Source organism: Artibeus jamaicensis, unplaced genomic scaffold (genome assembly GCF_021234435.1).
Source record: "Artibeus jamaicensis isolate MK-2021 breed Jamaican fruit bat unplaced genomic scaffold, CSHL_Jam_final contig_1715, whole genome shotgun sequence".
NCBI classification, from domain to species: Eukaryota; Metazoa; Chordata; class Mammalia; order Chiroptera; family Phyllostomidae; genus Artibeus; species Artibeus jamaicensis.
Window position 1 is genome coordinate 176 of NW_026521335.1, and position 286,875 is coordinate 287,050.

At 44.2% G+C, this 286,875-nt stretch overlaps 14 protein-coding genes and 2 pseudogenes across 21 annotated transcripts; 8 read left to right on the forward strand and 8 right to left on the reverse strand.

Moving 5' to 3' along the window:
* Positions 1 to 6,591: 6,591 nt before the first annotated feature.
* LOC128628230 (histone H2B type 2-E-like) lies at positions 6,592 to 7,368 on the reverse strand (annotated as a pseudogene).
* Positions 7,325 to 7,891, forward strand: LOC119055455 (histone H2A type 2-A). Its single transcript, XM_037153655.2, has one exon. It carries the CDS (start codon positions 7,386 to 7,388, stop codon positions 7,776 to 7,778), a length of 393 nt encoding a protein of 130 aa, XP_037009550.1. The 5' UTR covers positions 7,325 to 7,385; the 3' UTR covers positions 7,779 to 7,891.
* A 658-nt stretch (positions 7,892 to 8,549) lies between these two features.
* Positions 8,550 to 9,461, forward strand: LOC128628104 (histone H3). The gene has a single exon (XM_053669945.1). It carries the CDS (start codon positions 8,944 to 8,946, stop codon positions 9,352 to 9,354), a length of 411 nt encoding a protein of 136 aa, XP_053525920.1. The 5' UTR covers positions 8,550 to 8,943; the 3' UTR covers positions 9,355 to 9,461.
* A 258-nt stretch (positions 9,462 to 9,719) lies between these two features.
* On the forward strand, positions 9,720 to 18,789 carry LOC128628194 (endogenous retrovirus group S71 member 1 Env polyprotein-like). 2 transcript variants are annotated; one of them, XM_053670485.1, is made up of 2 exons: positions 9,720 to 11,026; positions 16,192 to 18,789. In XM_053670485.1, exon 2 carries the CDS (start codon positions 17,441 to 17,443, stop codon positions 18,350 to 18,352), a length of 912 nt encoding a protein of 303 aa, XP_053526460.1. In that variant the 5' UTR covers positions 9,720 to 11,026; positions 16,192 to 17,440; the 3' UTR covers positions 18,353 to 18,789. The 2 variants fall into 2 exon arrangements, with proteins under 2 accessions (XP_053526460.1, XP_053526461.1); XM_053670486.1 differs by having other exon boundaries at positions 16,201 to 18,789.
* Positions 18,790 to 23,742: 4,953 nt separating this feature from the next.
* LOC128628188 (histone H4) lies at positions 23,743 to 24,501 on the reverse strand. The gene has a single exon (XM_053670436.1). The coding sequence runs from the start codon at positions 24,485 to 24,487 to the stop codon at positions 24,176 to 24,178; it is 312 nt and encodes a 103-aa protein (XP_053526411.1). The 5' UTR covers positions 24,488 to 24,501; the 3' UTR covers positions 23,743 to 24,175.
* A 10,989-nt stretch (positions 24,502 to 35,490) lies between these two features.
* LOC119065747 (histone H2B type 2-E) lies at positions 35,491 to 35,971 on the reverse strand. Its single transcript, XM_037167902.2, has one exon. The coding sequence runs from the start codon at positions 35,951 to 35,953 to the stop codon at positions 35,573 to 35,575; it is 381 nt and encodes a 126-aa protein (XP_037023797.1). The 5' UTR covers positions 35,954 to 35,971; the 3' UTR covers positions 35,491 to 35,572.
* Positions 35,972 to 36,242: 271 nt separating this feature from the next.
* Positions 36,243 to 36,899, forward strand: LOC119065765 (histone H2A type 2-C). Its single transcript, XM_037167920.2, has one exon. It carries the CDS (start codon positions 36,284 to 36,286, stop codon positions 36,671 to 36,673), a length of 390 nt encoding a protein of 129 aa, XP_037023815.1. The 5' UTR covers positions 36,243 to 36,283; the 3' UTR covers positions 36,674 to 36,899.
* LOC119065754 (histone H2A type 2-B) lies at positions 36,811 to 37,228 on the reverse strand. The gene has a single exon (XM_037167910.2). It carries the CDS (start codon positions 37,226 to 37,228, stop codon positions 36,836 to 36,838), a length of 393 nt encoding a protein of 130 aa, XP_037023805.2. The 3' UTR covers positions 36,811 to 36,835.
* Positions 37,229 to 42,223: 4,995 nt separating this feature from the next.
* BOLA1 (bolA family member 1) lies at positions 42,224 to 43,356 on the forward strand. Its single transcript, XM_037166883.2, has 2 exons — positions 42,224 to 42,334; positions 42,620 to 43,356. Exon 2 carries the CDS (start codon positions 42,623 to 42,625, stop codon positions 43,034 to 43,036), a length of 414 nt encoding a protein of 137 aa, XP_037022778.1. The 5' UTR covers positions 42,224 to 42,334; positions 42,620 to 42,622; the 3' UTR covers positions 43,037 to 43,356.
* Positions 43,357 to 45,802: 2,446 nt separating this feature from the next.
* On the reverse strand, positions 45,803 to 59,607 carry SV2A (synaptic vesicle glycoprotein 2A). Of its 4 annotated transcripts, none has more exons than XM_037167927.2 (13): positions 59,500 to 59,607; positions 55,001 to 55,953; positions 53,564 to 53,744; positions 52,629 to 52,780; positions 52,382 to 52,515; positions 51,663 to 51,752; positions 51,310 to 51,420; positions 51,041 to 51,129; positions 50,238 to 50,402; positions 49,897 to 50,030; positions 48,897 to 49,103; positions 48,123 to 48,282; positions 45,803 to 47,526 (listed from the first exon to the last, which is right to left on the reverse strand). In XM_037167927.2, the coding sequence occupies exons 2-13, from the start codon at positions 55,620 to 55,622 to the stop codon at positions 47,343 to 47,345; spliced, it is 2,229 nt and encodes a 742-aa protein (XP_037023822.2). In that variant the 5' UTR covers positions 55,623 to 55,953; positions 59,500 to 59,607; the 3' UTR covers positions 45,803 to 47,342. The 4 variants fall into 4 exon arrangements, with proteins under 4 accessions (XP_037023822.2, XP_037023825.2, XP_053526569.1 ...); XM_037167930.2 differs by lacking the exon at positions 59,500 to 59,607 and adding an exon at positions 56,045 to 56,262; XM_053670594.1 differs by lacking the exons at positions 53,564 to 53,744; positions 55,001 to 55,953.
* Positions 59,608 to 68,218: 8,611 nt separating this feature from the next.
* SF3B4 (splicing factor 3b subunit 4) lies at positions 68,219 to 72,512 on the reverse strand. Its single transcript, XM_037167951.2, has 6 exons — positions 72,439 to 72,512; positions 71,866 to 71,994; positions 71,017 to 71,559; positions 70,497 to 70,703; positions 68,801 to 68,974; positions 68,219 to 68,624 (listed from the first exon to the last, which is right to left on the reverse strand). The coding sequence occupies exons 1-6, from the start codon at positions 72,470 to 72,472 to the stop codon at positions 68,437 to 68,439; spliced, it is 1,275 nt and encodes a 424-aa protein (XP_037023846.1). The 5' UTR covers positions 72,473 to 72,512; the 3' UTR covers positions 68,219 to 68,436.
* Positions 72,513 to 73,309: 797 nt separating this feature from the next.
* Positions 73,310 to 81,023, reverse strand: MTMR11 (myotubularin related protein 11). The gene is given in 18 exon segments (XM_037167989.2): positions 73,310 to 73,812; positions 73,814 to 73,938; positions 74,260 to 74,553; positions 74,975 to 75,157; positions 75,491 to 75,664; positions 75,961 to 76,127; positions 76,659 to 76,729; positions 76,939 to 77,005; positions 77,454 to 77,578; positions 77,663 to 77,751; positions 77,911 to 77,998; positions 78,244 to 78,379; positions 78,502 to 78,580; positions 79,036 to 79,178; positions 79,350 to 79,410; positions 79,634 to 79,755; positions 80,191 to 80,281; positions 80,638 to 81,023. Coding segments are annotated over 18 exon segments (2,139 nt in total). The 5' UTR covers positions 80,704 to 81,023; the 3' UTR covers positions 73,310 to 73,754.
* A 3,157-nt stretch (positions 81,024 to 84,180) lies between these two features.
* OTUD7B (OTU deubiquitinase 7B) lies at positions 84,181 to 139,965 on the reverse strand. 4 transcript variants are annotated; one of them, XM_053670076.1, is made up of 13 exons: positions 139,751 to 139,842; positions 133,405 to 133,463; positions 107,863 to 108,012; positions 103,438 to 103,626; positions 100,770 to 100,997; positions 98,348 to 98,449; positions 97,481 to 97,608; positions 92,945 to 93,057; positions 91,248 to 91,375; positions 90,794 to 90,943; positions 90,097 to 90,211; positions 89,070 to 89,154; positions 84,181 to 88,201 (listed from the first exon to the last, which is right to left on the reverse strand). In XM_053670076.1, the coding sequence occupies exons 3-13, from the start codon at positions 107,945 to 107,947 to the stop codon at positions 86,993 to 86,995; spliced, it is 2,532 nt and encodes an 843-aa protein (XP_053526051.1). In that variant the 5' UTR covers positions 107,948 to 108,012; positions 133,405 to 133,463; positions 139,751 to 139,842; the 3' UTR covers positions 84,181 to 86,992. The 4 variants fall into 4 exon arrangements, with proteins under 4 accessions (XP_053526051.1, XP_037023852.1, XP_037023865.1 ...); XM_037167957.2 differs by lacking the exon at positions 133,405 to 133,463 and adding an exon at positions 121,286 to 121,424 and having other exon boundaries at positions 139,751 to 139,822; XM_037167970.2 differs by lacking the exon at positions 133,405 to 133,463 and having other exon boundaries at positions 139,751 to 139,965.
* Positions 139,966 to 175,220: 35,255 nt separating this feature from the next.
* Positions 175,221 to 175,784, forward strand: LOC119035251 (60S ribosomal protein L18-like; annotated as a pseudogene).
* Positions 175,785 to 196,988: 21,204 nt separating this feature from the next.
* On the forward strand, positions 196,989 to 257,808 carry VPS45 (vacuolar protein sorting 45 homolog). The gene is made up of 15 exons (XM_037167994.2): positions 196,989 to 197,163; positions 197,802 to 197,936; positions 200,377 to 200,437; positions 208,464 to 208,543; positions 209,587 to 209,655; positions 209,754 to 209,891; positions 210,345 to 210,455; positions 213,049 to 213,183; positions 213,605 to 213,718; positions 214,104 to 214,271; positions 223,102 to 223,260; positions 223,474 to 223,581; positions 224,409 to 224,530; positions 234,826 to 234,957; positions 257,183 to 257,808. The coding sequence occupies exons 1-15, from the start codon at positions 197,071 to 197,073 to the stop codon at positions 257,268 to 257,270; spliced, it is 1,713 nt and encodes a 570-aa protein (XP_037023889.2). The 5' UTR covers positions 196,989 to 197,070; the 3' UTR covers positions 257,271 to 257,808.
* A 6,498-nt stretch (positions 257,809 to 264,306) lies between these two features.
* On the forward strand, positions 264,307 to 273,070 carry PLEKHO1 (pleckstrin homology domain containing O1). Its single transcript, XM_037168004.2, has 6 exons — positions 264,307 to 264,605; positions 265,235 to 265,381; positions 269,887 to 270,027; positions 270,692 to 270,796; positions 271,182 to 271,283; positions 272,246 to 273,070. The coding sequence occupies exons 1-6, from the start codon at positions 264,576 to 264,578 to the stop codon at positions 272,948 to 272,950; spliced, it is 1,230 nt and encodes a 409-aa protein (XP_037023899.2). The 5' UTR covers positions 264,307 to 264,575; the 3' UTR covers positions 272,951 to 273,070.
* Positions 273,071 to 286,875: the final 13,805 nt, after the last annotated feature.

Below are 286,875 nucleotides of genomic sequence, written 5' to 3' on the forward strand. Positions count from 1 at the left end.
ATTTAAATTAACTGAATGTAGATTATGAAGTATTGAGGGACTGATTGCAGGTTTTTGGACTGAACACTTTGAAACAGCCTGCCCTCTGCTGCACTGGGTAACTTTGAGAAAGCTTTTACACCTCAGCGGATATTGCCATTGGCCGTTGCAGCCGGTACATCCATTTGCACACAAATGAACCATGTCAAGCCATAATCTCCCATGCATCTGTACGTGGAATGTTTTCTCTTTGATACACTGTGATCCTAATCTTTCCCTCAATATATCTAAACTAGTGCGTAATTACTTAAATCACTGTTATCTATTGAATTTGGAAAATATAATGAAAAGCGTTATTACTCAGAAATCTACTTAAAGTATGTTAACTGAAGCATAGGAGGGCATTTTAAATATAAAGGAGTTAAAAATCTTATATGATCCTTATCTTGAATCTAGTGAAATTTTAAAATTAATATTCTCAATATTTTAGTAGGTTAATAAATTAAACAATAACAATGCCTATGAAAGTTATTTCTGTATTAGTTTTTTAAGAGTCTTTTTTTTAACAATCCTAATTTGTTTTTATTTTTTTCTACTTTTTTTTTCCTCCATTTTCCCACCACCACTTCCACCCACACCCACCCACACCCCCACCTCCCACCTTCAATCACAATCCTAATTTTTAAATTTCATTTTTAAAATTTTACACATGCTGTTACAAGTTGTTCTACTCCCTTCGTTCCCCTCCACCCTGCCCCCTCCCCACCACCCCCTTTAGTTTATGTCCATGTGTCTCAAGTCCTTTAGGTTCTATATTTCCCATGCTATTCTTGCCCCCCCCATGTATTTTCTATCTACTGTCTATGCTACTTATTTTCTGTACCTTTCTCCCCCCTTCTCCCTCCTCCCTCCCCTGTTGCTAACCCTCCTTGAGATCTTCTTTTCTATGTTTCCACTCCTGATCTAGCTGTCCTTTTAGTTTCTTTCGTTTTTAGGTGTGGTTGTTAATAACTGGGAGTTTTTGTCCTTTCACTGTTCATGTTTCTTTTAACTTCCTTTTCTTAGATAAGTCCCTTTTGAACATTTCATATAATAAGGGCTTGGTGATGATGAACTCCTTGAATTTGATCTTATCTGAGAAGCACTTTATCTGTCCTTCCATTCTAAATGAAAGTTTTGCTGGATAGAGCAATCCTGGTTGTAGGTCTTTGGATTTCACACTTGGAATACACTCTTTCCAGCCCCTTCTTGCCTGTAAGGTCTCTTTTGAGAAATCTGTTGACAGTCTGATGGGGACTCCTTTGTAGGTGATTGTTCCCTTAGCTCTTGCTGCTTCTAGGATTCTCTCCTTCATTTTAATTTTGGCCAATGTAATCATGATATGCCTTGGTGTGTTTCTTCTTGAGTCCACTTTTTTGGTACTCTGTGAGCTTCCTGGATTTCCTGGAAGTCTGTTTCCTCTTTGCCAGATTGGGGAAATTTTCTTTTATTATTTGTTCAAATAATTTTTCCACTGGTGGTTGTGTCTTTTCCCCCTTCTGGTACCCCTATAATTCGGATATTGGAGCGTTTAAAGATGTCCTGGAGGTTCCTAAGACTCTCCTCATTTCTTTGAATTCTTGCTCCTTGACTCTTTTCTGTTTGGCCATTATTTGGTTTCTTCTGGTCCACTCCATTGATTTGAGTCCCAGTTTCCTTTTCATCGCTATGGGTTTCCCTGTGGAATTCCATTCATTTCCATTAGTTTAGCCTTCTTATGTTTCTCTAATTTTGTGGCTATAATAAACCAGATCTGTGAGATCCTGATGACCAGTGTTTTAAACTCGTGCGTCTGAGAGTTTTGCTATTTCTTACTGTACGCTTAGATTTATCTCTGGGGCTTTGAGGGTCTTCTCTGCGAGCATTTTTTGGTCTGTTCTGGCCCTTTAAGTGGGAGAAGCGGGCACCCGGAGTCCCAGGTCGCTGGGTTGTGACGCTGTATGTGGAAGCATGGTCAGAGCAGGGAAATGGCGGCGCCCTCCACCCGCCGTGGCCGGTCCAACCGCCGCACTCCCTTGCCTGTCCGCCTGCGCGCAGACAGGCGGCACCGCAGTCGCACGCAGCACTGCCTCCCCACTGTCTCCTCTGCAGTCGCTCACCTGGTGGGTTGCTCGGTCGCTCACTAGGTCCAATCCTCGTTTGGAACCCGCGCGTCTGGATTCCGCGTGCCTGGGTCTGTCTGACCGGAGTCCTCCTGTGCAACCCCTCCACCAGACTCTGGTTTCGCCCCTTTCCGGTCTGGGCTGAAGAATTTGTTGTTAACTTGGACTTCCGAAAAGTTCAATTTTTCCGGTGTTCTAGTTGTTTTCTGATGCTAATATTTAGTTGTCCATCAACCTGGTTGTGTGTGAGAAGGCACGGCACATCCACCTATACCTCCATCTTGGCGGAAGTCCTTAAAGTCTTATTACAAATGTTTTTTTGTTTTTGTTTTTATTTGTCAATGTGTTTTGTTTTGGAACTTTGGAAGCTACCAAAGTGATGAAAAACTAACTGATCATTTTCTTTTTCTAGATTCACCATTTCTTATTATTCACTGCATTTTTATCTCCTCATCGTTTCATTTACCTGTATACATATTTTCTCTGAACCATTTGGAAATGATGGCTCACTTTTAAGAACCATCACATTTGGTGGGAGGCTCAAATGTTAGAAAAATTTTAGTTTCCAGCAATAGCTAATTGTGTGGAATGGTCCATTCCATGGAGCTCACCAGGCCTCCAAGTATGAGAATAAGTTGTCCAGGACACAGTTTGTCGTTCCAGTGGTAGATTCCTTTTGGTGGAGCCCTGGCTGGTGTATCTCAGTGGACTGAGCACAGGTCTGTGAAGCAAAGGGTCACTGGTTCAATTCTCAGTCAAGGCAAATGCTGGGATGCAGGTGGTCCGTCGTACGGGACAGCATTAGAGGCAATGACACACTGATGTTTCTCTCCCTCTCTCTCTCCCTTCCCCTCTCTCTAAAAATAAATAAAAAAATTCTTTAAAAAAAAAAAAAAAAAAAGATTCCCTCCAGTGGAGAATATGAAACCAACCCAAAACAGTTTTTATTTGGATCATACAGGGATAAGTGTTACAGAACAGGGCCCAAGGCGAAGGAATTAATATATTATTTCCAAAAGTAACCCCCAACTAGGTTCACATTGTTCACCAGCAGAGGAAGGACATCTCAATGTCAGAGATTTGTGAAAAGGAAAGGAAATGCTTATTTAAAAAGCTATACAGACTTAAAGTAGTGACCCAATGTCTTCATTAAAATCCCCAAAGTCCGTTAAAACACCCACAAAAACACACAGTCCTTCCCTCTCCCTCTGCCCTAATCTGCGGTGTACCATTCTCAGAAAAGAGAAATACAAAGCTTAGCTAGCTCCCTGGTGCTCTGAAGGCCCAGTCTCCCCGGCTGCAGGCCACATGGTTATGGAGAGAGAACATGTGAGCCCATGGGGTCTAGCGTGTAACTGGGGGGGGGGGGGGAAGAGAGAGAGAGAGAGAGAGAACGCTTCTTGTGTCCCTGGGATCATATTAGACTGAATTTGGGACGGACCAGGTGCCTTTTCAAAATGAGCGACCAATTTCCCAGGCTTTCCCAGGCTTGACGACTTCTCACCGTCTCCACTGCTACCAGCTCTCTCTCTCTCGAAATGCTGTTACTGTGGCCTCTTTGATACATTTTCTGCCTCTACTCTCGCTCTCCTAGTGTCCTTTTAACGCAGCATCTCGGTCGAGCTCTCGAAAATGTGAGTCAAATCATGTCATTACTCCAACCGGTTTGGAGTGTCTCCAGAAGGCACTCCAAGTTATCGAGAATAAAAGCTAAACTGTTTGCAGTGGCCTATGAGATCCTTCGATGGCCTGCGTGACCAACTACGGCTCTGATGTCATGTCTCTGTGAATCTTTCCTTTCCTCACTGTACTTTAGCCGCAGAAGCCTTGTATATTCCTTGAACTGCCCAACCTTTTGCCTGCCTCAGGGCCTTTGCAACTTGCTGGCTTTTTTTTTGGTGGTGGTGGTGGTGGCGGGGCGGGGTGGGAATACTCTTCTCCAGGCTATCCTATGGCTCGCTATGGTACTTTACTCGGGCCTCTGCTCAAATACTGATTGGACCTGTCATCCACGCTGCGCTCCACAGTCTGCTTTCCATCATAACACGCATCACCCCCCTTAATATCATTGTTATACATTTCTTTCATTTGCTTATTTCAGCGTCCATCTACCAGGATGTACGTGGCTTTATGTGGACAGGGACCTTGTCTATTCTGTTTACTGCTATATCCCCAGCGAGATTTTATTTATCTCAGGGTACAAAGGGTGGGGTTTTTTTGTTTGTTTGTTTGTTTTAAATCTCTCCCTTGTTGCGGGAAGCAATGTGCACAAATACTCATCACAGAGCCAGAACAGGGTGTCAGTTTTGCTTTGAAACGTGTAAGTGTAAAGGTCGGGTGCTGAATGGAACTATTGCTTGACGTAATTGATGTAATTTAGTTACATCCCCACTGTCAGTGCAAGATTCGCTGTTTTCTGCTTTGCTACTCATATATTTGAGAGTCCCTCAGAACCAGATATTGACTACTTCCTCCCCAGCACATTTGGTTGTTGACCACGGCCTCTTAAGCTCTGTGCGTGTGCGCGCGTGCGCGCACTGGAGTGTGAAGGCACATGCGGACGTGCGCGTTTGGTCGGTTTCTTTCCTTTATTTTTCATGTGTATTTTTTGTTATATTCCTACTCTGTAAACGCAATCTCTCCCCTATTTTTTTTTTTTTTTTTTGCCCCCCTCTTCCTCCTCTCCCATCTCCATGCTTTTCCTGAGGCCAGTTATCGGCCTCATTTCGAGATGTGCAAAAAAGCAGGGAGGCGTTTCCTGGGGCCCGGGACAAAGCACCGGGGAGAAGGGACAGGTTTAGCACAGTAACTAGGAAATACGTTATCTGTACTTGATTGGGTGGAGTAGACAGCAAGTACGGGAAATCATGCCGGGAGATAATATTTGGGGTTTTGCGTAGGTACGTAAGAAACACACAAACAAGAGCCAAAGCCAGGGGATGAGCTAGGACCTTGCTGCAGTGTGCTTACCGTCTTTCTTTCTTTTTCTTTTTCGGTAGGGAGTTTCAGTTTTATGTCTTTATTTTGTGCTTTACCTTCTGCTCTCATTTGACCTCTTGAAAATGTTCTTGAACTCTAATAAGGGTAGAAATGTAAAGTAGTATATTTGGTGCCCTGAATTAATGAAGGAATGAAGGGGAAGTGCAGCTAATTTTGTGTGTATGTAGCCTTCCAAACAATTCTGGGAAAGGACAGTTAGGAAAAAGGGCAAGAAAATGTCTGGGGTCGTGACTCAAAACCGTGAAGGGGATCCTCCCAAGGAATATGGCAACTGCCAAAGCAACGCGCCAGCGGTTGCGGACCCTGAGTCACCTGCTGTGTTCCATAGGTCCGTCATCCTTGCCTCTCACCACCGGTGCCCCAGTGATGTGGGATTCGGTGGCTGTCCTCGGGGTTTTCGTGGAAACGTTGTCTGGTTCAGGGTCTAATCGCCTTTGAACCGTTTTAGGAAACACTTCTTTGGAGCCGACTAGTCTCAAAAACGGAGAGGGCCTCGGTATTGCTCTCGTATGTCTGGTGCCTCTATTTTTGCAGAGAGGATGAACCGTTCCAGGCAAGGGACAAATGTTTTTCAGGCCGAGTAGTGTTAAGATTAAAAACTGCTGTTGGAAGTCTCTGGAGGACGTTTTAGGACAAGCCGACACAGGTCCATGAAGTCCCTGAACACCTAGGAATTCCCGTTCCCTCCTGACTTCCTAATCTAGATTGTTACAACAGAAAAAGAAAAAAACAAAACAGAAAGCAACAAACCCTACAAGTATGGGGGACTGTGTAGGTATCGAGGACCGAGTGTGTATGTGTGGTGGGGGGGGGGGGCGGCGGGGGCGGGGGGAAGGATTAGAAACAGTAGCCTTTCTATTACCTTAATGTGACAGCAGTTCACTTGTCGAAGCAGAGCAATCGCGTGTATTGAATTGTGTACCCGAAAGGGAATGCGAAACCGAGACAGACAGGAAGAGTAAGTAAAACTCACTTTGAGCATGGAATCAAGGTATCGGGGCACACCGGAAAAGTTTGCTGTGGGTGTTGAGGCACGGCCTCGAGTATTGCTTTGCAGTTTTCCAGTAGCATTTCGTAACAAAGCTTCCAGAGCCCAAGGAAAGAGTGGGTTCCAAAGCACTGACCTGACCTAAGTGGCACAGAGCCAACCCTGCCTCCCGGCCCACTACCCCTCCATTAGATGGCCTTCAATAGGTTGAGGACCAGGCACCGTTAGACGTTGGTACTGTGGAGGCAGTTCACTTGGCCGCGAATGGACACGCCCTTCTAGGTAGCTGTCCGGCAAGCTAAGTACAACTGGCCTTCTGCTTCCAGGGGCACCTACCTCACCCGTGCCCCTGAAGAGACCACATTTCCACCGGGAAACGAACGGGGGTAGGTGGCACGGGGAAGCAGGGTGGAGGCGTGGGAGTAAGACGAGTGGCACGAGCTCTTTGCTGAGAAGGTAGGTGGCTCTGAAAAGAGCCTTTGGGGGTCAAGCGGCCGGCGACTCGGGCGAGCGCCGCGTCCCGGGAGGGGCTCACTTGGAGCTGGTGTACTTGGTGACGGCCTTGGTGCCCTCGGACACGGCGTGCTTGGCCAGCTCGCCGGGCAGCAGGAGGCGCACGGCCGTCTGGATCTCCCGGGAGGTGATGGTGGAGCGCTTGTTGTAATGCGCCAGGCGGGACGCTGTCGCCGGCGATGCGCTCGAAGATGTCGTTGACGAAGGAGTTCATGATGCCCCATGGCCTTGGACGAGATGCCCGTGTCGGGGTGCACCTGCTTGAGCACCTTGTACACGTAGATGGAATACGCTCTCCTTCCGACTGCGCTTGCGCTTCTTGCCATCCTTCTTCTGGGCTTTGGTGACGGCCTTCTTCGACCCCTTCTTGGGCGCGGGAGCGGACTTGGCCGGCTCAGGCATAGCGGGCGGGACGCGCGAGCAGAGAAAAAGAGCAGGAACGCAAACACGACAACAGCAGGAGCGAGGCTACCGGAAGCGACTCGGGACTTATAGAGGATGTATGCAAATTAAGGCTCCGAGTACGCTGCATTGTGATTGGTGAGTTTCCAGCGGCGCTCCTGCGAGGGGGTGGGGGAGGCTTCATGCAAATGAGCGGATTCTCCCTGCGCTCTCTTATTGGCCGTCGGCACAAAGCTGCGCTGGGGCCAATCAAAGCGCTCGATGGACAATCGGCGTTCTGCCTATAAAAAGCTGAAGCGGGGCGGTTTAGGGCGACTTTCTCGGTCGTCGGTCGGGAGCTACTCGCAGTGCCCAGCGCCGTCATGTCTGGTCGTGGCAAACAGGGAGGCAAGGCCCGCGCTAAGGCCAAGTCCCGCTCTTCCCGCGCTGGTCTGCAGTTCCCCGTGGGGCGTGTGCACCGGCTGCTGCGCAAAGGCAACTACGCCGAGCGGGTGGGGGCCGGCGCGCCCGTGTACATGGCGGCCGTGCTGGAGTACCTGACCGCCGAGATCCTGGAGCTGGCGGGTAACGCCGCCCGAGACAACAAGAAGACGCGCATCATCCCTCGTCATCTTCAGCTGGCCATCCGCAACGACGAGGAGTTGAATAAGCTGCTGGGCAAAGTGACCATCGCCCAGGGCGGCGTTTTGCCTAACATCCAGGCCGTGCTGCTGCCTAAGAAGACGGAGAGTCACCACAAGGCAAAGGGCAAGTGAGGCCGGCGCTTGGCGCCCACCCAGCCCCCCGTTTCGAAGAGGCAGTACTTGTGAAATCAAAAGGCTCTTTTCAGAGCCACCCACTCTTTCAAATAAAAGAGCTGTTGACAGTAGCCAGCTGCTTGACAACGCCACTTGTCGCGGTAGTAAGCGCCGTCCCCACCCGTGTGCGGTGCTAGGAATGCCATTTGCCTTCGGCTCCCAACCGCCCAGAGATGTTGAGTAGCGCTCCGCCACCCTGATTGGGCTGAGTGGGCCGGGCCGTAAGCCTCAACGCAGGTGGACGCAACAAAACCCCTCGGGCGCCGCCCGTTACTAAGCGGACTGTTAGCTACCAAGTCCTGTTAGGCGGCCCCTAGTGCTTTCACCTCAGTCTGCGCTGAGCGCGCAACTCCCCAGTTTACCCCCCTGAGGCCTCCGCCCGGCACTTGAGACCTAGGGGGAGGGGAGCAGGCGGCTTTTCGGGATTCTGGCGAGCCTGGGGCCTGGCCTAACTGAGCCGGTTTTCTTCTGACCTTGGTGGGTTTTGGGTTTTTTTTTTTAGAAGCCAGAGATAAGGGGACCCCACTTAGGCGTTCTCAGCCGGGATCTCGGGCCCGGGGCGGGGACAATTTTCCGATCCGAAAGGCGGGAAAAGTGGACCTTCAGACCGACTAAGGGGCTCTGAAAAGCCAACAAGGTCACCGGGGGGGCGGGGGCCACGTCGGAGATTGGGGAGCTACGGGGCGTGGAAAAGAAGAGAGGGCATGGCGGCTGGCCTGACTTAGGGAGTGAAGGGCTGTGGAGGAACATTCTGAACAGTTGCGATTAAAAAAAATAAATAAAAAATTAAAAAAAAATATACATATATGCGTGTGTGTATACACAAATATGTTTATAAGAGACAAACGAAAAAAAAAACACCAAGGACAAAAAAAACCACGTAGGAAGAACTGTGGGCATATACTGGAAAGTAGACAGGGAGGCGGGGGTCTGGGGGGGCAGGAAACATTCTGCCCCAGCCAATCGGGCACGCCAGGGAAGATTACGTCACAGCCAATGGGTAGCCAGCGCGGGACTTTCAATTTTATCGCCCCGCCCAATAGGGAAAAGACTGTGCCTATAAAGACGGCTGTTGCGGGTCCGGGAGCGATACCGTCCCGGCCGCCGTGTTGTGCAGTTCGCCATGGCCCGCACTAAGCAGACCGCGCGCAAGTCGACCGGTGGTAAGGCCCCGCGGAAGCAGTTGGCCACCAAAGCGGCTCGCAAGAGCGCGCCGGCCACGGGCGGCGTGAAGAAGCCGCACCGCTACCGCCCGGGCACCGTGGCGCTGCGCGAGATCCGGCGCTACCAGAAGTCGACCGAGCTGCTGATCCGCAAACTGCCCTTCCAGCGCCTGGTGCGCGAGATCGCGCAGGACTTCAAGACCGACCTGCGCTTCCAGAGCTCGGCCGTCATGGCGCTGCAGGAGGCGAGTGAGGCCTACCTGGTGGGCCTGTTCGAGGACACCAACCTGTGCGCCATTCACGCCAAGCGCGTCACCATCATGCCCAAAGACATCCAGTTGGCCCGCCGCATCCGCGGGGAGCGGGCCTAAGAAGCGCGCGCTCGACCCCAGGTTCCATCGCAATCCAAAGGCTCTTTTCAGAGCCACCCACGAGGTCACTGGAAAGAGGCTGTGTGCCACTGGGTCTCCGCGCCCCTGGGAATGGGCGGGGGGGGGGCTTATACTCGCGGGCAGAGTATCGGGCTCCTATACAAAGGGTGCAAGACCCTCGCGTTGGCTGCCTTCCGGCCTGTTACTCAAGCTCAGGAGTTCCGGATACTACTCGGCAGCCTCGCGTCCACGTGGTTGGGCTCCCCTGGTGGGCTGTCTTCACGAGCGGGTTCCGTGTCGGGGATGGGCCGCCTCTGGGACGAGTCCTTCGGGACGCTGGCGACTCGTGGCCTGGGGTGCACCGGGAACACCTCTCCCGCCGGCAGGAGAGGTGCGCACTCCTCACCCCCGCCGGAAACGGCCCCATCCTGCGCGGGCTCTCGGGCTGGAGAGGAAAGTCGTCCCCTCTGTCGGGCTGGTTTCTGCAGCTTCAAGGTTCCGGGTTCCTGTGTCACCACGACTGGACAGCACCTCCCACCCTCTTATCCTAATCAAAAGCCCGGGGCGGGGAGAGTGAAAGAGAGAGAGTGTGCGTGCGTGGACACGAGCCCTATGGGCCACTCGTGAGCCTGGGCCTTCAACGGACCGATTTCAGCCCGGAAACCTTCGGCTTCTCTCTCTGCATACCCCGCCCAGACGCGGTTTCTCCACGTTTTTTAAAGCTCCCTTTGCCTCTCGAGATGTGTCCCAAGAGGGGAGAAGTTGGGACTGTGGCCGGCCTGCTACAGGTTGCCACATGTTCTTTTCCGGATCGTGGCAACTTCCCAGGGCGTGTCTCTAGGTCTCCCCGGGTGCCAGATTACCAGCGTAGGCCCCAGTGCAGGCTGGATCTCGGCCCGGGCCTCGGAGGCGTGTGAGGGCACCAGCTTTGCACCTATCGTCTCACCCATCCCCAGGGCACACGCCTCGAAGGGATGTCGGGTCCGGGAGCAGCCGAGCACACCCCGGAACCTGAGATACCGGTGTCAGGTGTCGGTCCTCTCTGCCTGCCCCGCCCCGAGCTCACACTGCTTTCACCTAACAGCCCCCGCCCCTCCCCGCTTCTTTCCAGGGAAGACCCCCCGTCTAAACCTCCGATTTGGTAGCATTGTTGATGTAGAGGCCTGTCCGAGTAAGGCTAGCATATAGAGGCCTGTCCAAATAAGGCTAGCATATAGAGACCTGTCCAAATAAGGCTAGCATATAGAGGCCTGCCCAAATAAGGCTAGCATATAGAGGCCTGTCCAAATAAGGCCAGGAAATTTTTAGGCGCCAACACCAGCTGCCCGCCAACAGCAGTCCAATCAGGAACTTTTGCCTTAGTTTGATTGAGCCGATAGCTAACCGCCATATCTGCTTCTGTATCCCTTGCTTGCTTGCTTGCCTGCCCCTATAAAAACCCAGTAGTCTGTAAGCCAGGCGCGACTTCCACTTTGGCGGCTCTGCGTAGCCGCGAGACTACGGTCTCGTTCGGGAAGTTCGCCCCTGCGCAGGTAAAACTTGGCCAATAAATTTACCATCAAACCGCTCTCAGTGTTCGGGGGATTCCTTTCGCTCGCAACTTGAATACAACATTTGGAGGCCCCAGCGAGATCTAAGGAGTGTCTCCGGAGACTGAGACTGCGAGGCCCGGGTAAGTTTGCCGCGGAATTTGGTTTGGGAGTCTAGACTCATTTGAGCCGCGAGGTGGTAGGCGAGACGTCGCCGGTAGTCCACCCGCGGGGTTCTCAAGGAGAGGACGCTCTCGAGAACCGGAGCTCTTGCTCCCGCGACTAGGTCGCATTTGGTTCATTTGGTTTTTGGTATTTGTTCCGCGCCGCGACTGAACGCGCTAGCGAAGTGTGAATGAGTGAAGAGACTGTAGTGCGCCACGGCCTGTTTGTGCGTGAGTGGACTGAGTGGAGAGGAGCGAGGTGTGTGTTTCTGTGCGGGATATTGGTAGCCCTCATCCTTCTAATCGCAGGCGCTGTGAGAAGCGAGAAGAAGGCGTCCGCGATGGGACAAGGAAGCTCCACTTAAAACACTGCCCTTGACTGCTTACTAAAAAATTTCTCTGACTTTCAGAATCGCGCTCGAGGCTATGGGGGTCCACCGCCAGACCCAGAAGTCCTGCGAGCTTTCAGTGAAATTGAATGGCCGTCTTTTGACGTAGGATGGCCGACGGAGGGGACTTTTGATCTGCCCCTCCTTTTTGCGGTCAGGCGGATAGTATATGGGACCCCCCATCCAGATCAGATGGTATATATAGATGTGTGGGTAGACATAGCTACTGACCGCCCCGGTTACATACGCCGGTGTCAGTCCAATGGGCAGAGGAGGAGAAGGGCCATCTGCGTGGCGATGACACCGAGGCAGGCTCCCCGTCTGCAGACAGACAAAGGGTGCCGGCCTCAACGGGATCAGGCAGACGGGGAAGGGAAGAAGCTATACCCTGTCTTGCCTGAAGTACCTGAGGACCCGCTGTTGGTCCCTTCCGCTCCTCCCCCATATCGTCAACCCCTGCCCGACTCCGCGAGCGGGGAAAGGGAGAGAGTCCAGAGCCCTCCCCATACCCGCGGCGGTACTCAGTATGGGGGTGAAAGTTTGGCGCCAAGACAGGATGGCGCCGCCATTTTGCTGGAAACGGTCGCGCCAAAACCAGGTGGCGCCGCCATTTTACCCCTCAGAGAGGTGCCACCGGCTCCAGACACCCCATTACATGCACCACCGCGGCTAATATATGTCCCTTTCTCAACCAGTGATCTATACAATTGGAAACTGCAAAATCCCCCGTTTTCTGAAAAGCCACAGGGATTAATTTCCCTGTTGGAGACCATATTTAGGACCCACCAGCCGACATGGGATGATTGCCAGCAAATTTTACAAACTTTGTTCACTTCAGAAGAAAGAGATAGAATCATGAGAGAAGCTATTAAAGCAGTTATGGGAGAAGAAGGGGAAACCGCGGGAGGGAGGAGGGAAGTATTAGACATATTACCTGAGCAACCCCCAGATTGGGACCCCAACACGAGCGGGGGAAGGGACGCACTACTCCAATATCGCCGGGCTCTGTTGAGGGGGGTGAAGGCAGCGGCTAGGAAACCAACGAATTTCAATAAGGTTAGTGAGGTAGTACAAGGGAGAGAAGAGTCCCCCGCCAGTTTTCTAGAAAGGTTAATTGAAGCCTACCGAGTGTACACCCCACTAGACCCCCAGGCCCCTGAGAACAGGCGACTTTTGAATATCGCTTTTGCAACCCAGGCAGCCCCCGACATTAGAAAGAAATTACAGAAGATTGAAGGATTTGAAAGAGAAAATATTAGCAAGCTTTTAGAGATTGCACAGAAAGTATAAATAGAGATGACCCAGAGATAGGAAAAGCGAAAGAGGTAGCAAAAATCTTAATTGCAGCCCAGGTAGACCCGAAGAAAGAACAAAAGAAAGGAAAGTCAAAAGGCCAGTGGCCAAGAGTAGACAAAGATCAATGCGCCTTCTGCAAGGAAAAGGGGCACTGGAAGAAAGATTGCCCCAAACTGCGGGCAAAGGAGGTCAGTCCTGCGGTACTGCTTCAAACCTTAGATTGACGGGGCCAGGGCTCTATACTTGTTGGCTCCCAGGAGCCCATGGTCACCTTGAATGTCGAAGGGAAACCAGTAGACTTCCTGGTCGACACGGGAGCCACATTTTCTGTGTTGAAGCAACCTCGGGGGCAGAGTCAAAAGGCAACCACAAAGATTATAGGGGCAACGGGTAAGGCCGAAGCATATCCCTGGACAACTGCCAGGATCACCAACTTGGGGCAAGGGACTATTACTCACTCCTTTTTAGTTATTCCAGATTGTCCGTACCCGTTACTGGGGAGAGATTTGTTACAGAAACTTCATGCCACTATAAGCTTCAAGCCTTCAGAAACACTTGAGGAGACGAGTGTAGAGGTGACGGTCCCTCTGTCCGAAGAGTACTTGCTGGCGATACTCCCGGACGGCGAGGAGAAGGAAAACAGGATCCTGAAGAGACTGCAAACGCAAGTACCAGGGGTGTGGGCGGAAACAAACCCACCTGGGTTGGCTGTCCACCAACCTCCAGTGCTGGTCCAGCTGGCCAGTACGGCCCACCCGGTCCGGATCAGACAGTACCCTGTCCCAGCACGAGCCAGGCAGGGGATTGCGGGGCACCTGCAACGCCTATTAGAGGCAGGCATTCTGAGAAAATGCCAGTCTGCATGGAACACCCCCCTTCTCCCTGTCCAAAAACCGGGGACCCAGGATTACCGACCGGTGCAGGACCTGCGGGAAGTAAACGCTCGAGTCGAGACAATACACCCCACTGTGCCAAACCCGTATACCCTCTTGAGCTCGTTGCCCCCGACTCATACCTATTATTCTGTTCTAGATTTAAAGGACGCTTTCTTTTGTATACCTCTGGCCCCCCAGAGTCAGGAAATTTTTGCCTTCGAATAGAATGACCCTGATAATGGACTAACGGGGCAGTTCACATGGACCAGACTACCCCAAGGGTTCAAAAACTCACCAACCATTTTTAATGAGGCCCTGAGTAAAGACCTCCAGGAGTTCAGGAGAACTCATCCTTCAATAGTCCTCCTCCAGTATGTAGATGACATCTTGGTGGCAGCCCAGACACAGGAGGAATGCGAATCAGCTACACGAGACCTGCTCCGAGACCTCGAAAGAATGGGCTACCGAGTGTCAGCCAAGAAGGCTCAAATCGCGACTCAAACTGTGAGTTACCTGGGGTATGACCTGAAGGGAGGACTGAGGGCCTTGTCAAATCAACGAATCCAGACAGTCCTACAGATTCCCGAACCGACCACCAAGAGACAGGTACGGGAATTCCTGGGGGCTATAGGCTATTGTAGACTATGGATATTAGGGTTTACGAACATAGCAAGACCCTTGTATGACCTAACCAGAGGCAAGGAGGACTCCTTCACGTGGACTGAGGAAGGGAGACAAGCATTCCTGGCCTTGAAGGAGGCCTTAGTCTCAGCCCCAGCCCTTGCCTTGCCCGATTTAACCAAGCCCTTCCAGCTATACGTCGCTGAGAAGGAGGGTACGGCCCTAGGCGTCTTGAGTCAGACTCTAGGCCCATGGAAGAGGCCTATAGCCTACCTGTCAAAGAAACTTGATCCTGTAGCGTCAGGATGGCCAGCCTGCCTGAGAGCTATTGCGGCCACGTCGCTGCTAGTTAAAGAAGCAGGCAAGTTGACCTTGGGGCAGGACATACAAGTTATAGGAGAACACTATATCGAGCAGGTCCTACGGGCCCCCCCTGACCGGTGGTTGTCTAATGCGCGGCTGACGCAGTATCAGGTACAGCTGCTGAACCCTCCAGCGGTACAGTTCCTCAAGACTACTGCCCTGAACCCAGCTACCCTGTTGCCCATACCAGATGCCAAGATCGTCCATAGCTGCACCCAAGTCTTAGACACGGTAACTGGCTCCCGCCCGGACTTAAGAGATCAGGCATACGAAAAGGCAGACCTGACTCTCTTTACTGATGGGAGCAGCTTTATCAAGAATGGACAGCGGTACGCAGGGACAGCAGTGACCACAGGAGATAAGGTCCTGTGGCGGAAGGCGTTGCCGGCAGGCACCTCTGCGCAAAGAGCGGAACTGATAGGGCTGACCAGGGCCCTAGAGATAGCGGAGGGGAAGGTAGCCAACATCTATACTGACAGCCGTTATGCTTTTGCAACCGCCCATATTCATGGGGCCATCTACAGAGAGAGAGGTCTCCTAACTGCAGGAGGAAAGGACATTAAAAACCGAGAAGAGATCCTCTCCCTCCTAGAGGCCATATGGTTGCCCAGGAAGGTCGCCATTATTCATTGTAAAGGCCACCAGAAGGGGGATTCTCCGGTCATAAGAGGAAACAACCTGGCCGATGCTGCCGCCAGGGAAGCCGCCACGGACCAAGAAAGTAGTTTACTTCCCCTGGTTCCTCAGCCGGACCTGCCCCCAAAGCCCGCGTACTCCCCAGAGGAAGAGCAAGAAGGGGCAAAACTAGGAGGGATAAAAAACGAAAATGGATAGATAATACTCCCAAATACTAAGTTATATTTACCACAAGGGGTACTAACAAAAATTGTCCAGGACATTCATACTAGTACCCACTTAGGGCAGAACAAAATAGAACAGTTAATTAGGAAGCATTACCTGGGACCACACCTGAGGGAGGTGATACACTCCGTCACCTCTCGATGCAAGACTTGCGCAAAGGTAAACGCCCAGAATCAGAAGTTGCCCCGCTTCGTGAGGCACCGAGGGAGCACCCCAGGAGAACTATGGGAGATTGACTTCACCGAAATGCCTAAAGGAAAATCAGGATATAAGTATCTGCTAGTTCTAGTAGATACTTACTCCGGGTGGGTAGAGGCCTTCCCCACTAAGGGAGAGACTGCTTCCACGGTCTGCAAGATCTTAGTAAGAGAGATCATACCCAGGTATGGGATACCAATAGCTATAGGGTCTGATAATGGACCAGCATTTGTCTCCAAAATTTCACAAGAATTGGCTAGTAGATTAGGTATCGATTGGAAACTCCATTGTATTTATAGGCCACAGAGTTCAGGACAAGTAGAAAGGATGAATAAGACACTAAAAGAAACTTTAGTGAAAATAAAAGAGGAGACCGGCGAAAATTGGGTAGAGCTGCTCCCTTTCGCCCTCTTCCGGATAAGGTGCACCCCGTACATTAAAGGGTGGACGCCCTATGAAATATTGTATGGGCAACCAGTACCCTTAATCCCTAAGTTGTCCACAGAAGAAATAGAGGTGTCTAACTATTAATTTCCTCAAGTCCTTACAGGCGCTGCAAGGGATCCGAGGTGAGGTGCGCGCCTTCCAACAAGCCCAACGCCAAGAATCTGAGGAAATAAAGGGAGAAAGGCCTAGACAGCCGGAGCCTGGACAATGGGTATGGATCCTTAATCATCGGAGGGGAAATTTAGAACCTCGCTGGACGGGACCATATCAGGTACTGTTAAGCACTCCCTCCGCTGTACGAGTGGCGGAGAAACCCTACTGGATCCATCTGTCCCACATTAAGACTGCCCAACCACCAGAGGAAGAATCACGAACATGGCGGGTCCGACCAGATCCGGACAACCCTATGAAGCTTGCCTTTTCACGTGTATAGGACTCCTGATCCTCGGTGGAACCCCAGGTCAGGGCCTAGAGCAACAGGAGTGGGTACTCATAAGGACAGCAGATGGTACAGTCATTGCTACCAATTACACTTGGGATACAGGCCCGGTGGCTCTACGCACAGACTTCTCAAAGTTCTTTGATGACACACTCTGTGATAGAGGGGATATGAGATTACTACCAGAAAGTCCTCAAGCCCCACTAGAGGGTGGCACAAGGGCAGGTAGAGTTTGTAGTGAGGGCTTGTCGGCCTCCTTGAACAGGGCACTTTGGCACACCCCTCATTATGGATGCCCAGAGCCCCCCTCAGGGAAAAGGCTCACATGTGGGTCACATGGAGATTACTACTGCAAGGCATGGGGCTGTGAGTCCTTCACGAATGGTGGCTGGATACTGGGGGGAGGAACTGACAAACATATTCTTTTTACCCGAGATAAAAGCAGAGAACCGGGTAGAGGATGGGATGCGGACTGCGCAGCAAACAGGTGTAATCCTACTACTGTGATAGTCTTGAACCCAGGAGATTCAGGGTGGCTAAAAGGTCACACATGGGGTCTCAGGCTCTATGTCAGAGGTACAGACCCGGGGACCTTCTTTACAGTAAGAAGGCTGCCCACTCAGGGGAGACCGTTATTGAGAGGGGGGAACGGGAAAGCTGCCACCTCGCCCACCCAAACCCACCACTAGTCCGGGAAAAGGCGAGGGCCCCTCAACGCTTGAAACACCCATGGGGGCCAGCAGAAACCAGAGCGAGACCATAGAAAATCCACAATTCGAGGGTGCGAACAACTTAAGGATTCCCCTCGGAGATCCTAAGCCCTTAATAGAGAAACCACACCACCGGGGAAGGAGAAGGGGTGCCTAAGACAAAACCCCTTCCCAAGAACCCGGACCAGGACCAAATGAAAGACTTCCAACAGTGTACATTTGAAAGTACCCTCACATTAGCAGAATTCCATGGGCGAGGCACCTGTTATTTGCTAGCGAACTATACCCTTGCAGCCTCAAACTATAGTGACTATTGCCTTAACCAAGAGCATTTGCCGAGAGACCCTAGGAATTTGACTATTACATTAGCTCCAGAAGGACTGTGGTTTGTCTGCACTCAAGGTATCTTCAAGTGTCTAGTACCAACTAACCCTGAGCTATGTGTTAGTGCTTACATCATTCCCCAAGTGTACTTATATGGGGGAAACCCTGATTTTCTGATACGTGCCCCCATTCGAGCCAAGCGAGTCCCATTGCTAATTCCCATCGTCGCCACTATCGGTGTTGTAGGGTCGGCTGCTGTAGGAGCAGGAGCATTGATCCATGGGGAAAACAGTCTCAGGGCCTTGTCACAGACTTTCTCCAAAGATGTCTCCTTACTCCAAGAGCAAGTAGAATATTTAGAGCGCCAAGTAGACTCCCTAGCAGAAGTGGCACTCCAAAATCGAAGAGGGTTAGATCTAGTATTCCTGCAACAAGGAGGAGTATGTGCAGCACTTGGAGAAGATTGTTGTTTCTATGCCAACCACTCAGGAATAATTAGAGAAAGTGTAAAAGCACTCACTAGACGACTTAAAAGTAGAGACCAGGAGGATGAGTCGTCCTCCTGGTATTCTTCCCTATCTAAGACTTCCCCTTGGCTAAATACATTGATATCGGCTCTAGCCGGTCCCTTGATCATCCTCCTATTAGCCCTGACCATAGGCCCAATAATTCTAAACAAGCTCATAACTTTTATTAAAGATAAAATAGAAACAGTAAAACTTATGGTGTTGTCTCAGCCCTATACAATCCTCCCTCAAGAGGAGCATGAGTCAAGGGTTTGACTAATAAGAAAGAGAAGGAGGGAGTGTAGAGGCCTGTCCGAGTAAGGCTAGCATATAGAGGCCTGTCCAAATAAGGCTAGCATATAGAGACCTGTCCAAATAAGGCTAGCATATAGAGGCCTGCCCAAATAAGGCTAGCATATAGAGGCCTGTCCAAATAAGGCCAGGAAATTTTTAGGCGCCAACACCAGCTGCCCGCCAACAGCAGTCCAATCAGGAACTTTTGCCTTAGTTTGATTGAGCCGATAGCTAACCGCCATATCTGCTTCTGTATCCCTTGCTTGCTTGCTTGCCTGCCCCTATAAAAACCCAGTAGTCTGTAAGCCAGGCGCGACTTCCACTTTGGCGGCTCTGCGTAGCCGCGAGACTACGGTCTCGTTCGGGAAGTTCGCCCCTGCGCAGGTAAAACTTGGCCAATAAATTTACCATCAAACCGCTCTCAGTGTTCGGGGATTCCTTTCGCTCGCAACTTGAATACAACAGTTGATACCCAGCCAAGAACAGGATAAAATTTTGTGTTTCCCGTCACTGTAAAGGCCTACCTGCCCTCACAGAAGTCTCTCCAATTGTCCCACTTGTTTGGGAGACTGGCAGAAACTCGAGTTCCTCAATACAAGAGAGCCATTGAAGACGCACGTTTTAACATTTAATGATTTCTGTACTTCAATCGCTTCTCTACTCTCAGATGAGAGTCAGAGGAAAATGAAAGAGGTAAATAAATGCTCTTCCTCCCGATAATTGGCTTCTGATGTGGTTAACTTGGTTGCAGGGAAAGTCTACCCTGCTTTCACCAAGTGAAAAACAGTCCGCCTTCACACCGAATTCTGCCTTGGGGTAGGTAGCAGGGAATGGTGCGCGTGCCTGCGTAGAAGGAAACAACGAGGTACTGTGGTCCTGCTGACTCACACCTTTGCTTCCTCGGCAGAGGACTTGGCCTTCGGGTTCACACTCTCTCCCAGGTCCCCATCTCAGCCTTCTCGGGTTCTCCTCCTCTTTCTCCACCAGCCCCATCCATGTCGTGGTTTCCACCCACGCGGGCCTTCGTGTTTTCCCTCCCTGCAATTCCAGCAGCCAGATCACGGATCCCCTGCTCTTTGTATCTCTAGGCCTCTGACAAGTGCTCCCAATCGGTACCTCCTGCTGAGACCCCTGTCCTGAGCTCTACACCACCATTCTTCTAACTGCCTTGCGGCCGGGTCCTTCTCTGGATGGGCGACAGGTGCTTCAAACTCCAGTCATTTCCAAAACCGCATCATCCTGCTTCCCCAAGCTATTTTTCCCCTTCCAGTAGTTCTCATCGTAGTGAAAGACACCTTCAGTTTCCCACCCCGAGCCCCCCCCCCCCCCCCCCCGGTTAACCTGTTCAGGGCAGAAATTCCTTCCTCTTGTCCTTTGTCCAATTCTCACCAGTCACCACAGCCTCCCTCCCTTAATCCATGGACACTCTGCCCTGCAGCTAAGCTTCCACTCACTGTGTGACTGTTGTCTTTTCTCTGAATGCCTCCAAACTTCCCACCTCCTTCCCAATTCCCTTCAGAATGAAGTCCGCCCTCTTTCTCACGGCAGTTCAGAGCACTGGCGGTTCGTGACGGGCAACAGAGTCCGCAGTTAGACAAGCTCCTCTTGACCATGCAACAGAACAGGGACGCGACTCCAGCAAGGAATCCTCCGTAGGCTTCACTCTTCCCCACTTCCGCCGGGAAAACGGCGAGAGGCAGTAGCACCTTGCCTATGCTCTTGTCGGTAATATTAAAAGTGACGCTTCTTAGAAAGTCCCTAGCGCGGCGTCTGCTCCAGAAGAAGCGTTGCATCACTTTTAGCTACTCTACGGATAGTGATGAAATCTAAAATATCCCAACAAAAGGGACTTCAGCATACGTCTGGTTCCCGGTCTCTCTCAGAGCCTACCCAGGTTCCAGGCTTTCTGACCCCACCGAACATCTGGGGTCCCCAGGTAGGACCACGCCCTCACACATTCCTGTCTCTTCTCTGGGGACCGCCCCGCCCCCTTTTCGCAGCCCTGAGGCTGCCCTGAGGTTATTTTTGCTCTTCAAGATTCAGCCCCTTCATCCTCTTCACCCTCATCTTTTCGGGCCCTCCTCCTTTGCCTCCCCACCACCCCCACCCCGTCCTATCCTAACACCCCTTCCTACTCCCTTCCCTTCAACCATCAGGCCGGGAGTATCCCCCAGGGTAAGTAAGGATTTGGCCTCCTTCACCTCTGTGGCACCCGCAGCCCCAAGCAGTGCCCGGCACTCCGTAGCTGGCCAGGAAATGCTGGATGAGGGGCCTGGTTCACCTGCCCTTCGGCCCTTTGCCTTCAGTGAGGGAGCTGGGCCTCTTTGCCGTGGCGCCGCCCACCCCCACCCCCACCCCACGGCTCTTGGGGTCCTTGAAGTTAGCAGACCAAGAGCAGGCCTGGACCCGACCTCTGGGAGGAACTTCCAAGGTCCTTGGCAGGGTCACGGAATACGGAAATACAGGGCGTCTGGAAAGCCCACGAACGGCCACGGTCCCAGACTCAGCCTGCTCCTGGTGAGAGTGACTGAGAAAAGAGTTCAAGGACCTGCCCGCCCCCCCCCCCCCACCGCCCGCCACGCCAATCTGTTCTCGGGTGCAGAGGATCTGGGGAGAAGGAATGTCTGCTCTCCTATCAGCAGAGACGTCACGCTCGGCCTCGCTGACAGAAGTTTCCGAGGGTGTGGTAGAGGGTGGGGGTACGGTCAGGGGCTGAGAGTGAAGTACATAAAGAAAGGCAGGCAGGAGGAAGGGGGGTGCCGGAGAAGAGAAAGGGCATGGGGAACACAACTCCAGGGCCCTCGCCTCACTGCTGCGAAGGGGAGGAGGAGTGGTTAAGGCCTGAGGCCCCTTATGGGGAGGGCCGGGACTCCTGGCCCATGACCGGGAAGAGGCTCCAGAAACAGAAAAAAAAAAAGACTGGGATCTCCACGTCCTCACGTGTAGAGCAGCATCCATGTCGCTGTGAGGATGAAAACGTAGGACGGTCACGAATCTATTCATAGCATCAGCACCCATGATGTAAATAAGTGTGACATATCAATCGACGTAAGGCCCGATCACAATCATAACCGAAAGCAGGTCCGGCTGCCTGCCGCCGAGAAAGCCGACACTCCACAGGCAGGTGCTCACGTAAAGGACAGTGGCTTACTTTCAGGTGCTGGCCACCTGGAAGATGGGGCGCTCCCTTCTCAAAGCCCACCGCCACCTCTCAGTGGAGGCAGTGGCTTTTACGAAGAGGGAGAGGGGAACAGATCAGAGAGGTCGAGGGAGGGGGTTGAAAAGTCCTCCGCATGCAGGTGAGCACAGTCCGTTCCCGTAGGGCAAGTGATGGTTCCCCGTGCGTCTTCCTGGCTCCGCGGATGGGTGCAGGTCAGCCAGCCTCCCGGAGCTGGGGCGCTCGAAGGTCAGAGTCTGTTATCTTCCGAGGCCAGTTCCTAGGATCCTTGCACAAACGCGATGTTCACCTACAAGCTGCACACTCGTCGGAGTCGGTCAGCACTTACAGAAACGGTGTCCAAACAATGGTGGGTCGGGTCACCATTTCCCACCTTCACAAGTTTTCACCGTCACGCAATCACTTCACTAAAACACACACGCACACACGAGTTGGTGAAGAATTTTTAACACGCCACCAGCTTCCAGACTGCGTGGCACGGGCAGTAAAAATAACCCGGGTTCCTAGGTGGCTTATGGCTCATCTTTCACTCACCTCCTCTCATTCAATTTCACAATAACCCAGGGACGGAGGGAGAAAGGGAGGGAGGGAGGGAGGGCCTTGGTTTCACTCTGATCGAATGAATGGTTGAAGGCACTGAAGCCCGTGAGGAAGAGACGCCCGGGAATGCGTGGCTCACACAGTCAGAAGATGGCACCGGGACGGGACGGGGTAGAACTTGAGCCTGAGCCCTAGGGTTTGCTTCTTGTTACATTGTTTCGGAAGAAAACAGTACACCATCCTTACGTGTAGAGATAGGGTATCACTGCATGCACATGCAGTAGCTATGATTTCTGACCGCAAACTAAGGCTAAGATGTAACTTCATAATAAAATACTACCTACTGCACGTTCATACGCATCTAAAAACTGACACGGAGGTGCACAGAACACGGAGGTGGCTTTTCACTTGGGATAGTTTCGACCCTACTTTGCTTCATTGATTAAGGATACCGCCTCCCATTTTCCACATTGAGCTTGCTTGCCACCCGTTCACTCGCGGCCTACAAGCCGGCAACTCAAGAACATGGCGCTAGAGAAAATTACCAGAACGCAGCTTGAAACTGTTATAGCCACTGGACGCGAGAATAATTCTCGAAGAACTTTCAGGGCTTTGATCTTATTTTATTGGCCAAGCTTAACCTGCGCAGGGGCGAACTCTCGGGGTGTCCGGAGACACGGTGCCCAAAAGGGCTGCAGATGAGAGACGCGCCCAGCGCTTACAGCTAAGTCCTTACATAGTGGGGGAGAGCAAGCAAGCGTTGAACAGAAGCAGACCTGGCAGTTAGCTATTTGCTGACAGAGACCGTGCGCGGGAACAGGGTGGGGTGTCAAAATTCAAAACTAAACAGATTACGATCTGCCTATCTTGCTCTAAGTAGGGCACTCACATACTGCAGGATGCCTGCTCAGCCTTCGTTTGCATGCTGTCCCTTGTTCCTGTTTTGCTGTGGTCAGGCTATGTTCTATTTCCCAGATCTCAACAAAACCAAGAATGCTTTTCACGCACTGGCCAGCTCTCACCCTAATTGTTTTAAAATTGCACTAATGAGTTCACCTGTGATCTAATGACCTGAATTTCTCTTCCCCGGTTTCTGAATGGCTGTTGATCGGGTTTGACTTTGCAGGTGCTTGCACGCCTTTTCCAGTGAGTGAGCAGTGAATGGCACAAAACAGCGTCCAATGTGAACAGGGCCCCGGAGCCACCCGGCCTACTCCCTCACTGCGGCAATGGGAGGGGAGGCCCAAACAGTTAACTAGTGAAGCTCAAAAACGATCACGTGGCAGAACTGGTACCTCGGGAGTGCAAATCTGGGGCTGCCTCGAGTCTAAGAGTGAAGGTGGCTTGACCTGGCCTCCTTTTGCCGCTTTCAACTCCCCACAGCCCAGTAATACGACCGCCAACGTGGGTAACGCGACCCGAAACAAAGATGGAGCACATCGTCCCGTTCAGCTAGGTGTGAGCAGAAGTGCTGTGCCGGCATCCTCCCGGCAACGGCGGGATCCCCCGATGCAGAACGGCGAAGGGAGAACCTCCTCGCGGGCGACCAGTACCCCAGCACCTTAGCCGGGAAAGCGAAGCGAAAGCGCGCCCCGGACACAGGAGGGAGGCAGGAGGGAGGCTAGGGTGACTCACGTGGCGAGAAGGTGAGGTTCCCGCCTCAACCCCAGGCCCCCAGCCCCGTCCCTGAGGGACTTTGCTATGCGGACATAGACTGGAGAAATAGCAAGTTTGACTGGCAAAGGCAGCACTGGCCTGAATGGCTGAATCCGCACACGGATTGCTGTGGAGCGCCTTTCACTAGTCAACGACACCGAGGTCCGGACACCGCTGCACAGCTGCAATGGGGCAGAGGAAGCCTCGGTCCCACTGTTCGGGATAGGACACCGGGTGACTCACAAGCACTGCTTCCTGACATGCCACCGTAGCAGAGCACAGGGGCAGTTGATTGAGCGGCCCAGCTGCAAGGTCTCTCTCTCTCACACACACACACACACAAAAAGAGTACCCAGCTCCTCCAAAGACTCCATGGGTGGCCCTAAAAAGGGCCTTTGAGATTGCCGCACGTTAAAGCCTGCAGCAGCGGCCTAGCCTCCGAAGCCGTACAGGGTGCGTCCCTGCCGCTTCAAAGCGTACACCACATCCATGGCAGTGACCGTCTTGCGCTTGGCGTGCTCCGTGTAGGTCACAGCGTCCCGGATGACGTTCTCCAAGAACACCTTCAGCACGCCCCGGGTCTCCTCGTAAATGAGGCCCGAGATGCGCTTCACTCCCCCACGCCGTGCGAGACGGCGGATGGCCGGCTTGGTGATGCCCTGGATGTTATCCCTTAGGACCTTTCGATGACGCTTCGCGCCACCTTTGCCCAAGCCCTTACCTCCCTTGCCTCTCCCAGACATGATGGCTGCGACCTGACCACACAAGCCTCGTGGCTGGTGAGGGCAGCTCGGCCCCTGATATACGAGAGCATCGGACCGCATTGAAAGCCGCAGAGCGCGCGAAATGGTCCCCGCCCCTCCACAGTTTCTCATTGCTTTCCTCGCCTAGCCTTTCCCTTCCCCCACTCCCCACGCCGCCCTCTAGCGGACCCTGTCTACCCACAGGCAGATCCCAGGCGCGGCTTCCGAGTTCCGCAGCTGTTCCCCCCCTTCCACACACACACACCCCTTCTCTCCATCTGGCCGCTCCCCGGGCGCATTAACATTTCCCCTCCTGGGGGAAAAGACCAGAATGGCAAATGGAGGCCAGGGGTAGGGAAGAGACGAGAGAACCAGCGCCGGGTTTAATTCCAACGAGAGGATCCCAAACTCCGAACCTGGGCGACACCGAAGGGCTGGAAAAAAAGCAGTTTCCGAGCCCATCTCCAGAGCACCGACCGGGCCCGGGTGGGGGTAGGGGTGGGGCGAGGGGGAGCGGTAGGGGGAGGTCTCCACAATGCCTGAGTTTCGCCTCCACTTTCTGGGTATAGGTGGAAGACACCATGTGACCGCACTTGTAAACAGGACTTTTAAAGAGGCGAGTACGTTACGATGGGATCATCGGGATGGGCCCCAAACTTAACAGGAGCCGTGTCTTCTTGAGAAGCAGGGAGGGGATTCGAACAGAGACAGCACAGAAGGACAACTGTGAGAGGGCAGCCACCTGCGAGCCTATTTCATAGGTGAAAGACTCCAGAAACCATCTGCTTTCGCCTTTTCCTGGTATTCCTTTGGTGCTGTAACCCCTGCTAGACAGGGCGCCTTTCTTGGAGGTCAATACAAAGGAAGTGCTTCTCATACCCAAGGAGCAGTTCATTGGGCTCTTCTTCAACTGTGATAAAATGAGTTTCTTTTGTTGAAGCCACCTAGTCTGCTATGCTTTGTTACGGTGATGGCACCCAAAGCAAACATATGCCCTCTTGATCTCTGCCCAGAGCCTCATTCCCTACCCAGACCCACAACGCACCATGGGGTGCTTGGGATCCGTGCTTGTGAGTTACTAGCAGAAGCAGCAATGACTCAGGGCTGGGGGGCGCCAGCACCTTCACAGTGCATCTCACCCACTGAGGTTTGTTTACAAAGGTGCTGCCTGAAATTCTCAAGAGTGGATGATATTCCAGAGCATGAGAGCCATCAGTGGCCCAGATTGTGCAGTTCCATGTCAGGGCCCTTCCTCCTAGGGCCATACTCCCTGAACTGATACTAAATCGGATTTAAAACAGAAAATTCAAAATGCCAAAGACCTTCCAAGGTCTTGACCTTCCTGGGGTCCTGAGATTTGACAACCACTTGCACATATACTGTCACAGCTAAGGCAGTTCAGGGGTCTCCCCACTTAGTGGAAATGGCTATGTCCTACCTTTGCCCTTCTCCTCTGTTCTTCCTGCCACAACAGTTGAAGGTCACAGGGTGAGGAAGGAGAGTGGTAGAAGAAAGCAGAGAAGCAGGAGCACCGGGGAGCCTAGGGCCCAGTCCCTTGCTACTGTGGGACAGTGGAGGCCCTCCCTGGTTGGTTTTTCCTTGTTTGCTGTCAAAGGTGAGACTCTCAAGGGTAGGGCCTTGTCTGCATCATTGATCTCTTCCAGGGCCTTGACCATGGGACCATGGAAGGGTCCTCTACTTGGCTTCACTGGGCCCCCTGCCCACACACAGAGCCCAGGAAATACTAGGCAATGCAAACAAATGGGTGTGTGCACACTCACTTTCTGAGGAACTGTGGCCTGTCTGATCCAATATCTCTCTCCCCGCAGAGGGTCAGGCCTGGGCAGGGCACCGCTGCCTTAACCTGTCAGCAGCCATGTCTTGGGGATTTGTCCCCCCAGATAAAGTTAGGGCAACAGAATCTGTTCCCCAATGGAGCCAAAACACCACGCCAAGTTTATTTTGTTAGCAGGACCTCGATCCCAAGTGAAGGAACGGGAGCAAGGATCACACAGGGGAGCATCCCCGAAGCAGGAGGGACTGCCGTGCTGACATCGGGGCACATCACGCAGACAAGGGCACAGCCCAATGTAGATCGCAAGGACAGAAAATGGAGGAGGAGCTCCGCCTTGGCTGGAGATTGTCATCGTCTGGGTACAAGGAGAAAAGTTCCCCCTGAGGTCACTGGAGGGGGACTTCGGGCAGCTTCAACCACATAATCAGGCAGCTTCCACAGGTCTCAGGTGATTTCTGGCAGTTCCCTAATCTTTACCTTCTGGCCTTGAAGAAAAACAACCCAGGCAACCTATGTCACAGTTCCCAAAACAGAGCAAGAAGAGTCAGTAGTGAAGTAATTGCCTGGGCGCTCACTCTCCAACTTTCAACCCTTTTGTAGGCCTAGGTAGGCTACAAAATCTGGTTCTCATTTGAGAGTATATTCTGGATTTTAAGGAATTCCCCAGTTTCTTCGGGGATTCTCAAATTGCCACAGGTGTATTACCGACAGCTCAGACACCTTTTTGGCAACAGGACAAAGTTGATATTTTTGCCACCATCTTGTGAAGGCCCAACTTCCTAGGCCTAATAGGAGACTTTTGGGATGCCTTTGAAAGTAGGGCTAAGTAATACGTAATCTTGTTTTTATGCCAGTATCAAAAGGTAATTTTTTCAGGTACGTAAGTAATTTCCCACTTTCAGAAAGTCTTAAAGAAAAGAAAAGCAAGCAAAGAACAACTCACCTTAATTTAAAAAGTCCTGTCATGCCCAGCCTGTCTCTAAGAAAAGTCTGCCATGGGATTGGTATTGTTGATTGGACTTCGAGCTGATGGTGGCATCAGCTAAGGCAATGGCTAGATGTGAAAGTAGATGAAGTCATTGATTTGAAGTCATCGTAGAAGGTAAATTTGACAAGATTTGGTGATGTAGGCATTTGGAGAATTTCAAGAGATGAGGGAGCTTTTCTTTGACCTGAGGAGCTCCGGGAAATGGCAAAAGATTGCACTAAGGTGGAGAATTCAGAGAAAAAAAATGCTTTTGGAACCAATTATATGCATAAAGGCTCTTCTGACATTGAAGTTGAGATTCCTGTTATCCATGTAGAAAATCACATTCACCCGGAGTCGGGGTATTGATCTACTCAGCAAAGGAGCTCAGCTGGAGATACTCGGGAAAAGCCCTCAGCACACACTTAAGAAGTCAGGGAGTTTGATAAAATCTACCCAGGGGTCAGGGAGAAGAGAAGGCTGAGGCAAGAACCCTGGGCAAGCACTCATTGGGCTGATAGATCAAGAGAACACCAAGAAGTGGGGTAGCTGGAGAGAGATAAGTACCACCAGGAAAGACAATATGTCCAAAGGAGGCAAGGATTGTATCAACAGGGCCATATGAAGCACCGACATTCAGAAATGCTGGGGTTTTTTAAATTTTGAAAGTACATTTATTAAAGCTAGGAAGAGTAAAACAAGGAAGGGCCCAGGATAGAAGAAGCAACAGGAGAGAGCCTAGGTAGGGCTGCTCTGGCTCTGTAGAAATAGCGCAGGAAAGCTTTGATCCAAGACAGGGCTGCCATCGGCCCACTGGGAAGTCAGAGAAAAGGGGGCCTTGGAGACAGGTTCAGGGGATTAGCCCAGTACAAGATGCCGCTGCCCATTTCTCCCCTGGTTGAAAGTCTTGTTGGGGACTCTTAGTTTAGGAGAAAGAAAATTTGCTCAAAAAGGAGATCTAAGTGGGCATGCCCAAAGCAGGGTGCGTGCACATTCAGAAATATTGATAACAACTTGTTACCAATTCAAGGTCATGGACCTGCTGCTTCTAAAGGCCAACATTCAAAACGTCAGGGTTTGGAGTAAGGAAGGGTTTATTGACCAAGAAGGCAGCAGCTCAAGAAGATGGGGGCTTTAAAGCATCCACAAATTCATCTTATGAGGGTCCAGAATTCAGGCTTCTTTTATGTCAAGGGAAGAGAGAAAGGTGGAGCAAGAGGTATGTGTCATCTAGGCACCAACAGGGCTCTAAGGAAGAATGCAAATTTTCTGAAAATCTCTGTTCCTCGTCCAGTGATCCCTGCTGATCTGAGTCCAGTCTTGAGGCTCCTGCAGATCTTTGCCAAGAAGTTCAAGTCTCGAGCAGAATTCCTCTATACAGCAGAAGCTGTTTGCCTGAAGGCCATGGTGGAAAGGCAGGCTAGAGTTAAGTTGGAGTCAGAGAGAGCGAGCATTTCACCCTATATCACTTATGTTCATTAAACTCAGTCACTTCTAACTATACTTTGTATTTCATCTCTCTTTTAATCATCATGACAACCCTGTAAGGCAGGCAGGCATTTATCATTCTTATTTTACAGACAAGGGAGCTTGGAGTATTTTGCCAAAGCTCCCACAGCTAATGAGCGCAAGGGCCAGAGATTCTGACCAAAGTGCTGGGACTCAAAGTTCATATTCTTAAGCAGAAAGCACCAAGCGAAGAGCCTGTACTGGAAGCTAAGAGGGGAAGTGACAGGAAGTTCATAATGCACAGGCTTGAGGGCCTTGTTGCTTCACTGGAATCTTCTCTACCTGCCTACCCACTCCCCGCCTGACTCCATCAGGTGGAGACAACCTCCCCACAAGCCAGAGCTGAGCTCGTCACTTCAGCACAAGCTTTACAATCTCTATACCCTCCACCCCACTGCCTTCAGAATGAAACTTATGCCCATGTGTCATATAGTACAGAGAAGCAGAGACTAAGCGCAACGCCACAGATTTGAGTTTGAGTCCTGGCTCTGTCTCTTACTACCTCCACAACTTTGGCAAGATGCTTAATCTCACCTGTAAAATGCAGACAACGGGCTCTGCTTGGTGATAGTGTTTGGAGATATATAAAGATGCAATTCTCACAAAGTGGCAGGCATACCATCTGATCCAGAACGAACAATGGAGAAGTTTTATTCTATAATTAGCTATTCAAGCCCTGGCTGTTGTGGCTCAGTGGATTGAGTGCCAGCTTACAAACCAAAGGGTTGTCAGTTCAATTCCCAGTCAGGGCACATGACTGGGTTGTGGGCCAGGTCCCCAGTAGGGGGTGCTGGAGAGGCAACCACACATTGATGTTTCCCCGCCTCCCTTCCCCTCTCTAAAAATAAATAAAATCTTTTTTAAAAAATTAGCTATTCAGAAAAAAAAAGACAAAATTATAATGGTAAACCTCCTTCCAATTCTTAAATTATAAACCTTCCCTGGTTTTTAATTAGATGCTCATTAGCTATTCCTCTAGCTGCACAAGTTTGTTCTGGGCTGCCCAATATCTGAAATTCCCCACTACTCCCATGACTTAGCAAAACCTTTTCTTCTTTTCAGATAAATTCCCTTAGTGCGTCAGCCTATTGTTTAGTCTGCAGAGCTCAGCCTGGGAAGCTTCCTCGTGTGCCCTACCACTGCCACCCCTGCCGCTCCTTCCCAGACCAACAGATAGCATTTTCCTTAGGTTCTACCAAGCATGCACTCTGTTTTAGCAGTTCCTCCAGGATTAATTTATCTTTACAGTTCCCCCCTAGATTCTGATCTGCAGCTGGTCAGGATAGACTGAGGGACCCAAAGACCCTGGCCTCTGAATCCTCACTCAAAAGGATGCACACTACACTGCTCGCCATTCCTCCTGTCTCCCTGAGCTTGCTGTCTTTCACAATCCTTCAGGCCTTCGCCCATGTCACCCACTGCCTGGAACATTCTTTCTTCCCAGCCTCTTTAGATCTCATTCTAAAAGTCCCTTCCTCAGGAAGGCCTTCATTATCAGCACCAATGTTAAATTATACTTTCTCCCATCCTAACACTTGGTCACACTTGATTATAGTCACTGGTGTAATATCCATCTTCAAGTCTAGCCACTAAAAGTCCAAGAAGACAGAAGCCACACCATTGTGTTTACCCTTGTATCCCCACTGCCCTGTAGATCGCCTGGTATCTACCAGATACTCGGTGATTACTGAATAAAAGAATAACACAATGATATACAGAACAATGCTTAGGAGTCAGTGAAGAAGACTGGTCCTAGAGAGCCTTTCTTATAGAACTTAATAGGTAATAAATATTTACCAAATTAGTAGATACGTATTAAGTGAATGGTTAAACCTAGTCTGCCTCCTCACAGGGACAATCTCCCCATTAAGGGTCAGTTTCTGAAACCTAAGCAGAGCTGCCCCTCAGGCTTGCTTCCTGTGCCAGATTCATTAGCCACCACGTGGTCTCTATAGTCCCCTTCTTAAAGGAGCAGAGCTCCCCAGACAACATTTTCAAACCCTTTTGTATAAGCATTACTGATAAAGTGTGACATTTTTCTTTTCCTTTTTTTCTTGTGAAGGCCAAACTGAGGCAGTGAGGCAGGCCGCTAGAGGCTTGTTTGAGCAGATGGGGTGGATCTACATTTTAGATTACTCCAGCAGCAGGATGGAATGGATTAGAGCAATGATTTTTCAACCTTTTTCATCTTCTGTCACACACAAACTACTGAGATTCTGCAGCACATCAAAAAAGTATGTTTTTTGCAGATCTGACCAAAAAATAGGTATAATTTTGACTCATTCACAACAGACGGTTGGCGGTTGTCCTTTTTTTATTTGACCATCTGAGGGAAAAGAGGTCAGTGCTCCCGACTAAATAGTCAGGTATTGCATGTTTTAAAGATTCTTGTGGCACACTCATTGAAAATCCCTGACTTAGAGAAGTTTTGAGTCTAAAAAAACAGACGTGAACCCCTACCACTTTCTCCGAGTAGAATAGAATAAGTATTTGTGTATGTGTTTGATCCCCCATCTGAGTTCCTTCCCAATTGAGGGCAGAGGTTTATCACGTTCATCTCTGGAACCACCACGGCACGGATGGAGAGCATTTAAAAGTGGAGGAAGGACTGGAAACACCCCAACTATTCATGAACAAGTGAGTGGATTAACAATAGTAGGGTAGCCACACAATGGAATACTACTTAGCAATAAAAACAAAATGAACTGATACATGCAACAATATGAATGACTCTCAAAATAAGTATGCTGCCCTGGCTGATGTAGCTCAGTGATTGAGATCAGGCCTGTGAACCAAAGCATCGCGGTTCAATTCCCAGTCAGGGCACATGCCTGGGTTGCACACCAGTTCCCAGTAGGGGACGCATGAGAGGCAACCTTACATTGATATTTCACTCCCTCTCTCCTTCCCTTCCTCTCTAAAGATAAATAAATAAAATCTTTAAAAAATAAAATAAAATGTTTAAAAATAATTATTATTATTATTATGCTGAGTGAAAGAAGCCACGAATGATACATGGTGTATGATTCCATTTACATAAAATTCTAGAAAATGCAAACTATCTATAATTAGGTAAATCAAACCAGTGTTTGCCAGAGGACAGGGATGGGAGCAAAGGAGGACATTGGTGAAGCCAGCAGGTGGGAAGAATTTTGATAGAACCCTAGGAAACTGGGGCAGGGGCAACGGATATGTTCACTATTTTGATTGCAGTGATGTTTTCATAGACAGATATATGTCAAAGCTTAGCAAATTATACTTTAAACATGTGTAGTTTATTGAATGCCCATTATACCTCAGTAAGAAGTTGCTATTTTGAAGTAGAGGTAAGTATGGTAGAGCATAAGTTATGAAGTGCCATTTGAGCTGGAAGATACAGCCTCAGCTTAAAAGAAACCTCTGGCCAAGCTAGGAAGAGGCGGTTCAGTCTAGACCAGGGAAACAGCACACGGGTTTAGATGATGAACAGACCATTTTAATTAGAGCAGAAAAATCAAAAAAGGAAGAAGCAGATCGTTGAGGGCCTTGAATATCAAGCTCTTTCAAAGAGCGCGTTGGATTGCGGTTCCACAACTTATTCCCCAAACGATCCTGGACAACGTATCTAAGTTCTCTTCAAGACTCATTCTCCTTTATACATAATATAAGGATGATAATAATGAAACTGTCTTAAATGGTGGCTGTAAATATTAAATTAGGCAATGCACGTAAACCACTTGGCAGAAGACTAGGTACATAGATGCTCTAAAGAGGGCACAGAACCCAAAAATAAAAAACAAAATAATAATAATAATAATAACGTAAAAAACAGGTACTCAGTAAGAATAAGCAATTATTATAACAACTATCGTTATTAGCCCCAACATCAGAAAATGTTTCCAAATGTTTGAGCCAGAGAAAGAAGTGCTCAGAGGTTCCTTAGGAAGATTCACCTCAGCATTACCAGCTCCCTCCCCTCTGCAGTTAAAATACCAAGCTCTGCCACTTCTACCCTCTCCCTCACTCTGTAACTTCCTTCCTTGTAAACACCGTGCCCAGGAGGAGCCCATAACCAGCAACCAAGGTTCTCTAATGTTAGTGAAGGGATTCCAGCTGAGGAGCCCTACCGCTGCGGGACAAGCTAAACGGAGTTGAGCTATGGCCTCTGGGGTAGAGAACCGGAGGCTCGCAACCCCATCCTCAAGGCCGCCGCCACCACCAGCATAGGTACACATTCAGGGTGTATCCTGAAGAGAATAAAGCTGGTGACATTTCTTTTGATTTTAATTTTAAACCATAGATATTCCGCCCCCACCGACCCCCAATCCCGAGAGAGACCCAGGTTTTCAGACAGTTACCTTACTTTCTCAAGGCTCTTAAACACTTAACTAGGAGTTTACTCTCTGGAGAGTTTCTGAAGAGAAGCCTCTCTGTGCCTTAGTCTCCACATCTATAAAATGGTAGATAATACGGTAACTACTTCGTGAGACTCTTGGGCGGATTAAATGAATCAACATGGGTAAAGGATCTAAGACATTAGCTAGCACATATAAGTGCTCTGTGGGTGTTAGCTAAAATTTCAGCCCTGGCTGGTGTGGCTCAGTGGATTGAGTGCTGGTCTGCAACCCCAAGGGTTGCATGTGGTTCGATTCCCAAGTGTCTGCGTTTCAGGCTGCCGGGGGGGGGGGGGGGGGGGGGGGCGAGAAAGGTAACCACACACTGATATTTCTCTCCCTCTCTTTCTCCCTCCCTTCCCCTGTTTCTAAAAATAAATAAATAAATATTTATTTAAAACTTTGTAATTTTTCTTTTATTTTGTTTATAATGATCATTTGTTGTCACGTATTTTTCAATTACTAAGCATTAACAAAGTCCTCATGACAAGCCTCAGTCCACCTCTCAGCTAGAAGTTTGCTGATGTTTCGTAAATACTCATGCTCCAAGTAGAGGCACCCAGCTTTTCCAAAGACTCAGTAGTGGTTCTCTATGCCAATTTCATTTAGTTAAGAAATACTGCAGATAACATAATTTTAAATGTATTTTTTATATATTCCAGATAAAAGAATGCTAAATTAACTGGTGACTTTATCGATAACGGCACCATCAGCACACATTTGAAAACACACATACATGAAACATAATATTTACTAAGTCTATGAAAATGTCTGGTGTCCATTTGGATTCATGAAACCCCTGCAATAGACGCCAGGACTTAGTCAAAAGCAGAGCTGTGTAACGGATTAGATCCTCAGTGTCTTTAGCAGCAAAATCAAGCAAGGCTTGGAAGGAAAGATTCAACAAAATAAAACTAAAATGCAGTTGTCCTTGCATCTGAGGATAAAATGGTGGACCATGTCAGCTGCATGACCAGTCTCAACCTCGTTTATAAAAGGGCTATTAACCTTGCCTGTCTTACATCGTCTCCTGAGAAGCAAAGAGACTGGTAAATGTAAGTTAAAACCTCATCTCCGTGTGGAACAGAGTTCTGGCTGGGGTGGAGGCGAGGGCGGTTCAGAAAAGGGAGAGGGTCTTTGCAGAGACCAGTGCTCTCAATCTAATGAAAATCCAAGGCACTAAATTGAGAACCGTAACAGAGAAGACCTACCATTGCCATCTCCTCTGTGGCAAAAATAATCTTCAAAAGGGCCTCCTCCCCCCCCCCCCCCCAGCTGTTGCCCCGAAGTGACCACGGAGGCTTAGGGAAGGAGCTCCAAAAACATTTCCGTTTTTATCCTGTTTTCACATACATCTAATGGAAATGAACCGCACCCATCCATCCACGGAAGTGATTAAGGGGTGCGCTAAGAAAACAAATACTAATAGTGTTTAAGTGTCCGCTATGTGCCAGGCACTTAATAATGGTGACGATATAACGGAAACCGACTAGCAGTCTCTGTAAGGGATTGATAAAACTATAACAAAATAGAAACTACAAAAACATAACAAACCGATCCGATTTCTGATGGCTGCTAGGAGGAAGATAAAATCGTGAGGGACCAGGACAGGAAGGAAAGAGATGCCCAAAGTCCTGAGTGGGTGTCTTGGAAATCTAAGAGGTGACTTAGGAGCCCGGACCTAAATGACCAGTACCTTGAAGTAGCCTGAGTCCAGAGCGTTCTAAGGAAATTAAATGCAAAATCATCCACACAAATGAGAAACAATAGGGACTTCAAAGCCCCAAAGTGAGCAGTGGAAACCAGCATCTGTTAATTTCGGAACGGCCCATGTTGTTAAATGTCATCGTTGTCCAGAGAAAGGGTGGAACCTGGTAGCACAGACCCCACCCTAAGTGCCCAGAATCGCTGGTGTCCCCAGAAGACCACACCGCAGCGCAAAACTATCGACCAGCACCAAAGCAGCCATCCAACCCTGCGGAAAATTCTTCAGGTTTGTGACGTAGTGTTTACAGGACGTGCGCTTGGTTGTGTGCTGGAGTCCTTCCTTAAGCGAAGAGAGTTAAGATCATTTCATCCTAAAATAGCGATGAAACATACACAAGAGAGGAACCAAGACACCACAGTCTAAGAATAGAGGATGTGGAGCAGGTTCTAACTTCTTACCGACTCATAGGAAAACAAATGCACAGGAAAGGGTTAAAGACGCGCCCTGGATTCAAAGAGCAAAGCCAATCATGCGCCAGGAACGTAGTCAAAGTTAAAAAAAAAAAAAAAACAGCTACGTGTATCGTATCCCGTGACCTTCAACTAATAACTTATTGGGCGAGTAGAAAATAGTACACAGCTCTTTGTGGTGATTAGGAGGGGTGGCTCTGAAAAGAGCCTTTAGAGTCAAGCAGCCAGCGACTCGTGCGAGCGGCTCGTCCCGGTATTGGAGCTCATTTAGAGCTGGTATACTTGGTGACGGCCTTGGTGCCCTCAGACACAGCATGCTTCGCCAGTTCCCCTGGCAACAGCAGACGCACGGCAGTCTGGATCTCCCGGGACGTAATGGTCGAGCGTTTGTTGTAATGCGCCAGGCGGGATGCTTCGCCGGCGATGCGCTCAAAGATGTCGTTGACGAAGGAGTTCATGATGCCCATGGCCTTAGATGAGATGCCAGTGTCCGGATGCACTTGCTTGAGGACCTTGTAGACGTAGATGGAATAGCTCTCCTTTCGACTGCGCTTGCGCTTCTTACCATCTTTCTTCTGGGCTTTGGTGACAGCCTTTTTAGAACCCTTCTTGGGCGCAGGAGCGGATTTCGCAGGCTCCGGCATTGCGGAACACTACACACGGGTTAGCTAAGGATAGAAATAAGATGAGAGGCGGGCCTGATCCTTTTATAACCACCGTATGCAAATTAGGGCTCCAGCAGCATTTTGTTTCTATTGGTCTATGTGGGAACCTCGCGTTTCCAGTAATAGTTGAGTGACAACATCAGCTCTTGATCTTATTGGTTATTTCTGGAGCCAATTTAGGACCAATGAAAAACGTGCTCCTGACCCCACCCCTAGAAAAGCTTATAAAGGCTTTCTAATTGCTGACTTCTCAATCCGGTTTGGCTGCAAGATTGTGAGTTTTAAGGGTTTTAACTTCGCTTTGTAGCTATGTCCGGTCGCGGGAAGCAAGGAGGCAAAGCTCGTGCCAAGGCCAAGTCGCGCTCATCTCGCGCTGGTCTCCAGTTCCCAGTGGGCCGAGTGCATCGCCTGCTGCGCAAAGGCAACTACGCCGAGCGCGTGGGGGCCGGCGCGCCGGTCTACATGGCGGCCGTGCTAGAGTACCTGACTGCCGAGATCCTGGAGCTGGCGGGTAACGCCGCCCGAGACAACAAGAAGACGCGCATCATTCCTCGTCATCTTCAGCTGGCCATCCGCAACGATGAAGAGCTTAACAAGCTGCTGGGCAAAGTCACCATTGCCCAGGGTGGCGTTTTGCCTAACATCCAGGCGGTTCTGTTACCAAAGAAAACCGAAAGCCACAAGGCCAAAAGTAAATAAATGCTGAAGAAGCAAACCAAAGACCAAAGGCTCTTTTTAGAGCCACCCAATCTTTCAAAAAAAGAGCTAATGCGCTACTTAACTGTTACCAGCCCTTCATTTGATACTTTGGTGGCTCTTAAAAGAGCCTTTGGGGTGGGGCTGGTGTGGTGTCAGGCCCAGTTACTTGTTCTTGCCAGGCTTATGACTCTCCGTTTTCTTGGGCAACAAGACAGCCTGGATATTGGGCAAGACGCCGCCCTGGGCAATGGTAACACCTCCAAGTAACTTGTTGAGCTCTTCGTCATTCCTCACAGCTAGTTGCAAATGGCGAGGGATGATACGCGTCTTCTTGTTGTCTCGGGCGGCGTTACCCGCCAGCTCCAGGATCTCGGCGGTCAAGTACTCCAGCACGGCCGCCATGTAGACCGGCGCGCCAGCCCCCACGCGCTCGGCGTAGTTGCCTTTGCGCAGCAGGCGATGCACTCGGCCCACTGGGAACTGGAGACCAGCGCGGGATGAGCGCGACTTAGCCTTGGCACGAGCTTTACCTCCCTGCTTTCCGCGTGCTGACATCACAGCTAAAATAAAGCAGTTACACCTTGTTTGACCATGAGAAAGATGCGTCAAGAATAATCAATTTGATGTAATTTATAAGAGCTACAGGGAGGGGGTAAAGGGAGGTAGTTCGATTGGCTATCCAATAGCCAGTGGGAAAGCAGAAGGCAGACTTTTCGTTTGCATCCGGCAATACCAGGAAATGACGAATTCCGTTAACTACCTACCAATTGCTGGGACCTACATTAAAGCCCTTTATTTGCATGCCAGAATTTTTAAAGAGAAGTTCAAACAAGACGTTTTGCTGCTTTTCTTTACTGAGTGGCATTTTTTTCAGTTTAGGGTAGTAGGTTGGATTTTTTGGTTTGTTGTTTTGTTTAGAGCTGGAAGGGAAATCCCAGGAAGGACCCAAAAGGAACTGCAGAGGGCCTCCAGCAGATGCATTTACTCCCGCTCAGGGGTACGGGATTAGGAGGCTGATTATCTCCCTGAGCCCTAAATTGTCCTCCAAATCCTACCGTTTGGGTCTCATCACCGCCAAACTCCCCTAAAGAATATACACTACTAAGGCAACTTCCTATCTCTTCAATTTAGTCTCTGCCTGCGGTGTGCCTTCGCCCCACCCCAACCCTCCGCAGAATCCAGTGAGTGAGGGCGACAATAAATTGGTCTGCCTCCTCTTGGCCTCCAGGAGGCGTCTGATACCGCCTTCAAACGTGCTCCCTTGGCTTTCAAAATGTCCTCCACTCGCCTTGTCCTGCTCCTAGTTAGTCCTCTGCTCATCCTTAAATCTGCATGGCCATCCGAGCTCTGCCTCCCTCCCGACCCCTTGCATTGTTCATTCTCTTCCAAGAATCTTACCCACTTTCACGCTGTCAACAAGGTAAAACACCAAACTTGTTGCAGAAACTCCAAGCCTTACACCAAACTGCTCACTAGTTATTTCAATTCATCTACTCAACCTAAACAAACGCGAATTTATTCAAACAATGCCTATCCTCCTTTCTTTGTTGTTTTCCTGAATTGCACCAACAATCTTGCAGGTCCCTAAGCCGGGACTACTCCCAGCATCTCAATAGCATATCCAGTTATTTCCTTAACAACTCTTCAGCCTTTTCCTCCACACTCCTCTTGAATGCTCCATCATCCTCTCTCAGATCAGCAACAGACCCTGAAGATTTGTTTGCAGATTCCTGATCTTCCACCTGCCTTCCATAGAACTCTTTCCTGAAAGTTCTGTTTCTTCCTCCTCAGCTTCCCATCCCTGGGAGTTCTACATCTTACACACCATTTTCACCCTTTCCTGAGAATCCTGTCAGGACACGAGGTGGAATGCTATAGACAACAGACAAATTCTATTGCTTGAGTCCTTTTCTGATGTTCTATTTTATCTTCACCTTTTTATAGAGTACATGCTCCCTATCAGGCTACAGGTATACAGAATACAGACTAGTACAAAGAACTCAGTACTGCGCTGCATCTAGAAAATGAAGGAATTCTAAACTCTGGAAGTTAAATTAGTTAATATCAGCTACCTGTAGAGATTACCTCTGGTAAGAGTGCTGGTATAGATTTGTGAAACACTCAAATCCAATCAAAGGCGATGGGCATGTTTCCTCAGTAGTAGAATATAACTGAAGATCATTCTCACCCAACCATTTCAGAAGATGTGTGTGTTAATAGGTATAGTCCACTTACAGTCTAAAAAGGGCAATCACAGTAAAAAATGTGTTGTATTTTTCCAACAGTGACCATATATGTCAGCTAGACACAAAAGTTTGGGCTGTTATAGGAGGGTCCCTAGTTGTGAAAGCATCAGCCTTGCTCTCACAGCCTGGGTAAACTATTTCTGAACACTTTCCAACTCCCTTAGCTCAGATTCTGTGTTCAATTAGCAACTTTCTGATTATTCTATTGCAAGAAAAAATATGAGGCTGAGGAGAACCAGTTATAAAAGATGCATCTATTGTTGGAAGTTAACAAATCTGCATTCTGTACTATTCATAGGTTTCTTGTGTATTCTGTTAATGTGAGTCTCTTCCCAAGAAGTCAGTCAACTCTAGAAGTTCTGATAGTGTCAAATTTTCAGAAATACAGAATCTGAATCAAGATAGTGGGGTGCCTACCACAACTCTGGCACCCAAAAAAAAAGCCCTGCTTGAGAGACCAGCTGACTTCCCTCTCTCTGAGCTCTGATGCATTTTTTTTTCACTTCTATTACAGTGACCCTGTGCTAATGGGGAGAGTAAAAGGAAAAGAGATTATACTGAACTCTTATAGGTAAAAAGTCCTATGTTGAGGGCTACCTAGGAAGTAGATAAAATTGCATGTTTCACAAATAAAGAGTTAAAGGACTTGCCATAAGTCACACAGCCACTTACTAAGACATGATTAGAACCCAGGCCTGCCTGAGTCAAAGACTGCTCTTTATCTCTTCATTCATTCTGCTTCACTAACTGGACACTGGGCTTCACGAAGTCACTTAACCTACACACAGCTCTGCTTTCTTCCTCTGTGAGAAACAGAGATAATTTAGATAATACTTTAGATTCCATCCAACGACAAAACCTTATTAGATAAGTGTAGATAGGCCAATAACCTTTGAATTATCCCACACTCAATTACTATCTATTTCTCCCCAGAGGTCCTTTCCCAACATCCTTACAAGAGCTACTAAAAAATAAAACATAGCAGACCATTTATAAAAGTAGTACACCAACACTAACAACCAAGCTGGATCTTATTTCCTTAACACCTCTGGGATTTTTAACCAAAGGCAACTGAGTTCCTTCCCAAACAATCTAGTTAATCAAACATTTATTTTGCACTCCAGCTACATCCTACCATTCAACTACAATCCTCTCCCTTTCCCTTTCTCTCCACCCGTCCCCAATACCACCCAGCCTCCTCCGTAGTGAACTGTTCACCATTCAGGGGATGAGCAAGGCCTTTCCACGGCTCCCCGTCAAGGCACATATAGTTAGTTGCCTCCAGCTAGAATGCTTCATCCTTCTTCTGACCTGCAACATCCTCCACATCTTTCCAATTTCAGCCCAGATATCACCTCTTCCTTCACGAGGCCTTCCCAACTCCACACACACAGCCTCAGATTTCTTTGCTCACATCCTGGTGATAGCACCACTCTGTACTGAGCTTTGACCTTGGTCTCATCTCCTTTTTGTGACCACCTCAGGGAGAGACATGACTTCTTCTTCTTTGAATCAGGAGTCCCTAATTCCTTCTATCTGGCTCTTAATAGGGTAGTTAAAATGTTTTGGTGTGAATAAATAAAACAATACTCTTAAAGAATCAGTGTCATCTTTTCTAAAATAGTTCTCTTTAGTCAACAATCTCTCTCCGAATGCCAACTGTAAATGGTAGACTGTGGTAGCCAGAATGATGGAAGATACAATAGGAGCTTGTCAATTAAATAAAAATAATACACCATACCATAACAGAGTTGTTAGAGTGAGCACAAGTAACTGTAAACAACCTAGAGCAGAGCCTAGAATCCAAGAGGCCCAACACTGGATTAGGAGGCAGAAGAGCTTAATTTAAGATCCCAAATTCTAGAGCCCGACTCTCTGGGTTTAGAACAGTACTTGGTACCAAGAAAGCAGGGGCATCCTAAAAACTCTTTAAATGAATTTGTAATTTCAAAGATAAACATTGGATTTACCCTATGACCCAGCAATTCCGCTCCTGGAGATACCCCAAATAGAAATGAATGTTTGCATCCCACAAAAAGCATGTACAAGAGTGTGGTATATGCACATAACTACAATACTACACAACAGTGAAAGTGAAGAAATTACTGACACACGAATGGATGAATCTAACACAATGTCAAGCAAAAGAAGGCAGCACTAATGAATTCATACTATGTGATTCTATTTATATGAAGTTCAAAAATAGACCAAATTAATCTATGATGAGAAAGGTAAGAATAATGAAACTATGACAGGGTAGTATTGACTTCCTGGAAACTTCAAAGGTGCTCGAAATTTTCTGTATCTTGACATGAATATTGATGTGTAACATTAAGCTGTACACTTAAGATTTATAAATTTCTCAAGTGAAAATTTTAGGTCAATAAACACAAATTAATTTTTTCTAATGAACAAATATCGAAGTAATCACAGGGTGGAGGAAGAATGAGTCTTTTGTCAGGCATCCCAATCTTCATGTTACAGATTAGTTTACTATTTGTTTTGCTTTTAACTACACATGAGGTGGCCCCCATAATCTCTAGGTACTTGAAAGCTTCTGAAAGTCTTCATCCAGCCATAACAAACCTTCACTAAAACAGTAAATATTATTATGGCTATGTTTTTATTAGGAACAAAGACTACAGGCGGCCCTAAAGAGCTTACCCCTTGCTTGCAAAGCTTTCATTTGTCTTTGCAACAAGCATAATAATGATGCCAGCCCTCTATAGGCATTCATTAGTTCATTTGATTGAAATCCCAAGGAAGCCACAACATCTAGAATTCCCTCTGCCTAAATCTCTCTTTCTACACCTTTAGCTTGCTCTAGCCATTCAGTTTTCTCTGTGCCTCCCAGTCTGAGTGACATGCCTCCTTGGCACCCTGTTCTTAGTCCCATCATAGCACTTAGTAGTTGAACGCTCACTTGTCCATCTACTCCAGTGATCTGTAAATTCCTTGAGAAGAGTGTCTGCTTTATTCCCCAGCCTGCCGAACTGGTCTTCCACAATCATTATGGGCTCAATAAATGGGATGCACTTGTATTTTCTCACAGATAAAATAAAGGAGTTGGGCTATACGATGGGCAATAAAATATATCGAATAATCCCAAACCCAATTGCGCAGGGATCACCTGGTTTTTGTTTTTTGTTTCTGTTTTGTTTTTTATTGTTGTGTTGTTTTGGGATTTTTTGTGGATAGGAGTTGCACGCCTCCAACGACCTCACGAGTCGGAAGAATCAGACTACAATTCCCGTGAGCCCTCGAGGCATCACTAGCGCCTGCCCAGTCTACTATGGCGCAGCGAGGACTCCATTTCCCAGCATGCCACACTCAGGACGATAGGGCCGCATTTCGCCCAGAACGCTTGGAGTCAGGTACCAGTTCCGAGACTGCTGTAGCCAAGGCTGAATCGAAGGTAGAAAGGGCCTAGCTTGGGGTTCAGAGGGATCCCTGGCCCAACCCAAATCCCGGAGTTGCACATACTTGCTTTTGCAACCTCGTCCCCTTATTAACGAGCGTGCCTCGCGCGCGGGCCTTCTCTATTCCTCCCCTTGCGAGCGGCGGCCAAATTCCCCGACTTCACACAGAGGAAAGGGGTGGGGTCTGGCTGTCTGACCTCGAGAGTAGGTGGGTGGAGGACGCGGCTCTCACCGGACGGGAGCCCTGACTCCCACTGTGCTGGCTCTTGTCTCTACGATAGCCGATGCTGAGTGGGCAGCTGGTCAGGCGTCTGTTCTCCATGTCCGGCCGCGTCTGTCTGTCCCGGGGCAACTCGGGATCCGGGATCGTAGGCCCCATCGAAGCCGCCATTCGCACGAAGTTGGAGCAGGCCCTGAACCCCGAAGTGCTGGAGCTGCGGAACGAGAGCAGCGGCCACGCGGTCCCACCGGGTAGTGAGACGCATTTCCGCGTGGCAGTGGTGAGCTCTCGCTTCGAGGGACTGAGTCCCCTGCAGCGGCACCGGCTGGTCCACGCTGCGCTGTCCGAGGAGTTAGCTGGGCCGGTTCACGCGCTGGCCATACAGGCGCGGACCCCTGCCCAGTGGAGGGAGAACCCTCAACTGGACGCAAGCCCCCCTTGCCTGGGTGGGAGCAAGAAAACTCGAGGAACCTCCTGAACCCCAAGAAAGCAAGGACCAGGAGCCCAGCGGATTGGGTGAGGGGAACTCCTGGGGCCACCTTCCTTCAGTACAGTTCAATATTTACAAGGGTTGAGGACCACTGGACTCCCATTCAGCCGGCACAAACATTATTCTCTGGAAATAGCAACTCATTTCAGATCAAAGCTAACCCAAGGAAAGAGTAGAATCACTACTGCTTTTGCCTTGGACTATTTAAAAAAAACCTGCATAGTCCTTTCATGTTAAATTGTAACCAAGGAACCACCAAATCTATGAGTTGGAAATAAAACTGTACATTAAAAGAAATTATCATATGAGGTGTATTGCTGTTATTAATGGCATGTTGAATCAGAGTTACAAATATTCTTGAGAGAAGAAAGATATCTGTAGCCTAGGGAAGTTAGGGAGGTAGTAGGGAAGTGACTTAGTTGGATCTTTAAAGGAAAGCACAGAATTAAACTGGAAAGGAAAAGTGTAGCAGACAAGGGGAAGAGCCCCCACAAAGGCATAGAGACTAGACTGGGGGTGACCGACTGGACAATACAGGAGGTGCAGACATATTTGAATCTTATACTGACAGAATGTGTTAGACCTGTGTGTTTCCAAAAGGATTTGAATTTGTAAGAAAAATCTATGGAAAAAAGAAGACACTAAAGCTGTGAAAAGGTGATAACCTAGGAAATGAATAAGGGTGGAGAAATGAATACAGAAGATAGAGACTTCCAAATGATGTCGTATTTCTGAGGAGCGCTTAAGTAATGTCTAGATATGCAAATTTCTGATGATCTCAATGTGGAAATAGATACCAAGGAAAAAAGTTTGATTAACATGTTTCTAGACCATTTGTGGCTAAAGGGTCTAGACTGCATCTGGTTGGGCAGTAGGAAGTCATTGAAGTTTTGAGGAAGAGCATCCTAAAGAGCACTGTGGGCACTGATGTGTTTAAGTGGGTTGGCATAGGAGACTGAAGACACATCAGCTACAACTCAAAGTGGAACTTTCACTTAGAAATGAGGTGTGATAATGGAAAGGAAGGAGTTGATCTGAGATCTATTAAATCAGAAAATAATTAGAAGAGATCAACAAGAGTGAAAGGGGAGTCTAGGGTGACCCCCAGAGAGTGGTTTGTAGATTTCCTCACAAATAAGAATTGCCAAGGGAGCTTGTTAAAATTCTGGGTCTCCTCTGTTATAAAAACAAGATTGTGATTCCACAAGAATGGAATGTGGAATCTGTATCTTTCTAGACAAGAGTACTGGGAATGTCAGCGGGACAGTTTGGAAAGTATGTGTTTAGCCACTGTGCTATACATCTGAAACTAATACAACATAATATTAAGTGTAAAAATATATATAAATAAGTAAGATGTAACTTGGAGGAGGGTAGAAAGCAAGAGGATTTAGCCCTGGCCTGGTGGCACAGTTGGTTGGAGCATCGCCCCAGACACCGAAGTTTTCAGGTTTGATCCCTGGTCGGGATGAATAGAGAAAGCAGCTGATCGATGTTTCTCTCTCTAAAATAAACATATCCTCAGGTGAGGATTTAAAAAAGGAAAGATAAAAGTATTTGGAGAAAATTGGTTCTGTTCACAAGAAATATTACTCCAAGTTCCTCTTAATTTCTGAGGTTTTTTTAATATTTTAAATGTATTTTCATACATTTTAATCTGTTGTGGTCAGAATAAATCGGACCCCTTGCTAGCCAGTGTGCCACCCGTTATCACTCAGTGCAGGCGCAGGGTCACACAGCAGATCTCTGTAGCTCAGTCGTCACGTTGAACTGAGACTGGATGGCTGTTGATTAGGAACTCCCATTTCCTTGCCCCAGCCTCCAGCAACCACCTTTCCATTCTTTAACTGTACGAATTTGACATTTTAGATAACTCATATAAGTATCATGCGGTACTTTTCTTTCTGTGACTGGCTTAATTGACTTGGCATAATATTCTCGTGGTTCATCCATGTTACATGGATGAACCATGTAATCTTTTTTAAAAGGCTGAATAGTATTCCATTATTTGTATACACATTTTCTTTGTCCATTCATCTGACAGTGGACATTTGGCTTATTTCCACATCTTAGTTGTTATAAATAGTGCTCCAAGGTTCTGATTTCAATTTTTTTTGGTTAAGTACCTGGAAATGGGACTGCTGCGTTATACAGTAATTCTAGTTTTAATTTTTTTTTTAGGAGCCTCCATATTCTTTTCCATAGCAGCTGCACCATTTTGCATTCCCACCAAAAATGTGCAAGAATTTCCATTTTTCCACATCTGCCAACAATTTTTGTCTTCTGGGGTTTTCTTGGTAATAGCCATCTGATAGGTTTGAGGTAATACCTTGTGGGGTTTTAATTTGCATTTCCCTGATTATTAGTTACACTGAGCATTTTTTCATATACCTGTTGGCCATCTGTATGTCTTTTATGCTGCTGAGTGTAGAAGATAACCCCAAGTCTTCAAATCTGGGAGACTCCGTGTATAGAAATGGAAAGGTCAGAATAGAGAGAGTTGAGGACACCTCAGTGTAATGCCTCCTGTTACTCTGGCTCTCAGGTGGGAGAGAAAGGAGTTGTTTTTCTGTCTCACCATCTTTCCTTCCAGCAGGCAAAACAGAGTTGGGTGTGTGTGTAAGTGGACAGGCAGAGCAGCAGACAGAGCCATTTTGGATTTAAGGATTGGTCGTTTTTATTTTTCATCAATATTTTTCATGTCATTTTTTCACATCAACAGAATTGGATTTAGGGTCCCCCAGGAGAGCAAGGGAGATGGATGGGTCCCTCCAAAGGTGCAGGAGAGAGGGCTGCGTCCAGCAAGTGAAGGGCGAGGAAAGGGCACACACTCGTACACCGGGCACTGGAGGAGAAGGCAGGCCTTTGAGCACAGACACCGAAGAGTTAAACAGTCACAACCCGGTTAGGTGTTACAAAATGGGGGGAGTGGCCGTAGAGGGTGGGGGCACCAGACGCAGCATGAGGAGGGTGAATTTGGATTTTCTTTTTTTGTTGTTTTCACTGTTTTCCTTTTAACTTAACATTTTACAAACAGCTAAAAACTACAACACATCACAGCTACAGTGGTGGCGAGGGTGCACCAAAGAAAGCAGCCACATGGAGTCGGGTCGGGTAGGGGGCGGTTTAACCTACAGGGCTATTGTGTGGGAAAGGTGAGATGGGAAAACTGAGGCTCTGGTCCCTGCACTAGGGGTCCCTGGCTTACTACCCAACCTCTCCACTTTGGATGGGTTGCTGGGAGGGCCCCTGCTTCCTGTCCCTGCCCCAGTGCCTTGTGCTTTTGGATCTGCTGGTTTGACCATATACCTGGTTTCTTCCCCTCCCCTGCTCCCTGCCCATGACGGGGCAGGTGGGGGGTGGGAGGGCAGCTGTGCTGTTACTTTCTGTGCTATAGTGGGTGGAGCCTCTCACTCCAGAGGAGGCCTGTGCTTCTTGAGAGGGGAGAAGGGACCCTCAGATCTCCCTAGAGTGTGGTACTCTTATCCCAGCCTGGCCCAGGGCTCCTCCCTCCCAGGCCCGGCACAGAAGCAGGATGACAGGAGGTGCTGTGGAAGGCAGGGTTGTATGTGTGTCCACTGAAATTACCCTTGGCTTATGTTTTAGGACAGTATAGTGACACCCCGCCCCATGGCACACACAAACGCATGTGTTCACACAGTCACACACACACAGTCCTGATGAGCTGCCTCAGAACTTAATATATAAATAAATAAGATTCAGAAAGCTCATTTCATAAAATTCAGGCTTCTTACTTATAGCCTAAATTGAGAGGGAAGTGGAGGCAAGGGGGCTGAGGTTTATTGCTACTCCCCTGGCATCCAACAGGAGGCGTGAGAGAGCACTGGAGGCCCTTCCCACTCCAAGTTCAAGTTCTTTTGGTCCATGGTCTACAGCAAGCTCCAGCCCCCAGCATAACCACATGCCCATGATTTCCCAGGGGCTTAGGCAGAGGGAATGAGGGGGAAGGCAGGAAGCCTGTTCTGAAGCCCCTGGAGCCAAGAGCAAAGGCCCCCCTTACTAACACTGGGGGAGAAGGATGGGGCCAAGCCTTCTCTTGTGCAAAGTCAAGGGTGGGGAGTAGATCTGCATCCCGAAACCGGATGAAGGAGCCTTCCCTGGAGTCTTTGCCCACAGAGTCACACACATGCACGCACACACATACACGAGGCTAAGACACCAAACACAGGGGTGTGGGGGTGAGGGCTCTGGGGGGCCAGGATGGAAGGGCAGGGAGAGGGAAGAAGTTGGTCTCACAGTGTGCCTGCCACCCCCAAAGCCCCAGAGACCTCCTTCACTGCAGCACCTGCCCCCGGGTCTCAGGCAGCTTCAGGGCCAGAGAGCTACCGAGGGCAAGGGCAGCGGAGGCAAAGAGGATGGGGGCGGCCTTGGTGATTCCCACAAAGGACGTGAAGATGCTGATTCCCAGCACCGCTGCCAGCTTACACAGGGCATTCAGGAAGCCGAAGGCTGTGGTCCTGTCCAGGGGTCCCCCAGCGCAGACGATGGGCCGGCCCGGAAGAAAGACAAAGGAAGGGGGGAGGGTTTGTGGGGGTAAGGGGGGCATGGGGAAGTAGAGGCGAGATGGCAGGCGGTGCCCAAGAGGGAGAGGAAGGACGGAGGTCAGAGGGTAAGGGATGCACACAGGGAATATATATGAGTTGGGAGGAGGCAAGGAGTTAGGAGACTGAGAATTAGGTTAATAGCTAAGATTTCAAGGAATCAATATAAACGCTAACCAGCTCTTAGAGAAGAAACTCAGTGGGAATGTGTATCCTTTTACCCCTAAAGATGCTCTTCCCATTCAGCGCCCCCTTCCTCAGCCCTCTGCTCCCCTATCCCTCTAAGCCAGGGTGTCCAACCTTTTGGCGTCTCTGGGCCACACTGGAAGAATAAGAGTTGTCTTGGGGCACGCATTAAATACATTGTGACATGTAATCACCAAAAAAAAAATCTCATGTTTTAAGTAAATTTACGATTTGGGGTTCAGCCGAATTCACAGCCATCCTGGGCTGCGTGCAGCCTGTAGCTGCAGGTCAGACACCCCTCAGGACCCTGCCCGCACTCCCAGTACCTCTTGTCCGAGGGGTAGAGTTCGACAGTCAACACGTCCAGCGCGTTCCAGGATGCAATGCTGACCCCCCCAAAGAGGCAGAGCAGAGCGATCATGGCTGACTCACTGTTCCCAAAAGACAGGAAGAAGCAGGAGACACAGGACATCACGCTGGAGCCAGCTGGAACCACGAAAAGGCGAGAGAGCGTGTGAGCCTGGCCGCAAGAGAACCCACTCACCACCCACCGCACCCGTCAGTTGGTGTTAAGGGCCGCCCAGGATGACACTCTTTTTCCAAGGTCCCCAGAAGGAAGGCTTTTCACTCATCCCAGCCTCCCTTACAATCTTCTTCTTATCCATATCAGCACCAACCACTTCAGTGCCAGCCGTGGGCCAAGCAACTCGATGCCTTACGTGCTTTAGGTGCACTGATCTGATGTGTCAACCCTATGAGGCAGGTTTTGATTGTCACTCCCATTTTCTAGATGAGACACCTGGGCTCATAAAAGTTAAGGAACTTGCCCAAGGTACGTGGTGGAGCTGAAATTCAAAACCTATCACCTCCAGGCCTGTGCCCCGAACCACTTGCTGTCCCATCTCCCTCCTTTACCCATCAGAGAAGCTTTCTGCCTCGGCCCTTGCCCACCCTGCAGACACCCCCGAAGCAGAAGACATGAGCGAGAGAACCTTCTCTGGCGAGGCTCTCCCGCAGACTGAGGAGAAAAGCCTGCTGACCGTCTCCCCTCCCCCCAGCACCCTAATCGGTTCCGACACCACAGCCAGGCCTCTCCTTACCAAGCATTCGGAGCCTGCCAATCTTGTCCATGAGCAGGGCAGACACGATATTCCCAGGAAGCACAGCCAGGGTCCCCAAGAAGCTGACAAAGTAGACCATGTAGGCGCCTTCGCCCGTCCCTGTCACATCTAACTGGCAGCCTTCTTTGTTGTGCAGGAACGTGCTGTTCACCAGGCGGCTGTTCACAAACTTGTACTCAAACAGGTCTGGGGTGAAGGTCAAGAGAGGCAGGCGGTCACGTCAAAGGAGAGCGGGAGGCCACTACTGCTCGGGGCTCTGCCTTTGTGGGGTTGGCACTCATTGCAAAACACCTGATAGCATCACCACGGGACACAGAACTCACTACGGCAGAAAAGGCCCCTGGGCTACCAAGTGTAACAGGGTGACCGTTTCCAAGTTTTCTTATCAATGACCTTCCTGTTCATTCTTTTTGTCCACCCTCCTGAGTATTAGTGATACCATAGGTTTAGGGGAAATTACTGAGAAAAATATTTAAAATCATTACAAGTCCTACCCATTACTTTCTCCTGCAAGGTGGGAAACTCACCCAGGACCCCCTCGGAGGAGGGAAAGCCCTGCCTACAATGCCAGCATTTCATGTGCGTACAATGTGAGAACCGCCGTGTAAGTAACGGACCGACGCAATGATTCCCAACCTTTTCCCCACCAAACACCTCTTTCATTGCTTTTCTTTTTTCCCCAAGAACACCGCTGTGAACGATTTTTGCCCCCTTCAAAAGCACGTTACTGCTACCACACAGAGGTGTTTTAATTCCGGGCAAAGGCACAGGAACTGGATTCTTTTGTCAGATATCCTAGCTGTCACAGGAAAATGTTCGGTTTCCATTAGACTTTTGGAGTTACTGGTGTAGCCAGCAGACCCCATACCACTTTCCTCTAACGCTCCAGAGAGCTCAGCTTGAGCACCCTGAGCCCTGGACCCTTCCCCTAGGTCCACCCAGCCCCCTGGGCTGGCAGCCACCAGCCACTCCACCTTACCAGTGTTGTAGAACACGGTGTTGATGAATGTGCAGTTGCGGAAAAATGTGTTGCTGGACGTGACATCCTCGAAATAGCACTCCTCAAACAGGGAATCCTCGAAGATCACTGACTTCAGACGCAGCCCGATGAACCTGGAAGACCAGGATGGTGAGGGCACTCCCTCATCCTCGCCCCTCCCCCAAGGCTCACTCCCTTGGTGAAGTGATGGGAAGCTGTGGCGTTGAGGAGAAACCACAGGCCATGGCCCTGAAATACCTATCCCAAAACTCCCAGGCTCGTAAAAGAAACAAGGGGTCAAAGGGGCAGAGGAAGAGTACATTGTGAAGGTCCCCACATACTTGTCATTGAAGTACTGTCCCCCTCGGTGGATCTGATTCTCCAGGGTGAAGTTAAAAGTCACGTGCTCTACACGCTCTCCAGGAAACACTTTGGTGCGGGCTGCATAGTCCACCGCCTGGAGGTGGCGGATCATGTCAGGAAACCAGACAGTCAGGCCATAGTAACTGAAGAGTCAAGGGCGATGGAATCAGACAGGGTTCAGAGACTTGAACGAGGCAGTCCGGAACGAGGGGGACACCGAGGGGCAGCCCCTATCAGGGCCTTGTTCACCTCTCCAGTCTCACCTCTCTCCATTCCTCCCTTCCCCAATTGCTGTGGTTCTCCTAACCCTCCTACCACACTCTTTAGCTTCCACACATTTGTTCTTCCCTCTGCCTAAAACATCCTCCCCAACCCACCCTCAGCCGAACTCCCATTCATCCTTCAGGACTCAGATCTGGCCTGGGAAGCCCTCTCCTGTGCTCCCAGAACACTCTGTACTTCCCTCCAAGTGGCCCTCATCACTCTGCTTTATGCTAGTTCCCTGCCCCTGCCCAAGATGTAAATTTCGTGAGGCTTGGGACCACATCATTTCAGCCCAGCCCAGCACCTGGCACAGAACAGAAACTTAATACCGTTCAGCTCCTAATACAAGTTTGCTGGATTCATGAATGGAGTAGAGGAACAGGCTGGAGGATCAGAGGGGATCCAAACAGCACCTTCCCTCAGTGTCCGCCCCCTTTATTTCCATTTTTCCCACTTCTCTCCCAACCCACACACCATCACGTCTGCCACGTACTACCCACCCCACGCAGCTTCTCACCTGAACGACATGGTGAACCACACACCCATCATCATCAGAGTGATGCGTCGATATTCTGGACCAAAACAGGAGAGGAAATTCCCCCAAACCTAGACAGAATAGAACAAAGTCAGACAGTGGCCACACTAACTTCTAGCACTTCTATGTCCCCTGTTCCTGCCCTGCCACCTCCCTTCAGTTACCCATCACCCCCACACAGGCTCACGCCTTGCCTTCCTCCTCCTCCCTCCCACTCCCTTCTTTCTCTCCACCACCCAATCCCCCATTACCTGCCCCCCCAGGCTCAATGCCCGGACTCCCCAGCGCTGGTACCAGGTCCCCGTGTCTGACTGGATCTCAATCAACTCATCCTCCTGATGAATCGTCTTAATGTGGGTTACCTGGGGCCAAGAGAAAGGTGAGCAGTCACCTAGTCTGTATTTCCCAGCCCCTTCCAGGTGCCTCAGCTTCTCCTGCAGTAGCGAAATGGGAGGTAGGGGTGGAAAGGGTACCCTAAGAGATAGATGCCCTTGATGGAGAGTGTGATCAGAAATGCCTCGGAAGGTGGGGGTGTCCAGAGAGGGGCCAGGCAGGGGTTGGGATGAAGTGGCTTAGAGGACTTGGGGGCAGGGCTGTGGCTTACCGAGAAGACGCGCTCAGGATGCCCCTTGGCTCGCATGTTGGTGTCATGAACTTGCTTCAGCACCATCCAGGCCTCATCATGCTTCCCGTTCTAGAGCCGAGAGAATCCCCACACCCAGGTTAGCCTCTCCCTGACCCTGGGTCATATACACCCTCCCTCCCACCTGGCTCCTGGAATCCTAGAACACAACAAGGCTCCCTCCCCAACCTCTGACCTATGGGCACACCAGTCACACACTCTGAAAGAGCCCCAAGCAAGATATAATCAGAATCGGGCAAGAGTTGCCAGGGGGCAGGTCCCAGAGAGATATACGAGCACAGGTCCTAGGGACCCCTCAGTACAACAGAAAAAGAAAACAAAACGAGGCAAATGATGAGGTTGGGCAAGCGTGCAGTCAGAAAAGGGGCAGCATCCTAACCCTGCTGGACCAAGATAAAGTTGGAGTGGAGAGTCAGGGGTGGGGGGAGAAGCTTCTCTGGAGCAATAAAGTCAGGGCCTGTAAAATTTTAAGCTGCCCATGGTTGAACAGGTCCCCTGGTTTCTTCACCACAGAACCCTTCCAGAGAGCTATTCCATACAAACGAAGGAAGATAAAGTACCACAGAGTATGAACCCCATGAGAAAGAAAGGCAGCTCCATGGCATCAAGTCAAACCCACAGTGGCGCGCGAGCACAGGAGCCCCTACTGCCCTGCCCCAGCCCAGCCCCAGCCCAGTCACCTCCAGGAAGAAGCGGGGACTCTCAGGCTGTGTGGTCAGAGCCCCGATGGCAAACACAGAAGGAAAGGCGCAGACCAGGACAAAGACCCTCCAGCTGTGAAACTGGTAAGCGGACCCCATCTGAAAGCTCCACCCTGGCAGGGACAGTCAAAGTCAGCAGAGAGGCCACTGGCTGGGGGGCGTCCCATCACAGGGAGCACAGGAGGTGGGGAGACAGTCTGCGGTGCAGTCCCTGCCGGCTGCTCACCGTAGTGCGGGATGATGGCCCAGGCCATAGCAGCTGCGTACACTCCACCGATCATCCAGAACATGCAGAGCCAGCTCAAATGCTCCCCACGCTTCTCTTGGGCCAGGAACTCCGAGAAATAGGAGAAGACAATGGGGATGGACCCTCCAATCCTGGAGGGCATTGCAAGAATTCAGCATTGGAAAACTGCCACATTCCTGATCTCCTGCCCCAGTGCTCTGGATCCCCCAGGCCCATCCTGACTTTCTAAAGAGATTCCTCCTTCTCACCCCTAGTGCTCTACAAGCTTCCTCACCACCAGCCACCAAGCACCCACTCCCGGGACCCTGGGAACAAGGCAGCAGGTCTCCGGGAAAGGGAAGGGATGGACAAACATTGAATCTAGAAGACAGTAGAGTTGGGAGGGAGGGAAGATAAATAAAGAAAAAAGGAAAGTTGCCCCTTCCCCCCAAAAAACTCAGATGGGCAAAGAAGAGTCTGAGGGTGGCGGGTCTGTGGGAGCAGGCCAGAAAAGAGCTCAGAAACGAGGGGAGAGGGCATGCAGGCAGAGTGCAGGAGTGGGGCAGGCCAAGGCTTCAGCTGCAGGAAATAGGTAGGTTCTGGGAAGGGAGTAACTCAAGGGTCCACAGGTGCCCTAGGGTGAGAGTGAGACCCACTAGGCTTCTTTGTGGAGTCAGGCTCAGAATGGAACTAAAAGGTGGGGTGGAGGACTCAGGAGTGGACCAGACATGGGCGGGCATTCTGGACAGGCAGTGGGCGTGTCCTGGACAGGGAGAAGCCGGCCTGAAGATGGTGGGAGGGGAAAGGAATTCTTTCATTCAATTCATACATAACTGAAGTGCATCTGGTGGACCCGGCACTGTGCTGGGCCTTAGGCTTACCACAGTCACCACAGCACACTCCTGTCCTCAGGGGCTTAGGAGGTGGACACTCACCCAACCCCAGAAAGGAGGCGGCAAAAGAGGAAAGTGCCATAACCCTGGACAAAAGATGAGAAAAAGGCGAAGACGCTGTTGACTGAGAGCGAGATGAGCAGACACTGCCTCCGGCCCAGCCGATCAGCCAGGCCGCCCCAGAGGAAGGCTCCCACCATCATGCCCAGGTAGACGATGAGGCCTGGAAGGAGGGAAGCAGAGGCGGGAGGAGCATGAGCAGACCCGCTCCCGTTCTCCCACTCGCTGAACATGAAATGATCTGAAATGGCAACAGAATGGACCAAGGACCTAAAGGACTGCAAGAAGCTAAGTCCACCCAGCAGTGAGAGCAGGTGAGAGAAGGTGAATTGTGGAGGCAGAGATAGACAGCCATCTCTGCAGACCAGCAGTTCAAAGGCAGGAAAACAGCACAGTAGAACCCCAGAATTCTCCTTTCTCTCCCCCTCTCTCTCTCTCTTGCTCACTCTCACTTCTCTCTCTCTCTTGCCTTACACACACACACACACACACACACACACACACACAGTACCCCCATCTATGGCTTGCCTGGAATGAGGATGGATCTGCCTACGTTCCCAGGCCCGCCCAGGGTCCCCTCCATCCTCCCTGCCTTGCGGCCCTCAGAGTAGCAGGAGTGTCTTTTACTGACCCTGGGAGAAGAGCTCCCGCCCTTGACTCCTCCCAGGAAATCCTCCCCACAAAATCCATCCTTTACTCCTTGTGATCACAATACTTTTCTGGTCCTAACACCATCCTGTTTCTCACTTCCTTCATAAATTCAGAGTTGGACTCGATCTTAAAAATCATCTACTCCAAACTCTACGTTTTACCCACGCCTAAGCCAAGCGCTGGGGAAGAGACTTGCCCAAGAGCTCATGACAACTTGGTGGCAGAGCAAGACTGAGATCCTTCCTGAGTCTAGGAGTTTCCTCCCTCGGGGTCCCCACCAGGCAGGACCAACAGAGACCACTCACTGGCCCCCGACTCCCACGGCTGACCAAGAGCTTCTCGGGCCGCAGGCAGGCCCAGGATTCTTCCCCTACCTCCACCACCCCAAACTGACCCTTCCCATGTCATACTGACTTCTTGTTCCCTCCATCAGGGAAAGATAAGGAGAGGGGAGGCTCTGAAGTCAATTGGGGTCCCACCCACCATGGCCACCTCCTGCAGAACTAACTAAGCAGACCACCACCCAACCACCCAGGGCCCCAGCCCAGCCGTCCTCTCCCAGGTCCCTCTTGCACAAACAACCTCACTGTGACTGGAGCCCAAGAGGAGAGCATGTGTAGGGGGAGAGCACAGAGGAACCCTGAGCCCTCTGGAGACATTTTGAGAGCAGGGGCCTAGGGCGCAGCAGTGAGGACGGGAGTTCTCAGGGGCATGGAGTGTTTGGGGCAGAACGGGCCTCGAGCACCCCACCCCCACCCCGTTTCTTACCCAGCATGCCTTTGTTGGAGTCAGAGAGGCACATGTCTTTCTCAGCGCTGGGCAGCACGAAGCCCACCACAAAGACCTCAACACCATCAGCCATCAGCGCCAGACCAAGCACAAAGTAGAGTGTCCACTGGAAGCGGCCGTGGCCACACTCCCGGAGGATGGCTTCGTACTGCTGGGCCAGTTCTTCCCGTTCTTTCTGCCGCTGTGCTTCCCCTCGGCCCCCAGGGGGACCCTCCCCATCACCCAAGCCTCCCCTCACTCCAGCCAGGGGTGCCCCATCGGCCATACGCTCGCCTTTTCCCCCGGACTCTGCCCGGGGGATGCCCTGATATTCCCCCTCGTAGATCTCATCATCCTCGTCGTGGCCCTCGGTGGCGTCGCTGGATGCACCGCCTTCCTCCTCGTCCTGGGCCCCTTCCCCACGGTAATAGCCGTCAGCGGGGGCAGGGAAGTCATCGTCATCATCATCCTCCTCAAAGCGCGAGTAGGATCTGCGGGAATATTCGTCCTGGACTCTGTCCAGGCCCTTCACCACCTTCTTGGCTGCGTGCTTCTTGACTTCCTTGGCAATGTCTTTGGCCCCACGGATGAAAGCTGCCCGGTCTCTGAAGCCCTCTTCCATGACGGGTCTCCCCGACGCTCCGCTGCTTATTCAACTTTTGCTCAAGGACTGGCGAGTCAGAAAGCCCTTCTCCCAGTTACTTAGCTGAAGCGTGTGCACGTATATTTGGGCACAGAGTAGGAGAAAATAGGACCTGGCCAGTGAGTGTCCGGAAGAAGAAAGGTGGGAGAGGAGGTTGGGCCTACACCCAGGTCAGTTGGGTGCATAGGGAAGGGAGAGGGGGAGAAGGGGAATGGGGAAGGGAGGGGGAGCCAGCTTGTGGGGGCGAAGCTGGGGAGCCAGGATAACTCAGGAAAAGCCGCCCGCTTCTCTTCCAGGCACCACTGAGGATCTAGAAGCAATAAGAGGGGGAGAAAAGAGGTTGCAGGACCTAAGAGGGTACAGAAGGCCAATATGGAGCTCCTGTCACCCCAGAGCCCTACCTGCACCACGTGGCACAGAGATGGTGTCCTTCCTTGACGCCCGAACTCAGTAAAAAGGGATGACTATTTGTGCCAACTGCAGGTCATTCACTATAAACCCCGTTACTTTGACCTTGGAGGCTAGATCCACAGGATTTGCTCCTGAGTCACGGTCATTTACCTGGAGCTCCTCTCCTGACCCTCCCTCCACCTCACATCAAAAGCAGATCCCTTCCTTTACCAGACGCCAGCCTGCAAAGAATAAAACAGGAAATATGAGACACCAGAGTCCCCTCCTCTAATCTGATCAGAGTTTTCCTGAGGGTGGAGCTCGGGGAGAAGGTGTAGACGGAGGACCAAGTCATCCACCTGTTGCCTTCACCACTGATGGCATCTGAAGGCAGAGTTTCCCAAGTCCGCAGCTCCCATGTTTACACACCTCCCAAGGAGAGGTCTTCTCCCAACGTGGCCCTGTGATAAACACTCAGCTTCCAGAGTCAGACAGACTTGGGTTTGACTTCCTGCTTCAGCCCTTTCTAGCTAAGGGACCACAGGCAAGTCTCTGAACATCCAAGCCTCAGTTTTCTCTTACTCAAGAAGGAGAAAGCAAGGATTAAACAACATAATGCATATAAGCTCCTTACCATAGTACCTGGCACAAACAAAGTGATGAATTAATATTAGTTATTACTTTGTGGTGATAATGCTATAGCGAGATGCCCTCCACTCCCTCATGAGACCCCAGAAAAAGCCCCTCCTGGGTTCTCTTCAGGGTGGGCAGCAGAAAGGGAAGCTGGCCCACAGGAAGCTGCTTCAGCGCAAGGTACACAGTGAGGCGCCGCCAGCTGAAATCCAGCTCTGCTGCTTGCGGACCTCACGAACCAATCTTGGGCAGGTTACTTAACTTCCTGAGGCCTCAGTGTCCTTCCATTTAAACTGGGGATAATAATCATCTCTATTTGTCCAAGTCCATGTGGGAATTTAATCTCACAGCAAATGTTCTATAAATATTAGTTTTCTTCCTATTACATTGAAAAATGTGAATGCAGCAGGAAACAGCCAGGAGAAAGTGCGGGGGTCATACTTGGGTGCTGTTGTCCCGCACCCTTCAAAAGTAAACAGTCCCACAGCCCGGCTGTCTGTCTGTGTTCACACAACTTCCAGCAGCTGGGCCCACATTGTCTGCAGCCAGACAAAAAGGGAAGGCTCGGAAAAAGGGAGCCCTGGAACCCGAGCCATGGAGAAGAGGATGGATCAGAAGCTGAGACAAGTAATGACTGGGGGCTGCCGCCTTTCTTCAGCATGTTCTACACAGGCCGCCTCACACCGGGGTGGGAACGGAGGTGATTGAACAGACACTTCCAACGTGAGGGGTCTCAAGTCCATAGCCACACCTCACTCCTCCAGGGCCTCCCTTCCTAATCCCCCTCAATCCTTTCTGCTCCTCCTCTGGGAGTCTAAAGAAAAGGAGTCCACAAATACCGCATTGCGTAGGAGGCTGGTGAAGAATGAAGGGGGCCTGGAGCCTCCCCCCCGAGAAAAGACATCCTCCAGAGGGAGACATAGGAGAACCCCCACTTCCTTCATAAAAGTGGAGGAAGCAGAACTAGACTCTCATCAGAGATCATTCCCCTAAAATATCATGCCTCCTTTTTTGCCTTCATTAAATGTCTCTCTCTCTCTCTCTCTCTCACACACACACACACACACAGACACACACACACAGTAGCCCTGGGAGAACGGGGGTAGGTAATACTATGTGGTTCAGAGAGAAGCACGGGCAAGCAGCACCTTACACGTTCAGCACAGATGTGAGCAGTGGACCACGATGCCCAGTACCAGTGACCCCTATGTCAGCCTTTCTTGCGGATTGGGGCCCAAACCACCCCCCAGGAAAGGACACTCTGGAATCCCCTCACTGCATGGCAATTCGCTTCCCTCCCCTTTCCTTCCCAGCTAGGATCTCCCCCCAAACCCCGAAGGAGGCACGTGGACCACCAGGAGCCATACCCAAGGTTGGCTGACACTGTTTACCCCTGAGGGCACATGTAGGGCAGAGGAGGGCCCCACAGCCACAGCAGGATAAGACGGCTCAACAGCCAGCTCCCTGGGGGGCCAACGAGCCCGGGAGGTCGGGAGGAAGAGGAAGAAGACAAATTTTTTGAGCTGGTGAGAAAGTGATGCTATTTTTAGCGCCGAAGAAGCACAAGGTGGCTAAGCCTGTGGGAGAGAGACAAGACTTGGAGAGGTGGAGGCTAAAAGCACACAAGACCCAGGGTTACACAGCCCTTTCAGGTTGGCTGGCTTCACCTGACTGGACAAATGTGCCCAAGAGATTCTCGGCAGAGGAGTGGGGGGCCAGGACTCCTGAGCAAATAGTGCAGTTCAGGACAAGTCGCTCATCCCTGGAGAAGAGAGGGTTCCAGAGGCCCACTCCCCAATCAAGGCACCTGACTTCGGGCACCACCCGGATTCCCAAGTGCACCCTAGGTAACAAGGTCATTAAAAAACAGTCACTTACCAAAACATCCGGGGGAGGGGGGGAGGGGAGGAGGGGACTACCGTGAGGTAGTCCTTGTTACAGCCAGGCAACCGAGCCTCAGCCCCCACCCCGGGAGAGCCAAGGCGGAACCTCCCCTCCCTGCATCCCACCCAGGAAGATGGAGCATCCACGTTCGGAGGGGGAGAGGGGTGTCAGCAGAGAATGCACGCGCTGGAACAGGGAGGGCTGACAGGCGGGGTGAAGGAGGAGACCTCGACGCGCCGCAGGCACACAGACCTTCCCCGCGGGCCTTCGCGGCGACCCCCGCCCCCACCCGGCCTCTATCGCCTGGGAGAGACGAGCCCCCAGAATTGACTGGACCGATTCTCAGCGCCTCCCCTCACCTTGGTCCGCGGCTGATCAAGTGCCCGTCGTCGCTGGACACCCCTTCCCCCCCCCCGCGGGAGCGACTGTCCCCGGACCCACCTCCGCGCGCCCGCCCCGACCGCCTCCATCCTCCCAGCATCTCCATCCTTCGCCCCCTTCCCTCCCCCTTCACCTGCCCTTCCTCCGCCGCCCCCACCCCCACCCAGGCCGGGCGGGCAGACTGAGGCAGCGTCCATCCTCGGGCCCCAGCCAAGGTCAGCGATCACTGGGTTGGGGGGTGGGGAGCCGCCAAGGGGAGGGGGGGACTGGAGTTTCAGGGAAACCTCTTCTGCCTGACAAGCGCCCCCCTCCCCGTCGCCCCCGTCCACATCTGAGGAGGGGAGTGGAGAAAACACCCCTTCTCCATGTATACCCACTAAAACATGTATTTTTAAAATCGGCACAGCAACGGAAATAAATGTCCATTCAGGCCACTACCCGTCCCCTCGCCCCTAAGGCGGGCACGGTCACCCACCCCCCAGCGAGCATCGGAGGAAAAAATGGCTGCAAGGCCAGGATGCTTCTGCCCCGGGCGGGGGGCAGGTGCGAGGCCGAGGAGGGGTCTCACCTGGGCCGGCTCCCTCGGGCGGGGGCGTCCCGCGGAGGGCAAGGGTCCCGGCCGCGGGGCGGGCGGCAGCCGCGACTGCTCCGGGTCCCCGGGAAGCGGCAATGCAGACCTGCCCCCCCCACGCGCTCCGGCCCCGCCTCCAACCCCCCCCCCCCCGCCGCCGAGCACCGGGAGAGACCATTGTTGGGGTGGGGGGCAGAAGGAAAAAGGATGGGGAGGGACTGGGGCACCAGGGAGAGATGATGAAGGACTGGGGGGGGGGGTTGTCACAGGGACAGCTGGAGATGACACACAGCACAGCCCTTCCCAGCCCCTTCCTAGTAAAAGAACGAAACTAAGGAAGGAAATCGTGTTCTCAGGGAGACAAGTGGGAGGACAGAACTGCAGGTGGTGACTGAGGCAACCCCCTCCTTGGCACCCCAGGCCCAGAATGGCAGGACCCACATATTTTAGGGCCTCTCACCTCCTTCAAAGCACTTCCCTTCCCCACAACCCCCTCCCAAGTGCGGAGTGCTCAGACGTCAATAACCTGGCCGTTTTAGAGAAAGCAGTACCTGTACCAATAACCTGGCTGGTTTAGAGAAAGCAGGGATACCGAGGTGTGGCTTCCATCCTGAGCTGCCAGAGGCAGACTCCTGGATCCCTGCCATCTCTTTCCAGAGACAGTCCAGATTATTCACATGGAGACCCCCCCATCCTCCATTCAGTGGGTGGCAGCGGAGGTGAGTACTGAGAAACTGGGTTTTATGGGCCCGGCCAACTGGACATCTCCCTGCCTATTCATTTGTTCCAATGACTCGAAAAGGTACTCCCTCAAAAATCTTCTCCACTTTCTTCTCACACATACACACGCACATGTGCACACACACAACATACAAGTGTACACACACTCCTGTTTCCAGAGCAGGAAGGAGTGAATTGGTTTCCGTTCTTTCCATTCCTTGGTCCCTGTACCAATAACCTGGGCTCAAAGATCCAGGACTCGGTGAGCATTCTGCTTCAGGGGTGAGGGGCTCTATGGTGGTCTGGGGGTGCACATGCTGCATGTGTCCATCTGTTCCAGGTGAGGCTGCAGGACATTTTAGACAGCACTGACCAGGGGCGCTGACCTGGGTTTCTCACTTCTCACAAGCTAAGGGCTTTTGGTCAGGTTCTCCAGCTTTCCGAAACTCAGTTTTCTCATCTGGGAAGGGGGAGGCTCGGATGAGAGGTACCAGATCCCTTTCAGATCTAACAGTGCTGGGGTGTGGTGAGAACTGGCAGGCTATATCCCAAGAGACCTCACAGGCAGCATTTGTGGTGTTGAATTTGCCTCTGACACGGATGAGGACCTGGGTTTCAGGGACTCCAAGGCTATATCTGGGAAATACTCATTGTGCCAACAAAGTATACAATTTACTGAAATATAAATCCAAAACATATATGTATTAATTTACCATGAGAACTTGAACTGCCACTCAGAATGAAAACTCAGGTCTGCATGTCCAGCCCATTCTCTCCCTTAAGCCTAATCGGAATCATAATGTCTATGTATGAAAGCACAGTGATGTAACTGAACACGAGTATTTGTATCTTTAGTGGCATCTGGCCATCGCCAGTAAGGAGTCGTGCCAATGGGTTCAGAAAACTCTTCTTGGCTACAATCTTCCACCCCCATTTCTGTTATGAACAGCCTGGCCAGTGTCCCTAGACTACTCTGTTGGCTGAAGCACCCTTTCCAGAATGGCACTTGGAACAGCTGTGCCCACGTGGGTGGCAGGACTCCCCCTTTAGCAGGCTTTCACTGCTGACCCCTCTTCAAGGTTGACACATTCTCTGTTTAAGTATGTTAATATTTTCAACTGGGTTATAGCCAGATTCTGCTGGCAGGGAGCCGTTTCTTCTCTTTAAGGTGACTTTGAAGACTCTCCACTGATCCATTACTTGCTAAAATAGAAATCGTGTACTCCTAAAGAGAAAGTCTGTATTTTCTTTTTAAGTTCTGAGGAAAGCCTTTATTGTTTCTCCCAGCTACCAAGGCCTCAAGCACCTCACCAACCTCACCAGCCACTCCTTCGGTCTCCTCTGCTGGGTCCATTAACACTAGGGTTGTCCAGGGCCCTTCCCCGCTTCCCCCTACTCTCTCCTCCTTGCCCACCTCAGGTCGTCCCACGACTTTAGCGCTGTCTATATGCTGGTGATTCCCACCTTGTCTCCAGCACAGACCTCTCCCCCAAGCCCGAACTCGAAACCTCCATCTGTCCATCCAGCACCACCAAGTGGATGCCCCTGAAGCTTCTCACACTGAACAGGCCCATAAACAAAGTTCTGACTGAGGTCATCATGGATTATCTCTTCACTAAGATGTTCCTTCCTTTCTCACCTCTACATCAGCAGGTCTTGTCAGCCCTATCTTCAAAATGTGTTCCAAACCCACCAGGCCTCGCCAGCTCCATCACTTCCGTCGTCTAAGCCCCCATCATCTGTCCTTCGCTACTGCAGCAGCCTCTGAACTGACTTCCCTGCTTCCAATCTTGCTCCCCTAAAATGTATTCTCGGCAGTCAGCTGATGCTCTAAAAACAAATCTGATCTGATCTGGCAAGAAATGAATGCCTCTGTCCCATAGAAAGACAAGCACAAGTATTTTCACAGGAGCTTTATTTGTAATATTCAAAAACTTCAACTAGCAACCAGAAAATGGGGTTAAACTTGGGTGAACAAACAGTGGTATGTTGGTATAAGGGAGTGTTATGTAACAATTTTTAAGACTGAACTAATATATGCAATGACATAAAAAAAGGTCTCACAAACAAATAATGAAAAGAAGCCAGACCAAAAAGAGCACATACTCAAAGTTCAAGAAAAAGCAAATTAAGCTACAGTGATAGAGAACATAGCGGTTGCCTCTGGGAAGCGGGAATTGACTGCAGGGGCACGAAGGAGCCTTCTAGGCACTGACATATTACATCTTGGCCCGGATGGTGACTATAAGGGCGAGTACATATGTGAAAATCCACTGAAGATGTGTGCGTTTTTCTGTATGTATACCACATTTTCAAAAGAGTTTTAATGAGATCTTATCACTTTCCTTTCTTCAAATCCCCCAATGCCTTCCCATTATACTGAGGATTAAATCCAAGTGCCTGCTCTGGTTGCTGTGGCTCAGTGGATTGAGTGCCGGTAAACCAAAAGGGTCACCGGTTTGATTCCCAGTCAGGGCACACGCCGGGGTTGCAGGCCAGGTCCCTGGTGTGGGGCATGTGAGACGCAACCACACATTGATGTTTCTCTCCCTCTTTCTCCCTCCCTCCCCTCTCTAAAAATAAATAAAATCTTTTAAAAAATCCAAATGCCTAGCCAAGGCCTAAAAGGCCCTGCGTGATCTGGCCCCTGCCTGCCCCCCAGTCCCTTCCTCACCTCTCTCCTGGGCTTTGACTGGGCTTCATCCTCAGTGGTCTTGCTGCAGTGGCGCAAACGCGCCCAGCACATGCCCATCAGAGGAGGTTGGAGGTTGGCACTGAGGGTCCAGCCGGCTGGACCCGCCTTCTCCCAGATCTTTGCCTTTGTCATTTCAGGTCTCTACTCAAAAGTCACCCCCTCCGACCAACCTATCTAAAAGACCTAACTGCTTCCCTCCCCACTTCCCAGTCACTAGCCTGCCACCTATTATTTTTTTCTTATAATATATCCCTACCTGAAATTATTTTTAAGTCTGTATTTTTTGTCTTCTCCTACTTAGATTGTCAGTTCTAAGGGAGCAAGGACTTATCTGGTGTATTTACTGCTCTGTACCCTGTATCCATTAAGGAAACACTTACTGAAGGATTATTCCAAATAAGTTAAATGTTACCTTTAATGCACGTGATAAATCTCTTCTTACTCCCACTAAGTACCAGTGTTGAACTAATAGCTAAAAAATTTCTCTTTAAAAGAGTATGAAATAATTATTGCCTACTGGGACTTGCCCCAGACCTTAGTCTAGACTTTTTCCTGTCCCCCCAACTCAGCTTTTCCTATCCCCTCCACAAACGGCTTATGTTGTGTGAGGGAGTCAGTGAGACTCTGGCCCAGGAGGTAATAAACAGGTATGTAAGTAGTTATGATTATATTGTCAGGGCATTTACCTGACTTGGGCACTTTTCTGAGCGCTTCACATTAACTGGTCCCACCTCCCCATTAACTCTGTGAGATGATCAGCATTTCCGGATGATGAGACTGATGCACTGATTGGTTAAGTAACTTGATATAATTACACAACTCAGAAATGGCAAAAGGATTTGAGCAATATAGATCCAGAGCCCTTATTCTCTTCCAATGCATTAATTTTAAGTGTATGGTTCTATGAGTTCTAACAAATGAATCTGCCATGTAAGCACCCCCTCTATTAAGATAAATAACATTTCTGTCCTGGCTGGTGTGGCTCAGTGGATTGAGTGCTGGACTGTGAACCAAAGGGTCGCTGGTTCGATTCCCAGTCAGGGCACATGCCTGAGTTGTGGGCTGGGTCCCCAGTGCAATGCACGTGAGAGCCAACCACACATTGATGTTTCTCTCCTTCTTTCTCCCACCCTTCTCTCTCTAAAATAAATAAATAAAATCTTTTAAAAAATACCCTAAATGTTCCAATATGCCCCTCTGTAGTCTACCTCCCCATCCTTGGCAACCACTGATCTCCTTCCTGTCACCATAGACTAGTCCTTTTCTGGTTTTGTATCAGTAGATTCAGAAAGTAGGTGAGTCTTTCTGGCTTCTCCTGTTTTCCAGGGTTTTTAACCACTGCCCTATACTGCTTCCTGGTGTAGCTTCTTACCCATCAAACTGGCAACTCTTTAACAGCAGCCACCCATCTGAATTCTATCACTGCATCTACCCACCCAGCTCCAGGCATCTGAGATTGAGAGGATGCAGAAAGAGAAACAAAGAAGGTTAATGAGAGCACCTCCAAGATATCATAAAGTCCCAAGGAGAGATGCTAACAAGTGCAACACCAAAAGTCCATCCTCTAGGAGCTTGTAATTCAGTTAAAGAGAGGGGATACCTCATATAGAAAGCCAAGCACAAAAGCAAAACATTCATTCCTTCGAGAAGTATTTACTCAGTAAATATAATATTAGTATAATGTGATTAAGCAACTGGCTCTGAAGTCCAGACAACTATTGGCTCAATTATTGAATCCACCACTTCTTAGCACGTGACCTTGGTCAAGTAACTTGATACCAGTTTCCTGATCTTAAAATGGTGATAATAACAGGCCCTGGCCCAATGGCTCAGATGGTTGGAGCGTCAGCCCATACACCAAAAGGTTGCAGGTTCCATCCCCGGTCAGGGCACATACCTACGCCGAGGTTCGATCCCTAGTTGGGGTGTGTAGAGGAGGCAACCAATCCAAATGTTGCTCACTTCTCTCTCATCCCCCTCTTTCTCTCTCTCTCTCTCTAAAATCAATAAATACATTCTCATATGAGGATTTAAAAAACAAAAATAAATGAGGGTAAGAGCAGGACCCACCTTGGAGGGTTGTTGTGAGAATTAGCTGAGACAATGCACATCAGGCACTTTGTACAGCACCTGTACCGAGTGTCCTAAGCCCTCTTACGGCCTTGGTGCATTTGGCGGAGTAAGAGTTCAGTAACTGTTAGCCATTATTACTTTTACAATTATTGTGTATGCCAGACACCTTTCAACATTCTCGGGAGACACAAAGTAACAGAATGAGATCCCTTAAGGATTCTTAACGGATTCGATTTAACGCAGGCATACTTAGATTGGGATCCACGAGCCCTCTGGAATTTTTGCTTCAGGATATTGGCTATTTGTGCATATATATGTATTCTTCTCGGGTGGGGTTCATAGTTTTTGTCCTGCTCTCAAAGGACTGCTTATGGCCTGCAAAACACTATGAACCCCTGATCTAGGGCATGAATTCTCCAGGGGGCTGATATCCTTCCCCAAAGAGCCAAAAATTGGTTCAGGAGGAAGTGGGAATAGCTATTATAATGGTCTGTGTCCCTCCAGAAGGCCATAGAGTATATAAGCAGATACATGGCATATTTAATCTGATATTAAAATTTTACACATGGGGAGGGCAATTAGGAAAAAATATCTCCTCAGAGGGACAATAATAAAAAAGGTTGAGAAACCCTGGTTTAGTGAACAATAAACTGAATAGTAAATTACCAAAGTGGACAAGCAATACTCACTATTCTGAGAATTGCTGAGCAGCAGAGTCGGAAAGAGTTTCAGGGTGGAGAGCTAGAGTGTGGGAGGGTCACACTTAATGCCTAGAGGAGGCGCTCAAAAATGACCACTCAATGAATGAAAGCTCGGCAATTCTGAGAATGAAGGCCTGAGATAATAGGGGTCTCAAAGAGAGAGGTGGGCACTAACTTACTCTCTGATGCTGTGACTGCATCAACATGAAATCAGCTAACAGCCAAAACTAACACACAGATTATATGAAAGAACAAGCCAGAAATCTGAGAATCGTCAGCATAAGGAGAACAGTTGTTGAGGTCCTCACTGAAGACCAGTGAAGAGTCAATTCCTGATAGGCAGGGAGGCAGAGAGGACAGACTGAGACAAGCCACCTGGGGCCGCTCCAGTGAGGGCTTCCTGCACCTGGGGCCAGGGGCCAGCTGCTGGCCCTGCCAGGTTCCAAGTGCTCCTGCGACCTCACCTTGCAACCACATCAAAGCAACTTAATAGTAGAGCTCCGCTGGAAATTAAAAGGTCAGTTAATCCCATCAGGACTCAGAAGCTGGCACCCTGAGACACTCATGGTATGAAATATGATGTCTAATCCTCCCCAAGTTTTAGACATACACAACCAGACATTAAATGACTCTGCCTGCACGTCTCACAACTCACCTGTCATCTTGCCCCAAACTGAATGTTACATTTTCATCCTGCCCCCCAAATTCACCCTGCTGCATTCTCACCCTTGATCCCACTCTCCCCTTCATTCCCTATACCCAAACTGACACCAAGTCCTACTATTTTGCCTTTTAAATACTCCCCAATGCATTTCTTCCTATTCATCCCAACTCCCGCGGTAGCCCTCACGCAGGACTCAGTCTTCATCTCTCAGATCTGCCTACTGCCGCTACCACGGTTCTAACACAAATTGGTCACTGCCTTGCGGAAAATCCCTACTGTGGCTTCCCATCGTGGGTAACAGCTTCCCCACGAACGTGTCTTAGCGATGTGCTCACAAGTTCATTCCCTCAGCACTCTGGGCTGCTGGGCAGAGCCTGGAACAGCTGGAACTCCTGGGCCAAGCGCCTGCAGCCTGAAGCAGCCACCTCCTTTGCTCTGTTTGCTGTTTCAAATGGCTCCATGCAAGATGTGAAAAAGGGCTGAGAAGCAGTGATCTGTGGCAGCTCCCGAGCTGGCTCTGCCCTCCTCCTGCCTTCAGCAGCTTTAGTGTGTTCCACACCATGTCTCTCCTGCTCAGAAATCTCCCATGGACCTGGAATGAACTTCCCTCTCACCTTTCCCTGAGAAATGACTACTTTTTCTTTGAATTACATTCAACTAGCACTTTTTTCCCAGGAAGATTTTTCTTAGATAGCCTTCCTTGCGCTCTCAAAATACTGTTTCATAATAATAAATTATGTCCATCTACACCTGGAGAGAACAGCCTTGCTCACCTTCGCATCTTCAGCTGCCCCCACAGTACATGTGGTACCATTGCAATGTCACATGACAAAGGATGATGCAAGAGAACAGGAGAGCCAGGCTCACCTTTTCTGGCCTAGAGTTTAGGAAAGTGCGTGGTTACGTTAAATCAGAAAATAGCTTCAAGAAGGGGGGTAATATAACCGGATGAAATGCAACAAAGAACACAAAGACCATTGGATTTAGTGTAGTTACTGAAGTCTTTGAGCACAGACTCAGATGTGAGGTAAATCAGATTTGGAAGGACTGAGAATGAGAAAAAATAGGAAGATACAAATCCCTCACCCAGGATGTCTGGTGGTAAAGAACAGAGCACAGTGAAGGTTTCCCGAGTTCTTCCGGTCCTGATTCTGACCCATTCTGCAGTTACAAGACGTGTACGTGGTTCCAGGGAAAAACACAATTGCACAGGTAGTGTGCGCAGAGAAATCTAGCTGCCCTACCCCTCATCCCTCCCCTAGTTGTATCCGTTTCTAGTTTTTGACTTATCCTTACATTTCCTGAATACAAATACATAATGTACCACCCCACAGAAAGGTAAGGTGGCACACTACACATTGTCGTGCATGTTTCTTCACTTAAAATATCCTGAAGATCTCTCTCCAACAGCGTGCAGTGTCTTTCTTCCTCATTGCTCTCTACTGCGGCTCCACACTCCATTACGTGGATTTACCAGCATAATCAACCCGTCTCTTACTGACAGGTATGAGTTGCTTCCAAACTAGTTACTACAAACAGTACTACAATGAATAGCTTTGTGCATGTTACTTCAGTTTCGCCTGCGTATCTGCAGGAACCTTATCTCTGTTCTCACTACAATAACCCTATGTCATTGATACTAAGTCTCCATCTCATAAACTATCTGCATAAGCTTGACATAAAGAAACAATCTCTGTGACAGCAGGCCCAGCAATTGCAACAGCATGTTGCAGAATTAGTCTTTAATAAAAACATGGAACGAACACCCTCACTCCTACATCACCATTCTTCTCCCAATATACAGACATTTCTTCTTACAGAAAAAGAGAGAAGTTACTTTGCCAAGGAAAACACTACAAAGAATAAACAATGAGTTCAGTTTTATTATCTCTGTGTATTTGCAAAAACACTTAGGACCAACATAGAAAAAAAAAACCTCCTGTGGGAAAAAAATTATACTTAAAAAAAAGGGGGGCCTAAGGGGTCAGGGCCTTAACCCCAGGAAGCTACTGAAAATCTGATTGGTCCGAGGAATACAAAAGACACTGTGGAGGTATAACACGAGGAAAGAGAATGAGAAACTACTGAGGGAGAGGGCCTCGAAGTGGGCCACGAGGGGGAACTGGAGGCCGGGGAGTGGGTCTGGGTGGAGGGAGGGGCCCCCTTTGGTAGCCATAGGGCGGGGGTCGTGGAGGGCCAGTGTACCCATGAGGGGGCATCAGTGGAGGAGGTCCACGCATACCATGGGGAGGCATAGGACCCGGGTGACCTGTAGGAAGAGAAAGAGAAGTTAGTCAAAGCCATACATTGGAGAGAGTTGATGCTGGGAGAGGACAGGGAGAGGACAGACAGGCAGACAGTGAGAAGAGAAGAAAAAACGGGGGACAGAGCATGACAAAGCCACAAGAAAAGAGGAGGATGAGAGAGGTGGCTGAGCCCACTCACCCATGGGCGATCCGAACGGAGGCCCTCGGGGGGGCATGCCCATCGGAGGGGGTCCAGGATGGGGCATTCCAGGTGGTGGTCGGGGCGGAGGCTGCCCCCCAGATCCTGGGGGCCCGGCATGAGGGTGTCCTAGGCCATGAGGGCCGTGGTGGGCCAGCTGCATCTGAGACATCCCTACGAGAACAAACAGACACACAGAGAAAGGCTAAGAAAATGAAAGAAAACAAACTAGAGAAAGAAGTAACATCAGGAAGAAAAATAGGGCTGGTCAACGGTACCCTTGACCCCATTCCAACTGTATGAACCAACCAACTACCAAAAAATGCCTCCCTCACTTCGCTTGCTCCTTCCATGAGTTCGGCACTGCAGTAGTGCCACAGAAGTACTTAATGGACTGATTTAATCTACTGATAGGATTTGGGAAGGTAGCAGAGGCTGTCTGAGCAAAGATCTATTTTTGGAGGCTGAGTAAGAACTCTTCAGGTGGACAGAGTGGGAACAGAATATCAAAGGCAAAAAAGACAAGAATCGTTAAGTACGTCGAGCAGCACAGTACGTTCCAGGAAAACCAGTTATGTGGTAATCAGGGGCCAGACCATGAGAAGCCTGGACTCCTATGGTGGCCAGTTTGGGATTCACTCTGTAGATAAAGGGAATTTTGAGCAAAGGTGTACAAATATCTGTGTTTTAGAAAAATTACCCTGTGAAAGTGGATCAGAGCTAGAGAAAACTGGGGTCAAAGTGGGAATTAGGAAGTTCCTACAGTAAGTTAGATGTGAAATAATGAAGATATAAAAACCTGAACTAGAGCACTGATGCCAGAGATATCAGTGTGTCTTGGTGTCAAGACTGGGGTGGTAATGCATAGTCAAACACAGCTCCCAGATTTGAGTTAAGCACCTGAAAACACAGACTGTTAGAGGAAAATAGAGCTGAAGGGGAGTAGAAAAGCGGAGCTGTCTGTTCAGCAACACGGGTCTAGAAGGTTACCTACCATAAGTCAGAGCTACAACCTAGGAGGCACCGGGGAGCCAGTGCTGGAACTGCAGGTACAAACAGAGCACAGGGAGCCCACTGAGATGGCTGAGACTGAGGTGACAGAAAAAGAAAGGGAGGCTCCAGAACAACCAAGAGACAAGATTTCCCAACAAAGAGACATGGCTAACCCACAGTCACAGACAACAGTACAATGATTACCAGAAGGAAACGGGGGTAGAGAAGGCAGAAGAGGGTAAAGGGGGGATAAACTGTAACGGGATATATCACAGAACTGCACACTTGAAACCTATATAATTGTATTACCCAGTGTCACTCCAAAGAATTCAACTTAAGAATTAAAAAAAATACAAGACATGGCTAGTTTCGATTAAGTAAGAACAAAGGTCAAACCAAAACAATCCCCTGGATTTGGCAACTGGGTCACTGCTTTGGGATGAAAAGTCAGAGGACAGAATGGAAGTAAAAGGCAAGGGAATAAAACCCAGCCAAGGTAGCTACGACCTTTGTTAAAACTTCAGACACGGAGACAAAAGTATATGAAAAAGTATTATGTGTTTGTTTTTATAAAAGAATGTCTAAAGGAAAGGAAAGCTCTGGAAATATGGAGTATGGTCAATGGGAAAAGATCAGCAGCATAAGTGGTGACAGAGCTCCTCTTCCAAGCTCCTCTCTCCCTTTCTCGGCAAACAATACACACCTGGATGGGGCATCCCACCCGGAGGAAATGGGTGAGGATGTGAGTGTCCGTGTGCAGGATGTCCAGCCCCTGGGGTTCCCGCTGAAGGGGGCCCATGTCCTCCAGCCCCAGGAGGCATAGGTGGTGGGGGCATGGCTGGGGGTATCCCAGGTGGAAGGGCTCCAGGAGGCGGCACCGGGGGTGGGAAGGAGCCAGGAGGAGGCATGCCTATAGAAGAAATAGAAGAAGAGTTAATCACACGAGAGAATATCTTTAAAGAGCCTATTCCAATACAGCCTCTCCAGGCAGGATTTGCTCTTTTCTCCCCCTCCCAGCTCTCTAAAGTCAAAGCCATGTAAGCCAACACAAACAACTTTAACCTCCTGGAGAGACTTAGGGACTTTCCTCCCCACAGCAACCATCACCCATCAATCCCTTCTCATCACCCGATAACTCAATGTCCTCCTTTGTTGGTTCTTTCTCCTTCTTGACCTATCCCCCACAAACTCAAAACAAACATATTCTGAATCAAAAGCTTTACCTGGTGGAGGAAGCCCAGACCCCAGTGATGATACCACAGGATTGGGGGCAGAGGGTGGAGGAGGTGCATCTGCAAAGAGCTGATGAGGGCGGTCAGCCTGGGAGAGTGGATTCTGGGCTGCCAGAAGTCGTTCAGCTGCTGAGCCATGGCGCTCACCCTTGGAGTCCTTCTTGAAGGCATAGGACACAGTGATAGGGCGGTTACAGAGGTACTGCCCATTCATAGCCTCAATCGCTGCATCCGAAGCATCAAACGAAGCAAAATTAATAAAGGCGTAACCTTTGGAGTTGCCTGTGTCAGGGTCCCGCATGATCTTGGGGGTTTGTAAGATGACCCCAAAGGCACTGAAAGTATCATAAAGCAACTTCTCATCAATCTCTGGGTCCAGGTTCCCAATGAAGATGTTGGCCCCCACATCCAGATTTTTGTTGTGAGCTGATGCCTTGTTCACCCGGATGGGCTTCCCATAGAGTTTGATCATGTTCATGATCTTAATGGCATAGTCAGCATCTTCCTCACTCAAGAATTCCACAAAGCCATAGCCTGCAGAAGTGGAAGAGAGGAGCTTAAATAAGCAAAGTGATTCAAAATGGGGTGTAACTCATCCACCTTTAAAAGCACAAAAAATAAGAAATAACAACCTCACTACAATTGAGAACGGTTCAAGAAACAAACTGTGAGCTAGACTTAAGAATCGTTTCTCAGCCTTTTGGCTAAGATCAAATGCATACACTTTAGAGAACGAAATGTTTAGGGTGCTTCTTCCAAAAGTTGAGAATGGTGCTGCGATCCTCCAGGAGTCGTTTGTCCCCCCTCAGTACATAAATGCACCTCTTGCCACATACTTACCTTGGTGCTGACCAGTGACTCTATCCTTTGGCATGTGGGTGTTAACTACTGGCCCGGCCTGGAGAAATAGCTCCCACAGCAGCGGTTCGCTAACCTTCTCGTCCAGGCCCCCCACGTACACAGTGGCATCTGGATGGTGAGAGCAGGAAGTTAGGGCAGAGATGAGTATGACAAGAAAGGAGATGACAGGAACATGAAGAGGAAACCCAGGAGAGGATTGGAGGTGGAGACGAAATACAAAATAAAAAGAAAAAAAAAGACGTTAGGCTAAGCCCTCACAACTCCCTCTTTACGGGAACTAGAGTCTTCTTAAATCTGATCTAGAGTTCTGCTGCAAATTCCCTTCATGAATAATATTTATTTTTTGAGTGGAAAGCCAGAAGATTGGCCATACAAAGCGTCACACCTACAGGCCTTAGCCTGAAGCCGGCCACCGGCCCCCAGCAGGCACGAGAGCTGGTCTTACGCCCTCTGGGGTGGCCCAGTCTCCCGCGCCAGGGGAAAAGCCTGGTGGCTATAGTCGAGGTCTCCCAGCCCCCCTGGGCCCATTCCTAAGTCGTTCCCTCCAATCACCCTGGTTCCGCTCAGAGATCGGCCCGGCAGCCATGGCGAAGTCGCTCCCGCCGTCTCCAGGCAGCGACTCCGCCCCCCACCTCAGCCACTACTTCCACTTCCGGGGCGAAGGTAGATGTGACAGTGGTGGGCGGAGAGCAGCGGTAGGCGGAGCCGGAAGCCGCCGCGGCCATTTTAGGAGCCGCAGTGACTTGTTGCAGCCGATTTGACTGAGTCCATCGCTGGTCCTTCCCTAGGGTGTTGCTGGGAGCGTTCAGGGCAAAGAAGGCAGAATGGAAACGCCCTCATCCTCTCAAGGCTGTGTGAGATGTTACAGGATCACACTGCTCCCAAAGTGCAAATTTGAAAGCTAAAGGAACAAAACTTTTTCATATATTTTGTTCCCCGGAGAAGGGCGTGTGAGGAACCTCCCAACCCAAGGACTCTGCTGCCTTGGGGCGCGGAGGCACCCTCTCCACCCCATTGGGCAGCTCCTGTCTGTACGTGAGTTAGTGTTTCATCTCCTTCAAGGGAGGGATTGCAAAGTGTCGGAGCCGAAGTGAGGTCTCAGCCGGCCTCGTGGTTACAGCATAGGAGGGGGCTGAGGGGAACCTGAAGCTTACAGATGAGTGTGACCGAAGCTGAGAGGCGCTTCAACCTCCAGAATATTACTGGCCCCAGCAACCACTTGGTGTGTGCTTTTGCCCCATCTGCCCCTAAATGGGAGGCACGGAAAAGAGAACCCTTTCTCCAAGTTGCATGTGAATTTTGCAGACCTTCACCTGACCCATCCCCTCATTTCCTCGCCAGTAATGTGAGTGCCATCCTCTCGCATCACACTGACCCCTCCCCTAGGAGCCTGTATTCGGACACAAGAAACAATGCCAGCAACACGTATAAATACTGTGCTTTAATGAAACCCTTAAATAGAAATGTCGCTACAAAAATATACAATTGGAAGAGACAAGATGCCCCCCATATCTACTCCATACCCATAGGAAGCTATAAGGGAAGAAGTAGAAAATGGAATTAAAGAAGTGGTAAGGGGGTAAAAATGAGGTTTGTAAGGCTGTCCTTGTTGAGACTGATCTCACAACATCTGGATATACAAAAGGGATGGAATTGCTTTGAAAAAAGAGGTGGTCATGTTCTGGGTTGTTTTTGTTTCTTAATTCTTCAAATCACAAGAAACTACATATATAAATTCTTGAGGAACCAAACCTGACAGAGCAAGAGTTGGAGGTTCAAGTCAGGGATGTGGTTCAAAGGCTGGGGTGTGAAAGCTGAGGCAGCAAGACCAGATAGGAAGAATGGAAAGGATTAGACGGTACCCTCCCTTACGCTGGACCACTTTTCTCCCTGCCCATGACAAAGCCAGCAATTTCAGCGCGATTGGGAATTTGGGTCTCTTTTCTTGGAGTGATCCTCAGGAGATATTCTTGGTGTCCATTTCCTTAATAGCTCCTGAAGATGGGCTAACTCATCCTGGAGGCCAGTTATTGTGGGATCTGAGAGGCCCATCTGGAAAGGGAGTGGAGAGAGAGAAAGTATTATTGCAGCTCTAGCTCTCTCTCTGCTTTTAAAATCTGTTTACTACTGACGTTTTTAATTCCTATTCTCCCACTAACTATACCCTAGGTTCCACTTGATCTGAGCCACAAAGTTTCCCCCACGCACCCACACTCCCAAACGTATCCACTTCGGTACCAACATGAATAGTACTTCACTTCCCAGTTTCCCCAGCCCCTTGCTTTTCCGGTTTCTGGAAACATCTGTCTTCTGGAACATCTGGCTCAGCTGCCAAACCTTTCTCCCACCTCAATCCCTGCCTTCCCTTCTCACCTGAACCTCAGGCCTTCCCCTTAGGTAGCAGCGTCTCCAGAGTCTGATCTGGGGTCCCAGGTATCCAGGCAGCAACAGCCCCGAGGGTAAAGGGCAGGCTCCCCAATGTGAGGGGAGCCCCCACTCCTGATCAGCCAGACTTTCCGAAGAAATAGCAGGTCGAGGGAGCCAACGAGAAGGGACTGCCAGCAGGCAGGGACTGTCCCGCCAAGGACAGAGCTGATTCAGGGGAGTCAAGGCCCCTCTAGAGAAGAGCCATACAGAACTGGGGCGTCTAGGAACCATGAAGCTTGGCTAAAGGGGAAAGGAAAATCAACTGGTGACCTAGAAACCAGATGACCCAGTTTCCCCAAATTGGGTTGGGAAGCACTGTCCAGCTACCCACACAGTCACCGTGCTAGTGTTGGAACTATAAGCCTCCCACTGAGAACTCTAACTTTCCTCTTCATTGGGCTTCAAAGTAGACCTCAGGACTGATTAAAGTTGATTTTAGGGAAACTTGCAAAATGCACGCATGAGACAAGATGAGGAGGACCCAGAGGATGCCCTCTGCTATTCTAAGATTTCTGTCTTCTAGGGACAGTCAGGGATATGTGACAGCTACAGAAGAGGAGTGGGGTAGCTTTCCCTGGGGGCTCGGACACTGTGTCTTTCAACTTCTTCCCATCTATTAGGATGAGCCTGCAAGAAAGTCAAGGGAGTTAAGACACCTCACCTGCTGTCTAGGGAGCCAGGAATCTGGGCAGTATTTTGAGTCATAGCCAGGATTATGAAACTGGAGAATCTGTTCATTGCTATAGCGTAAATCCCAGTCCCAGACAGACAGCTGTGGGTCAACAGAGCTCCCTGTGGGGAGCTGGGAGTACCCTGGGGTATAGACTTGTGTACAGGAGTTGAACTGGACAAAAGAAAACAAGAAAAGGGATGGTTAAACAAAATCAAAAAGTACATAATCCTTCTCACAGGTCTACAGAAATATTATGAAACTCTCATCTCTTACTCCAGGAGTCAAATATAGGGTGAAACTCCAGACCTGAGAGAGAGCAGCAACCTCCCCTTTTCCCACCCACAGACCTCACTTTTCATAAATCAAAACTAAACTTGGGAAAGTACTTCTCCATGGGGGCGTGGGGGAGGGGTTGTGGAAGACAATATTCTAACTTCGCCGACCACATACATATTCCTCCTCCTTCTCCTCTAAAAAAAAAAATATAAAAATGAAGTCACTGACCTGTCCATTTTGTTTTCCACGCTCCCGGGGAGTGTCTCTCAAGAATGTAAGGGTGTCAGGAACCCTGACACTGTCATGAAGAGCGAGAAGGAAAAACTCCGAAAATTCAAACTCAGCAGGAAACTGCTGGAGGAGCTGCCACACACAATCCAGGAAGAGGAGAAACACTGGGGCCTGAGAAGAGGGAAATGAAGAGGTTGGAAGGGACTCTGGGAACCTGAAAGGGAAGAGTGACGAAATGAGGGGGACACAGGGACCAGGGGCCACTAAGAAGATCAGGACATGGAAATCCGAACTGAGCACTGTAGGGAGTGTGGTCCTCACTCATCTGTATCTCCCTTCAAACTCAGCTCAACCACAGGACCCTTAGGACCTGATTCACCTCCAGTGGGTTACACTATATAATTTTCAGATCCTCTTACTTCTTTAGTAATACTGCTCCCACTCAGTACCCTCCCAAAAGTTCTCACCTTCTCACCGATCCCCGTTCCCCCAAGTCGGGTCAGGAAGGGATGTCCAGCTGCCACCCACTCTCGCTGTACTAGTGATTGGAAGCCAAGCAGTGTTCGAGCTTCAGGGGCTGAAAGCAGCTGGACGAGTGAAGAGAGGAGGCCATTGAAATCACGATCACCGCGCTCTGGGTGATAAAGAGGGAGAAGGGACAAAGAAGGGGGCAAGAAACTAGGGCAGAAGAGAATGAGAAAAGGAAACATGGCAAGAAATGAGAGGTACAGGGGGGAAAGTTTGGGGTAGGTAGGATTGAAAGGGCACATAGAAGTGAAGACAAAACAAAGATCTTGAATGATTTACTTCATAGACTCCACCTGAATAGAAATACCCAGCCTCACATGTAAGGGGCAGCATTATAAATCTCAAACCAGCTTCCACATTGTCTTTCCCATCCCAACCCCAATCCCCATCCACTGATGGAAGGATGTGAACAGAGGCTGGAGAACCCTTCTGTTAGGGACCACAAGCTGTGGTGGGGAAGCAGAGGTAGCACTGAGGATAAGTTAGAGCTCATGGGTAGTTCCCAGTAAAGGGAGAGGAGAGTTTCAGCACTAGAAGGGGACAAGGAAGCCTTGTAGGTTTCCCTCCCTGAGCAGAACCCAGTCAGGTGGGTAATGAAAAAGTCAGGTAATGGAGTGAGTTGATCCAAGAAACTCACCTTGAAGTACTACAGAGCGAACTCTAGATGTCACCAGGACTGAGATGTCACTGGCCTTTCGAAGACAAGACCTGGAGGGGCAGGTAAGGACAAAGGGGAGAATGATAAGCCTGGGAGAGGGGAGTAATGGGTCAAGAGATAGAACAGAGGCTGACCCCTTCTAAATAAGTCTTCTTGGGAAACCAAGGAGAAGAGTTCATGGAAGGCCACTTAGGAGTCCAAGTTAACAGAAGTTTGGGAGGGTTGAATTATAAGTCATGGCTAGAAAAAGAGGGAGTACCTGACATAGTCCAACCATCGTGTCCCTTCCAGGCCAGAGAGCCATTTATCCTCAGCTACAGGTGAATCTAGCAGAGAGTAGAGGGGTCAGAAGGGTGAAGAGATCGGGAGAACTTGGGATTCGAATTCAGGGACTATAGCCCCAAGGGTTAAGAATAACTTAGGTGGTGGTTGCCTTGGGCTGGGATAGGAATGAAAAGTTGCTTTAAATGGCCATGAGGTTTCCAGAGTTAAATTGTGGTAATGTTTGTACAAAACTGTAAATTCATTGAATTGTACACTTAAACTGGGTGAAGGATGAATTTTATGGTGTATAAATTGCATCTCAATAAAGCCATTAAAAGAGTACATTGGGGTCTGGAAGACAGGAAATCAGTATGTGGGAGATGGAAGAGTTGAGTAGAAAAGTAAGAATCATTGGGCTGACGTGTTATTCATTTATCACAGGCAAATGGCAAACCAGGTTAGGGTCAGCAGACCTAGGGGTGGGGGTCAGGGGCCAAAGGCTATTCTCACCAGGCAGACAGAGGGCCCTCAGCCTCAGGTGGGCAAGTTGGACATCTGCAAGACTGGGCAGCTCATCCATAGTGTCTACCAGGACAACATCAGAATGCCCAGCCTGGAGCATGGACTCCACTATTCTGGAAGGAAGGGAGTCAAAAGGTAAGGGAAGGAGTCTGCCCTGAACACCTAACCTTTGGTTCTTCTCATCAAACGTCCCTTACCTGATATCCTCCTTGTTAGGGTCACTGGCTGTGTAGAAGCCTCCACAGCGGAGAAGATCACTCCCCCCAGGGTGATGCCAGGACAGGCGCTTCAGATGGGTGACAGGAGGAGCATTGTGGGAGAACCTCCTAGCCCCACCCTACCCTTGCCCCCACACTGACCTCACAGGGATCCCCTCCCTCCACAATGACCCCTGACCTCCCATAACCCTCTAATCCCCAACCATTGCCCTGACCCTCACACTGACCGGTCCACGACCCTGATGAAAGTGGCCAAAGGCTCTCCTGACCTCACTGTCCAGAGTTCGGATAGGGACCCAGAAGTAACGGGAAAGGCTGTGAAATTGAGAGTTATGTCACATCTTGGCTCAGTGACCTCATAATGCAAAGCTGTGATTACAGGACACTGCTTAGGAGGGGATCATTCCAAGTGATCCGAGGTTCAGAGATCTAGGAGGTAAGGGGGATAGTTCTGTGGAAGTCCTAGGAGGCTGGAGCATACGGGAATCATAGCTTCAGAGAGACAGGGACCTGTGGGAAGACCAGGAGTCTGCAGGGGTTGGGCTGGACTGAGGGGTCACCTGGTGGCTACGTCGAATCTCTCATTGATGAGACTGACCCTCCAGCCACTGGCTCCCTGCTTTTTCCTCTCAGTCTCCCAGTCTTCTGACGTCTCCAAGAGAGGAACGGGTGGTTTTCTGGAGCCAGCACTCTGGCCTAGTGGAGGACGGCAGCAGAGGGGACGACAAAGAGGACAGCTTCTCAGCCCTTTTGTCTTCAGCCAGCCTCTGCTTTTCAGACTCTTTACCCTCTCCTTACCCCAGAGCACTCCCACTCACCAGCCTTGCTCAGGGTTATCCCTGCATACTGCTGGGCTTGGCTGCTCTGAGCTCTGGCTTGGACAATGGCCATGGTCACCTGTGGAGGAAAGGACATCCTGTCCTTTTGGCTCAGACTGAAGTGAAAGGAAGGAAATGTGGAGTATTGCTTCATTGTCTTTGCCGCCAATAAAGAAGAACAGCTGAGACAGTCCCTAACAAAGGGAGTTGGGGTCAGGAAAATACATCTAGAACCACAGAATCACAGAGTGTTAATTCTGGAAGGAATTAAGAATAATCTTCTCCAACCCTCCCTGTTTTTCAAAGGAAGACACTTGCCCACAGTCACGTGCTTGACAACCGGCATAAGTGAGGTACAATTCAGGCCCTTCATTCTCACCGTACTGTCATTTATCCCAGCCTTTTAGCCACTCCTTGAGGAAAGAAGCAGAGACTGAGAGGAATTCTGAGAAATAAGGGAGTACTGGGAAGTGCCAGAGAAAGGATCCCAAGGTTCTCAGGGAATGAGGCGTCCTTGGGTTTCAAGCCTCTTACCTGAAAAGCCTGAGGCTCTAGTCCTCCAGTCTCAAAACCAACTCTGAGCAGCCGGAAGTCTCGGCCATGAATCAGGATCTCCTCAGGGATAAATTTAAGCAGGGACCCTGGACGGTGGAGTTGAACTCGAGACAGGTTGCTCACTGAAGTCAAGAATTAGAGAGCAGTGTAGCCAGGGATCAGGGTCTCTGTGGAGGAAGTCTTCCTGCCCATCCCACTGCATCCCTGGCTGCCCTCTGATAATAGAGGAAGGGTTGAGGAGGGGATCTGACACCCCCCCCCCCAGTGAGCTCCTGCACCAAAACTCCACTTACCAGCCTCTAATCGCCCAATGTTGGCCAGGGCAAAATCATACTCACTGCTCAGGGGAGTCTCCTAGAGGAAGCACATGACATACTAAAGGCATTAGAGATCTCACATTTTATCTCAGCAGCCCCTCGCCTTCCTAGAGATAGATCCCACTGACTATCCCTGATACGTTCAAAAGGGAGCCTTTAAGAATAATTCTATCTCACTTCCTATAATGCTTGTCTAATCCTTCTAGATTCCCCTACCTACTTCCTGCTAGCTCTCCTTCCCACTGACCTAACCATCTCACCTGACTCCGCTGCCATCCATGGGGCTGGAAGGTGACCCTCAGGTTGGTGCAGATCAGGGTTCCAGGCAATTCAGGGTCCAGCCCCTTCCGTACCCCTGGGGCCCAGGCTAGGACCCGCTCCCCTATAGGAGAAGCCAGGTTATAATCATTGTCGGTGTTGCACACACATGCACACCCACTCCTCTGAGACAGGAGGGCCTCAGAAGGAAGATTAAGATCCTCCTCTAACTTCTAAGAATGAAAGCTTAAGGAGAGAATTTGTCATTTTTTACTCTAGAGCCTAGAACAGTGTCTGGCATATAGTAGGCACTCAAATATTTACTGACTAAATAAATGACCAAAGGGGGAACAGCCTCAAGAAAACAGAGAGACCATGAACATCCAAGCTCCCAACCTGCTCTGGACAGAGTCAAGAGAATAAGCCTCATGCAGAAGAGGCACTCTGAGCCAGGAGAGGAACACAAAGGCATCTTTAGTGAAGGTATGAAACAAGGTTGAAGTAGGATGAAATCGGAAGGCATTTCTGGAGATCAGAAGTACTGGAAGGGCATTATTACCTGGGAGGCATCCAGAGGCCAGGCAACTGCCAAGCTGACGACTCCCGGGCTCCGGCATCCCACTCCCCTGGACAGACTTTGGTCCAGAGGGCTGTGAAGGGTGTAGGGTTAAACCCCAGGCCTTGCCAACCCTGGGGTCAGGGGATACCTGAGCAGCCACCTTTGGAGGTCCATACTCAGACTCTCAGGGAAAACTGAGATCAGTGGCTGTGGGGTGCTCAGGACCAGGGTTGGCAGAGAGTAAAGAGGGAGGGGCTGGTTAATGGATAATGAGACGATGAACTTGAGACTGAAAAGGACAGACCAAGCTCCATCAGCCAGAGTTGCTATGAGACACACCCTCCTCCGGCTCTAGTTGTTTTTTTTTTTTTTTTTTAATGTCTACATCATCGCCACACACCTCTTGCTGACAACCCCTTCCCCCAAACCCACCTTTCCTCTCCTTACCCCCATTTCTGGCTCCTCCTTCTGGGGGGCGATGTTGAAACTCTGGCCCCGGCCCCCCCACCACATTTCTCCCGCTCCATCCGGAGACGGAGCAGTTAAGGGTGGGAAACCTCGAGGATGCTCAAGCCCCTGGGGGAGAGGCTGGTTCTCGTAGTTGAGAAGAGGGAGGTCGGGGATGGGGCAGAGGAACACTCAGGGCAAAGGAGCGTTTGATGCGCACAGAGCACGATTTGGGGTCTTTGAAAGGTGTGTCCAGCCCAGCTAGAGGAGGCTCCTTGGAAACTTCAGTCGACTCTGGAGAGGGAGGGAGGCACGCCCAGCCTCTTAAAGGAGTACACACACCATTTTTGGAAAGTGAAGGGGAAGTGGAGGAGCCTGGGAAAGGTGAGGAATCAAACCGGGAACTGGGGGGGAGGATAAGCCAGATTCAATTCTTTACCCTGTTCCTAGTTTGCACTTCCTGTTCATGAGCATTGGAGACTGTTTGAGGGGAGCAGTAATATCGAGTGTTAAACTGGAACAATTCGGGCCACTTCTCTAGACTCTCCGAGTGGTGGCTTTCCCGGGAAGCTTGGTTTTTTAATATCTCAAAGGGGGCGGGGGTGGAGGAAGTGGGAGGAACGCAGTAGTTAAGGCCTCCTTAACGGCCACCCCTGACAGACCTAACAAAAGGGGTTGGGCAGTAAATGGAAACTGGACCTCAGAGTTTTGCCCAGGGAGCCCCAACAACTGGGGAGGGGGTCCAGTTAGTGTCTTTGTACATCCTCCTCCAGACACCATGAAACATGCTTCGTGCACAGGGTGCGGTGGAAAAGCGAGAAACTAAAGTCCCTCCAGGATGCAGACACAAGTACGGGTATGTTTGTGTGCAAGTTCTGGGGTGGGGGGGGGAGGCCCAAGGAAAAGATGTCACCACTTAATCGATCGAGCACATACACAGGCACACACCCCCAACCAACCAGAAACTGGAGCCCACTCCAGGTACACGACTCCTCCCTCCCGCATAGACACCAGATCTCCAAATTAATAATTCACATTCAGGACTTTGAAAGCTGAGGGCTGGAAACCTCTGTGCAGTTCATCAAGCCCATTCCTTCTCCCTCCCCCTTGCAACCCTAGAAGCAAAGGTGGGGGGAGGGCGCTAGGAGGGAAGGGAATTGCAGGTGAAGAGGACTGGGGGAGGAATGCAAGGCAAAATCTCCATTCAGATGTGAAAAAGACAGGAGATAAAATACAAAGCAAGAGTTAACGCGCTGCTGTTTTATTGATTTTGAGTCTGTACAGAGGCAGCAATCCTTAGGTGGGGCCCCGTTTTCCAAAGTGTCACTTTATTCTCTCCAACCCCCAGCAAGCACACCCTTCCGGCCTCAGCTCTGAAACGTCCCTGTCTTGGCTGCAACTTTGGAAATAGTGAAAACACATATTGTGAGGCGGGAAGTCAGTGCGGAACAAAGGCACACACCTGCTACAAAGGTGGCTGGTCCCTGAGCCTGATTCTCCTGATCCTCAAGGTCCCCAAAACTACTAAGCACCATCAGCCCTACCTGCATTCTGTGGGCCTCTGTCTCTGGGGAAGAGATACTTCCCAAGGTCTGGTGCAATAGAAGCGGTGTGTACCACAATTTTAAAATGTCATTGTCCACTTTCCTCCTCCCACCACCCTTCATTCAAGAGCCTCATTCTTATTAATACTTTTGAGGTAAGGAACAGCAGAGGAATACAGAGAAAAACATCAGGGGATTGGGGGCAAGTCTAAGGCCAAAAAAACCCCCAAACACCTGATTCGGATAAGTACCCAACCAGGAATGCAGTGGGGGCAGCAGCTGAAGGGTAACAGCAGGACCACCCCTCACCACCCGACCCATCCCCGGCGGAGGCTCGGCGGATGAAAGGGAGGGTGGAAAGGCAATGGGGCTGCATCAGATTTTTCCATTTTCAGAATCCTGATCTGGCTGCGGATTTGTGCAGACTGAAAGCTGCAGGGAGGGGCAGCTGGAGGAGGTGGAGCTGAGTGACTCAGATGATGAGTCACAGATCCTTATAAGCCCAGAAAAAGGCCAAAGTCCTCCCCACCCCCACTCCTGTCATTTCTGCTAGTCAGCCAGCTTCCGTTCCTACTGGCCCTCACCCTTGAGGCCAGTGAAGGGAGGTGCCCTGGAAAGTGTCTACATGGGAGACTTCATCATAAATATTTTGTTCTTCAACTTAAGTACCATGGGGCAAAACAACCTGTGACTTGCAGACGGGGCACCCACAGAGTGAGAGAGCCATAGCGCCTGTATGACTCACTGAATCTGCAAATGAAGGGCCTGGCGTGAAAAGGACGTTAGAAAACTGGGGCAGATGATTCCATGTTGGGGGAGGGGCTTCTGTCTTCTCACCCGTGGTTGTGTGTCTGGGACACTGACTGCTGGAGAGAGAACACACCGAGTCCGGAGGTGTCTGAGTAACTCAGGGACGATACTCTCAAACTCCTTTATTGAGGAAGAAGAAACGGACACATGGCTGCTTAGAAAGGAGTAGCGATGGTGAGAGCTGGGTTCTCGGAAGTCCCTCAGAACCAGCCCCGTTCTTTCTGGCTCTGCATCACCTCCCAAATACACAACACAAAGTCATGGCTAACCTCTGTTCTGTCCGGGAGCTTCAGTTTTGCCTAAGAAACTGAGCCAAGAGAAGAGGGAAGGTACTTCCCTCCTGGCCCTATAGCAGTTTAACACCATCCCCACTCCACAAAGAGATTGAATCTTTAAAAAAAAATTTATATATATAATCTTTTTATTTTAATGACAGAATCCAGTATGTATGAGGGAAAAACTTTTGATTAAATCTTGTAACCTTCAATAAAACCGGCATAGATTAAGGGAGGATTTGGGAGGCTTATAGTATACTTGTTCCATCAGGACTGGGGTGAACTAGGGTGGAGGGATAGCAGTCTTAAATCAACAAGGAAAAACCTCCCCTCCAATAAAATACCTCAGCAGGCACCCCAGCACCCTGGATTAAAGGAACTAAGTGCACTTCTTTAAGCCTGGGAGACAGTTATCCCCCCTCAGCTAGAGTTGCGGGGCCTGCCCCCCCCACCTCTCCTTAACGAAGGTGTTTGTGCTCGTTTGCCTGCACAGCGTGTAGCACACTCTTCCCCTCTCCCAACACGGTAATTGCATGGGCTTGCCTCTTCCACCCCCTCATCTTCCCCAAATACCACAAACCAACCCAACCTCATTTCCCAGGCAATACTCCTTTCTCCTGCCCACCCACCCCACACAACCGTCCTCACAGTAAAGAAAACAAACCTTACTCATCCCTAGAGAAAAACATCCATTGAATCAGGGTCCCTTGTCCTTAGAATGGAGAGTTTTTTTAATGCCTCAATAAATAGTTACCTTCCCAAATTAAGAAAAATACTTAATAAAAAGCTATAGGGCCTAAATAAAGCCCTATTTTCCCATACTCACCCCTAGGCCAACGCCCAGAATTTTGAAAGAGGTCAGAAGAAATTGGGATTGGTTAATTTATAAATCAAAATAAAAACCAAACATGACACAAGGTTTCTGTTTTTGTTCATTTGTCCTCAGTTTTTTTTTAAACAAAAGTATAACCTAGAACTAGTAACAGAACAAACCCAAGCACAGCAGTCCAGTGGAGAATTCACTCTTTCCCCTTTCACTCTCTGGGGAAGCCCCGGCCTGGTCTGGCGCCCACTGATCCAGGCCCGAGCCTGACAGAAGTGGACGCCTGTGAGAAAGCCAGGTGGGCTGTGCATATTCGAGGTGAGAGTTCGAGCACCTGCCCTGTGGGTGCGAATTGGGGGGGGGGGGGGAGCCCACAAGGTGGTAGCCTCACTAGGGGTTGTTCTAACCCCACAAACAGGGCTAGGTGAGAAAGGCACTCGTTTGGGGCATAAAATGTAAATGCTGCCCCAAACCCAGTAACCAAGATACTACTTTAATGCAGTATTTTTTGAAAATCTAAACTGTTAAAAAAAAACAACCACAATGAACAAAGGATCACAATTTGAAATACAGAATTCCATCCCATGCTTGTCTCAGCCTTACCTGCCTCCCCCTAATCCTAGTCCTGTGACCTCCTGTCTTTAAGATTCTGATACTGTTCATTATGGATTTTTTGCATTAATTTAAAAAAATACTGCATTAAAACATCATTTTGATGACCCAGTTTTTGGCGTACCTCGTCAGCTTCGTACCTGGGAGGAGTGGTCTCATACCAGTCCCCGCCCTGCCCAGAACATGTCACACATGCCCCCCTTCGGGGCCTCACTCCTTTGACCTCATTGCTTCCTTAAAACCATCCTTCTTTCAAAGAAAAGCTTAAGAACTCACAGCCATGGGAAATGATTCAACCAACAGACTACGAGATTTGGAAAATAAGTGAGTTCCAAGTTTGTTGAGGAGGAAGGAACCTTTCTAAAATGTGAGCAGTTCCAATTAAAAGGAGTCTTGGTGGCTTTGTTACCAAGGGGGGAACAGGGTGACAACTTTCCTGATTGGGCAGAAGCAACATATGGCGAACACACATCCCCCCGCCACACCCCCGCAGCCCGTGTCTGCCTTAGATCACGTGTAGGGATTACATTCCACGGGCTGGGTTATAAGTACATACCTTTAAGTACAGAAAAATAGCCCTGGTTAACACCTGGACACTTAAGTACACTTACTCCCCTTCTGTGTATGTACCCAGGAGTGTATACAAATTGCATAGTTGGTGGGGTTTTTTTCCCCCAGGGGGGAAAAAGAAAAGGAAGGAAAATTGGCCCAGGATAGGTCCTCTGGTTTAAAGCTCTTAAAAATGGTGCTGGCCAGAGCATAGGCTGTCCAGACTTGTGCTTTGTGCAAAATGCAAAGGAGCTTCCCCCCACTTCGCCCACAGGCCCCTCCCACCCCACGGGGGGGGGGGGGGGGAGGGCTGGGTCAGGGGAAGGGGGAAATCCAAGGCAGATCTGCTCATTGGGAGTCATCTGTGATCTGTGGTTGTAGTTCACTAAAATAGGTTTCTCTAACTACCTTTTTATAAATCACCCCAGTCCCTACCCCATGTTTCAACATCAGTCCTATTATCAAAAATATCTCTTCTTACAAAGTATTTATTATTATTTTAATAAACTAACCACAGATTAAGGTCAGCTATGGCTTAACAAAAGAAGCCAGGATGTTAAGTTCATTCTCTAAAAGTAGAGAGGGAGGAGAAAGAATCACTTAAATAGGAAAAAAATTATTTTTAAAAATGTTTTTGCTTGCTGGGGTCTTTTTACATTTTCCTTTTAAAAAAGTCAAAAAATAAGTTGCTTTCTACAGAAATGCAGCAGCAGAGGATGGTAGTGCTCTATTTAGGTTTTTGGTTTGGTTCAAAACAGTCTGGCCTGAGGTCTGTCCTCCTCCCGCCCCTCCCAAGGCGCCTCGCGCTCCAGGACCCGGTCATTGCTTAGTTAAAAAAGGCCACCTCCACCCAGCCTCACCTGGAGAAAATTCAACACACACAGCTGCTCTTCTCATCACTCTCCTCCCTTCCCCAGAGGGAACTTTTTCTTTTTTTTTTTTTTTTTTTAAATAAAATGAAAGTCTTTTTAAAAAAAAATCACAACCTTCTTAGCTGAGCTCAGCCCTCAAAAAGGGTGAGGGAAAAAAAGATCGGGGGCAATCAGCATTCTCCTCTCAAACTGGAACAGATGACAGATGGTATTTAGAAGGAAATACAACTTAAGAGGAAAAGGATCCCCCTTCTAAGTTCTTCCCTTTCCCATCGCAATAAACCAATTTAAGCTACCTCCTCCCTCCTAACAGGCACCCGTAAGCACACATTACTGCCTTGTCTCTCCAGATCATTCAGGAGAATATCCAACCCTAATCTCTAACTCAATTCAAATCGATAGCAAATGTGTCTAATTTCCCAGCTTCTCTCCACACCCCAACTCCACCACCATGTGCTCTTTTCCAACCTGAAAGAACTTTGGTCTGTTTTTTTCCTTTATTGACTGAGAACCACCTTTGCCTGTTCCTTCCCCAGACATATGCTACCTCCCCACCCCACACCTGCCCCTACTGCTTTCCCTCAGGTCCTGGGATGGACCCAAGGGGTTATGAGACAGCATCACCATCTTTTCCCCTTATACCTCCTCAGTCCTACCAAGGTCTGCAAGAGACCCGCCCAGCCCTGGAAGTGCCGGCCCGGCGGCGCGGCAGCCTGGCGGCCCTCCAGCGCACACACACTCAGGTTTCCAGCCAGGCTCCCACAAACTTCACTGCAGTTGCCCCAGCAACATGGGGGCTGGGTCTTGATGAGCCAATTAGTTGAGCTTAACTTTCTTTGTTTAGCCCCCTGCCCTCCAAGGTCCCCCAACTCAGAACCTGTGTACCAGCAGTTCCCCACCGGGTTCCCGTTCCCTCCTCCTCAGTTCTTCCCTATAACAGCAGGAGCAGAAGTTGTTTGTCTCGGGGTGTCCATAGAAGCTGCAGTTCGGTTGTTTGCATTTGGTCTGGGTTGGGGGAAGCCCCCTGGGCCCTCCAGCCCATCCATCTGGCTCAGGGGGCTCTCGGAAGCCGTTGCTATAGGAATCAGCCACGCGGAAGTGGGGTGGTAACAATGCACCCCTGTGAACTCCATCCTTGGAGTGACTGCCTGGCTCCAGAGAAAGGCTGCTGTCCTGATGGGGGTAGGGTCGCCCAGGAGGGCACTGTCTAGGGAAGGTGGCATACGGGGGAAGGCCCCCTCCACACGGACCCCCTGCCAACTGCCTCCGGGGTTCCTGGCAGTGAACTCCACCCCCAGAAGGCCGAGGAATTGTATAGCCCCCAGGGTAGCCAGCAGAGAATGCCATCGCCTTGGACTCTGTTTGGGGGGCAGTCAGCAGCTCCTCCCCACCATCTGGCTCTGGTTTTTTGGCTGGAGGAGGCCCACTCCCCACCCCTCCATTCATGATCTTCCTCTCCGCCTCCTTCTGTTTCTGCTCTGCCAGGAATCTCTCCTCGGCATCGGAAAGGTAGCGCTGGATCATCTCCTCCTGATACTGGTGACGGTGACCCATCTTCAGGGTTCCAACGAAAATGAACTTCCCCTCCCCTTGCATTGCAGTCCTCATGATGCTCAGGCTCTGCATCACCTCCTGGCTATACTTGCTTCCTCCGTTACCCACGGACTCAGAGGCGGGCTTCTCAGACACGGGCACATCCCCCGCGGCCTCCTCTTTGCCACCCTTCCAGCTCTTCAGCGAATTCTTCTTCTTCTTCTCCAGTGTCTCAGTGCCACTGCTCACCCCTGACCCTGTCCCCATCCCTCCAGGCTTGGAGCCCTTGCTGTGCATCAGGCCTCCCATGTTCTTCTTGAGCTTACTGCCCAAGGTTTTGCCAAAGCTGCCCAATTTATTAGCCACCGAATCGGCCCTCTTCTTGTCTTTCTCCCGATCCCGTTTTGACTTCTCTTTCCGCTTGCTGCCCTCGTTGCTGGCAGAACTGCTGCCAACTGACTCCTTGTCTGACTCCCCAGACTCGGGAGTGGACCGGGGCTCATCTCCAGCGGAGGCTGTAGGGGACTCGGGCTGGGCCAGAGGAGCCTGGAGGAGACAAAAACAGGGTTGTCTGTTATCCCATTGGTCTGAGTTGGGGGAGGTTCCCAGGGACCCCTAGGTCTCCACCGGGCTCACGGGGCTCCCTGTAACCACTGCTACAGGAATCGGCCACGTGGAAGAGGGTGGTAACACCCCTGGGAACTGCATCCTTGGAGTGACTGAGTCGTGTCAGAGAAGGGCTGCTGTCCTGATGCAGAAGGGTCACCCGCGAGGGCACAGTCCTTCCTCAGTTCCAGTCACTGTCCCTCAGACAAGGGAAAACTGTATCTAACACCCAGTGTCCATCTCGCCCCTGCACTGACTTCCTTCTGCGGCAGGGGGATGTCTCTTCTCGTAAACTTCTCCATGCCGAATTCATCCCAAAATGAAACTCAAGGTTGAGTGTTGACTAATCCCAACCAACCCGCTCGAGCCATTCTGGAGCCCCCGGACTGTTGGACGCTCAGCACAGGACGCCAGCAGACTGCCCTGCCCATGCTCCTGTTCTGTGTGAACTAACGATGTCCTCGGCGCCTGCTGGGTCAGGAGCTCTTTAAGCTGCTCTGTCTCCTCTGGTACCAACGTGGAGGTCTATGTACAGACAGTTCAGGACAAAGTAATGACAACATCAAGTTTACCAAAATGTCCAGAACACTTTTCTTGAAGAATGTGTTTTCATATTGGAAAGCAGAGCTTGGCTGGAGAGGAAATGTGGAAAATGGGGGGCACTGACAGACAGAAAGGCAGGAAAAAGGGACTTTGGGAACTTTTCTGACATTGTCCGGTTATTGCTAATCTTGAATCGTAAGCCACAACTCAGAAGATATTCAGAAAGAAAGAGCCACCGGATCTGCTTGTTCTCCCCCATTCTCACCTGTGTGTCCGACGACACTGGGATCCACTTCACACTCATGTAGCTATGCAACAGATGCAATTTGACCTCTAGGGACAGGATCACACTGTGAAAGGACAGAAAGGAATTAGAAATGTACTGAGATCTTTCAAAGCAAAGCACTGCTGTCATTTGGGAGGGAGAGTGGGTGAAGGCCACATGGCCCGGGACTCAGGGTTAGGTCTGAATTATGGCACCACCAATTCCTAGGCCTGAGGACCTTGAGCAAGTCACCTCAACCTCTCTGAAACTCAGATGGGGTCAGTTATGGGCATAGATAATACTAAATCCTGTAGGGCTGTTGTGAAGATTAAAATAGCATTTAGAAGGGGCACACAGCACAGTGTCTAATAAACAGGAAATTCTTACTACACAGCCATTGTTACCACTGCTATAAATATCATTTGGAAGGAGCTTTTGAAAGTGAGGTGAGAACTTACTTAAAAAGCCATAAACTCTGGGTTTTTCGATCAAACCCTCTCGGCTGGGTCTGTTTCCGGAGCCCGAAGAAGGCAGCGCCGGGGGAGGAGGAGTGTTTACACTCACACGCTCTCAACAGGAAGCAGTGGTGGGAAGCAGGGCACGGGGTGGGGGAGAATATTTCTTGCTGTTTAAATTCCAGAAAGGCAAAAATCCAGAGCAAATTATTTTGGCCAGCTACTTAAAGCCCCTCTCGCTTAGTCCGGGGGAGAAGAACTGTGAATTGAACATCTTGATTTTCGGACACTGCTCTGGGGACTCTCGGCCGCCTCAGCGTAGAGCACTCTTCATATCGTAAGGAAAGAACACGCTGAGAGCCCGGGATTCCCCTCCTTCACAAGAGAAGCAGCAGCTCTGCGCTGCGGGAGCCCTGCTGCCCGCCATCTCCCACCTGCCCATCGTCCCAAAGACACGGAGCTACGGTGTGACGGGCCTGCTGCCACACTGTGGGAAGGTGCCCGGGAGGCGGGCACTGTCTGTGTGAGAGATCACGGCTACGAAGCAGATGGAAGGGGTAGGTCTGCCTCACCTGGCCAATCGGACATTGTCACTGTCATCTTTGCCCCACTCCCAGCTCTTTCCAGGGTCCACAGCAAAGTGCAAGGGCAGCAGTTTATGCTCTGAATCTGTGAGTGGGATCACAGCTGCGGGGGGAAAACACGTCATCAAAGAGTCTCTTCAGAGAGAGGAGGAGGCAAGTGAACGCACACCGACTCTGCTAAAAGGACGGACTCACACAACAGGCCTCTTATGGTAACTAGCCACCTCTGGGGTCTGACGCGTGAACCACCCTGGCATTAAATACTAGGCAGGCTCTCCTTCACAACGCAACACACAATTTAGGACACTCATCTCCACGACCCCCCAACCAGCCAGTTAACGAACACTCGTGATATTCTTGCCACTTAAAGTGGATTCAGGGAATTGAAAGTCAGTAAGACAAATACAGCACAGCATCGTTTGGAAGGTTCTATGACCTTAACACATAATCTCTTCAGAATAGGAAGCAGGGGATACAGGCTACAGTGCTTTGCCTGCACCTTTTTTTTTTTTTTAATTTTAAAACCCTTGCCTAGCTTAGTCCTGTAGAACAGTATCAACATGTCCCAGCTGGGCTTGCACATCACTGAAATTCTTTCCTCCTCTGTGTTCTCTCATTTCAGTTGTTCCAGGTGGAAATGACACAGACGCCAAAACACCCGAGACACAGACACCGTGTTCAGCACCTTGTTCCTTGCCATTCTCCTTCTGCTCCATGGACACGAGCGCAGAGAAGTGGGCCTGATCGTAGGCGAGCACCAGAGGGGAGCGGTGACACTGGCCAGCTGGGACCTCCAAGGGCAGATAGATCCCCCCGAAGGGAATAGGAGCAAACGCTGCAGGGAACCGCAAAGATGATCACTAAGGCCATGTTCCTGCCTAGTAGGCGATCCCTCTACCCCACTCAGCCGACTGAGTCACCCCTTTTCATTGCAACCCCTGCTTAATAGCTGTTTCCTAAAAAGCCTCATCAATTAACCCCAACTTGCATCTTTTGACAATTTAGTGTTGTTCCAATTTACACCTGTTTTCTCCCCGAGGGTCCCAATGCCCCCTTTCTGGCACTCCTCCCAGAGCTGAGCCCAAGGCTCTGTGGACAGTGGGTGCTCAGGGCGCAGTGAGCGCTGCTGACGGACTCACCTTCTCCCCCGGAGTCCCGCAGCATGGTGTCTGCCACGACGACTATGGGCCTCCTGAGCACATGAGCAAGGACAAAGACGTGGAATTCCTCCAGACTCTCATACACGGGCTCCTCTGAACTCTCCGCTCTAGAGTTGCAGGCGGGGAGAGTGTGGAAGGGGTGCGGTGGGCAGGAGAGGGAAGAAAACAAAACAAGAGACCCCTGAAGACCAGTTCTGCAGACGGGACAAAGAAGGGCGTCCTTTCCTGGTCTTCCACCCCTAAGGCTGCCACAGACAGAGCTGATTATTTTAAGCTCCTACCACTGCTTCCACTTCCATCTTACAGATGAGGAAATTCAAGCAAAGCGATCTGAAGGCTCTACGGTTAAAGCAGTGGTAGGAATGTGAAGGCAACTCCTCTCAATACTCGTCTTGTTCAAAAACCTTCCCCAACTCTCTTTATAAAGTAGCTAAATACACAACTGAGTTGCCTCATCCTGCTAACTTCACCTGCCACAACCACCCACACATCACACCCGGTCCAATAAAAACAAAACCCCAAATTCTTCCTATGTTTCCTTACTTGGAGAACAGCCTCCTACCTACCTAGTAGCCTAACCAGAAATCTATGAAGTACTTTCTTTATCTCTCAACTCCAATTAATCCCCTGGTTTGGCCAATTCTCCTCCCAAGTGTCTCTGTGTCTGTCTGCTCTGGCTTATTTGCAATCCACCACCCCGCGCCGCCCAGGGCTCTCTCTGTCTTGCATCACCACAACTGCACCTAGTCTGCCCTCCACTTCATCACCCATTCTGCTGTCGGTGTGTTTCATACACAGATTTGCTCCTGTCACTCGTGTGCTCACAACTCAGTGGCTTTCCGCCCCGGTAAGGTGATGTTATTCAACATCTGGTGCTTGCTACAAATGCAGAGTTCCGGGTCCTACCCAATCCAACTCAAGGGTGGAAGTACTGAAATCTGGAGTTTAATTTTATTAACAAAAAATTATAAGTATATTCCAAACTAGAAAGAATATTATACTAAACTCTCATGGATCCATCACCGGCCACAATTAGAAACACAGTGTCTCATTTCACCTACACCTACATCTTACCCTAACAGCCACCACCCCACACACCCAATTATCCTGAAGCAAAGCCTAGACACAGCATTTCATCCATAAATATTTTGGTTTCTATCTATCTCTAAAAAATAAGAGGACTCCTTTTAAAAGTACTCACAATGCTATTAGGATCACACTTAAAAAAGTTAACAATGATCAAACATGTAGACATTGTTCACATTTCCTTAACTGTCTTACATACGTCCATACATTCCAATTGGTTGATATGTCTCTTAACTGTCTTTAAACTTACATTCCCTCTCCCCTATTATTTTCCTTGTGATTTATTTATTGAGGGAATTGGGTCATTTGTCCTGCAGCTTCCCAAAGTCCAGGTAGGACACAACTTCACCTCCTAGGCACGGCACACACAAATCTGGGTTGCCTGGCTTCATCTACCACTCTGCACCATGCGCCCAACATTCCAGCAATACTGAACTACCTAGAGCTCCCAGACCACACCATGCTGTTAGACAATCCTGTGCCCGTGCCATGGCCCCTCTCCTTCCTCCTAACATCCTCTTAGCACACGGTGCTTTAGACTTGAGGACTCCGGTAAGGTTATTTCCTGCTCCCCACTCAGCCATACGTACCCACCACAGTTGGCTCCATTGGTACCTAGATGCATGCGGGGCTCACTTGAGGCAAGCTTGATCAGCTCATTCCATTCCTTCTGCCATTCATCCTCTGTGTATACCAGCCCTGACTGTGTGAAAGACAGGCATTGGATATCAAGCAATTAGAGGCTAGATTCAAGAGGCAACAGCCATTCCAACTGACTCACGTTACCCCACTCCCTATTCTTTAAACACTTGGCCTACAATTTATACTCCAAAGTCAAATCTCTTTTTCCTTTGAAAACCAAGATCCATGAAAGCATAGTCTACAATCTCTCTCACATTTCTTTTTCTTCCAGTCTTCCCAACCCACTGCAATCTAGCTTCTGTTTCTGCCCTCCGAGCCCTTCACCTCCCACACACTTCACCGAGCCAATTCTGGTCAAAGGATGGTGACCTTCTAATTGCCAGCCTGACTCTGGTTCTCATCTTTCTTAGCCTTCATGTGGCATTTGATCTCCTCTTTAAATTCCCTTCTCCTTTAGCTTCCACAGTATTACTTTCTCCTACCTCTGTGAATGCTGCTACCTCAGAAACACTGATGCTGTGTTGATGAGTTTAACCTTGGTTCCTCTGGGTTACCTCCTCCCCTATACCACCATCTAGTTCATCTACTGCCACCTACTTGGTCAGGGCTCTAACCTCTCCCTCTCCAGCTGCTAGACACCACAAAGATTATCACTGAGGCTATGCTCTTGCCTAGTGGGCAGTCCCTTTACCCTGCTCTGCCAGAGTAAAGTCCTGGGATTGAGTCCTCCCCTTCATTCCAACCCCTGCTTAACAATTCTTTCCTAAGACCCCTCATCAATCGACTCCCACTGTTCTACTCTGAGTCTTCTGAGAATTTTGCACTGTTCTAATTTACACCTTGTTCTTTTCCCCAAGGGTCTTTAATCCCCTTTCCTGAACTCCTGTCAGGAACAGAATTCCTATATTCACACTCAGCTGCCTACTTAAGATCACCATCTGCCTACAACTACCTCGAATTCTACACAGTCAAAACTGAACCCCTACCTCTTCCAAAGCCACTCTTCTGTGTTCCTACCTTAGTGAAGAGCACTAAACAGCACTCCAACACCACAGTCAGAAACCAGGGAGTTATCAAAGACTCCTCTCCTGTCACCTACCCACACCCAGATCCCTTCGGTCAACAACCATTGAGCATGAACTACTGCAATGGACCCTTAAAACTGGGTTTACTACTTCCGGTCATGTATTCTTCTGATCCACTGTCCACAATGCCACCGCAAAGATTCATTGTAAGTGAAAACTTAATGGTGTCTGCTCCCTGCTACAAACTTCTTTAAGAATTATCATTACCTGTCACATACAGCATACTCCTCAAGTAGAGCACACAAACTCCACCTCCTGGCCCCTACCCTCCTCTCCAATCCAAAAGCTCATTTAGTTAGCTGCAGTGTCTTCCATGCACCACGCTGTTTGACACTTCTGAGCCTCTAAGTCAGAGGTGTCAAACTCATTTTCACTGGGGGCCACATCAGCCTCACCGTTGCCTTCAAAGGGTCAAAATAACTTTAGGACTGTATTAATGTAACTACTCCTCAACTGCTAAGAAGTTGAAATTACATTCGGCCCTTTGAAGGCAGCCACGAGGCTGACGTGGCCCCGGGTGAAAATGAGTCTGACGCCCCTTATCTAAGTTGCTTGTCCTCCTGCCTGGAGCAGCTCAGGACTCCCTATCCACCTGGCGAATACTTTCTCAGCTGTCAGGAGAGAGAACTCAAGTACCACTCCCCCATGAAGCCATTCCTAAACCTTCCTGGGAGATCAACCGCTACTTCCCTTGTGCTCTCCCTCCTCAACTGCTACACAGACTGCTATCCCGGAAGCCATCACCCACTACTCTGTTGTAACTAGGTATTTGCATGTCCCTCTCCTACTGCTACTTTTAAGGGCCTGAACCAAGTTTATGCAAAATATCTAGTGCCTACTATGTAATCCATAATCATTAAATACATGTGCTAAGTGAAACTATAATTTTCATCGAAGAAGCAGAAGTAGTACAAACAATTTACAAATATTATATTGGTTTTAGGATGTATATGATGATTTGGGAGACCAGTCTACCTTATTAAATTCAGCTCACATTACATTAAAATGAGTTTTGGAAACATGAGGGGGTCAGGAACAAACTTAACAGGAATTAAAGAGCTACTCTGAGCACATTATACTTTAATTTAAAAAGTGACAAAGCTACTTTAGTTTGTAAAATGACATCACATTTTTTTCGATTGAAAATAGTAAGAACTATGCACAGGTTATATCGGGGTGCTCTGGTCACTGGGATAGTCACTGCTTGCTGTTCTTCTACCCACACAGCCACTAGGTGGCGTACCCTTCTGGCCTGAAAACGTCCTTACTGGGTTTTACCACCAATTTCAACACAAAAAAGTTCTGGGAAATCAAAACCATTTTAGTTTGTTCGTGTGTCTGGTCTTGGCTAATAGAAGCTCCCAGTCCATCACCACCCTCCCTCCAGCCCCACTCCCAAGGGCTGAACAATCTGAGCTGAAACAATGACTCAAGGGTGTCCGACCCGGGGCCCTCAGCCCGCATGTGGCCCAGGATGGCTATGAGTGCGGCCCAACACAAAATCGGAAACTTACTTAAAACCTTTTTTTGGCTCATCAACTTTCAGTAATGTTTGTGAATTTAATGTGAGGCCCAAGACAACTCTTTTTCTTCCAGTGTGGCCCAGAGATGCCAAAAGGTGCTAAACACACTAAAAAAATTATTTTATTCCAGGCTATATTTATAGTATGGAACTTTTAATGTGCCCAGCAAAAGGAGTAAAAAGATTGCTCCTTTGAGAATCACTATTCTCTATGCGTGTATTTTTCAGGGAGTCTCCTCGCTAAATACTATCATAACCTAACCTCACCTTTAAAACAACAACTATGGCCCTGACTGGTGTGGCTCAGTGGACTGAGTGCCAGCCTGTGAACCAAAGGGTCACCGGTTCAATTCCCAGTCAGGGCACATGCCTGGGTTAGGCCAGACCCCTAGTGGGGAGTGCACAAGAGGCGACCACACACTGCTGTTTCTCTCCCTCTCTCTCTCCCTCCTTCACTCTCTAAAAATAAATCTAAATAATAACTATACATTCAAGCTTAAAAGCTGGAATTGGGCACCCTATTCTCTGACTGTTGCTATCACTTCTACTTAATAACCAGCGTGCTCTGGTTTGGCCTTTACTTGTCCAAGTGGTCAAATACAAGGTTCAGGTTCAGGTATGGTGTGAAGAAGACAAACTCTGGGCTGGCTCTAGGTCAGGCAAAAGAACGTGCCGTTTCCTTGGCCTTGCCCTGTGCATTTATTTTCCTCAGGAAATTTCTTCTAGGGCGGACTGCTGACCAAAGATAGAACTCTCATTTTAGTACCATCCTAAGTTTAACAATGGGTTCTTTGTTTTTGAAAAAGAAACAGAACACATTCTACTTACATATTTAGTCTTCAGGACACAAAATTCCGACTAAAACCAAAAAGTCTCTTAGTTCTATATATTGTCCGTTATGATACAACAATAAAAGAAGAAAAGAAGATGGAAAGGAGAATTTTAAGTCTCTGAAGAGAAACCTCATTAATTCCAGAAACTCCCAGCTAGATATATACATAGCAAAAAAAGGATATACCCAAAGAGCAGGAGATAAACACAGAAGACAGAACCAGTGGAAAAGGAAGCAGGGAGACCCACTGTGTTTATACAAATGTTAATGTCAGTATTAAAGGGAAGGGGGGGTAAGCTGCTTCTATGAAGAGCCAAATAGTACATTTTTTAGCCTCCGTGGGCCATACCCAGCCACTCTGTCCTGCTGCTGTAGCAGGAAAGCACTTACATAAACATACACATGTAAATAAATGGGTGGGGCTGTGTTCCAGTAACTTTTTTTTTTTTTACAAAAACAGTTGGTGGGACTTGGCTCACAGGCCATAGTTTGCCCAACCCCTGCTACGAGGATGGAAAGTACAAACAATCCATTTTTACATTCATGTACAAAAACAGCTTCAACACTGGCTAAACCCCTGAGAAGTACCATTCAAATTCAATGTAACAGGCATACTTTAAAAATTTTTAAACAAGCTATTTGAAAAATAAATGGTACATATGGCCCAAAATACTTTTAAGCATTTATTTTATATTTCTATATGGGTTTAAAATACAAGTCCTTAAAAACTGGTCTTATTATGAGCGATGAAATCAAAACGATACAAAAATCCTACCAACTCATCATACCTCATTTTGCAAAAGTCTACCACTAAAGACTTTGCCCCTACCAGGTGAAAAGCACACGTCTCGGATTCCCCACACCAGTACTCATCTCTGTATCAGAAAACGTTTACCCTGTGGTATTATCTGTATTTTCTACAATTCTCCAGGATTACAGGAAGATCCAAGCCCCTAAACACCAGGAAACACTTCTTACTATAGGCACTGGGCATTTCCCCGGGGTAACTCTGGGAAACAAGGTTCTCCCACCCAAGTTCCCTCACCTCCTTGTTCTGCTGTGTTTGCTGCCACCTCCAGCGTCGTTTTAACGCTTCCTTCTCGGCTCCCTTTTCCATCAGTGCATACAAAGCTTTCCGCAGCATCAAATCCCGATCGTGGAAACCCCACATCCCTGTGGCAAGAAAACGTAACAGTGAGACACCTGACCGTGACTCAACTCCACCTGTGTATCATTAATTATGATACACAGACCCTGGCATGAAGGAAATCAGGCTGAAACCCAAGTTCAAGAAACCCTTCTGTGACTCAGGGGAAAGGTACTTAGTAGAGAAAGAGAAGATGGTCCTACTTTGGAGGTTCAGAAACCTGGAGGACTTGGAGGTGGAGGATATACCACCTCCTTCCTACAAACCACTGACAGGAAGTCCTTACCCCTGATGCAAGTCTAACACACTAAACGGGCACCAGCAGGTAAGACAGGTCTGGCACATGACAATCAGCTTCAAAGCCTGATGGACCGTTGGAAAACGGGGACTTTTTAAAGCTAGGCAAGTAATATATTGAGTTATGAACCACCTTTATAATTTAAAGTTAACAAGTCTCACAAAGAACAGATGAAGACCTATCTTTTTCTATATACCTGAAGAATAGACATTAAGTAGAATTATATGCACACACAGAGCTATATATTGCTTGTTTTCTGCTGCTCATTACTTCTGAGGGTCACCTCTCAGAGTGGGACCCATGCTAAGCCTGTGCTCTCCATGACTTCTCAGTAAGACCGAAAAAACCCGGGCAGGGCTGTCTTCCAGCTGCCCCTGCACCAGCACGTGTGCGCACCCAAGTCCTGCGCATGACATTGATCTCTGATTCCTTTCTACAAGGGACAAAAGGCCATTTTCAAGACTCACCGAGAGAGGCTGCGTGCAGAAGGCAGTTTCCATCTCCAGTAGTTGCTAAGGGAAGCAGCCTCTGACAAGTGGGGTCCACACTCACCCACCAGTTCAAACGCCCTACAGAAACAGGAAGACAGGAGCAGATTACCCACGAAGCCCTTCTCACCTCCCTATTCTTAAAACATACTACAAATTTGCCTCCTCTAGGAAGCCTTCCAGGACAAAGTCGTCATGCTATTACTCTGTACATCTTCACTTAAATCTAATTGATCAGAATCCAGTGAACACAACTGGTTAGATCAGTGGTTCTCAACTGGAGACAATTCTGTCCCCAAGGGGACATCTGACAATGTCTGGAAATATGTCTGGTTGTCACAAATGGTAGGGTGATCCTACTGGTATCTAATGGGTAGAGGCCCAGGGAGCCTGCTAAACACAGCACAATGCACAAGACAGCTCAGAAAAAAAAAATTATCTGGTCCTAAAGGTCAACAGCCCTAAGACTGAGTGACCCTGGGTTAGATGATGAGGCCAAGGTCATAGGTCGAGCTCTGTATTGGCTACTTGGTCTGATTCCTTCACTCAGGAGATCAGGTAAGTTTTGCAGCAACCGCGCTCAGCACAAATCCATCATCGGTAAAAGAAAAAGAACCTCAAGCATGTGTTCAAAGTGTTCAAGTATCATCTGCACGTGACAGCACGTCAGCATGCAGGTCTGGCCAGAAGGTATCCAGCCATGTAACACGAGAGACAGAGACACTGACTGAAGAAGATACAAGACACACTGTACAGGACAATGACACCTCAGTCCCCTTCAAAGTAAGGACCTCACACAGTGCTCCCAATTGCCATTAGCTACCCTGTTGTATTTTCCTGAATCTCTTCAACAGTCTGAAATCTCTTCCTTTTCAAAAGTGATTTTAGTTTTGGGAAAAGCCAGAAGTCACTGGGCACCAAACCTGGGCTGCAGAGGGGGACTGGGTTACTTGGGTGATCTGATTTTTGCCAAAAAAGTCTGCACAGACATGACACATGGTGGCACACTCGCACTGTCATGGTGAAGTGGCCAATCACCCATTGCCCGTGGCTGCAGCCTTCTGAATCATCTGAATACTTTCTACAGAGGAATGTTCAAGCTTAATACAAAATCTGATGCAGATTTGTTGTTCTACTCCCTCAGCCATTTTGAATGTGACAGCCACACAGTGCACATGCTCACTCAAGGGTGTCCACTGCCCCTACTGACTAGTACAGTGAGGTACTAGTCACTGTCCACACATGCGCATGCCAGTCCACTCTCCTTGCCTGCCAGGTCATCTCGATGATGCACAAACTGTCCTCATTATATTAACAATGGCTGGACTTTTTCCGGACAGACCTCATATACAATATGACTTTCAAGACAGAAGTAATAAGACCAAGTACATAAAACACCCAAGAAGATGAGTCTCGGTTCTGTAGCATCATCCCACAACTAGCCAACTCATTATTTACATACGGAAAATATTTTATGAATGATGCACAAAAGTTTTCTTAAATTACTAAAGAGTCTATGCCCTGGCTGGTGTAGCTCAGTGGATTGAGCGTGAGCCTGGGAACTAAGGGATCGTGGTTCAATTCCCAGTTAGGGCACATGCCTGGGTTGCAGGCCAGTTCCCAGCGGGGGACACACGAGAAGCAACCACACATTGATGTTTCTCTCCTTCTCTCCTTCCCTTCCCCTCTAAAGATAAATGAATAAAATCTTTTAAAAAATTACTAAAGAGTCTATACAAAAAAACTGGCCTGTAATCTTGCCAGATAACTTGCTAACTTTAAAAATACACGTAAGTCAAGGTACACAGTTAGTGTGGAAAGGTGCAAAATGAAGAAGAAAAGCGTCCTTTCCGTGCCCCCCCCCACCCTGCAGTCCTTCAGGGGAGTTTCTAACACCGGACTAACTTCCTGACTAACCCCAGTCAGCTCACCCCGTCATACTAACCAATTTAACGAGATTAAAACAAACACAACTGTAAAGGTAAACAAATCTTTTGGGAAAAGTTTACATAAATAAACATGACTCAGATTAATCACCACTGGGCATCGTCTAAGGCGCTGGTCCTCTCTGTTCACAGGCTGTTCCAGAACCAATTATAATTCATTTCTATTTTTTTCATGTACAGATTTTTAGATATTGATTCCTAGGCCTTTGATGTGTATATCTGGTTTCCCTTTCACCCAACAGGAAATTTCCAGAGGGCAGTGTCTACTGTGTGTCCTTTCTTTAACCTGAAGAAGTGCCCAGCTCAATAAATGTTTACCTGACTGACTGCTGGCTGGGACTGGAATCAGATCCCACACGTACCCTGGGAGCTACTGGTCAAGCCCCGCCCCACTGCGCAGCTGCCTACAGGTAGAGAGCAGAGGGGAGAACGTGGAAAGGGAAGCGCTCACTGACCTGCCTGTTCCAAGGCAACCAGCATGGACTGTTCAATGAGGTCTCTCTCTATGAAGCTGCGGAAGTCTTCATTGTACACAGTGAGATCTGGAAGCTGGAAGGCACAGATGGGCATTTCCAGGGGGTGCTCACTGCTCCCCCCACCCCCACCATTGGAGGAGACATGGGACCGGGCCAGGGAAACAATGCTGGAGCTGGCGTGGGAGATGCCCCTAGACAGGCGTTTTTCTGCAATGAGAAATGGAGTCACCTTAGAATATACACAGCTCACTCAGAGAACTTTCCACTCAGGGAAAAACCACAAGTCTCACTGGCTACCAAATACCACAACCCTCCATCTCAAGCCAAATACAACTGAAGAAATGCAGAAAGTGGCATTTTTGTGCACTCACATTAGCACCAAACATACATTCCTTTCTACCATTTTGGGAATTTTCCTAACTTCCTCTCCCCATGACTCTGTCTTTTTCCACTTTCATTTCCCAACATAACAGGGACCCCTTCATCTGGCAACCTGGTCACTGTTTGGTGGGAGGAAGAGGGAATATGGGAAATGGGGCTGCACTTGGCCAGACTGACTCGAATAGTATCTCCAATAATTTTCAGGGTCTTGGAGAATATAGAAAAGCATTTTCCATTATAGAAAGTTAATGAAAAATCTTACACACTCAGGAACTTCCTTACCTACCATCAATAACATTTATATACATGATTAACTACAACTTTTCTTGATACTCCCATTTATCAGAAATGTATAGGTACAGTTGATTCTTATTTAACATGCTACAGAGGAAGACAGTAATACAGACACTGCCTCGAGTTATTTATTTTGAATACATGGCACTTATAATCCGCCAGCAGATATCCCACTGGGATAATCTGCTCAGTGCAGTATTACAATTCATTTGCATGGTTTGGGTTATATAAATATTAGCAAAAGAGCTAAAAAATGTATTGGGTAGCAGTTCTTAACCCAGTATTTGCCAGAGATGATGCACAAAGCTGAGATTTGTTTAAAAGTTAGTTTTTTTAAAGTTATTATAGAAGTTATTTTATAGTGATGTTTTTTCATTTTAATGATTTTATTAAAATCATTTTAATAAAATGATTTTTTTTCCATTTAAATGATTTTATTTATTTTTAGAGAGCAGGGGAGGGAGGGAGAAAGAAAAAGAAACACAGATGTGAGAGAGAAATATCAGTTGGATGCCTTTTGTATGTGCCCCACCCAGGGACTGAACCTGCAACCCAGGCACGTATCCCGATTGAGAATTGAACTGGCGACCTTTCACTCTGTGGGATGATGCCACACTAACTGAGCCACACAATTCTGGGCGAGTGATGTTATTTTTCTAACCTCTTTTTTGAGGTATTTGAAAAGAACCACATGCCCATTGTGAAAAATCAAATACTATCAAAAGGTACAAATGTTACCAAGAAATTTCCCTCTCATTCAAAATTCCTGATCCCTTACCCAGAGGCAACCTTTTATAGCCTTCCAGAATTTTTTATACACATAGAAGTGTATATGGCTTTTAAAGTCATTTTTAAAACTTAAATGGGCCCTGGCTGGTGTAGCCCAGTGGATTGAGTGTGGGCTGCGAACCAAAGGGTTGCTAGTTTGATTCCCAGTCAGGGCACATGCCTGGATTGCAGGCCAGGTCCCTAGTGGAGGCCACATGTGAGGCAACCATACCTTGATGTTTCTCTCCCTCTCTTTCTCCCTCCCTTCTAAGAATAAATAAAATCTTTAAAAAAAAAACAAAAAAAAAACCCTTAAACAGGAGTAAACTATATACTGCATCTTACTCTTCTCAATAGATTCGACAGATTTTTCCAAAACAGCACATCTATTTCCACCTAATTCTTTCTAACAGCTGTAGAATACTCCACAATATGAATTTTTACAATTTATTTAACCACTCCTCTATTAATGGACATTAAAAGTTGTTTTCAGCCCTGTCTGGTTGGCTCAGTGGACTGAGTGCCAGCCTGTGGACCAAAAGGTTGCCAGTTCGATTCCCAATCAGGGCACATGCATGGGTTGCAGGCCAGGTCCCCCATTCAGGCAAATGATAGATGTATCTTTCGTATATCGATGTTTCTCTCCCTCTTTCTCCTTCCCTTCCCTTCTCTCTAAAAATAAATAAATAAACGCTTTCAAAAAAGTAGTTTTCAAGCTTTAACTTTCAAGCTTTACGTGTGTCTATTTATATATGTATGTATTCATTTAAAGGCTATAGAGCTATATGCACACGTGAACACATGATAAATTCCTATAAATGGAACTGCTGAGTCAGGGGGATACATGCATTTTTAAATTTTGGTAGTGACAACATTAGCAGAATGTCCCCCAAAGAAGTAGATGGTGGCGACCCTTTGAATTCTATTTTTATGTGTCCCAATCACAGCAATTAGACTGCATCCCCCTTCCTCTATTTTGTCACAGTATCTGAAGAAGGCATTCACACTGGGTAACACTCGAAATGCGGAGTGACAGGGAGGGACTCCAGGACCTGGCCAGCCTGAGGCCCCCTCTGACCAGTCTGCCTGGGGACCAGGGGAAGGAAAGAACTATCTCCAAAGGTCACTGAACTCTGACCCCATTTAACAGCCCTGCCCTTCCCTTCTACTCCGCACACAGAAACACCCTCAGTCACCCAAGTACCTTGAACGACGTCATCCTGCCGCTGGAGGGGAGGTCGGGGAGGGCGAGCAGACTCTCTATCAGAAAAGCCCTTTTCAGGGCTCCTGGAGGCACTGCTGCCTTCACTAAAGGGTTGGGGCAGGTTCCCAGCATGGACCTGACGTAGCTGTTCAAAATCACTGAGGGCGGCACTCACATCCCAATTCTTTCCTGTCAGGAGACACGGGGAAAAAGTGAATTGAGCACTCAGAGCACAGGGAAACTGAGGGAAGACACTCAGTGATCACTCTACCCACCCTATCAAAATCAGCAGGCACATACTCACGCACACTTCGATCCCTCTCCTTTCCTTACCCAGCTTTAACTCTCTTTCTAACACTTCTATCTGAAATATCACAATTTCTTTGCTTACTGTCAATATCCTAGGTAAGCCCCACGAACATAGAAATTTTGTCTCTCTGTAGTGGAAGGGCCCTTGAGAGACCTAGAAACCTCATTTGACATGTAAAGGGTATGAAGCTTAATGAAATGGGGTGACTTGGCCAAAGTTACAGCTAGTCTGTACCAGGCCCAGCGGGAGTCAAGACCAGGTCCAGGTCCCCTAATTCTGAGGTCCAGTGGGTTATTTACCTAGATGTCCTGTAGGATGTCCTAAGCCCCCTGAAATTGTACACAAAGTTATAGTTATGTGCATTTTTCTGAAGAAAGAGCAACTAGCTGTCATTAGATTATCAAAGGGAATTAACCTCCCCAAACTGAAGAATCACTGCTCTACTGAAGACCCTAAAAGACATATCTGCCACATGGTTTTTCCTATTGCTTTCTCCAGTTAAATTACTCAGTGAATAACACGCTGCACAACTGTTCACTCTTCCTCCTGTTCTACCCCATCTGCGGGCTCCTTACCGCAGTCCTAGGCCTGGTGTCCCACCTCCGGTCCACTCTAAGGAATTCCACGAGATTACTCTTTCTAAATCACAGTCCTGACATTCTGACGTCCTAGTCAGTCTTTACGGTCTAACCACAGTCTGTGGAACAAAAGCCTGGGCTCTTGGGCATGACATTCAAGACTTCCTACGACCTGGTGTACTCTTCTTTTTTTTTTTTAGATTTTATTTATTTATTTTTAGACAGAGAGGAAGGAAGGGAGAAAGAGAGGGAGAGAAACACCAATCTGTGGTTGTCTCTCACACGCCCCACATAGGGAAGCCTGGCCTGCAACCCGGACATGTGCCCTGACTGGGAATCAAACCTGTGACCCCTTGGTTTGCAAGCCGGCACTCAATCCACTGAGCCATGCCAGCTAGGGCCCTGGTTTATTTTTCTAGTTTTTTTTTTTCTATACTTCGATTTCCCTGCCTATGAAAGTGGAGGCGATATCATATTGGGTTGTTATGAAGATTAAGTGAATTGAAAGTACTTGGAACAGTGTTTGGTACACAGAAAGCGTTATCCATGTGCATAATCATGTTGCTGTTATGTTTCTCCTTATTATTATGATTCTCCAGTTAACTGTATTAATTGGCCGTGTCTGCTGAATTCACTTCTGAACCATTACATTCATCGTTTGTCCCAACTCCCTGTTAACTCTGCTTCCATCATACTGGCCTCTTTGCTCTTCCCAGAACATGCTCAAGACTGTGCCCACCTACAGCCTTTCCGCTAACTCTTCCCACTGCTCCTTCCCCAGTATATCTACACAGGTGACTCCTCAACCCCTTTGGGTACTTACTCAAAGGGCACATTCTTTTCTTTTCTTTTTTTAAGATTTTATTTATTTATTTATTTATAGAGGGGAAGGAGACAGGGAGAGAAACATCAGTGTATGGTTGCCTTTCGTGCGTCCCCTGCCTTTCGTGCGTCCCCTGCTGGGAACTGGCCTGCAGGGAAGCAGTCTGCAACCCAGGCTTGTGCCCTGACTGGGAATCGAACCGCGATCCTTTGATTCGCAGGCCCGCGCTCTATCCACTGAGCTACACCAGCCAGGGCTCTCAAACGGCACATTCTTAGTAAGGCCTACCCTGACCACCCAATTAAAATCACAGCCTCATCATTCCCCTATTTTCCATAACACCTTATAATAGTTTACTTGGTTATCATGTTTGTTATTTATTGACTATCTTTCCCACTAAAAGGGCAGAGATTTTTGTTTGTCTTGTTCAAGTATCTAGAACCTGGCACATAGTAGTTACTCAATAAATATTTTTTGAAGAATGGAGAACTTCTGTCCTGAATGAATGAATGAGTGAATGACATCTATCTTGAGCAATGGATCTAATCTTCAGCTGTCTGCTGAACTCCTTAAAATCAGGGCCTCCTAAACAATCAACATGTCCAAAGGTGAGAGTCCATCATCTTCCCTCCCAAAACTTGCTTCTTTTCCTCCTCTGACATTCTCTCAGTCAGCAGTGGCATCCGGTCCCTCCAACCCGAAACATCAGTCCTCTCCAGCTCCTCACTAGTCCTCAGATCCCATTCTTCCTCTTCCTTCACTATCCAGTCAGTCCTCAGGCTGTCTGTCCTTGACACAGCTCTCACATCTCTCCTTTCTTGTCCCTTTCTATTGTCACTGTCCTAACTCAAGTCCTGATGATCTTTACCTGGTCCTTGGTCTTTGCAGAGGGGCTCTCTCTAGTCTCTCTAATCTTAATCTATCCCCTCTCTCATTTTTTCTTTTTTTCCTCCAATTAATTCTTAATATTACGACCAGAGTTAACTTTTAAAGGGAAAAGAGACAGAAAGAAAGAGACAGAGAGAAAATGACAATCAGGCCCTTTAATCCCACTTCTAAACTGTATCTTAAACCCATCCACCTCTCACTCTGCTGCTACCTCTCCCACCTAAACTACTACCATATCCTTAACTGATTTTACCACTTCTCCTCTGGCCACCTTCCAATCCATTCCGCATCTTTCGACTAGTACACTGTTAAAAACTCAAACCCAATCACATTACTCCCCTGGTTAAAATCCTTCACCAGCTTCCCACAGAAGAGAGAAACTTTAGCTCCTTGTCATGGCTACAAAGCCACCCACCACGTCCTGTTTCCTGCCTACCTGACCAGCTTCCTACCATTTTTACACCAGTCTTCCTACCTCTTTCACTGGTTTTTCTAATGTGCCAAACTCTCCTTCTCCTTGGGGTCCCTGTAGAAGCTAATTCTTCTAATAAGCAAGCATTCTCTTCCACATTCCTTTGTATTCCTTCTGGGTTTGATTCAAATGCCACTTCCTCAGGAAGGCCTTTCTGCACTCGCTAGCTAATTTGGGTTTGTACCTTACACTTCCATAGCACTCGTTTCACAGCATGAGTGTGTGTGCCCATGGGTATGGGGATGTGTGCCAGAGAGAGCAAGAGAGAGAGAGAGAGAGGGAACACGTGAGCATTATTTTATAATAGAACTGTTAAGAGCTGGACTTTGAAACCAGACTGCCTAGGTTCAAATCCTACTTAACCTCTTTGAACCTCAGTTTTAGAATTATAATACCAGAAGTTTAAACCCTGATCTTCTATTTCCAAACTAAGGCTCCACTCATGGGTAGCTAAGCAAATGTCAAATGGTGACACCTTTCTCACAATCTAAAAAAACTACCCATTTATACTACGAACTTGCCCCTTTCCCCATAGACTTATCTATCTGCATTATTATATATTTTCATCATCAAAAAGCATCTGTTAGTAATGATGCCAAACAAAGATTCCACATCGCATGATTCCAAGCCTTAAAGACCTTAAGATCTAGAACATTCACACTGACATGTATATACAGGTATAAGTAAACAAAAGGAGCAAAATTAACTCACTCTAAACAGAATTACCCATATTAAGTAGGAAAGGAAAAAGAAAAAAAAACCAAAACCATGAATGATCCCAAATATGAAAACCCAAAAGCCATTTAAAGTGGAACCTTGGTTCTCGAGCTTAATTTGTTCTGGAAAACTATTCAAGAAGCAATCAAAACCGAATCTCCTTTGTCTGTCATCTGAGACGTGTGACTAATCATAGAGATATCAGCATGAGAGGATTCTGGGGTAGAGAAGTGAGACCCAAGGTTTTCTTAGAGAACCGAGACATTTTTTCCATGAACACCTTGGTTGAGAACCAAATTGTTTGAAAACCAAGGCATTCAAGAACCAAGGTTTGACTGTATAAATAAGTCTTAAAGATCTAGAGTTATACTTTCAGTGAACTAATATAACATTTCACTTGTATTACCTGAGCATTAAATTGGCAGTGCAGAAAGCTACCCTGAAAAAATTCAAGGCAAAAGGAAGATTTTGCATTTTAAAATTATGGTGGGTCACACACAGAGTAGATTATTAGAAATAATTTAAATATAAGGCCTACCATTCACAAAGTGTCTTTCTGATCACCTTAAATGTCCCAAATCATCTTAATAAATACCACATTTTACTTTCTTCTCATTCTCCCCCAGTGACCTCTTACCTTCTAGGAGGTCTCGGGCCAGCCCTGGCTCAGCTCCTGTGGAACGAACAAAGTCCGACAGGACAGCATCCATGTCCAGGGTCATGAGATCATTAAGTACCTTTAGGCAGAGGATGTAAGGAGGACATCGATCAAAATTCAGGCCTCCACCTGAGGAAGAAATAAACACGTAAGACTCAAACTGCACTGGAATGGAATGATCATGGCCCAATTGCAGCAGCTTCCTAACCAAATGTGGAAATTGACCATCCTAGCTCATTCATTTCAGTTGAATCTATTATGAAGACTGACACTGAGTTTCCTAATTCCTTATCAATATTTTTTAACTAATACATTAACCACAAAACCATAATACCACTCCAAATAATGCCCTTCCCCTACCTTTCTAGAGCATTACATTTCTACCCATCGATTTGCTTATCCAAACTAGTCCAGACTACCACCCTGAAGAACTCCCCACCCGCATTCTTCTCTAACATAGCACCTTGTTCATTTCCTTCCCGGCAATTTACTATACTCTAAAATCATTGTGATCAGTTACTATACAGTCTTCTCCTCTAATATGTAAGTTTCTTTAAAGTAAAGAGCTTGTGTGTCCTGTTCCCTAATGTGTCCCCAGCATGTATCACCTGGCACAGTGCTCGGCACACATGCCCTCAGGAAATATTTGCTGAGTAAATGAATGAAAGAATGAATGAATACTATACACTAAATAATTGACAGCTACCGCTCTTCTGATGCTAGTGAGGAAATGGGAGGAGCAATATGATCACTAGAACAACTCAAAGGAAAAACCATAAACTGTTACGCAAAGCAGAGTAGAGATCCCAAAGTTTCGTAACAAAGGTCAATCTTTGTCCACTAACTCCACAAGACTGCCAAATAAGTTCACCTGAAAAAGATCTCTTCTTTCAGACTTAACTTTGGCAGAATCTCTGTCCCTGACTGGCAGCCTGGCATCAATCCACATTTCTCTGAAGAATCCACATTCCTCTGAAGTCCCATTCCTTGGCAGTCTTAGCTGAGGAAGCAATAATGGAATGGGAACGACCGCTAGCCAAATTCTGCCATGTTGGACAGGTTGTTCGCAGTTCTCTGGAGAAGAGGATTTGTCCATCAAGTCACCAGGTACACGCACCTGCCCCTCCACACCCATCAACCCCCTGCCTTTTGGGGCAGGCAAAAGTACCATTCTCAAAGGTAACAGGTGACTCAGGTGACAGTCTCTTTAACCCCAGGCCCCAGCCTGTTTAGTGATGTGACTGGATCCTAATTTTCTGCATGCCTTAGAAATATTAACGCAATCATTTGTGGGTTATGAACCCAGTAGAGGTCACTAACTTGGTAACACTGATCTTTCACAGGAGAGATAAATGGTGAAATAAAAAGAATTCTCTCTTGTACTGTGTTGCAATAGTGCAAGAGATTCTTGAATGCCGCGACATGTTTTATTTACATTTGTAGCCCCAACCATCTAGCAAAGCATCTACAATACTGTAGGCAGTCAATCACCACCTGAAGAATAAATGAGCCTCCACACCACTCGCCAACCAAACCAATCAATTTGAGGCTTAATGTAGCAAATCAAAAATTCTAGGATACTTCATACTTCCTATCACTCCTCTATTGCTAAGGGCCTCCCCTGGTCCCAGCCATCTCTCCGAGTTTAGGACATCTTCTTTCTAAAAAGACATCGGCTGTACTGTCACTGCTTCCACCATCCTCCTGTCACATGATTTGTACCAACACCTCTATGTATTAACTGGGTGACTTCTGTCAAATTACTCACAGGGTTTCAGCTGCCTCTTGTATACCCCAGACTTGGATTCAATGACTTCTAAGATCCTTTCCAGATTTAAAAAATGAACTTCTTAGGTTCAACACAGCCTCATAAACTGTGGTCCTTATATTCTCTTTTGGTCTATACATTATCAATATCTAATTTAGTTCCATTTCAATATCACAATTGTCACAAAAGGCTACCAATTCCTAAATGACTTTTTCCCTAAGATACCTAAGTTTCAACATGTTATAAATCAGTTCCTTCCATTCATTACTTAAGAAACAAATTCCTTCAGAATTCATAGATGAGTAGGTGGCTTCTCCCTCCCCCAATACAGACAGGAACTCCTTCTCTGGGCCCACTTCAGTCACTGTCTTAGGTCGCAGGACATGGGAGCGGCCCAAATAACTCAGATGCATGAATAATCCCAAACCAAGGGCATGCTTAAAAATGATTTCAATCTTCTAAAAAATAACATGTGAAGGAACTTAGTAAAGCCTCTTTAATAACCTTCTGAGAGAATGAGAAAAATATACACTAAGCACAAAAATAGCAGTCAGCAAAAAAGAGCTCAGTGGGAGAGAAAAGAGTTGATTAAGCCACAGGCATGTAGGCAATTTCCCAGACACAGGCTTCTGAGAGAAGCCAATGAAAACCATCAATATCAAGGCATCACAGATCTCATGTGCCAACACAGTAGGCCATTCTTTCCAAAAATAGTTTAAGATTTTATTCACTTACTTTTAGAGAGAGGAAGAGAGGCAGAAAGAATGGGAGAGAAACATCAATGTGTGATTGCCTCTCACACACCCCAAACTGGGGACCCAGCCCACAACCCAGGCATGTGCCCTGACTGGGAATTAAACTGGTGACCCCCTGGTTTGCAGGCCAGCACTCAATCCACTGAGCCACACCAGCCAGGGCTCCAAAAATATTTTTTAAAAATAATTTAGAGGTCCAACATTATCTAGCATGACTTGCTCAAAAATTCAAAGCACTGCCCTGGCCAGTGTGGCTCAGTTGCTTGGGTACTGTCCCCACAAACCAAAAGGTCTAGGATTTGAACCAGGTCAGGGCACATGCCTGGGTTGTGGGTTTGGTATCTGGTCAGGGCACGTAGGAAAGGCAACTAATCGATGTCTCTCTCACACACTGATGTTTCTCCCTCTCCCTTCTCCTCTCCAAAAAAAAAAAAAAAAAAAAAACCCTCAAAGCACAACACCATACTTCTGGCAACACATCTTATATTTGATGTCTCCAGGTGCATGCACGGACTCCACCCTAACCCCACCCGACAGGTGAGGACAGCTGCTTTTGTTACATCACCACAACACCTGGCCACAGTTTCTCCAATTCCGAATGGGAACATCCAAGGTCATGACTAAGATTCACAGTCCACGGCTCTGTCTCCGCACACAGGAAGGAAATGAAGAAAACAAAATGCTGGCTTTCAAACTTTCCAGTGAAACAGAAGCAGCACTCAAACAGCTGTTGACTGAATGGTATTCAGACAAATCTCAATTGGAGTCAAAGTCCTCCAATCTTCCAACTGCAAGATACTCCAGCTTCAGCAATTATTTAATCCAATATCTTCTCCATTCAAGAAGCCTTCTATTAGATCTGGCAGATCAATCATCCAGTCTCCACATGAATACAAGCTTTGCCGGAAAGCTCATTCCTCTGCCAGGATGTCCATTTTATTGTTAGACAGCTCTGATTGTTACAAAATGCTTTTCTAAACGAAATCACCAGCCCTCCCCGACCTATAATTTTCACATAATGGCCCTTGTTCTGTTCTCTAGAACAATAAAATCTACTCCCAGGATGATGAAATTGTCATGGAAACAATTCAATTAAGCATTTTTTACATAAAATGTTGTTGTGGATCAACACTGCAATGTCATGGGCCAGCCAGTAGCCTTTATTAAAAAAAAAAAAAATCCTTCCTTACAGATCAGTTAAGTACTTGCTTTTACCTGTATTCATTCGTAATTGTTTATACTGACTCCATAGTATAAACTCGACATGTGGGATAAATGAAATCAATAGAGTACCTTGTTCCAAATTCACTGCTGCTGCTATCTCTGCCTCTCATCCCTACGTTTACTTCCACGCTCTCGTGAACTGACGCCAACAATCAAGGATAAAAAACAAGTTAATATTAAGCACGTTCAAAAACACTGTCCTATTCATTAATGACAAACCACCTGTAGCAGGCTTATCATTCCCAGTTTACAGGCAAAGAAAAAAGGCTCGAAGAGTCACGTGGGTTGCTGGAAGTCTGAACACAGGCTCTACACCACACTGCCTTCCAAGGGACTAGGGCTTTACTAGAGCACCAGTGTGACTCCCAGAACCACACTGATTTCCTTACCCATGTAATTCATTCACCAACAGGAAAGGGCTGTGCCTGTCTCTCACATTTATTATAGACTTAGGCACCCACCTTGTATTCTCTTCATTTCAAATCTCACCATTTTTCTCCATAATGTCAGTGCCCGCCTAAACAATCCATCCAACATTTCTGCCCTACAGCTTCATAATCTCATCAGATGCAAAGACCTCCATCTCTACTCCAACAACGCAGTCCCGGATCCTGCATCTCCTGAAACCGCTCCACCTCTAAGTCTTCATCTCCCAACATCTTCCTCTGGCTACAACCTCATCCCCTTCCAGCTTCTCCTCTGCACTCCTAAACCTGCTCTCTCACCTCAAGGCTTCCTCATCTCAGACCATCCACTTCCTTACCCACCTTATTTGTTAATTCAACCAAGAATTTATGGAGTGCCTACTAGGTGTTAGGCATTTATGGTCAGGATTAGGAACACAACAGTGAACTACAATCAATCTCTATCCTCACAAAGCTTCCAGCATGGAAAAAGAAAACCAGAAAATTTCACAATTATAATTTACTAAAGAAATGCTGAGGATAGGGGTGGTATCTCTTATAGGGAGGCAAGAAAAGCTTTCTCAAGGAAGCAATACTACATCAAAGAATTTAAAAGTGAGTAAGAACCAGAGAAACCGAAAAAGAAAGAAGGCCCTAAGCAGAAGAAAAGTGTACCAACGTCCTTCGGCAGGAAGGAACACAGAGATAAGAATGGTGCAAAATGAGGAGGGAGAGAGGGCCTAGCAGGCCCTGTTAAAGGCAGACACATGATCCCGGGCACACGGAACCAGTGAGTGCATAAATAAATGAGCCTTGAGCCAAACTAACGATTCTTTGTCTCCTTCGCTCTCTCTCCTGCCCTCTCTCTCTAAAAATCAATAAATAAAAACATTTTTAAAGATTAAGATTTTATCCTAAAAGTATTCAAATGTCACTGAAGCATTATAAGCAGAGGCAGGATATAATTACAGTTGAATTATTTTAAAAATCATTGAATTTACAGTGAGAAAAATGGTAAAAAAATAGAAGGGAGTACAAGAGGATGTAGGGAGAAGTGACTGGAATATTATTACAAAAGAGATAATGATGAGCAGGCCTAGGTATAACGGCAGTGAAGACGGAGAAAAATGAATAGATTCCACTGTGTCCTTTCTTGCTTAACTGAATGTGAATCCAGTTGATTGATCACGTATTTTCCTGTGAAAACCCAGTCCTTATCCTACTGTTTCATCTGCCCAATGCAGACAGATCCCACATTCAACTGCTCTGCTACTGAATGGGGCTATTGAGCAAAACAAGATCACGTAACCTTGCAGAGAAATACAACTACAGATAGATGGTACTGAGTCTCATCCCCGTCAGCAAAGCACTGCTGTCTTTGTTTGACTTTGGTACCTCAATAAAACCTGTAAGTCCTATCCCCCTACCTTCACCATTCTCCTTGAGCCTCTTACTTGTCACTTTTCTTACTCCTGGCAGATGACCCTGTCTCCAACTTCACAGGAAAAAAATTACAAAACAAAGCAAGAGAGTTCCTTCAGGTTTCTTCCCCTGCCCCTACCTGCTGGCTGGCTCCTCTTCCCTGCAGAACTCACCAAAATATTCACTGATGCTATTTTCTCACCTTGTATTCAGCCCTCAACCTACCAATATTGCTTTCTAGTGAAAGACAATGAAGATTCCTCAAAAAGTTGAAAATAGGACTACCATATGACCCAGCAATACCACTCTTGAGTATTTAGCCAAAGAAATCCAAAACACTTATTTGAAAAGATATATGCACCCTATGTTCACTGCAGCATTATTTATAATAGCCAGGATATGGAAGGAACCTAACTGCCCATCAACAGATGAATGGATAAAGAAAATATAGTGTGTGTGTGTGTGTGTGTGTGTGTACAATGGAACACTACTTGGCCATAAAAAAGAATGAAATCTTGTCATGTGCCACAACATGGATGGGTGGGCTTACAGGATATCAAGCTAAGTGAAATAAGTCAGAGAAAGATAAATACCATATAAATTCACTTATATGTGAATCTAAAAACCAAAATACACAAACAAAGCAGAAACAAACTCTTAGATACAGAGAACAAATTGATGATGGTCACCAGATGGGAAGGGGGTTGGAGGATGAGTGAAAAATGTGAAAGGAATTAAGGCCCTGGCTGGTGTAGCTCAGTGGATTGAACACGGGCCTGCAAACCACACTATTGCAGTTCGATTCCCAGTCAGGGCATATGCCTGGGTTGCAGGCTGGTTCCCTACAGGCCAGTTCCCAGCAGGGGATGCACGAAAGGCAACCATACATCAATGTTTCTCTCCCTCTCTCCTTCCCCCCTTCCCCTCTAAAGATAAATAAATAAAAATCTTTAAAAAAAAATGTGAGGACTTCCGCCAAGATGGAGGCATAGGTGGAAGCACTGCTTCTTCTCACACAACCAAGTTTAAAAACAACAGAGTTTTAGCAACAAAAACGCAGCCAAACCACAGAAAATTGAACCACACATAAGTCTGACAACAACGAACCCTTCAGCCAAACCAGTAAGAGGGGCAGAGCCAGCACCAGAGCGGGGTCGGGCAGGAAAGAGCCACCGGACCAACCCAGGTGCAGGCACGCCAGCAGCTGTGGACGGATCCCAGGTGTGGAGGAGCAGGCGGACCCACTGAGGGCGCAGGGCGATGGACTCACTGAGGGCACAAGGAGGTGGACTCGCTGAGGGCTGACCACAGTCACACAGTCGAGCGCAGATAAACCGGTGAAGGAGCGAAGCAGTGAGACAGACCGTGCAGGCTCCAGTGGCGGAAAGTGGCAGAGGGGACCGCCACTGTCCCTCTCTGACCCCACCCCTACATACAGCGTCACAAACCAGCGACCTGGGTGGCCTCCCTCCTGACCCTCCTCCTACGTACAGGCACAAACAGATCAAAACATGGCTAGCTCGAGCCCCAGAGCTGATAAATCTAAGCGATGAAGAAATAGCCAAACTTTCAGATGCACAGTTCAAAACACTGGTGATCAGGATGCTCACAGAACTGGTTGATTTTAGTCACAAATTAGAGGAACATATGAAAGCTAAACTAATTGAAATTAATGGAAATGCACAGGAAACCAATAGTAATGGAAAGGAAACTGGGACTCAAATCAAAGGAGAAGATCAGAAAGAGGAAAAAAATGACCAAACAGAAAAGGATGAAGAAACAAGAATTCAAAAAAATGAGGAGAGGCTTAGGAACCTCCAGGACATCTTTAAATGTTCCAACGTCCAAATTATAGGGGTACCAGAAGGGGAAGAGGAACAGCCGTGAGTGGAAAACTTATTTGAACAAATAATAAAGGAGAATTTCCCCAATCTAGCAAAGGAAATAGACTTCCAGGAAATCCAGGAAGCTCAGAGAGTACCAAAGAAGTTGGACCCAAGAAGAAACACACCAAGGCGCATCATAATTACATTTGCCAAAATTAAAATGAAGGAGAGAATCCTAGAAGCAGCAAGAGATAAGGGGACTGTCACCTACAAAGGAGTTCCCATCAGACTGTCAGCGGATTTCTCAAAAGAGACCTTCCAGGCAAGAAGGGGCTGGAAAGAAGTATTCCAAGTCATGAAAACCAAAGACCTACAACCAAGACTGCTCTATCCAGCAAAGTTTTCATTTAGAATGGAAGGACAGATAAAGTGCTTCTCAGATAAGATCAAATTCAAGAAGTTCATCATCACTAAGTTCTTATTATATGAAATGTTAACGGGACTTACCTAAGAAAAAGAAGATAAAAAATATGAACAGTGAAAGGACAGCAAACTCACAGTTATTAACAACCACACCTAAAACAAAAGCAAATTAAGAGGACAGCTAGATCAGGAGTGAACCATAGCAATGAAGATCATGTGGAAGGTTAGCAAACAGGGGAGTGGGAGAAGGAGAAGGGAGGAGAAGGTACAGAAAATAAGTAGCACAGACGGTAGATAGAAAATAGGGTGGAGGGTAAGAATAGTATGGGAAATATAGAATCTAAAGAACTTGAGACACATGATCATAAACTAAAGGGGGGGAATGGTGGGGGAGGGGTGTGCAGGGTGGAGGGGAATGAAGGGGGGAAATAGAACTGTAATGGCATAATCAATAAAATATATTTTAAAAAATGTGAAAGGAATTAAGTACAAATTGCGAGTTATAAAAAGAAGTCACAGGGATATAAAGTATAGCATGAATAGCCAGTCGTATTGTAGTAACTGTATGATGCCAGATGGGTACTAGACTTACTGGGGTGACCAATTCATAAGGGATATATGTGTCTGATCACTAGGTTGTACACTTAAAACTAATATAATATTATATGTCAACTTTAACAGAAAAATAAATTTTAAAAATTGTTTTAAAGAGAGAATGGAACTGACCTAGATAAGATCGCCGCAGTCCTCCGTACTGCTGATCTAGAGTGATCTCTCTGCAGCATTTGATACTTACTGACCACTCTCTTCCTGCCTCTCTGGCTCTGCATCTTGGCCACCTTTGTGGCTCCTCTTCCTGTGCACTGTCACGGAAGGCAGTGAGTGTACCCACAGTTCTAACCTCAGGCCTTCCATCTTCCCATTTCGTATTATCCTCATGAGAAGCTTCCCACATGCCCCCGAGCACCCAAATGCTGATGACTCTGACTGTATTTGGAGTAAAGCCCCAAACTCTCTATAGCTCACCTGGGAATCCCACATGCACTTTACAATCAGCATATAAAAACAGGAGCTCCTCCTCTCATCTCTGTCCCCCACCTTTCGAACTACTTCTCTTCCAGTATTGCCTCGTCTAGCAAATGGTACCATCACTGCTCACCCAAATCACAAGCCTGGGAGTCACCTGGCCTTCTCTCTTGTATTATCTTCACTCACAAACAGTCTTGAAGGAAGTTTTACTAACTTTACCTTTAAAATTTCTCAAATCCATCTGGCACCTTCCACTTACTACATCTTTTAAGTTCTCTCAGGTTTTCATAATCTGACTCCTAAGAAATAGTTTCCATTAGCTATGTCTCCCTCTTTCTCTGTCCAGCCATTATTCACAGTGGTTGCTTGTGGAGACTGATCCATATAAAATGCAAATATGATAGTATTACATGCCACTGTTCCAAATTCTTCAATGGATCCCCACTGACTCAAGTTTAAGATCCACATTCCTGTGCATGATAAATAAGGTCCTTTGTGATCGGCGGGCTCTACCAAACTCTCCACCTTGTTTACTTCTCATCATTCTCCTTCTTGTACTCTACTTCCCACGCACAAGATGTGCTTCAAATTTCAGTTCCTTAGCGCATGGTGTTCCCGCTGCCTGGAATGGCATCCTGGTCTTGCACTTGAATTCTTATCTCTTCTTTAAAACTAACTTCAGTACTATCTCATTTGCAAAACCTTCTCTGGACTCCCAAGTTGAACTGCCCACTTCCTCACTGGTGCTCCACCTTGTACTCTACCCCCATCATATTATTTACCACACTGCACAGTATTTGTATTTATTTACAGGTTCGTCTCCCCACTATACCATGAGCAATGTGACGGTGGGAATCTCGTCTTTGTTCTTCCTGTATCCCTAGCATCTAAGTACCTACCAGGTACTCAATTTCTGTTCAGATGAACAGCACTGTAGTTGTACTAGTACCCCACTGTACACAGACACACTCACGGTATTTGCTGATAATCAGATATTCAATGTTGTACAGAAGGGAGTCTAAAAACAGTGGCTCATCTCACAGTTGCTGAAGATTGTTATATGACCTTATTTGCAATAGATTTCTCTTCCTAAACATTGTTTAACAGACTAGTATTAAAATTAGCCTGCACGCTCCAGTACCCAACTATTTAGTAACAGAGAAAAATGACCCCAAATTGAACACCGATTGTAAATAACAGAGCTATGTTAAAGTGCCTGAGAAACTACTGGCCCCACACCCTCCTATGTACAATATCCCCCCAAGGCGTCCGCAGTCTCCGCTGTGCCCACTCTCCTGGTTCCACTGATGCCTTAAGCTGTGTCTGAGTCCTCTCCAACTCCCCCTGAAACTCACTGGAAAACCACATCATTCAAGACCGTGAACAATTTTCAAAGGTCAGAGACTCCTCCATGTCTGTGATGTCAGTCCAGAGGAATCCAGACGGAGGAAAGACGAGGGACAAAAACCCTTAGAAATTTCACACAATTCTTGACTAGGTGGGAGGGAAAAACAAAAGACCGTCTTGGCAGATTGTTCTTAGTTAATACGGGTTCTTCCAAGTGAAAGAAACAAAATACAATCCTTTTAGAACAAAGAAAATATGACTAAATTCCATACTTAAAGAAACCTATGGATCATTAAATGTTACAATACAGGGATAATAACATGAGTCTAAATGAAAGGAATGAAAAGAAGTAGTATGTGTTAAAGCTTTAGGCATTATTTTATTTAAACTTCCAAGCAATTCTGAGAGGTCTGTTTGTCCTGTTAGCCCCACATTACAGATGAAGACACCAGGGCTCACCAAGGTCAGGCAATCTACCCAAGGTCACAGAGGTGAAAAGTGGTAGGACGAGGATTTTTACAAATCCAGCCCAACTCTCCAGAACAGACTCTTGCACCACACCACACGTAGTCCAGGGAGGTGGCCTGAGAAAGCACAGCAGTCCACCCAGGTGGAAGTCCACTCTCGCTGCTTCAACCCCTCTCAGCTCACGCCGAAAGAGAGGATCGGCTCTGAGTTTAGACAAATCTAGGTTCAAATTTCCAGTCTGCTACCAAGGGCTGTGCAATCATGGATAAGTAATATATGTAGCTGCTTTGTGCTTCCACTTCTTCATGTATAAAATGGGGAAAATATCTGCATTTCAGGCTTCTTGTTAGGATTAAATGACTTAAGATATGGAAAGCCTTTGTGACAGCACATGGCAAAAAGTGTCAGCTGCCTTCTTTCTACCTCACTCCTTCCCACACACTTTGCTTCAGTCCACCGGTACCCAACGCTGTCCCTCCATCTTTCCCCCAAAAGCTCCCTCTATTCCTCCCAAACCAACCCTCTAGTAATACAACTGTTTCCGAGGCACAGTCTCAACACATACACACAGCGCCCAGTCGCCATCATTCCCATTCCGGTGTCTCTCAACAACTGGAGCCTTCATGAAAAATGTTGTAAAGGGGGTCTCCTAGTTGAAGTCTGCCAGAAGGCCCCCAAAAATAACAGCAAGAGAAAAGTGTCTGTCCCTCTCCTGGATATACAAACTCAGCTAAATAGCCCACTAATTCCCACATTTCCAGGAACAGCAATTTCAACATATTTACTGAAATTCTAACATCTTAATCTCCCAGTCCTACTTCCCCACCTTTACCGCTCACTACTCTACTCATTCCAGATTCAAAGATTTTATTATATTCTCTTAATCTCATACATGGTGTCTACTTTTTGGACTGTTCGAAAGAAGTGTTCACATCTCCTCCTACTCGCCGTGCACAATACTGAGACGTGTCCTACCTCCACTACAATATATACTCAGGGCATGTCTTCTACTTTATACCCGTAAACTCAACCCACTCATATAATTTACCACTCCCCAAACAATGTATTGGGGACTTAGGAGCTGGCCCCATGGCTTCATTACTATCACTGTTATGTGTACGTGTCAGAACAAGATTTAACTGCTTTTTCCAAGGGTTTCTAGTTTGTGTTTGTTTTTTTTAAAATCAGGTCTACAGAGCAAAACAAATCTCTAAGAGACAAATCCCACTAACAGCCAAATGCTAATATAAAGACCAGGGAGACATTCCCAGAGAACTCCTTACGAACTAGCATTTGTCTTTTCAGTGCTACAGATAAAAGGCTCCTTAGATTATAGTTATTTGGGAAATTTAGTAATTTGGAAGGCTCATACGATGGAAGCTGACCTTTGGAAAAAAGGGCAGAGAGAGTCGTAGAGAAGGTCTGTTATTAGAACACTGGCACAACAACCGTGACTTGAACAGAAGCAGCAATCATGTTCATGTTTGTTTTTTTAGATCTAGACCAAGTATGTCTGTTGGTCATACACAATGAATTCTTTGTTTTTCCGTTCAGATAGGGACAGGAATAGTCCAAAGTTTAGTTCTCAATAAATTCAACTTTTAAAAGAACAGTCTATAAAAACAAAAGTTCCACTGGAGCCCTTCAGGATTCCGATTACTGAACTTTTGACAGGAGAGAAAAAATAAATACTACAAATCAACAGAGGCTGATCCAATAGCAAAACACACAGTTTCCCTAGAATCAACCCTCGACAGCCAGTAGCTATCAACCTTCTCTCCTCTTTCTGATTCCTAATTACAGGGCATTTCACCATCAGTTACCGCACTTCTACTTAAGGGGAGGAAGTGGCAGAAAGAAAAGCATCCCAACTTGCTCTTTCTCTTCAAGGAGGCCATGGAGCCAGAGACGCAGGTATTTGTGAGGCCCTGACAGGCAAGACCACCCTCTCTAGGCCAAGGCCAGTGACGCCACTGAGAATGTCAAAGCTGAAGTCCAAAGCAAGGAAGGCATCCTGCCTGACCAGCAGCATCAGATTTCTGTGGGCAAACAGCGGGAGGATGGACGCACTCTCAAAGACTACAATATTCGGAAAGATTCCACCCTGTACGTGGTGCTGCATCTGCGGGGTGGCAACATCAAGCCCTCCCTCCGCCAGCCTGCCCAGAAGTACAACTGTGACAAGATGATTTGTCCTAAGTGTCACGCCTGCTGCATCCCTGTGCTGTGAAACGCAGCAGGAAGTAAGGCCACACCAATAACCTGCACCCCAAGGACAAGGTTAAATGTGGCCTCTCCACCACCTCCTCAACCTGCAGGGCAGCCTCCAGCCTGAACCCCGTGGCCCTGGGACCTCAATAAAGTTTCCCTTTCACTGACTGGGAAATAAGGGAAAAAAGTCCAATTACTATACTATCTGTAATTACTCATCCTCAGGAAATAAATTCACTTTGTAAATTTCTTCCAGTAAATTAACTTCCTCTAGCACATAACTACTAATGTTTTAAAGCCTCATTTTTTTTTTAAAACTTGCCTTTTATAAAGTTATATAATTCAGCTCAAAAAAGATACTTACTATCACTAATATTATTTTTATTCTCCATCTCCGAGTTACGTCTTTCCTGGCCATATCTAAACCTCACTTGAACTCCTACAGCCAGTATGTAAAACATTCACTGGTACTGGCTGGTATCACAAAATGTTGTGTAACATTAAGTTGGCCTTCCTAATACTCACATCTTAGCTCTCCAGTCTGACTACCAGTCAGTCATTCGAAATGTACCAAACTGCATCCACCATGTACCAGGTGCTGTCCTAGGGCCTGAGGATACAAACGAAGAGAAAAGCCACACTTCTACATCCAAGGCACTGGGGTCTGGAGAGAGAAATCCGTAAACATATTATTAGTGCCCGGGGGGTAGAAACAACCAGTTTAGCTGGGTGGGTTAGGGAAGTTTCTCAAACTGAGTCTTCAGTATATGTAAAAGCTTACCAGGCTGGAGAAGAAGATACAGTCTAGATAGAATGAATTAAGATCCTTGAGGTAGATACCTTTTTTCCACACTTTAAAGAATTTTGAACAGGCCTAACAAACTGCTTGGCACATAGTAGATGTTTAACAAATATTCTCGGTTCTAAATTATACACATTAGTCCATATGTATAGATAACTGAGAGGTAGTCTATACCTAATACAGGTAAGTGAATTACCCCCTGGTTTCAGATGTCATCATTCATCACATAGAAAAGTATAATCAAGGTCCATATGAACAAATATATTTGTACAGCTGTCCACCAAGAGAGTAGTTTCTGCTGTAGTTTTTCTGCTATAATAAAATTTCTTCATTTAATAAAAATTTTCAAAATTAAACACTCTGAGTTTTTAATCCCCTATTTTCTGATGGAAAACCTATACACACAGAGAAGCTTACAAAACTTAATAACACCTAGAAAACAAGGAGCCTGGACCCAAGTTCTCTAAATATGAACACAGGGTTCATGTTAGTTCTCCAGGGATGTGAAGCAAAATCAAATCAGTCCAGTCATGCAAACTCCACAGGCTAAAGAATTCCTTAATATTTAGCTTTTAAAAATACTATCCATGTTCATCCACACTGTCTACCAGCTACCACCCTCCTCCCCATACCCTACCAACCCCACTAACACACATGTATTTCTTCCTCCAGGCTGGAGATAAGAAGCAGAAACTCTAACCCAGACAGTACTCTATCCTGAGTATCACTTGGGGCCCTTTCATTTATTTGTACAGGTTTGCCTTTTGTGGTAATAATGTTTCTTTTCAGAGCAACCAAGCCTCCTATATTTATGCACATAAAATTAGTTACAAGCATACAGCAGATCTGGCTCCTCCTCCATTCTGCCTGGGGATACAGACTATTCGCTTCCATTATTTACATAGTTTACACTTCACATTTGGGTCTTATGTGGAATAAGCCAGGCTGTGAGGTCGCTCCGTTTTCCTTGTTTAGCACTTTAGAATTATAGATTTTAGAATTAGGACATAAGAGATCATTTCAACTCCATACCCTCAAGTTACAGATGACAACACAGAACCAGGTGGGTAAGATTAAGTGACTTGCCTGCAGCCACAGTGCTAACTAGCAATACAACCACGTAGAGGACAGTCTGCTGACTCCCATTCCTGCAATCTGGACTCGACTCCACACATACCCGCAACTTGCAATTCTCTGTTCGGCTCACTTTGCAATCCATCTACGAAAACGTCCTTTCCTCCTGCCACCCAATACATCTCTTACTTCTAAAAAAAGATGACTACTAAGGAAATTTAATCACTTAACCAAACTATATGAACAAAGGAAAATCATCTATAAAGCAAATCATGAAGGCATGCTAAAAATCAAATCATTTTTGTTTTGCTCATCACCTGTAAAGATACAAAATGGATTTGAAAATACTGCTCTAGCACTGTGACTTGAAGCGCTGTAGCGAGAGGGTAATGTAAAATTATGTTTGACATAGAGATCGATTTTTTCCTTTTCCACTGATAGTTTGAAACTATAATATTCTTGTCATGTGCTATTAAGAAAACAAAGCAATAACTAAATTTGAACAGGATAAAACATAACATAAAAACTAAGCAAGAAATGAAACACAAACTTTTTAACACATCCTCCTTATCCAAAAGGGTAATACTCCTGGAAGTGCCACAGCAGCCACTGTCCGCACATTCACCTTTATTCACGTTTATTGCTGGGAAAGCTGTGTTTCTTCTTCCTTTTCTGAAGGGCCACCATCAGCACAGCGGCACCAGGGTCACTGCCATTGTCCCCTCCGGAAAACCTTACCTTCCTGACTCAATCATCCAATAAGCACGCATTAAGGACCTACCATGTGCCAGGCAGTCCGCTAAGTGAAGGGGACACATCAACCAATAAGTTATCATCCCAGCTCTCTCTGAGTTCATCCAATGGGCTGGTGCCAGAGAAAACCCCAAAATAGGTATCAGCTCACTTCCTTTATTCAACAAAGACTTACTGAGTGCCAGGCACCAAAGACGAGGGAAAAAATGAAATTTTAAAAAGTAAAAAGCCCTTTCGAAATTTACTGAACTTGTTCTTTTGAACTATTAAAATCGTATGTTCTTCTCCAAGAATGCCCATTACCAGAAGTTGACTGTTGAGGCTTTTGATGATAACACATGATTTTGATGATGACCCCAAATATTGGGGTCAAAGATGCTGTCTCCTTAATCTTACTGCCTAGGGAGGCCAGGCAGACACTGGCCCAAACTGATACTTTCTTTTTGTTATTTACTTTAGATCTGTATTATAGCAATGTGGTTGAATTCACCAACAAAGTAGGATAAGTTGCTTCCTATATAGACGGAGACTTCCAGGAGAATGTACTATAAGCCTCTAAGGTTAAAAATTTCAAAAATCCTGTTACACTTTCTTGTCATCACACAGTGAGTGGAAGTAGTACAGGCAGCCCTTCATAGTGACACGGCTCCAGGCCAAGTTTTCAGGGTGAAGTCTCCGCTTTTCCTCCTCCCTTCTATAGAAAGTACAAAAGGCACCAATTTGTGCACAAGTCATTTGGCAAACATCCCATTTTCCTCTGAGTTGATCATCTTGAAATTAATCCAGGAAACCAATCCTTAAGAGTCCTATCCCATTAACAGTTTTAATATTATTACTGGTAGTGATGGTGATAGCAAATGCAAGCTTCGCAGTTCATAAATACTTTTAAATACATTAGCCCATTCACCAAAAAAAAAAAAAAAAGGAAAAGGGATAGAAACATCATAGGGAACTATCTCAAATACCAAAAATTAAACTCAGTTCAACTGTAACTGAAATGCAAACACCATCAATCCTACCAAAGGTCCAGTTATTTCTATCAAAAGCAGAGGACTGACTACAGCAATACAAAATCAAAAACTTCCCCTTAAATGTGGCTTTAAATGCTAGGCCTAACTGATTCGATTTATAAATGTTAAAACCAAAGTCTCAGCAAGAACCTGATGCTATAAAACTGTTGCCCCAACCCCTTTCCCAAACGCTTTATCCACCATTTAAGGGTCAATAAGTATTATTCTGAAGAAGGAACACTTAACAATGAGGAAGCTACCCAAGAAAGACAAACTGACAACACTTAGCATTCAAGTAGCTTTTTAAGATTTAACTAACACTTATTGTGCACCAATAAAAGTGCCAAGCACCAGTTTAGGCACAGCCACATAAAACCTCTCCTTAAACTCACGAGCCATGCCCAGATACTCCGAAATTGCCAAAACTAAACTGACTGGATCCGCAACACTGAATAGTTCCAACACTTGCAACCCTGATCCCACCTAATTAATCCCAGGAACTGAACTGGGACTCAGTTCCTGGTAGAACTCAGCCCCTTGCTCTCACAAAACAAAGCATTTTTTCAATGCTTTCTATACTCACAAAATCCCTGTGACTATTTTTAAGCTCCTAACTCCGGAATAAACACCATTCGCCCCAGATACGGCACACTTCGATAATGGCATTAATCTAAAACAAGTACTCTCCTGGATGACACTAAAGAGTAAGCCTAGAATGCTCACAAAACTGAGTTTCAGCAGGGCAGAAGACATTGGGTTTGCCCAGGCTTCCCAACCTCAAGGCCATTTCCCAATCCTCTGACTACAGAAAGCCTTCTCTAGTTGAGTGAACTGCAGAAGGCAAATTTGACCCAAGGTTCACCAGAGGGAAGTGGCGGGCGGGGGGTGGGGGGATATTCCAACTGGCATGACCACATTACAATGTTAACAACACATTACTCACCATTGTACTACAAGAGAGAACTTGCAAGTGGGCAAGGAACATTCAGGAAGCCAAGGGAAAAACAAAACTCTCCCAGTCCTCAAAGCACAAACACATTCAAGTGCCAATGCAGGTCACACTGTCCAGCTGATACCCAGGTACGAGTGGGTGAAGAGGAAGTGGGAACGGGGAGGGGAAGAGAGGACAGCAGGACAGGGCAGGTGTGCTTGTCAGCACCAACGCACATTTCTTTCTCGGTTTCATCAAGAAGATTTTTAACAAAGAAATACTGGGGGTCTCACCTATGTTTATCACTTTATTTATTTATATAGTCACAGAGAACCTGTGACACATGGAAATGGCGGCATAACATGATACTGGTTGCAGACGTGCCCTTGGGAATCCATCAGATCTCCAGCTGTCTAAGCGGTAGCTCCGTCACCTCTTGCTGTGTGAACCTGGGCAGACTGTTTAACTTCTCTGTGCCTTAGCAGGAACCTCACCTCATATTCACTGTTATGGTATCCTCAGCACATCAAACAGTCCTTAACTAGTTTGGACAAATTAGTAAGTATTTCATTCACACAATAATAAATACTTTGGATGAATTAACCTGTAAAAGGGTTTACAAATACCTATCTTCTAGAATTATTGTAATTGTTCCATGAGATAATATATCAAGCACTTAGTGTAACTCAGGGCAGGGTCTCACTGTTAAATAATAAAGTTTTCTGCCCTGAAATCCCCAGCCAGGTCAGAAGTTTAACAGATGAGTCATGGCAAGGATTAAGATGGGGTAAGAATCAGAGAAGCCAAGCACTGGATGACCTGCACTGCTAGGGACCTAGTCATAAAACCCTGGAATATTTAATTTTGGCAGATGAAATTAAATAACAGTGCCAGACCCTTAAAGCACCTCCATAATAAAATTAGTTGACCCAGAAAATGCTATTTTGAGTTCAGATATCTGTTATCAGACAGATTAAAAGCCTGGATGAAAAGGGAGGGGAAGGGCTGCCTCTTAAACATACCCATGTACCTATTAAAAAAACAAATATAAAAGATTTTTTAGAAAGCTATTCAATTCTCCAAAAAGTTCCCATTAGCAAAAATACCCTATTGATCCACAGTATTTACTGGCCTTTCTATGTAGTTAAGATCCGTGTTAAGTAAATCGGTCTTACCTGCTGACAGCAAATAAACGGGAAAGATTTGGGTCCAAAACGCTTCTCCTCTCTTTGCTCCAAATAGACTAATGGGGCCTTCGAGGCTACTTCACTGACAGCTTGTAACTAAAGCAACCCATCTACGAAGAGGGGGAAGGACTACCTGAACTTCTAAATCGCAGTTCAGAGAAGATCCTCAAAAACCTGAAGGATCTTTTTCCTTGACTATGAAGAACTGAATCTCAGAAGACGACAGCTCTAAGAAACCTGAGTCACCATTGCATTATGAGCCTGACAGACAGAAGTTTCACATATTTAGCGTCTAAATATGAGGAAAACCTATGCAGAACTGAAACAGTTTGTGGTTAAACCCCATCATAATGTGGTCTTTAACTTCCCATTTCATTTCCCAGGCATCTGCTGTCTTTTTAACCACAACCCACCTCCAGAGCGGTTTGACACAGTAGAAAGAACACTGAACAACAGTCAAAGGAATGGGCTCCACACCAGGTTCTACTACTTCAACCAGTTGTTTAAAGTCTGTATTCAGTATTAACTGGAAGTGTAAGGCCAGGCTCAGCGCTTGTCAAAGGTTTCAAAAACCAACTGAACTCAGCCCCTACTGCTATAACCCAGATTAAAAACAGCTGTTCTTATCTATCCCTTTCCCACAAAAAGTTACCAAATTCTATTTCTTTTTCTTCAGATCACTCAAATCCTCCTGTTTTTTCCACCTCCCTCGCCCAGGCAGAAACTCTTTCCCCAGGGCCACTGCAGCGGCCCCTAACTGGTCTCTTCCTCCATTGTCTACTACCTGGCTGAGCTGATTTTCCTAAAGTATAACTTACACATAAAATTCCCTGCTCATGGGCTTTCCACTGCAAGGATAAACCAAATTTCTCTGCCTGAGAGTTCAGGTCCTCTCCAACTTTACTGTTCACTGGTCTCATTGCTCTCCTAGGTAAAACACTATGCAACAAACTGTCTAGTCGGTCCTCAGACCGCGGTGGCTCGGCTTGCTGCTCTCCCGCCTTGAATGCTTCCCCTCTACGCTCGCTCAGTCTTCTCTCTTCTCTGAGGACTAGGTTACCCTTAAAGTAAAACTGTTCCCTACCTACTCCCTCTAAACTTCCCCGTAACTCAGTATAACTGGACTCCTCACTTGACACTTAGTACCCAAGACTTTGTATTCCTATTTCCTTTCTTTTTTAATCCTCACCAGAAGATGTTTATTGATTTCTAGAGAGAAAGAGAAGGGGAAGAGAGAGAAACCCTGATGCAAGAGAAACATCGACTGGTTGCCTCCCATACACGCCCAGACTAGGTGTCGAACCCCAACCCAGGTATGTCCCCTGACTGGGAGTCGAACCTGCAAACTTTTGGTAGATAGGATGATGCTCTAAACAACAGCCACCTGGCCAGGGCTCCTATTTATTTTTTTATGCAAATATTCAAGTCTTCATAACTAATTATTAAGTTCTTTATAACTTTAATTCTTTCAATATCTGAGGCCTAACTTTTCAGAAGGCAGATATCCAATAAAATGTTGATTATAACTGCTACCTTGGAAAATCATTAAAATTCTCTGAGCCTCTGCCCTGGATGGTGTGGCTCAGTTGGCTGGAGCATCATCCTGTAAACCAAAAGGCTGCAGGTTCAATTCCTGCTCAGGGTACATACCCAGGTTGAGGGCTTGGTCCCCAGTCCCAGGTTGAGAGGCAAATGATCAATGTTTCTCACATTGATCTTTCTCTCTCCCCCCCCTCTCTGAATCAGTAAGCATATCCTCAGGTGAGGATATTAAATAAATAAATAAATAAATAAATAAATAAATAAATAAATAAATATCCTGGGCCTCATTTTCTTCACCTTGAAAATTATGACAATATGTAAATTTCCATTATGACAATATATAAATTTCCTTTCAGTTCTAAAAATGCTATATGGTAGTATATATATTATTAACAGTTTGTATTTATTTCTCACATCTCTTGTTTTCTACATTCACATTTACATATATGTAACTATGTTCCATTTAACCCAGAATATAAATTCCCAAGGCACCAATTCTGTTTATTTACTGGTAACACGGCCTTAACACCTCCTTGCGGCACCTGGTCTACACGCCGGTACATTGCAGGTGTTCAGTAGAAAGGATTCATGGTCGCAACCAGGCAGCAAACGTCAAGGGAAGTTTACACAGTGATTCCTTAAAATCTTAATTTCTATAATTAACCTGTATATTACCAAATATTAAAGATAATGTGAGAGAGAAGTCATTTAATGTTGTTAAAATGAGAGGATGCCTTAATGCCAAAAAGCAAGGAATTTATTTTAGGTGTTCAAAGAGGCCAGGATGCAGCATGTCTTAGGCCTAAATCTCAGATTTTATTTTCAGAATTCGGAGAGGTATGGGAGGTCGCCAGTGCTGGTCAGTAAACCACAGAGACCCACGTATCCTTCCTGTCAGGAAACCGCCCTTAGTACCGATAGAAAATCTCGGAAGATGAATGAATAGTCTAACACTCAGCCAGGTGAGCTCCCAGCTCAAAGACAAAAGCAAATGCTCACAAAGGAACTCAGACAAGCAGATAAATTTGTAAAACACGTGAGAACCTGCTGTGTAAAATGCTTCTGTTAGCAGCACTGTATTTTCCTCCTGTCTTGCCTCGATTCCTCACATGGGATTATCTTCCCGTGAATAACAAAACTTACTGATACAAAAACCTCGGAGGAATTTTCTTCTTTCCTTTCATGTCACTTATCGATGATTCAAAAGGCACCACCAGTAAGACCAACTCATTTTAAATAACCCTGACTTTTCAAAGAACTACTTTAGAATACAAAGTTGTACTTTCACAGCTGAATTCTATCTATTACGTTTTCCAAGTAGTACACGGCCTTAACACAACTTTGATAGAGTCAAGGTACAAGGTTCATAAAGAATTCTGAGCCAGGTTTTAAAGAATGAGAGGAAATAAAACCTCTTTAAATGTTCATAACTATCCCTCTTTCCTCTCCTTTTCTTTAATATGATATTTGCTAAGTCCTGCTATCGACTCAGTCTCTTTGCTCCTTTCCCTGACTTCTGTACCCCCTGCCCTTTGGGGAACTACAAGGTAAGAGGCTGGTGCCAGGAGCTGGGGCTCTGGCCCTCTTCCTGTTAAGTCTCCAAATAAAATCAAGGGGCACAGGCAGTTTTCTCTTGTGCGGTTTTTGCCACCATATCTCCCTTACCAAGACTAAACAGGAGGCACAGGACTTGCAGGAGAGTCTTTACTCAAAGGAACTGTAAGCTTATTAAAGCCAATTCAATCAATTCTATGTTGCTATCGATGGCAAGCTTGCATCTCAGGCTTATTTCCCAGAGCCTATCCTGGCCAACGACCCTCACATATCACCCCAAAACCTTCCCAAAGCCACTGACATGTTTGTATCAGAAATGCATTTCAGAATTACAAATGGGCTTGGGATTACCCATTTAAAAAGGTTCACCATGTTCTTCAGAACCCCAAGAGGAAATCAAGGCCTGACATACTGACAAATTTGCCAACATTTGAGTGCTTTTACCTACAAAGTTGCAATTTCATACAGTTCAACTTAATATTTAATTTGTTCTTGGGTGGAGAGAAGAGCTGCTGTAAGGCCAAAATGATGTTATTTTGGGACTATACATTCCAGAATTAATAGCATTAAAATAGTCTGCTGAGTTACAATTTAGTCTTGTAATTTAAAAAGGTGTCATTAAAAAATATGTGTACATAGTACCTATATACACATACGTGTATAACAGGCAGTCTTCTTTAGGGGCCGAAGGACTCCTGGTTCTCAGCAGTGCTCACTCAGGGAACAGATAGCCTGCTTTTTCTCAGCACCAATATCCCATCTCCAGTGAAAGTGTCAGGACCTTGATGACAACAGCAGAAATTGACAGCTGGCAGATGAGTCTGGCGGTGGAAGCACAGTGCCTGATGGCCCTCAGGAACGACTCCCAGGAGTTCCTGCACTGGAATGAGGTCAGCGATCAATTCCACCCCATCTCTCAGGGAACGTCTGCTTTCACCTCCTCCGGGAAGTTAGCCTTGACTGCTCTCACCATTTATGTGCAGTTTTATGTAATTTTCAAGCTGAAATTTCTTTTTAAGCTTTATTTTTCATGGGGGCCACTATAAAGCTCATAATTAAACTAACAGTTCATGATAGCAAAGAATTTAGTCTTTATTTTTTTATTCATTAATTAGCCATTTCATTGGTAATGGGTACTAAATGCCTACTATTATAAATTATTGGGGCAAGGTCCAAGAGAGATAGAAGGATAAAAGAAAATATCTATCTGCTTTCCCAGGCTTACAGAAGAGGCATGCAAAGGGCATAAGTAAATTAAAATACAACAATATATACAACTATCAGCAGACAAGTACCAATAAAGTGACACGAGAATTCAGAAGTGGCGATCTTATCCTATTTGAGAAAAAAAGAAAAACCAAGGAAAGTTTTCATAGAAGGTATAATGTAAGCCGAGACTCTGCTGGGTAGGGATTTTTAGCAGGGCATGTGGGAAGGGCCATGGAGAAAATGGGCTTAAAGATTTCTAAAAAACAATGTAAAGAAAAAAAGATGCAAAAGGATACATATGTATGATTCTCTTTAGGTAAGACTGCAAAACAAAGCTATCCGTTGTTTATGTGTATATAGTATGTTTACAAAAAAACAAAAAGAAAGAAGGGTATATAACATGAAATGGAACAATACATACCAAATCAGGCCAGCAGCCATTTCTTGAGAAAGAGGAAAGGGGAAAGGATGTGGAATGAGGCTTTAACTATATCTCAAAGTGAGCAAGACATTTAAAATAAATATGACAAAATGTTACTGTCCATTAAATTTGGGTTGTTGGCTCAAAATTGTTAGCGATTTTTCCCTGAGCTTTTCTAAATGGTATTTAAAATATCTCATTATCCACAATTTTTAAATTAAGAAAGGGCCAGGTGACTGAAATAGAGGAGTCACTATTTGAGGAACACCGGGCAGGAGCAGGATGGTCCCTTACACTTTAAGGGAACACTTGAGTAGTTCAGTGCACACGAAGGCACGTGGAGCAGATGGGGTGGGGCTGACAACCACAGACAAGGAGGAAGTTGTTTCTGCCACCCTAAATCAGCTATCTGAGGAGGGGGTGAGAACCCCCTTCCCACATAACATAAATGCTGGGGTAACCAAGGCATCTCCTAAAAATAAAGCCAAGGAAACTTCCAGTTACATAGGAATTCAAACAAAGACTCACTGTGAGTAGCTATTCTGTGCCTATGTCTGCTCCCCTCCCCCAAACACTCACAAACAAAAACAAAATGTACCCTTGCCCACTTGAGAAAGAATTAAGAATTTGGCAGCTCTGCTAAAGTGGACAGTTTCCAAATCAAGGCCGTTCTCTGAAGATGTTGACAGTGCCCAGAGGAAAAAGTGAAGAAGTCACAACTCAGTTAAGTTTTGAGAAAAACTGATCAATGGAAGGTACCCACCCTCCCATACATACCCGCTTGCATCCCAACTCTCCCCAGGGGAATCTAAGAACCTCTAAGTGTCCTGTATCCTGTTCTTAGGCTCTTCTCCAGCAAACATGACGAAAACACAAAACCCAAACTTGTTTAGCTCTTTAAACCCAACAACCTCCCTCACAAAAATCCAATGAAATAAAAAAATACAGGAAAGATTTAAAATCAAATATAGTATATCTTGCTTTCTTAGATAAACATATTTTTTGTCACTGCCCAATTTATTTCTTGTACCAAAGTTTCATTGGCACAACCTAAAACTAAATTTAAAAGAAAACCACTTAGGGAACTTAGCAGGAGAAAAATAAATACATCTGCACACTCAATAAAACAGGTACCTTGTAAGTACCTTGACATTCCCCTACATCGGAACCGTTGCAGCTGAACAACCCTCACATCCTCCTGTGCTACTCCAGGTCAGAAGTCCCTACTTCCCAGGTACCCTCAGGAAAAGTCAGACTCAGTCAGTGGGAAAACACCACTGTTCACTCCGGACTGGTAAAAAGGTCAATGGAATGGAATGACCGAAATCCCTGTCTTCCGGCACAATGCACTGCGGCAAAGTGTAACAAACACTAGAATGGGACTTATGAGGGAGACAGGTGACCTAACATTTATTAGTCACCCACCACATCACAGGCAGTGAAGACTGAATTCCAGACCAAGCTATTACTAAACTACTTCTGTAATCCTGAGTAAATTTCAGGCATTCCACTGGAAAATGAACAAGGGAGACTAAGAAAGCAGAACAGGCCTCTAGTTCTCTGATTCCATGATTCTGTAAACATGAACACAAATGTGTTACTGTTAAGCATAATAAAGTTATTTAAAAAGCCTTCATTTTCCTCCTCTCCAATCCACCCTAGACACCACGAACAAAATAATCTTTCCAGTACCTGAAATTTACTTTGTCACCCAATGTGGTTCACCATTTACTTAAGCACAGCATAAAGCTGTCCGTGACCAGCCGTCCCTGCTTCCCCAGCCTCATTTCTGCCCTCCAACCCTGCGCTCTAGTCGTAAGAATTATTTAAAAGTTACCTGAAGAAGTCTGGCTGTTTGGTTCCTTAAAGCTTTTTTGTTCATGCTGTTGTCTCAGCCTGTAGCACACTTCTCCCTGTCGTCTGTAGGGTATATCCTTAACTCATCTTACAAGACTCCGCTCAAATGTCATCTCCTCTGGGAGGCACTTTCCGACTTCTGCACACGCAAGCAGGATTGACCTTTAGGCCCCCACGGTCCCCCTACACACTTTTAGTGCAGCAGCTTTAAGCCTTCATTCCATCTAGATATTTATACTTCTGTCTCCTTCCACCAGACCCATACCCATAAGCTCCCTGTAGGCAGAGACCTTGTTTGACTCACCTGTTTCCTCAGTGCCTAAGACAGTGCTTACAAGAGGATACTCATTCAAGGGATAGTTGCTGGAATAGGGAGAAAAAGGAAAAAGAGAAGGAAGAGTCAAACAGGACGGCCTGAAGAGAGGACAGTTAGTGTCTACCAGTACCACCATCTGTGGCCTTGTTCTTTCCCTAAACTCCAGTCTTCAGAAAGCCTATTCGTTCTCTTGGCTACAGCTACCACGCCTAATGCTGAAGAACTGCAAAGCCACACCTGCCACACAGCAGCCAGACCTCCACGTCAGCTTCTGGCATATCTCTAAGGACTGCAACAGCTTTCACTTGGACATGCCATTGCCACCTTAAATCCAACACATCTCCAACTGAACTCGTCAGATTCCCCTAAAAAAATGATGAAACCTCCCTAGCTTCTTTATTTCAGTCAATGTCTCAGAAACCCAGGCTTAAAATGTCATAGTCATTCTTGATCGATCACTCTCCTTCATCTTCCAGATCCCAGTCTCATAATTTCAACTTTCCTCACAATCTCTTTTACACTCTTTCCTCTCCTTATTCCACTCTCCACACAACCCCAGTGCATCATCTCATACACCCCGGATGCCAGCTTCACTTCCAAGTCATCCTTAGTCCCCACTATCATTATAGTAATATGATGAGACAGAAAGTCTCAGTGAGTCACAACTCTCTATCATTTAAAGTCTACATTTATAAGCCTGGCTTTTAAGACCCCTTCTAAACACAGCCCCAAAACAATCTACCCACCTCTGTCTCACTGTGATCGCTGCTACTCAACCGCATGACTGCCCCAAGAACATCCCAAGTACATTCCTATTCTAGGCTTTTGCTTGATTCCTCTCAGCTCCACAATGAAATAATTATTTTCACTATTATTGTCTTCATCCCTTGTACCTGATACAACTTATTTTTTAAGATCTGGAATTATAATTGCTCTGTCACATCGTTCACAACTACCTGAGTACTCATCTCCCAAAATACCTATGGAGTGAGGTTGGTACTGTGCAATCGATAATATGCTTCCACATTTAACATTTTTATTTGCGTGGCATAATAAAGGCTCAATAGGTATTCATTCCTTCCTATTCTCCATACTTCCAACTGGCCTGTAAACTCTTCAAGGGCAAAAAATTATCATTTTACCCAATCCTCCACAGCACCTAGCATAGAATTAAATTCCAAGCAGGTCACTAAAAATAATAGTTTAGTAATTTCTCCTATCCAAAACTATTTCTTTGCAGAAATACAGTTGACAAGAATCCTGAACTACACTGTATAAATTAAGATTCCTGAACTTCCACATCTGATTTCCCTCCAGCTCAGAGATACTCTGACCTCCTGACTCAAGAGGTAAATAATAATCCTGTGCTCATGACATCACAAGCACATAGCTTGGTGATGACGAGGAGAGGGTTGGGGGGCGGGGCGGGGCCAGGCAGGATGGAGAACAGCAAGTCCAATGACAGGACGGCTGTGATTTCTTTGTATGCTTATTCTTAAATGCAGATATTTCTCCTCATTCCTTTTTTTTTTAAATGATTTTATTTTTTTAGAGAGAAGGGAAGGGAGGGAAAAAGGAGAGTAAAATCAGTGTGAGAAACACCTATTTGCCTCCCTTACACGCCCCCAACCAAACCTGAACCCCAGGCATGTGCCCTGACAGAATCAACCCCCTGCCCTGTGGGACGACACCCACCAACAGAGCCACACCAGTTCTTTCTTTTTTAATTGGCCATATTTTCAAACAAGTTTACTTCAAAAGAAAAAAATCTGACAGATTTTCAGTGGAGCTGATATCTGGAAGAGGTTCTACAAAGCCCAAATCTTTTCAAAAAGCCACTTTAATCTTCAAGTAAAAAAAAAAAAAACTTTCAACAATGCAACAGATCACAGTAATATTCCTCCAAATACTGTGAGTGGAGACTTATTCTGTCTGCAACAGAGGTATCAGCTACCGATCACCCTTGAGCAAAAGGCAGACAGCCTAAGAGGCCACACTGGACCCACAGATTTTGAAAACAAATTGTTCTTTGTGAACATACACAGTCTAGTCTTAATTATCCACACATGGATTAATCATTTTATGGAATTCTGAAGCAAAATTTTTAATCCAAGATCGACTGTTCTTAGCCATTGGTATACTCTCTTTACCATCAGGTAATATAGGCTTAGAAAAGCAAATTCATTTCAACATCAGTATGATCCCCAAAACATGAAAACAAACCTGATTTTAAAAATAATGCATTTCACCCTGCCCAGTGTAGCTCGGGTGGTTGGAGTGTCATCTATACGATGACACTCCAGATGGTCACGCGAGTCTGACTCCTGGTCAGGGCACTCGCCTGGGTTGCAGGTTTGGTCCCCAGATGGAATGCATGCAAGAGGCAACTGATTGGTTTCTCATATCAATGTTTCTCTCACCCTTTCTCAAATCAATAAGCATGCCCTTGGATGAGGATTAAACAATAATAATAATAATGCATTCAAGCCAAGAAATTTCTTTATTAAGTTCTGAATCATCTATATTAGTACTCCCTGCAATAGCAGAGAAAAGTTAAATGGACTTAAAACATGATACAGCCCATACCATAAGCTCTTAAGGAGAATCTGAACATAGTCTTGAGACTTCCCCACAGGTCGGTACAATGTGAGGCGGGCACAAGCAGAGCTCAGTATAGCAAGTGACATATGTGAATACAAAAACTTGTACAGGAATCTTACGTCTTCTGGCTGATCCCTTTAAGCCAGGATGGTGCAGAAAAGGAGTCACAGTGTACCGGTGCCTGCCTGACTCCTTGTCCCTGAGTTCCTGGACCAGAAGGCTCAATAATTCTCATTAAATCCATCCTTTGTTCAAGGACCTACAATGACTCTACTGACCCTTCTTCCATCGACATACAACACAGTCAGGCTACTGAGTCCCCTCACCCTCTTGCTTGCTCTACCCATGACCTGACCAGCCCACATTCTCTCCAATCATTCTCACTTATTCCCCTGACAAACACAACTCAGTCATTCATACCAGAGTGTACACTGTACATTCTATACTTTCTGCCTGGAAGATCTTTTCTTTTATTCCTATCATTTACTTGAATGCTCATACATATTTTATAGATAAGGATAAAGAAGTGAACTGCCCAAGGTCACACAGTATAAACCCCAACCAAAATCTGAACCAAGTTTCCTCTAACTCTATAGCCGATGCCTCTTTAATGACTCTAATCCATCACCTCCCAAGTCCCCTTCAAATTTTACAATTCAGAAATACTCCCTAATTCATCTCACTGTTACTTCGAGTTTACTACACTTTACATACTACATTTGTAGCACCTTAAATTTGGTGTTGTCTCTATGTTGTTTCCTATATGGTAAAGCTTATACTAGTCTGCCTTCCCATTTACTATGTGCCACCTGTCTTTATGCCCTTCTGTCTTCCCAAAGCCTGTCACTGGAGGTTTTATCCACAGGAGTATTTAACCATTATTCAGCAAGGACTTCTTACTTTAAAAAAAAAAGCTGCAACTCCCTTCTTCTATCATATTAAAAACTCATCTGAGTTCAGACATTCATGATGAAACTGCCCTGCATCTACAGTACATTCCAGTTACACAGATTCTGTCTAAATTCATCAGGGGCTGTTGAGAAGATTCCAGAATCTGCCATTCCACCACTCCCACGTTCCCACAGGAAAGATACTGCTGAAGTCACTCTTCAAAGCATTATTTCAGGATTTTTCCCTTGATGGGACGAATGCTTACAGTAAGAATGGGCGCTACTTTACAACATCTTCTGCCAGCATCCTCAGCATGCTTGAGACATTCAGCTCTAAAACTTTTAACAAGTGTTACTCAATGCCACAGTAACAATCTGAAAACTTATTTTTAATACTGAGTCATTCCATCATAATTCGCTAGGTTACATATATTGAATCTCACACAAAGCCTGCAGTGAAGTGGGACTGGTGGCGGGCTTTTTGGTTTGCTCTATATTTAATCCTAGGTACCAATATACTCAACCCCTCCAATCCTCACCCCCACCCCCATGGAATAATGTATGTAGTTCAACTACGGGAAATTGCTCAATACAGATATAAATAGAACTTACCAGATAACACTAATACTAACTAACACTAAGCAACTCACAAACTGAAAGAATGATTGTCTGCAGACTCTGGGAGAGTGTGTGATTTTTAAAAATTGTATTTTACCTTCCAAAATAAATTTTTTTCAATAGGTGTCCCAAAAGAAAAAGATGAAAGAAATAAAGATTCAGGAAAATTTCCAAGTCATAGGTGACACAATTCTACCGAGTCCAACTAACAATCAGTATCCATTACTGATCAGCCTGCCTTATACAAGTCAGCAGACAGCCCTTCCTTTAGCAAAGGCTTACTGTCCACCCCCAAGCCCCCAACAAGGGAGCCTTTGGCATTAAATGAAAGGAGTAAGTCAAATCAGGCAACATCACCAAAAACAATGAGTAATATTTTGAGAACTATCTTCCTTCCATCTCTCCTTCCTGCTTGAACACAAGATGTCCAAAGTGGATAGCTATTCAACTCTAAATTATTCATGTTAATGGATGATTATCAGCAGAAAGGTGCTGATGACCCAAAATGGAAAAAAAAATTTTTTTTAAATAACCTATTTCAGTTTTGAAGTATCTTTTCAGCATATTTACTTTCTCAATTATTCCTAGCATGAGCTAATATTTGTATTCATTTGCGATCCCTAACTACATAGTAACTGGCCACTTACTCAGGGAGGTGCTCTAAGGCACACAGGGTAGCTAGTGGAAATTATAACAGAAAATTGTAACAGACTGGTATTCAGACTCCAGATGAGCCACATCAACTTCATTCATTTTAGGTTTTGGTTCAGACTTCAAAATACTGACAAGCACAACAGGATGGTTACTAAACTTTAAAAGAACTGCTCAAAAAAACAATGAGGACAAAGAGTGTAATTGTTTGCCTATAATGTATTCATTGGTAAATTATGCAGAGCAAATGTTTAATTACAAGTCTGATTCTCCTTAGCCACCTGGCTTAGGTCCTTGCAGTCTCCCCCACCCCATCAGGAATGCAATCTCATTACTAGAAAGGAAATTTTAAAATTATATAATGTAGAAAACTGTTTTTGAAGGGCTTAGGATTGACTACGGTTTTGGACTAGCCTTACCACCACTTCTTTGGTCCACTCTGTACTTTCCTACTTTAGAAATAGGTTCTAAAAGACAAAGGGATCCAGCCTCCTCAGAGATCTTCTAAATATACAGTATGAGAAGACAAAGTCTGAAAAATAAACAGCTCCTGATTTTCTAAAAAGCGTTTAAAATACGTACTTATAAAACCATAATAAAATGAGTCAAAGTCCCACTACTGTTTGCTTTTGCTTTCATGAAAACTCCTTAAGAATCTAGAGAGAATCTCTTACATAAGAGTTTCTCTTACATTTCACTGGCTTCTTTCAACCTAACATGTATATCTGTACTGTACCCAGAGAAGCCACCTACGTTAGACTATCGACCTAGACCTAGACCTAGACGGGGGGGGGGGGGTGTAGAAAGTGGAAAAGACAGAGAGAGGGAGGGAGAGACGCACAGCGCTCGCTGCCGGTCCTTGTGAGCCGACAAGCTAAAAATACGCCGGCCCAGTAAACAAATCCCATTCCATCCCGACCAGAGCCACACCGTTAACCTAGTAATTATGAGAAGAGGAGTGAGATCACGCAGCCCCCGGCTTACTCATCATCAGCTTCTAAAGTTTCCATCGGCTCATGGCAACTTCGCTTTTTTCTTAAGTTCATAAACCCGCCCTAGAAACTCCTTCTCTCCTGCACACACACTTTTTCCGATCCCTTCCTCCATTACTGGGCACACCTCAGTTTGGCTATCGATAGGGAGAACAAGCCTGTTGTCTTTTCATTTGGTTTTTATACTGAGGCTTTACAATGAACTTTATCCTACTGTGCGGTAGTAGCCTGAACTCCTAAACACCTTAAAACTCCACCATCCCTCCCCGAAAGTCTAACTGACAAGGTGGTGGGGCCGGGAGGACCGTCCAAACTGCCCAGTACACTTCGGAGGCCAGGAATGGGGGAAGTGAGGTAGGCAACGCGGGACGCAGGTGAAAGAGGAGTAAAAAGGGAAAGGTTGGGACGAAGCTAGGAACAGTCAGGGCAAGGAGGGGGTGCCAAGAAACGATGGCTCCGGGTGAAATATAACCAGAAAATAGGAGGAGGACAGTGGAGATCAGAGGGTCAGAGTTTGGGAGACTGGAGGGGCGGGAGCAGATGGGGGAGGGTGACGGGACGAGTGGGGGGGGGCTCCTTTACCCTCTCGGCTCCCGGGGCAAGGCCCTAGGCCGGGGCAGAGCGCGGGGCCAGGCCGCCTCTCCTCATTCCTCTGCTGTGACCCCGGGGTCCGGCCGGCCCCTCCCCCGACGACGGCGGAGGCGGTGGCGGAGCCTGCGACCGCAGCTGTTGCTCCGCGCACGATCAGGAGCTGGAGGCAGAAGGGACTGATCCGGACTGGCCTCCCCCAATGGCTTTTTGCCTACTCCACACCGGTCGCAGCTCTGACTCCGGCGGCAGGTTCAGGATCGGTGCTTTTCGGCCGTCCGGCCGGAAACAAGCGCATGTTTCCGGCCGGAGCCGGTTGGTGGTGACACCCAAGCCGCCCCCGGGCCTCCTCCCGCCCCGCCCTCGCCGTAGCAGCCCCGCCTTTAGCACCGCTCCCCTAGCTTCGTTGGGTTTGGCGCTTGCCCGGCGGATGACCCGGTCTTTTCCTGGCGTGTTCCTAAAGCCCCTGGCCTGGAGAGTTCTTGAACCAGAGCTGGAGGGGGTCACAATGAACTTCTGAGACTTTGCGGCAGACTCAGTTGGCTACAGCACTTTGGGAAGAAACCTAAAGAAGCGTGTTGGTAGCTCTAGAAAGGTGAGAGGCATGGAAATACCCTAGAATGAGAAGACTGAAATTCTAGAGTCTAGAATAAGAAGACTCATTCATTCTAGACTGACCAGAGGAAAATTAACAAGGCTTCTTACAGAACAGTCTCCAGCCAGTTATGCACTCTCCTTCACTTATGAAGTAAACATACCTTTCCCTGTAAACACCCAATACTTACTAATTTGCATAACGATGATGCCTTATTGACACAGCTGCCTTAGACTGTTAGCAAAATCGAAGTTACATAGAACTGTTTTGGGTAATGTCTTTCAACAGCATTACAACATAATTCAATTCAACAAATATTTACTGAGTCCCTCGTATGTGCTAGGCATTCTGATCATTGATACTGGGGACACAAAAACGAACAAGACATAATTTCAGGCATCAAGGATCTTACTTACACTTAAGTAAAATACATAAAACTTAAATAAGGCAGAACTCACGTAGGTACTATGCGAGTTACAATAAGCTATGGCTACGAGAACATAAGCTTGCGTTTCACAGAGCAGACCTTCCATATTTTTTTAATGAGTAAATAAATATCTGGGGAATGTGGACTGTTTCAAGTAAGAAGTGCTATTTAATAAATACCTGTTAGGACAAACATAAACTGGGGCCAGTTCCTGCTATCATCTGACCAAGAAAATCCTCCATTCAGATTACTGACATTGTGGCACCTCGTCTGCACATTCAAAATGTTTATTTCCAAATTGTTCCTGTTAGTTCTATTTAAAAACAAGTATTATAGTCCATTTTTATGCCCCCCCCCCACAAATACTTTTTGAAGTCGTCACTTTGTAAACATTTGGAGAATAGACATTTAGAATTATCCAGCTCGAGACTAGACAATTGACACCTGAAACAGGAAACTTCTCCATAGCTATACTTGTTGAGGATACCCTGGGTTTTGAGTTGAAGATTTAGACCTGGGCCTAGCACCATACCAAAGCCTGGGCTGCAAGCATGCAAGGACTACGAATTTTAGTTACAGTTCAGTGGCTAATTTGAGGAGGAGAGCATGATGAGAGTTGGTCATTTAAGTTGATCCTAATTGAAATCCATTGGTCACATCCCCCCTTGCTAAATAAGTCTGTGTTAGGAGGACAGATCCACAGATAAGGAGCCTCAAAAAGCTAAAGCTGCCTTGTTTCACCAAGGTCTTCCCAGGACCACTTTATGCCCATCTGTTAACTTTGTCTTTCTAGTCTTAAATACTGCAGACTTATTAGGACCATGTATGGAGTTCAAAGGCATTCTCCACCCTTAGATACAAGGCAGACTTTTACTTTTGGCAGTGACCACAAAAAGTTTCCAAATTTGAAAGCTGGGCCAACTTGCTGGTGAAACTCATTTAAGTGACCACACTTTACAGGCTTGTCTGGAAATTTAGGGGCCAGGAAGTGATGGGGTTGCAGTTGCTTTGTGCCTATTTCTGCTCTGACCATCCATCACTCATTGTTGTTTGTGCAATTGCTCAATGGACTGCTTGTTTGGGGTCAGCCCGGGCTGTGTGGGTAGCAGTGTGGTCAGTCAGGCTGGGAGCCAGGCCACCTGGGTTTTGGTCCCAGCTCAGCCAGTCCCTAATCCATTAAGAGACTCCTTTCCTATTCCTCTGTGTCAGTTTTTCTGCCTAGAAACTGGGGACCTCTTCTCTAGTGATATGCAGCCATTCAGGTTGTTACTATGCTGAATGCTCAGAAAAACTGTGATGTCATCCTTGGCAGCCAGAACACAGCTGATTTTCCCCCCTGCTGCCAGGTAGAAGAATAGTGAGGGAAGAAAGTAAAAGCAACAGAGAAAATTCTACCAGTGTACTCAGGGTCACATCTGCCATTCAGTACAAAATTCTCTTCCACCCAGGAGGCCTGTTTTTATTTACTCATTTTAGCAATTCTAAGGGCTACAGCAAGGAGCTCCCCAAGCTTTCACTTAAGAGCAAGAAAAAAAAACAGCTTTTTGTTTCACAGGAGAAACTAAAAGGAGAGATTATTTCAACATGGAAGCTAATGGATAGAATGGGGGAAATGTTCAGAGAAAGCTATTTTTGCAGCTAACCAGAAAAAAAAAAAAACCCAGCAATTGTTTGCATTTATATGCTTTTGCGGTGGAAAAGAAAACCAAACCAAAATAACTTCCTTTCCACTACCACCACTATAATTTAGACCAGTGGTTCTGTGGGGTTTCAAAAACGACATCCCTAGGAACCTCAGACTCACTAACTCAAAAATTCTTAGGACTGAGGACCATCAGTCTCTCTATTTTTAAAATATCTATGGTTCTTTTTTAATAGTTATAATTGACACATGACATTGTATTTATTTCAGGTGTGCAACATAGTGATTCAATACTTGTAGACACCGTAAAATGATCATAAGTCTAGTTATCATCTGGCACCATAGTCACAAAAAGTTTTATTCCTCTGATGGGGACTTTCCAGGTTTTACTCTCTGAGCAACTCAAATATTCAATACGGTAGTATTAACTATAATGCAGTGCCATATGTTACATCCCTGTGACTTATTTATAACTAAGTTTGTACCTTTTGACTCCCTTCACCAATTTCTCACTCCTACCTCATCCTTTTCTCTGGAAACCACCAACCTGTTCTCTGTATCAATGAGCTTGTTTGTTTGTTTGTTTTTGATTTGGTCGCTTTGTCTTTTAGGTTCCACATACAAGGAGAGGACCCCTTAAAACAGAATTTATTTATAAAAAATTTTTGTATTTATTCTTACATGTTTAAACTTCAGGTACCTTCAAAGTACTGTCCATTTGAGGAAATACACCTGTCAAGATGTTTTTTCCACTGTTCAAAACAGTTTTTGAACTTGTCCATTTTGATGAGGAGTTCATCTGCTGTTTTTTGTTTCACCTCTTTCACATCAGCAAAACGTTTTCCTTTGAGGACTTTTTTCAACTCTGCTAACAACAACAAAAAAAGTCACTCAGGGCAAGACTGGGTGAATAGGGAGAGTGGGGTACAGGGGTCCTGCCGTTCTTGTTACAAAACTGCTGAACACTCAGCGCGGTGTGGGCAGGTATGCTCATAAATCACGGATCATGAAATGGTGAGTCTTCTGAAAGAATTCACTGAAGCCAAATGCTGCCTCTGGCCACAACACCAGCTGGCACACTGATACAGATAGGTTCCTACAACCCTCACCTAGCTGGGGAAGCCTGTACTACAACAGACCCAGGCTCCAGAAGATAATTCCGGTTTTGGGAGGGCCACCCTTTGTATAAGTGAGATACAGTATTTGTCTTTCTCTGTTCGATTTGTTTCATTTATCAGAGTACCCTCCAGGTCTCTCCATATTGTCACAAGTGGAAAAATTCCACTCTCTTTAATGGCTGAGAAATATTATATATTTATATAATAAATAAAAATATATTTGTATTTTCAAAATTCTGATGATATTTATATAATATATAGACATATAAGAATATATATTTTTACATATAAGAATATATATATATATTTCTTTATCCATTCATCCACCACTTAGGTTATTTCCATATCTTGGCTATTGTAAATGATGCTGCAATGAACATGGGGTGCACACCTTTTTAAATTAATGTTTTCATTTTCATCAGATAAATATTCAGAAGTGGAATTGCTGGGTCATATGGTAGTTCTATTTTTAATTTTTTGAGGAACTCCCATACTGTTTTCCATAGAGCTGCATCAATTTACATCTCCACCAGCCATGCATGAGTGTCCCCTTTTCTCCAAATCCTCACCAACACTTGTTATTTCTTGTCTTTTTAGTGACAGCCATTCTAACAGACGTGAGATGATATCTCATTGTGGTTTTGATTTGCATTTCCCTGATGATTAGTGATGCTGAGCATCCTTTCATGTGCCTGTTGGCCATCTGTATGTCTTCTTTGGAAAAAATGTTTATTTGGGTCCTCTGCCTATTTCTTAATCAAATTATTTGGGTTTTTTTGCTATTGAGTTACATGAATTCTTTATATATTTTGGATATTAACACCTTATTAGACATAAGATTTGAAAATACTTTCTTCTATTCAGAAGGTTGCCTTTTCATTTTATTGACGGTTCCCTGTGCTGTGAAGAAGCTTTTTAGTTTGATGCATTCTTACTTGTGTTTTTAATATTTTTCTTTTGTGGCCTTTGCTTTTGGAGTGAGATCCAAAAAGTTGCCAAGACTGATATCAAGGAGTTTACCATCTATGTTTTCTTCTAGGAGTTTTATGTTGCAGGTCTTATACTCAAGTCTTTAATCCATTTTGAGTTAATTTTTGTTTATGGTGAAGATAGTAATCTAGTTTTACTCTTTTTCATGTGGGTATCCAGTTTCCCCAATATCCTTTACTGAGGAGACTGTCCTTTCGCCTTTGTATATTCTTGCTTTCTTAGTCATACATTAATTAGCCATTTAATCATGGATTTATTTCTGGTCTCTGTTTTGTTGATCTGTGTGTGTGTTTGTGTGCCAATACCATGCTGTTTTGATTACTATAGCTTTGCAATATAGTGTGAATCTGGGAGCATGATGGCTCCAGCTTTGTTCCTCTTTCTTGAGATTTCTTTGGCTATTTGGCATCTTTTGTGATTCCATACAAATTTTATGGTTGTTTGTTCTATTTCTGTGAAAAATGTCATCCAAATTTTGATAGGGATTGTATTGAATCTATATATTGCTTTGGGTAGTATATACATTTTAACAATATTAATTCTTCCAATCCATAAGTATGAAATCTTTTTTCATTTATTTGTGTCTTCTTCAATTTCATTTATTAATGTCATTGTTTTCAGTGTACAAGACTTTCACCTTCTTGGTTAAATATGTGGCTAGGTATTTACTCTTTAGATGCAATTGTGGGTGGGATTATCTCCTTAATTTCTCTTTCTGATAGTTTTTTGTTAGTGTATAGAAACAATGCCACAGTTCTTTGTATATTGACTTCTCTATCCTGCAACTTTTCTGAATTTATTTATTAGTTCTAACATCAGTGGTTATTATAGTTAAACATGTCCTTAATCTATAATCCAGCAATTTCTCTCCTAGGTGTTTACCCAATAGAAATGTAAAGATACGTACACAAAAAGATTATATATGAATGTTCATTAACAGCTTTTTTCATAACAGGCCAAAACTGGAAAAACCTCAAATGTCTGTCAAAAGAAAAATAGGCAAATACACTAATCAAATAATGGAATACAAATTTTAAAAATGAACTCCCTTTAAACACAATAACATGGATAAATCTCAAAACCACTTGTTGAGAAAAAGAAGCCATTAATAGAAAATTCAAGAATAGAAGAAAGTAACCTTGACGGTAGGACTCAGACCATGGCCGCCTACTGGGGCAGGTGGGGACTGAGCACGCAGGGAGCACGGGAACCCTCTGGGGTGAGGAAAATATTCCTTATCTTGGTAGGGTAGCTATTACACGTGTATTTCAAGTTTTATACTTAATATCTGTACATTTCACCATGTGAATTTTATTTTACCTCAGTTTAAAAGACAGAAAATAGCCCAGGGTGGTGTCACTCAGTTGGTTGAAGCATCATCCCATAACTGAAAGGTTGCGGGATCGATTCCCAGTCAGGGCACATACCTAGGTTGTGGGTTTGTCCCCAGTGTGGGATGCATACAATCCCTGGTCCAGGCATATACAGGAGGCAATGAATCCATGCTTCTCTCTCACATCGATGTTTGTCTCTCTCCCTTCTCTCTCTAAAAAGGAATGAAAAAAATGTCTTGAGTGAGGATTAAAAAAAAAAGGAAAACAAATATCCTGGGTTCCTTCATAACAGTAAACTAAGTTATAAATTTACATTGTGGCTGGAAAGAAGTATTCCAAGTCATGAAATCCAAAGAACTATATCCAAAATTGCTCTATCCAGCAAAGTTTTCATTTAGAATGGAAGGGCAGATAAAGTGCTTCTCAGGTAAGGTCAAATTCAAGGAGTTCATCATCGCCAAGCCCTTATTATATCAAATGTTAAAGGGACTTATCTAAGAAAAAGAAGATAAAGAATATGAACAGTGAAAGGACAGCAAACTCACAGTTATCAATAACCACACCTAAAATAAAAGCAAACTAAGAGGACAGCTAGATCAGGAGCAGAACCATAGAAATGAAGATCACATGAAGGGTTAGCAACAGGGGAGTGGGAGAAGGAGAAGGGGGGAGAAGGTACAGAGAATAAGTAGCATAGACAGTGGGTAAAAAATAGGCAGAGGGGAGGGCAAGAATAGCAGGGGAAATATAGAATCTAAAGAACCTGTGACACATGGATATAAACTAAAGAGGGGGAGGAATGGTGAGGGAGGGGTGTGCAGGGTAGGGGGGAATGGAACAACTGTAATGGCATAATCAATAAAACATATTTAAAAATAAATTTACATTTATATGTACATTATTTTACAGATCTTTGCTCCATCCATTTGATTGTGAATCTCCATGAAATAAGTTCACCATTCTATCTATAGTACCTAGCGTAGTCCTGACCCATGGCAGTCATTCATTAAGTACATACTGAACAAATGCATAAATGAATGAATTGGCGGTTGAGAACTATGCTTTGGTAGCACATACCAGACTTATAATAGATTTACATCCAGACTCTTATAACAGTATAACTGGGTCTCTATTACCAGGCCCTCTATCTGCTTGCACATCATTCATTGCTGGATTATACTTCCTAAAATATTTCTTTGATAGTTTCTCTCTTTTCAAAAGCTGGTAGCAGCACGTTGGTCACTTTACCAGTGCCCATCCCCCTTCTTCCTTTTGCTTACAGAACCCTAATCATGTTCAGGTAGCCATCATTCTCTACTTGACCTTGGGCTTTGAGGGAGATTGGCTCAAATGGAGGGGTTGGGCGAGTGGGAGGGATAGGGGTGAAACGGTGGTGAATCTAAGTCAATCCCAGGGCTCCACTCCCTGTGCCAGTGCTGGGTTTAGGGATGTGATGAAGTTCTCACTGATATGAAACTGGAGGAAATCTGCTGGACTTCCTTGCTCTTACAAAAAGACAAAGAGAAATAAGAAATTACTCTCGTCTGTTGAAAGACGAGGTGACATAGTAAGGACAGCACAGCAAAAAGACAAAAAGAGCCTACATTTTGAGTGAACTGCTGAATTAGCCAACCCCGAGTGGTCCTCCTTGAAGTTCTTCTTTCTTTTTAATTGTAATACTGAACTTTTACTGAAGCAAAGCACACTAAATCAAATCAATTACGAAGGTATATTTGTCACACTAAGGAAACGTTTTCAGTTATGCTGACAGCCCAAAATGCTTTCACTTTTTCAAAGATAGCTTGAATGCCCTGGGGAAATGCTCATGTTAAAATGAAAAAGCAAAATACAGTCTCATATTGCAATATTACCTCAACTATGAAGTAATTTTAATATTTATTGAGACTGGAAGAAAATGCACCAAACATTAAAATGCAGCTATCTCTATATAGTTGGTTGAAATTCTTGTTATATGACATCTTTCTTATTGTTTAATCCATTTTGACTTTAATTTTTCTATTACTTATAATCAAAACATCTCAACTAAAACAAAGCCATCAACAACTTATTGATACCTATAAGATAAAGTCAAAATGCCTTAGTCTACCCTATAAAATCCTACATGACCTAACCCCAGTCTAGTACTAACTCCAGAATATGTGTTATTAATTTCTATCTCTACATTCATGTTCTATTTCCTTTACCACCAGTGGTGTGCTGGTAAATATTAACAACTAGCTCTCCAGGAGAAAGAAGCCTGGATTTATAGCACTTACCAATTTCTGTGGTGTAAATATTCTTACCCCTGACATGATGTCTCTGAACCTGGAATTGAGGAGATGTGCAATCAGCACTAGAAAGCCAGTAAAAGCATTCCACCTGCTACTGTCCAACTCTCTCCTCTGCAAGTTTTCTCCCTAGAGTGCAGGGCCCAGTCTGTATTACCTCCTTTTAAAGACTTCCTATAGAATGTGACCAAGATGTAGGTGTGGGTAGACACACTGTGTCTCCTCACACAACCAGAAGAAGGAGAACAGCAAATTTTAAAACAAAGCAACCAGAACTAACAGAAAATCAAACTGTATGGAAGTCCAACAACCAAGGAGTTAAAGACAAAACATTCATCCAGACCGGTAGGAGGGGCGGAGATGGGTGGTCATGTGGAGAGGACTTGCAGCAAGGCGGTGGCTGGAGGACCAGGTGAGGTGGTGGCTTGTGCACTGGGCGGTCCCACATTTGTGTATGAATAAACCCAGAGGAACAACTGGGGAGTTATACAGACCATGTAACCTAGGGTTCCAGTGCGGGGAAAATAAAGCCTCAAAGCCTCTTACTGAAAACACCTGTGAGGGTTGAGATAGTGGGAGAAACTCCCAGCCTCCCAGTAGAGTTTGTTGGAGAGACCCACAAAGTCCAGGACGTACACAAGCCCAGCCACCTGGGAATCAGCACCAGAAGGGCCCAGTTTGCTTGTGGGTAGCAGGGGAAGTGACTGAAAACCGGCAGAGAGCGGAGCAAGCAGCACTGTTCCCTCTCAACCCCTCCACCACAGACAGTGTCACAACACAGCTATATGGGTTGCCCCACCCTGGTGAACAACTAAGTTGTTCAGAGGGGCTCTGCCCCTCACTACGTAACAGGCACCTGGAAATTTAAAAAAAAAAAAAAAAAAAAAAAGGCCCAAATGAAAGAGCAGATCAAAGCTCCAGGAAAAAATACAACTAAGTGACAAAGACATAGCCAACCTATCAGATGCACAGTTCAAAACACTGGTAATCAGGATGCTCGCAGAAATGGTTGAATATGGTCACAAATTAGAGGGAAAAAAATGAAGGCTATGAAAAGGGAAATAAAGGAAAATGTACAGGGAACCAACAGTGACAGGAAGGAAAATGGGACTCCAATCAATGGTGTGGACCACAAGGAAGAAAGAAACATTCAACCAGAAAAGAATGAAGAAACAAGAATTCAGAAAAATGAGGAGAGGCTTAAGAACCTTCAGGACATCTTTAAACGTTCCAACATCCAAATCATAAAGGTGCCAGAAGAAGAAGAGGAAGAGCAAGAAATGGAAGACTTATTTGAACAAATAATGAAGGAGAACTTCCCCAATCTGGCAAAGGAAATAAACTTCCAGGAAATCCAGAAGCTCAGAGAGTCTCAAAGAAGTTGGACCCAAAGAGGAACACAACAACGCACATCATAATTAAGTTACCCAAGATTAAAAATAAGGAGAGAATCCTAAAAGCAGCAAGAGACAAGGAGACAATTACCTACAAAGGAGTTCCCATGAGATTATCAACTGATTTCTCAAAAGAAACCTTTCAGGCAAGAAGGGGCTGGAAAAAAGTATTCCAAGTCATGAAAGGCAAGAACCTATATCCAAGATTACTTTATCCAGCAAAGCTATCGTTTAGAATGGAAGGTCAGATAAAATGCTTCCCAGATAAGGTCAAGTTAAAGGAGTTCATCATCACCAAGCCATATGAAATGTTCAAGAGACTTTTCTAAGTAAAAGAAGATTAAAAACATGAACAGAAAAATGATAACAAACTCACAGCTATTAAACAACTGAACCTAATAAACAAACAAACAAACAAACAAACTAAGCAAGCACTAGAACAGGGCCAGGATCACAGAAATGAAGATCACATAGAGGATTAGCAACAGGGGAGTGGGAGAGGGAGGAGGGGGAAAAGGTACAGAGAATAAGTAGCATAAATGGTAGGTAGGAAATAGACAGGGAGAGGTTAAGAATGGTATAGGAAATGGAGAAGCCAAAGAACTTATGTGTATGAGCCATGGACATGAACTAAAGGGGATGGGGCAGGGGTGCAGGGAATGTGGGTGGGAGGGACCGTGCAGGGCAGGGGGGGAATAAAGGGGAGAGAATGGGACAACTGTAATAGCATAATCAATAAAATATATTCAAAAGAGACTTCCCATAAAATTCTAAACTATGTCTTTATCAATCAATCAGAACCTAACGATTACCTTGAAATCGTCAGTTTTCATAAGTATTTACTCTTAAGTCAACTATTTAATCAGTTAGTGAAAAAACCTAGGAATAATAAAACAGCAAGAAAAAAAGAGTTCAATGATACTATTTATGCTTCCATACCTGGTAAATGTCCCTAAAATTAGGCATTAGGGGTATTCCTAAGGAGCAAATCCCGGCCCGGGGCTATAACACTACCGATCACCGGGAGGTACTTTGTTGTGAGTAGGACTTAACAGCTCTCAATTATTGCAAGTGCTAGTCCCCAGGAGAGTTGTGCTAGGGCATTAACTAAAGGGCTCTTGGCAAGACTGGGCGTGTTCCTACTCTGGTCCTGACAGATCCCCTGAGGGTGTAAGAAGGGTTTCTAAGGCCATCAGAGGCCTAGCAACAGGTAGGTAGGGAAGAGAAGTTGAGTCCTGAGGCTTTGAAGAGAGCAAGCGCTAACTTACCTGATTGGAATGCCAGCCAGGTAGGTCAGCTTCATCTCTACCTCGTAGGTGACACAACCTCAGGTTTGGAGGACAAGTAAATAATTAGACTGCCAACACGCTGCCTGTGACAATGAGGAGAGGCCAGTGGAATGGAGTGACTAAGTCACTCCGTCCTCTGACTAGGTCAGCAGCGGGAAGCAGGCCAAACTCAGGCTACAGGGACCCAACAGAGCATTCAGGGGAGAGAAGAGGTGAGACTGCATCAAACTCCCCTTTTTATGTGACTAATGGGCCACGTTGAGCTCTATAGATACTTCACACTGAATCATACTGGGTCAGCCAAAAAGTCCGTTTAGTTTTTCTCTGTAAAATAAAAGACATATATTTTTTTTTCATTTTCACCAATAATGTTATTGATTTGGACATTTTGAGTATGTCGGCTATCTCCCACTATTGGCGTCTAGTAGTGGAGGCCAGGGGTGCTGCTAAACATCTTTCAATGCGCAAGACAGCCCCACAGCAGAGAATTATTTGGCCAAAAGGTCAATAGTACCAAGAAATTTTGCAAGCCACTTTTGACACATTCTATCAGTCACAGCACCTTCTTCATACACTGTACAAATCTTTTTTTGCATTTCAGTTGCATTTTTACCTTTCTTGAAATAAGCATAATATGCCAAAAATGTTGCATATTTTCTTCCATCTTCAATATTAAAATGACTACACAAAGATTCACTAGTTTTGATAAGTTTTTTTAAATGCATGCTAATATGACAGCTGTTACAGTACGATCTAACAAAATTGTTTCAAATGAATTTAAAGACAACTAAGCACTACTAGAACCATCATACTGAAAAAACTAAAATACTTTTTGGCCAATCCTATAGTTTATTTTCCTGCATTAGAGAGCTCTGGAGTTGAGTGACTATATCTGATCGGCACCTAGCAGAATCTCTCTCAGTCATGTGCCTTCGTGCTATTGCTTTCCAGGTTACTGAACTAATCAGCATTAGGATTGTTCCCACGTGGCTGATGGTCTGTGGCCAAGCCTGCAAATCATGTCAAGGCCTCATAGAGAAGTAAACAGATGACAGTTTTTCTCAGCTGAAAAAAAAAAAAAGCTAGAATTGAAAACTGTTACCATTACTTAGTTACCTTAGTTACTTAGTTAACTTACCTTAGTAAGTTACCTTACTTACCCTAATGTGTTAAGTAACCTTTCTAGTTCAAGAAGAGATGGAATCCTGAGGTCAGAAGAAGTTGGTGGAAGACGGAGAACTAGAGAGAGATCCATGAATGAGTAAAGTACTCTAGGAGCCCTCAAGAGAAGGGTGTAAGACCTGGGGGGCATTTAAAAGAAAGCATTGACTACAGGAAGAGAGAGGAAGGAAAACTGAGGGGCTGAATAATGGGAAGTGGTAGAAGAATGTTACAAGGGCTAATCAGGGAGGCTGCCCTGCAACAGTTCAAAGTGGGCTGGCTCCCCCAGAGGTGGGGAGGTGCCCTTCTTCTCCTCTCCTGGGCCAGAAATCACCCAAGTGGCAGCTTTGCTCTTACTTGCCAGTAAGTGATACTGAATATAGCACTAGACTGCTTGCCTCCTGTCTGGATCCTCTACAGGAGCAACAGAAGCTCAACAAAATTGAGAATTGGTACAATTCAATGAATTGTGTTGATATTTTTAGCACCCACCCTGTGTAAGGCATGCAAAGATCCAATCATTGCCCTTGAGACGCCTTCACGAGCGAGACTAGCCATTGGAAGTCCAAATGCTTCTGGGCTTGACACAAATCCTTCACCTTCCCCAGGAAGAAAGATGGAAGGTGGCGTCAACTACAAAAGCATGACGTGGCCTTCGACTACTGACGCTCATTCCCGGAAGACACTGAAAAGGCTGATTCTTACTGCCCGTACAGTACATTCTGTCATTGATTTCCTGCTTCCTATGACACTCTCCTTTTGATCTTCAGTTTCCTCCTCCCCTCCTCTACATGAATAGTATTTATAGGCCATTATGCAGCAAACAGCATCTAATACTCAGAGAAAGAGCGTAGTAGTTACTCTTCAACCCTGAAGCACAGAGCAGTGGGTTGGTATTGCTCTGGCCTATTCCTGTGGGGCACACTCACCACCGGACAAACACATCCAGTTAGACTACACCACAGACTCAGTTTGTCACTAGTGTCCCTGCTTAAACCTGGGTGATTTTTTTGTCACGTCTGAAAGCATTGTCAATACCTCTACGCTGAATCATTATGTCTATTTCTTTCTTCTAGGTCCCACAGCCACAAGCTTAGCTCATTAACTCTGACCTGAACTACTGTAAAATACAGTAACTCTGCAATGGTCTTTCACCTTGAATCTCTCTCTTCTCTTGCTACCCTTCATGGTCTGCCTAAAAGTGAGGTCTGGTCACATGATTCCCCTGCTTGAAAGCCTTAAGTTATCCTCGAAGAGAAATTTATCTGCTGCCAATACAATATTATTATGAATATATAACATTAAATAAAATATAAGTATGTTATATTATTTTTAATATATAATGTGCTATGCTATATTGTTATATATTAATAAATATTATTTTTAATGTAGGTGGTACTAGACATCCCTGAGGAACTGGAAGAATTCAGAAACCTCAAGTTTGCATTGGGATCATTGTGTAAACTGAGAAGGAAAATATTGTCATTTAAAACTCAGACTGACCAGCCCCAACTGGTGTGGCTCAGTGGGATGGGCATTGTCCTGCAAACTGAAAGGTCAGTGATTCACAGTCAGAGCACACGCCCAGGTTGTGGGCTGGGTTTCCAGTTGGGGGAGTGCAAGACGCAACTGATCAATGTATCTCTCACACATCAATGTTTCCCTTCTTCTCTTCCCCCCTCCCTTCCCCTCTTTCTATAATAAGTAAATAAATAAGAAAGAAAGATATTTTTTTAAGAACTGACTTAACTGCTGCCTTTTAGAGGAGTTAACACAATTCCTATAGCAAAGAAAATAATCCGTCATGGGGCCGCCTCCCTCTCACAGAATGGGAGGAGGGAGTGGTGGGCACTGAAAGCCTCTATTGGTTCTCCCGAGGCTTCAGGTGGGACCAGAAACAGATGATCTGTATTTTAGCAGGACATATTAATGAGTCCTTAGCTATAATAAAATAAGAAAAAAAATAAAATAATAAGGGGAAAGCCTTACAGAAGGGGGGCAGTCAGGAACATAAGGAATCTTTAAAGGAAGAGAAAGGCCCAACTAACATAGCAATATAAAACTTCTCCATTTTCTCCAGATCTCTAGCAAGGCTAACACACACACGAATGTCCTACGTGAGGAGTAATTTCTGGGGAAAATGAACGGAGTTGTTTCACGTGTTGGTGCAATGTGGTGCAAAACAGCATCAGCACACTAGAGTTGGTGAAACAATGCATCTGTTGAGCCAGCCCATGACACGGAGAAGCACGGGGCCCGCCCCCACCTCCAGAATTCCTGGAGTGACCCTGGGGCTCTTACTGTGCAGGAGAACAGGTTTCAAGTGGTTTTGTTTGACTCTCACGGGTACCTTCCCAGACACACGGGTTACAATTTGGTGACAGGTGTGTCTTCCCCTCTTCCCTCCCTCTCCCTGTGAGTCCTACAGGGGCCCGTGTCAGCGCTAAGTAAATACTCACGCGATGATAGTGTTGACCTTCACTTCCATTTTCCTTTCCTGTAAAATGGCCTGCTCAGAGCCTGGTCCATCATGCGTTTTCTGCTCCTCCAGCCATGGCCAGCAAGCTGTGTTCCCTCCATCCCAGCTGCTGGGGCCACTGCCCTTCCCTCTACCTAGGGGGGTGGAATTGGCCACAACCCTGAGGACAGTAGCATTCTGAAGGCCTTCTCCTCAGAGAAAACAAGACACCACGTTTCTTCCCCAGACTCGTTGCCACCCACGGTCTTTCTTCCTGACAGGCCTCCCAGAGAAGGTCCCAGATAATTAGTAGAGGAAATAGGAATCAAACAGAAAGATGATGGAAGACACCAACCTTGTGTCCTTTTTAGTAAAACCGAGCAGAATAATAGGTAGCCTCTGTGTGTTCTGAGGGAAGACAGTGGGCAAAAGGCAAAAGAGAACAGGTTTAATTGTAGAGTCGGAGTTATAAAGGATGATTCGCAGATGACAAATTATACCACCCTCAGGCCCAGCAAGGGGCCTCTATGCGTGACCTGGCCTGACTCTCCTCTGGCACAGCTCTCCCCATAGGATGAGGAGGCTATAGAAGCAGGTACCCGCCTGGAGCCTGGGGCCCCCTGCCCCCACCCTCTTCTAGAGCACCCTCTGGGCTCCTAGGCATCAGGAATTCTCAGCCTAAATGTCTTGAACCCACTGTCAGGCCCCAAGTGGGTGTATTCATGGATTCCAGATGCCTAAGGGCAAACACCACCACGTATGGGCCAGCTCACCTCCCATGGCCACATTCCAGGCCGCAACTCGGGAGTCCAGTAACTCTGAATTTGAACCTGGCCTTCCAAGTTCTTAAAAAGGTAGAAGGATAAAACATATTTTATCTAACAACTTGTTAGCTTTACGTGTGACTTTCAACTCTTTAGACAGATGGTGTATGGGTCTTCATTTGTACTCTTGCCCTAAGCCTCACCAATGTGAGGGGTGGGTCTATTTCAAATAAAAAATGCGTGGGACTAGCAAACTGTGTATTTAAGGGGAAGTATGCTTCTCTGCTGTTGATTAAAAGCCTTGACTACAAACCTAGGTTTTTATTTACAGTTGGTGACTTATCCAGAAATTTTTCTCTAAAGCCAAATAGACCCCATCAAGTAATTATGTGTCTAAAAATAATACTTTCATAACAAAATAATTATTGGCACTCGTTGATTTCTTAGTTTCCAGACTAGGGTGTGGACCTAGCCTGCAGTCTGCCTTGTTGCCCCCCACCCCCCGGGTCCCTGCTGGCGCTGCCTCTTCTACCTCTTCTTTGCTTGCCTTCAATCTCCCTCCCACTTCCATTCACTACTCTTCTAATAAAATAAAAGAAATATAATTTTTCAGTACATAATTTAAAAGATATTTTATTTAATAACAAATGACAATTCATATTCCTTTCCCTCAAAAGGGAAAAAATCTAACAAATTTTTAAATGGACTCAGATTATTCCCCCTTTGGGTCATGTACTTTAGTAGGAAACATGTTCCATTTTGCTATATCAAATAGTGCATTGTTGCCCTAGCCCAGTGGCTCAGTTGGGACATGCACCAAAGGTTGTAGGTTCGATGCCCAGTCAAAGCACATACCTAGGTTGTGGGTTCAATTCCCAATTGGGGCATCGGTGGGAGGCAACCAATTGATGTTTCTCTCTGGTATCAGTATTTCTCTCACACACTGACGTTTCTCCCTCTCTGTCTAAATTCAATTCTTTTGTTTGCTACCCTCATGTGAGGATTTAAAAAAAAATAGTGTATTGTTAAGGCTTTTAATGTGAGGAGGAAGGTAGGCTAGGCTTGGGCAGGGTTCTTAATACTGGGAGGACTTAACTAAGGTATATTTACTCACGGCAACTGGGAGAGAGTGAAGCCAGAGGGTGAGTGTAAAACTATACTTGGGGAGGTGTGAGAGGGGTTAACTATTAATCTAGAGAAGCAAAATCTTGTCATCAAGTCCACAGGGTACATTCAGAGCCAAAAAATAGGAGCTAAAGTCAGAGATCAGGAACTCAGTAAACTCAAGCACAACCATTAAGGCGGGTGAGGGGTGAAATAGTTCAATGCCACAGAAGGAAACAGATGGGTCCCAGAGCTCCCTAGTAGGGGATGAGCCAACATGGGCTAAGCCCGAGTCAGGCTTAGTGGCAGAAGACACGGTGCCCCCAGCCCACTGAAACCCAGACTCCAGTACTCAAAGAATACCTTTCAGATGGTGAAATCAACTTGTCAATTAGGCAACAATATTTACGAACAATATATAAGATTTATTACAATATGCACATTGCCAGCACACTCAGCAGCTTTCCTGAAGAGAGGCAGAAGGGAGAAAAAGGTGTGAATGTGGACATTGAAAATTCACTAACGTGGCAGACAAAGTGGTTCCTCTAGACTTTCTCTTGCTACCAAATACCCCATCTAATCCGGCCATTGTGAAATAATGGTTTCTTAATCCAAAATGAAGAAAAATCTAGCCCCCTTTTCCCCCTTCTTCTCTTTCTCCCTCTCCCGCTCTCTCTCTCTCTCTCTCTCTCTCTCTCTCTCTCTCTCTCTCTCATTATCCTGCTTTCCAGCCCCCGAGTCTGGAACTTAGAAGGAAAGCAACGGTGCTCAGGGTAATGAGTCAGGGTTAGTCTCACAGTTTTCACCTGTGACGAGTACTGTCAAACTGTACGCCTGGGCCTGAAGCAGCTGATCTGGCGGAGGAGGGATCAACTCCAGCCCTTTGCATCTGGGATGGTCTAGAAGCGCCACATCAACCCGTGCCCCCGTGAGCAGAGCTCGTACTTCATGTGGTTCTCAGACCAGCAGCAGGGCATCACCTGGGAGCTCACTGGACGTGCAGACTTATGGGAGTAAAGAGACACCACAGGACATGTAATAACATCTTATCACCATATCTCTAAAACAGGCTCTGCAAACCACTGACAACAGATGGGAGTCTTTTATTTGGGCAAGTCGGTCGGGAGTGACACTCCATTTACCATCAGTTTTATTCAACTCTCTAATGTCTCACTGGACTCGTTATGTGCAATGGCATATATTTTTAAGAACCCAAGAAAGAGAAAAAAAAATGTCAGAGTACTAGAGGGTACAAAGAGTCTTTTTACTGAAAGACCAGAACACTATCATCAGTAGCGTCTGCAGCAGAAGCAACAGCCACAGCTAAGAACATTAGCATCCATTTAGATTTTATTGTGAGCCATCCTACAGCTAGATGACATTTATCACAATTAAATGGTAGCTGGCAGTGGGGAACCAGGCAGTAGAAAAGACAAGGAAACTCCTCTTACCTGGTAAGTGTTCTGAAGCAGAATCAGGAAGTACTGCCTTTAAATACAAAAAGGTATAGTCACCTGAGTGACATCAACACTGCCTGCTTCCTCCTACACGTGTTAGTGATTAATGCCAGAATTTAACTGCTGTAGCTGAGAGCAATACTATTTCCTTCCTGGTTTTGACACATCAGTTAGTGGTCAGTGCTCACGGATGTGTAAGGCAACTATTTCTCAATGGAGCACCGCTGCTTAGCACATTAAGAAAAGCACTTTTCAAACATTTAGCTGCACATGGCAATGGAATAATATTCTTTTCTACGAGTTAAATCTTGTCCCTATTTAGCTTTTCTACACACCCGTGAACTATTTTAGATTCTAAACTATAGTTCCCTGAATAGGGCCATTTTCATTTTTGTTGTTAAGGATGAGACCAGGGTAAATAATGGCTGAGGGTAACCGTTTTTCCAGCAGGAGCCTGACCCTGATTATTGCTTCCGCACTCTGGGGAATAAAGGATATCACAGGCTAATGAGGGGACAAGAGCTTAAATAGAAAGAGAACAATAAAGAGGATAAGGGATTTGAGTTCAAGGTCATAAAGCCTAGGAACAGATGGCTTGAGGACACCAAAGAGGGTTAAAGATAGTGATCTGTATGGTTTTCCACATTCTTCACAAAAGCTAGAAAAATTATCCTGCAGCTTTTAGGAGTTTGGCTTGAATGACGTTATATGACAAGAATTGTAAAGACATAAATATAGATATTTGAGAACAAATATCTTGATAAATAGCAATAATTGCACCTACCCATTTAGAGTATACTATTTGCCAGGTACGCAAAGCTATAAAACTATTGGCGATGGTTCTATCAGATAACCCTCTCAACAACTCCCCTTTGAACCCTAAATCTGCAGGGACAGTTTATAAAACACCACAACCTGATCTGAGCTGAGTTATGAAACTGAGAACATATGATGGACCTCAGGAAGGACCGACTGAAACCAGGACTCAAAGGTTTCCAGGATTCTCTACAGTCTTCATCATGACTTCTTTCTACATCTGAGCTTCATTCCATCCTGGTACAGACTGGCTTCTTTCACACAAGATGAAATAACAGCTCCAGAGCCTCACATCTCACAGTGCTCACCACCAGAGAGGGCCAGCAAGCAGCTTTCTGTCCAAGTTAAAAAAATCTGGAGGGAGAGATCTGATTGGACCATAATGGGTCAGGTGTCCATCAGACCAATTAATTTTGTCTAGAGTAGGGGATGGAGAAATACTGTATTTGGGTCAAGAGTTCATCCCTACACCAATGATTGTGGCCAGGAAATAAAGTCCTGTAAGAACAGGGAAGCCCCCTTAAGAACTACATGAAGTGTCAAGGCTATGTTCCTATTTGGGACAAACAGTGTAGGGGAAGCAGAGCTGGAAGAGCCTGGTTATAGGGCTGCAAGAGGCTCTGGAGAACTGTGAAGCAAGAATGGCCTCAAGTAAGGCCTTTAGTGAGAACCCTCCCGGGTCCTTCAAAGGGAGGAGGAAGGAATGAAGAAGGACATGTTCTCTCTTTTTAGAATATTTCCTAAAAGTCACCCACAATATCTCTGCTTACATCTGCAGCCAGAACTTGGTCACATAGCCACACCTAGCTGCAAAGAAAGGTCATAAGTATATTATCTATTCTGGGTGGCCACCTACCAAGTTAAAATGAGAGATTATTTTACTAAGGAGGAAGGTCGGAGGAATGTTAGAAGAAAACTAGCAATATGTGTCAAAACCATACAAAGAATATGTATTATTTTGTCTGACTATAACTGTACTTAGCTACCTTCTTTGGGGGAATATTTCTCTTCTACTGCAGCCATGTGATTTTGGAGGGACTTGCCAATAACAGTATTCCACAGCTCTGGTCACAGAGATGACCTCCTGATACAGGTTATTTCAAACATAACATCCCCACCCACCTTGACTTCCGTGATTAGAACAAAGGTAGCACATAACCCAAAGTTGACCTATCATAGCCCATTGCTGGCATTTTTTAACTGGATTTTTTACAGGTTATGAGTCATAAGGATATAAGCTCAGGGCTACTTAAGGCAGTTGTTGAAATATGGTGACAGCAACTTGAAGGTAAAAGCCAACACAGAGAGAGAAGCAGAGGTGAGAAGTGGAGAGAAAGACGTGAGGAGATCCTGGGCAACATCTCAGCTCTTGGAGCCAGCCATCTGCGAGAGCAACTGTGCTCCTGCCCTTTCTGACTGTTGCTTCAGTCATTCCATTTAGGCTTCTATGGTTTGTAGTTGAAATTACGTGCATATATTGAAATTGATCTAAATATACTTTTGCATTTTGAATTTCGGTAATTTTGAATTTCGAATTTTGATGCAGCTCAGTTGGTTGGGCATCATCCTACAAAGGGAAGGTCGCTGGTTCGGTAGCTGGTCAGGGCACAGGCCTGGGCAGCAGCTTCAGTCAATGTTTCTCTCTCATGTTCATGTTTCTCTCCTTCTCTTTCTCCCTCCCCTCCCCTCTAAATAAATATGTATTTTAAAAATTTGTGTAAATATACTTTTATATTTTAAATTTATATAAATATACTTTTGACTACCAATTACAGAAATCCAAAGGGAATGAACTAAAGCAAGTGGGGATGTATGGCTCATACTGATATTTTAACTACAAATAAATTTTCATTTAAAAAAAATTTAGACAATGCTGTACTATATACATATCCAATTTATGCCATCAATCACGTAATGTGTTCCTGCTTAAATAATCTTTAACTTAAAGGCTTCAGATAACATAAATCAAATATATTGTATTGAATTGAGTGCCTTCCCTATGTGATAGGCACCCTGTTAGGTAAGTTCTGGAAATACAAGATTATATTATGATCCTGAACTTCAAGGTGCTCATTGTCTGTTGGGGAAGCCAAGAGTAAGTAAATAATTATAATGCCACAGAGATTGTAATAGGTAAGGAGTGGTACAAAGGGAAGAGTGATCAGCTCAACATTTCTAACTTCATTCGCCAAAGAACTTTTCATACAATAATCAATTGGCTACTCCACTAGTATTCTTTAGCACTAAAAGGGTAAATGCTAAGAAAAAGTGCATTTTTGTAAAATTCTAAATTGAAAATATTTCTTTTCTCTATTTCCCCCCATAAAATATACATATTCTACCCTATTCTATCAAGAATAGAGAAGTTCATGCAGAAAAGTAAAGAAACTTCCTCAACTAATTTGATTAATTCAAATTATTAAGATGATAATTACCCAAGAACATAGAATTTTTTTCTTTTTTTCCCCCTAACAAAGTACTTTTTCAGCATCCACACTGGGGCTGACCTTTAAAAAAACACCATTTGACAATATTTCTTACATGTCAGATTTTCTTCATACACTTCAACTACAAACATGTCACAGCAGACTGAATGTAGAAACCAGCATGAGAATCCAACTGTCTTTTTCTTTAATCGTTGTTCTATTATAGTCACCCCAATTTCCCTTTTCTCTCCCCTGTCCTGCCCATCCCCCCTACAGTCAATCCCCACCCTGTTGTTCATGTCCATGGATCATTTGTACTTGTTCTTTAACTAGGCCCTTCTCCTTCTTTCCTCCCTTATCTTCTTCCCCATGATAGTACTATATTTTTGAGAGTTTATTTATTTTTAGAGAGATGGGAAGGGAAGTACACAGAGAGAAACATCATTCTGTGAAAGGGAAACAGTTGCCTCTCACATGCCCCCTACCAGGGACCTGGCCTGCAACCCAGGCATGTGCCCTGACCAGGAATCGAACCAGTGACCTCTCGGTTTGCAGGCTGGTGCTCAATCCACTGAGCCACACCAGTCCCCTGACTAGAGAATTTCTCAGACATTTTTAATACAGGACAAAATACTAGGGGGAAAAAAAGCTTTCTGAAGTAGTCAAAATAATATATCAACATCCAAATAAAAAAACTATAATTTTAAGTTGAATTTCTTTAGAGAGGAAAAATAATTTATTAGATAGTAGGTAATATTTAATAATATTCATGTTTTCACTAGATCATCTGTACATAACCATTCTGTTCAAAAGTTATTTGTTTAAATCAAACACTCTAGGCAAAGCTCTAGGATACAGTTGTCAATGGTACCCTTAATACAACAGACACCATGAAACAAGTACATGAAGCAAAGCAGGCACTAGCAAGCTCTTCTGCCCTTTTTAAACTATAGTAACCACTAGATTAAACCCTATTAAGATAATCTGGCCTAATAGAAAGTTTTATGATTCCCAGGAGAACCTGGGAAAAGCCAGGTTAGGAGGAAAGTCCAGGTGAAAGAAAAAATAAAGTCTGTACTGTTTTTAATGATTATTTATGTATTGATAATCTCTAATATCAGCTATATTCAATAATTATAATAGAAAAATAATCGATGAGTTAGGAAACTCACTTTCTTTCTAAGTCTCATAAACATATAAGAGGGAATGTATTTGTTTTTGCAAATCATTATTAGATCGATCATTTTTGTCAGAATTGTAACAAGTTTAACAGGATGCTTTTCATGATAAAACAACTTCTACTATGGCTTGTTGAGAGCATGACCATTCATCATAAACGATTGATTAAACCCATTGCCCAGAGTTCGATACCAACAGGCTATGGAGTGATGACAATTTTTTCTATACTTGAATTGTGACTCAAGTGAGGTCATTCTCAATACCTTGAAGACATTTCCAGCAGAGAAATCAGCTGAGAGCCTTATGGGAACTCCTTTGTAGGTAACTCTTTCCTTTTCTCTTATTGCTTTTAAGATTCTCTCCTTATCTTTAATATTGGCTAATGTAATTACGATATGTCTTGGTGTGTTTCCTCCTCGGATCCAATTTTTTGGAGCTCTCTGATTGCCTGGACTTCCTGGAAGTCTATTTACTTCACCAGATTGGGGAAGTTCTCCTTCATTATTTTTTCAAATAAGTTTTCAATTTCTTGCTCTTTCTCTTCTCCTTCTGGCATCCCTATGATTCAGATGTTGGAGTGTTTAAAGTTGTCCCAGAGGTTCAAGCCTCTCCTCATGTTTTTGAATTCTTGTTTCTTCATTCTGTTCTGGTTGAGTGTTTATTTCTTCCGTCTGCTCCAAATCATTGATTTAAGTCTGAGTTTCCTTCCCTTCACTGTTGGTTTCCTGTTATTTTTCTTTATTTCACTTTGAATACCTTTCACTTCTTCTTCTATTTTGTGTCCATACTCAGTCATTTCTGTGAGCATCCTGATTACCAGTGTTTTGAACTCTGCATCTGATAGGTTGGCTATCTCCTTGTCACTTAGTTCTTTTTCTGGAGTTTTGATTAGTTCTTTCATTTGGGACTTTTTTTGTCTCAGCGCACCTGTTACGTTGTAAGGGGTGGAGCCTCAGCCACTTCTCCGAATACCCACAAGCAAATTGGGCCCTTCTGGCGCTGATTCCCAGGTGGGTGGGTTTGTATACATTCTAGGGCCCTGTGGGTCTCTCCAGTGAACTTTCCTGTGAGGGTGGGAGTTTCTCCCACTGCTGCAACCCCAACAGATTTTTATAGAAAGAGGTTTTGAAGCTTTAGTTTCCCACACTAGAACCTGGGTTGCATGGTCTGTCTCACTCCCCAGTTGTTCCTCCCAACTTATTTGCACACAAATGTGGGACCACCAGTCTGCCAGCTGTTGCCTCATCCTCCCAGTCCGCTGCATTGCCACTCATCCTCTCCACCCCGGCTGTCTATCTTCACCCCTCCTAGTGGTCTGGATGAAAGTTTCTTCTTTAACTCCTTGGTGGTTGGACTTCCACACAGTTCAATTCTCTGGCAGTTCTGGTCTTTTTTTTTTTTAATCTGTTGTTCTCCTCCTTCTTTTGGTTGTGCGAGGAACCAAGGCATATCTACCTACACTTCCATCTTGGCTAGAAGTCTGATGAGGTGTCACCACCTTAGTGTGGTAAACATTTTGTAACTTATATCACCTTGTACACCTTAAATTTATATAGTGTTGTATGTCAATTATATTTCACCGCAGCTGGGAAAAAGTTATAAATGTCTCCTACTTTGACCTCACAAGGTACATAGCATATCTTTTACTGGTAATGATCATATTCTAGTACTTTCTATCTCCCTCAGTAAGTTGTAGGCTCCTCTTATGATTTTTCACTGGATGCTTGATTGTGCCTAGCAAGGAGGAATCTAATGAATATTTGTAAAATAAAAAAAATTTAAGTAATATGAAAGAGCACTGTCCCAACATATTTTAGATGGGGCATGAGGCCAGTTCCAAACAAAATTTTTCTCCAGTGACAGCCACCTGCATTACACTCCTCATTAACCTAGTCCACTGTCTCTGGCTCACTGCCCCTCTGCTGTCCCTCAGAGGCTGACACTGATGTGCTCTCCTTCCACCTCCATAAAATTTGCTTGTCCTATTTTTTTTATTTCCTCAGGGCCTAAGTATCAGCCAGCAAATCAGACAAACTAATTTTCATTAACAGAGAACAGTAATTGAAGAAGCCTAAAGGAGCACATGCTCAGGTAATAGACATGCACTGTTAATAACACATTGTGCTTTTCCTGGTTATAAAATACATTGGCATTATACAAAAAAATTAACCACAGAAAAATTAAGAAAATAAAGTACACACACACACACACATACACACACACACAAGTCTCAGGCAAGTCACAACTTCTTGGTTTAATACAGCATGGCACTTAAGAGCCCAGATTCTACTGCCTCAGCTTGAATCTTACCTCTCCTACTTTCTACTTGTGTGTGACCTTGGGCAGATTACCTAACCTCTCTGTTTCTGAGCTTTGCCATCTGTAAAATAGGGGTAGTGATAGGATCTATCATTGAGGATTAAATGAGTTAATATATATATATGGTACTTAAAACAATCTCTGGCACATACTAAAGCTCCATGTGTTTGCTATTATTGTTTTTGGCAAAATAAGACAGACCAACTGACAAGAAAGGGATACATCTATAAATACATACTTTAAAAAATTTATTGGAATCATCCTTTACCTATTATTTCCTTATACTTAGAAATATACCATGAATATTTTTCCACCTTTTCATATTCTTTAGCGGCAGGTGTTTCAAGCTGGTAAATCTGAGCAGAATTTAGACTTCACCTTTTGTCAGCAGAATAGTGTGATTGTATCATTTGAATTTTAATGCCTTCAGGTGGAACATGAACTCTCGTTAACCTCAGTGATCAACACTCACTAGTGTCTTATATTCAGATGCTTTACACGTTTGGTTAACTTGCTAAGTACCTGAAGTCATTTGCATTTTTCACCCCCAGTGTGACTGTTAGTAGCTGCATATTCTTTCATTCTGTGACTAGGACATACTCTACTTAAGCAATTTCTATTGTTAGGCATTTCTTTATCTGTTGTTTTTAACTCATTATTATAAGTAATGCTGTGAGGAACATCCATGAATACAAAGCTGTTTTTGTACATCTCTGTCTGTTTTCCTTAGAAAAATTTCCTAAAAATAAAAATGTCAGGTCAGCCCTGGATGGCGTAGCTCAGTGGATTGAGTGCTGGCCTGCGAACCCAAGAGTTGCCGGTTGGATTCCCAGTCAGGGCACATGCCTGAGTTGCTGGCCAGGTCCCCAGTGGAGGACATTTGAGAGGCAGCTACACATTGATGTTTCTCTCCCTCTCTCCTTCCCTGCCTCTCCCTCTAAAAACAAATGTTTTAAAATCTTTTTTAAAAATGCTGAGTCAAAGTCTGACTATTTTTAATATCTTTAATATATATTGCTGAATAGCCTAGCCAAAAAAAGTTCACATTTCTACCAGTTCATTTCTTTTAACAGTTACTGATACTGGTATTACCACCTTTTCAACTAAAAGGTCTATAAATCAGTAATATGCACCTTTTAAATATGGCCTTTTGAGGACAAATATTTTTTCTTCCAGTCTCCTAGCCTCATTCTTTTCCTGCTTTCCAGATAACTAAGTGAAATAATTGGGTGGAAGATAAGAATCTTACCTATGGCCTTAAATCATATCTAATATTACCCAAGTGTCTCTGTGCCTCAAAGCACTTGCCGGTGTATCACGGGAGTAAGCTATGGGATATCTTTAGTCTCTCCTAAACTCTATCATTATAGGGTGAAATAACATTAGTGTAATTATTACTATAGCCAGTAATAACAGCAGCAGCCATCACCCACTATACACTTTATTACGTTCAGGCACTGTAATAAGCACTTTACTTTCATTAAGCCTCACAGAAACCCCCGAGATAAATATTATTGTAAATATTATAACGGACAAAACTGAGGGTCACACAGGTTAAAGAAACTTGTTTCAAGTTACATGATTGTCAGTGGCAAAGCCAGAAATTAAGCCTTGACTAATCTAACTCCAAAACCACAATACTAAAATGTCCCTAAGCATATTATTATTAATAATATATCTCCTTCATTTAATACATTTAATTTCTCTAAAAGCTTTCATACACGTAATTTGGTGCTGACGATAATGAGCCTGGTGTGTAATGAAGAGGCACTGCCCTGAGGCAGCCTGTTGAGGTGTAATAATAAACACGAAGTCTCGCGTGCCCATGGCTATCCATTAAGGTCAAAACCAGTACAACACTTGCAGTCAGAACTTAAAAATTACTCGCATAAGCACTTTGAGTTAGATGTAGATGACAGCCCTATAGATCTCCCACACACTTAGGCTTCTCCCAGCTCCAGCAGGAACGCCAATTACAGAGAGCTCTGGCCCACTCCAACCCATCCTCATTCAGCAAGTTTATTCTTTTTCTGCTCTCCAGCTGACAGAGCTACTTTAAAAAAAGAAACTGTTTCTGCAAACATTTGAAGCAGCTCATCGCTCTGACTTTTAGCATAAGAAGGCTGTCAGAATAATCTAGAAATTTCTCTTCCAATGCTTAAATGAAAGTTTCTGAGTCTTTTTAGCATAAGTTTTGGGGGGTTGTTATGGCATTAGATAAGGTGGAAATATAAATACAAATGTTTGCTTTGGCTTGTTAAAAAATAGCATATTTGGAATACTGTAGTTTTATTTTGTATTTACTTAAGGGCCTGACAAAGACTAACTACAAGTTCAAGCAAACATAATCACTCAGGAGCTAGGGCTTCTGGAAGTCCTCCCACTCTGCGTGATCCTGAGAACCCTACGGGAAGAACTCTATGTTTATAACAGAGCTCTGTGGTGTTCTAAACTCCACCTCCCTTGACTTCCTTTCCCCTCCTATAAACACCCCTGCTCCCCCCACCCCACCTGGCATGCAGGCCGGAGTGTGCACACGAATTGCTGTGTCTGCATGAGGTTGCAACCCTTTCTTTTTCCCCAATAAATTCCTTTTGCTGAGGAAACACCTAGTCAATGCTATTTTTCAGCCGACAGGCCTTTAAAAAATATTGATGTGGTTCAGAGTACTGATAAGATTCATTGCAGCTGTCTTTACAAGGTCAACACACAACAAAATGTCATATTATGCCTCTGCTTTAGTGGTTCTCAATCTTTTTGCCCTCGGGAACTCTTTACATTAAAAAAATTACTGAAGACCCCAAAGAGTTTTTGATTATGAAGGTTTTATATATATATATATATATATATATATATATATATATATATATATATATATATAGCTGAAATATTTTATAACTACTTATTAATTCAATAAAAATAAACCCATTATGATAACATGTTTTAAGGAAAATAACTATATTTTCAAAAATAAAAAACTACTGAAAGGATACCACATTTTACAAATCTCTTTAATAGGTGTCTGAATTCGCTGTTTTATCTGCTTGTGCATTCAGTTTGCTGTGATATGTTGTTTTTATTTATTTTTTAATATAGTTCATTGATTATGCCATTACAGTTGTTCCATTCCCCCCCTTCATCCCCCTCCACCCTGCACACCCCTCCAGCCATATTCCCCTCTTTTTAGTTCATGTCCAGGTGTCATAAGTTCTTTAGCTTCTACATTTCCCGTATTATTCTTGCCCTCCCCTTGTCTATTTTCTGCCCATCATCTATGCTACTTATTCTCTGTACCTTTTCCCCCTCTCTCTCCTCCTCGCACTCCCCTCTTGCTAACCCTCCGTGTGATCTCCATTTCTATGGTTCCGCTCCTGATCTAGTTGTCCTCTTAGTTTGTTTTTGTTTCAGGTGTGGTTCTTAATAACTGTGAGTTTGCTGTCCTTTCACTGTTCATATTTTTATCTTCTTTTTCTTAGATAAGTCCCTTTATCATTTCATATAATAAGGGCTTGGTGATAATGAACTCCTTGAATTTGACCTTACCTGAGAAGCACTTTATCTGCCCTTCCATTCTAAATGAAAGCTTTGCTGGATAGAGCAATCTTGGATGTAGGTCCTTGAATTTCATGACTTGGAATACTTCTTTCTAGCCCCTTCTTGCCTGCAAGGTCTCTTTTGAGAACTCAGCTGACAGTCTGATGGAAACTCCTTTATAGATGACTGTCCCCTTATCTCTTACTGCTTCTAGAATTCTCTCCTTCATTTTAATCTTGGCTAATGTAATTATGATATGTCTTGGTGTGTTGCTTCTTGGGTCCACCTTCTTTGGGACTCCCTGAGCTTCCTGGACTTCCTGGAAGTCTATTGCCTTTGCCATATTGGGGAAGTTCTCCTTTATTATTTGTTCAAATAACTTTTCCACTTGTTGCTCTTCCTCTTCCCCTTCTGGTACCCCTATAATTCTGATGTTGGAACGTTTAAAGATGTCCTGGAGGTTCCTAAGCCTCTCCTCATTTTTTTGAATTCTTGTTTCTTCATTCTTTTCTTTTGGTTGTTTCTTTCCTCCTTCTAATCCACTCTATTGATTTGAGTCCCAGTTTTCTTTCCATCACTACTGATTTCCTATGCATTTTGCTTCATTTTACTTAGTGTAGCCTTCATTTTTTCATCTAATTTGCAGCCAAAATCAACCAGTTCTGTGAGCATTCTGATCACCAGTGTTTTGAAGTGTGCATCTGATGGGTTGGTTATCTCTTGGTTGCTTAAAAGTATTGGCTCCGGGGCTTTGATTTGTTGTTCTGTTTGAGCCATAATTTTTTGGTCAGGTTGTGCCTGTTATGTAAGAGTGGTGGAGCCTTAGGTATGTGCCCCAGTGGGGCAACCCAGTTGCTGGGTTGTGACGCTATATGTGTGTGTGTGGGGGGTGGTCAGAGAGGGAGCAATGGTGCTTGTTCCACTCTTTCTCAGATTTCAGTCCCCTCTGCTGCTTCCCACAAATAAATTGGGCCCTTCTAGTGCTGGTTCCTGGGTGCGTGGGCTTGTGTACATTCTAAGACCCTGTGGGTCTCTCCAGCGAACTCTCTTGTGAGGCTGGGAGTCTCTCCTGGCACCTTTTCAATCAGTGATTTTAGGCTTTATTTCCCATTGCTGGGGCCCTGGGTTGCGTGGTCTGTCTCACTGCCCATTTTTACCTGATTTATCTGTGTGTGAATGTGTGACTGCTGTCAGCCAACCGCCTCGCACACTCTGCTTGTTTCCTCCCTGCGCCTGGGGTCTGCCAGCCCCAAGCCACCTATGCTCTCCAGTCTGGCAGCCACTGCCTGTTCCTGCCTCAATCCCTCTCCATTGCTCTTACCGGTCTGGTTGAATGGTTGTTGGACTTCTGTACAGTTCAATTTTCTGTCTGTTCTGGTTGTGTTTTTTGTTTCTAAATCTTTGTTGTCCTTAATTTTGGTTGTGCGAGGAAGCCCAGTATTTCCGCCTATGCCTCCATCTTGGCTGGTACCTGTTTTTATTTATTGAATTGAAAGAGAGAGAGGAAGGGAGAGAGAGAAAGAAAGAGAAACATCGACTTGTTGTTCCACTTATTTTTGCATTCATTGGTTGCTCTTTGTATGTGCCCTGACCAGGGATTGAACCCACAACTTTGACACATTGGGAATGATGCTCTAATCAACTGAGCCATTCAGCCATGGCCTGTGCAATATGATGTTTTAAAAGGTTGAAATATTTGGAGAAAATTCACCCTCACAGAGATATGTAGTTGGAAAAAGGAGGAATATTTTAATAGCCTTTTCAAATAACTGCAGCTATTTTTCTTTGACACTACACCAAAACTCAACAAGTCATCATTTCTAGGAGTGTAATTACAATGCGTAATCTGAAAGCATATCAGTAAAATTTTCAAACTCTGTTACATTAGTTACTAAAACCCATTAGTTTATCTTACACTTTGAAGAAATCTTTTTTACCCATGCTTATTTTATGACATTATGCATTGGTCATTTGAAAACTATAGGCTCACTGAATTATGCAGGTCTTTCAAATGCAAATATGTTCATTGTGTAATATCAAAATATCACATTTATGGCCCTGGCTGGTGCGGCTCAGTGGACTGAGCATCAGCCTGTTAACCAGTGTCGCTGGTTCAATTCTCAGTCAGGGCAGATGTCTAGGCTGAGGGCCAGGTCCCCAGTGGGGGACTCTCAAGAGGTGATCACACACTGGTGTTCTCTCCCTTTCTTTCTCCCTCCCTTCTTCTCTCTAAAAATAAATAAATGACATCTTTTAAAATATTACATTTATGAACACGATTTCATTAGATAATCTTTAGGCATCGGGAAGCTGTTAAGAACACAATGACATTGCTAATTTTCAGAAATTTCTAGATTTTATCATTGGGAACAAATTTAATCCAATTTTTTTCCTTGAAGTGATGGGTTCACTTTGTCCATTTTCAAGAAAACATCTGCCATATACCCATGTCTCATATTCACAGTTTGTCAGTTGTTCTGTGGTAAGTGGTTAGACAGATATAAGCAGAGCAAAGACAATGGGCCAAGTACAGAAGGTCACCAGGGCAGAAAGCCCTGGGTGCCTAGCAATGGGTAAAACTGGGAAAAGAGGGACCTTGCCACCAGGGCAACCTTTCCTTCCCTACCACATGGCTGGTCATTCGGTTTAGACCTTTCACATCACTGGGCATGCCATTTGGACCTTCCCCTGACTTTTCATCCCCTGGCATGCTGCTAGTCATGTGGATTTGACCTCCCTTAGAGGTGACAAACAAGGGGGCCAGAGAATAGCCCTGAAGCATTAAGCTGCCAGGACAATGAGGTTGTGACCCACATCAAATACATCTAAGCCTCAAGTATATTTCAGCTACAGGCCCACAGAAGCAGCAAACCAGACAAGCAATGCCATGGCTGACATCAGGACCAGCTGTACTGACTAATGACCTGCTCTGGCACCAGCCAATCAGTAGAGACCTTGACTTTGAAAGGACACACTAAAAAACTGATGAATATTCTATTGAAATCCTCCCCTGGGACCATCCCTACAGTCCCCACCCTTAAAAGCCCTTAGGACAGAAGACCCAGTCTGTTCTCCCTTTGGGGGAATATGACCCTGCTTTCCCATCCCCTCTTCCCCCCAAGTCACATTACCTTTACTTTTCTCTCTTTCTCCTAAGCTTCAAGGACCCTTCTTTTGCTTCTGTGACTTGTTTCCAGAACCCATTTCTTCTACCACTCACTTCTACCTCTGTGACTCTCTCAATAAACTTCCTCTTATAGGTTGAATTCAGAGTCTTGGCTCTGAATTTTTTCTAGCCAGAACTCAAGCCCTGAGGTTGCTGATCCAGGGTCCAGTCTGATCTGCAGGTCTAACGCCTCATGCTGTTTTCACCATTGCCAACAGTTCTTTCAAGCAAAAATGGCATTCTGTGACCAAAACAAGTGACCAGTTCATTTCACAATTCAAACAGCTGTACAAATGCTTTTCCACAAGATAACCCTCATACCTCAGTGCATAGCTTATATGCTTATGTGTATTTATTTCATTGCCTAGAATATAAAAAACTTGTGTATTCAGAGTGAGACAGCATAGAGAGCAGGCCCCAGGACACTAGATGACCAGAAGAAATGCCAGATAAGCTGACAAAATTTTACCACCTCTCCACTCCCTACTTAAAACTGCCTTAGGAACTGATTTTATCTCCTTTCTAACTGTCTGCCTCCTTGCAGATGTTGAAACCACTGATTGCATACAGAGTCGGTCAAGGTTTAACTAGTGTATGACCTTTCTAGGGTGGCGGTAATCCACCATCTTGGCCCTCCCTGCACAGAAGAAAAGATAGTTACTAAGCAACCTGACAGCAGAGGAAGTAACTGGACCCTCCACAAGCCCTCCTTGTCCCCAGTTTATAAAAGCAACCCAACAATCCCCAGTCAGAGCACATACAAGAGTCAACCAATGAATGTATAAATAAGTGTAGCAACCAACCAATGAATGTATAAATAAGTGTAGCAACAAAAAGCGATGTCTCGCTCCTTCTCTCTCTTGCTTTCTCACTCTCTCTCTCTACAAATCTATCAATTAAAAATTTTTAAATAATAAAAAAGTAAAAGCAACCCAATGGAGCCTCTCAGTGAGCCAGTTGAGAGCACCTTCCTTTGAAATTTCTCTGGTGTTTCCTCTCAATTTCCATCATGGAGAACCAAAAAATTCCAATGCCAGTAACAAGTGGTCAACATTTAACAAAATAAATTTTGCTTCATCAGGGACGGTCTTAAACGAAACTGGCCTTTCCTTTTTCTTTCTGCAAGTGCCTGGCAGTGAAGAATACAATGATTACAAACAGTGTAATTTGATGACATTGCCTAGTTTGTTCTAAGAAGCTTTACCTAAGATTGCTTTTGCACCATCCGTGTAATGCGAATGTAGGAAAACAAAAGGCCTGTCATACCTAAAAACATTTATGATTTTGTTTTATTTTTAGAGAGGGGGAAGGAAAGGAGAAACAGAAGGAGAAAAACATCAATGTGTGAGAGAAACATCTATCAGTTGCTCTCTCAGGCCCCCACCGAGGGATCTGGCCCACAATTGACCTGGTGACCTTTCGGTCTGCAGGGTGACGCCTGACCCACTGAGCCACTCCAGTAAGGGCTAAAATTTTTTTTTGAAAATAGTTTTAACCTTGTAACTCCCATAAAAGACATCAGGGACTATTGCTCTATTTACTTCTTGGCTCAAAAGTATTTTACTTAAGAAATCACATAATAACTCATTTTTTTATTTCATCAGAATAAGTCATTTCTAAAATATTTTCTAATCACTAAAATTTTCTTTTAAAAACATTTTTGGATGCATAAATATTGTTTAAGCATCTCCAATCTGCTTCCTTTGTCACGTCTTTCTCTGACCCTCTCTTCTACTTCCTTTATCCACTTTTAAGAACCCTGGTGATTACACAGGGCCCCTTGGGTCATCTGGATAATATTCTTGCTATCTTTTTTAAACTATGACAAATTTACTCTTTTCCAGTTTTATTGAGATATAAATTGATATAAAATATTGTACTAGTTTAAGGTATACAGCTTAATGCTATATTATATATTGTAAAAAGGATTACCAAATAAGTTTAATTAGAATCCATCATTTCACAGATACTTTTTTTTGCCATGATGAGAGTTTTAAGACCTACTCTCTTAGCAACTTTCAAATATATACTACAGTATTATTGACTATAGTTGCCATTACTCTTGCTAACTCAAGGTCAGCTGATTAGCAACCTCAATTAGCAGACTGAATTTCCCTTTGCCACTTAAGATGCCAGGACTCACTGATTCCAAGGATTCTAATCCTAATGTGGGCATCTTTTGGAAAAGAAGACTTATTCTGCCTATGACAGTGAGTTACCGTCTGGAAGGGAGGCAGGCACCACGGCCCAAAGGCCACCATAATAAGACTTTCACATGCTTTGCCATTTCCTCCAAGTACTGCCCAGAGTGGTTTCTAAAAAATCCTTAAAATGAAAAAGCCCTGGGAGGAGCGATAAGATAGGGATACGGTATGCAAATCCAGAGCTAGGCTTGGGAGAGATTGAGCCTAGGGGTGCAGCTTCGGAGGGGAATGGGGCAGCCTGACTCCCTGAGGCCTGAGCTTCAGAGAAGGGAACACGGGGTGCAGGTGTGGGTGGCATGGGCACCCCCACTTTAAAAATACAGTGACCTTTAGGACACCTGATATTCTCTAACCAGAATTGTCAGCTGCCTGGGTTCTAGCTTCTAGAAAAGAGAAAAAAACATGCCAACCATACCCTTAACACAGAGATTATCATATGTGTATGTTTCTGCCATCTCCCTTAGATTTAAGTCTTTTTTGTGGTTGCAATAGTAGTAGATGCTCAACTAATGTTACCACTTCATGCTTGGGAGGGGTTGGTTTAATTGTTATTCACAACTGGCAGAGTAACTAATAATATCTGTGTGTGGGGGGCTCCACCCACAAAGCCCCACTGACCACCACGGATGAGAATAAATCTTCCAAGACATGATCTGCTTGGGGAGAAAAGGTGGCCAATCTCTCAAAGGAGAAGGACCAAGAGCCTTTTCCTCAATGGGCATTTATTGGGGTCATTTTGCACAGGAATACAGGTAAAGCTCATTAATCATTGTCAGGCAGTGAGGATCAAACAATAGATAACATACAAAGAACTCTGAGGGCCTATTTTGAGTCAGAGTCAGATAGGTAAATGGTCATAAAACTTTGAGGAACAAACTCACTTCTTGCTTGGACCCTTATCATTTAATTGAAAGCATTTTAAACAAAACACAAGTTTCACAGGATTTTACATATTCTTTCTTAAGCCTGATCACCTGGGGAATCTGCCCTTTGCAGCACAGGGCGGCACCACCCTCTGTCATTGTTTCAGGCTTAAGGCATTGTTTCAGGCTTGAGTCAGGCAGGGGAAGTAAGGCAGCCAAGACATTAGGAGACTTCTCCAAGACAGAATGAGGACTCAGGCTATGTCAATCGAGGGTCCATCACCCTTTTGCTATAACCCCCCAAGTCCTTCCCTGGGGCCTCCCCATGGTTGTGCCTGTCTTAGGTTGTTGCCCTCTTGGGGAATCTTACCTGTCATTGGCTAACCGATCAAGCACTGGGGGGCCAGTTATGGATGAAGTCAAAGGAGAAGAAGCAGCGCTCCTGCCAGGAAGATAAGCTTTGTCTCCTTAGTATCTTATGGTCTGAAGGTTGCTCATTCAGCCTTAGCCATGGGGGGGATTACAGCTTCTGAAACCAGACAGGGCAGTTCCCAACAAGTATCCCCACTGGACAGATGAGAACACTGAGGTCCAGGGAGTCAAGCCATCCAGTGGTGATGGGATAAAGCTGAAACTGAAACCCTGGCAGCTTTGAGTTCAAAGTCAGTGTATTTTCATGATATCACACTGCCTCACCCATGGAATATCTTTGCCTGATATATTGTTCCCTTGCTCATACATTATTCCCTTGCTAGATTTTACCATGTTCCTATGTTCTTTATCATTGTAATTCTTGTGGTGGTTCACCATTCTAAGGAGTTAAGTCATCATCATGTAATCAATCACGTTCCCATTTCTGAAATTTTTATGATCATTAACAAAACTATGGTGAATATAAGAAAAATTACCAGATCTGATAGAGCAGAATGCTCCACCATGGGAGTCTACATCCACCACAACAAAGACAGAAAGATTCGGGGAAAGGAGCCCAAGAGCCAGGACATCTATCTAAAGCTGTTGGTCAAGCAGCACAGGTTTCTGGCCAGACGAACCAACCCTACCTTCAGCCAAGTGCTGCTGAAGATGTTGTTCATGAATCACACCAACTGGCTGCCTCTGTCCCTTCCTGGATGATACAGGAGATTACACTTCCTGGCTGGTTGGGCAAAACTGCTGTGGCTGCAGGTACTATAACTGATGACAAGCCTGTCCAGGAGGTGCCCATATGGAAAGTGTATGCATTTGGCGTGAGCAGCCACACCTGGAGCCAAGTCCTCAAGGCTGAGGGCCAAGATCCTCACCTTGGAACAGCTGGCCCTGGTCTCTCCCTCAGGCTGTAGCACCGCTTTGCTTTCCAGTCCTCAGTAGGGCCAAGAGGTGTACAGGGATTTCCACAAGGCCCCAGGAACACCTCACAGCCACTCCAAATCCTGCAAACAATCTAAGGGCCAGAAGTTGGAGGGTGCAAGAGGCCTGGCCAGCCACAGCTACAAAACCTAACTCCAGATCTTACCTTATTATTAAAAATATTTTGGATGCTGAAAAAATATATTATGAAAAATTATTTTAATAGGATCATCCACAAAAGAGAGTAAATCCAGAAAGAAAAATTAAATTAAAATGTTTTAAGGTGATTTTCATGTTAATTAAAATCATTAACTCATCTTAACAAATGTTTGTCTAACAACAATTTAACAACTGCAGCCACAAATGTGAATAATTTGAATTCATTTATGTCTTTAATTTCTTACTAGAATGGAATTATTCATCAGGTCAGATTTAAACTGAGGCATCAGAAACACTCTGTCATCCAGGCCTTAAAAAATAATGGTAAACCTTTCTTCTACTGCTCATGTTCATCCTACAAACACAAAATCCAGTAAGCTATATTCTCTATTTGTGGCTATTTGGGAGCATATATGAGAAAAATAAGAGCTAGCAAAAATTAGATCAGATATAGTCCAGACAACTCAGCATTTTAACATAATGAAAGTGATACTGAAGATCAATTCCTAAGAAAGCAGGCTAGCTGTCCTTGACAGACCTCAAAATGTTCAAGAAGTAGCACAAAAAGCACCCTTTAAAAAAAAAAAAAAGCTGTTTATCTTATTGCTCCTTCCTTAATCTGAAGAAAAAGACTGTTTATAGAGAGTGGCTCAAGCCCAAGGGTTTCCCTGTGTAAACCGTGCTAAAATGACAATCGAGGCTTATGGCTCCCGGAACAAATAGAATGGCAGAGAAGATAACAGGAGCAAAGTCTGGAAAGTCGCACAATATATAACTATTTTAGCAGAACTGACACTTTATCACAGACTTCAGACCTCATCATACATTTCCCTTTTTGGGGTTAAAAAATTACATGAGTTTTTGTTAATTATGAAAAACTCAACACCCCGGGTATTAGCTAGAGCGCAGAGAACATTGTTCTCTCACTGTGACTGCAGTTTGCATCCGCCTCTTTCATAAGCCAGGTCATGTTACTGACTCACAGCTAAGCTTGTGGTTCTTTACCTAAGAGTTGCTCCTAAATCAATAGTCCCCGAGCCAATTAAACTAAGCATAGAGTTCTATACATTTATCCATTTAAAGTTTTACCTGTTTTATAAGGTGCTTTAGATATCTTGGGATATGATACATGAAACTCAACACACTCCACAAAACTGTCTTCCAGTCTGTGCCTGTGATTCCTCTGTTTATGGCGCTTTTGTTTTTTCATTTAAATGTAGTAAAATTATTGGATCTTTTTCTTTAAAGTTTGTGCTTTTTATGTTTGGTTGAAAAACATCTTCCCCTATGTAAAAACCCAACTGAGTAATCCTCTGTACTTGGTATTGAATAAAACCTTAACTATGGACTGACTGGATTTTCTTATCTCCCCTTTCTCCAGATTTACTTTCTAAGTTATCATTCTATTTTCATTTAAAAAAATATTATCCTTAATAACTTATTATGCATACTTAACTTACAAAGTCTAAAATTATGTTGTTTATGGTGTTTTAATTTTACATTTTGATTAGAGAAGCTATTATCAGTTTAAGAATAAAAACATATTTTTATTTTTTGTGATGCTTTTACTATTTCTATTTGTACATTTTGTTTGTTAATTCATCAATAACTATTTCTGAAGAAAGTTTCAGGGAGGGGTGCTATCTTTATTTTCCAAATGGATATGTAATGGTCTCAAGCTCTAATACTGTCCATTTTTTCCCCATTGATTTAAACTGTGACCTTTACCATACAGTACATTTCCACTTAAACAAGGATCTATTTCCATACATTCTATTCTGTTCTAATCTATTCAGCTTTTCTTTACTATTACTGAACTATTTAAATTGCTTTTGACTGTTTAGTATCTGATTAGAGCAAGTCTTTCAGCCCCATCTGCTACCCATTACTCTTTCAAAGAAAACAATTTTTCTGAATTGTTTATTTTGTCTATATTCCTTCTTCATATGTAATAAGGATTTTCATTAGGGTTTTGATTGAGATTACATTGAATTTAGAGATTAATAAGAGAGATTGATATCATTATACTGCTGAACTTTCCCATCAAAGATTATATTTTCTCTTCATTGATGAAAAATGTTTTAAATGGTCTTTTAAGAAATATTTACAATTTTTCATATAAGTTATATATTTCTTGGTGGGCTTATACTTTTTATTCTTGTAAATAAGATTTTTTCCATTACATTTTTTCATTCCTATTGCTGGCATCCAGGAAAATGCTGATTTTGTTTATCTTATATTAAGCCATTTTATTGCACTCTCTTATTATTCTCATTAGTGTCTCATCAGATTATCAAAATAGGCAATCATATTGCCTGCTTCTAATGATTTTGTCACCTCCTCTACAGTATTTAGCTCTTTTCTTCCTTTCACTCTGGCGACAGCCTCTAGCGCACCCTCGAACAGCAGCGGGCACAGCAGGTGTTCTGGTCCTAACCATGAAGAGGCTTCTAATGTTTCATAACAAATTATGATGTTCAATTACGTTTTTAAATAGACAGCCCTCATCAAATTAAGGCAATTTTCTTTTCCTAGCTTAGAATAGCTTTTATCAAAACAGGAGTTGAACTTTATCAAAAGTTTTTTTAGCACCTGACAGGGTCATCTTTTTATTCTTTGTCTCTCAGTCTAGTGACACTCTAATGTCAGCCACGCTTCCATGACTGGAATTAACACTATTTGGTTAACTGAATTCACTCAACTCAGCAAAAACTTGTGTACCTGTGTAGGTCAAGCACTTTTCTGGGCACTTGGCGTGTACTAGGGAACTGACCGTGATTCTCCCTGGACCAGATGTCCAAGATCTAATTATATTTTACCCCATTGCTGATTTTAAATTGTTAATATTTGATTAGTATTTTTAGAGTTACGAGTGAGATTGATGTAAGATATGTTTGTGCTACTTTTTTGTTTTGTTTTCCATGCTATAGGAATGTGTAAGTAACAAATGAATTTGTCTCTTCCTTTAAGGTTTCCTGTAACTTGCCCATCAAATTATCTAGCTCTGGGTTTCTTCTTTTCTTTTACAAAGTTGTTTTTAAATTGTGGAAAAACATACATAACATAAAATGTATCATCTTAACCATCTTTATGTTAATCACACATTGATATTTCTTTCCCTCTCTTTCTCCCTCCCTTCCCCTCTCTCTAAAAATAAACAAATAGCCCTGGCTGTGATAGCTCAGTGGACTGAGCACAGGCTGAGAACCAAAGTGTCATCAGTTCGATTCCCAGTCAGGGCACATGCTTGGGTTGTGGACCAGGTCCCCAGTAGAGGGTGCATGAGAGGCAACCACACATTGATACTTCTCTCCCTTTCTTTCTCCCTCCCTTCCCCTTTCTATATAAATAAATAAATAAAATATTTTTAAAAAATAAATAAAATTTTTAAAAGAATCAATTTTTGAATATGGTAATCAAATATATTTTTATTTTTGTTTTGAATTTCATTTTCTCTTTTACATCCATGCTTCCTTTTAGGATTATTGCTGATATTGTCTAGCTCATTGAATTTAATGTTTGGTCCACTGATTTTCAATCTTTCATGTTTTCAAAGTGCATTTCTAAAGCTATATGTTTTATTTTTAATATTACTTTTTGTATGCCATCAGTTTTGCTATATAACATTCTCAGAATTGACTTTAATTTTAGTTTTGATTTTCTTTCAACCCAAAAGTTATTTACAAGAATTCTTTTTACCTTAGAAACAGGTAGGGTTTTCTTTTTGTTTGTTTGTTTGTTTGTTTTTTAGCAAGTTGTTAGCAATATGTATTATTATTTTCCTCCCACCCCTCTTTCCCTCACACTGTTTCCTACCCAGGAAGCAGTCCCCCACTTCAGGGCAGACCACCCCCAAGACCGGCCCTGCCCCATCCTTTGGCTAATGATCAGCATGCCCCACCCAGCCTGTGGTCCCTGAAACTCATTTCACCCTGCTCTGCCTGTAAAGGTCATTTTACAACTTGTCTTTCTCACCAGCTGAAGCCTTTTGGGAAGGAATCCAGAGATCTGTTTGTGCTACATCTTGAACAATATTTCTCAAAGGGAAGTCCAGGAAACTTTTGCATCAGAATTACCAGGTGGTATTAATTAAAAGTATAGCTTCCAGAGCCCCATGTCAGATGTACTGACAGAATCTCTGAAGGTGTGATACATTTATCTCCATTTATTTTATTTTATTTTTAAATCGAGAGGGAGAGAGGAAAGGAGAGAGAGAGAAACATTGACTTGCTGTTCCAGCATCCGTGCATCTGTTAGTTGACTCTTGTATGAGCCCTGACAGGAGACTGAACTTGACTGTTGTGGTGTATCTCAACGATGCTCTAACCAACTGAGCCACTCAGCCATGGCCATTTATCTCTCTCTTTAAATATATATATATAATTTTTAGAGGGAGGGAAGGAAAGGAGAAAGAGAGGGAGAAAAACATCAACGTGTGGTTGCCTCTCACACCCCCCCCACTGGGGTGACCTGGCCTGAAGCCCAGGCATGTGCCCTGATTGGGAATCAAACCAGTGACCCTTTAGTTCATAGGCCGGCACTCAATCCACCGAGGCACACCAGCCAGGGCCCTTTATCTCCATTTTTAACAGGCAACCAGGTGAGTCTATTATATACAGTACACTGAAGTTTAACAACTATTGTTCCACACGATACCCTGATAATTTTCACTGAGTACAGAGCAAGTCAACTCAGGTAGGAAGGTCTTAGGAACCATGTCACATAAAGAGTATCGAAGAAACCTAGGATATTTCTTACATGAACTCATTTTTTATTCATAGACTGGTTAACAAAATTAAAAAAACTTTTTTGAATAGAACTTTTTTAATTTTATTTTTTCTATTATAATTTGCTCAACATTATTTTGTATCCATTTCAGGTACACGACATAGCAGTTAGACAATTATATTGTATTTTGCTGTGTATAATGCACACCCACATTTTTGACCTAAACTTTCAGGAAAAAAAATCTTTTGTTTTGATATTTTAATTTACTATTTTTGTTTATATTTATAAAGATACTTGTTTTTGTACTATAAAAGAATTTTAGCATTTATTTTTGAACATATTACGGTACAAGAAATTTTATGTTACAAATAATTACAAAACACAAGAACAGATAGAAGGTATTTCAGGTACTACCCATGTATAATTCACATCCTTATTTTTCACTCAAAAATTTGGGCAAAATAGTGCACATTATACACAGCAGAATATGGTATTTTACAAAGTATTCCTCCAATATTCCAAGTATCTACCTGTCACCATAAATAGTTATTACAATATCATTAACTATATTTCCTATGATTTACATCCCCATGACTATTTTAAAACTACTAATTTGTACCTTTTTAAAAGATTTTATTTATTTATTTTTAGATAGGAGGGAAGAGAGGGAGAGAAACATCAATGTGTGGTTGCCTTCTTCACACTATGTACCAGGGAATCTGGCCTGCAACCCAGGCATGTGCTCTGATGGGGAATCAAAGCAGCGACCCTTTGGTTTGCAGGCCAGGGCTCGATCTACTGAGCCACACTAGCCAGGGCACTAATGTGTGCTTCTTAATCCCTTGACTTTTTTCATCCAGCCCCCAATTCCCCTTTCCTCTGGCCACCAACAGTGTTTCTCTTTTGTTTGCTTATTTTGTTCTTTAGTTTCCACATATAAGTGAAATCATACAGTATTTGTCTTTCTCTGTCTGCCCCTTTCCACCCATCTATGCTGTTGCAAATGATAATATTCCATTGTATATGTGTACCACAGCTTTTTTAAAAAAAAAGATTTTATTTATTTAGTCTTTAGAGGGGAAGGGAAGGAGAGAAGGAGAGAAATATCAATGTATGGTTGCATATCTTGGGTCCCCTGCTGGAAACTGGCCTGCAACCCAGGCATGTACCCTGACTGGGAATTGAACCACAATCCTTTGGTTCACAGGCCCGCGCTCAATCCACTGAGCTACACCAGCCAGGGCTGTAACACAGCTTTTTTATTCACTCATCTATTGATGGGTCCTTGGGTTGCTTCTTGGCTACTGTAACTAATGTTAATGATAACATTAATGATAATGATAAACATAGGGGTGCATATATGTTTTGGGTTTCTTCAGATTATTCTAGAAGTGGATTTGCTATATTATGTGGCAGTCCCATTTTCAATTTTTTGAGGAACCTCCACCATGTTTTCCACAGTGGCTACACTGGTCTGCATTCCCACCAGAAGTGCACTAGGATTCCTTTCTCTCCACATCCTCTCCAGCACTTGTTTGTTGATTTATTGATGATAGTCTTTCTGACAGGTGTGAGGTGATATCTCATTGTTACTTAAATGTGCATTTCTTTGACGATTAGTGATATTTAGCATCTTTTTATACGTCTGTTGGTCATCTATATGTCCTCTTTGGAGAATTGTCTGTTGAGGTTCTCTGCCCACTTCTTAATTGGTTATTTTGTCTTTTTGGTGTCGTCTGAGTTCTTTATAAATTTTGGATATTGACCCCTGACTGTATGTATCATTGGCAAACATCTTTCCCCATTCAGCGGGTTGCCTTTTCATTTTGTTGATGATTTCCTTTGCTGGGCAAAAACTTCTTAGTTTGATGTAGTTCCATTTGCTTATTTTTTTCCTTTTGTTTCCCTTGACCAAGGAGATATGTCAGAAAAATATTGCTAAGAGAAATGTCAGAGATTTTACTGCCTGTGAGAAATCTAAGTTTTTTTTTATTGTTATTCAAGTACAGTTTTCTGCCTTTTCCCCCTAGGACTTTTTTTAAGGCTAGAAAAAAGAGATGGTGAGGAAAACACACGAGAGGTCTCTCATATGAAAGATCTTTAAATATATTCCATACAGTCCTTAGAGGGTAAGTCCAAAGGATAAAAATTAGTGGGACACAGATTTTTGTCTCTAATCAAAGAAATAGATTTCTAACAATTTGCACTCTTCAAAAATGGAATAGCCTTCTCGTGAATTAGTGAGTTTATTCCTATTTAAAATATTTAATCAGATAATGGATGACATTGTGCCAGAGATAATGAAGAGAGACATTTACTTCAGGCCAGATGATCTCTATATTCCCTTCCAACTCTCAGGATTCTTAAGATTCTCTAATTTTAGGTTCATAAGCTCAGTAAGAGTATATTCATTATAACATTTTCAGATGATACTGGCAGCTTTTATCTTCATAGTCAAGGATTCAAACACAATGTATACAAAGTCGATGCAAGTAACTAAAATTGTACCCAATCATTTTTTTCAAATTTAAGAGTTGTTAAAGGTTTAGTTTAGACAATATTTCTCCACATATATATACACATATAAATATATATATGTGTAGTGGCTAATCCCACTCAAAGAGCTAAAAACTCATCAAAATCTGGTATGTAATGGCTGATTGCTTACCTGAAAGTGAAAGATATGCAGCAAAGAAAATCATAACGACCCAGTAATACAATGTCTATACAATAACTCATCAACATCCATCTTCAAAAAGATGAAAAAACAAGAGTTTAAAATATGAAGCAGAGACAAGATATATTAACCTGTGAAAATGGTTCTTCCTTTGTGTGCCTTCAAATGGACAGAAGATAGAACGATCCAGAACGTTCCCCTGCAGCCTCGCGCGGTCTTCCCCGTGCACTGAGACCAGAACCTGCAGGGAGCTGGGCCTGAGCCCCAGGGATGGCCGTGCGGCCCGGAGCCGCCGCTATAAGCGACCAACGGGACACCTCAGGCCCAGGCGCTCCTGCAGCAATGCCTGCTGTGGCCCAGTGGGTGGAGGTTCAGAGACAATCTGTAATCAACGTGTGCATTTTCAAGGGAGCTGATAAAGAACTTCCCAAAATGGTTAATACACTGTTAAGTGTGAAATTAAATGAAAGAGAAAATGGCAAGCACGTCTCTATATTGAATCTACCTGGCAACCTTCTTGCCATCCTTCAAACCATCCTTGAGGAGATGTAAAAGGAAGAAACGGGTAGTATCACTTCAGTATCACTTCTGGAAAGGAGAAAGGTTAGAACCTAATCCCCAGTTTGTGACTCTGTGTGGGAAAGAATTAGCTGCTAATAGCAAGTGTGCTGACGCTGGGGTTGCAGAGGAACGTGGCACTTACGGGAATAGGCCGTGAGTTAAAGCTGGTAAAAGTTAAAGCTGGGTACCAATAGACCATTCACACACCGGACTGAGTTTTGAAAAATTAAAAGTTAGTTTCTGCAATTGCTTTCTGGCATAAAATGATCTGGACTATAACTGGATTCCCGCCCGCCCCCCCCCCTCCATTCTTGAATAAACTAATCTGCAGCATTTATAGGCAAGAAAATCCTGGGTCCCATTCATAACTCGGTCCCATTCAGAGCCATGATAACTGAACAAGCTTGCCAGTCACCCAAACTCTGAATCTCAGTCATCTTTCATTCCGCTTTTCCCTACACTTCGACATGAAATTTTGAGAAACACTTTGTACGTCTTCTATGGTCATTGTGGAAATGTTCTGAGAGAGCTGTATTTAAGTATTTTGCAGTGAAGAGTTTTGCCCAATCAAGAAAAATATACTTTAAAAAAAGGAAAAATATATTTCTTATACCCTTAAATTTATGTAGTGTGTAGTAAAAATAACTGTATTAAAATTGGGCAAAATCCAGCACAAACCAATGGTAATTTTGTCAGTTTTGTTTTACTGTTCAGTTTTCTATATTTTGAATGAAAGACTATGCAATTTGTTGTTCCTTTTAATATCTTTGAAAATGTAATATAGAAATGTTACTGTGTATTAACATTACTTTGCAAGGATATCCAAGTGTTTTAAAATTATTTCAAGAATGTTTAGTTGACATAGGAACAAGGTATGGGGTATTAAAAGTTGCTTTTACTTAATAACTAAATATATTGACAGAAAATAAGCCCTCAGTATTAAAATAAACAAGTCATATGTGACTCCATTTATGGAGCAGTCACAGCCAAGGTCTCTAGAGAGAAGGTGTTTCCAAGATGTTCTTTAGTGTTTCCAAAGAGATCAGTCATGGCATCAAGAATTAGATTCAGGCCCTGGCTGGTATAGCTCAGTGGATTGAGCGTGGGCCTGAAAATCGAACCAGAGGATTGTGGTTCGATTCCCAGTCAGGGCACACGCCTGGGTTGCAGGCCAGTTCCCAGTGGGAGATACAGAAGAGGCGACCATACATTGATATTTCTCTCCCTTTCTCCTTCCCTTCCCCTCTAAAGATAAATAAATTAAAAAATTTTAAAAAAGAATTAGATTCAGATTTCAAATTTTATTTGAAAAAAGGTAACATTTTGTTTTTAAACTAAACTCTTAAAATCAGAAATATCATTCAGCAGACACATACCAGAGTTGAGGGAAACTTTTTGAAAAAAAGACAAAAAGCACTGAGAAGTTAACTTATTTTCTAGAGCATTCTGCTAGTATTAACATTAAATGCTTTTTTTCCTTAATACCTTATTTATGTATTTTTAGAGAGAAGAGAAGGGAGGGGAGCGATACACTGATGTGAGAGAGAAATATCAATTGGTTGCCGACTGGGGACTGAACCCACAACGTAGGTACGTCCCCCAACACAGGGACAGAATCCACAACCCAGGCATGTGCCCTGACCAGGAACCGAGACCTTTCGCTTTGTGGGATGATGCCCAGCCAACTGAGTTACACTGATCAGGGTTTAAATATTGTAATTAGATAATGATTTACTTGTTTTCTTGTATTTTTTGTCCGCAGTTTCAGCCGGTGTGCTGCACACCCTGGTGTGCCACACAACTGTTAACACACTCAGTACCTGATGAGTCAGGGGCACTAACCTCTTTTCCTTTACACTGTCGAATTAAAATTTTTTAATTAAAAAATTAATTTAATTTAAATTTTAATTTTTAATTAATTACAGCCAACACAACAACAGCTGTCCAATGTGACTGAATCAAAGTTATACCTTTCTTTTTGTCAAATTGGCAAAAAATATAATGTATTTTTGGTGTGCCACAGAATTTTAGCAGTGTTTGTGTGCCATCAGATGAAGAAGGTTGAAACTCGCTGCTTTATGTCATCTTCTCTAGTTTATGTTGTTACAGTCTAGCACATGTTAAATGACAAAAACAAATTATATATTTTATACTATCAGTACGTTACAACATTAGGATCAAACAAATAATGCAAAGTTACTACTCTGCCTCCAATTTTTAAACTTCCTGTAATCTTACAGCATGTCGTCAAAAATGTAAAAATGTGAACAAAGTCTTTATAATTATGTTACAGAGGCATACACCTCAATTAGAAAGAGAAGAGAATGTTAAAAGTAATATAATTAACATGATTACAAAAACATTTCTAATAAAAAAGAGGAAATAATTATATCCCAAGTTCATTGAACCATTAAAAACAAGGCAAACTATTACAGGAATAAAATAAGTGCAAAATATGCTTAATCTTTGGCTATTGATCTAGCATTCGCTTCTTCCCAATCTAAACAACTTAGTCTTAATTCCTATGGCATACAGGATGGATTGGAAAGGAGCTAAAAATGGGCTGATGGAGAGTTCCAGGAGCGTGGCATGGGTAGCAACAGGGAATTTAAGAGGGGAAGGCAGTCTTCCCCAAAAACCCTGCTTGGTTCGGGCCATTTTCTCCATCTCAGCTAATGGCAGCTTCATCCTGTAGCTGTTCAGGCTATAACTACCTGGAGTCCTGCTGGGGCTCCTCTCTGTCTCACATAGCCTGCATGCATACCATCAGCCAACGCTGTCACCTCTCAAGAATGCAACTACTCCCTCACTATCCACATCTCCTGGCCTGAGACCTCCCATGTGCTCACTTGGATTACTGTAAAAACTCCTCACTCATCTCCCTGCTGTTTGCCTTTGGCCTTGGCAGTTTATTCTCAAGGCACCAGCCAGACTGATCCTCTCCACAAAGCTCTCCAGTGACTTCCCATCTCATTCAAAATAAAAGTCAATGCCCTCACAAACTGTCCCCCATCACCCCTTTTCCCCTCACCGTCTCAGCTCCAGTTATATGAGACACTTTGCTCTTTTTCGAACAGGCCACTCCCACCTCACTGGTTTTGCAATTGCTGTTTCTTTTACCTCGGAGTTTCTTCATTTAGATAGCACATGGCTTATTTCTTACAACTTCTTCAGGTTTTTTTTAAACATCTCAAACGTGCCATTAACTCAACATATTTCAATATTAATGAGACTTTCTTCAATTAAAAAAATTTCCCTTTTATTGATCCTAGAGAATATAGTAATATATTCTCTAGTAATATAATTAACAGGGAGGGAGAAAGAGAAAGGGAGAGAAACATGGACGTGAGAAAGAAACATCAACTGGTTGCCTCCTGCGTGCACCCAGACCAGGATCCAAACCTGCAAACCACTATGTGCCCTGCACAGGCATGGAACCTAACCAGCTGAGCCAAGCTGGCCAGCACTCCTTCAGGTTTTTGCTCAATGTCCACCTCTCAGTGAATAATTTGCTGACCATGCAATTTGTAACTGCAAACCTTACGCATTCCAACACTCCCCCATCTCCCTTCTTTAAACCTATTTTATTTTTTTCTATAGAATTTATCACCACCTAATTACTGTAAATTGTGCCTATTTTGTTCATCTGAATGCCTCACTGGATTGTAAACTCCATGAGATTAGAAATGCTATTTGTTTTGTTCAGTGTTGTATTTCCACGGTTAGCATATAAGAGATGTTCAATAAATGCTTGTTGAGAGAAAGAATACCATCCACAAATCCTCTAGTAACCAGTGTCTGGAACTAGAAGTCTATATAGGTGAGCCAGACACTTTACTCTAAGGACAACAGAAAAATGACTTTGTGGAAGTTTTCTCATTCAATTTAGAGGTTTTAACCCAACTAAAAATAGAAGAATTAAGCATTCTCATAGGACCATCATTCCCCTTACCTCTTTCCTGTCTTATGTCTTGATACCATCACTTTACTTTAGAAAGGAATGGTTCCCAAGTACTCTGCAGAAGGAAGCAAAGAAATGTTGAGATACTTGGTCCCTACATTTGTGCAGTCCCCCTAAAAAAGTTGACAAAATCCACACCCCTCCATCAGGAATTTAAGAAGGGAGATAATAGCCTTCTTCCCCCACTGAAGAAAATGCTTTAACCAAAATTAAAGAACACATGAATAGTCATCATTACCAAGGCCTTATTATATGAAATGTCAAAGGGACTTATCTAAGAAAGAGAAGATCAAAAACTATGAACAGTGAAAGGACAACAAACTCACAGCTATCAACACCTGAACCCAAAAAAACCACAAAAAACTAAGCAAACAACTGGAACAGGAATAGAATCAGAAAAATGGACATCACATGGAGGGTTTTCAGTGGAGAGGGGAAGGGGAAGAATAGGGTGGGAAAGGTACAGGGAATAAGAAGCATAACTGGTAGGCATTAAATAGATGGGGAGAGGTTAGAAACAGTGTAGGAAACAGAGAAGCCAAAGAACTTATATGTACAATCCATGGACATGAACTAAGGTGGGAAGACTGAGCGGTTGGGGGTGCAGGGTGGAGGGGGGATAAAGGGGAGAAAACTGGGAAAACTGTAACAGCAAAATCAATAAAGTATACTAAAAAAAGAATCAACCAATGAATGCATAGATAAGTGAAACAACAAATCAATGCCTTTCTCTCTCCACTTCCTCTCTCTCTAAAATCAGTAAATTTAAATAAATAGAGAATGAATGAATGAATGAATGAATGAATAAGCTATCCCCAGGAACCTATTCATGGGTAGAGAGAAAATGAGACCATGTCCTAAGAAATGACAAAGACAAACGACTCTGGACCTTATACCACTTTGGGGGCCCCATGCAGGTGCTACAGTAGATCACGACATTGTTACCTTTATATTAATAGGCTGCTCCCAGAAATTGAACAAGACATGTATGGTTTGCAGATATAAAACAAAGAGAATGACTTCTCTATGCCAGAAATAACACTCACAGATTTATGAACTGGGGTTTTCCAGTCCATTTCCTTCATTTGAATAAAATATGTCCATTTCATTTAGCTCTCTTTTTGGAGTTTTGATCTGTTGTTTCATTTGGGCCATGTTTCTTTGCCTCCTCATTTTGGCAGCCTCCCTGTGTTTGTTTCTATGTATTAGGTAGAGCTACTTTGATTCCATGTCTTGGTAGTATAGTTGCATGTAGGAGGTGTGCTGTAGGGCCCAGTGGCACAGCCTCCCCTATCACCCAAGCTGGGTGTTCAAGGAGTGCCCTTCATGTGGGCTGAGCATACTCTCCTCTTGTAGTTGAGCTCTGGTTGCTGTTGGCAGATCAATGGGAGGGATTTACCCAGGTCAGTCAGCTGCAAGGACAGGCTGTGACCCACTTACCACCAGCCTCTGCCCTCCGTACATGGGCAGGGTGGTGGTGTTCTGACATGGTCTGTAGCTTTCCACTAGGTGCACTGGCCCTGGGGCTTCCCAGGTGGTACAGGCCAAGGTTGCCTCCACCTGTGTTTTGCCTGCCTGAGCTATAAAGCAATCTGAGATGGATGCTACTTGTGCTGGGCTTGGAGATTCCCAGGTGAAGCTAAGCTGTGACTCTAGACTGGCTGCCACTAGTGCTGGGCCTGGCACTCACTGAGGTCGGCTGTTGCTTGTTTGAGAGGATTTAGAAAATTGTGAAGAATGAAATAAGACCAGCCATTCATATGGGAAAACAGCTTGGATAGGCCCATATGTTGGGGCCTGTAAGTGGGCTAGGGTCTTCCAGGGATCTTAAAGGCAGGTCAAACAGTATTAGCCAGGTTGATGGGAGTCTCAGATATGGCACCAGCTTGATGGCTCTGTGGGTATAGGGTTTAGAAAAGGGACAATGGCCTCTGCTCACCTTGATGCTAGATACTTCAGTTCCTCCTAGTGTGCCACTCATGCCTTTCAAGCTGCTACCCTGATGCTGGAGCTCAGAGGGAGTGAGTCTGAGTAGGTGAGTCCATGTGTGGATTCTTTAAGAGGAACTGCTTGGGCCTCCAGCAGTTTCTTCTACTGCAATTCCTAACTCCGCAATGGTCAGACTTCCACTCAACTGAACTTCTTCTGGTTTTGAGTGATGGTTGTTTTATATTTTAGTTGTAATTTTGATGTGGTTGTGCAAAGAGGTGAGCCATGTCTGCCTACACCTCCATCTTGACCCTCGACTGTTCTTTCATTCAATCAAGGTCCTCTGTAAATTTGAGGGTTCCTCTGACCAGGAATTGAGTCATTCTGTAGCATCTGAGTTTAAATTACTATGTCACCAAGAAATAGAAAATCGAATTTTCCAATATTATTCCTAAATTCAGTTGTGGTGAGTCTGGATGTTGTTTTAGTAATAACTGGAATTAATAGTAACTGGAATTAATAGTAAACTGGAATTAAAGGGGAAGAAAACCTATTTCACTATTACTTATATATTTTGTGTCATAAACAGAGTAAACTCATTTGTTTCTGGGCATAAGGATGGATTCTGGTGTTCACAACTCCAGGTTTAAGTCCCAGTTTTGTCACTTATTAGTGGAAGTCTTCTTAATCTCTCTAAGCTTTGGTTTTCCTCATTTTTACAGAGCAGGTAACAGCACTACGTATGTCATTGACTTGTGAGAATAATGCACAAAAGCACTCCACACACGGCCCAACTCGTGCACGTATTCCTACTGACAGATCTATTGTCAATACTGGGGATTGCAATCACACATGAAGAGGGCTTATAATCAAACTTCCACCCTTCAAGTTTTAGATACGACTTTCTACTTACTAAACTAACCTCCTAATTTAGAATGTTTGTTGATTTGTACCTTACAGCAATTCCTTTAGTCTAGTTCCTCAAGAGATGAAAAAATTGTAACGCAGTCACTTTATGCAACAATTCAATAAGATTTAAAGCCACGGAGAGACTAAACTCCAAATTAAACAAACACTTTGTAATCTATTTTGGCCAAAACAATGCTTATTTTCCCTTACTCCTGTCACCATTACTCAGCGAGCCAGCACCCACTGATACGAAGTATTCTGGGTGATGCAAGGGCGCCCTCTGTCTGAATGCTGAAAAAAATTCAGAGGTAAATTAAATACTTTTAAAAACTGATGTATTCTGAAGTCAATTCCTAATCAACAACTCTGCAAAATCAATCCTCTCTTTAATCACTGCCATCAGGTAATCAGGAAAACAAAAGTCATGTTTTCTGTTACAAGAGTGCCAGAATGGTCAAGCCTACATCTCTGTCATTTTACCTGGGAATTTAGAAAGGAAATCCACCATATGTCCCTAGAATTTATTCCATATTATTCAATAAAATTATAGGTGGGAACCACCCAGATAAGTATATTGATACCTTTGTTTGTTCTGTGCATGTAAAACTCTATACTTTATACAACGTGCCATTGTAGCAGTCTGCCCAGTGAGGAGTTTCACCAACATTAAATATTTATCGGGTATCTTCTGTGTGCAGGGCTCTGCACTAGTGAAAAGGATGGAAAAAATAAAAACATTCTTAGAAATGAAGATCACGTGGAGGATTAGCAACAGGGGAGTGGGATAAGGAGAAGGGGGGAGAAGGTACAGAAAATAAGTAGCATAGACAGTAGATAGAAAATAGATAGGGGGGAGGGTAAGAATAGTAGGGGAAATACAGAATCTAAAGAACTTGAGACACGTGTTCATGAACTAAAGGGGGGAACGGTGGGGGAGGGGTATGCAGGGTGGAGGGGAATGGAGGGGGGGAATAGAACAAATGTAACAGCATAATCAATTAAAAAATGTTAAAAAATAAAAAATAAAATAAAAACATTCTTTATCCTCAAATAACAATGTACTTTCTAAAGTATTTTTAAAAATGTGTACAAAGAAACACGGTGAAATGCCCACTGAAAAAGACATTCTTTCTCTATTTGCTGCTTTCTCTGTCACCTCAGGAAAGGTCTTCAACTTCTCAGAACCTCGGTTCTGAATTAAGGAATAAGGACAGGATACGCACCTCAAAGGAAAGTCACAGAAGTTAACTGAGATGTTTGTGAAGGGCTCGGCACATAGTAAAAGCTCAGTAATAGGTGGTTCTTTTATTTTTAATATCATTAAGAGAATAACAACATCTTACATTCAATTTCATTTGCTTCAAGTGGAAAGATGCAAACAAAATATTTTGTATCTTATGTTTTCAATAGTAAACATTCTCTCTAGTGAAGAAAAACAAGTGATATTAATCAAACTATTGATCAGGTCAATAATGAGCCATTTCTAAAGGAATTATTTTCATATAAAATATAATTAAGACTCCTTTATCACTAATGAAATTTAAGAATGTAGAAGAATGTACGTTTTTTGCCCCGGCTGGTGTAGCTCAGTGGATTGAGTGTTAGCCTGCAAACCAAAGAGTTGCCGGTTCCATTCCGAGTCAGCGCATATGCCTGGGTTGCAGGCCAGCTTCCTGGTAAGGGGCACACAAGAGGCAACCACACACTGATGTTTCTCTCCTTCTCCTTCTCCCTCCCTTCCCCGCTCTTTAAAAATAAATAAATAAGATCTTTTTTTAAAAGAATGTGCAATTTTTAGTACTTCATATAGCTTGCCTATTTCTTAAAACACCTAAAATGTTCAAAATAATTTCATCACACTAGATGGTCACCTACATTTCTAACACAATGAGCAGCCCAAGAACATAACCATGAACATAAAAGGGATCTTAGTAATATTCTAGTTTACTTGGGGTTTTTTTTTTGGAGGGGGAAATAACTTATGTATCTCTCTAATGTTAAAAAGAACTTTTAAATCCATTTTGTGGATTTTAATAATTTCTCGGGGAGGCAAGTACATGACACAGTTTTATATTCAGTTTGTAAGTAGGCAAATATAAATAAGAACACTAAGCACAGTCCAAAATATTTGCTAATGAAAATAATTAAAGCTAGGCTAAAGACTGTATGTAGTATCTCACTTAATTCTCACATCAACTTGAGGTAGAGGTTATTTTCTCCATTTACAAGTGAGGAAACTGAGGCACAGAGAGGTTTTGTAACTTGATAAGGTCCAGCAACTAGTACCCGGCAGAGTCAAATCCAGGCTGCCTCATTCCAGAGCCTGCAGCTCAACCTCTACCTACGTTCCCTATTACCTAACAGTAATAATTTTCTTAAGTATCTATGAGTCTATGTCTTAAAAGATTGAAAAATAAATAAATAAGTGGGGGGGAGGGAAATTTCCTCTTTTTAACAGAACTCCAAATAATAACTGTAGGAACAATGAGGAAAAAAACTATTATTAGGTAAATACATCCACTGTTGCAGTCAAGAACCATCCATGGACTCCAGTTTAAATTAGGTGAACATATGATGAGAAATGGCATATTAGCAACACATCAAGGCATCTCTCCATCTGATATGTATTAATTACGAGGAAGAAACTAGTAACTTTACAATGGGGAAACCCAGCAGACACCACCTAAACCAAATAATCAAAGCTGACATCACCATCAGAAAGGTAGAATCACTGAAATTATTGCATGTGCACACAGAACCCTTCATGCAAATAATCTTTACTTAATGATTTAAAGCTACTCAATGCTTTTGCTACCGTCAAGTTCAGTAGTAAATCACCAACTGTGACAAAAGTGTAACAAATTGCTTGATTTGAGACTGGGTGCTCAGTACACATTTATTTCTAAAACCACTTGCAGCATATTTTTGTCTTTGTGAAAACTGTATGCTTGACAAGTTATGATGAAGCAGGCCCTGCTAACATTTCTACTATTGTACAGTAATGCAAGATAAAGTTGGTATGGAAATTGTATTTAGAAGCTATAGTTTACAAACTCTGAAATTGGTTCTATTTTTAACTTTTCTGCCATGAGTAAATAAGTGAATAAATACCCCAAAAAGTATGTCTACCTTTTTTTAATGCCTAATAATTAAAACTGATATTTTTGAGCATTTACTATGTGCCAGGCATATTTTTTCCTGCACATTATTTCATAACACTTACAATTTAATAAAGTAGATTATACTTATTATCATCATCTATCAGAGAAGGAAATGGTTGGAGACATTAAGAATATTGCACAAGGCCCTGGCTGGTGTAGCCCAGTGGATTGAGCACGGGCCTGCGAACCAAACCACCACAGTTCGATTCCCAGTCAGGGTACATGCCTGGGTTGCAGGCCAGTTCCCAGCAGGGGACGCACAAGAGGCAACCATACATTGATATTTCTCTCCCTCTCTGCTTCCCTTCCCCTCTAAAGATAAGTAAATAAAATCTAAAAAAAAGAGAATATAGGTTTTTTTTTTTAAAAAAAAGAATATTGCACAAGGACTAGTTGTCTGATACTATCAATACCATTATTCTTTGTCTAAAATATTTTTTTAATTGTTAACAAGTAGGAAATCCAATTTGAGTTTCACTGAAATTTATCTTTACTTCCCTCCTGTCCAAGATTTGTTGGAGGAAGGTTAACACACAGCAACAAGGAAAATGGTAGATAATTAATCATCTAAGATAACTAAGAGTTGGCCATATTGGTTTAATGCTTATACTAAATCTTATTTATATATCCTTGTTTTATATCACTTTTGAACTCTTATGGTAGAGAACCACGATTTTGATTAAATATAAAACAGATAGTGAAACCTCTAAATATACACGTTATAGGAAGCCAAAGTACATGTAATTACTCAGGTACTCATTCCTGATTTTTTTCTTTTACACACACAAGTCTAACCAAAATATATAAATGTAAATATGGTATTTTTAACTTCCTGTTTTCTATCCTTAAAGCACAGATTTCTTGGCCCTAGTGAAAATAAATGTTCAAGTAATTGCATTAGAAACTTTTATCATTGATGTAACCATCTATATTAGAAAAATGTCATAACCCATTTTTTAAAGTTTTTATTATTGAAAATAGTTTTACATTTAAAAAAATGTTTATTGACTTGAGAGAGAAAGAGGGGGGAGAGAAAGAAACATCCATGTGAGAGAGAAACATAGGTTGGTTGCCTCTCATATTCATCCTGACTATATCAAACACGTAACCTAGATATGTGCCCTGACAGGGAATCGAACTCCCAACTTTTAGTATACCAGATGATGCTTCACCCAAGTGAGTCACACCAGCCAGGGCTTGAAAATATTTCTTGTTAGTACAGTTTATATTTGCATCCTAAATAGCAATAAATTACTTCATATTATCTTCTGAATTTCTTATATCTTACCTACAACAAAACAGATGACTCTGGGTATCTACTAGATGAGTCACAAAGCCAGAGTTTGGACTTTATCATTGGTTTCAGTCTTATTTTTAGAAGTGTGGGGATACAAAAGAAGTTCTTAATCTAGAGACATTTAAAATGGCTTTTATTTTCTTCAGAAAGAAAATAGGCAGTCAAACTTCAGGACCATCACAGCATCCTTTAAATACAAAACAACTATTTTGTACAAAATGTTTACATTCCTTATCTTTTGATGTATAAAATAACACAGCCCTGACAACAGTGGAATTTCATGGGCAATGGAATGCTTTAGTAAGCCTTGTCAAAATAGGCATTTTCGTCCTTCTTTAAAATGTTATGAAGTATATATAATCAAAAGAATGCCATTTCTTTCCATGTGTTACTTACAAATAAACTATTTACAAAGCACAAATTTCCTGGACAAGCCTTTCTCTCCTTATTCTTATGCATAAAATGGAAAAATATTTTATACTGAAGTCCAAATTACAGGTAAGAAGAAACAAAAAGCAAGTGACAGGTGAATGGGGGTGAATTTTCAAATGCCAGTAACTTAAAGAATTTGCAGGTGTTCCATTTTTCATTAGCATTGGGATTTTCTGTTTTCTATAATATATGAACATATTAAATTGATGAGAACAGTTTTCTTATCAATAGAATACAATAGAATGTAACATTATTTTTCTCATTTGTATCCATTTAAAATTCACATGTTCATTTTACCTTAACTTCTCTTTCAAAACAAATCTCAAAAATAGAAAAAAAAAGTCCAATGGGAAGTTTTATTTACTTGGTAGGAAAATTGAAAAGGGTAGAAAATAAACATATTCTTCACAATCCCAGAGGTGACAAAAATCTATATTTCAAGTGGCTTCTAATCTCCATTAAAAATTTTGAAAGTTGTATATAACATTTTATAAAGTAATCTTAACAGCCAGATTAATGTTACTGTGCCCTGGATCTAGTTTTAATTGTATATGTCTTATGATACAATGTAAGGATGATTGATTTGATAATTTTGAATCTATCGATTAAAGTGACCCCAACAACACTGGTCATTATTTTGTTAAAGATATTTACAAGCATTTATAGTCACTAACTTCTTGGAGTTCTTGTTATCTTCCTGGTCTTAACAATTCCCCAATGTAAAAGTGCGAGAAAACGAACACCCTCCTTTTCGAGAAATGGCCTGGAGAGACCTGTGGGATATAAACACAAATTCAGACTGTTTGAGGTTGATGTCTATAAGATTTTACTGCTAAGTTTTTGTAGTTTCTTTCATCAAAATTTGTAAGCTTTCCCTTAAAATCCCCATGCTACTTAGCTTTAACCCCGCCGGACACGTGCCCCCTACCCTCCTCTGGCCCCTTTAACTGGCTACTGCGCTGTTTCAGCACCGCAGGTCCCCCTCACCCTCCGCGAGATGGAGCCCGCGGAGTCCAATTGCCCAGACCGCGGACGCCGGGGTAGCTCAAGGCTCTGCTGAACCTGAGGGTTACGAGTCCGGACGGCCGACCCTGGGTCCAGGCCCTTCTGGGAGATCTGAAGCCTCCCCCAAAACATCCCTACAGGGCTTTCCCTTTGTTCATTCATTCAGCAAACATCTGTTCAATTTCAGGTGCTCAGTCCTCCCCTTGTTAACAACCGAGTGAAGCCAGGGAGAATGAATCTCGGCCACCACTTAGCAAGTACCGCGTAGGATTTACCAAGTGCCGTGCCTCCAAGTTTCAAGCAGCCGGGAGCAGTAGGGGCTTTAGGCCGCGGCCGAGGCACTTTGGACCAAGTCTAGGTCTCCAGCACCTCCAACGGGGAGGTGGGTGGCCAACCAGATCTGCGCGGAGCGGCCCAGGGGTGTCTCCACCGATTTTCCCACTAGGTCCTCCCGACCGCATGGCAGAACTACAAGTCCCAGCAGCCTGGTTGCATGGACTTCCGGAAGCCACAGCTGGGTGGGGAGGAAACGCTAAGACCTGGCCAAGAAGCCTGGGGTTCATTTAGCAGGAGAAAGGGGGGCGGGAAGGGCGGTGGGAATAACCTGTCAGGTTGCCACCATGAATGTGGTTTTTGCTGTGAAGCAGTACGTTTCCAAAATGATAGAGGACAGCGGACCGGGTATGAAAGTACTTGTCATGGATAAAGAGACGGTGAGTTTGCTTTTGCTCAGTATTTGTAAGGGAACCCTCCTTCTTTTACAATAGCTGGTCCCATTGCACTCTAGGATTCAGTATTTAATTAAAGATTTTTAAATGAGAGTCAGCTCTGTACTGAACGGAAAGACTGTATAAAGCTTGCCCAGTAGCTTTTCAGACTAAAGAGCTTTAACCACTACCAGAGATTTTGTTCTTGTACGTGGGACAATTTCTTGGAATCAGAAATCCTTTTCTAAGTGTTTCTTCCAAAAATATGTGAGACAGAGAACCTGGGATGGTCTTGTTATTTCTACTCAGCTTTGTGTTTTCAAAGTAAAGCTGTGGGGCTCAAGCTGAGATGACAGATTATTTATTATTTGTTGATCACAGAATTAAAAAAAAAAACTCTTCAAGGAGATAGAAAAATTTGGCAGAGAGTGGTGGTGGGAGAAATGTATGGATTGTCCGTGTTTAGAGAGAGCATCTGGTACATTACCTACATGTTTTGGGTGGTCAGTAAATGTTATCACATATGTCCAGTATTTAAGATGCTCAACTAAGTATTAATGAAATTTTTGTTTAAGTTTTAGGTATTGTGGCTTGTTCTTATTCTTCTGGACCATCATAATATCAGCGATTCTTTTTCTTTACAGACCAGTATAGTGAGTATGGTATACACACAATCGGAGATTCTTCAGAAGGAAGTGTACCTTTTTGAACGCATTGATTCTCCAAATCGGGAAGTCATGAAACACCTGAAAGCGATTTGTTTTCTTCGACCAACGAAGGTACTACATAAACTGAACTGCCATCTGCTCCGGCAGATACAGAACGCTATGATCTGAAAGCATTAAACAGGCAAAATAAATTTGTATTATTATCATTTGTGGCATCATAATTATCCTGGTTTATCAGAGTTACAACCTTGACTCTCCTCCTTCCCATATCTCAGTTTACTTCTTACAGCCATTTTTTTCCCTTTAAAATGTCTTTTAGGTTCTCAGCTACTTCCAAAGACACTAACTACCCTGACAGAAACCCACATCACTTTATTCCTGGATTAACCTCCTCACACTGAACACCATTGCCACTTAATCTTACATACTTATATCAGCGTCTTGAGTCTTTATCATTTTGTTGACGTCTGTGCTGAGAAACCTATAATGGCTCAATTTTACTTCCATGATTAAATCTATACTCAGCAGCCTGGCCTCAAAATGCTCCTTTAGCTGGTCTGGTCTGCCCTCATGCATCCGACCCCACTGTCCTACCTCTGCGCCTTCACTACAGCCAACTAGGCCTTTTTATCATCCCTTTGTGTTCTCGTTCCAGCCCTGTATTTGTTTGTCCTTTTACCCCAATTGGGATTCTTTAGCCTTCTGTCAGTTTTTTCCGACATCCAAATCTTGCTGGAATCCTCCTTTAAAATTCCTTAACTATTTCAGTCTTATTTGTATATTCTCTTACTTTATATTCCTGTTCTTCAACTCTGATGTACTCTTTTACCACGCTTGTACATTATGCACTTTCCAAAATACAAATCTGATTATGTTACCCCCGCTTGGAATCCTTGAATGACTTCTCATTATTTTTATAATAAATACAATACTCCTTAATTGTGTCCTGCAAGGCCCCATGTGGTCTAGTTCCTGCCATTTCTACAGCCTCACTTCAAACCATTTCCACTTTTTTGCTCTTAACCACATCAGTGTTTTAGTCCACTTCCACTGTATTCCATCATGCCACAGGACCTTTGCATAGGCTCTTTCTTCTGTTTGAAACTTCTTCACTGCCAGCAAATCTCTGACCTTGCTGACCAGGTCAAATTTTCCTGGTAAAAGCACTGACAGCATCATCTTCCTTCTCTATTGCTTGTCATGTTTGAAATTTTATAAGATTTGTGTGATTAATTGATATCTGTCTTACATACCAGTAGTAAGTTCTATAAGAAGAGAGATGGTTTGCTTTTTCACGGTTTTATGTCCCCAGTGCCTGCCACGTGGCAGACACTTGAGAAACAGTTCCTGAATTAATGAATGCATTAATTCTGTTATAGTAGTTTCTGATTGTTTCATGTATGTACCTCTTAGTCATGAAGCTCTGGTCTGAGAGGGATCTCAGAGATCATGTACTGCATTGCCTAACTTGTTTTTTAGAGAAATTCTTTCATATAAAGATATCTGAGGCCATATATATACACACACACACACACACACACACACACACATATATATATATATACATATATATACATATTCTCAAAATAATGTTCTTAAAAACAATTTTCCTTAATATCGTATGATAAAATTAATTTTAATCTATTTTAATCTAAACAACAATTAAAAAAATCATTTTTCCCATTTAACAAGCAATGTGCATTGCTTACACTACTTTTAATTCTGTGAGAAACTTATGTTTTTTTAACATTCAAATATGGTATCTTATGTCATGTATCATTTGGGGGCCAACTTTATACTGAAATTTAACCCTGTGTTATAGTATCAAAAACAGGTAAGACCTGCATTATGAGCTTATATAACTGGAATTCATATGTTTCACCATATAAAAATTAACTATTTTTACTTCTAAACTGCACATTTTACTTCAAAATAATATAATTATAGAAAGGTCTTAGCCTGCTGTTTGCAAATATTTCACAGACACTGCAGTTGTGCAGGCTTAGGTCCCAATAAGTTGAAAACCAAAGTGAATACAATGAACTATATTTTACCTTGACTCTTGGGGTTTTTTAATATTAAATTTATTGCAGTGACATTGGTTCATAGGGTCATAAAGGTTTCAGGGGTGCATTTCTATGATGCATGATCTGTATATTGTATTGTGTGACTGTTGGTTTTTAAAAGGACTAGACATGTTTTGATGTTCTGTATAATAATTTTCATCAGATAAATATTTGTAGATAAGCAGCTTGAGGCAAATTTGCAGAATTATCAATATTATGTTGTATTTCAACATCTGTGTTCTTCATATACTTTTAATCTTTATTTGGCCAACATAACATAGCTAGTTAATATTACATATGATTCTTGATCATTATGTTTCATGTATTTCTCTTTTATCCCCAGCGCTCACCCTCCCCAGCAAACACACACTTAAATCTAGACCTCAAAACACAGTAGTAGACTCTTGTTAAATAAACCAATGGATGATATTTGTTACTTCTTCACTTAAGCAATTCTCCTATTTTGTTCATTTGTTCTTTTCTAGGAGAATGTCGATTATCTGATTCAGGAGCTCCGAAGACCCAAGTACAGTATATATTTTATTTGTAAGTATGTTCCTTTACCTATTCAGTTATGTAACTATATGCTGGGTAGCGATGGTCTGTTGGGCACTTTGTATCATCAAGAAGTTCATTGAATCCTTCACAAAAAGAGTCTTTTCTTTTTTAATATCCTTTCAAAGTCTTAAAAGTCTTGCAGCCAACATTCTGTTCCAGAAAGCTAAATGTGGTTGCCTTTTTTCATTAATCACATAGGTAAAAAATTGTTGTTTGTTTAATTGTGCCTTTTAAATTTTTTTGTAAGGCAAAAGTTGTAAGTAGCCTAGTTTCACAATGGGTATTCTTATCCCTATTTTACATTTTTATGAACTGAAGCATAGAAATTGATTTATTTACTTGGAGGGAGGATATACTTGAGTTTGTTGGAAAGGCAGAGCTTTACTTTACCTGGCAAATGAAAACATTCCACTTCTCTTTGCTACTTTATGTAGTACTTGAAGGTATAAATTGTCAGATAGCTATCTCTTACTTGCCTGCCTTGGCAGGGGGAGTGCAGTGGGGGACAGGGAGGACAGGGGAGCGGAGGCCTGGGAATAAACCAGCTTTATGGTTACTATAGAATTGTGTGGGTTTTTTTTAATGCAATACATTCTGCTTTAGAAGTTACATCTGTTCTCCTCTAGATGTCATTATTGATCTTTATAGGTTAGTATAGTTTATTTGGTACCATTTCCAAAACCAAGGACAAAACTTAGTACCCAGTATATACTATATTTGAGAAGTTTTAAAGCTTACTTGAGGCTTTGGAGTCTTAGAGTTTAGACTGTATGTACTGTCTTCAGCATATACTACAATTTAATAATGGTACCAAAAATTAACAGTTGTGATACGACTTTGTATTTTATAAAGAACTTTCTGGTATATTATTTCATTTGGCCCATACAACAACCCCAAGAGGTAAAATTAGACAATTTTATTAGTTTCATTTTTTTTTGTTTTGTTTTGGTTTGGTTCGGTTCGGTTAGGTTTGGTTTGGCTGTTTGTTTTGGCTCATAGCCACAGGCTTTCTTTTTTAATTAAACATTTTATTTTGAAATAATTGTAGATTCACATGTAGTTGTGAGGATAACAGAGACACATACATCCCTTGCCCAGTCTCCCCCACTGCAGCATCTTATACAGCTATAGTACAGTACCACATCCCGGATGTTGACTTCGACAGAGTCAGGACACAGAACGTATCCATCTCCACCAGGAGCCCTGGTATTGTCCTTTTTCTAGCCATATCCACTGCCCTCCCACCCCAGCCCTATCGTTAATCCCCTGCCACACAACAGTTCTCCATGTCTGTAATTTTGTCATTTCAAGAAGGTTATGTAAGTGGAATTAATATAGCATACAACCTTTAGGAATTGTTTTTTGTTTGTTTTTTTTTCTTTACTCAGCATAACTCTTTAGAGATTAATCCAGGTTATCCATCTATCAATAATTCATTCCTTTATTTTATTTATTTATTTTTAAAGATTTTATTCATTTATCTTTAGAGGGGAAGGGAAGGCAAGAAGGAGAGAAATATCAATGTATGGTTGCCTCTCGTGGGTCCGCTGCTGGGAACTGGCCTGCAACCCAGGCATGTGCCCTGACTGGGAATCGAACCTCGATACTCTGGTTCACAGGCCCACACTCAATCCACTGAGCTACACCAGCCAGGGCTAATTCATTCCTTTTTATTATTGAGAAGTATTCTGTGGTAAAAATGGACTACCCTTTGTTTAACTCTTTTACTTCTTGAAGGACATCTGAGTTGTTTCCAGTTTTGGCTACTACAGATAAAACTGTTAAAAACATTTGTATGAACATAAGTTTCATTTTTCTGTAATAACTAATGCCCAGGAGAGCAATTGCTGGGTTATGTGGTAGTTGCACATTTAATGTTTTAAGAAACTGCCAAATATTTTCTAGAGTAGCTATACCGTTTTACATTTCCACTAGCAATGTACAGGTGGTACAGTTTCTTTGAATTCTCACAAGCATTTGGTATTGTCCCTATTTTTTATTTTAGCTATCCCAATAAGTGTGCAGTTATTCCAGTATTTTTTAGTCTTATCACAAGCTAGGTATTTAGGAAAATGTAGTTACTTATGTACTCACTGGTTGGTAGATAGGTAGGTAGGTAGGGGGAAAGAGAGGCAGAGACTGATTCCATGTGCTTCCACATTTAAATGTAAGTGAACATCTAACAGAATCATTCTTTTGCTGTATCTCTTAGCTAAAAATTAAATAGGCCATGAGGTAAAAGGCTCCTCTTTCCTCTAAAGAGAGTTCATTGATGCAGCAATTGAGATTAATAATGAGCAAGTATAACGGACACATGGACAAAAACTAACAGGGGTGGAAATGGGAGGGAGGTGGGGAGCACTGGGGGGGGGTGGGCTGAGATGGGAGTAAAAGACAGAAAACTGTATTGAACAATAATTAAGTAAGTTTTTAAAATTAATAATGAATAATTAGATCCATGTGCAGACTTCAGGCCAAGATGGAGGTGTAGGTAGACACACTGTGCCTCCTCACACAACCAAAAGAAGAAAAGCAACAGTTTAAAAACAAAAAACAACCAGAACTGACAGAAAATTGAACTGTATAGAAGTCCGACAACCAAGGAGTTAAAGAATAAACATTCATCCAGACCAGTAGAAGGGGCAGAGATGGGTAGCTGGGTGGAGAGGACTCACAGCAAGAGAATGGCTAATGGACTGGGCGGTCCCACATTCACATGCAGATAAACTGGGAGGAACAACTGGGGAGCGAGACAGACCATGCAACCCCAGGGCTCCAGGGCTGCGGGGAAATAAAACCTCAAACCTCTGACTTAAGAAATCTGTGGGGGTTGCCATGGTGGGAGAAACTTTCAGCCTCACAGGAGAGTTTGTTAGAGAGACCAGCAGTGTCCTAGAATGTACACAAACCCACCCACCTGGGAATCAGCACCAGAAGAGCCCAGTTTGCATGTGGGAAGTTGGGGAAGTGACTGAAATCTGGCAGAGAGAGGAGCAAGCAGCACTGTTCCCTCCCGACCCCTCTACCACAGACAGCACCACAACATGGGTTGTCCACCCTGAAGAATACCCAAGGCTCTGCCCCAACTACATAACAGGCATGCCAAGACAAAAAAAAATGGCCCAAATGAAAGAACAGATCAAACCTCCAGAAAAAATACAACTAAGTGATGAAGAGATAGCCAACCTGCCAAATGCACAGTTCAAAACACTGGTAATCAGGATGCTCACAGAATTGGTTGAGTGTGGTTGCAAAATAGAGGGAAAAGTAAAGGCTATGAAAAGGGAAATAAAAGAAAACATATAGGGAACCAATGGTAAAGGGAAGGAAACCAGGACTCAAGTCAATAGTTTGGACCAAAAGGAAGAAAGAAACAGCCAAACAAAAAAATGAAGAAACAAGAATTCAAAAAAATGAGGAAAGGCTTAGGAATCTCTAGGACAACTTTAAACATTTCAATATCTGAATCATAGGGGTGCCAGAAGGAGAAGAAGAAGAGCAAGAAGTTGAAAATTTCATTTGAAAACATAATGGGGGAGAACTTCCCCAATCTGGCAAAGGAAATAGACTTCCAGGAAGTCCAGGAAGCTCAGAGAGTCCCAAAGAAGTTGGACCCAAGGAAGCACACACCAAAGCACATCATAATTACATTAGCCGAGATTAAAGATAAGGAGAGAATCTTAAAAGCAGCAAGAGAAAAAGAGACAGTTAACCTGCAAAGGAGCTCCCATGAAACTGTCAGCTGATTTCTCAAAAGAAACCTTGCAGGCAAGATGGGGCTGGAAAGAAGTCTTCAGTCATGAAAGGCAAGAACATACATCCAAGATTATTCTATCCAGCAAAACTTTCATTTAGAATGGAAGGGCAGGCAGATAAGGTGTTTCCCAGATAAGGTCAAGTTAAAGGAGTTCATCATCACCAAGACCTTATTACATGAAATGTTAAAGGGACTTATCTAATAAAATAAGATAAAAAATATGAACAATAAAATGACAACAAACTCACAACTATCAACAACCGAACCTAAAAAAACTAAGCAAATGACTAAAACAGGAACAGAAATGGAGATCACATGGAGGGTTATCAGTGGGAAGAGGGAAGGGCAGAAAGGGGGAAAGGGAGAAAAGAGAATAAGTAGCATACGGTGGAAAATAGACAGAGGAAGGTTAAGAATAGTATAGAAAATATAGAAGCCAAGGAACTTATATGTACAACCCATGGGCATGAACTAAAGGGGTGGGAATGCAGGTAGGAGGGGGGTGCAAGGTGGAGGGGAGTAGAGGGGGAAATGGGACAACTGTAATAGCATAATAAAATATATTTTAAAAATTCAAAAAGATTAATAATGAATAATTAGTATTTTCTCTTTTGGTTCTAAAGATTGATACGAGCTATAACTCTATGATGTAGAAGGAAAATATATATATGTGTGTGTGTATATATACACACACAATATTAATGTAGTTAGCATTAAAGCCTATGAAAAATAGAGTTGAAATTTCTTGGGTGGAGCAATCAACTTCACAATTTTATTTAGTTATTTAGATTAAAATAAACTAAGAAGTGATTGTATTTAGTAATTTTATTTATTACAATACAAACTTTCAGCACAGTTTATTTTAGCACTAAACTTGCCTTCTGCTCATATCATATTTTGAATCCACACCCAAGGATGTATGTTTTACTATTGATTTTAGAGAAGAAGAGAGAGAGAGAAACATAAATATGAGAGAAACATCAGTCGGTTGCCTCCCATATGCACCCCCAGCACCCCAACTGGGGATCAAACCCACAACCTTCTGGCGTTAAGGGATGACACTCGAACCAATTGAGCCACCCGGTCAGGATTCATATAATTTTTTCATAATTTTATTTTTTAATGTTTTTATACCTGCTCAGTATCTTGTGTTACATGCACCTTTCAAAGAGTGTATAAAAGTAGGACTTCCGCTAAGATGGAGGCATAGGTGGAAGCACTGTGCCTTCTCACACAACCAAGCTTAAAAACAACAAAGTTTTAGCAACAAAAATGCAGCCAAACCACAGAAAATTGAACTGTACGGAAGTCTGACAACAACGAACCCTTCAGCCAAACCAGTAAGAGGGGCAGAGCGGGGTCGGGCAGGAAAGATCCACTGGACCAACCCAGGCACAGGTTGCACCAGAAGCTGTGGGCGGATCCCAGGTGTGGAGTAGCAGGTGGACCCACTGAGGGCGCAAGGTGTTGGACCCACTGAGGGCTGACCATGGTCACACATTCAAGTGCAGATAAACCAGTGAAGGAGCAAGCAGTGAGATGAACCGCGCAGGCCCCAGCGGCAGAGAGGACCACCATTGTCCCTCTCTGACCCCGCCCCTACATACAGCGTCATAAACCAGCGACCTGGGTGGCCCCGCCCTGGTGAACACCTAAGGCTCCGCTCCTCATCCCTAACAGGCACAAACAGATCAAAATATGACTCAAGAACAATTCAGAGTCCCAGAGCCCATAAATCTAAGCAAACAAGAAATTGCCAACTTTCAGATGCACAGTTCAAAACACTGGTGATCAGGATGCTCACAGAACTGGTTGATTTTAGTCACAAATTAGAGGAACATATGAAGGCTAAACTAATTGAAATAAAGGGAAATGCACAGGAAACCAATAGTGATGGAAAGGAAACTGGGACTGAAATCAAAGGAATGTACCAGAAGGAAGGAAAAAAATGACCAAACAGAAAAGGAGAAGAAACAAGAATTCAAAAAAATGAGGAGAGGCTAAGGAACCTCCAGGACATCTTTAAATGTTCCAACATCCGAATTATAGGGGTACCAGAAGGGGAAGAGGAACAGCCACAAGTGGAAAACTTATTTGAACTAATAATAAAGGAGAACTTCCCCAATCTGGCAAAGGAAATAGACTACCAGGAAATCCAGGAAGCTCAGAGAGTCCCAAAGAAGTTGGACCCAAGAAGGAACACACCAAGGCACATCATAATTACATTAGCCAAGATTAAAATGAAGGACAGAATCCTAGAAGCAGCAAGAGATGAGGGGACAGTCACCTACAAAGGAGTTCCTATCAGACTGTCAGCGGATTTCTCAAAAGACACCTTACAGACAAGAAGGGGCTGGAAAGAAGTATTCCAAGTCATGAAATCCAAAGACCTACATCCAAGATTGCTCTATCCAGCAAAGCTTTCATTTAGAATGGAAGGACAGATAAAGTGCTTCTCAGATAAGGTCAAATTCAAGGAGTTCATCATCACCAAGCCCTTATATGAAATGTTAAAGGGACTTACCTAAGAAAAAGAAGATAAAAAAGATGAACAGTGGAACAAAGAAAAGCAAACTCACAGTTATTAAGAACCACACTTAAAACAAAAGCAAACTAAGAAGACAGCTAGATTAGTAGCAGAACCATAGAAATGAAGATCACATGGAGGGTTAGCAACAGGGGAGTGGGAGAAGGAGAAAGGGGGAGAAGGTACAGAAAATAAGTAGCATAGATGGTAGGTAGAAAATAGATGGGGGAGGGCAAGAATAGTATGGGAAATAAAGAATCTAAAGAACTTGAGACACGTCATAAACTAAAGGGGAGGAGTGGGGGTGGTGTGCAGGGTGGAGGGGAATGAAGGGAGGAAATAGAACAACTGTAATGGCATAATCAATAAAATATATATTTTAAAAAGTAGATAGAATAGTATAATAAATTCCAATGTACCCATCACCCGGTTTCAACAGACACTGTCTTATGGCCAGTATATTGTTTTAGCCACACTGCCAGCTACTCCCCCACCAGTGTTATTTTGAAGGTTATCTAAGATATCATATGATTTTATCCATAGTACTTCAGGATGCATCTGTAAAAGATAAGGACTCATTTTTAAATGAGTCCTATTATTATACCTACTATTATTACACCCAAATCCCCCCAAAAATAATTTATATTTTAAATCATTCAGTGTTCAAACACTGTCATGTCTTTTTTTTCCCACAGTTTGTTTTAATCAGGATCATAGTAAGGTGCACACATTGCTGTTGGTTGATATGTTGTTTAAGCTTTTCTTTTTTCTCTTGATTATCTCTTCTGTGCAATTTATTTGCTGAAGAAACCACATTTTCTGTTAAAGTTTCGTACATCCTGGATCTTATCAATTGCACCCCCATGAGGTATTTTAACATGTTCTTTGCAGTTTAAAAGTGTTCTCCTGTCTTTCAGTTTCTGTAAGTTGGTACCTGGATACAGAGGCCTAATTAGATTAAGGTTTGATTTCTTTTTGGCAGAATACTTCATAGGCAGCGTGGTGTGCTTCTGGTGACCGTCTCTTATTGTGACATTAGCAGCAGTTGATGCTCGTTGCCTAGGTCCTTACGCTGATTCGTTGGGGGTTGAAAAAAGTGGTTTTTTAAATTCTATCATTATCATTCCTTCTTTACTTTTTAGCTGGGATGGTTCTATACAGAGAAATTTCCCTTCACCTACTATTTGCTTGTCCTGTAGTACACTTTGTGTATAAAAGGATAAAAGCTTTCTTCTTTCCCTTTGCTATTTTCAGCATAAGATTTGATTCTCTAGAGTCCTTCAGTATGTACAATGGTGGTCCTTTTATAAAAAGTATTATTATGGCCCTGGCTGGTGTAGCTCAGTGGACTGAGCATGGGCCTGTGAAGCAAAGGGTTGCCGGTTCGATTCCCAGTCAGGGCACATGCCTGGGTTGCAGGCCAGGCCCCCAGTAGGGGACACATGAGAGGCAACCACACAATGATGTTTCTCTCCCACTCTTTCTCCTTCCTTTCCCTCTCTCTAAAAATAAATTAAAAAATATTTTTTAAAAAAGTATTATTATGAATTTATGGATTTAAACATATTTGTGCCACTCATTCCAGTTTGAAGGTGTTCAACTTTGACATATACTACAGTGTATACTAAACTCCCCTTAGTCATTAGGCTTTAACTACCAAGCCCACTTATGTCTAATTGCAGCAAAGATGATCTCCTTTTAGTCAACAACAACTCATATGTCTGTTTCAGATTTCAGTAATGTGATCAGCAAGAGTGATGTGAAGTCATTAGCTGAAGCTGATGAACAGGAAGTTGTGGCTGAGGTTCAGGTAAACATCTTGGTCTTGTAACTCCTTTCTTATATTGGCCCTTTTTAAAGATTTGAGTCTAAAAATAGGGAAGGTTCTATTCATCAGACACAATAAGTATACACTGAACCAGGCTATACTCATATTTAGAAAGTTTGGAAGAGACATCAAACTGGATGGACAGAATTAAAGGCGTCAGTGGGAATAAGGAGCCTTGGACTGTACCGGATCCTACTGGACTGGTCAGAAGGGTTTCACAGGGTTGGGGACAGAGTCACATATGTCTTGTGATCGCCTTATGAGCTGCCCTATAAGGCTGCTCATCTATAGGACTTACATCCGATTGGGAGAAAATAGGAGGTAAAGCATGTGAATGAGGTTTTTTAAAGTTCAGTTTGTGGTTATCTTGCTTTGGGAATAATTAGCAGATAATTGTCATTAGATTAAAACTTAGAAACTCCTAAACATTTATTTTGCGTGCTATATAATATATCACATTAGAACATATCATGTTACCCTTTCCTTCTTAGACAGTTTAGTGTTCTCGAATACATTTATCACAAACATTTTAATATGTTTAACACCCAACTGAAGAATATTGTGTTCAGGACTGCAAATAAACAAGTTCTGGCTATTCAGAAGGATGTTCTAAATGAAAATGAATACAAAAGAATGACCTGCTTTGAACCATATTCTCCCTCATGAGAGTGCACTGAAAAGCAAAGTTCTTTTTCACTTGAGTAGAACATTGTATATCCCATAGCAGTGTTTTCTTTTTCACTTATTAATGAGTGTGCATCAAGGTCTCCAGAAACATGGTATGTATGCTTCTACAACTTTTGTTTTATGTGTTTTTAAGATTTATTATTGGTGCTACTATTTTACAATTATTTTACAATTCCCCACATTGGCTTTTGTTCATTGATCAATTTTTGTATCTTTCACATTTGCGTGTCCTCCAATTTGACCACATCACGTGGTATTACATCGCGTATGAAAACACTACCGCGGGACACAGTTGCAGTTTACAGAGTGACTGACCAATCCTGGTGCTTTGCTTGCAGGAATTTTATGGGGATTACATTGCTGTGAATCCACATTTGTTTTCCCTCAATATTTTGGGATGCTGCCAGGTATGGAAGGAAAAGATTTTTTTTAAGTTTATTTATCAGTTGAGAGTTAATTCAGCAAGCAAGAAAAAAATTAAATATTTTCTCTGAATATTTTAAAGGGTCGAAATTGGGATCCAGCCCAGCTATCCAGAACAACTCAAGGACTGACAGCTGTCCTTTTATCCCTGAAGAAATGTCCCATGATTCGTTACCAGCTCTCATCAGAGGCAGCAAAGAGGCTTGCAGAATGTGTTAAGGTACAGACTTCCCTATCACTTGTCCCAAAACATCAAGGTCATTCACTTCCTTATCATACTTCAGAAACGAAAGGAGTATTTTAGCAACAACCAAGGAGATGATGTGTTAGGTTTACTGGCAAAGAGGTAGGTCTTCATAATTCAAAACCGAAAACAACAAATTAAAGTTAAAATTTTTAGGTTTAACCCAAGAAACATTTCCAAGCTATTCAACTTCTTTTGATCCAGTCAAACTACTTATAAAATAGTTTCAAATCCTATCCTCTTAAACAGAATGCTGCCAAACTTCGTCAACTTTTGAATCTTTTTATGGAAGGTCTGTGACCTTCCATAGTTCTTTGAAGGTGCAAAGAACTTGTGTTCAATGTGGTTTTTATGTATTAATTTCCTGTATATATCATCTCTATTTGCAACTAATTGGTTGAACAAACCACCTTTCTCTCTCACCCACAGCAAGTGATAACTAAAGAATATGAACTGTTTGAATTCCGGCGGACCGAGGTTCCTCCATTGCTACTTATTTTAGATCGCTGCGATGATGCCATCACCCCATTGCTAAACCAGGTGCAGAACCCTTTGTTAGCATAACAGAACCATGATTTCAAGTGCTAGTCATCAAAATGCAGATGTGAAAATGAACAGCATGATCCATTTATTTGCTTCCTTGTTTTAATTTATTCTTGGTTTTGCCTTGTATTTCCTGGTTCTTCAGTATCACTGTTCTTCCAGCCACAGTAATCTTTGACTCTTTCTTTGCTTCATCTTCCCTGTCCCTTTCTACTGCCATTCCCACACCTATTCAGGGCACCTTCTAGGTTCTGTGGACTCTAACAGTGTCTGTCCTTTTTCATTCTACTGCTGTTTCCTTGGTGTAGATGCTAATCACTCATGGAAATACTGAAATAGTCATCTACTTCATTCCCTTTTTTCATTCCTTCTCACTCTAATTTTACAAACACAATGCTGTTACATTAATTTTTCCAAAGCACAGTTCTGATCCTGATTGATGACTTTTGGCTTAAAAATCTTCATTGGCCCTAGCCAGGTGGCTCAGTTGGTTGGAGCATTGTCCTGTACACCAAAAGGTTGCAGGTTCAATCCCCTGTCGGGGTACATATGGGAGGCAACCAATTCATCGATGTTTCTCTCTGACATCCATGTTTCTCTCCCTCTCTCTCTCTTTCCTCCCCCTACTTCCTCTCTCTAAAAAAATTAATAAACATGTCCTCGGTGAGGATTTAAAAAAAGACCTTCATTGGTTCCCATTTGCCTACTGAGTTAAGCACAGACTCCTCATCTTGGCATCCAAGAGCCTTCACAGTGTGGGCCCAACCTTGTGTAAAACCTACAGCTCACAGCGGTGCAGACACAGCACATGGTGTCCTGCTATCATTCGATTCGTGTTGTAACCTCTGTCTAAACCCTGGACGTTTGGAATACCTTATCTTCCCAGTCTACCTATCAAAATTCTACCTTCAATCACTCTTATAACATCTTGAAGCCATTTTTCTTTTCGTCCGGTGTATTATTTTTTCCTAAAAGTACTGGGGAACTTTGTGTCTTTGTTATGTGTCATGCCTCACTTGCCATGGTAAACCTTTGTTTCCAATTGCCTGGGTTACACATTCCTTCAAGCAGACTGTGTCTTACCAGTGTTTGTTCTTTTATTTTTATTTTACTGAGTTTTAGAGAGAGAGAGAGAGAAACATTAATTTGTTGTTCTACTTATTTGTGCATTCTTTGGTTGATTCTTGTCTGTGCCCTGACTAGGGATCAAACATGAAACCTTGGCATACTGGGATGATGCTATAACCAACTGAGCTACCCAGCCAGGACTTCCAGTGTTTCTTCTTCTGCAAGTACAGGCACAGAGCCTTGCTTTATTAGCATTGACTTTAAATTGGCAGGGAAAGGTACAGTTTGTATTTCAGTTCCTTCCCAGCTTATAATAATGTTAGTGCTGGGAAAATATGTGGCTGTAGAGTGTACCTTCTCTATGGTACAATAGGCTTATATTTCTAATATTCAAAGTAATATTTGCTCACCAAAGAAATTTTGATAATGTTAAAAAATTAGAAAGAGAAGTGATTGCCTATACTTCTGTTTCCCAAAGAAAAGCAACCATTCATTCAAATTTCACAAAGGACCTTTTATGTGCCAGATAATGTGGTAAGTCCTGGAGATAAAAGGTTAAAAGATACAGTCTCTGCTCTCAAGGAGCTCACAGTCCAGTGGGGAGACAAGCAAACAGATAATTTAATTACGGAAAAAGTGCTGATGGCAGAAGCATAAAACATTTTGTTGTGCTTCTTTTAAATCCCCTAATGAAACTTGCTATTTCCAGGATGCATTTGGAAAGTATTTTAGGAAATAAAACATCTTTTATACCTCAAGTTATGTCCTAATAAATGTATATATTTTTAAAGATGACATATACATATACAAATATTCCTAGCACCAGATTCTAAGTAATTTGCTGAAAAATACTTAGGTTTGTCCAATGGGCCTATGATTAAAAGTAACCATTCTCCATAAATGGCGAGAAGGCAAAATTTGGGGTTTGTCCTTTCCAGTTTTACCAAACAAGTTCACATTAGTAAGACTGGAAACCAGTCCTTCTTCACAATTCATATTAAGCAAAAATATAAAGCTTCTGAGTATGTGTTTTCATCAACTCACAAGGCTCTTTCTGATAATATTAGTGTTCCCAGGTTAAATATAACTCCACTTAGAGCTGCAAGAACACGCTTCTCATGCTGCAGAAAACCACAGAAGTGTACAGGAAATGGTACAGCTTGTAACTGCAGTACCAATATAGCCCTATCTGCGAAGCCAAAAATATACTCTTAATTCACAAGCCAAAATTGGAGTTAATGATAGATCTAATTTGTTTTCTTTTTATCAGGAATATTGATCCTGCTGCCCTTCCAACAGTGTGAAATATAAACGTATTTTGACTTTTGGATATTTAACCAATTAAGATGACGATCTTAATGCTTAGTATAACACAAAGTATTAATAAAAATTGAACTAAATAGAGAACCTCTGTGTGATGAAGGCTAGTTACTAATAATGTTACTAGTTTTTGGTTTTCTGAAAATTTACTGTTTTCATGTTTTGTCAGTTACCAAAATTTTTGTCATAATTCTTTATTCAGTGGACATACCAGGCCATGGTCCATGAACTACTTGGCATAAACAACAATCGGATCGATCTTTCCAGAGTGCCAGGGATCAGTAAAGACTTGAGAGAGGTGGTCCTATCTGCTGAAAACGACGAATTCTATGCCAATGTAAGTGGTTTTAATTTTTTTAATTGAGTTTAGCTGTTTTCATGCATGAAGGTCAACACTGACTTGTGAGAGTTCGTGTGGAAGGATGGTAGTGGTACCGTGTGGATGAACTACATCTCGAAGAAAGGCAGGTTTGGATGCTGACCTGCGTCAACAATACTTTCTTCACAGAAATCACATACTTTGTTTTCTACTGTTAAAGTTAGAACCCGATTTGCTTACTTCCCTCTCTTCTGTAGCCCTTTGTGAGAATAATAATAGTATTCATTACCAGTATCCTGACTGATGTCCAGATTTGGTAATTATAGTAGAATTTTCTTGCCCTTTAATTCTAACTGTATTCAGAATTCTTTTTCACTTTGGTTACGTTGTCTAAAAGTCAACTAGTTGATAGAACTGTTTCCAACTTCGTTTTTCACAGAATATGTACCTGAATTTTGCTGAGATTGGTAGCAATATAAAGAATCTCATGGAAGACTTTCAGAAGAAGAAGCCAAAAGAACAGCAAAAACTAGAATCAATAGCAGACATGAAGGTAAATTGAACGTGAGCATGGATGACTAACATACAAGTTTTGGAGCCATTTGTATGGAAGCAATATTTCTTGTCTATTTGGATTTCTACCTGAATTCATTTTGTTTGATTTGAGGTATTTTCTGTAATATTTCTCTTTAGGAAAAGAATAATAAAAACTTCATAATAAGCCTTAAGCTCCTTTCACATTCTTCAGTCACATTTGGATTATTAAAGGGCTCAATCTACCAGTTCCTCTCTTCCCAGGCACAACAAAATGCCATGGGGCTGAGCGCCATAGGTGCCTTTTTCTGAGCAGAACAGTCCCTGCTTCTTTTTTTCCTTCATACATGCCTCTCCTTGGTCAAGAATAACAAGATCCCCAACTGATGTTTTTCCCTTGCCAGGCCTTTGTTGAGAATTACCCACAATTCAAGAAGATGTCTGGCACCGTATCAAAGCACGTGACAGTGGTCGGAGAGCTGTCTCGGTTGGTCGGTGAGCGGAACCTGCTGGAAGTGTCGGAGGTTGAACAAGAACTGGCCTGTCAAAATGACCATTCCAGCGCTCTCCAGGTACCTATTCAGTCCAGTTTGATGTGCACCTACTATATGTAAGGCACTGCCAGGCAGAGCAAGGGCCACCATGGCAAGTAACCCTTCCTCACCAATATGGAACTTACAGTCTGACAAGGGGTTGAGACAAGGACACAACTTAATATTAAGATAAATACGTGATAAGAGCCGCAGAAGAATAAAGTACAGTCCCAAAGGGTTAAAGCAGTTAATGGAGTATTTAGGAGGGCAACCTGGTCTACCAGAAAGAATATGAGACTAAAATCAGAAGATAGGGAATTTTGTGTTTGGTTTGCCACTTACTGGCTTTGTGGCCTGGAGCTGTTAGCTTAATCTCTGAACTAGTGTCCTCATCCGAAAAATAGGTATAATGATTGTTATCTCACGGGTTGTTAGGAATATTTTAAAGGATATGATATACATTAAAATACAATATTTAAGTTTTTTTATTACTGAACATCAGTTTTTCATTCAACAAACACGTGAATGCCCCCTACATGTGCATGGTTCTATGCGGATCAGACGCACGGAAATCAGTAAGACACCAAGCTTTCTCTAAGAGAGCTCACGTGACTGGGGAGAGAGAAATCCAAACCTGGGTTATAATGCCATGCAATAAGTGCTATTCTAGAGGTATTTCCAAAGGGATACGGAAACACTTAGAAAGGACAACAGTTTTCCCTAAAGTTGAGGCTTCTTAGAGTCGCTTAGAGAAGATGACACTAGGTGTGGTTCTAGACAGGTAAGTAAGTAGAGGCAGTGCACCAGCCGGAGAAAAGGGGGGAGATCCTCAGCAGAGAGAATGCAGACTTGGAGGTGTAAAAAATAAATAAGTAAATAATGGAACAGATAATAATTCAGTGTAGCTACGGCAGGCTGCAAGGAGAGAAGTAGACAAACCAAAAAGACATATAGGGGCCAGGTTATGGCTTTGAAGGGAGGTTGGGCTTTAATCTTAAAGTGGTGGGCGCCAGCCCTGACCAGTGTGGCTTGGTTGGCTGGATCGTTGTCCTGTAAACCAAAAGGTCATCATGGGTTCACTTCCTGGTCAGGGCACCAGTTTAGGTTTCAGCATATGGCTGTGAGTATGGGAAGCAACTGATCAATGTTTCACTCTTGCATCAATATTTCTCTCCCCCTCTCTCCCCCTCCCTTCCCCTATCTCTAAAATCAATAAACATATCCTTGGGTAAGGATAAAAAAAATGATAAGGGCCAACAGAGAATTTTAGAAGTGACATAATCAGACTGTGGCCTCAAGAAATTTACAGTCTAGTTACAGAGATAAGACTGAAGCACAAGAAACAGTCACACAGTGCTTTAACATAATGTTTAATTAGACCACAGTGGTGATACTATGGTACTGTAAGAGTGGAGGGTGTTAGGTACAGTTTCTGATAGAAGGTGCCGTTGAGGTGGACCATAAAGAGTGAGCAGGGTCCGGAGGAGGATTTCAGTCGGGCAGAGCAGCAGAAGCGAAGACACAGGAGAATGCAGAAAATAGCAACAGTCTGACCTGTTGAGGACGGGTGTGGAAGAGAATAAGGAGATGACACTGACTCGGTCCGCAGGGACCAGTTTATGAAGAAGCTTGAAGAGGAATTTGTACTTGCTGAGACAGGCAGAGCGGTCCAGCATAGGGTCTTATGCAGTAAGTTGATTGTGTTGAAAGCAGTATTTTCGGAAATTTAGTCTAGTTGAGATACTTTGGCCATGAAAAAACTGAAGTCAGAGAGGCTAATAGTTTCATAGCAATAGTAGTAAAAGAAAATGTACAATAAGGGAACGTATGAGAGGCATTTCAAGAGAAAGCAACAATTTAGTGACAGACTGACTATAAGGATAATAAGACAGAACAAATCAGAGATAATTCCAAGGTTCCCGAGAAATGACGCCAAATGGTATCACCGACAATAGGGAATAAGAGTTCTCTGGGAGAGAGTCATTTCTAAGCCACTTAGTGTGAGAAGCACACTTCCTCATTGATAAGGATCCAATATTCTGAAACTTAGTTTCTTTCTTTCCCTGCTGCGATTTTACCTTATAAAATAAAGCCAGCATGGTAAAATGAAAACGACAAGGCTTTGGAGCCAGGCTATCCTGGTAAATAGTCTGTCTCTACATACCAAAGTCTCTTTGGGAAAATTACTTTGCCAAGCCTCAGGGATAATGATTTCAGACTTTTAGATTGAGGATTCAATGAAATGTGTAAAATTATTCATATATGATACGTGCTTTGTCAATGCACCTATGCACTTATGCTTAGAGGTTCCCGTCCTCTAAGCATAAATTTTTAAATATACGGCACAACCAGAAAAAAGAAATACACCCACTGGTGGTTGCTCTGGTTTATACCAAGGTCTTTACTGGTGTCTATAGTTGTTGGTTTTCGATTTTTCTTAATGTTTATCAAAATTTTCTTTGATGTTTCATGATCTTGAAAACCATAAAAATGTCGTTTGCTTTATATTTATGAAAAGTATCTTTGTCATCCCTTTTATAAAAACCAGGCTGCCTTCATCATTTTTTATGATTCTTAAAAGATAAGTTCTTGGTGAAAGAGATGTATACTAAAAACTGAGTCTGTTACTAGTTTCACGTGCTTTCTTACAGTTATTCTGTGTATGCACAAGCCCGTTGGAATGTCTCTCTCTTTTTAAATTCAAATGATACCACACTATACACGTAGTTCTCCATTCACTTTATCACTTAACCATGTACCTCAGAGATGGTTTCAGATCAAAACCTAAAGGCTCAGTCTTTTAAATCACTAAATAGAATCCCTTGTAAAGATGTATCACAATCCATTTAATCGACCAACTTACTTTTACAAGAGCACTGAAGACAGTTTATGGACATAACCTAATAGAAATATCTGTATAAAACCTTTTTTCTCAATAAACAAGTTTTCTTCTCTTACTAATAGATTATAGAAATAACCTATACAGATATATAGAAATATCTGTATAAAACCTTTTTTCTCAATAAAACAAGTTTTCTTCTCTTACTAAATAAAAACAAAATTTTGCCTTATAACTAACTTTAAATTCCCTTATCTTTCTTTATCGTTTTTCCCCTTTAAAGCACTAGAACCAAATTTAATCACTGGCCAGTTTTAATATCTTTATTTGTATCTCTTATAATACGATAAAGAGCTGAAAAAAATTAGTGTAATTCCTTGCCTGATATCTTTTTTGGGGGGCGTGGGGTAATGTTGGAGTCACTTTAAAAAAAAGATAGTACTTTTAAAATATGAATTTCATTTGTGATCCACTTTGTATTTTTAAATTAGCTTCTCAAGGTTTTCTCGCCTGTGGTATTAGGATTTTACAGTGAGCAGTTGGTTTGTACCCCACCATCACAAGAATTTCTTTGGCAACATGATTTAAATAGAGTACAAAGGGCACTCTTGTTAGATAATGAGTGGAGGCCAGCGCATGACCCCTGGACGGGTTATTAGCACCCCTCAGCTTGACTTTAGATGGTAATACATCACAAAGCACTGAATTGAGGATTTTTGAGTAGAGATGGGGTCTGCTCTGCTGAATAGTAGCTATAACATGGTGGGGGGAAAAGGTCGTATATTGACAAAAATCAACCTATAAATTGCTGCCACTTCTAATCAGTTATTCTACAGGCTAACAAAAATTTGATTTAGAATTATGCTAGACCCAAACTGCCATGTACTACCACTGAAATGTATCCATAGCCTCAGAAAAGACTCATTTGATTAGTAAGGAAGATTTTTTTTCTATTCCATGGAGAGAAGCATCTTCAGAAAGCAAACAGTTCCCCACCCCACCCTTGTATTGTTGTGCCACAACTTTTTATTTGGAAGGGGAAACTAGTCTGTTTCATGTCCTTCTTTCCTGGCCTTGGGTAAAAGATCTCAAATCAACCTATTAATGGAGTAGTGGCTAAGTGCTTGGGCCACTTTAATGGCTTGGATTTGAAAATGATCTTTTTTTTTAATCCACCTGAGGACACTTTTTGATTGCTTTTAGAGAGAGAGGAAAGGAGGGAGAGAAACATCGACGCAAGAGGGAAACATCAATGCACATCAGTACGAGAGAGAAGCATCTATTGGTTGCCTCTCGCACGAGCCCGGCCCCGGGATGGTAGCACCCGGACCGGACCGGGAGAGAACCCGCAGCCCAGGCATGTGCCCTGACCAGGAATCAAACCTGCGACCCTTTGATTTTAGGACAGTGCTCCAACCCATGAGCCACACTGGCCAGGGCTGAAAATGATTCTTAACCACTTAAGTCTTATTCTTTTTGTCTGTAAAATGAGGGAAAATAACAGTACTTTAAAGGTTTGCATGAGGGTGCAATGAGCTAATACATGTAATGCACTTCTTATGGTGCCTGGCATTGTAACATCCAACAAGTATTAACTATCTCCATTATCAGTATAATTATTTAATGGTACATTCTATTTTTTTTTTGTGGCATCCAGATATGTTCTGTTTTTACTTCAGTCATGACCTTGGATTTCTCCATGATTTCAGAAGGGTTTTTGTCATGATAGTGGTTCTGTTTTGTTTTGCTTTTCATTAAAAGCATAAGGAAATTGTTTGGAACACATAGAACTGGCCATTTTACTTTCATTATTAAAAGTAAAAATGATCCTTTCTAAACCAGTGTTTAACCAGTGTTTCAGAAAGAGCAGTGCCCAGAAGATCCAGAGCAAAGCTAAGTTTTATGGTGACCAGACTATTTATCGGTCAGTGGAGCTGGGCTCTGCCTCCTTTCTGTCATTTTTCCTAGATAAACTCTTTATAGTCCCCAGATACTGTTCCCTCAAACTGTTAGATTCATTTTTTTTATCATGTCAACATGTTGAAGGCTTCTGCCAATTCCATCTTGCTGTTCTAATCTGTTCAATGAATAATGCTATTCATTGACTGTTTTACTACATTGATGTGATAGTAGAAAAAAGGAAGAGCTCCTGTCCTTTAGCTTAAATTAAAGCAAAAAATGGAGCAATCTTTATTGTAATCTTTATCTAGAATTCATACAAGGGTTTCCAATGTAGTATGTCGTTATTTTTTCCCCTAGTGCTTCATCATAGTTTTGATAGAAGAAATCATAAAAGTAATCATCCTAAAACAATGGAAGAATCTTTAAATATCAGAAAAAAGTTGTTTTTTGTCTTCTAAGTGACTGTTAGCTCTTTTTTGAAACTTGACCTCCAAAGACACTGTGTTTGCTTTTCCTATTCCTTATTATGGCCTATGCAAATGTTAGAATCCAGTGGAAGATTTTTGAATCTTATCTCCTTAAGCAGACAATAGTTTTGTTTAGTCCTGTACTCCACCACTGTTAATATGACAGTATGTCTCTTGATAATCTCAAGGCATATGGAAATTTTAATAAGAAAAAAGGAATCAACAAGTGTATTATAAAATTCAGTCATATTTCCAATGCATAAATGCCACCATGTAGCAAGCACCTGCCTTCTATGTAATTAGAAATCTCTCAGATTCTTTCTTTCCTATTCTCTGATTAGTACCCTGGAATCTCACTGTAATGCACGCTACTGTGCGTTAAATTGAATGGGTCAAGTAGCTGTGAGGGAAATACGTAGTTCAAAGTAAGTCAAAGAATAACATGAGATCCAAGCAGACAAAAAATGCCTTACTTCTTCAAGGATTTGCATTGCTGAAAAAGAAGAAAGAACTCAGCTTGTCCCTACAGGCTTCTCTCCATGATGAAGCAGATAAGTGTAGCGAGAACATTACCTGGGCCATGGGTTGGGTTCTGAGGACTCAAAAGTAAGCAAAGTCGTCTGCTCAAAGTAATCTTAGATCAGCTCTGGGCCAGGTCCTTGAGGCAGAGCTGAGAGTCCAGCCAGGGACTGGAAATACCACTATCACATCTCAAGGAGTAGCAGTGCGTTCTTTAGTGGGAACACAGCCCAGTCAAATCCAAGGGAGCGCAATTGGGAAGGAGGAAGGGTAAAAACTCATCGCTGCAAATAGTCTCTGACTGTCCCCATACCGGGGTTATGGGTCTGTGGTTACATGAGTATCTGAAATTTAGACAAATTTCAGATTTGTCTAAAAGTACAAAGACAGGTCAGCCCGAAACTGAGTAGATTTGAGGTAAAAAGAGGGACTGCAAGGGCAGAAAATATACCATTGTGCCTGTAGGAAAAATGACAGTAGAGATCCTAGAGAGGTGTTTTAACTTAGGCCAAGTTCATTGAAATACATGTGAAATTGAGGATTTTACTTGGTAATAATTTATACCCTGAAATTTCCGTTTATAGTAAAAACTAGTGGAACATTTCAACTGATATTCTACACAGGCTATATTCAGTGACTTCCCTATGGAAAAGGTACCACAAAAAAAACAAAAAAAAAGTAAGGGACTTCTTACGCTGCAAGGTTTAAATCTAGAGAAGAGAAATTTCTTCGTTTTTGATCCCTTAAGAATCATGGTAGTGGAACATTCACTCAGAGAAGCAGCAACAGGAACCCTTCTCAGGGAATTTTCCACTTGAGGTTTCTCTGGGGGGTTCTTGAGGAATCTCTGGGTGAGATTCCAGGGTACTAATCAGAGAAGAGGAAAGAAAGAATCTGAGAGATTTCTAATTACATAGAAGGCAGGTGCTTGCTTGCTACATGGTGGCATTTATGCATTGGAAATATGACTGAATTGTATAATACACTTGTTGATTCCTCTTTTCTTATTAAAATTTCCATATGCCTTGAGATTATCAAGAGACATACTGTCATATTAACAGTGGTGGAGTACAGGACTAAACAAAACTATTGTCTGCTTAAGGAGATAAGATTCAAAAATCTTCCACTGGATTCTAACATTTGCATAGGCCATAATAAGGAATAGGAAAAGCAAATTCTCTGGGAGGATTCTTAGACGTTAGATCTGGTTGCTGTGAAGTACTGAGAAGGTAACCTGAGTGAAAGCATCTAATAAGTTGTAAAGTGCCTTGCAGACGTTCTTATATCCTCAGAATCCGGTGCCCTCCCGGCTCTTTCCAGTCTCCAACCCTGCCCATTTTCTTCTCTGATTTCCATATTCCTATTAATGGTGTCTTCACCTCCAGTCTCTCAGACTAATTCTGACATTCTTTAGGGCATTTTGCAAATGTTACCTCCTTCATGAAGTTTTTCTTGATTCTTCAGCAACCAGACACACTTCACTTTGGGTCCCCTTCCCTGCATTGCACTGATTTTCAGTTTTTTATTTTTGTTTTGTTTCTTGTGTACATATGTTTCTGCTATAATGCCACATATGTGTCCTGTACATGTCACATTCTTCAAAGTCATGCACTAAAAATAAGTGAGGGTTGTGGGAAAATTGGGTGGTAAGCAGATCAGTTGAAGTCTATATAATTTAAAAAAAGAAAGAAAGAAATTTATGTAACTTTGTAAGCAGAGCCCAATAGAAATAATAACAACCCTAATAAAAATACCAGTACTGTTAAATCTCCACTGGCATTTGCACCTAGAAACATAGTCAGTCTGTCCTTTGGGGCCGTATTCTTGGGCCTCATGTTTTATTCTTTTTACTTTTACTTCTCATAGAGGCTATTTTGTTTCCTTAACATATTGGCAAAATATGTTAAGGAAAAAGCATTTCCTTAAATGTTTTAAGAAAGCTTGTCCCCGGTTTCTTTGAAATATTAACATGCTGGAAAAATTATATATAAATCAATATGCCTTCTGAGTTAACTTGACACTATTTTCATATTTACCAATCTCATTGAGCTAAAGACCCACGCTTTGTAGCAGAAGGAGCTGTGTTTTTTTTTATCCCCTGCATCCCATTATCTGGGAACTCACTGAGGACAGAAACTGTCTAACTCACCCCTGTAGCCATCTCCTCCAGGGCCCAGCATAGTGTCTTACACTTAAAAGGGCACAAGCAGTATTTGTTGGCTTGAATTAATTTGTTCTACATAATAAATATAAGTCTACATGTATCTCTTAGTGTGAGGATTGACAAAACCTAAACATGATTTTGTCTAGCTTTGTTCGCTGTCAGTGCCTGCCCTCTTGATATCATAAGTGTTTTATTTAAAGATTACATGCTGTTTATGAATTCATATTCCTGTAAACAATGTTGAAACATTTTGTTACAGCTGATGCTTCTTGGAGGTTAAGCCTAGTTCTCCTTTGTAAAATGCTACAAATTCGTCTCTATTTCACTGATCAGTCACTAAGCGAAAACAGTACAATTTTGCAAGTCAACTGGTCAGTTCTGTTGTGTGCTGTAGTGATCAAAGTGGTAGAAATAGTATATGTTGTTCCTTGTTTCAGCAAGGATATTGCAACCTTTCCTACGGGAAGCCTTGGGCCATCTCATTAAACGAAAGACAAGAATTATCCATAGTTACTTCATGTTTGTCCTGAAGCAACCACCATAGGGGGTTATTTCCTTATTTAATTATTTTTAAAATATTTTATTTATTCATTTTTAGAGAGAGGGGACGGAAGTGAGAAAGAGGAGAGGAAAGATCACTGTATGGTTGCCTCTCAGGTGCCCCCTACTGGTCCTGCAACCCAGACATGTGCTGTGACTGGGAATCGAACTAGTGACCCTTTGCTTTGCACTCCTGCACTCATTCCATTGAGCCACAGCAGCCAGGGCTCCTTATTTAATTCTTATCTTAAGCAAAAGGCATCTAATTTTCCGTAGTTGTGTTGCTAAACCTTCACCCTGTACATTGACAGCAGTAGTAATCCTAGTCATGAACTCAGATGCATCACTGCCATTCAATAATTACCACATCTGAGATCTTACACAACATCACTCAAGTGAGGGGAGATAAGTGTCAGTTCTCTCTCCCTCTCTCTCCAGAATGTGAAGAGGCTCCTGCAGAACCCCAGAGTGACAGAGTTTGACGCTGCCCGCCTGGTGATGCTCTACGCCTTACATTATGAGCGACACAGCAGCAATAGCCTGCCAGGACTAATGATGGACCTCAGGAATAAAGGTGTTTCTGACAAATATCGAAAGGTAACCAAATTTATACATTAATTCCACGAAACAGCAACCAACTTTATTACTATAGGTTTTCTCTGGCGAATGATACCATACTGTTTTATTCACAGAAATGTATAATTCTGTTCTCTTGTGTCTTCATTTCCTTAGTAAAGTTATTTTCTTGTGAAATGAGTTTCCTCATCCCTAAGCAATAAAAGGTTGTTTCTCTCTCTCTGTTTTTTATAGCTCGTGTCTGCAGTTGTTGAATATGGTGGTAAACGGGTCAGGGGAAGTGACCTCTTCAGCCCCAAAGATGCTGTGGCTATTACCAAACAGTTCCTCAAAGGACTGAAGGTACGGCATCTCCATGCGGTCCCGCATGAACAGCAATTGAAATAGGCTCAATTGCTATTTCCTTGATGAAGGAACAGCAGTTGAAATAGGGCTGAGGCTGAGAGCCAGTGCTCATGATCAGAGTAACTCCCAGATTGCTGCTGATTTAGTGAAATTAAAGCAGATGGCCTCCTGAAAGCTTTTTAAAAAATGCATTCTATATTGGAGCAGCATCAGCACTGGACCAAATAGCTGAGCAGAGAATAACGAGACATTTCCAGGAAATACCCAGGAGTAAAAGGACAGCTCTGTTAGTCATCGCTATTTTGCCCTATTTGTTTATCATTTGAGATTTGTTAGGTAGTTTTTCTTTGAAGGGAAGTAAAAATGAAGCAAACAGTTTTTAGATCTTTTAAAAATATGGATCTATTTTCTTAAAATTATCAAAAAATTAGTTTTAATCTGCTAGCCTTTCTTATGTTGCCTGAAATTTTCCCATTTTCCTGAGTGTGTCTAGTCTCCTTTTCTATGTAATTCTTTTCCTTTATTTCTTTCTACCTATCATATAACATTTTCACAAAAAAGATGAGAGTCAGTGAATAAATGATAAAGGATTTAGCAATTCCATTTTTAAAATTCCTTTATATAGCTAGCCCTAAATTACAGAATGTTATTATGAGATTTCTAATTGATGAATATAATTTTTAAATTATTTAACCATAAAATTCTCCTAAAATTTCTATTTGAATCTATCTCATGGTCTCTGTCAAGTACATGTCCTTTTCGAGAAAGCCATTATATTGTGAGTTTCCTAACAGTGACTTAAGAACTATTTTCCCCTGTCTTAGGGAATAGAAAATGTATATACTCAGCATCAACCTTTCCTACATGAGACCTTGGACCATCTCATCAAAGGAAAGCTTAAAGAAAACCTGTACCCTTATGTAGGCCCCAGCACACTCAGAGACAGGTAAGATATAAAGATATTAATCAGAAACACTAAGAAAGTAGAGAATTTAGAGTAATGTGAGGGACTGCAACTCCAATGATATTGTTCTACTCCTCCTTCCCCTGTTGTTTCAGTTCTAAGATTCTTTTGGTTTCACATGTGTCAAGTTTAGATACAAATTCACCTGCTAAACCTGAAACATTACTTCTTTTGGAATAAAGAAACAGGTGTTTGGAACAACCCAAATACTTACATTCTGTCCTTTGGTACCAGACCAGTTTGCTTATGCCATTTAAGGTTCAGTTCCATGGCATCTAACATTTGGAGTTTCAAACATTAAAGCCAAAAATAGATCTGCTGCTTGATCGCCAGCCGGAGCAGGTTGTTACTATTTTAGGTAAGGGCTGGACTTTGCCAAATGTGGCCAGCATACAGACTGAGACCTAATTAACAAAGGCCATTTGTTATACAGAAGAAAAGGATGGCTTTCTTTGGGGGTATTAACTGAAGGAAGCAATTAATTTTTATTTTAATCCAGTGTTCTGTTAGTTTTAATAAAAACAAAACTTGTCCAGAACAACTTACTTAGGCCACCCTGAAATGTTAAATATATACTCTACCTAGTTTTAAATTATACTTTTGTGTAATTTTTATTGGAACCACATGTTATAAAGAACCTAATATATGTTGCTGGATCCTATTGGATGGATTGATGTAAGAATTTTTATCGTTGGTATAAAACTTCCAGAATTTCAGCTAATCATAATCTAAAAGCCTTGGAAGAATAGTGCTTTATAAATATAATTAATTTCTGAAAGGAGAAAAATGTTTTAAGGTACCTAGATGACTGTTTTATTTTTTCACTTTATTTCTTTTATTAAAAAACTCTATAATTTGGCAATAGAACAGAGAACAAATATTTTTAAAAAGCCAAGGTTGAGAGGCAGAACATCTGGGGTTCAAATCAGAGAGTACACTCATTCCAATAAAATATTTAAGGATCTTGGCATCAAGGTTCAGAAATGTAGGCTAAGTGGGAAGAATCAAAACCAGTCTAAAGCTATTTACCTATCTTTTTTAATTCTTGTATTGTTATTTATTAATTATTGTATTACTTTTTAAAAAATATATTTTATTGATTATGCCATTACAGTTGTTCTATTTCCCCCCTTCATTCCCCTCCACCCTGCACACCCCTCCCCCACCATTTCCCCCCTTTAGTTTATGACCGTGTGTCTCAAGTTCTTTAGATTCTATATTTCCCATGCTATTCTTGCCCCCCCATCTATTTTCTATCTACTGTCTATGCTACTTATTTTCTGTACCTTCTCCCCCCTTCTCCTCCCACTCTCCTGTTGCTAACCCTCCTTGAGATCTTCATTTCTAGTCCTTTTAGTTTGCTTTTGTTTTAGATGTGGTTGTTAATAACTGTGAGTTTGTTGTCCTTTCACTGTTCATGTTTCTTTAACTTCTTTTTCTTAGATAAGTCCCTTTAACATTTCATATAATAAGGGCTTGGTGATGATGAACTCCTTGAATTTGACCTTACCTGAGAAGCACTTTATCTGCCCTTCCATTCTAAATGAAAGCTTTGCTGGATAGATCAATCTTGGATGTAGGTCTTTGGATTTCATGACTTGGAATACTTCTTTCCAGCCCCTTCTTGCCTACAAGATCTCTTTTGAGAAATCCACTGACAGTCTGATGGGAACTTCTTTGTAGGTGACTGTCCCCTTATCTCTTGCTGCTTCTAGGATTCTCTCCTTCATTTTAATCTTGGCTAATGTAATTATGATGTGCCTTGGTGTGTTCCTTCTTGGGTCCAACTTCTTTGGGACTCTCTGAGCTTCCTGGATTTTCTGGTAGTCTATTTCCTTTGCAAGAATGGGGAAGTTCTGCTTTATTATTAGTTCAAATAAGGTTTCCACTCGTGGCTGTTCCTCTTCCCCTTCTGGTATTCCTATAATTCGGATGTTGGAACATTTAAAGATGTCCTGGAGGTTCCTAAGCCTCTCCTCATTTTTTTGAATTCTTGTTTCTTCTCCTTTTCTGTTTGGTCATTTTCTTCTTCCTTCTGGTCCACTTCCTTAATTTGAGTCCCAGTTTTTTTTCCATCACTATTGGTTTCCTGTGCATTTCCCTTCATTTCAATTAGTTTAGCCTTCATATGTTCCTCTAATTTGTGACTAAAATCAGCCAGTTCTGTGAGCATCCTGATCACCAGTGTTTTGAACTGTGCATCCGATAGGTTGGCAATTTCTTGTTCCCTTAGTTTTATGGGCTCTGGGGCTCTGAGTTCTTCTTGAGCCATGTTTTGATCTGTTCGTGCCTGTTACATATGAGGAGCGAAGCCTTAGGTGTTCACCAGGGCGGGGCCACCCAGGTCGCTGGTTTGTGACGCTGTATGTGGGGGCAGGCTCAGAGAGGGAGCAATAGCCGTCCCCTCTGCTCCTTCCCGCCGCTGGGGCCTGCCCGGTCTGTCTCACTGCTTGCTCCTTCGCTGGTTTATCTGTGCGGAAATGTGTGACCGTGGTCAGCCAGCCACCTTGTACCTTCCTTCACTGGGTCTGCCCGTTGCTGCCCCACACCTGGGATTCACCCTTGGCTGCCTGGGTCGGGGGTCTTTTTTGCCTGACCCGCTCTGCTGCTGGCTCCACCCCTCTTACCAGTCTAGCTGAGTGGTTCGTTGTTGTCGGACTCGCATGTTGTTCAATTTTCTGTGGTTTGGCTGCATTTTTTTGTTGCTAAAACGTTGTTGTTTTTAGATTTGGTTGTGCAAGAAGGCAAAGTGTTTCCACCTACGCCTCCATCTTGGCGGAAGTCTTCTATTTACCTATCTTAAAGGCTTTTTGTAAAACATCATAACTCCATTAAATAGTCTTCTGATTGCTATGATAAAAGTACAAATGTTAATTTTTTATGAGTTTTATATGAGAATCGCTGAACCAAAAATTAGCTATTATTGCTAAAGGGACACCAGAGACCACCAGAAGAGTGTGTTGCACATGATTAGTTCATGACAGCAGACCTTTCTAATCTGGCTGATTCATTTTTCCCAACAAAGCTCAAATGTACATTTGTTGTCAGCATATGTTAGCATTTGTCACTATTGCATAAATACATATATAGTTAATCATTCAATTGCTTCATCCCTTTATATAAAAAACATTTATTGAGTGCCTTCAGTATGTCAAGAACTGTTGTAGATGCTGATGAAATAGAAATGACAAGAAAGACCGGTACCTGCCCCCCAAGGAATTTACATGATGGAGACAGACAGTAAACTAGGGAGCAAATAAAGGATATAATTTGAATGAGATATTGAGGAAATAAATAGGGTAATAAGTTACAAAGTGACTTTGTAGAGGTGGAGAAGTCTACTTCAGATGGAGAGAACCTCTCTGAGGAAGTGATAGTTAAGATGAGTTTTGAATGAAAAGAAAGAATCAGTTACGACGATGAGAAAAAGCATCCCAAGCAGAGGGAACACCAGAGCAAGGGCTTTCGAGAGAGAGCCTGGCAAGTTCATGGAAAAGGAAGAACCCAGTGTGGTTGGAGTGTAGTGAATAAGGAAGAAATAAGAATTTTAAACACCAAGTATGAGCTGGATCACGTAGAGACATATAGGCCTTATTAAAAGAAGTTTGTCTGCTTTAAAGTCATAGAAAGCCATTGAAGAGCTTTAAGCATGTAAGTGACATGAACTGAATTATGTATTAAAAGATTACCTTGTGGGGAGACTCTATTATTGAAGGCAAAAATAGAAGCAGGGAGACTACTTAGGAGGCAGCTGCAATAGTCCAGGTAAGAGATGGAAGTGGTTTGGATAAGGAGCCTGGGAGAGAAGGTAGAATCAATAGACTCATTTAATGGAGTAGATTGATGGGACAAAGTTAAGAGAGAAGACAAGAATAACTCCCAGGTTTTTGGGGGAAATCAGGAGTTCTGTTGTTAAATTGCAGATGTCTGTTAGATAACCAAGTGGAAATGTTAGATACTAAATTAGGAGTCAACAAGATTTTGGTGATATTTAAAGCCATGGCACTAGATAAGATTGCTTTAGGAAGAGAGTATAGAAAAGAAGAGACCAGGACCAGGCATTGAATAGACGATGTGGAGCCAGAAATGGAGACTGAGGAGGAGACAGAAAGGTGGGAGGAAGACCAGGAGAATAAAGACCCAGGAGCAAGAGGTGACCTGAGTCCAGTCTTCTGAGATGTGGATGAGGTGAAGACCATGAAGAATCCCTCAGACTTGGCAGCATGAAGGTCTTTGTTGACCCTATTCTTCCCCGGTATCAGTGCAGCTGGAAACCAAATTAGAGAGGTTTACAAGAAGATTACAATGGAATGATAGCTGGCAGAGATTGTGAGCTCATGGGAAAGAGACTCAAGAGCATATATGTAATCTGATGAGAATTACCCTAAAGGAGAAATAGGCAGTGCAGAAGAGAAGGAAGGGCTGTGGAAGTGAAGTCTTTAGAGGATCCAGAGCACAGCAGGGGTTGGTTCCTTGGGGAGGAGCAGAGGTACCACTTTCATTTTACGTTTTGATGGTGAGAACATGGGGGCCATCGTATCGGATTTTTCTCAGTCCAGTATGTCAAGTTAGCAGCTAAGGTTGAGGGGAAAAAGAGAAAACATCACAGAACTGTCATCTCATAGATTATAAATCGAATTTACTAGGGGGAATATAAGTAGGACTTCTAGGAAAGTTTGAGTGTCCATTTCAAATGTATGGTCATTAATTTAAAGTTAACCCATGAGCCTAGTTGCGTGGTTTTCTCCAGCAACTGTTAACTACGCTAGATTAAATGAGGAAAAGGCCGATAGTTGAATTGAACCGGGATTTGGGGAAATGAAACAGAAGGAGGCTATTTGATAGTGAAAAGAGTATTGAAGGTCTTGATGAGGTCCAAGAATTAGTGCAGAAGGAGTGGGACTGTAAGTGAATCAGTTGAAGCTGTTGTTGGAGAGGAGATCTTAAAGTCAAGATTTCATAGTGCAGATTTACTTGTAATAAGAAAGTTTATTATAACTGCAGTGATTATGAAGGATGGAAGAACAAATCAGTGTGGGTGGGGAGAGTCGGATAGAAGATGGGTAATGCACATCAATGTTAAAGTCGCTGAAAATCTTGAAAGGAGCAGGAGTGAAAAGGAGAGCAGTAAACAAGAGCTGAAGTCTCCGGGAGTGAGAGTGACCAGAAAAGGAGGTCAAGAGAAAACAGTGCAGCTACATCATGAGCTTCTAAGATAATAGAAATCTTAAAGAAGGCAGAGAGGGGTTAGGAATTACAGTGGGGGCCCACTTTTGGGCCCTGCCTACGAGAAGGAAAAGACTTACTGAGCCATTCTGCCTCTAAAAGTTTGCCGTATGGATATACTTGTACATGCACATATATAAACAAAGCTATTTAGCGAAACATTATTTGTAATGGTGAAAAATGGAAAGAAGCAATATGTCCATCAATAGAGGCCAGTTACCTAAATTACAGTACAATACTATGATACCTTCTTGTTAAAAAGTGGCATAACTCTCAGGGTGATATCAAAATTTTGTAAGAATAGCAAGATATGATAATATCCCTTTTGTGTAAAAAACTTTATATAACCATAAATGTAATTTTGTGTGTTTAAATATGTCTGCTTGACTGGATATATATACACATGTATATAGCATATGCATGCACATGTATGCTCCTGTATTCAGCAAATAGCTCTGAAAGAGTAAACAAGAAACTGCTCGTTGTGATTACCTCTGGCTATTGAGATAGTAGTTGTGTGCATCTCTATCCTTCCCATTAAGCATTGTAATCTTGAAGTAAGAACGATGGTAATATTTAGATTTCTTACAATATTCCACACAGTACTTTACAAATAGTTATTCAGTAGATATTTGCCAAATTTATTATGTAGGCATCAATAACAGTTGATATGACAAGATTTACAGTTGGAAGATTTAAAATAGAGAATAAATTTGGTCGATGTTACCAGGAAATTTAGATTTTTGCAGTTTGCCGGAAACCCGGTACCATATTTTGGTTCTGCGTCCTCCTGCCCCTCTGTCTGCTCTCACCACTGTCTTGGCTCTAGATAATCACATCGAGAAGAGTCATTATTTTCGTCATCTTTATGATAATTTAAGTCTTCATGTTGTTATCATTATACTATTAGAAAGTATCAAAGCAGATGTGGCAAGAACACAATTTTGCAAAACAAAGACACTTCTAGCAGTGTTTTAGCCCTTAGCCATTAAGTTAGTGGTTGCCTGTTTAGCTGTATCCACAAATCGGGTTTGAGCTTTCCCCAGCAGATGGGTCTCTAACATCCCCTATTTATCAGGTTAATCTTCTTTTCCCACTCCAGAATTGCTTCTCATCCCTGATAAAAACAAGCAACTTAAACGTTTGGTAATAAAATGGAATTATCTGGTCATGCATTCCAGAATCAGTTAATTCAAGTAGAAGTACTATACTTTTTCACATTTACACAGATTTAGTAGAATCTTGTTACAGCAGCTCATTTCGTTTCTGTAAAAGCAGCAGCCCTGTTTTTGTTGGCCCTTTTTCCTATAGTCAGTGTTCATAAAGTCTACAATCTGCAAATATATTCAAGAATTTGAATTCCAGTCATAAGTGTAATAGGGGATAAATAGTGATGGAGGGAGACTTGACCGAGGGTAGTGAAGACACAATACATTATACAGATGATGTGTTACACAACTGTACACCTGACGCCTATGCAATTTTATTGACCAGTGTCACCCCAATAAATTCAATTTTAAAAAGTTTAAATGTTTCCATTTAACTTATCCAAGTACAGAAGACATGATTTCCAGAAATATGCAAACAATTTATTTTTCTAGCAAAATAAGATGTAAAATGGTTGGGTTCTGAAGATGTCCTTGCATCTGTATACAGCCTGAACTGTCCGCTATTTTCTAACATTGGCTGTCTGCATTAATTAATGCTTTTGGTTGCTATGGTGAGTCACAGAGCACAGGAAAATGTGTACAAAGAATTGAACCTGCGTATTCCACTTAGCTGCAGCCATCATAAAAATGTTTTGTGGTATATTTTACTGTTGACCTCATCAGAACATCTGCTTTTATAATTAATCGGGGAAAGGAAGGAAAAGAATAAATGTCAGGGATATTTTAAATAGTTTTCGGCAGTGTTCTTCCTTAAGCCAGCTTGAATAAGTGGTAGGAGGCTCAGGAAAACATTTATTAATGTTTTCGTAACCCAGTGTGACACAGTCGTATTCGTTAGGCACACAGTTGAGCCAAGCTCTAAGAGCCAGGGCCAGGTTTTGCCCTTTCATGAAGACAACCCACACGCAGTTACCATCCGTAACATTTTCTTCCCTCTCTAGTTATACTCTGCCACCCTCAAATGATCAGACTAAGGGATAGTGTTCTCTGGCTATGGCAGAAACCTGCTTGAGCTTATTCCTCCCCAGTTCTTGCCTTTCTCTTCCATAAGAGCCAGATGTACTCTCAAGGCAGGTGACAGGCAGAAGGCAACTATGGAGAAGCAACATCATTTTCCAGGATGATCCTTATTAGTCTGTTCAATTGCTTTTTAAGTAATTGACTTCTCAGATCAGGAGCTCAAAACAAAAGTGTTACTGTCTGCTCCCTCTCATCAGTCACTGCCCCCTGGCAGGGAAGAAGCTTCCCTCCCTTCTTCTGAATGAAGTCGTCTGCGCAGTTCGTGAGTGTTTACTCGAGATAAACTTCATAACGGGTGGCAGGCAGGGTTGTCCTTCAATGTGAAGAGCATTGCACATGAAATCTTTCTGTATAAAAATACTCATTTTCTGAAAATACAGTTTCATTTTAGTTTTGAGGATTTTATTGTTTCTGAGCACTGTAACTGCTTTTCCCCCCCATTTTCTACATAGTCTGACCCTTAGATAGTTACACCAAAAACCAAACTATTGGTAGAATATCGTCTATCTTCCTTATGACACATTCTTGTAATGTTGGATTTTTTCCCACAGAACTCATTCTTTATATCCTTTAATGAATGTCAAACCAATTATGACTTTTTGAGAAGCCATTAATTATCTCAGATCATTGGCACATCTAGAACTAATATAGTGCAAAGAATAAAAAATTTACTTCCTAATAAATTTAGTGTAAAAAAGAAGTTGTGTATATCAATGAGGGTAATACTATGACAAAAGTTATAGGATCTTCATTTGTTTTTAAAATTACAGCCAGCTGTAGCTTGTTCAATCCCCTTATGAAATATGTCCCTCTACATTTTGACAAGAACCAAACCTTGAGTATTAGCTGTTCATATTTCTCTCTGCCTTCTATAGTAAGATTGAAACAACTCGTCAATTGGAGAAAAAGAAGAGAATGTGTATTTTGCCTTAATAGTCAATCCCTGAATAATTGAGAGTTTACCATACTTGGTAGAAAAATATTACTATCATAATCATATAGCTCTTCCTAAGCACATGACCTTTCACAGGAAGAAAAAAGTTGGTCAGTAACTGGAGGCAAGGACTTGAAGGGAAAAAACTTGATAATGTAGAAAATTATAGTTATTCTTGGACAGTGGTGGTAATGCTTTCCTGTAAGTTTGAGAAGAACCTTGGGTGTGTAAAGCACCAGATTAATATGGGTTAATAACTTAAATGTAACACTCATATCTGCCTCTTTGTGCTACTAGAGGAAATCGAACTATAGATCAGAGAAATCCAATTGCCATAGATAGATAGATAATATCTCTGAAAGTAAACTGGGGTGCAAGAAGACTGAGGTGAGAGGGAAACTTACTTTTTTTGGCAATATACTCTTTTGTATTTTATACCATGTGCAAACATTTATCTAGTCAAAACCAATATACTTTAAAATAACAAAAAACAATTGCAGCATATAAAGTAGTGTGTAACTCTTAAAGCGTTGTGGTGCTGAGTACATTGTTTCAGGTGGGTAGTCTGGAATGAAGCTTATCCTGTCTTTTAAAAAAAAGTAGATTAAATTTTAAAAAGAATATAAAAATAAAGTAGGTTTAGTGTTCCAGGTTCACATAGAAATGTCATAATTGACTCATCTAATTAATTGCAAAATACCATCGCTTCTGTATTGAGAAGTTTTCCCTGGGTATCTGCAACCTAGAAATTATCTGAACATTTTTAAATAGAATATCTGATTCTGTTTCCAGACAGTCCAACAAGAACAAATACTCTTTCAGTTAATTCCTTCAAGGTTTTTTAAGAAAGGGAGAGACAAAAAGAGAAGAAATATAAACAAACATGATTTATTTGTAAGCATGTATATGTATCCTCTAATTAAAGCTGTTTCTATTTAGTTTGTGCTGTAACCTCTAAAATGGATGCCTCTGCTGATATCGTTTTAAATAATGTCCAGTAAGTGATTTAACAAAATTAATTGCCTGCTAAAGTTAAGTAGTTGTACCTTCTTTTGATGGCATGAAAGAAGAAAAACAAGGCAAACTTTATCAGTTTTGAAAATAATATGATCTCCTTCTTGTTGGTATCTGCAGAAGGAGCTGATAGGAGGACCTGTCCTTTTTGTTAAGAAACCGTTGTGGTAAAGACTGACACACCGAAACTACACAGTGCTTCCCACATGGGGCTGGTGACTGGGCTGGCGTGTCAGGATGTCTGGTATCAAAACGACACTCATGGGGGTTTTGTTTGTTTGTTTCCATGGTTTCTTTTTCCCGGTTTATCACAGGATTCAGGGACAAAAATTTTAAAAACAGGTGGAGTTCCTAGAAACGTCATTAATTTCTGTGTCCCATTCTTTTTTTTTACACTCAGAGTACTAAATGTTTCTAGTTTCCATGTTATGGGACATCCAAATATACCAATACTTTCCAAAACATGCTGAGGTCCTTGGACGGAGGCCATCATAGTGACACTGAACTAAACATTTCACAAAGGTCCAATACATGGAAAGAGATGTGTAGTGCAAGCACAAGTTACTGCTATATTGATACGTCACAGTGAAGTACTCTGCAGCCTCTTAAATAAAAAAAAGAATATTTCTGCATTTGGTTCCAGCAAGCGCTATTGTGCTATTCTGAAATCCACAGCACAGAAATTATAAGACATCCGCTCATAAACTGAAAGCAAATCACTGTTCAGCATTTCTTGCTCTGTTTCCTGCCAATTTCACATAATTAAAACTTTTTTAAACCTTTTATTCTATTTCGCTTCCTCCACCAAAAAAGACGGATTCAGAAGTTAAAATTGTGTATATAATGGTAACAACAAATGTTTGCCTTTTTGCCCTTGTCTTGTCCTACGATATTAAATGTCGCCATTATTGCAGACCCCAGGACATCATTGTGTTTGTGATTGGAGGAGCCACCTATGAAGAAGCTCTAACAGTTTATAACCTCAACCGTACCACTCCTGGGGTGAGGATTGTCCTGGGAGGAACCACGGTGCACAACACGAAAAGGTAAGGGAACACAGCCGGTCCTGCCACTCTGTCCCCTTCCCAGAGAGAAAGCTTAAATCCCCTTTCTGTGGGAAAAATCAGGTCAGTGCTGACCAAACAGCTGAAGACCAAAATGCATCAGTTCATAGGACAATTTTGAGTCTGTGTGAGTTGAAAGATCTGTACTCCATGAGGTTCATAAAGTACTTGATCAGGTCAAAAACTTGAAGAGTAAAGACCTGCCTGTACTTCTTAACAATATACATTTCCTTTCTATGTTCAGAGAAGGAGAAATTAAAGGCAATTAAATTTAATTGCCATATACTGGCACTTTGAAAATACCTAAACATTGCCCTGGCTGGTGTAGCTCAGTGGATTGAGCACAGGCCTGTGAACCAAAGGATCACAGTCTGATTCCCAGTCAGGGCACATGCCTGGGTTGCAGGCTAGTTCCCAGCAGGGGACTCATGAGAGGTAACCATACATTGATGTTTCTCTCCCTCTCTCCTTCCCTTGCCCTCTAAAGATAAATAAATAAAATCTTTTTAAAAATACCTAAACATAATGGTATTAAATTCTTCGAGTTTTTCTATTTTGTTGATCATTACATTCATCCAATAAGTATTTAGAAAGAATAAAAGATGAATAAGATAAAGATCCTATCTCAATTAAGTCATTGTCTATTAGAAAACAAAGAACATTAAAAAATAAGAAAATAAGTACCTGGAGGGACGGATAAAAGAGCCATAGATTCTCAGAGTGGCTAAAAGAAATTACCAGTGTTTCGTGGAAAAGATGGTTTATAAGGTGAACCTCGGGTAGAAAATGGAGAACGCATTCTGGGCAGAGGTGACGATGTGAACAAGTCATAGAGAGCTGTAGGCAACGTCTATGGACAGAGAACAGCAAGCGCTCATGTCTCTTACATTTTCTGTGTCTGTAATTGGCTGTGTGTAAACCTGCCCTATTCTGTTGGAAAACATGGCCTTTCAGTTGTATAGCCAAGGACATTTAGTATCTTCTGGTTTCTTAAGGTGTTATCATACCTTTTTTGTAAGAAGATTATTATTTTTTTAATTGTTTGGTAAAAATTTTAAGTTGAAATTGGTAACAAAATGTATGTATCCCTTTCCAGGTTACTTTTTTGAGTTTTAGAGAAATTGAAAATGTTGTATTATTAGACAGAGTCCAGCACAAATAATGCCCCTTTTTTTATTACAAAGTCTTTTATTACAAAATCATAAGCATGTAATTCTGTAACATAACACCACCCTCAAGCACACCCTATGACATTTTAACCGAAATGTTCAAATTAAAACTATAAATTATTATACCCATATTATTACCCTACCAGCCACACTCAAGCAGGCCTTACTTCTGCTGGACCTGTATTTTAAAATAATTTCTAAATATGAGCAGCAAGACTGACTATAATTCCAGTTTTTTATTTTCTAAGGATAGACTTGACCTACTGGAGACCCTGCAACAGGATTTCCCAAGTTGCAGTGTGAGGATGTTAGCTGGCCAGAGGCCTTTATGCACCTACATGTAATTTGTACATAAAGTTTTATATGTGTAAATTGGGTACATGAACAATTCTCCACTTTTCTAGGGGAATGCAGTAAATGTAGCATTGTAAATAAATATGACTTTTATAATAATAAAAAGAACAGCAAGCTGCCAACTAGCTGGACTGTGCTAAGAAGTAGAAGGTTGATTGTGACGGCAGTGTGGGGGTCACCAGAGGGCCAGGGGTCGGGAGGTAGAACAGGGTGCAGGGGTCAAGTACATGCCAACGGGGGCAGACATGACTGGGTGGTGAACACACAATGTAGTGTACAGATGAGGTATTCTAGAACTGTACACTTGAAATCCATATAATCTTATTAACCAATGTCACCCCAATGAAATTAATGTAAAAAATGTTTAAGGTTAAATTGAATGTCATAATTGTAGAAAGTCTTGAATCCCAGGCTGAGGAATTTCTACTGTCTTCTGTAGAAAATGAGGAACCATTGAAAGTTTAAGCAGTAAAAGTACAAGCAGACCACTTTAACTACCATTGCATTTTGATCCTTTCAGACCATTTCCTGAGCCTGTGTAAACGTTTACGCCAGTGTGTGGGTAAAAGGGGGTCTTATTGCACATTCTGTTTTATAATGCGCATTGTGCAGCCTATGATGCAAACATCTTTTACTGTTGAATATATAATCTTCATTCTTTAAATATTACTTGCGGGGTTGATTGCCTGGGTTTGAATCCTGACTTTCCCTCTGGCTGTTTTTGTGACCTTAAGCAAATTACTTCACCTCTTTTTTTTTTAACATTCAACTATTACTTTATTTATATTACTGTGCTTAAGTTACATGGAAATAACAATGAAGCAGTTCTGCCCCATTTCAGGGAAGGTTTCCAATCAACGCCAATTACTTAGTGACAAATAACTAGGAATGGTGACATCTGTGGGTCAAGACTGACAAGGAAGAACGAGCTCTGGTGCCATGGCTCATCTCCAACGAGAACCTGGCACAATGGCCAGCACAAGCCATTGTGCTAACACTGAGCCTTTAGCGCTGGCCACATATTTTGAAGCTGGCAAACCAAGTAAAATAACTGGGTTTTTTAAAAAAAGTTATTTAAAATGAAGCCAAAAGAAGTTTATATACAACTTTAAGTTTAAAGCATGTTTCTATACACTATTAGGTGGAAAACAGGAAATTTAGAAAGAAAAGTATATAAATGATAAGCAGATAGCTCAAATGTAATATCACAAAGCGAATATATCTATATAACCATCACCCAAGTCAAGTAATATCGTACAACATTACCAGCAGGTCCAGAAGCCTCCCTTATGAATCATAGCCCCTTCTTGTCACGAGTGATTGCTACTATTTCTGTTACCATAGTTTTACATGTCCTTAAAGGTTACTTGTTGAATGAATGAAGAAATAGAGGTTAAAATTAATCCACTTCTACCTTTCTCACAAATAAAACAAGAATCCTAGCGTGACCTTTAAAAGGATTTCTAAACACCTTTCTCCCAACTTTCAAGCTGTCATTATTCAGCATTTTGGGTCCACCTTGTTTTTATAATCCCCAAATTAATCATTATTATTATGTTCAATAGTCAATATTTGTTTAGATTTATGCACATATTTGCTCTCTCCTGCCTCTTTCATGTAAACCTTTTTTGTGATCCAGTTTTCTTGTTATTAAAGAACATTATTTGGTAGTTCTCTCAATTACTGGTCAACTTGATGTTTTTTATCTAAAAACATCTTAGTGTAGCCAAGTGTAGAATTCCAGGTTGATAGCTTTTTCTCAGCACCTCAAAGTCAGAAGGCAACAGAATACTATTTTCAATTGCTTTTAAGATGTCTATTCTCCATATAATTGTTTTTCATTTGTAGGCAATGATTTCTTCTCTGATTCTTACTAAGATTCTTTTTGTCTTTTCATGTATTTATTTCAGTATTATGTATCTAAATGTGGATTTATTTTATTTATGCTAGTTGGTATGAAAATTCATATTTGGCACAATTTCTGGAAATTTGCCAGTCAGTATTTCTTTGAATATTGATTGCCTCTTTTTCATTTCCCCTGTCTTCTCCTTCTGGAACTCCTATATGTTAGGCCTTCCTTCATCTATTCTTCATGTCTCTTAACCTCCCTTTTAAATATATTATCCATCAGTTATCTATCTCTCTGTGCTACCTTCTGTGTAATTTTTTCAGATCAATATTCCAGTCCAATAATTCTCTCTTCAGCTATGTCTAAATCTGTGTTTAATTTATCATTTGGTTTTTAACTTTAAAGATTTTTTTACATGTGTTCTGTAATTTTGGATTATGAGTTTTCTTAAAATAAGGTTTTACCTATGGGACTTATTAGGGACCTAAGTTGAAGATATATCTCTTTTGCATACTTTTCCTTTCATTTAGGCCAGGTACCCAAAATGTATCATTAGTTTGGAATTATTTTTCATGTTAATTTCTATCCTAAAGTATTCAAGTTTCTTTGTTATCTCTCCATTCAGATAGAAGATTTTTGGCTTTCTGGTCTACCTTTTCAGTGAGGGCCATTCTGATTCCCTTTCTTACTGAGGCCTAAGCCCCCTGGCCCGCTGTGGCTGTTACAGGTAGTGCCCTTGTTCATGAACACTGGCACACAGCTATTGGGCAGTCACATCATCAGTCTATGCTCATCAACCTGAGTTTTGGTTGCCTTTTTGTGATGACTTTTGGAGATTTACTTTCTTAAGAGGTTAGCTATTCATTTAAAAGGATGTTTGTCATTTTTTCATCCAGCATTTCCATGTGTTTTATTGTAAGAGGATTTTTGCCTGATCTAGTTTGCCTTGTCTCCAGAAATGGGAGTGTCCGTGTGGTTATCATATCAGGAGAGGAAAAAATGGTGCTGACATTCTATGAACTTCACTCTCAATTGAAAACTATTAGCTGGTATTATTTTGAAGAGTAGCCCTGTATCCCAAAAGGTCAAACTGAAGTTTTTGTACCTCATTCAATAGTCAGTGGGTTGTCATTGAAGATTTTTGAGCACAGGAGTGACATAATACTATCACAACCATTTTATTCAGGTTTCTCCCTTTGCTCCTGCTGCTGCTAATAAACATTATTTTCATAGTTAATATTTATTGGACATCTATTATGTGCTAAGCACTCACTGTACTGAGTACTTTACATATATTAAGTCATTTTTATTGTTGTTCAGTTACAGTTGTCCCACCTTTCCCCCCATTGCTCTCCCCTGCCCCAACCTCCCACCCCAACCCCTGCTCCCACAGTCAATCCCCACCCCATAGTCTGTGCCCATGAGTCCTCTACTCACGTGCCTTGACTTCCCCCTCCTTAATTTTTCCCCCATAATCCCCCCTTCCTCCTCCCCTCTAGTCACTGTCAGTTTGTTCTTTATTTTCATGTCTCTGGTTCTGTTTTTGCTCATTTGTTTTGTTGATTAGGTTCTACTTATAGGTGAGACCATATGGAATTTATATTTCACTGCCTGGCTTATTTCACTTAGCATAATACTCTCTAGTTCCATTCATACTGTGGCAAAAGGTAGGAGTTCCTTTTTTCTGCTGCATAGTATTCCATTGTGTAAGTGTACCACAGTTTTTTGATCCACTCATTTACTGATGGGCACTTAGGCTGTTTCCAGCACTTGGCTATTGTAAATAACACTGCTATGACCACTGGGGTACATAGGTTCTTTTGAATGGGGGATTCAGGATTCTTAGGGTACAATCCCAGAAGTGGGATCACTGGATGAAAAGGCAGTTTCATCTTTACTTTATTTGAGGAAATTCCATACTATTTTCCACAGTGGCTGTACCAGTCTGCATTCCCACCAACAGTGCACTGGGGTTCCCTTTTCTCCTCATCCTCACCAGCACTTCTTTGTTGATTTGTTAATAATGGCCATTCTGGCCTGTGTGGAGTGGTATCTCATTGTGGTTTTAATTTGCATCTCTCTAATAGCTAGTGACGTTGAGCATTTTTACATGTGTCCATGGGCCCTCTGTACGTCCTCCTTGGAGAAGTGTCCTTTGTAGGTGACTGTCCCCTTATCTCTTGCTGCTTCTAGAATTCTCTCCTTCATTTTAATCTTGGGTAATGTAAGTATGATGTGCCTTGGTGTGTTCCTCCTTGGGTCCAACTTCTTTGGGACTCTCTGAGCTTCCTGGACTTCCTGGAAGTCTATTTCCTTTGCCAGATTGGGGAAGTCCTCCTTTATTATTTGTTCAAATAAGTTTTCCACTTGTTGCTGTTCCTTTTCCCCTTCTGGTACCCCTATAATTTGGATGTTGGAACATTTAAAGATGCCCTGGAGGTTCCTAAGCCTCTCCTCATTTTTTTGAATTATTGTTTCTTCATTCCTTTCTGTTTGGTCATTTCTTTCTTCCTTCTGGTCCACTCCCTTGATCTGAGTCCCAGTTTTCTTCCCATCACTATTGGCTCCCTGTGCAATTTGCTTCATTTCACTTAGGGTAGCCTTCAATTTTTTCATCTAATTTGCGACTAAAATCCACCAGTTTTGTGAGCATCCTCATCACCAGTGTTTTGAACTGTGCATCTGATAGGTTGGCTATCTCTTGGTTGCTTAGAAGTATTGACTCTGGGGCTTTGAGATGTTCTTCTGCTTGAGCCATAATGTTTTGGTTTGTTCGTGCCTGTTACAGATGAGAGACGAAAGCTTAGGTGTTCACCAGGGCAGGTCAGCCTAGCGGCTGGTTTTGTGACTGGGAGCGGGGTCAGAGAGACAGTAATGGTGTTTGTTCTCCTCTCTTGGATTTCAGTCCCTTCTGCTGCTTCCCACAAGCAAATTGGGCCCTTCTGGTGCTGGTTCCCGGGCAGGTGGGCTTGTGTTAGTTCTAGGACCCTGTGGGTCTCCCCAAGGAACTCTCCTGTGAGGCTGGGAGCCTGTCCCGGCACCTCAACCCCGGAAAGTTTTTCAATAAGTGCTTTTAGGCTTAATTTCCGGTCGCTGGGGCCCTGGGTTGCGCGGTCTATCTCACTGACTGTTTTTAAACCTGCCTGGTATCTCGGCGCACAAAAGTGTGTCTGTGGTCAGCCAGCCGCCTCGAGAGCCTCACTGGGTTTCCATCTGCGCCTGGGTCACCAATCACCGCCTCCTCCTGCCAGGACCCCTCTCCACTGGCTGCCGACTCCACCCCTCTTTATCAGTCTGGATGAACAGTTCGTTGTTGTCAGTTTACTTTTCTGTCTGTTTGGTTGCATTTTTGTTTCTAAATCTTTGTTGTCTTTAAGTTTGGTTGTACAAGGAGGCACAGTATTTCCACTGATGCCTCCATCTTGGCCGGAAGTCAAGATAAGGTTTTTATAATTTACCTTTATAAATATATCTCTTCTAGCCAATAAGTAAATAATGAAATGAATCACTGTCAGTAAAAATATTGTAGAATTTGTATTTCAGAGCTCAATTATTTTAAAGCCTTAAGTATAATTGGAAGCAACATAGTTTCAGCTTTTAGTGGAAATGCTCAATTAAGCTACCATGGGTATTAGTATTGTGTAAGTTCACAACTCTTAATACATATTGAAATCTTAGATTCTTGATAAATAGAAAAATTAATCATTTTGAAAATTAGTTTTATACCTGGATATAGTAGGGCTGCTGTGAGCTAGCAATAAAAACCTCCTATGGGGGAGCAAAAAGTTGTGTGATTTGTTTCTGTGAAGTGTTTATTTTTGTGGGGAATTTATTTGAGCAATTTCCTATGTAATACGTGGGTTTCTTAAGGAAAAGTCCCAAAGAATAAAAGACTCATCCTTGACCTCAAGAGCTCTAAGCACAGAAGTACTATTATTTTGAAAAGCGTTGGCCATCAGGAAACAGAGTATACTTCTAGATGTGCCAGGACGAGTTTCCTCTTTTTATGCTTGCAGTCATGTAAAATATGGTATGGCGTCTGGATTAGTGTGTGTCCCAATAAGCAGGGAAGAAATAACATCTGGTGGCTGAGGAAGTGATGCACTGCCGTAGAAGCCGCAGCCCTTCCAGAATGGGAAATGGCTGTTGCAGGATATTTCTGGGATACAGCTCATATGATTTCCTGGATCTCTTAAATAAAAGCTGGAATCACTATAGATTTTTCTGCAAAAAGTTGTGTGCACCACCACTTGCCAGTTTATGAGTTGGGGCAAGATTGTTGGTGATCAAACTAATTTCCTGCGCACTAGAAAGTTACACGAACCCTTAACCTCTCGTTGTAGCAGTTTTAACCACCCTCACCCTGGGATGCCTTCTATGAGATGGCCTTTTCTATAAATTGAAACAAAATTGTAGTTGTTGATCAAAAGAAAAGCAAAGAGTAAAAAATTCTTTCCTTCCCTCCCTGGTATATTTCCAAAAATGAATGTAATTTTTGGTGATAGAATAGGACCTGTGTAATAGGACCAGATAAAACCTTAAGCCAGAATGTACTTAAAGGTATATATTCCTTGGATTTTTTTAAAGGAAATATATAGAGTTGAATATGAAATTCAACTTACCATTCACAGTTATTTAAGTTGCTCTTTCTTAAGCACTTTATTTCTTTAAAATAGGTCTTTTGTGATCATAGTTTTCAGTGAGTCTAGCACTGACCACATGAAGCAGAATTCTGCAGGCCTGCTGTGGTTAGGTGATTCGCTCCCACGGGGCAGGCCTGCTCTCAGGAGGTATGATCGTGACTGTCCTTGTTTAGACTTAAACACTATTTAAAATGGAAGGTGAGGGAGGGGGAATAAGATATGGGGGATAAATGGCATGGAAAAAATACAGTAAAAAATAAAAAACAAAAAGGAAGGTGTGCATTTACTACTAAGACACCAAGGAACATTGCAGAAGCTACAATATTATCTCCTTAGCAACATTCTTAATAAAATTGCCTTCTAAGTAAAGTCAGGCAGTCAATATTTTCCTCCCTCTCCATAGCCATATAAATTTAATATGAATTTTTTATTGCTTTCCTGTCTCCTTTTGTACATAATACAAAGAAATAAAAGATAGAGATTACAGGGGCCTCCTTAAGGCATAACTCCCATGCTTTTTCCAAGGCAGAGAAATTGCCCTGAGAAAGGGTCTCGGTAACGGTTTGCTGCAGCAGCGCCCGCCCGGAGCAGTCAGTCCGTTTGTCTCTAGGGTCCGTGCAGGGTTGTGGTGTGCGGACTGTCATCTCCTGTCTCGGTGTCTGCACTTCTTATGGAGTTACTTCCCTCCCCACTTACAGCTTTTCTCTTCACTTGTCTCCTTAGTCATACTACCCTAATGTATCCTAAATTAAGGAGCAGTAAGTCAGATTTCAATGTCTAAGAATTACATGTGACATGAATTCTACAATGCTTTCACCAACATCTATGTGGAAGAGTCAGAAATCATATCACCTAGTTATGAGTTCTAGAACAGATAAATAAATATTTATTGAACAAAGAGTCAATAGTTAATTCATTCATTCTTCAAACATTTACTGAGTATTGAGATACCTTTGAATAAAGATCCAAACCCTTGTGAAGCTTACATTATCATATAGAGGGAGACAGAAATAAACAATAAACTTAATAAATAGTAAACAATGAACTTAATATCCCTTTAAATGGGATATTAAATCAGAAGGTAATATCACCATGGACAAAAAGCACAGCAGGGTAATGGGAAATGGGCAGTGGGGGTGAGGCACACCACCCAGTATGGTGTCTGGAAAGGCTGCATTAGAAAGAGATTTGAGCGAAGACCTGAAGGAGGTGAGGAGGGAGTGAGCCAGACAAGTGGGGGAAAGAGCATCTCAGGCACAGCAGAGTTGTGTCCTAAGGCAGGTTCATGCAGTGTGTCCAAGGGGCCTGGAGAGCCTGGGGTGGAGCGTGCCAGAGGACAAGTAGAGGGGACGCAGGCAGAGGTATCTGGGGCTGGCGGTCATGGAGGGCCTTAGAGACTGTGAGGACAAGTGTTCACCGTGAGTTAGAGAGCGTTGTGGGATTTGGGTCTTTTTTCTAAACAGCTTTATTGAGGTATAATCCACATATCGTACAATATACCCCTTTAAAGTATGCAATTCGGTGGCTTTTAGTGTATTCACAGACATATGCAACCATCACCACAGTCAATTTTAGAACATTTTCAGCAGCTCAGCAAGAACCCTCCTCCCCCAACCCAGCCCTAAGCAACCACTGATCTACTTTCTGTCTTTGTAGATTTCCCTGTTCTAAACATTTCATGTAAATGGAATCAAATAACATAGTCTTTTGTGACTGTCTTCTTTAACTTAGTAAAATGTTTTCACAGTTCATCCATGTCATAGCCTATATTAATACTTCATTTTTTTTTTGTAGCTGAATAATACTTCCTTCTGTGCATATACCATCCTTGGCCCATTGTCAGTGGTGGACGTTTGAGTTTTTTCCCCCAGTTTGGCTGCTGTGAACATATGTGTGCCAGCTTTTATGTGTGTTGTAAAAGAGTTTGGAGAAGAACCATGACAGCTGGCTTGTATTTCAGCAGGATCACCCTGGCTATCAAAGCTAATATGAATTAAGAGAAATGTTATTTCTCTTAAATGTTCAAAATGAACGTGTGTTATCGAGAAGAAAAAGAAAGCAAGTTCCTAGATCTGTTTAAATGAACCCCACCCATTATTTATTCACCTACGGTAGACTGAGCTGTTACTCTAGTTGTGTTTCTGATGCACATGATCCTACCTTGCAAACAAATGAGCATCTTGGTTTGCGTTTTGAGCTAGCTTGCCTATCACTTCACAAGTTAATCAATATTAAAGAGTTCTAGTCCCTGCTGGCAGCAATTGACACGTTAAGTTAGCTGTGTGAGCTGAGCGGCCAAGAAACAGATCCATATGGCCGGAATCGCTCCCCCGGGAGGAGAAATCCCTCTTCCTGCAGGAACTCAGGATAGAAGGGGAGAGGAAAGGGAGGCAGGGCGAGCGTGTTAGCCGGCAGTGCCGTCTGGGCCTGAGCCCCACCTGAGCCGCAGGTGACGCGGGCACTTCCGGTCTTCAGCGTGGTCAGTTCAGAGCCTCCTAAGACTTTTGATAAGGAGGGTGCATCCTGCTAGAGGGACTCCAGATAACAGCCCTCTCACTGCCACCTCCTTTCACAACGACACATAGTATGCTCTCTGGAATACTGCGGGATTCAGTCACAGTCTCCTTAGCTCGAAGCCCGCACAGGCATTAATGGTCCCATTTTTCAGTTATTTTCTCTCTACGTAGCAAAGGCAAATGCAGGAAAAGAGGCTCCCCCTACCCCAGGTAATTCATGCCTATTTAATTTTTAAAAATCAATTATGAAAGTCAAAATTATTCATAATACCACAATCCAAAGTTAACCACTATTACTATTTTTGCATATTTCCTCCTAATACTAGTTTTTTACCTAAAGGTTTTGGAGTTTTGTTTCATGTTTTGCTTTTGACATAATTAGGATCATGTTGTCTGTACAGCTTTGTAGCTTTTGTTCTCACTTTTAATTATATTGAGAGCATTTTCCCATGTAATTAATAATTATTTAAAATAAACTTAATGTCTATATAATTTTAATTTTAAAGTGTGCCTTTAACTATTACTATTTACAATTTTTGTTTGATATAAAATAATGCTGCAGTAAACATCGTATACATTGATAAACCCCGTCCCATCTGATTATTTCCTTCAGGCAAAATGTGCAGTGAGGCAGTCTCAGATATTGCTAGTAGAAGTACAAATTGGCTAATAACTCTTCTGGAAAGTGATTCGACACTATGTATTCAAAGGTATGGGTTGGCTTCATGGCTCTTACTGCTGTTGAGGCTTTGCTAGTTTCTTGATTTTTAAGAAGCCCTGGCTCAGGTGATGAAAACGTCCTCCATCTTGATTGAGGAAGTGGTTAAATGATTGTACACATCTGTCAAAATCATCAAACATTATACTTAAAATTAGTAAATTTCATTGTCTATGAATTATATCTCAATAAAATTTTGTAAAGCACTGTGGTACCAAACTGATAACTTTTTCCTTGATATAGTCAGAAAGATAAAAAGATGATTTAAGGAAGAGTTTCTTCTCCCTGAGTAATTCAGTGTCACTCAGTGCTGTGCCCTAGAACCTCCTGATAATAGCTGGTGTTATGAGGCACACGCTTCCAGAAACACCCATCTTTTCCTAAGAGGGGTTACGATGATGCCGAGAACTAAAATTTACTTAGCACATGCTATGTACTAGACACTGTTTTAATACTGTATACTTGTGCTACCAGTTAGGTAGCCACTCCCCACATGTAGCTATTCAGCCCCTGAAATGTGGCTGGTTTGATGTGAGGTACGCTGTAAGTGTAAATATACACTGGATTTCAAAGACTTGGTACCCAAAAAACAGAATAGCTCATTAAAATTTTTAGTTGATAATGTTTGGATATATGGGTTAATTCATATGCTATTAAAATTAATGTTGCTTCTTTTTACCTTTTATGTGTTTATTAAAATAATTGAAATTATATAGCAACATGTGACTTGCTTTACATTTTTATTGGGTAGTGCTGCTCTCCCCATTCAATTTTGTTTAATTCTTATGACAAGGTAGATATTTTTATGATTATCATCAACCTCATTTTTCAGATGAGGAAACTGAGGTACAGAAGAGCACCTTGTCCAAAGTTACAGAGCTAACAAATGGCCAGTATGTGCAGCTTCCTGCCTACAGGGGAACACTGTAAATCAAAGCAGGAGGGGAAAAATTATACAAAAGTGAGGAGTCATTTAGTTTTGTTTTGAGATTTTTGCCATCCAAAGACAGTTAAGAATGAGATTTATCACAGCATTGCTTTTTGAATAAAAATTAACTTGATTAACCAGTGGCTGCTGTTAGTTTCATCACTGCCTGAGACGTTGCCTAAATGTTGATTGATAATACAATTCAGAGAAGGTCAGTAACATTAATGCTTTTGTAGAGAGTACAGTTTAGGGCTTAGAAAACAGTTGGCATTTTGAATTTCTCTAAATACATTTGAGGCTGCAAAGGGGCTGAATGATATCATTGACAGGGACTTACAGATTTCTACCTAAACAGGTAACACTAGAAACTTGGACCTTCTCCTGTAACCACGAGTTGGTACGATCTCTGAATTATTTACAGAAAAATTAGGATCCTGTGACAGACTTTGCATTTCAAAGGGACAGGAATCCAGAGGAGACTCTTCTTCACTTTTGGGCATTTCAGGATCAGCCTTGAAACTGTTGGAACCATCACCATCTTTGTAGAGATTTGGGGGGCGTTTACTTTCCTCCTGTGATGGAGCGTATCACCTGTCACTGGCCAGTGCATATGAGCGCTGAGAGTGAGGCTCTGTGCAAGGTGCTGGAAAGATGGTGTGTGGTCTGCATCCTTAAGGATCTCAATGTCTAATGGGAAAATAGGCATATAAATGAATAACTCTAATCAGATGCTTTTTAACAATTTTGAATTTAACCCACAATTCAAATATCATGTCCCCTGATTCTAATCTATTTGTGCACCGGAACTTTTAATTAAAAATAGCTTTTCATTACAAAATCAATGCATAATCCTTGCAGGAAAAAAATTTAAATACAGCTAAGGAGAAAAGAAGGTAAAAATATCCATACTGTTGTCATCCTGTTATAGGAAATGTCAACATCTTTTTTAAAAAATATTTTATTTATTTATCTTTAGAGAGGAAGGGAAGGAGAGGAGAGAATATCAATGTGTGGTTACCTCTCTTGAGTCCCCTGCTGGGAACTGGCCTGCAACCTAGGCATGTGCCCTGACTGGGAATTGAACCGCGATCATGTGGTTCCCAGGCCTGCGCTCAATCCATTGAGCTACACCAGCCAGGAAAAATGTCAACATCTTGATATATAGCTTCTTAGACCTTTTTCTATTAATGTAAAACGAGACAGAGAGAAGGAGAGAAACATCAATGTGTGAGAGGTACCTCAATCCTTTGCCTCCCACACGCCCCCAAAGGAGATCTGGCCTGCAACCCAGGCATGGGCCCTGACTCAGAACTCAAGTACTTGGGTTCGCAGGCTGGTGCTCAATCCACTAAGCCACACCAGCCAGGGCCACTTATATTTTTAAATAGAAGGGAATATACTCTCCATGTACTTTCAATGAAAATACTTACATGTGTCATTTTTGATAATTGAATAGCATTCTATTGTCTATTGTGCCATAGTTTATTTAACCAATCCTCAGTTTGTTGTTCACTCAACAAATACTTATTGAGCACCTACTGTATTCCAGGAACTATCTTGAGACTAGATATATAGTGGTAAAAAAAATCGTTTGATATTATTGTTCATAGTTTTTCACTGTTGTAAACAGCGCTGTAAGGAACATCATTATATATATATATGCACTTTATACTTTTGTTCAGTTCAGTTGTTTACTTGTCCAGTTGTTTATTTGGGATCATAATAATTGAGCATAAACAATGTGCTGACTACATTACACATGTTAACTCATTTAACCTTTACAATCCAAGAGGTGATATTGTTGTGATTCCAGTTTTTAAATGAAAAACTGGAACACCGAGAGATTAAGTGATTTGCCTTAAGTCATGTAGCAAGGAATCCAAGCTCCGCTTTAGGTGACCCGCACACCACTGGCAACGCTGAGACAAGCGCCTGCGACTGCAGGATGCTACATCACCAATTTGCTTACCAGAAAAGCTTTACCATTTTATATCTGCACACCATGCCCTTGCCAAAACTGAAGTTAGCTGCTCCCGATTCTTAAAAATAAATTTAAGGGAGGGGAGAGGGTGGGGCCAGGTGGAGGTGGGAAATGGGAGAAAAAGTGGGAACAACTGTAATAGCAGAAATGATTTTTTAAGAAGTGAAACAAAAAGGAAAAGCAGATAGAAGACTAAAAAAAACACTAAATTTGAAAATCATCCATTTATATGGGAAAAAAGTTGATTAAAAAAGTTCACTTCAACTTCAATGTGGAGAAAAAAGATAAACAGTATGAAACTAAGAAAGACCAATAAATGAAGAGGGCAGCAGTAAAGACTGTTTGGGGTCAGAGCAGCCTCGGCTCCAGGTTCCAGGCCCTTGGAGCCCTCCATCCGGCCCAACCGTCTCTCCCTCTAGGGCACTTTCTTGTTCAGTTTAAGCTTGTTTGAATGGGTTTCTGTTTCTTGGCAGCTGGAACGTTTTGTGTTTTAGGAAAATTGTCTCATCTCTTACGAGTTTGTAGGATATCCTTTGTGTAGTATGCAAGACCCAGTGCAGCATGTATATATTTGGATTCATTGGGTTAAACAATAAAAATTTAAAATCTGAAAGAAAAGCTAAAAAATGCTGCATAGTGGCACAAAAGTGACTCATTTCCTATATTATCTACAGTCCTATCTTTTTATGATCACAAAAAGTGTTCTACAAATTTTTTAAAGTTGTCAACATGATGCCACTGGGATTATTAAACAGCAAAGCACCAAGCTGATTGGCCTCAGCACACCCCGAGTTGCCACTCCTCTGCCAAAGCTGTACCCCCTCCCCTGCTGAGCGGTGCATCCGTCAGGACCCATGTTCCTCGCTGGAATCAGCATTAGAGCTTTGGGGCAGCATGGGATCTGTTATTTATAAACCCCCTCGGGTACTCTGGTCTTTTAAGAGGCAGCACAGCATAGCAATTAAAAGCCTGAGCTTCAGTGCTCTTAATTGGGATTTTTAAAATCCCAGTTTTGCCAGGGTATCCACTTGCATGACCTTAGACAAATTACAGTCAAAGTATCAGAACTCCAGGGGCTTCAGAACTCATCAGACCCGATACTTGTGGCATTGAGGGAGAGAAGATGCGTCATCAGTCGCCGCTTGATCACCAAGGTACCACCGTGTTTAACTTTCCTGTGGCTCAGTTTTCTCAACAGTCAAATGGAGGTGATAGCAGCTTCTTCCCATCACTATTGTGATGACTGGAAGATTCCGTACATGTGAAATGCTTAGAGGAGAGTTTGGCACAGGGTACACACTCAGTGTTGCTGCCGCCGCCATCCCTCTCACATTTGGAGGAATAAAGTAAAGACAGACTTTGGATATTCATCATTGCCACCTGTGTCAGCACACATACTTCTGAATCACTTGTTTTGAGAACCCTCACTTTCACATAATTCCAGAGCAGAGTTACATTACTATCCCAAGTGGGAATGTGCTGGGGCAGTGATAAAATGTACTAGGAAGGCAGTCCAAGTGCCAGATGACTTCTGTGGTCTGTGAGGAGAAAAAAATCGTAGGAGCCCAGTTTCCATTTGCGCTCACTTAAAATTTCCCTCCGAGGCCCCCAGAGCCAGGGCCTCTATAATTCACAGGCTTGCATAGAGCCACCAGCATCCAAACTTTCCATGGTTAGGTTATCGGGGCTTGCTTTCCTGTACTTTTTTATGGTGGTCACCATTTCCATTCCTGTAGATGCGGTTGCTCTGACAAATTGACGTAGTCTCAGATGTTCCCAGTGGTAGAAAGTACATCTGGAGCTCTTTTTGTTCTCAGACGATAACCTCCTTTCAGACCTCTGTGTGACCAGTAGTACAGGCAGTTCTGCCCCTGAGGAATGAGTCTTTTGCCCTGTGGACTGTGAAGGCAACGCTTTCTGCTCACACGATGCTCCGATAAGTACACAGCTGCACACATACAGAATCCTACCGGTGGCTCTTTTTGTCCTGTTTCTCCTCAGTGGGGGAGGAAATAGGGCAAAGGGCTGTATTTGTTTGTTTGTTTTGTTTTGCTTTGTTTTTTGTTTTTCGTGAACCAGGCATCCAGTACTGAGGTGGGAACTGGGAAAAACAGCTGCATTTTTAATAGGCAGTTAACATTTGTAGGAAAGCGTCATAGGCTAAAACGACCTCAGCAAAATTGGTTGTAATCAAGGGACTATTTATTTTATATCCTAATTTCATGTTTCCCAAATTCTCTTCCACAGAAAATTTGTTTGGAAAGCGCTATATCCTTCTTGTGAAAATTCACAACTCACATTAGCATATTAAAGATTCCAAGAAACTCCCGAGTAAAGAAACCCATTCCACTTTTTTCTTGATTGTATTCTACTATAATATTTTATATTTATAAAAGAATATATGTAAAATATGTTAGATAATAATATAAGGAAGAGCCTAGAATATTTCACCTGACCCGAGCTGGAGTATCGCTGACAACATGGATCTGAGTTTCTCTCTGAGTGACGTCCCCGTGTCCCTGCCACGTGTAACCACTGCCCTAAATTTCGTGTTTAGTTTCTTTGCTTTAATGGGGGAGGAGGCGGTGAATGTTTTTATCACTTATATATGTATTTCTAAACAGTGCATTGTTTAGTTTTGCTTATTTTTGAGCTTTATAAAAATAGTACCCTTTTTTTCATTTAACACTGCTTCTAAGGCTCACCTGTATTCCGGGTAACCTGGTTCATGCATTTTCAGGGCTGTGTAACATTTCCATTTTGTGAACATACCACAGCTTACTTCTCTATGCACTGTCCACAGTGATTTGAGTCGCCGGGTTTTTTGTGGTGTTTACTATTTCTTTTGCTCCTATCAAAGAGCAGCATGAAAAAATGTGAGCCAAGGAGATTAATTGAATGTTATAATTATGTTGTTAGCAAGAGTGAAGATATTTATCAAGTAGTTGCTTTATATAAGTAACAGTTCAAGGAAGTGACTGAAATACACAGAGAATAAGAGGTCCCCTCTTTGCTGATTTACTAATTGTCCAGCTGGAGAGCCAAACAAATGTGTATTTCTCCAGTTAGGATACAGTTAGTCCCCGGTACCCTGGGAGGCGCAACATGAACATGATACCTCTTTTGGAGTGTCCATTTTCATATAATTTGGGGGTATTTTCAGGGGTAGAATTAAATAATTTAACTGATGAGTACCTTAAAATATTTATCTCAAAATGTAAAAGGTTCCTTTATGAAAAATAAAATCAGGCATATTTTAAAACAAAATACCAGACCACAAAGGAAGATGTAAGCTGTAAACTAATTTGGACTATACCCTCAAAGAGTAATAAATTCTCTCTCTTCTTGTTGTTAGGGGGTTTTAGGTACAAAAATTTGAGAAGTGTTCATGTAAGTTAAATAAAACATGTCCTAAATAGAAACAATTAATTGTGGCACAGTAATCCGGAAATGCTTCACAGAGGAGATAGCATTTAAGCCAGACCTCAGAGAAGAAGTTGGATTTCCATTGCAACAAGGAGCTGTCAGGACTGAGCAAACAACACAGTTGAGGACAGGAGGGGGAAAGTGGTACAGCATGTTTGAGAAATAGTGAGAAGTTCTTTATGGGTGCAGTAGACAGCAGTCAGGGTGTGCGATTCCTGCAGTTTTCAGATGTTGAATGCCAGCCTTTTTCCTGGTTCCTGATGAAACTGCTGTTGGATTGGCCTCTGCATGGCTAAGCCCAGAGACAGCTTTTAGCGCTCATTTCATGGGACTTATCAAGCATTGGATCAAGCAGGTGATCGGTCCCTTCATTTTGAAACAATTTTATCACTGAGCTTCCAGAAACTAAACTATGCTGGTCCTCCAACCTCACAGCCATTCCTTTTCTCTCTTTTGCTCATTTCTCCTATTTTTGGAATCCTGGATTATTGCCTTCACACTCCCCTCCACCTCATTCCTTAACATCTCTAACCTCATCTTTTACTTACCCAGTACTCACTTCACTCAGCCACACGAGCCTCTTTCCGTCCCGAACCCGCCAGGCCTTGCACTGGCTCTTCCTCCCGGTCACGCTCCATGGCCTCCATCAGCTCTTGGCTCGGGTGTCAGTTGCTCTGTGAGGCCTCCTTGACCACTAGGTTTTAAAACCTTGCACCCCCAACACCTTCAACTCTCCTCCAAACCTGCCTTATTTGTGTCCAGAGCCTTGTCTTCATCTAACATGCTACCGCCAGCCAGTATAGCCCCATGGTGACAAGGACAAACTGATGGCACAGAGTGGCACGCTCGATGCTTACATTACTCTTAGTAACCAGTGCCACCCCAATCAATTTCATAATTTTTTCCTTTTTATTGAATGTATTGGGGTGACACTGGTTACCAGAATCATGCAGGTTTTAGGTGCACAGTTCCACAACACATCATCTGTACTCTGTGTTGTGTGTTTACTACCCCAAGTCACTTCTTTGTCCATCACCATTTACCCCTCATACCCTTCCCTACATACCCCCACACCTCCCTAATAATCTTTTTTTAAAGAACTACGTCTGAAGCCAGATTGTCTGGGTTTGTGTCCCAGCTCTCACTTTCAGGATGCATGACCTTGACCTCTCTGTGCCTCAGTCTCTTGGTAAAGAGCAGTAGTTTCCATCTCGTTAGAGCAGTGCCTCGCGTACAGTGAGCGACATGTGTTCACCATTGTTATATTTTAATTATTAATTTTATTTTCCCTCCCCCATTGGTACATAAATTACTTGAGGGCAGATTTTTTGTGTACTTTTATTAGTGCATTCTCAGCTTCTAGAACACTGTCTGGCATGTAGCAGGCACTTAATAAATAACTGTTGAACAAATTGTCATCTCTGGAAAGAGTAATGGGGAGAAGAATTAAGATTTGATTTCTACATGTACTATTTTTAAATTTTTACAAAAGGACTGTATCCCAGGTAGTGCGTGTGCCCCGAAAAACTCATAGGCTTACGTGAAAAATGGACATGCAGACAAATGGATTCCTTAGGGGAACAAAAATGTACAACTGGGTTTTAAAAGATGCAGTTTCACTACAGAAAATGCAAGAGGTGGCACAGCCTTCTAGGCAGGGAGAGCAGTTTCACGCACAAGGAGAGGGGTGTGAAACGTCGGAGAGGCTCTGAAAACTGGAAGCCGTGGAATGGAGAGGAGAGTTTTCAGTATTTTAAGCTATGAAAAGTTTTATCCTATCCTTCTCACCCATTCCCATACTCCAGCATCTCTAGCTCAGTGTTTGGTTGTAATTAGAAGGCTTATTACTCCATTAAAGCAAATATCCTGAGGTTTATTTTTTTCTCATTATTTTCCCCAAAATCTTTTTCTATCTTCCTGCTCCCCAGAAATTCCACTCATTTTTTTCCATCGTAGCACTCTTCAGATTTGAGTCTAGACTCCCTCGGTGTCTTTGGCATGCTAAGAAACTCCCATGTGATTTCTGTCTGTGGAGTGTAGTGAAAAAGAGGAAAAGACAGGCAGGAGTTTTTTTCCTGCTGTTATAGCTTTGTTTGGGAACACAGTTGTTCTGCTCAATTACTTTAGTAACTAAAATTTTAAATCCTGTGTTAGTCTCTAGTCTAACAAAGACTTAAAAGTGAAGTTTGTTTTTCTGTGTGGGATGCAAGACTTTTTTGAGGTTGACTTTTAAAAATCAGGGCTTTTGCCCGCCCACCTTCCTTCTTTCCCCCGCACTGGGAAAGCACCCTCAGTGACGGCACCGCAGACCGGGACAAGCAGGGGCATTCACTCCCTCGGTGGGCGCTGGGTGCCATCTCTGTTCTCCCAGGTCTCATCAGGTCGTGATCACGTGTTGACTGAGAGCCCTTCAAGGAGAGCGTCCCAAGTGTTCATTCGCCCCCGGCTCAGTGCCTGCCTCATCATGATGCTCAGTGAACACTTGTTACAAACTGAGGAACTGGATTGGATTATAGCACCACCGCAGAAGGGGGTTTGAGTTTACTTTTTAAGTGAGACTGATTTAAGGCAACCCTAGAAAAGAAAAATCATTTTGTGTTGTTGTTTTTAAACATGGTCTAAATTTGGGGTACAGAAGCCAATATGTTCATCGCCCATAATTGTCAAAGCGTTCTGCCATGACTCATCAAAGGCCCCAAATAGATACTTTTTAAAAAGCCACAATGGCCCTAGGAAACAAAATCAGGCTTGGAAAATATAAATAGTGTTTATATTTTCCCTGCAGTTAAGAATGTGGGGTCTTGCTGATACACAAAGGAGGATCTTTACATATAATTTCAGGCAAGTTACTCCTTTCCTACACCATGTAACAGAGTCTGAAGTGAAGCAAAGCTCACCTGGGAAATTCCTATAGTGTTTCCCAGCACATATGTTTCATTCTTACTAAAAGTCATTTTCTCACCTTCAAGTATCTCCGATCCATCTGGCCAAAAAGCCAGGCCAGATTTGCTTCTACTCCTTTTTCTCTATCTCACCATTTTCTTTTCTTTTGCAAATGGATTTGGGCCTTAAATCCTCTAAGCTCAGAATCTTCCAGGTCTAAAACTACAAATCAGTGGTATTAACAAAGTACCTGGTCATTCTTCCAACCCTCTGTCTGCTATAGGTCTGTCTCCTGAGAGCGAGTCCACCATACTTGAACTTGCTGCCCCAAAAACTCCTGTCACAGAGACGGCTCTCTTGCCAGTGGGTAGCTATGTTATTTAAATTCATTCAGTCCGCGTACCTTTATTGAGCACCTACTAGGTGTCAGCCTCTGTGCTAAGCCCTGGAGATCCAAGCTCAGTAAGTCTGAGTTCCACCCCAAGGAGCAACAGCCCCACTTTAATGTGGCAACAGCAGCACAGAGAGTCCCTGTCCATAGCAATACGGTGTTAAAATAGCACTTGGGCCAAGTGACCGTCGTGATGGGCATGATTAGCCCAGCATGAAGGAGTCTGGGAAGGTTTCACAGAAAAGGAGACTTTGAATCCTTGGCTTTAAAGAATGAAAAAGGATTTCACCCACAAAGCATCGCCTGTCATTTCGGACATGGGCACACTAAGAGCAGAAGCGTAAAGGTATGAAAGCTCACGGCACATTTAGGGAACCATGAGAGGCTGAGGATGGGTGGCACATCGGATGCACCGTGGGAGTCGGAACCGGACACGTGGGAGGCAGCACTGTGTGGTGCTGACGGGCACAGCTTCTACAGCCTGGGTTCGAATCCCAGCGAAGCAACTTAGCGGTCGTGGCCTTGGCAGTCACTTAACCTCTCTATAGGTTTGTTTCTTAATTTTGTAAATGAGAGTAACAGCCTCTATTTTAGGCATATACACACATACACATGGCTGAAAACCATTCTCAGAACAAAGTACATAAAGTACTAGTTATTACTGTGCCACATTATGAATGGCCTTGATTTTAATCTGTACATTAGTCTATAAGCAAAAAAAGATTTTAAAGCAGGAGAGTGGAGAGTATGCAATAGAACATATTCTGCATTTTAGAAAATTAACTCTGGTGCCACTTAGGAGAGAGGATTGAATGGAGAAAAGACTAGAGGCACAAGTTCTGAGGCGGTTACAGAGCCTGGGTAGCTTCCCGGGGCTGTAAAGCTGGGGAGACCCTGGGCGCCCAGGCCAAGGCCAAGGACGTAAGATCTCATTGTCCTCCCCTCCCTTCCACCCTCCCCCGAAGGCTCTCAATAAAATGGTTTGGTCAAAAAATATATATAATAATAGTAAGAAATGCTGATGTAACATGGTTCTGAGTTAACATAGTAGCCCTGCCCTTAAACAGTCCGAGTCCCTGATTAGATATTTCAAACTTGAAATATTAGTCTTAACAGATCTCACGAGTTTACTGCTAAAAGATAATGAGAACTTGGGGAAGAGCGCCGAGAGCGCCCCCTCTGGTCTGGATGCTCAGTGCCGACCAGGCGCTTCCTCCCAAACATCAGACCGGGACTTCCTGGATTCTAGTCATATCTTTCCATGTAGTTAGATGTCATGAGCAAGATATTCTGTTTTGGGAGATGCATTTTTATTTTTCCCGTTGAGTAACCTCCAATCTACTGGTTAGTTTCCTAGAGGAAGTTCTGTCTTCTGGACTACACAGCCGAAGCAAGGAGAGCTCTCAGGCTCCATCGAGGTCAGCAAGCAGAAGGTGAACCGGAGACGGAAAGGCGAGGAGAATGGCGCAGCTTCCCCTCCTGCCTCGCCGCAGGCTCTCTCACTGACCAGAGGTGCTGGAGAAGAAGAGCCCTGGGTTTTGTGCTCGCCCTTGTAACCCATCTCCAGGCGGCCTGCTGGTCCCTGAACTGTTGGCGCACACGCCAAGACTTCCGGGGATGAGCTGAGAATAAATCTAAGGCCATCCCAACCCACTTTTCTCATGGTTTCTTTATCAAATAAATAAATGTATCCCTTGTATTTAATAGCACAATCTCTTCTGTTTCTGATGAATTTGTTGGGATCTTACTTGACAAAAGGGTTGAGAGAGCTTGGAGGAGTTTTAAAAAGCAATCATTTGATGTACATGCTACACGTTCTCCCTCCTCTTGACCCCTTTACTTGGCATTAACCACATTCCTGCACAGGACATATCTGAAAACTCATCATGTTTTGTAAAGAGTCATCCAAAAATTGCATTTTTCTGTGGCACTGAGAAACCGTGTATGACTACAATAAAAATCTACTTTGTGAAAAGATACAAGTGATTTGTTTTTGCTCGGGGTTAATAACTGCTTCTGGGAATTCAGGAGGTAAGGCGTGAGCTGGCTTTACACCAAACATGGAGAAGCCAAGTGTATCAAGGCAATAATAAATTCTGGTGTCAGTTTCACTTCTCTTGAAAATAGTGGAAAGTGACAATGTCTTTAACGCCAGGAAACAATGGCATCCTCAAATCGTAACAAAAACACCACAGCACAGTCCCTTCCTGGTAAGCCTTTTCTATTTTTTTTAACCTTTCTTTTGTGTTGATAAACATTCTCAAGCATCAGCTAGCCAAGGCTCAAGTCTGTATCATAGTTATGTGGCTTTGAGAATGTCATTTAGTCTCTTTGTGGCTCAGTTTTCTCATATATAAAACAAGAGTAATAAAGTACCTTCCTCATAGGATTGTAAGGATTAAATGAGATCAGATAGTACATCTGGGATACTATGCAGCAGAAAGAAAGAAGGAGCTCCTACCCTTGGCGACAGCATGGATGGACCTGGAGAGCATTCTGCTAAATGAAATAAGCCAGGTGGTAAAAGACAAATACCATATGATCTCACCTATAAGTGGAACCTAATCAACAAAACAAGCAAGCAAGCAAAGTATAATCACAGACATTGAAATGAAGAACAAACTGACAGCAACCAGAGGGGAGGTGAGAAGGAATAATGGGGGGGGAGGGGGAAGGGTTGTCAAGGAACATGTATAAAGGACACATGGACAAAGCCAAAGGTGAGAAGGACTGAGGGTGAGCGGTGGGGATGGCTGGTGTGGGCAGGGAGTGATGGGGGGGATGGAAACAACTGTTCTTTAACAACAATAAAGAAATAGAGAAAAAAAGAAATAAAACACTTAGAACACCAAAGCACTTAATGAAATTAATCAATAATAGTAAATACAACTGATTCCTTCTCCAAGTTGGGGATACAAAATCGCCTCACAAAATGTTTGGATTCCTGTCAACCCACCAGCAGTTTCTTTTTGGCTTACACTCGTGAAGCCTCCGGGGTGTCCAACCTTCAGCATCTCTGGGCCACACATTAAATCATTAAATACACTGAGACACGTAATCACAAAAAAATCTCATAATGTTTTAAGTCAATTTACAATTTTGTGTTGGGCCCCGTTCACAGCCATCCTGGGCTCCCTGCAGCTCGTGGCCATGGGTTGGGCACCACTGCCCTAGACTTGCATCCCATTATAGCTAAGAAGCTCTAGGTTGTTGGGGTTTTTTAAAACATTTTATTTATTTATTTTTAGAGAGAGGGGGAGGGAAGGGAGGAAGAGAGGGAGAGAAACATAAATATGTGGTTGCCTCTCATACACCCCAACTGGGGCCCTGGGCCACAGCCCAGGCATGTGCCCTGACTGGGAATCAAACCCGCAGCCCTTTGGTTCACAGGCCAGCACTCAATCCACTGAGTGATACCAGCCAGGGCTAGATTGTTTTCTTTTTGTTGCGGTCAATAGAGGTATTTTTTTAATTCTTTATTTTTTTAATAATGATTAAAAAGTGAGACTTAGGGAGGCAGTATTTTGAATGCAACATTTATAAGTTACACAGTCTTTTCAAACAGGAAACTGCCCGCTCCAAGCAGGGTCACCTGTGCCCTGGTGACTGGAATAAGAAGGATAAGAACAGAAACTTTTCTTATATCATTCTCCTCATTATTCACCTGCTTCCATTATGCCTACTCAACTAACAATATTAAGGAATCTAAGAAACGAGTCTTACATTCAGATATTTGATACCAAAAGTAGGCTTTCTTTGTATAAGGATTAAAGACTCACATTTTTATTTAAGATTTACCAAGCTAATTACATCATTACTAGCCATTTATTTTTCCCTTTAAAAACATCATTTTAACTAAGGTCCCACATGATTTTAATGACATCTCTTCCATCAACTGAAATGCCTTAGTCAAAATCTCTTATGTTCCATTAATTCTACAAAAGCCAAGGTACTTGTTTTTAGCTAAACCAATGTTTGGATAATAGCTCCTGCCTAGGAAACTTGCAGCAACAATTAAAAAATGAATAAAGCTCCTTACAGGAAGTTGTGTCTGATCCATGATGTTGCAGTTAGGGAGGTAACCCCATCGCAAGTCCTCCTAGTATTATCTCCCCCAAAGGGAACTGGCTCAAGTTATTTTTGTGGTTTGGGCTCAGTGACAAGACAGTGATATGAAAAAGAACCCATAAAGTTCTTACTCTGAGATTTCTCACTTAAAAATTGGTCTTTGGGAACAGTAGAAATTCACAGATTCTAATTCAGGTGCCATGAGGTTCACCCAGTGAAAGAGAAAGCAGCTGGAGAAGAGTATGGAAAGAGGTGTATCAGGACAGAGAATGCTGAGTGGAGGAAGGTAGGGGCAGGATGATGAGGCAGTGCAGCAATGCAGGTTAATGAGAGAGAGACAGAGAGGGAGGGAGGGAGGGAGAGAACCAGAACAGATTTATGTAACATCTTAAGGAGTGGATAGGCAGGGAAGGTTCTCCAGCCCACATGCATCTGTTCTGGAATCTGAAAATTACTTGGGAGGCTTTTGATATTTTAGCAGGCCTTCTCTCTGTCTGAGGTTCCACAAAGCTCCAGCTCCTGCTTTATGCAGCGTACTGGTACCTCTCGGACAGGAGTCACTCCTATGTGTTGACTAACAGGAGGGCAAAGGAGGAGGATGGGGCAACTCATGAATGACTTCTTTCCCCCATAAACCAGAATCTATTGCAACTATAAATCCAAGCCACTCCTATCTTCCTGGCCAGCAAGCCCTTAAAAGATCATACAGGCTCATTTTCTCATTGACTCATTGGGGCATTTTTCTTCCTCTCTTATGAAGATATCCTGGATTTCCTCATTCTTTTAAAATCACTTTATAGACTGACTTCCGGCCAAGATGGAGGCTTAGGTAGACACACCATGCCTCCTTGAACAACCCAAAGAAGGACAACAAAAAACAATCAGAACTGACAGAAAATCGAACTGTATGGAAGTCTGACAACCAAGGAGTTAAAGAAGAAACATCCATCCAGAGCGGTGGAGAGGGATGGCCGGACAGAGAGGACTCACGGCAAAGTAGCAGTGGAGGACCGGGGCGGGCGAGGCGGCGGCTGGCGGACCAGCAAGGCAGTGGTTGATGGAGCCGGTGGTCCCACATTCACGTGCAGAGAGACCTGGAGGAACACCTGGGGAGCGAGACAGACCACGCAACCCGGGGTCCCAGCGCAGAAAAATAAAGCTTCAAATCACCAACTGAAAACACCTGTGGGGGTGGAGGCTGCAGACAGAGAAATTCCCAGCCTCACAAGAGAGTTCATTGGAGAGACCCGCAGGGTTCTAGAACATACACAAGCCCACCCACCTGGGAATCAGCACCAGAAGGACCCACTTCGCTTGTAAGAAGGGGGGGGAAGTGACTGAAATCTGGCAGAGAATGGAGCAAGCGCCATTGTTCCCTCTCGAAACCCTCCCCCCATACAGCATCACAGCCCAGCAAAGTGGGTTGCCCTGCCCTGGTAAACCTAAGGCTCCGCCCCTTACTACACAACAGGCATAGTGAGACCAAAAAAAAAAAAAAGGCCCACGTGAAAGAACAGATCAAAGCTCCATTAAAAATACAACTAAGTGATGAAGAGATAGCCAACCTATCATATACACAGTTCAAAACACTAGTAATCAGGATGCTCACAGGATTGGTTGAATTTGGTCACAAATTAGATGAAAAAATAGAGGTTATAAGTGAAATAAAGGAAAATGTACAGGGAACCAACAGTGACAGGAAAGAAACTGGGACTCTAATCAACAGTGTGGAGCACAAGGAAGAAAGAAACATTCAATCAGAAAAGAATGAAGAAACAAGAATTCAAAAAATGAGGAGAGGCTTAGGAACTTTCAGGTCATCTTTAAACATTCCAACATCCAAATCATAAAGGTGCCAGAAGGAGAATAGGAAGAGCAAGAAATGGAAGACTTATTTGAACAAATAATGAAGGAGAACTTCCCAAATCTGGCAAAGGAAATAGACTTCCAGGAAGTCCAGAAGCTCAGAGAGTCTCAAAGAAGTTGGACCCAAGAAGGAACACACCAAGGCACATCATAATTACATTACCCAAGATTAAAAATAAGGAGAGAATCTTAAAAGTAGCAAGAGAAAAGAAGACAGTTACCTACCAAGGAGTTCCCATAAGACTATCAGCTGATTTCTCAAAAGAAACCTTATAGGCAAGAAGGGGCTGGAAAGAAGTATTCCAAGTCATGAAATCCAAAGACCTACATCCAAGATTGCTCTATCCAGCAAAGTTTTCATTTAGAATGGAAGGGCAGATAAAGTACTTCTCAGAAAAAGTAAAGTTAAAGGAGTTCATCATCACCAAGCCCTTATTATATGAAATGTTAAAGGAATTTATCTAAGAAAAAGATAAAAAATATGAACAGTAAAATGACAACAAACTCAGTTATTAACAACCACACCGAAAACAAAAACAAAAGCAAACTAAGCAAACAACTAGAACAGAAACAGAACCACAGAAATAGAGATCACATGGAGGGTTACCGAAAGGGGAGTGGGAGGGGGAGAGAGGGGAAAGGTACAGAGAATAAGTAGCATAAACGGTAGGTAGAAAATAGACAGGGGAGGGCAAGAATAGTATAGGAAATGTAGAAGCCAAAGAATTTATATGTACGACCCATGGACATGAACTAAAGGAGGGGAATGTGGGTGGGAGTGCGCAGGGCAGAGGGGAATAAAGGGGGGGATGGGACAACTGTAATAAAACAATAAAATATAATAAAAAATAAAATCACTATATAAACAGAGGGTGGGAAAAAGATGGTAGGAGGGGGAGAGGATGGTAGGAAGGAAAGAGGGGTGTGTATGTGAGTGAACAGTCTAAACAATAGACTGGAGTCGAAACTCTGGATTCTTCTCCATTTAGCTAGTAACTTGCAGTGTGAACTCGGGCAAGGCAGTTGATTCACACGCCCTTATTAGTTTCTATATGCCTCACAAGGTAGCACTAAAGATTTAAAGAAATATGAGTATTTTGAAAGGATAAATTTCTACATTGGTCTAACATAGAGGAATTCATCTGTATGAAAATGAAAAGAGGTTAAGAAGAATATTATTGAATTAGGGGGCAAGGGGGTCTTGGAAAAGAGAGAAGTCCTCTCCTTCATTCAACAGACATCAGGAAAAGCCAAGCCCAAGCCACTCCTCCAACCACCAATTTGGCCACCTTTTCATCTTGAGATACCTCTGGGGAAAGGATTTTTCCTTTTTCCCTTGGCCTTACGAGCCAGGGATTTTTATTCATTTTGTGGTTATTGTGTGCCTACTATATGCCGGGCAATGTGTTGGTTAGCTTTTTGTTACTTAATAATTAGCCTTAGAGGCTAATATTTCCAAAGGACTTTTACAGGCCATCTCATGCATTGCCCTGACTTCCCTGGTTGGTGGAACTGGCAGTTCACCCCTCACTATTTAATATCGGAGGAACTGAGGCCTAAAGAAATGCAGAGACTTGACCAAAGGCCACTGAGCAGCAATGAAACCAGTGTCCAAACCTAGGTTTCCTGACTCCCCTCTTCCCATTAAATTTATGTTCTTGGAAAACAACGAAGTTACTAAGAGGCTGGTCTGTAGGCTCTGAGGCAGACTGTTGAAGGAGGGATCCCCAGTCAAGGCCTCCTGTGGGCACTGAGCCCTTCACTCCAGTGGACTCGATGAGGCAGACGGGATCGGATTTTTCCAAGTCTGTGCACCAGGGAGAGACTCCCAGGTATAGTTAAAGCCACTTGGTATAACGATCACGCTTTGGAGACAATTCTATTCCTGCCAGCACTTACAGTTACAGTTTGTGTCTGTAAATCGCTTGGCCACTCTCAGTCTCACTTTTCTCTTGGCGCAATGGAGCTCATTAACATCATACTAAGGGTTATTCTCCTGAATAACGGGCCCGAGTAAGGCCTGAGCTTTGTAAACCTGGAGAAGGGTGTACTAACATCAACCCTCTCCCACCGCGTGCCCCTAAACACGGATACCCTCTGAAGTATAAAACTTTTCCCCACCACCTGACCTGCCCAGGCCACTATCTCTACCACCTCGGGAGTGTAGATTCCAGACGCCAGCCTGGGTGACGCGCCCTCCCAGCTCAAGCGCTTGTTTTTGTTTTGGATTGGGAGACGCTCTGGATCTGGGTTATCCCCGTTCTTCATACACCTCTCTGTCTCTATTATCCACTCCGCCGTCCCCCACGCCCGGTCCACCTGGTCTGTCTCTCCTGGCCCCACCTCTCGCTCTCCGGTCTGAGACTGGGTCTCCGGCTGGTTTTGGGGCTGTCTTCTTCACCCTCAGTGAGTGAGAAACAAAGGAGGGCGGGGGGAGCGCACTAGCTCGGGCTCCGCGATTCGCCCTTTATTCTGAACTCGCAACGTCAGCGGCCCCTGGATGGAACCGCGGGGCGCGGGCCGGGCCTCCCACAGCGCGCGGGGCCGGAGAAGCGGCCGGGCCGGGCGAGCGCTCGGGAACCCGGACCGCGTGGGCGCCGGGATGGAGGGCGCCGAGGGGCGGGGAGCGGGCGTGCGCGTGTGTGCGAGCGCCGGGGAGGCCGGCCCTTAGTGTAACCAGAGCTACAAAGGAGGCGAGTCCGCCAGGGGGAGGGAGGGTGGAGCGGCGGCGGCGGCGCCGGGGGCATCTCCGCCACCCTCCCCGGGAAGGAGCCCCTGGCCGTGGCCCCCGCGCCCGCACCCCCTGGAATGATGAAGAAGAACAATTCCACCAAGAGGGTGAGTGCGCCCGCCGGCCCCGCGCCGGCGGCCCACTTTGTGCTCCAGGGACCCCAGCCCGTCGGGGCTTCCAGCCGCCGCGCGCTCCGCGGGGCTCCCGCCCGCACTCCCCGGCCAGTCCCCGGGCCTCCGCGGCCCCGGTGCGGCCCCGCGTCGAGGCACCGCGGGGGGGCTTTTGTTTGTTTACTTGGGCGCGGGTGTCACTCGGCGTAGTTTCCGCCGACCCCCCGCCTGGCGTCCCCCGGGCGGCCGGCTGCAGCGTGCACCGCGCTCTGCGGCGGCGAGGAGACAATGAGAAATAAAACAAAACGCCGTTAATCCGACGCTGCGTGGACCGGCTGGGGGCGGGGGCGGGGCCCGGCGGCAACCCGGAGGCCCCCGCGGCTCAGGCCCCTTCCTCCCCGCAGTTGCAGTAGTCTATTTGGGGGAGGGGGAGGAGAGCGATGGGGGGAGCCCCTCAGAGTGAGGGCCCCCTAGGAAGTGGGGCGCGGGCGTCGCGCGCCGCGACTCCAGCCTTCGGAGGGGCGGTCCCTGAAAAGAAGGGGCGAGGGCGACGCAGGAGGGTCTCGGGGCTCCGAGGGGAGAGCTATGATCACTAACGGCCTGGTCTTCTCTTGCCCCCCGGGCAGGGGCCTCAGGATGGCAATCATCAGTCTGCGCTGCCGGAGAAGGTCGGCTGGGTCCGGAAATTCTGCGGGAAAGGGATTTTCAGGGAGATTTGGAAAAACCGCTACGTGGTGCTGAAAGGGGATCAGCTCTACATCTCCGAGAAGGAGGTAGGTACCCTCTGTCGCTGTTTTCTCATATTCCCCACTTTGTCGCTTCGCAGGGGCCTTCTCTGCCTCTAATCTCCCTCTTACCTCACCCCCCATTTTGTTCCAAAAGCAAGTTGGTCTCTACCACCATCCTGTATCTGCTGGGAAAGGTCACCCTCTGGTGAGAAGACTCGAGTTAGAATTAGAAGTTGAGTGTGCATCTTATTTAATGGTTTTTCTCTGCAAATAAATGTCTTGACTGCGATGATATCCCAAGATGTCCCAGAAGTTCTGTCCCCTGCTGCCCCCTACCCTATCTTGGCCTGTAGATGAAGTGGGATTTTTTTTTTCTTTGCCATTGCTGCTGAAACACTCTGTGAACGGCAGCTTTTTCAACGCCCCTTCCTGTGCCCCCAGCCCAGCTGCCCCCCCTTTCCTGTCTCTGGCAGGGGCAGGCAGGTCACAGCAGCAGCACCGCTGCCAGGAATCACAGGAAACACACACACAGCCCAGGTTCCTTCTCATACGACCTCAGGTAGAGAGCATTTGTGCGTGGCAGACCGTTACTGCTGTTGAAGCTGATGAACCATACCTCTGTTTCCTGCCCACCCCCAATTCCACTGGAAAAAAAAAAAAGCAAGGAACTCATTTTTCACCCCCTTCCTGCTCTCACATTTGTATCAGAAGGTAGAAAAACGGAGTTATGGACCCCCGTATGTGTCTGTGCCTCTGGCCCTACAGTTAAAATGAAAACCACAGTCCCTGTTGGGTCAGAAGCTGAGATGGGACTATTGAATCCAGACTCCTCTGCCTTTTACCTGTACTTCTGGGGATCAATAATATGAAGTAACATGAAGGAACTGGAATTGCCCTTCCATAGGTTAGAAGTCACTCCAGTCGCTCTGCAACTGTGTCAGCAGAGCCTAGGACACTGGTTCCCTGGAAGAGTGGCCCTTCCTCCCCAGCGCCCCCCACCCCATTCTGTGTTCCCTAACCAGGGGCCAACTGGGAAGTCCTCCCTAAGTTCTAACCTCTTCTGCTTTCTACAGTCAAATGTATTTAGGTAAATAATCCCTTTTATGGTATTGAAACAGATCCACACACCGCCCTAGAGAAAGTCTTGAGTGAACAGAACCTCTACTGAGACAACTAGGGAAGCGCTGAGTAGTGCCAGGGCCTGAGGGGTCCCGCTTGAGGGTGTCTAAACCCTGCTTTTTGCAATAAGCTAAGAACTTGGTGGTGGAGTGAGGTGAGAGAAGACTTTGACAGGAAGATATATTTTATTTATTTTTTAATCCTCACTAGGGGACATTTTTTCATTGCTTTTAGAGAGAGAGACACATTGATTGGTTGCCTCCCATATACACCCCAACAGGGGGTCCAACCCAAAACCTAGAAATTGAACCCGGAAACCTTTCGGTGGTGTGCTGAACCCCCTCCAACCAACTGAGCCGTGTGGCCAGGGCAGGAGGATTTATTTTTAAGGGTTAACTCCACCCAACCCCAATCCTATGGAAAGTTTTTCCACAATGTGCTGGCTTTCTAGTTTAAAAGAAAAAAACAAAGGAAGCGTCAAAGTGTATCTCCTGTCTCCCCCCCACCCCCAACTTCATAATGGCAGGAAACTCCAGTGAGCAATCAGGGAGAACTTCCCACACGTCAAAGAGGAAACCTGAGAGCAGTGAGAGGGTAGAAGGAGCAAGACATTTGCCTCGTTTGTATTTGTCCAAAAAACAGAGTCTGGGGGTGAAAGAGCATGGCTGATCTTGTTTGTGGAGGAAGGGGCACAGCGATGGCGGAGGGTGGGAGACCTCGGCCCGGGATGCACGACGTCCTGTGTGTCAGGAGCACCTGACTAGTCATGGGGCTGAGTGCGCCCTGCTGAGAACGGTGCCGGAAAAGGGGGAACGAGCCTGCTGAGGCTGCTCTGGAGCCAGTTTCCCCACTACAGTGGCCTTGACTTAAAAGCGAAACTGACGGAGCACTCCAGGCTTTCTTCTGCCCACTTCCTAAAAGCTGCAGAGCCCATAGATTCGAGATTTTAAAAAAGAAATGCAAAGTGTAATGTTTGCAACTGACATGTTAGTGTAAGAAAATTCCTAATCCCTCCCCTAGAATTTGCAAGTCTTTTTTATTATTACTTCCACTCATAAAAGCAGGGTCCCCCACAACTGTCTTTATCAAAGAAATCCTTCTGTATTTGTTGTTAATAAGTTTTTTCCTCATTTTCAGTCGAAGGCTGCCGTATGGTCATGGGGCTGCCATACAGGAGCAGAAACTAGACCCCAGGAAGACCTCATGGTGGAGGGAATGGGGTTTGGGGCATCTTTTTTGGCAAGCGTACGGGAAAAATCCTTTCCTGTGGGCCAAGGACAAAAAAATCAGTGGAAAGGAAGGCTTGAGTTTGGAAGATGGGTAATTACCAATGAGACTTAGCGAATTCGATGGGGAAGAAACAGTAGAGTGGAAAACAAGGGGCTTGGAGCTGTTGGTCTTCCCGGGGACTGGAATACACTTGTCTGCTCAACTGAGCTATCTCCCACCCCCGCGCCAACCCCGTCGGTGGCTCCTGCCCTCCAGAGCTCCTTATCAGCCGTGTCTGGGCCAGATGCCCTCTCCCTTCCCTTCCCCTCAGGAAAACAACAAGTAACTCTCTTCCCTTGGCTACAAATACCCACCCAGCACTTTCCTCTCCAAGATGTCTGGCCTCTTCTGATAGTCTCTGAGGAAGGGGGGGGGGGGGAAGAGGACTGAGGCCTCATCCTACATCCTTGCCCATGTTTCTGGGAATTGTTCTGGGATCCTCCTTTCGAGCATCTTGTTCACTTCTTCCCATAATCCTTCAAGGCATTTGGTCCCTTTTCAGCCCAAAGCCTAGGAGCCCAAGAAAAGGGAGAGCCCTGGAGGAGCGCCCCCTGCAGAAACAGAGTGGATGTAGTAGCAGCCACCCACCTGAACGGGCTGTGTGGTCTGCTCTCGTCACCTGGGTCAGCCCTCAGGTTCAGCAGCAAGTCAGAAGGATGGGCAGATACAAGACCAGAGATGGGCTGGGGGACAGAAGAACCACTTCCCTGCTTCAAGGCCCTTCAGGACCAGGAGGGTAGATGAAGTCACCTCCACATACACCATCCTGTTTCAGAGCTTGACAAGTACAGACTAGAGACTCTTGTGAAATAAATCCAGTCAGGGAGAGTAGATGTCTTCAAGACAGAGATGCAGCTACTTTTATCTGTTTGTTTAGTTTTAATGAGACAAGTGCTGGTCTCTCTTCCCAAGAAAACAGGACCAGCTCATTGCCAAGTTCTTCCAACCCCAGGCTCAAGCAGCAGAGGGTGAACGGGTTTTCCAATCTCAGGGTGCTTCATCTGGGCCAGTGACTTAAGTCTCCTCTCCTCCCACAGGCCCAAACAATCATACGCCACAGCTTCTGAGAACCGGAATCGTGCAGAACACCTTAGGGAAAAGGAAAAAAAAACTCTCAGAGGTTTAAAATGGACCTGGGAAGAAATGCTAATGGAGTTTGCTTTGTGGCACTCAGAAAATGCTGGTTGGGGTCAGAGGATACAGATGAGAATTGTGGTCTCTGGTCAGACAATTCAGCAAGAGAGTCAAAACCCAAGTGGTGGGTAAATCCGCTGAGGGTAGAAGCAGGGTTCAGGACAGATACTGCAAGCGGGAAAGGCCCAGTTCAGACACCAGAGAGGACTTCCTGGCAGTAAGGGGATTTAGCCTCTCAAACTGGAATCATGGAGAGAGGTGGCAGAAAACTGTTTTCCCAAGTCTGAAATTTAGTCCTCCAGGGAGACTGTAAGTGCGCCTTTGCTTAGGGAGAGGTGGCTCACTGAAACGGCTTTTCAGGCCTGGAAGAGTGAGGTCAGGTTGTCACCTTGGGGGAGGCGGGAGAGGTGGGAACCACAGGTGTATTTTTCAGCTTGTCTGAACAAACCGAACCCAGGGGCCACTGTTGCTATGGTGCTAAAACTCCTGAAATGAAGGAGGCAGATGACTCTCTCTATAGTAGTATATATTTAGGGAGGGGACCTCATAGGTAGGCTAAGAAAGCAACAAAACAATAGAAACGTAAAAGGGCGGGGGGCAGAGGCGGCCCTTCGTGGCTTGCACACATCCCTGGACACTGGCCCTGCCTCCGTCTCCTCCCTCTGGACCGTCCAGGGCCATCCGGGCTTTGCCCACTTCAGGACGATAGAATTCTCCCGTTCGCTGTGTAAGCCTGGCCTTTGAAAGGACAGAGTGGAAGTCATGGTGAGCAGCAACTCCGGAACCAGCAGCTTGGCTAGGGACAGTGGGAGTGAGGAGTTTGAAGGGAAACCCACCTGAGGAGTCAGGACTGGGGTGGGGGCTGCCCAGTGCCGGCCCCCACCATCGGCTTTTGTAGCCCTTTCCTACCCTGTTGCCCCTCCCTCACTGCAGGCTCCAGCTGGTTCCCAGACTGGTCTGAACTAACCACTTGAGGGGAGGGACTATGTAATTTTTTCCTCATCACCTCACCTCCAACTGTCCCCTAGGTGAAAGATGAGAAAAATATTCAGGAGGTGTTTGACTTGAGTGACTATGAGAAGTGTGAAGAGCTGCGGAAATCCAAGAGCAGGAGCAAGAAAAATCATAGCAAGTTCACCCTCGCCCACTCCAAACAGCCCGGCAACACGGTACATGTCTCCTGCCACCTTGGCCATGGGAACACCGACCGGGTTGGGGGTCGGGGGCAGGGGAGAACACCTTCCTCCTCCTGGTTCTCCCCCTCAGCCCTCTTGGCTGACAGGCCCTGAACTGTTACTCTCCTGCCAGCTTTATTATTTAACCTGAGAATATTATGGCCATTTCTTTCCCTCCAGGCAAGCCAGCCTTCAAACAAAGGTCATATTCTGCTTTTCATGTATACCTGACACACACACACACACACATCTCTTGGGAGAAAAATCACTTTTCCCTGAACCCTCATAGGTGGTTGAATTTCTGAATCTAATTTCCATTGGCTGAGGGAGGCCATTCCTATCACATTCTATTTCTTCAAACATTTAAAATGTTTTATTTTAGTCCTGTCCAAACCACCCTCGATTACTTCCGGCGTTGCATTGACATCCAGTGCCCTTCCTAGCTCTTGTTTGCTTATGTCTAAAACAACCCCAAGCTGTGGCACTTTGCAGGAATACAGTCTGGTTTCCTTGAGTTATGGATAACTGTGGAAGCAGAATCGCTCTCCTTCCAGGAGCTGGGACTGAGGGAATGAAATTATAATTTCTTATCTGTTCGCGGTCAAGGTGAGACACCAACTCTAAAACCCAGGCTGAAACAAGAATCTTCCCCTCACAGGCACCCAGTCTGATCTTCCTGGCAGTGAGTCCAGAAGAGAAGGAATCATGGATCAATGCCCTCAACTCCGCTATCACCCGAGCCAAGAACCGAATCTTGGATGAGGTCAGGGCTCGTCGTGGGGAGAGGGACACAGGGACACGAGGGCAGAAGGATCCCGCCCCAGGCAGAAGGATCGCACTCACTAAAGAGTGCGACCCTGTTTACTCACTGCCTCACCAGCTCCCTTGGGAAAGCCTTTTTCCCCTTCTACCCTCCGTGTCTTTTCTACTCATTCCTCTTTCTCCACTCTGCAATGCCTGGGCCAGCCTTGGGTTAGCCTGAGGAGCACCTTAATGTCCAATAAAACCCTTGCCCTTGGATTTGCTGAGCAGCAGTTCACGGGAAGGTTTATTTCCAAGTCCAGGCATGATTAGGCCTCAGGGGATGCTGGATTGGGACAGAGCTCTTCTCTGAAGAACAGTCACAGACCCACAGTGTCTCTCTTCAGGTCACCGTTGAAGAGGACAGCTATCTCGCCCACCCCACTCGAGACAGGGCAAAAATCCAGCACTCCCGCCGCCCCCCAACTCGGGGACACCTGATGGCCGTGGTACGTGAGACTGCCAGAAAGTGAAAAATCACTAAAGAACTGATTCCGTATCGGTCGTCTCAGACAGGACTCTCACAGAGCCCCGCAGAGGCATTTGTGGTACCAAGTTCAAAGGCTGGGAAGTTCCGCTGCCCCACCCCCTGCCTGATCCCTCCCACTCAAAAATATTTATTCAACACCTGCTATGAGTTTAAAAGTCCTTGTCCTCAATAAAGTCGTCATCCATTGGGGAAAGTGAGGTATACCCACAGGGAAAGTGACCCAGGCACTGGAAGCTGCGGTCTGGGAGCCCCTGTCCAGGCAGGTAACAGCCGGGGCGGGGGGGTGGGGGGGAAGCCCCATAACATAGAAGGTGGTGGTTTCTCTCTGCATCCGTAGGCAGAGGGGCAGTCGGGTAGAAGGAAGGTAGGCTCTGGAGTCAGACCGGGTTGGAACCCAGCTTTGCAGATTACTCTTGATTCCCAGAAGCTACGAGCCCTCACCTGTGAAGTGGGGCGGTAATCGTGTATGCCATGAAGGGCTCCTGTGCGTGATGACTGAAACAACATACGTATCCATACAGCTGAGTACCCTCATCACTTCTTTAAGTCCGAGCATTCTGGAAACAAGAACAAGTTTTGTTGGAAGACGAGGGGATCTGAGTTCCCAGCAGGGGGTGGAGGGCTGTGGCTCGGCAGGCGCAGCCAGAAAGGATGTGCCGTGTGGGCCGCCCGTGGGTGTCGGACCCCGTGTGATGCTTAGAGGCCCCCATATGAGGAAGAGGACACTTCTTAGGAAGCGCTTAGTAAAATGGAGAATATGGGGAACAAGCAGGAGAAACTACTTTTAATCACAAAACAAGTTCAAATCACTAACCAAAGGAGTAAGAAATAGCAAACAGAGTCGAAGGGCTCAGCTGGGAGGGAGGGCTTTAGTGCCCACTGACGACTTACCCCCTTCCTTCCTGCCCTCTCCCTCTCCAGGCTTCGACCTCTACCTCGGATGGGATGCTGACCTTGGACCTGATCCAGGAGGAAGATTCTTCCCCTGAGGAACCAGCCTCCTGTGCCGAGAGCTTTCGAGTCGACCTGGACAAGTCGGTGGCCCAGCTGGCGAGCAGCCGGCGGAGGGCAGACTCGGACCACATCCAGCCCTCCTCAGATCGGGCAAGCAGCCTTCCCCGACCTTGGGAGAGGCCAGACAAGGGGGCCACCTACACCCCCCAGGCACCCAAGAAGCTGACCCCCACGGAGAAAGGCCGCTGTGCCTCCTTGGAGGAGATCCTGTCTCAGCGGGACACCACCCCGGCCTGCGCCCTCTCCCTGCGGTCCGAGGACCCCCCAACCCTCATCACACCGCACCCGGGGCAGCTGTCCCGGATCCAGGACCTGGTGGCAAGGAAACTGGAGAAGACTCAGGAGCTGCTGGCAGAGGTTCAGGGACTGGGAGATGGGAAGAGAAAGGCCAAGGACCCCCCTCGGTCTCCTTCCAATTCTGAGTCAGAGCAGCTGCTGCAGGAGACAGAGCGGCTGCTGGGAGAGGCGTCATCGAATTGGAGCCAGGCGAAGAGGGTGCTGCAGGAAGTCAGGGAGCTGAGGGACCTGTACAGACAGATGGACCTGCAGACCCCCGACTCCCACCTCAGACAGACCGGTCCGCACAGTCAGTACCGGAAGAGCCTCATGTGAAGGAAGGGGACAGGGTCTGGAACTCAGGAGGGCAGGGGCCTGGACACTTATCTCCAAGTGTTGCAGGATAAAGCTTTTTTATTTACCTCAAAAAAAAAAAAAAAAAGAAAACAAAACACACTCAAACTCGTGGCTCTTGCTGGTGCCCAGCCCTCCTGCAAACCCTTCTCTCCTGACCCCCTTTCCTTCCTCACCGCCCCCCCACTCGCTCTGACACCCGACTCAGGTTTGAGGAGGAGGTGACCCTGTGGCAGTATTCACGGCTTCGCCTGGATGAAGAGTGAGAAAGGGTAGGAAAAGCACAGTCTGCCTTTTGTACATGCCACCTTCTGAGACATAGTGGGGAATTTACTCCTGCTCCCGAGGGCATGTAAGAGCTTTTAAGTTAAGGGGAGGGGCAGACTCTCACATCTGGTTCCCGGTTTTCAACCTGAGGGTGGAAGCTTAGCTGCCCAGCTCTGGCTGCAGGGATGTGGAAGCCAGTGCCTCCTGTTCATGCACAAGCAAAATCAGTGGCAGGCCTGAGGGTTCGGGGGATTAACATCGTCCTTGCTAGACACACCTCCTGTAGGGGTGGGAGTCACAGTCACAGCTGACTGTGACTCAGCTGCCCACCTTCATCTCCCACAGCCCTTCCCAGCGCTGAGTCAGAGTAAACGATGCTCAGTGGGTGGAATTGGACTGGTCATTGGGCTAAGGGGGTCCTGGCACAGTGGAACTAGGGAGAGCTGACCCCAATCAAAGAACCAAGCTGAGAATGAAACTGATTTGTGATGCAAGCTAGGACGGATGAAGGGGAAAACCAAACATGTGCCCAGGTTCCTCTTTCGGCCAAGCTAGGCTTCCTGTAGCCTCCCCCTCCTTCCTTAAACGAACACTAATCAAACCCCGACTTTAGAAAAACATCTCACTTCAGGCTCCCTTGCATTCTAGTTCTATAGTAGATCTTCCACGGCCCGTTTTGTTTGCTGCTTTCCTCTGACGTTTCTGAGATCAGGTTTAGTAACAGAGTTAAGTTCCAGAGAACAGTTGTGAAGGCAAGATATGAATGATTTGGGGGGAGAAGGGGACAGAGCCCCATGAACTATGTAAATGAAGGGTTAAAACCTCTCTGAAGCATGCGCTCTTGCTGGCTTCCTGATCTGCTTCCCTAAATCCGAGACCTAGAGCCTCACTAGTGTGAGAAGGAAGAAGCAGGAGACAGTGGGGCCATCGCTGCCAGGTCCTGGCTGCAGGGCTGCCCCAATGTGGGCTGCCCCAGTGTAGTGTTCAGGAAGACAGGGTGTAGGAGTCAAGGAAGGTAGATCCTTCGGATGAAACGCAAACCCTTCAATTCCTAGTCTGCTCTGACAGTATTACTTCCATAATCTATAAGTAAGAGGGGGGATCTCTCCAAGTTAAACCATCTCTGGGTGAGAGATTGTTGTTTTTTTAGTCCCAACCACTCACAGCCTTGAAGACTTCCCTAGACCTGCTCTGTAGTTACCTAAACTAGTCTCTGCCCCGAGGAACATGCTCCTAAGGAGTGCACCAGAGTGTCATCTCTCCTGGGGTGGCAGGTGAGGGACTCTGGGACTCCAGACTTTGTCCTCCAAGCAGACAGCAGTCTCCCAAACTCTAGGCCTGGTCAGCAGACCATTGGCACCAGTACTGAAGGCTTAGGTTAAAATGCTCTCATTTATAAGTCGCCATCTTTGTGTGAACTTTATCTCACCAGCATTGCTCCTTTTGTCCTCCCTTGCCATTCCCACAAAATGAAGGAAAAGACATAAGCCAGAATGGCATGTATATGCCCACATGTCAACTGTCTATGGCTCCCAGGGGAGCTGGAGGATCGAGGGAGACACCGGAAAGCAGGATGACAGGTGAGAGGAAGCAGAAAGAAAGATCAGGGGCCACCAAGAGCTGGGCACTGAGCCCCTGGGGTCTTCAGGCACCAGAACCAGGCCACCAGGTGGCAACATGAGCCCCGATGTGGATCCAGACACAGCTGGGTCCAAATTCTGAGCTCAAAAGGCTGCGGGCAGGCACAAGATTTGTGAGAGTCAGTTTTCTCGGCCAAAATGGAGTGTTGTCAGACAGGTAAAGACAAGCCTGTGGACATTGCCTGACAGCTGAGGGGTGGCCACCAGCTCTCAACAAGGGGCAGCATGGCTGCCACAGCTGCCATCAGTCTGACTCAGCCAGCTGTGAACGCCAACTCAGGTAGCGGGAGTGAGGGGGTTGAATCACTATCACTTTGTTCTAGTCCGCAAACTGACCCCAGTCCACAGGCTGTGCCCATAACAACCCCCTTTTTCAAGGGGAGAGATAGCAAGCACCAGGTACTGTGCTAAAGGCTAGAGACAGACAGAGGGCATCACATGACCTCCTGTCTTCAAGAATTTCTGAGCTTAGCACAAAGCCAGGCTTCCCACTAGACAAACAGCTGAAAGTGTGCCCTCGTGGTGGGTGCTGGCATGCCTTCTGCTGACAAAGAGTGAGCGCATGCCCTCTGGATGAAGATACCAGGGCTGTCGCCAGCTCTGCCACACCGCACCTCTCGCACCTCTCTTTCCAAACTCCATCATTCTGATTTCTTTGCCCCAGTAGTTTCCTCCTAGTCACTGTGTTCTGGGGTAAATCGGTAGATGGAGTGGGGGGTGTGGGACAACTGGCTTAATACACAGTTGCCAGTAGACATTTTTGGGGATGAGTATTTATTCTTCCCTCCTCTCTCCCAACAACCTTGCTATATTCTATTCTTACACCAATGAACTGGAAAAGCGGAAATCTTTTGGGAGGCCCTAGGGTGGGAACACGAGGAAATCCAGGGCACAGAGTTCAAATGTGGTGAGGGGCAGAGACAGGTAAAGAATTAAATGACATGTCATATTTCAGTGACATTTCCCTCGACTTCTGCTCTTCCTCAATAAACTGTTAAGGAAGGGGTTGGAGGAACAGGTACAGGTTCGGGGAACAAGCCTAGCCTTGCTCCGTTAGGAGGACTGTCCGAGGCATTGACCCAGAAAGCTGATGAGCCCCTTTGCATGCTATTTCCTATTTCCACAGCAGAGCTATAGGTTGTGTCGGGTGACAAGAAAAGCAGGGAGAGCGACCCACGGATTTCTCTAACTCCTGCTCCAGCCTTCACAAGCCTATCTTGCTAAGCCTAGAGCTCTGACCCCAGGGAAATAGCTCTTGCCCCCTCTCCCAACCCTTCTGCCAACAGTATATTCTACCTCATTCTCCCCCAAAAGCCAGCCCCAAAGACCCTCTCCCCTTTCTAGATCTCAGAGGCAAGCGGACCCAGCCCCGTTCTGCACCCTCAGATCTTGGCTAGAGCCCCCTCCCTTTTCCCACCCCCTTGCCTAGCCTGGCTCATTTCTTTCTCTGCTTCCTTCCTACCTCCCAGTCTCCCAACAGCAGCAGCCAATCCCCAGCTTGCTCTAGAGCCACACCATATATGGAGAAGTTGGAAAGAAAGCCGAGTAAATATGGGAGGGAACAACACACACACACACACACACACACACACACACACACACAAGTTTGAGTGCCTTTCTGCACCTGACCCTGTGTCTGAGCGTATGACACCAGTCCCACCATTCCCTGTCCCTGGCTCACCCCACCCACAGAATGGGGAACCTGTTTGCTGTTTCCTGCCTGTGTTCATGCCTCTTGAGACCATCACTCCAAAGAGTTGCCTCTGACCTAGATTCACTGCACTAATTACAAGCCCAACAAGATCTAACAAACACCCAACTTAGCACAGCTGAGACCCTCGAGGTCAATTAGTGCAGTCCAGCTCAGTCAGGAAAGAAGAGATGCAGCCAGAAACACTTTTATGTGCCTCCCCCAACCCCAACCCAATCCTACCCTGGGCTTCCTTGGAAGCAGGTAAGGGGAGAATGCCAAAATTAGTAGGACCACTTTAAAAGTAGGATCTTGGAGAATCAACAAGTGTGGGAGAGCTGGGTTGAGGTTGGGGAGCCATCCGGGAATGCAGATGCCCAGCTCTTCCTGAGTTGTCAGGAGAGGAGAGGTTGGTGCAGCTACAAAAACGAGGGACACAGGCAGCTTGCATTTTCGTGAAGACTGGAACTCTCCATCGGCATCAGTCTCCAACTCCTAATCCCTCCTCCCCTTTGCTTCTTTCTTTGGACAAGTTGGGGTTACCCCCTGTCCTTCCTGCTGGTTTGGAATAGTTCTGAAATCAGCTCTTTCTTTCAGAAATATTAGACTCAGCCTCATTCTTGGTTTTCCTTCTTCCAAATATTAAAATCATGACAGCAAACAGCCCCTTCCTCCCAGGAGACACAGAAAAATGTAAAATAGGGGTGTGATCAGGTTGGGGTAACAAAACATTGTCATCACTCTGGGGTGATGCTCAAATAACTGCCTTCTCGATGAAGAGAGGGCATAGGTGATAGCAACGGGAATCTGATTGCTTTCGCAAAGTTTTCCTACCCAAGCAGCAAATGCAACACAACATAAAGAAGATGGAACAGGGCAATGTGCCTTCGTCCCCATTTTTCTGGGTTCCTTTCTTTAGGTGGCAAAACAAGGCAGTGGAATGGTTTCCTGTCCTATGTCCTCTGCACAGGCCCGGTGTCCTAACCTCGCCATTAAGCTTGTGGTTCTATGGAGATGGGAGGTGGAGGAGGAGGGCCCATGGCATGCTCTCTGCCCCAGCAGGGAAGTGGATCTAGAGCCACCACAAGAACAGATGGTTTCTCTTCCCCCAGCCTCCACCCAGCTCTGGCTGCAGAGGGCCACACTCTGTGAGCACCCTGCCTCCTCCACAGTCCAGACTTCTGCAGGAACAAGAAGAAGCCATCACAGAGCTAGAATCATTGATAGTGACCATCACCATGAGCAAGGTGGTAATAATAGAAGCCAAGGGTCACAAATATCTTAATGACAAGCAAGGTTGAAGGGCCAACCAAGGGAGTTTGACCCACAGAGATCTGAGCTGGTTAATAAAACACAATGTTCCTAGGGACAAAATAGATGGGCAGCCCATGAGAGCATCATTTACTATATAATCAAGGATGCAAGACTGGACGAGCAGGAGGCTGAACACTGTTGTCCTGGTAAAAAATATATATATGATCCCTTGATGTGGAGAAATTGGAACCTTACTGCGCTATTGGTGGGAATGTAAAATGGTGCGGACACTGTGAGACAATATGGCAGCCCTGGCTACGCGACTTAGTTGGTTGGAACACCATCCAGTACATCAAAAAGGTTTTAGGGTTGTTCCCCAGTTAGGGCACACACCTAGGTTGTGCGTTCAATCCCCAGTGGATTCAATACAGGAGGCAACCAATTGCTGTTTCTCTCTTGCATACATGGTTTTCTCTCGGTCTCTCCCTCTTCCTCTCTAAAATCAAAAATGTACTCCCATATGAGGATTTTTTTTAAATGGCAGCTCCTTATGGAAATAAATTGCCAATGCCGCTACTGGTGTGGCTCAGTGGATTGAGCACCAGGCTGCAAACCAAAGGGTCACCAGTTCAATTCCCAGGCAGGGCTCCCAGTAGGGGGCACGAGACGGGGGGATCCTGGGGGTCCCCATCCCCAGTAGGGGGCACGAGAAAGACAACCACACACTGATGTTTCTCTCCCTCTGTTTCTCCCTTCCTTCTCCTCTGTCTAAAAATAAATAAATATTTTTTAAATACAATAAAATTACTATCTCATCCAGCAACCCCACTCCTGGCATATTTCCAAAAGGAGTAAAAGCAGGATCTGGAAGACATATTTGCACGTCTGTGTTCACAATATTATTCACAATGGACCAGAGGTGGAAGAACTCAAGTGTCCGGTAAAGGATGAATATATCAACAAAATGCGGTACATACATACAATGAAATATTATTCAGCCTTAAAATAGAAGGGAATCCTGTTAGATACTACAACACGGGTGAGCCTCGCTTGAGGACATCATGCTAAGTGAAGTAAGCCAGTCACAAAAAGACAAACACTGTATGTGTCCACTTACATGAGGTATTTAAAGTAGTCAAATTCACAAAAAGTTCTGGAGATGGGTTGCACAACACTGTGAATATACTTAACACTACTGAACTTATAAGCAGTGACAGATGATAAATGTTATGTTTTTTACCACAGTTAAAAATAAAATATTTTTTAAAACATTTTGTAAAAACTCATGTTCCTTTGCCTAGTTCCTAGACCTTAAATTGTTTTCGGACCTAAAATATGTTGAATAAGAAAGTGGCTGAGTCCCCTGGAAGAAAGACCCTGCAACATCACAGCACATATATACTGTGATGATTCATGAATCCTTCCCCCAAAGGAACCTACAGCCATTTACTTGGGCGGCTCTAAACTAGGGGAAGGGGAATATCTGGTAGGACACAGTGTCTGAAATGATACCAGCATTCAGAGACCCGAAATGTCACTGTAGACACCCATTAGAGTAATGCGACACAAGCCAGTCACCACGGAGTCCCATCTTAAAGAGGATCCGCTGGGTCCATGGCCCCCCCTGGTGGCCACTGCCCCACTTCCTCAGTGTGTAACGGGGAAGGATATATTTTGCCGTTGAAAAATGCCCCACATCTGCTCATTGGTTTATGTGCTAAGAGCTACCACAGTGGGGAAGGTCAAATCGACAAAGCCTGTGAAATCACACCTGTCTCCCCGCTTCCCTAACTCCCAGACAAGATGATAAATTAAAAAAAACAATATCCCATTTTGGAAGGAAGATAGAAATCCGTGCTACCCTTAAGGATCTCAAGGATGCGGGGATAGTGGTCTCTCTCATACGTGCGTTTAGTTCACCAGGGTGGTCCCTGCAGAAAACAGACAGATCCTGGAGAATGACTAGATTGCTGTCAGCTCCTCGATGAGATGTCATCTCACTGCTACAACATATAAATAGTACATGCCATGTGGCCAATGAATTCTTCCGTATCCCGATCAGGAAAGAGGTGCAGAAACGGCATTCGTATGAACTGAACATGTAGTTTTGCTCCCAGCTCTGGTCACTCTCCGAGTCTGTGTCACGATATATTCCGAACAGATTAGACCATCTGGACATCCCACGGATCATCACGTGGACACACTGCATCGGCGATGTTCGCCTGATCGGGGTGAACGAGCAACAGCTGCCTGGCCCCTGGAAGCCTTGGTAAGACACGTGCGCTCAAGAGGAAGGAATATAAACTCTATGAAGATTCAGGGAGCTGCCCCTTCAGTAAAGCTGTTTGGGTCCAGTGAGTGGTCAGGGGTATGCTAGAACATTCCCTCTGAAAGAAAGACAAATCGCTGCATCTTGCATCCGCAAGGGAGTAAACACAATGTCTGCCAGACCTCTCTGTGCTGGAGACCGTCTGCTCCACAGCTAGGAGCACTGCTCTAGCCCATACGCCGGGGCGGGCGACATGCAAGGCTGAGGCTTTGGGTGAGGCAGGGATATTGAGCCTCATCAGCAACAGGAGGCGGCACTGCTGCGCAGTAGGGCAGAAACTCTCAGGAACTCAGGTAATTCCCCTTGGCCACCTCTCGGCGCTGTTGCCCAATAGTGACATGAATGGCGAGTGCAGCCCAGCCTGGAACGGGCGAGGTTATCAGGGGCTCCGACCTCCTCAAGTATAAAGGTCTGGATCACCCCACCAGGCAAGCCATCGGGACCAGCACAGGTGACAGGGGAGTCACCTCTAGTGAGGGGGAGAGTAGAATTTAGAGTGGGCAATGGGATTGCCCCGATCACATTACTGTTTGCGCCCCTCCCAACGAACGCCACAGTTTAATTATTTGCTTCTGATTACCTCTCTCCCTGAGTAGAACATAAGCCCCCAGGGGCGGGGTCTCCACTTGTGCACTGTCATGTCCTCAGCACTCTGTACGTAATACAAACTCAGTGATTTTTGTGTGATGAATGACTGAACAGTCTTACCTAACCCACTCTCACCTACCATTTAGCTTTGTTATAATAATATTAACATTTTGATGGCCTGTTACAATTTTTTAAATAGCATATTCTTATTTACTATTAGTAGGTTTTACACACATTATTTATTTGGTTTTTGGTCTTAACAATTAACCCTTTGGGGGGGGAATAGGACAGGAATGACCCCCAATTAAGAAGCTGAGAGAAGTAGCCACGCTAGAGAGTAACGAGCTCTTACTCCGCACTCGGGTTTGAGAAATGCAGGGACGTCTGACACCAGCTCCCAGGGGTAGGTTAAGGGCACAGTCCTCCACGAGGCTGTCCTCACTTAGACACCAGTAACAAGTTCAGGGCTCCCACCGCCCCCTCAAGCTGACTATTTGCTAGAACTTCTCGCAGAGCTCATGAAAGCACTGTGTATACAATTAAAGTTTTATTATAACAAAGGATACAAATCACAGCCTACCACAATAAGAGACAAATGGGGTGAAACCTGGAAGGGGCCGGAACATGAAGATTTCAGTCAGTTCCTCCGGGGCGGCTTTACCTCCTCCCGGCTGCGGCGTACGACAATGTTCTAAAGTGTTGTCAGCCAGGGACGCTTAACTGAGCCTTTGATGTCTGGAGTTTTTACTGGGGTCCGATCACATACCGCCCACATCGCTGACCTGTGGTCTCCAGTTCCACTGGAGGTCGGAACTGGTGTGGCACGTTCCCCGTCATAAGTCAGACTGTTAGGCTGTGCAGTGGCCAGACCCCACCAGGCAAACCGGGACATTCACATCAGGTAGGATGTTTGGGGGGCACGAATATCACCCTCCAGTAGCTGAGGGCGAAGGCCAGACCTGTCCTTGGGTGAAGTTAATTTTTCACTATACAGGGGAGCTCTACTCTTCTTTTTTCAAATCCCAAATCCAGTGCTCTAAGCACACTCCTCCGTTTAATCTTCGATCTCAGAGTTTTCGTCTGCTCCAATCACAGGGTGCCCTGCAGAACCAAGCAGGGTGAGCAGGCCAACAAACAATACGGCCCCCAAAAGCAAGAGGGTGAAAGGAAGCAAAATCCTTATTATCAGATAAAAAATGTGCTCTTTAAAAGGAAGTAATTAAAAATTCTCATCTTTTTGACATCATGTTGAAATGTGGACTATTCAGTGTATCTGTAAGGAAAAGACCAAAACAATGCCAGGCAGTGACATCAAAGGAACATGACACTGTGATCTACTTGACATTTTTCTGATGACATACCAGGACACCGTAGCCTATCATTTCCTGCAGGTTAACATGCCAAGGAAATGTCAGTTGCTTGAAGGAATGTAAAACGCGGGTGGCTCGCTGGGGCATTACATGCACGGGTATGTGCCGGTGTGGCTTCTTTCTCCCATTTTTCACAAGAGTTGTCATTTACTTACTTTTGAGTAAAAACTGTCCTCATGCTGTCATTTAAAACCACAAATTAAGTATCCAAATTTGCAAAGTTAAACAAAGGAAATTGCTCATGTATCTTTGATTGTAACCATTTGTTTACTTACCTTTCTCCTAATTAGGTGGTAATAAGCAATTTATAAGGGGACTTAATGAACATTTTTTAAATGAATGTCTACACAAGGTTATATAATTCGAATTTCAAAAAAGAGAATTACACAGCACAGTGAAGTCACAGTAAAGGCATAACAACAATACGAAAGTGTAAAGAGGCATTGAAGTTGCCAGTGGAAGGCTGGGTTCCCGTTCTGGCTCCGCTCCTCATTGGTGGTCTGACTCTGGGCAAGCCTCAGTTCCTAAATCTATTTCCTCATCTGCAACATGGAATTAAACAATTGGCTCTATATACTTCCTAGGGTTATTGTAAGAATCAGATGAGTCTATGAATTTTAAGATGTTTTGCAAACTGCAAAATATCTGTAATGGTACTTACTTTTTCGATGAAAAACTTTTTTTAAAAAATTTTATTCATTTATTTTTAGAGGGGAAGGGAAGGAGAGAAGGAGAGAAATATCAATGTATGGTTGCTTCTCATGAGTCCCCAGCTGGGAACTGGCCTGCAACCCAGGCATGTGCCCTGACTGGGAATCAAACCGGGATCGTCTACTTCGCAGGCCTGAGCTCAATCCACTGAGCTACACCAGCCAGGGCATGAAAAACTATTTTTAAAGTGACATGCATTTTACTAGGATGTAAAATACAATTGGGGAAACAGACTCAAGAATTCCAAGCCTAGGCAGACTGAGAGCAGGGAAGCTACCTATCACCTCATCAATCCTGTAGTAGTCCAGAGGGGACCTAGTCCTGCCCTCTGCTGTGTATTATTTATGTGTCTTCTCTGGGTCTCAGAGTCTTTATACTGATCTCTCTGAGCCTCAGTTACACCATCTGTTTCATGGGAATAAAACATGCCTTACTTATCCCACATGGTTTCCTGACAGGCTCAAATTAGATCATGGTTGCTAAGGTCTCTTTGTCAGCCGACTGCTATACAAACGTAAAGAAATCTGGTGGTATTTTCCTAAAGGGATGAACTCTCAGGAATGGTTCCAATAAAGCACAGGCTGAGGATATGGGAGGCCTACACCGGCACGCCCATCCACGAGAAGACAGAATACACTTCGCTGTCTTGGGTTGGGTTACACATTGCCTTACAAACTCCCTTCTGGCGAAGCCCTGGAAAAGGGAAAACAAAACCCAGGCCCTTTCACATCCACTGGTTTGTCACATCTTCCGACACTTGTGTGGACCAGGAGTCGTGATGCCTGCTGTACCGCCGGGGAAGTGTGTCTAAAGGGAAAGGAGGAACCAGTGGCAGGTGGCCACACACGACGGCCCCTGTCTCGGTCCTCCCTGACACCACTTTCTAATCAGGCCGCGCAATCTGTTTTTTACTTTTACAATTACTCCACGTATCTGGATCCAGCTAGGGTGCCCAGAGAAACAACTAAGGCAGCAGGGAGATTCAGGACCCCATGGGTGACCGCCATGGATGGGCAGGAAGGCATTTCTCTAGGAGGGGAGTAGCATCAGTGTTCACAGCTGTGGTGACGCCCTCTCCTGAGAGATTTTAATTGGTGAAGAAGTGGTTGTGGTCAGCTTCAGTCCATCCTTGTTAGAAATGCCCAGTCCTTAAGTCACACCCCAATTCTACACATAGACTCAAAGGTCTGCGTAAACCCACTTCCACCCTCATCATATGTTCGGCCTGAGGCTTAGGCAAGTCGAGAGAAGTTCTTCAATCACAAAAACGCCAGGGGGTCCCCATTTATGTACAAACCTTTTTTCGCCACTTAGAATTTCCCTTTATTAATTCGTGCCTCCTCTCTTATTTAAAATCTAATTCAAATACCCAAAATTGGAAACAGCCCCAATGTCCATCAGTTTGAAAACCAATTTAAATAAACTATGATAACATATTCATACAGTGGACTATTAAGCAATCACTAAAAAGAATAAAGTAGATGCGGCAAGACAGCCCAAATACAATGTTAAGTGAATTAGTAAAGGGAGGAGCAGGGTGTATAGTATGTTCCCATTTTTGTAAAAATAAAAACATTAGACTTCCACCAAGATGGAGGCATAGGTGGATGTGCCGTGCCTTCTCACACAACCAAGTTTAGAGACAACTAAATATTAGCAACAGAAAACACAGCCAGAACACAGAAAATTGAACTTTTCGGAAGTCTGTTAACAACAAATTCTTCAGCCTGACCGGTAAGGGGCGAAACCAGCAGCTGGTGGAGCTGGGTTGCACAGGAAAACCTGGTTGGACGGACTCAGGCGCGCGGAATCCAGGCGCAGGGTTGGACCTAGTGAGCAACCGAGCAAGCCACCAAGCAAGCGACTGCGGGGGAAACAGCGAGAGAGCAGGGCTGCGGGTTGATTGTGGTCGTGCATTTGTGCGTGGATAGACAAGCAAGGGAGTGGGCGATTGGACCAGAACCCAGCGGGTCCCATGGCCAGCGGCAGGGAGGGCGCCGCCATTTCCCTGCTCTGACCACGCCCCCACATACAGCATCACAACCCAGCGACCTGGGAGTCCAAGGCTCCGTTCCTCACACTTAAAGGGCACGAACAGACCAAAAATGGCTCAAGAAGATCTCAAAGCCCTAGAGCCTATAAATCTAAGCGATGAAGAAATAGCAAAACTCTCAGACGCACAGTTTAAAACACTGGTGATCAGGATCCTCACAGAACTGGTTGATTATAGCCACAAATTAGACAAATATATGAAGGCGAAACTAATTGAAATGAATGGAATTGCACAGGAAACCAATAGCAATGAAAAGGAAACTGGGACTCAAATCAATGGAGTGGACCAGAAGAAAGCAAATAATGGCCAAACAGAAAAGAGTCAAGAAGCAAGAATTCAAAGACAATGAGGAGAGTCTTAGGAACCTCCAGGACATCTTTAAACGCTCCAACATCCGAATTATAGGGGTACCAGAAGGGGGAAAGGCACAGCCACCAGTGGAAAACTTATTTGAACAATAATAAAGGAGAACTTCCCCAATCTGGCAAAGGAAATAGACTTCCAGGAAATCCAGGAAGCTCAGAGAGTCCCAAAGAAGTTGGACCCAAGAAGGAACACACCAAGGCACATCATCATTACATTAGCCAAAATTAAAATGAAGGAGAGAATCCTAGAAGCAGCAAGAGCTAAGGGGACAGTCACCTACAAAGGAGTCCCCATCAGACTGTCAGCGGATTTCTCAAAAGAGACCTTACAGGCAAGAAGGGGCTGGAAAGAGGTATTCCAAATCATGAAATCCAAAGACCTACAACCAAGATTGCTCTATCCAGCAAAACTTTCATTTAGAATGGAAGGACAGATAAAGTGCTTCTCAGATAAGATCAAATTCAAGGAGTTCATCATCACCAAGCCCTTATTATACGAAATGTTAAAGGGACTTATCTAAGAAAAAGAAGTTAAAGAAACATGACCAGTGAAAGGACAACAAACTCACAGTTATTAACAACCACACCTAAAACAAAAGCAAACTAAAAGGACAGCTAGATCAGGAGTGGAAACACAGAAATGAAGATCTCAAGGAGAGTTAGCAACAGGGGAGTGGGAGGAGGAGAAGGGGGGAGAAGGTACAGAAAATAAGTAGCATAGACAGTAGATAGAAAATAGATGGGGGGCAAGAATAGCATGGGAAATATAGAATCTAAAGGACTTGAGACACATGGTCATAAACTAAAGGGGGTAATGGTGGGGATGGGGGGGTAGGGTGCAGGGGAATGAAGGGGGGAATAGAACAACTGTAACAGCATAATCAATAAAAAATTTAAAAAAAAAGAAGTTAGAAAAGAATACATGCTTTACGATTCAATGTATATAAAATGTAAAAATATAATTTAAATGATGGATAAATTAAAAGAAACAAGGCAAAAAAATAAAAATAAAAACATTAAATATTTTACTATTCATTTTCATAAAGAATAAGTACTAATAATTTTATAAGAATAAAACATATAAGCTTACAATGCACAAAAAATTTCTAGAAAAATACACAGGAACTATTAAAAATGGTTGACTCTGGTTGAGGAGACATACTTTTCATTGCATATCTTTAGGATAGTTTGAATTTTACCATGGCATGTATTATTCTTCCGATTAAAAAAACAACATCTTTAAAAACAAACTCAAAAGCTTTTTCTCTCAAAAGTTTTCTTTGGGCTAAGATGGAGACGTAGGTGGAGGAAACACTTCGCCTCTGTGCACAACCAAATCTAAAAACAACTATTTTTAACAGCAGTCACAACCAAGCCACACGAAAAATCGACAATACGGAATCCAAAGGACAACTAGATACTCAGCTGGACCGGTACGAGGAGCGAGGCCAGCAGCAGAGCAGGTTAGCAAGAAAAAATTCCCGGGGCGGTGCGCCGGGCGCGCAGGCAACCGAGGGCGTTGATCGCGAGCGAGCTGGCTGCCGGAGCGCACAGCGGGTCGGTCCCTCAGTCGCGCGCATCTACGTGCGGAGAAACCAGTGAGAAGGGAAGCCGGGGCGGAGCAGCAGGCTCTCACAATT

Coding starts and splice junctions, on each gene's coding strand:
- LOC119055455 (XM_037153655.2), top strand. CDS start 7,386: ATGTCTGGTCGTGGCAAACAGGGAGGCAAGGCCCGCGCTAAGGCCAAG.
- LOC128628104 (XM_053669945.1), top strand. CDS start 8,944: ATGGCCCGCACTAAGCAGACCGCGCGCAAGTCGACCGGTGGTAAGGCC.
- LOC128628194 (XM_053670485.1), top strand. CDS start 17,441: ATGAAAGACTTCCAACAGTGTACATTTGAAAGTACCCTCACATTAGCA.
- LOC128628188 (XM_053670436.1), bottom strand. CDS start 24,487: ATGTCTGGGAGAGGCAAGGGAGGTAAGGGCTTGGGCAAAGGTGGCGCG.
- LOC119065747 (XM_037167902.2), bottom strand. CDS start 35,953: ATGCCGGAGCCTGCGAAATCCGCTCCTGCGCCCAAGAAGGGTTCTAAA.
- LOC119065765 (XM_037167920.2), top strand. CDS start 36,284: ATGTCCGGTCGCGGGAAGCAAGGAGGCAAAGCTCGTGCCAAGGCCAAG.
- LOC119065754 (XM_037167910.2), bottom strand. CDS start 37,228: ATGTCAGCACGCGGAAAGCAGGGAGGTAAAGCTCGTGCCAAGGCTAAG.
- BOLA1 (XM_037166883.2), top strand. CDS start 42,623: ATGCTGAGTGGGCAGCTGGTCAGGCGTCTGTTCTCCATGTCCGGCCGC.
- SV2A (XM_037167927.2), bottom strand. CDS start 55,622: ATGGAAGAGGGCTTCAGAGACCGGGCAGCTTTCATCCGTGGGGCCAAA. Junction 53,745..55,000: donor CTCCAACAAAGGCATGCTGG/GTAAGAAACGGG, acceptor CCCTCCTTCCAG/GCCTCATCGTCTACCTGGGC. Junction 51,421..51,662: donor ATCCTGAGCGCGTCTTCTCG/GTAAGCCACAGC, acceptor TCTTGGCCCCAG/GTAACCCACATTAAGACGAT.
- SF3B4 (XM_037167951.2), bottom strand. CDS start 72,472: ATGGCTGCCGGGCCGATCTCTGAGCGGAACCAGG. Junction 71,560..71,865: donor AGTCACTGGTCAGCACCAAG/GTAAGTATGTGG, acceptor CCACTTCTGCAG/GCTATGGCTTTGTGGAATTC. Junction 68,625..68,800: donor TCCGTTCGGATCGCCCATGG/GTGAGTGGGCTC, acceptor CTCTTCCTACAG/GTCACCCGGGTCCTATGCCT.
- OTUD7B (XM_037167970.2), bottom strand. CDS start 107,947: ATGACCCTGGACATGGATGCTGTCCTGTCGGACTTTGTTCGTTCCACA. Junction 91,376..92,944: donor AATGGAGCCAACTGTGGTGG/GTACGTATGGCT, acceptor CTGCAACTCTAG/AGCGGAGAGTTCAGAGGAGC. Junction 89,155..90,096: donor GACAATGTCCGATTGGCCAG/GTGAGGCAGACC, acceptor GTCCTTTCACAG/TGTGATCCTGTCCCTAGAGG.
- VPS45 (XM_037167994.2), top strand. CDS start 197,071: ATGAATGTGGTTTTTGCTGTGAAGCAGTACGTTTCCAAAATGATAGAG. Junction 213,184..213,604: donor ACGACGAATTCTATGCCAAT/GTAAGTGGTTTT, acceptor CGTTTTTCACAG/AATATGTACCTGAATTTTGC. Junction 224,531..234,825: donor CCCAGCACACTCAGAGACAG/GTAAGATATAAA, acceptor CCATTATTGCAG/ACCCCAGGACATCATTGTGT.
- PLEKHO1 (XM_037168004.2), top strand. CDS start 264,576: ATGATGAAGAAGAACAATTCCACCAAGAGG. Junction 264,606..265,234: donor AGAACAATTCCACCAAGAGG/GTGAGTGCGCCC, acceptor CCCCCCGGGCAG/GGGCCTCAGGATGGCAATCA. Junction 270,797..271,181: donor AGAACCGAATCTTGGATGAG/GTCAGGGCTCGT, acceptor GTCTCTCTTCAG/GTCACCGTTGAAGAGGACAG.